Source organism: Schistocerca nitens, chromosome 7 (genome assembly GCF_023898315.1).
Source record: "Schistocerca nitens isolate TAMUIC-IGC-003100 chromosome 7, iqSchNite1.1, whole genome shotgun sequence".
NCBI lineage: Eukaryota > Metazoa > Arthropoda > Insecta > Orthoptera > Acrididae > Schistocerca > Schistocerca nitens.
In genome coordinates, this window is record NC_064620.1 from 614,298,396 (window position 1) to 614,586,753 (window position 288,358).

Sequence of the window (288,358 nt, forward strand, 5' to 3'; positions counted from 1 at the left end):
GTATCAAAATTTCATCCCATGGACAGCCAAACAGAATGGGTATTTCGTGAGTTTAACAGTTTTATCAGAAGGTATACACCACACAGACACACTAAGTGGACTTAATGCATGATGTCCTTTTAGCAAATAGTAAATAATTTGCCACACTCAGCAACAGGCTTTACACCAGTTGAATTAATATAAGAGAAGTATAAAATCGACGACTAAGCCCTTACCTAAATTTTCTGAGGAAGACATACCTTTAGAAGAAAAGGTTAGACATGCCTTAATAACGCTGGAAGTACAGGTACGAGATAGGAAGAAACAATATAACAAAAGAAAAGGTTGCACAACTACTTTTCACATTGGACAGGAGGTCAACCAAACGCAAAAAGCTTAACAAAAAATGACAGTTGTTGTACACAGGACCGCACATTTTTCACAGAATACCACACTTGGGATGCTATTTGTTGAGTAACCCAAGAACAGGGAAAATACGTGGATTATATCCACTGAAGATATCAAAGAATTTATACACTAAAAAAAAGAAGTCAATGCACCTCGACCACCTCAGCGCCTAAAGCTCTTACAGAAAATACATCAATCTTTGATCCTTATAGAAATTTGGAGAGCCTATCTGATAGTAAAAAAATTAAAATACTTCTAGAATATGACACAATACACATTTTCGCTTAACTACATGCAAAATATCCATATTACTTTTGAAATAAATGTGAGAATCTCATAATGAATGTTAGACTAGGTATAATCCAAGGCAAATACGTAGATTCTTTGAAATATTTTATGAAAATTTTGTTACTCTATTCAGAGCAAAATGGCAATACACAAACTATATGTTAAGCACATTTTTGGAAACAGTGAATATGAAAGATAACAATACAGTCTGGCAGTCTGCACTTGGTGCAGCCAAAGATCAGGTGTTAGCTGAGTTTAAGGAGGTAAACATTTCCCCTTCTCTCTTCCCACTTTTGACATAGTCTGCAGTGGCCACATTCGCACATGTACTCTATACCCAACAAAAAATGATTGCAGCAAGAGAGACAGTGCATCATTCAAATCTTAATTAATAAAAATGCGAAAATAAGATATAATTGGACAAAGGGAATACTATGAAAAAAACTGCATTATGTAAGACCATATTAAAGGAAATTCGAACTAAGCAAGTAGCCATTTTCCCATGTTACATATACAACTAGTTATGGGAACAGACAGTACACTTGACAACCCATATCGTTAGCCATTGTATTAACAGCAAGGATAAACATATATAACGAGTATTACTATTACACACTTTGTATTTTTAAGTATGAAATATTTTATCTCATGACATGCCCATTACCCCATCATTACGTGACAAATTTCAAAACCAACTTCCCCTACGTATGACCATTTGTAGATGTAGGACTATGTACAAGAAGAAAGATGTGGAAAAGTAGGGAGCTATATACAAAAGAAATTATTTTCATGGGAAGAGCTATGGTCATGCATGAGGAAAGAACTATTTACAGAAAGGTTACGATTACACTAAAGTAACAAATAAAACAAATGTTAACAACTAAGCTAGAAAAGGAACAGGCCAATGAATATAGTGATGGTACTAGAATTAAGTGCGATTTATACTACACAATCTACATCTACTTACAATAGGAAAGAACTACACTACTTATATGAAACTACAACCTATTACACTATGATGAGTATCCAGTACTTTACAGTATTCTATTGAAAATTATCTCTATGTTAAAGTGAACATGAAAACCCAATGTACTGTATATGAAGAAATACAAAAAAGGAAAAAATGCAATTCTGTGCACTTGATTAAAATGGCAACAACTTTGCATAGCCAGCAACTGAAGGTCTCAAGGAAAGTGAAGGTTCATTATGGCAAATAGGCATTATTTACACACAGTGCAGCAGGCAAAATACTGTCAAACAGTGCATAAGCAAGTATGAAATATTGACAAACATATACTCTGAGAAGTATGAAGACAAAACGTTATTAGCAAAAATACTAAACATACTGAGTTGTACCTCAAATGTGCAGATGTGTGACTGAACATGTTGACTGACCTATAGCCCGCATCTCGTGGTCGTGCGGTAGCGTTCTCGCTTCCCACGCCCGGGTTCCCGGGTTCGATTCCCGGCGAGGTCAGGGATTTTCTCTGCCTCGTGATGGCTGGGTGTTGTGTGCTGTCCTTAGGTTGGTTAGGTTTAAGTAGTTCTAAGTTCTAGGGGACTGATGACCATAGATGTTAAGTCCCATAGTGCTCAGAGCCATTTGAACCATTTGAACTGACCTATAGGCAATTATGTATAATTAGGAAATTATATAGTAATAAGAATTTTGTAAGGAATGATGTCCTGCTTGGTGGAGGGATTGAATTGGAGGTGGAAGGTACCAAATAGAAGGGCCCCCTCCAAAATATTAGTTTATAAGTTATGTATAATTGTGACTGTGTGTGAATTTATCGAAAGGAGGATAAATAGGTCGATTTACACTCAGTATGGTGAAACAGCTAAACTCGAGTGTAGATCTGACAGTTGAAGAGTGATAATGAGTACAGTGGATCTCACATTAACTTAGCCTGAGTGTTAAGTGATTACCTAGACCTTTGAGTGCTATGTCCAGTGAAAAACATACATGATTATGCAAGCCACATCTGAGGGTACATTAACACTTATGTTCACATTGTACAAAGAGTAACACAAAACTAGCACTGTAGAAACTTTAATTCTATATTCAAGCACAGTTATCAGTTAACATGAACATAAAACGCAATGAAAACGTACATACATATATACAGTGATGTAGCATACAAAGACGGTTTCAACAGTGATAATCCGAGTGAAAAATATAAATATTAAATAAAAGATTTTTGAAACATAAATAGGAATATAACAAACACTATGCTGCGAGCAGAACATGGATTTACAACCAGTATTTCAACTGCCCTCGTAGGAAGTAGCGTAAATTGTTTGTGAAAACAAATAATAATATAAGAAGATGCATAATGTTTGTCTTAAACAGAAGTTCATTGAAGAAATTCCTATGCTTTCGCTTTCCTTGTGTAGCAGTGAAATTGCTTTTGATTATGTTGATGATAATATCATTTTCTTGTTGTCAAGGGAGATGCAAAGATTTTGAGAAGTAAATTCTTCACCTGTGGAGAGAAATAACAAGGAGGAAATTTTCTTAGAGCTAAAATAAAGATGTTAGCAAAGATTAATTATGAGGAACCTCCAATTAGGATATAGATAAAATTTTGTTGTAACTGTGGTTGTATGACATTTATTTGTTTCATGTGCTTGTTAATATATTCATGTATATATTGTAAACCTGTGAAAACCAACTTTACGCTACATCAGGGGTATTAGAAAGTGCAAATACAAGTGAAAGAGTGCTACATAAGTTGAGAAACGTTCCTCAAATAAGTGCAGTAGCCACCTAATGATTAAAAAACTGTGCTGTGTGAAGATTCAAGTTCGCAATCATCAAGTTATTCATCATCTGCAATGCAGAAAGTTTAACGAAAATACAGTGCTGAGCTGAATAAGTGGAACTGTGGCACTTGATTTATCCAAATGTATCTGGTGCAACAAGGTCCTTCGGCCTCACGATGTAGTGGAGACCTTCATAGCTTATGGAATCTTTGGGCAGGTGTAAATAGTTACCCTGAGTGGACAGTACAAACTGTTCACACTCCATCACATGTGCGAGTAGCACTCTGTGTGGTGCAGAAAACAATATCCACAAGGAACTTCAAAAGCTGGAACCAGATCATACCGATTACTCAACAACAATAGATAAACAAAGGACAGAGAAAAGGCAAATTTTGTTACAGACTAAGGAAGTAACACATAGATACCATAAATACAAACGAAGAAAGACAAATATTTAACTGGATGTGCAAAAGGACTACATTATATGAAACAAAATTTGTAATATTTTCCTCATATATGTAAAGTAATTTATTTATTTGTAATTTCAATATAGTGTAAGAGAATTGTTGGTGTAATGTATTACATATAAAGAATTTGATAAAAAACGAGGTTCCCACATAGCTGACACACATTAGTCAAATAGTATATTAAAGAATAATAGACAAATATGCCAAGAATGGCCAAAATAAATGTTTCTGGCCCTTTCGCCTTGAAGGCATTGCTTGAAACCTCTCGGGATTCTGACACCAGTTATAGCTGAGATAGATAGGTGCGATTATTTATTGTACTGGCAGCAGATACCATTGACATAGCAGTATTGTTTACAGGGTAGCTGGTGCATAGAACGTAATGGGACGTTGTAATTGAGTCACACAAGCAATACAAGGATAATAACCAGTTTATTAATCATAATCAGTATAGCGGTCAAAGATGTTGTCTTGCTCTGGTTAAGCGCCCAGTCTGCAGGCTGGCTGTGAGTGGCGGCACATGATGGCTCAATACACAGAACCAAGAGGTGGCCAGTTACACAGAGTTATCAGCCAGGCAAATGGTAGACGAAGAAACGATGCCAGCAATTGGCCATCGTACAGCTATATCGGGCCTGGGGCCTAATGACGTCATTTTCGGTTCTTTATCCGAATTTCCTATTCAGTAATCTTCTGAGACCTGTTACCGAAAGATCCTCCCGCCGATTCTTTGACAATTTTACCGAGAGGTTTTGGATTTCGGTATGGCCCTGTCGCTCAGTTAACTGTGATTTATTTACACCTATAATTTGCTATTTTAAACATATAGAGTGGTTTTAGCTTTGGATTTAGTGATTGTGTTACTAAAGAATCACCACAGGATGCGTCTGGTTGTAAAGTGATTTCATAATAGACTATTTTCCTTTGTTAGATATATGGTTTTCGGTCAATGTTCCGTCAAAATACCTGTTATTTTACGCAATTATGAGTTTAAAGACCATTAAATATCAAGACATCGGCTCTGCTTATGTATATTACATGAATGTTAGCTGAAATTACTAGTGACTTCGCGTACTCTTTTCCGTAAATAGTTTACGCATTAAGTATCGAAACGCGTTTAAAACTTTTAAGTAACAATTGAAAGGAATTTTGTGAAGCCTGATAGTGGAAACCTCCCAAAATTTCATGCATTTACGGCTTACGCCCGCATCATTCGGCAACGAAGTCAGCTTGCGTCTCCCTCGACTCTAATCATATAAAAGAAAGGACATGCAGTACACAAGCTACAGTAGCGATGTTGGTAAAGCGACGAAGTGCCTTGGCAAAGGGTGTTGATTCGTATACAGTCGAAAGCGAATTTTTTTTTTTTCCTCTTCATGCCTGCAACGCATTATAGGTCTTCGTTAATCGTCAAAGTTTAAGTATTTTTCTGAAACATTCGCTGTAATTTACAGGTAAGACGCGCTTTCTCAGTAACGAGTATCTCCGATTTCGTGACATCCATATGTTCAAGAGATGAAAGATGAAATTACTGTGCGTGAACCAACTGACAGTAACATTTATACTTCTTCTTGTCGCAAATAATTCACCACTTTTTCGGAATACGAAGCGATTCCCGAGTGTGTAGTCAGACTGGAATCTAAGAGCACAACGTAAATTATTGCGAATGAAACTAGCTTGTTTCAAGTATTTATCTGCGATCGAATCGTTAGTAACAGTAGACAGAGATGAAAGGTTTCCGCCACAATATTTCCGACTATACCATCATATATGAAACATTTTGATTCATCAGATGCATGTTATAAACTACAAAGAACTCCTATAGCTGCACTCGCCATACGCTCTCGAAAAGGCGATTTTTTATATTTTGTTTTTATGAACCAAATCGTTGAGGTATCATATAGGGAACTTCATCACTTGCATCTCTAAGAATGAGCTATAACCGCATTCTATGCATCTTTTTATTCTTTGACACTCTTCTAAACAATTTTTCGGGTTCGTGGAGATGTGTTCCGTCTATGCAACTAATTGAAGGCAGTTTATTCCCATACGCGTTTCGCTTCTTTTATTTGTGAAGCATCATCACGAATAAAGGAAGCGAAACGCGTATGGCAATAAATAAACTGCCTTCAGTTAGTTGCGTAGACGGAACGTACCTCCATCGAGTTTAAAGCAACTAAGGAACCACGGAAAACAGAAAAAATGACGAATTTTTCGGGTGTTTCTACGGACGTATTTGTACAAAGTGGTACTACACTCCATTCCTAACTCATATTCCGAAAGTTAAAATCTAAAACAAGACGTCGATGTGAATGAGAATAAAATGACATATAGTGACATTTAAGACAGTTTCCAGAACACAGCCAATATTCTATTGTTATCATGCGTTCGTGGAAGCCCATGGTCAGCGAAATTTGAACAGTATTATGTACTCGAACCACACTTTTCGGTACAGTGAAGAATGGTATGCCTGTGTCAGCTGCTAGCCGCTTCGAGTTCGTGCCGCTGTGGCGCTGCAGCGCGCATGCGCAGATCTGCAACCGCTTGCTTTTGATTGGCTTGTGCGACGCGAACCGACAACAGCGCCTTTGTTGGCTAGAACCGTACGGTGTCGCTTCCGAAATGCATACTGAATAATGCAGGGGCTCTACTTCGAAAACAAGATCGTTCGGTGCGGTCGAGTACTGAAACGATCGGCACAATGGCTGAAAGATATAGAATAGTCACCCTGGGTAGGCAGCAGCCACGTCGTCGCAGCAAACTCTGACATAAGCCAGCCAAACTGTTTGGCGCAAATGCATGACCAGCTGACAGCATCTGTTGGGCTGGAAGCAGGAGGTAGTCGAGTGTGGTGTCGGGTCGAGGACTCCCAACTTACGATGCTGTATCAATGGCCAGCGAATTCAAGTCTGCGACCGCAGGGCGGATGGCGGCTTTGCGGTAGTGAGGTGCAGGGGGTGCCTCAGTATAGGCTGTGAACCGTGGACCCCTGGATACGTTCTCTGAAGTCGGTTGAGGTCAGTCACAGCTGGATGAGACCAGTTCTGTTTCTGGCAGTACCATACATCTGCAGCTAGTGGAGGCAGCATCTAGTCGTCGTTGAGGCTGGATGATCCTCATCACTTCGACAACTAGCCTGGGGTATTTCTGAGTGCTGGCAGAGGATGGTGACAGATATTCCAGAAGAGCAGGTGTTAGGCAGTTCAGCCTGGCCCTCTTGTGATAGGTTATCAGTTTCGATCATGTAAGTCCTGGAAGTGGTGCAGAACCAGGGTTGGACGTGGTTTATCTAGGCCACCACTGCGACGGTCTGTCCATCATAGTATGCTCCGTGCACAATGTTCTAGTCTCGGCAACAGGCAGGGGGGAGCTAGTCATGTTCCAGCCGGACTCACCTTAGTGCCAGTGCGGAGATTTCAGTTACGTCAACTCGGCCTCTTTCAGTTTCCGATCGAGAAATGCCGTGACAGCTTTCTGCTCACTTGGCTGCAAGTTATGGACACCGATTTCAGAGGCAGTGGCGCAGCAGTTATTTCCTCTTCCATGCTGATTACAAAGAAGTCGGCAACAAGAGCAAGATGTCGTTGGAAAGACTTATCAACAATGAAATATTTCTTTATACAGGGTGGTCAGAAACTGTCTAAAAATCTTACAACGGTATCACAGAGTAGACTGTGCTGCGAAATAATTGTTAAGAAAAAAAATTCGATACCTTGCGCCATTTCCGAGTTAATTAGCATTGAAGTTAGCCAGTCACGCCGTTACAGCGCAATTTCAAGTGGCGCGCTACAAACAGTGTGGTCAAATGTGCTCTTCATTTGGTTTCTTAAAATCGAAAAACAGAGTGATACAAAAATTGGACAGGGACCGCTAGTAAGCACTGAAACCGAGCCAAAGTCTGAGAAGTCTCGTGTGCTATCATCTACATTATAAGAACAAGTGACACTAGTTGTATCTTGTGGGCCACTTGAATTTGCAAGCACAGCAATCTGATTGGTAACTTTAGTGCTCATTAACTCGAAAACGGTCCAACGTACCGAATTTTTTCTTAACAATGCTTTCCCAGCACAACCTATCCTGTGACACCCTTACAAGGTTTTGAGACTGTTTCTGATCACCCTGTATAATATGTTGTGGAGGGAGAGGGAAAGAAAACAAACAAAAATACTCCTGTTATAAACGTTATCACAGAAAACATTACACTTCTTTCATTGTTCCACAACAACGTCCACTCCCCCCTTTGGCGTCATAAGGGGTAATCTTACAACTGCCAATCACATTTTACTCAGCGGTCACTGGTTCATATTTGTCAACAAACATTTTCAATTGGAGCACAGCAAGTGAGGGGCAGCCTTTGTCTTCAATATTATGGAGATCATATACTGGAAACAATTCTTTAATCCACTCAACTTTTTCCAAACCCTTCACAAAGACAAGCAACTTAACAGCAATATCTGAGCGTATAGCATTCAGCGTCGTCTGCAATGGAATACTAAATGAACCATTGCTATGAGGATGGTGACTTTACATTAGCCATTTCGTTGAAGTTGCATCCAACTCATAGCAGGGCATTGTCCACTCTAGAATGAAACCACCAGAAGCAACCACGCTACTTCGAGCACCACACAACATCCAAAATGCAAGCTCCTCCAGTAGAAATACATTGTCTATGGTGCGACATCTTTGGCGATCAAAGAAGACGTTGTACATGGCCTGGAAAGAAAAGGGAAACATAACGGTGAGCAATCCCACACAAAATCATACTCCCTTCCTAAGCACGTGAGAGGCTTTTTTGCTTACCTTGGGTGAGATTTCTGACAGATTATTTATCAGTTATGGTTATCAAAGCTTGTTATATACTCTAAAGATCCAAGATGGCCGCACTTCCGATTACAGGATCATTATGTCACTACCAGTCGAGAAATTACGGAACTTCTTTCACATGTACAGCATTAAACCTCCCATATATGGACGTACTATGCGAATCGTTATCCCAGTGTGTACGATGATGGAAGTAGACCACACGCAACACTCATTACTTTCACACAACAGCACTTAACAGTATGGTCTACTGATGCAAGACGAGCAAGTGCAATGCTCGTTGTTTTGACACTGGGTGTTAGAAGTAACTAGGATGCACTGATATAAGATGGACAGGTGCAACGTCCGTAGTTTTCAAAAAATATAAGGTAAGTTATCGTTGTAGTAGCTCACTGTGGACAGGCACAATGCTGATACAGTGAAATGAATCAACTGAATCGGTAGTTTCAGGAAAGCAAGAAGTACCAAAAAATCAATTTTTTTTCATCAAACGTGTGTTAGCACGTTGTGGGCTCTAAAATGGGATCGAAAACCATTCATGTGCCGGCTAAATCGAACTTGGTAATATCCGTTAGTTTGAAGACGGAAACATATACCAGTTTCGAGTTCGTCCACCTCAACATCATAACAGCTGATGTTCATATCTGCTTTCAGCTGCTTAAAACCTCGTCTTTGCAGTGCATCAGAGTATTGTTTTGTGTTTAATGTTTGACATCTGAGTGTAGATTCTAAGGGGATGTGTTTAAAAAATAAAGCTATGCTTTCTATTTAATTCTGATATGGTGCCAGATAGGAATAACCAACAACATGGACTATGCTTATTAGTCTCTGTGAAAAGTCATTTTCGTTTCGTATCTGCACTTCATCATCTGAGACATGATTTCCCATACACCTTTCCGTCTGACAGGAGCTCGATTTGAAATAAATACGCCCAGAAAATCAAGTTAACTTCGCAACAAAATGAGTTACTAACGCAATGGACAATGGAGAATCATGCGAGTCTTCAGAGGAAAGCACGCAGTGCAAGAACCTCTCAAGCATACCATACATTTCATTAGGACTGATCGACTAGGGTTCAATAAGGAACAAATTATCGATTACTGGGTGAAGAAATAGCATGGGGGAGCTAGCGTTGGTTTCTGCAGGCATTAACAATCTTTTGGCTGTACTACTGAATTTCAAGAACTGGTGACCTAAGTTAAAAAGATAAATAAATAAATGAATAAAACGATGTCCCTGGAAAAACCCTCACTTTCGGTTTCCAAATACATGCAGTTGGAATACTTCTTACCCTAGGCTGCTTAACGGCTTCTCAATTCTTTCATCTACATCTACGTCCATACTCCGCAAGCCACCTGACGGTGTGTGGCGGAGGGTACCCTGAGTACCTCTATCGGTTCTCCCTTCTATTCCAGTCTCGTATTGTTCGTGGAAAGAAGGATTGTCGGTATGCATCTGTGTGGGCTCTAATCTCTCTGATTGTATCCTCATGATCTCTTCGCGAGATATACGTAGGAGGGAGCAATATACTGCTTGACTCTTCAGTGAAGGTATGTTCTCGAAACTTTAACAGAAGCCCGTACCGAGCTACTGAGCGTCTCTCCTGCAGTCTTCCACTGGAGTTTATCTATCATCTTCGTAACGCTTTCGCGATTACTAAATGATCATGTAACGAAGCGCGCTGCTCTCCGTTGGATCTTCTCTATCTCTTCTATCAACCCTATCTGGTACGGATCCCACACTGCTGAGCAGTATTCAAGCAGTGGGCGAACAAGCGTACTGTAACCTACTTCCTTTGTTTTCGGATTGCATTTCCTTAGGATTCTTCCAATGAATCTCAGTCTGGCATCTGCTTTACCGACGATCAACTTTATATGATCATTCCATTTTAAATCACTCCTAATGCGTACTCCCAGATAATTTATGGAATTAACTGCTTCCAGTTGCTGACCTGCTATTTTGTAGCTAAATGATAAGGGATCTTTCTTTCTATGTATTCGCAGCACATTACACTTGTCTACATTGAGATTCAATTGCCATTCCCTGCACCATGCGTCAATTCGCTGCAGATCCTCCTGCATTTCAGTACAATTTTCCATTGTTACAACCTCTCGATACACCACAGCATCATCTGCAAAAAGCCTCAGTGAACTTCCGATGTCATCCATCAAGTCATTTATGTATATTGTGAATAGCAACGGTCCTGTGACACTCCCCTGCGGCACACCTGAATGACTCTTACTTCGGAAGACTTCTCTCCATTGAGAATGACATGCTGCGTTCTGTTATCTAGGAACTCCTCAATCCAATCACACAATTGGTCTGATAGTCCACATGCTCTTACTTTGTTCATTAAACGACTGTGGGGAACTGTATCGAACGCCTTGCGGTAGTCAAGAAACACGGCATCTACCTGTGAACCGGTGTCTATGGCCCTCTGAGTCTCGTGGACGAATAGCGCGAGCTGGGTTTCACACGACCGTCTTTTTCGAAACCCATGCTGGTTCCTACAGAGTAGATTTCTAGTCTCCAGAAAAGTCATATACTCGAACATAATACGTGTTCCAAAATTCTACAACTGATCGACGTTAGAGATATAGGTCTATAGTTCTGCACATCTGTTCGACGTCCCTTCTTGAAAACGGGGATGACCTGTGCCCTTTTCCAATCCTTTGGAACGCTACATTCTTCTAGAGACCTACGGTACACCGCTATAAGAAGGGGGGCAAGTTCCTTCGCTTACTCTGTGTAAAATCGAACTGGTATCCCATCAGGTCCAGCGGCCTTTCCTCTTTGAGCGATTTTAATTGTTTCTCTATCCCTCTGTCGTCTATTTCGATATCTACCATTTTGTCATCTGTGCGACAATCTAGAGAAGGAACTAAAGTGCAGTCTTCCTCTGTGAAACAGCTTTGGAAAAAGACATTTAGTATTTCGGCCTTTAGTCTGTCATCCTCTGTTTCAGTACCATTTTGGTCACAGAGTGTCTGGACATTTTGTTTTGTTCCACCTACCGCTTTGACATAAGACCAAAATTTCTAAGGATTTTCTGCCAAGTCAGTACATAGAACTTTACTTTCGAATTCATTGAACGCCTCTCGCATAGCCCTCCTCACACTACATTTCGCTTCGCGTAATTTTTGTTTGTCTGCAAGGCTTTGGCTATGTTTATGTTTGCTGTGAAGTTCCCTTTGCTTCCGCAGCAGTTTTCTAACTCGGTTGTTGTACCACGGTGGCTCTTTTCCATCTCTTACGATCTTGCTTGGCACATACTCATCTAACGCATATTGTACGATGGTTTTGAACTTTGTCCACTGATCCTCAACACTATCTGTACTTGAGACAAAACTTTTGTGTTGAGCCGTCAGGTACTCTGTAATCTGCTTTTTGTCACTTTCGCTAAACAGAAAAATCTTCCTACCTTTTTTAATATTTCTATTTACGGCTGAAATCATCGATGCCGTAACCGCTTTATGATCGCTGATTCCCTGTTCTGCGTTAACTGTTTCAAATAGTTCGGGACTGTTTGTCACCAGAAGGTCTAATATGCTATCGCCACGAGTCGGTTCTCTGTTTAACTGCTCAAGGTAGTTTTCAGATAAAGCACTTAAAAAAATTTCACTGGATTCTTTGTCCCTGCCACCCGTTATGAACGTTTGAGTCTCCCAGTCTACATCCGGCAAATTAAAATCTCCACCCAGAACTATAACATGGTGGGGAAATCTACTCGAAATATTTTCCAAATTATCCTTCAGGTGCTCAGCCACAACAGCTGCTGAGCCAGGGGGCCTATAGAGACATCCAATTACCATGTCTGAGCCTGCTTTAACCGTGACCTTCACCCAAATCATTTCACATTTCGTATCTCCGTCAATTTCCTTCGATACTATTGCACTTCTTATCGCTATAAACACGCCTCCCCCTTCACTGTCCAGCCTGTCTCTGCGGTATACATTCCAACCTGAGTTTAGGATTTCATTACTGTTTACGTCTGGTTTCAGCCAACTTTCTGTCCCTAGTACAATATGGGCGTTGTGACCGTTTATTAATGAGAGCAGTTCTGGGACCTTTCTATAGACGCTCCTGCAGTTTACTATTAGCACATTAATATTGTTATTCCCTGTTGCATTTTGCCTACTCCTACCTTGCCGCGTCTCAGGAGGCGTCTTGTCGGGCCTAGGGAGGGAATTATCTAACCTAAAAAAAAAACCATGTGCACTCCACACGTACTCCGCTAGCGGAGGTCGAGAAATTTGCACCCCAGATCTCCGCAGAATCGTCTGAGCCTCTGGTTTAAGCCTTCCACTCGGCTCAAAACTAGAGGACCGCGATCGGTTCTGGGAACGATACTACAAATAGTTATCTCTGACTCCACGCCGCGAGCGAGGCTTTCCGCCTTCACCAATTCCGCCAACCGCCTGTACGAACTGAGGATGACCTCTGAACCCAGACGGCAGGAGTCATTGGTGCCGACATGAGCAACAATTTGCAGTCGGGTGCACCCAGTGCTCTCTATCGCCGCCGGTAGGGCCTCCTCCACATCTCGTATGAGACCCCCTGGCAAGCAGACAGAGTGAACACTGGCCTTCTTCCCCGACCTTTCCGCTATTTCCCTAAGGGGCTCCATCACCCGCCTAACGTTGGAGCTCCCAATAACTAATAAACCCCTCCCCCCGTGTGCCTGCTCGGATCTTGCTGAAGAAGCAGCCACATGTCCACTCACAGGCAGAGCGGGCTATGCCACACGGCCAGCCTCCACATTTACCCTCATGTTGTAAGTATAAACAGAAATGGCGTACGATGGAAAAATTCCCACAAAGACAAAAAGATCCAGGATGTATGCAAGATAGTTATTATATTCCATATGAGTACAGACCATTTTATGAGGTCGTGTTAATGAGACCAACAATAGCTACTGTAGGGTTCCTGAAAGTGAAGGGCACTAATAATATTCAGAATTAGTTTCATAGATAATACTTTCGAAACATAGGAGTAGTATAGACATTTCCTGTATATGTCGCTCTGAGAACCATTTGTGAAAATATAATTATTTGTTATTTTGAAATAAGAAGTTTAATGCCTAATTCGTAATCAGTTCGAAGAAGAGAACAAATATTTGGTTTTTAATACCCTGATGCAACTTTCAGGACTATCCAAGTCATACGAGGTGCATTCAAGTTCTAAGGCCTCCGATTTTTTTTCTCCGGACTGGAAAGAGATATAAACATGCGCATTGTTTTAAAATGAGGCCGCGTTCATTGTCAATACGTCCCAGAGATGGCAGCACCGTGTGGCAGATGGAATTTTACCGCCAGCGGCGAGAATGAGAACTGTTTTAAATACTTAAAATTGCGACGTTTTCCTTACTTGAACAGCGTGCAATCATTCGTTTTCCGAATTCGTTTTCTGAATTTGCGTGCCGGCCGGAGTGGCTCTGAGCACTATGAGACTCAACTGCTGTGGTCATCAGTCCCCTAACTTAGAACTACTTAAACCTAACTAACCTAAGGACATCACACACATCCCTGCCCGAGGCAGGATTCGAACCTGCAATCGTAGCGGTCTCCCAATTCCAGACTGTAGCGCCTAGAATCTTCCAGCTACGGTCGCAGGTTCGAATCCTGCCTCGGGCATAGATGTGTGTGATGTCCTTAGGTTAGTTAGGTTTAAGTAGTTCTAAGTTCTAGGGGACTGATGACCTCAGAAGTTGAGTCCCATAGTGCTCAGAGCCATTTGAACCATTCTGAATTTGCGTGGTGTGAAACCAATTGAAATTCATCGACAGTTGAAGGAGACACGTGGTGATGGAGTTATGGATGTGTCGAAAGTGCGTTCGTGGGTGCGACAGTTGTATGAAGGCAAAAAATCGTGTGACAACAAACCGAAACAACCTCGGGCTCGCACAAGCTGGTCTGACGACATGATCGAGAAAGTGGAGAGAATTGTTTTGGGGGATTGCCGAATGACTGTTGAACAGATCGCCTCCAGAGTTGGCATTTCTGTGGGTTCTGTGCACACAATCCTGCATGACGACCTGAAAATGCGAAAAGTGTCATCCAGGTGGGTGCCACGAATGCTGATGGATGACCACATGGCTGCCCGTGTGGCATGTTGCCAAGCAATGTTGACGCGCAACGACAGCATGAATGGGACTTTCTTTTCATCGGTTGTGACAATGGATGAGACGTGGATGCCATTTTTCAATCCAGAAACAAAGCGCCAGTCAGCTCAATGGAAGCACACAGATTCACCGCCACCAAAAACATTTCGGGTAACCGCCAGTGCTTAAAAAATGATGGTGTCCATGTTCTGGGACAGCGAGGGCGTAATCCTTACCCATTGCGTTCCAAAGGGCACTAAGGTAACAGGTGCATCCTACGAAAATGTTTTGAGGAACAAATTCCTTCCTGCACTGCAACAAAAACGTCCGGGAAGGGCTGCGCGTGTGCTGTTTCACCAAGACAACGCACCCGCACATCGAGCTAACGTTACGCAACAGTTTCTTCGTGATAACAACTTTGAAGTGATTCCTCATGCTCCCTACTCACCTGACCTGGCTCCTAGTGACTTTTGGCTTTTTCCAACAATGAAAAACACTCTCCGTGGCCGCACATTCACCAGCCGTGCTGCTATTGCCTCAGCGATTTTCCAGTGGTCAAAACAGACTCCTAAAGAAGCCTTCGCCGCTGCCATGGAATCATGGCGTCAGCGTTGTGAAAAATGTGTACGTCTGCAGGGCGATTACGTCGAGAAGTAACGCCAGTTTCATCGATTTTGGGTGAGTAGTTAACTAGAAAAAAAAATCAGAGGCCTTAGAACTTGAATGCACCTCGTATCTCGAAGGTTAACGTAAAGGATCTCAAATAACTGTTTCATTAAGAGAAAGTTAAAAATAAGAACAGGAGACAGTTTCTTGGTTGGTTAGTTTGAGGATTAAAGGGACCAAACTGCAGAGGTCATCGGTCCCAGGTTCTTGTATTTTCTCAAAAAGGCAGGTTTTGGATTCGTTCCCTTCTTCAAACTATCTGTTTAGTTGGGAATACAACTGGGTTTATTTGTTTTTAATGGGTCATAATGGGTCGCCTGACCAGGAATAGATGTAGGACAAATTGTAGGACGAATTAAAGGATGTTGGAATCTAAATCAAGAGTGAGATTAACAGTTATTAATTGCTCTGATGAGTGACATAAATCAACTGAGGTTAACAGAGAGGAAACTTCTGTATAATTCAAATTATATTACAAAACGACGCTAACACAGTTGTAAGTGCCAAAAACAGTGGAAGACTGTATGGACCTATCGCAACGAGATCTGTTTATCTGGCCAGCTTGCATAATCAGAGTCAATGTTACAGCAAGAAGCCACAAATAAAACCAAAATAAGTAACAAAAGTTACACAGAAAAATAGGCAGGTAGCGATTTGCACAGAATGTGGATCACCTTACTGCACTTGAGCTACTTAAACAGCTGCCGTGAGCCAAACAGCATCAGACAGAATGCTCTCCTTGCAGTGACCTGGAACAGAATACCCAGAATATAAGACCTCTCTACGCTCTAAAAAAATTCTGCAAGGAGGGGATGCTGTTGCAATTGTGATGGGCGAGAATTCATCAAAAGCAGGACAAAGTGACTATAGCTTTCCTCGTTTTATGTACAAGACGCACATTTCTGATCACGAAGTTGGTACTCGACTGAAATAGTGTCTTCACGATTGGTCAACCTCAAGTGACAAGCACTCTGCCCTAAGTGAAGCAATACTATTAACTCAACCACACTTTCAGACTGAATGTAACAGTGTGTCCCATCGCTGGTGACGTGGTGCCATGGCATTTGAACCTTCATGCAAAAAACTGAAGACTGGGAGCCCACAGCTGCGAAGACGTTAATGAAAGATATTAGCTCCGATAATTAAATCACATTTTAATGTAAAACCAACCATGGTTACTGGGCCAAAGTTAGTTTTGAGACCATGACTGAAAACATTGCTCACAAGGGAACCTCCCCATCGCACCCCCCTCAGATTTAGTTATAAGTTGGCACAGTGGATAGGCCTTGAAAAACTGAACACAGATCAATCGAGAAAACAGGAAGAAGTTGTGTGGAACTATGAAAAAAAAAGCAAAATATTCAAACTGAGTAGTCCATGTGCAGGATAGGCAACATCTAGGAGATCGTGAGCTTAAGAGCGCCGTGGTCTCGTGGTTAGCGTGAACACCTGGGGAAAGAGAGATCCTTGGTTCAAGTCTTATCTCAAGTAAAAATTTTAATTTCTTTATTTTCGCAAAGTTATGATCTGTCCGTTCATTCATTGACGTCTCTGTTCACTGTAATAAGTTTAGTGTCTGTGTTTTGCGACCGCACCGCAAAACCGTGCGATTAATAGACGAAAGGACGTGCCTCTCCAATGGGAACCGAAAACATTTGATCGCAAGGTCATAGGTCAACCGATTCCTCCACAGGTAAACACGTCTGATATATTCCATACGACACTGGTGACGGCATGTGCGTCACATGACAGGAGTATGTTGTCGACCCACCTAACTTGCACACTTGGCGAATGGGTAAAAAAATTCTTCTACCTTTCCCGATTTAGGTTTTCTTGTGGATGTGATAATCACTCCCAAAAAAGTGATGAAAACATAAGAGTTTGTCACATAAACTGCAACAAATGAATGCAACAGTTTCACAGTCGCACAGTTTTCCCTGTGCTCTGTCAAAACATATGTTTTTAACGTTTTTAAATTTTTCCGTGTGTAGACCGTCAAATCCTGCATATTTCCAAGCAAATCTGAACATGTCCTGTAATTTTGGAGAGCGAAGTTGATTATGTGTGAGTACCTGAACTTTGATAATTGTCTGAAAACAAAAAATTAAATTTTTCACTTGAGGGTAGACTTGAACCAAGGACCTCTCGTTCCGCATTTGCTCACGCTAACCACGGGACCACGGCGCTCCTGAGCTCACATATACCTTGATGTTGCCTATCCTGCGCATGGACTACTCAGTTTGTATATTTTTCTTTTTTTTTTCATAGTTCCACACAACTTCTTCCTGTTTTCTCGATTGACCTGTGTTCAGTTTTTCAAGGCCTATCCACTGTGCCAACTTATAACTAAATCTGAGGGGGGTGCGATGGGGAGGTTCCCTTGTCAGTAAGCCATTAAAAATTCGTTGTCCCCAAATATTTAATGTTTAACAAATTATTATTGGTGCTCAACTACAGGTCTGCCCAACTGGTGATCAGTGCGAGAGGAATCATGGCTTAAGTTCCGAGTGGGTGGCGTAAAATCGCATTAACGACGTTTTTTAGTCGCACATGCTGGTGAACGTACTAAGAAACGATACTGAAGAGCACATAATAACTAACACAAAGAAAAGCACAGGCGAGATCGCTCAGTGCTCTACGGGCAAAGCTAGTATCCAAAAAATCCTAAAATCAATTTGGTGAATACTACAGGGCATTATTGGCAGCCACCGTTACACCGAAAAACTCACTATGGCTTCCGCCATGTGTCCTGAGAGCACGCCAAACACGGAACCAATAGCCCTCACGTCATACACAAAATCACTTTTGTGGCACTCCATGATTCGCTACATCCTTCAAAACATTACAAAGGGGCCACAAACTAATGGTATCCCCAAAAGAATAATTCACTGTCTCATTAGAAAACTTATCTCACACAACACATGGGTTCAGCGTAAAGAAACAAAACAATCACGCGTGGAACCATAAAAAAAGCAATATTAGAGGAACGACACCATAATTCATTATCTTATCTTCTTCCTACTTCTGAAATAAAACTGCAAGTAATGATGTGAGGATTCAGCGATTTCTCTCGCTGATGGTCACAACATTCCAATCTGAAACATTTGTGAAACAGCCATTTTGCTTCGGCAGTAAAGAATCGTTGCGCCATGCGATTTTGCATCCAGCATACATGGCCGGCGCACAAATTTAAAAGTGAAAGTAACTTAAGACTGCTGTTCTATCTGTGACGCCCACACGTTTAGTCATTCGTAACTCGCCTCAAAAGATAATCAAAACTACAAGACTCTATAATTAAAGTACCAGTTTAAAAACGCTGTAGAAAGAGAGCCACTGTTCAGAATGATGTCAGATTTGAACAGCACATTATTGACAATGAGTGAAACGCCACGGAAAAAAAAATTGTAAAGAAAATTTGAAAAATAGATGACGCTGTAAGCGTTAGAATATCCACACCAAAAGATGCACGGCACTTGACTGTTCCTCAGTTTGCACTTGAGATGCCCAGCTTGGCTGTCTTCATGAAGGATCGTGTGCTCCTGGTAAAGATCTTTTACAAGGATGATGACTGTGCGCCAGTACCCTGCAGATACTCTGGACACTCAACAGTATGAAAAAAAGGCATTGGTCTGATGTCTGCTAAGGGTCTGGAGAAAATGAAAATGATAACAAACTTTCGAAGTGCAACGCAGTGGAGGGAGGAAAACATTTGATCCTACGTCTGTCGAAGACGTGGCCACAGCACTGCAGGAGGAGTCGAGCGGCGGCATGCAAACACGCAGTGCGCAGGGAATTGCCCGAACGTCGGACATGCCTGAGAGAACAGTGCGTAAAATCCTACAACACATTCTGTATTGCCATCCACACAAAATCGTGTACATTCAGGAGCTGCTTCCTGGTGACCTGCCAGCAGGACAAACAGTCGCTCTGGAATTCCTCGTTCCCATGGAAGTGGACAATGAATAACTATGGAACATTATGTGGATAAACGAAGCCCGTTTACATCTCCAAGGACATGTCAATACGCAGAACTGCAGAATATGCGGAACGGAAATCCTCACACACATCAACTGATACCACATTATTTCACAAAGGTGACTGTGTGGTGCGGGTTGACAGCATAATTATTCGTAGGGCTGTATTGTTTCGAGGAGATATTTCCTGCAGCTACTGTTACCTGTAATGCCACTGGTAAATGCTACGAGAGTCTTTTGCACACCAACGCCAATGCAACCATTCAACAGCCTGGAGGTGTGGGTATTAAAATTTTTATGCATGACAGTGCGCCTCCGCACACTGCACACCAAGTAAAGTGGCTGCTGCAGAGTCATTTTGAAAATGCTAGAGGTATCAGCCATCATTCCTCTAGAGCCTGACCATCCAAATCGGCTGATCATACCCCAAGTGATTTCTGGCTGTGGGGTTATATAAAAGATGTGTTCAGTGATAAAACTGCAAACGTTGCTGAACGGAAGGCACCATTGCACATTGCATTCTGAACATGACCCTCGAGACAGTCCGATTTGCTGTGGAACGTAATCTTTCTCGATTTCAACTTGTAACAGAAAACAGTGCACAGCGAATTGCAGATGTCTTGTGCTACTATCAAGACAATTAGAAACCGATGTCATTTTCCTTTTTATGTGATTTTTGTTCCAGGACATTTAAAAACCGATTTCATTTTGATTTTCATGGGGTTTTTCGTCTCGGGACAATTAGAAACATATTTTTCCTATCAAATGGGCCACAACTTTGCTGTGTTGGATAGTCTTACCTAACCGACACTACCACAATGTTAACTGCCGAACTACTGCAGTCAAGCACATTGAACACTATGGATGGTGTAATGTACAACTCAAATAATAGCTGTCATATTGCCATCCATATGAAATTTGTATCCGACTCCATTTATGTTAAGATGCTTACAGTGCGAAACTTTTCGTAGTATGTGACTCGAGGCGTGAGAAATTTTTCATACTTGCACCTGTGGAAGCCGTAACTTTTGAATGAAGGATGTACTTCAAGTCAATATGTCGATGTGCTAAACCTATATTTATTAATTACGTTGACTTGTTCAATAATTCTTTTGTTGTGAATGTAACACAGTGACGCTTTCTTAGTTTTAACGTATTACTGTACAATTCATAAAAGGACGTACGAGCGTTATGGTGAGTGGCTTTGAGTGGGTAGTGCCTTGTGCAAAGAGCGCGAACAAAGGCAGGGATAGGAAGCAGCAGTGAGACGTGGCTGTGCGTTATGGCAGATGCATGTGTTCCTTTTTTAATATGAGTGGTATCAAGACAGAAGATGGCTGGGTTGGATGGCAGGTAAAGTCATCTCCGTAATGGAAATAGTCGGAGTGCAAGAATTTCCGACTGCCTTGACGGCAACATGACATGCACCTAACCAGGGTGTAACGACGTGAAATGTATAAAGGCGTATATGTGATGATGAATACCGGTACAAAGACGTGAAGACACCATCCACCAGTCCATCTCAACTACCTCGTCTCAACTCGTAACAACAAAAGACTAGGCAGGAAACTGCTCTTTAATAACTTTCAGATAGGTTTAGAAAACCGCTGGTCAGTAATTTCAGTTTGTGTTCAGATTAGCAACAATATTACAAGTCACTGAAATTCTTGTATAGCTATTTTACCTTAAACAGCATTCCTCTTTTCTAAAGTAAATTCAGTTCAAATATCGGTATAAATAACCAAGTGAAATAGAGGCACAGTTTAAAGACAAAATCTTGTCATTTTAAACTCCGTTATTTTACAAAGTTATACGCTCCCTCAGAGCAGCTCTATTAGGGAAAAGACAATATTATAGCTCTTTATAGGTCAGTTGTTTAAAAAATTATCTTTCATTTAATGAAAAATTTCCTGAAAAGGATTATTGAGAGTTAACATCAATTTGGTACATTCTCAGTCACTGTACATAACAATAACATTACTTCAGTAGCAAGTGCGTTAAGAAAGCAAAAGTTCAGTTCGTGTATTAAACCGGGGACCTAGAAACGATGGAGAGGTTTCATCGTGCTGCAGCCCTCAGTGGTTCACAACCCCACAACAGGCCACAGCAGTCCACCCGCCTCACTGCTGCCCCACACCGAACCCAGGGTTATTGTGCAGTTCGGCCCCAGTGGAGACCCCCCCCCCCCCCCGCCCCCCTCCAGGAGCGTCTGGTTCTAGACAAAATGTAACCTCAAATGTCTGTGTGGTAGAGTAATGATGGTGTACGTGTATGTGGAGACAGTGTTTGCGCAGCAATTGCCGACATAGTGTAACTGAGGCGGAATAAAAGGAACCGGCCCACATTCGCTGTGGTAGATGAAAACCGTCTTAAAAACCATCTACAGGCTGGCCAGCACACCGGACCTCGACACTAATCCGCCTGGCGGGTTCGGGCCGTCCCCGGCACGCCTTCCCACTCAGGAGGCAGCGCGTTAAACTGCGCGGCTAGCCAGGCAGGCAAGTTCAGTTTTCTTTTCCATCTTGCTTCTGAGTACACGGAGAAATAAAATTTCATTTGCGCTAGTAACTTTACAGTAGAACAACACATGAGTAAAGTCATCTAAATATTGCTAAAATTAATTTCATGTTAGAGTTTCATTACGTTCATCCTGCAGAAATGCAGAACAAAATGCCCGCATCTCGTGGTCGTGCGGTAGCGTTCTCGGTTCCCACGCCCGGGTTCCCGGGTTCGATTCCCGGCGGGGTCAGGGATTTTCTCTGCCTCGTGATGGCTGGGTGTTGTGTGCTGTCCTTAGGTTAGTTAGGTTTAAGTAGTTCTAAGTTCTAGGGGACTTATGACCACAGCAGTTGAGTCCCATAGTGCTCAGAGCCCTTTGAACCAATTTTTTTCAGATCAAAATTTGCTCGTACAGAGCTGGTGATCAGTATTAGTACATTAGTTAAAATTTTGTACAGGGTAGAATTCATGGCAAGTGATCAATTGTCTCTTTGGCTCTGGCTCAGATTGTCTGCTGTTACAACCGCTGATTGGAATCCAAAACACTAAAGAGCACATCAGGCAGGAAGTTTAACTGTGTAGGAAATGTCCTACCTAGGACTGAAGCCCCAATCAATGTTTTGCTTCAATGATAAAGTTCGATTAAGCATGTACAGAATGAACATTAATAAAGTATACAAACTGCAGGGATGGAAATGGAGAAAAAATGGTCCTATGAACATGTGTCCAGAAATAGACGGTGTGCGTGAAATGACAACAAATCATCCCCGAACACACAACAGAGCTGCACTGCATCCGCATCACAACATATGTGCAAAGTGGCCTCCATGGGATTGCAGGTGTTGGGAATAGTAGTGGTTGTCATGCAGTATACACATAATGGCACTTTGGCTTATACCATGTTGGTAGGTCCACTACCGAAGACAACAGTAGGTTTTGTTTGTATATTTGTGGCCACAGATGTATTTTCGAAATATGCAAAATTGTACTTGGTAACGGAGGCCACATCAAAGGTGGTATATAACAAAATGGTTAGACACTATTTTCAAAATATTGGAAAACCAAAGAGGATACTCTTGCATAATGGAGTGCCATTTTGCTCAAAGTAATGGCGAGAAAGACTGCAACAAGTGGAAGTAGTCCATATGTCAGCATACCATCCATCAAGCAATCTGGCGGAATGGTAGATGCAGGAGACAGGCCGATTGTGTAGAACTTATTGTAAAAGGAACATCAAAGGATAGGGGATACACGTAGGTGATTTCAAAGAAATACTGAATTCACTAACAAACGAGATCACTGGTTTCACTCCGGAAGAGATTCTGAAAGAAAAGCGATCTGAGAATTTGGTACAGAAGCTACTAGGATTTCCTCCCCGAGATGAGTCAGATGTTGTTGTTGTTGTTGTTGTGGTCTACAGTCCTAAGACACGTTTGATGCAGCTCTCCATGCTACTCTATCCTGTGCAAGCTTCTTCATCTCCCAGTACGTACTGCAGCCTACATCTTTCTGAATCTGCTTACTGTATTCATCTCTTGGTCTCCCTCTATGATTTTTACCCTCCACGTTGCCCTCCAATACTACATTCGTGATCGCTTGATGCCTCAGAACATGTCCTACCAACCGATCCCTTCTTCTAGTCAAGTTTTGCCACAAACTCCTCTTCTCCCCAATCCTATTCAGTACCTCCTCATTAGTTATGTGATCTGCCCATCTAATCTTCAGCATTCCTCTGCAGCACCACATTTCGAAAGCTTCTATTCTCTTCTTGTCCAAACTATTTATCGTCCATGTTTCACTTCCATACATGGCTACACTCCATACAAATAATTTCAGAAACGACTTCCTGACACTTAAATCTATACTCGATGTTAACAAATTTCTCTTCTTCAGAAACGATTTCCTCGCCATTGCCAGTCTACATTTTATATCCTCTCTACTTCGACCATCATCAGTTATTTTGCTCCCCAAGTAGCAAAACCCCTTTACTACTTTAAGTGTCTCGTTTCCTAATCTAATTCCCTCAGCATCACCCGACTTAATTCGACTACATTCCATTATCCTCGTTTTGCTTTTGTTGATGTTCATCTTATATCCTCCCTTCAAGACACTATCCATTCCGTTCAACTGCTCTTCCAAGTCCTTTGCTGTCTCTGACAGAATTACAATGTCATTGGTGAACCTTAAAGTTTTTATTTCTTCTCCATGGATTTTAATACATACTCCGAATTTTTCTTTAGTTTCCTTTACTGCTTGCTCAATATACAGATTGAACAACATCGGGGAGAGGCTACAACCCTGTCTCACTCCCTTCCCAACCACTGCTTCCCTTTCATGTCCCGCGACTCTTATAACTGCCATGTGGTTTCTGCACAAATTGTAAAAAGCCTTACGCTCCCTGTATTTTACCCCTGCCACCTTCAGAATTTGAAAGAGAGTATTCCAGTCAACATTGTCAAAAGCTTTCTCTAAGTCCACAAATGCTAGAAACGTAGGTTTGCCTTTTCTTAATCTAGCTTCTAAGATAAGTCGTAATGTCAGTATTGCCTCACGTGTTCCCATATTTCTACGGAATCCAAATCGATCCTCACCGAGGTCGGCTTCTACCAGTTTTTCCATTCGTCTGTAAATAATTCGCGTTAGTATTTTGCAGCCGTGACTTATTAAACTGATAGTTCGGTAATTTTCACATCTGTCAACACCTGCTATCTTTGGGATTGGAATTATTATATTCTTCTGGAAGTCTGACGGTATTTCGCCGGTCTCATACATCTTGCTCGCCAGATGGTAGAGTTTTGTCAGTACTGGCTCTCCCAAGGCTGTCAACAGTTCTAATGGAATGTTGTCTACTCCCGGGGCCTTGTTTCGACTCAGGTCTTTCAGTGCTCTGTCAAACTCCTCACGCAGTATCATATCTCCCATTTCATCTTCACCTACATCCTCTTCCATTTCAATAAAACTGCCCTCAAATGCATCGCCCTTGTATAGACACTCTATATACTCCTTCCAGCTTTCTGCTTTCCCTTCTTTGCTTAGAACTGTGTTTCCATCTGAGCTCTTGATATTCATACAAGTGGCTCTCTTTTCTCCAAAGGTCTCTTTAATTTTCCTGTAGGCAGTGTCTATCTTACCCCTAGTAAGATAAGCCCCTACATCCTTACATTTGTCCTCTAGCCATCCCTGCTTAGCCATTTTGCACTTCCTGTCGATCTCATTTTTGAGACGTTTGTATTCCTTTTTGCCTGATTCATTTACTGCATTTTTATATTTTCTCCTGTCATCAATTAAATTCAATATTTCTTCTGTCACCCAAGGATTTTTACAAACCTACTTGATCCTCTGCTGCCTTCACTGCTTCATCCCTCAGAGCTACCCATTCTTCTTCTACTGTATTTCTTTCCCCCATTCCTGTCAATTGTTCCCTTATGCTCTCCCTGAAACTCTGTACAACCTCTGGTTTAGTCAGTTTATCAAGGTCCCATCTCCTTAAATTCCCACCTTTTTGCAGTTTCTTCAGTTGTAATCTACAGTTCATAACTAATAGATTGTGGTCAGAGTTCATATCTGCCCCTGGAAATGTCTTTCAATTTAAAACCTGGTTCTTAAATCACTGTCTTACCATTATATAATCTATCTGAAGCCTGACAAACTGCCTATTGGCTTCTGTCTCGGGTTCTTCGGCCGACGTTCATCTAATGATTTTTCTGACGTTTCGCCAGCACGAGTGGCTGGCATTGTCAAAGCTTCACCCTCCATTGCCGGTGGTGAACTGGAGGCGAGCTCGCGGCCGCAGACTATATGTACCTGGCGCGCCAACGTCCGAGGGCTTCTCCGCGGTCATTTCCGGTGCGGTTCTCCTCTTGCTACCTGCGACGGTCGTTCGCTGCAGTACGGGAAGCCAGGATCCGTTTACCTTAAGGCTTTCCTCTTTCTTGTTGAAACTGTTCGCGTGTTTTTGGATTTCTACAGCTTCTCTGAACAAGCGCGTGTGATAGTGCTTCTCTACAGCCAGAACTTCCGTGTCGGCGAATTTTATTACGTGGTCGGTCTCATTCAGTGCGTGTTCTGCCACGGCCGATTTCTCCACCTGCCCCAACCTGCAATGTCGCTTATGCTCTTTGATCCTGGTGTTAATGGATCGTCCAGTCATTCCGACATAAACTTTTCCGCATGTGCAAGGTATACGGTATATTCCCGACATTGCAAGTGGGTCTCTTTTCTCCTTCGCCGATCTAAGACACTCTTTGATCTTCCTTGTCGGTTTGAAAATCGCCTTTACGCCGTGTTTGCGCAATATACGGCCGATTCTGTCCGTCACTCTGGGAATGTATGGCAGAAAGGCCGTACCCGACATTTCTTTTTCTGGTTCCTTACTTCGCCGAGTGTTTGGCTCTGTTACACTTCTAATGTAATTTGTGGAGTACCCATTGCTCCTCAGAACAGTTTCCAGGTGTTTCATTTCTCGTTTGAGGTGTTGAGGCTCACATATTCGTCCTGCTCTCGTTACGAGCGTACTAATCATGCCTCTTTTCTGGCTCGGGTGGTGGTTTGACAGTTTGTGGAGGTATCGGTCCGTGTGTGTCGGTTTTCGATACACGCTGTGTCCCAGGTTTTCGCCGTCCCTTGTGACCAGCACATCTAGAAATGGCAGTTTCCTGTCCTTTTCTACCTCCATGGTAAATGTTATGTTGGCATGGAGGCTGTTCAAGTGTCTCAGGAATTCACCGAGCTGTTCTTCACCATGGCTCCACACCACGAAAGTATCATCGACGTACCTGTACCACACCTTAGGTTTGCAAGTCGCCGAGTCCAGTGCCTGTGCTTCGAATTGTTCCATGAAGAAGTTGGCCACCACTGGACTGAGAGGACTACCCATGGCGACGCCTTCCAGCTGTTCGTAGAAATCGCCATTCCACGTGAAATAGCTCGTGGTGAGACATGCATGGAAGAGCTTTTTGATGTCTTGCGGGAACATGGAACCGATGTGCTCCAGAGCGTCGCTGAGTGGCACTTTCGTAAATAACGAAACAACATCAAAACTGACCAGGATGTCGTTTGGCGCAAGTTTCAGTTTCTTCAGCTTCTCAATGAAATGTCCTGAGTCCTTAATGTATGTGTCGGTCTTTCCCACGTGTGGCTGTAGCAGAGAGGCCAAGTGTTTCGCCAGTTTATACGTTGGTGAGCCAGGAGCGCTAACGATCGGTCTCAGTGGAACGTTGTTCTTATGGATCTTGGGTAATCCATACAGCCGAGGTGGTAGGGCTTCTGTGTTGCGCAGGTTTCTCTGTATGTCCGCCGGCAGAGAAGACGCCTTGATTAATCGATTCGTATTCCGAGTGATACGCTGCGTCGGATCTGCACTTAGTTTTCGGTACGTCGTCGGATCTAATAGGTCTCGGATCTTTTGCTCATAATCTTCGGTCTTCATTACGACGGTCGCATTCCCCTTATCGGCAGGCAGTACCAATATACTCTTGTCGGCGTTGAGATTCTTAATGGCTTGTTCCTCTTCTTTCTTCAGGTTGCAAGCTGGTGGTTTTGCTCGGCGCAGTATCCTGGCTGTTTCAGTGCGTATTTCCTCTGCCCTTTCACAAGGAAGGGTCCGAATGGCTGCTTCGGTGTTGGCAATGATGTCCTCCATAGGCATGGTTCTCGGGATGATAGCGAAATTCCCTCCTTTTTGAAGGACTGACACTTCTTCTTCGGTCAATTGTCGTTCAGTGAGGTTGAACACTGTGTGTGACATGTCGGGAATCGCCTTGTCGGTCTGCTTCCGGCATCTTTCAAACTTTTTCTTTTGCCGCTCGGTGCAGCGCTCGAGTTCGTTCTGCATGCTCCTGTGAGTGATGCTGTCGATCTTGTCCCAGTCGTCTCGATGCATTCTGCTACTTAGTTGATAGAAAATGTCCAGAAGTTCCTGATCCGTTCTTGCCAAGTCTCTCCGTGTTGTATGTATTCGCTCACGAAGAAAAGCTCGTTCCATTCTCTCGTAGATACGATGTGCTTGGGCGGTGGTGAATAGGCGCTTGCATCTCAAGAACTTCGGTGTAGCACATTCATCTCGGCACCGTGACAGAAAGGCGAGAGAGGACATCAGTCGCGCTTTCTTCTTCCGTCGTTGGTCAAGGCGTCGGTACAATCTGCAAATCTCCTCCCCGTAGAGGCGTAATACAAAATTGTTAAGGCTTTCGTGGCCACTTGTTGATAAACTGCCTATTGGCTTCTGTCTCGGGTTCTTCGGCCGACGTTCATCTAATGATTTTTCTGACGTTTCGCCAGCACGAGTGGCTGGCATTGTCAAAGCTTCACCCTCCATTGCCGGTGGTGAACTGGAGGCGAGCTCGCGGCCGCAGACTATATGTACCTGGCGCGCCAACGTCCGAGGGCTTCTCCGCGGTCATTTCCGGTGCGGTTCTCCTCTTGCTACCTGCTATAGATGTGCTGGTCACAAGGGACGGCGAAAACCTGGGACACAGCGTGTATCGAAAACCGACACACACGGACCGATACCTCCACAAACTGTCAAACCACCATCCGAGCCAGAAAAGAGGCATGATTAGTACGCTCGTAACGAGAGCAGGACGAATATGTGAGCCTCAACACCTCAAACGAGAAATGAAACACCTGGAAACTGTTCTGAGGAGCAATGGGTACTCCACAAATTACATTAGAAGTGTAACAGAGCCAAACACTCGGCGAAGTAAGGAACCAGAAAAAGAAATGTCGGGTACGGCCTTTCTGCCATACATTCCCAGAGTGACGGACAGAATCGGCCGTATATTGCGCAAACACGGCGTAAAGGCGATTTTCAAACCGACAAGGAAGATCAAAGAGTGTCTTAGATCGGCGAAGGAGAAAAGAGACCCACTTGCAATGTCGGGAATATACCGTATACCTTGCACATGCGGAAAAGTTTATGTCGGAATGACTGGACGATCCATTAACACCAGGATCAAAGAGCATAAGCGACATTGCAGGTTGGGGCAGGTGGAGAAATCGGCCGTGGCAGAACACGCACTGAATGAGACCGACCACGTAATAAAATTCGCCGACACGGAAGTTCTGGCTGTAGAGAAGCACTATCACACGCGCTTGTTCAGAGAAGCTGTAGAAATCCAAAAACACGCGAACAGTTTCAACAAGAAAGAGGAAAGCCTTAAGGTAAACGGATCCTGGCTTCCCGTACTGCAGCGAACGACCGTCGCAGGTAGCAAGAGGAGAACCGCACCGGAAATGACCGCGGAGAAGCCCTCGGACGTTGGCGCGCCAGGTACATATAGTCTGCGGCCGCGAGCTCGCCTCCAGTTCACCACCGGCAATGGAGGGTGAAGCTTTGACAATGCCAGCCACTCGTGCTGGCGAAACGTCAGAAAAATCATTAGATGAACGTCGGCCGAAGAACCCGAGACAGAAGCCAATAGGCAGTTTGTCAACAAGTGGCCACGAAAGCCTTAACAATTTTGTATCTGAAGCCTGTCAGTATCTCCAAGCTTCTTCCCTGTATACAACCTTCTTTTCCAAGTGTTAGCTATGATTAAGTTGTGCCCTGTGCAAAACTCCACCAGGCGGCTTCCTCTTTCATTCCTTATCCCAATCTATATTCACCTACTACCTTTCCTTCTCTTCCTTTTCCTACTATCGAATTCCAGTCACCCATGACTATTAAATTTTCGTCTCCCTTCACTATCTGAATAATTTCTTTTATCTCATCTTACATTTCTTCAGTTTCTTCGTCATCTGCAGAGCTAGTTGGCATATAGACTTGTACTACAGTCGTAGGCGTGGGCTTCGTGTCTATCTTGGCCACAACAATGCGTTCGCTGTGCTGTTTATAGTAGGTTACCCACATTCCTATTGTTTTATTCATTATTAAACCTACTCCTGCATTACCCCTATTTGATTTTGTATTTATAACCCTGTATTCACCTGACCAAAAGTCTTGTTCCTCCTGCCACCGACTTCACTAATTCCCACGATATCCAACTTTAACCTATCCATTTCCCTTTTTAAATTTTCTAACCCACTTGCCCGATCAAGGGATCTGACATTCCACGCTCCGATCCGTAGAACGCCAGTTTTCTTTCTCCTGATAACGACATCCTTCTGAGTAGTCCCCGCCTGGAGATCCGAATGGGGGACTATTTTACCTCCGGAATATTTTACCCAAGAGGACGCCATCATCATTTATCCATTCAGTGAAGCTGCATTGCCTCGGGAAAAATTACGGCCGTAGTTTCCCCTTGCTTTCAGCCGTTCGCAGCACCAGCACAGCAAGGCCGTTTTGGTTAGTGTTACAAGGCCAGATCAATCAACCAGACTGTTGCCCCTGCAACTACGTTTTTTCTGGCCTCTCAACAGATACCCCTCGCTTGTGGTTGCACCTACGGTACAGCTATCTGTATCGCTGAGGCACGCAAGCCTCCCCACCAACGGCAAGGTCTATGGTTCATGGGGGGAGGATGAATCAGATATCAATATGAAAATGACAGTGCTCAAGAAAAGGTGCAAAACCAAGCTGAGAATTCGTCATCAAGATGAAAAAATTAGCCGGCCGCAGTGGCCGAGCCGTTCTAGGCGCTACAGTCTGGAACCGCGCGACCGCTACGGTGGCAGGTTCGAATCCTGCCTCGGGCATGGATGCGTGTGATGTCCTTAGGTTAGTTAGGTTTAAGTAGTTCTAAGTTCTAGGGGACTGATGACCGCAGATGTTAAGTCCCATAGTGCTCAGAGCCAGAGCCCATAGTGCTCAGAGCCATTTGAACCATTTGAAAAAATTAAGATGCGAAAATTTAAAATAGCTCATGCTCTCTTCCAGGCACTTTAATGGGATTTGCAGAGTATCCATGTAGATGCATATGTAGATGTATATGTAGATGATCGTGAAAACACACAGGAAGCCCAGTGAAATTAACCCTGAAGTAAGCATGATTAAATTTGTGTACAGTGGAGCATTTAAGATATCGAACAGTACAAACGCAAATATGTACTATCTGCAGTACCTGTGACAGGCAGATGCCTGTGTGTCAGGAATACAGTTGAACTAAAATACTATGAACCGTCAGTTCAGGCAAATTAATGTAAATATAGGAAAATTAATGAAAATTGAATGTTTTAGTCAGTTAGATGTTGAGTCTTAACAGGAAGCGAAAAAAGTGGTCCAACTAACACATTCTTATTTCTTTACGTACTACACGAATATGTAATAAAAAATGGGGGTTCCTATTTTAAAAAAACGCAGTTGATATCCGTTTGACCTATGGTTGCGCCATCTAGCCGGCCAACCATAGCGCCATCTGGTTTCCCCCGTCAAGCTAGACGAGTTTCGTTCTTTGCAGTTTTTTCGTTTAAATGTGCTCTTTATCTCAAAACCTTATTCTAAACGAGTTCTCTAAGGGACAGAGCATCCAAACCCAAATATGTGTATGCACATATGGGAAACCATGGATTATGTTAATCCTTGAATGTATAAAGCTGAATAAATTTCATAATGAAGTGGAAAGAGTGAGCAAAACACTCACAAAAAATTTGTGGATACGGAGTGAGAAAAATGGATGGGCAGAAAGCTGAAGGACGATCAAAGAGTGGATCATCCACCTGGAAAAAAAAATTCAATTGTAAGTGCAAGGTTGGAAAATATTTAATATTGTTATTTATACGACGATATGTTAATTATTTCAGTAGAACTTAAGTAATTTGAATTTATTGCCAACACTTCATGAAAAAAGGTGGAAAATGTATGTTGTAAAAAGTGATGTAAATCTCTTATGTATCAAAACAAGTGTAGAATAAGGTAGTAATGACTTTGATGTATGATTATGGACAAAAATTTTTGTCATGTTATCTTGTTGGAAAACTCCAACAAGTAAATTTTCCGTTTTGATGCAAATAAGGTTATATTGTGAAGACCGCCTTGATGACAACATGACATGGGCCTAACAAGGGTGTTACAGCATCGAAATCTATAAAGGCGTAAATGTAACGATGACTACCAGTACGGAGACGTGAAGACATCATCCAGCTGCCAGTCCATCTCAACTACAGCGTCTCAACTCGTAAGGATCAAAGGCAAGACAGAAAACTGTTGTTTAATAACTTTCAGATGGATTCAGAAAACCGCCAGTCAGTAATTTCAGTTTTTAGTCGTATTAGCAAATATTACAAGTCACCAAAATTTTTGTAAACTTATTTAACCTTAGACAGCATTCCTCGTTACTAAAGTAAATGCAATTTAAATATCGTTATAAACACCATTATATTACGAAGTTATATGCTCATTCAAGCAGCTCTGTTAGTGAAAAGACAATATGGCCGCTTTTTTGGGTCAGTTGTTTAAAAATTATCTTTCATTGAATGAAGAAAGTTACTGATGAGAATTATTGGAAGTTAACGTCAATTCGGTACATTCTTGGTCACTGTACATAACAATAAAATTGCATCAGTAGCGAGTACGTTAAGAATAATAAAGGTTCGCTTTACTTCTCCATCTTGCATCTGAGTATACAAAGAAATAAAATTTCATTCATGCAAGTAACTTTGCAGTAGAACAACAAGTGCGTAAAGTCATCTAAATATTGCTAAAATTAATTTCATAATAGAATTTCAATGTGTTCACATTACCTTCAAAATTGTTGAACAAAATTTTCTCGTTCAGAGCTGGCGACTGATATTAGTACAATTAGTTAAACTTTTTTTACAGAGGATAATTGATGGTAATTGTTCAATTCTCTCGTCGCGTTTGGCTGAAATTGTCTGCTGTTACGACCACAGATTGGAAACCAAAAGGCACAGAAGAGTGCGTAAGGCAGGAAGTGTAGCTCTGTACGAAAAGTCGGGCAGTGTTCCACCTAGGAGCGAACCCCCAATCAAAGTTATGTTTCGATGACAAAGTACGATTAACCATATATTTTGTGCCTTATCCAAACTAAATATTTTCATTAGGAAGGCATCTCAAACAAGTATTATTATTTAGTATATGAATTAGATACAGTGTGATTATTGTATGCAGTATTTTGCTGATGCTCAGCTGGGTGAAGTGACAGAGAAATACGTTGTAGAACGCATAGAACAAGCCCGAAACCCTGAGTTTTAATGAAACAGGACCACGGGACCAGTCACCACAGCAAAACGTGCAGGTGAAGAAGTAGTGTGTGGCTGCCGATTCTAACCAAGTTAACAAATGAAAAAAAAATATTATTCACTAAACCTCATCGATGCTAGCGACAAACACAGTCAATTTACGAGACTGGGAGTAAGGACAGCTAGTTATATTTAACATTGCAGCGACTGAAATTAAATAAACTTCACTTACACTGTAGACGAAAGAGATGTCAAAGTAACAACACACAAGCAATGAGATTTGTATTTGTCGTTAAGGGTGCTACTATTTATGCCTCATTCCAATCTAGTAACAAATAATAATATTAATATAATGTAAATTATAGTCCCATTGGAACATAGACGAAAATTCAAAACCAAATTTTGCTTTGGAACTGCCATCTGTTGGCCAAATTTTCATTAATTGTATGTGTGTGTGTGTTTATCCCTGTGTCAATCACATACTGTTCAAATTTGACTGCATCTGAACAGTGGTTCTCTTTCTGCACCAGTTTGAAACTGGAACATATAACTCTATAGACACCCTGTAGATGCACACAACATTGTAACCACAAGGAAACACGTACTCGCACAAAATTACACAAAGTTAATTCATTGCTAATCTATACAAAAAAAGGCTTGGGTGTGCATGCACTGACACACTGTTCTCCATGATTCCCTGCTGCCACCGACTCATGGCTGTGGCGATAGCAGCCCTTGGCCTCATGCTTTTAGTAAGGGAATTTGGTCGTGGTGAATGACAGTGAATGTGTGTGGCGAGCAGAAGTCCGCGAAATATGGAGCATTTATTCTTTCACTCGTCTGACATAACAAGATGCTTGCGTAGTATTGTCATGCAACTTCAGTAATGAGATGCAATTTCAAACAGATCACTTTTTAATCTCTCATCGCGTTTTCGTCAATCATACTTTACTGACGATAAACAGAGAGACAAAGAAAAATATCCAGATAGACTCAGAGATAAAAATACTTGTAACTAACAAATGAATAAACAAAGTACAGTAATTTTGGATAAACAATTCGCTTATTCTTCTTGAGTATAATCCTTTTTATAATTTAGTGCATTTTCATAAATCTCTTCACTCATTCTTCTTTTGTATTATTCTTCATGAATATAATCATTATCATACTTCTATCAGTTATTGTGGATGATTTAATACTACTTATCACACATAATTTCATTTCCAGACAAGATGCCAAAGCATAAAACTATGTTCACGCACTTTTATTTGAATTCACAATGAATAAAACTAGCGTGAAGAAACAAAATAAAAGAGAAAGGATAAGTGAAACTTACTAAAACGCTCACAAGAGTGCAACAAATAAGAGACAGCAGAAGTGAGGAACAAAAAGCAAACATTAATGAAGCAGTGCAACTCAGAGTGTCTTTACTCAGATACTGTGAATCAGTTAACCAACGTCAAACCCAAAGTGCTCACAATAGTGCCACAGCTGGCCAATATACGTAACAATGATTGCGTTCTGTTACAATTACATGTATAAATACAATGAACATCCAAAAATACTCATCAGAAAAAATGGACAAGATATGCAAGTTCTGCTCCACAAAAAATTTTAAAGGCAAAACTTTAGGTATGTGCTGTATGAGTGGTAAAGCCAAATGTTCATGTGCTACTGTCGTGAGCGTCTATGGAAAGAGGTACAAGGCAGTGAAACAACCGCAAGACGGTACATGGTCGGATGTCCACGACTGTTCACAGAATGGGAGAAGGGGGGGGGGGAGGGTTGGAGGCTCGTCTACTCTGTAACGTAGGATAGATGGTGATCTGTACCACCTCTGCTGAAAGAGTAGAATGCTGGTGTATGCATAAGTCTTTTGGAGCATACCGTTCATAGTATATTACTGAATATGGAGCTCAGCAGCAGAAAACCTGTGTGTGTTCACATGTTGAGCCAATGACACCGTCAATCACGATTGCAGTGGGGAAGGGACCAACCGGATTCGTCTGTCGATCAATGAAACATGTCGATTATTTGAGTGAATCACATTTTTGCTACACTAGGTCCATGGTCGTCTTCATGAAAGCCGTCGGCTCGAGACATGCAACACGCAACGAATGTGGGCTGATGGGAGCAGTATTATGCTATGTTGAGACATTCTCCAGCACTTGCTTGAGCCCTGCGGCAGTAATCGAAGACACACTGACAGCTGTGAACCACCTGAGTCCCTTCATGCTTTATATCTTACCCGATTTCGACGTCATCTTCCAGCAGTATAATTGCCCATGTCTCAGAGCCAGACCCGTGCTACAGTGGCTTAATGAGCATTGTGGTGGACTCACGTTGATGTCTTGGCGTCCAAATTCGCCTGATGTAAATACTATGAAAGCCTCTTGGTTCACTATCGGACGCCGTCATCGCATACAAAAATCAGCGCGTCAATATTTATACCAATTACATGACCTGTGCACAGACATCTAATGCCACAACCTCCACAAACCTAACAACAAACTGCCAGATCAGTGATATGCAGAATCGGTTTGTTCCAAAGATGGACAAACAAGTTGTTATGTAGGCGGTCATAATGTCTCGACTCATCCCCGTGTATCTACTATCTAGGAACAGCTCTGATGTTAGCATTGTAATGCATTAGAAAGACTACTGCAAGATACTGAAGCAAGTAATCCAGAAATCTAACCAGCATTATCACGAGAAAAATATAATCACTTCAGGCCACAAAATAAAAGCTGCATGGTATATAGTGAAGACAGAGACAGGTGGGGCCAGAAAGGAAGAGGAACAGATAGCTCTAAAAGTAAATGAGGCATTGGCAACAAGTGGTTGTAGTGTTGGAAACCTTTTAAACACGTACTTTGTTTCTTTTAGTGGTCGCTTGGGGTTACCAGGAAATGACACTCACTTCTCCCAAAGAAGTAGCATCCATCATAAAATTCTTAAAATCAAATTATTCTAGTAGTTATGATAACATATCAATGAAGTTAATCAAAGATTGCTCACTTGAATTCTATCTTAAATTATTTATGTAATCAATCTCTTTTATTTATTTATTTATTATCATCCCAAAGATCACATTTGTGATATAGGATTTGTCAGGGTACATTTTAACAACTATATAATATCTTTACAAAATTTGTATCTGTGCTGAATTCATATTAATCTATCTTATGTTTAATACAATATACAACTAATAAGTGTTTTTATAACATAATTTATTATGCACTGATGTAATTTCATTTGTCACATTAACTTAAACATATATTTTATACAGTTGCACAGAGATATTCACTTATGCTGTAATAGCATTTGCCAAGCATGTGGTTCTTTAGAACAGTTTTAAATTTATCCTCATTTTCCAGCTCTTTGATATGTTTTGGTAGTGCATTAAAAAGTTTGATGCCTTGATTACATACATGTTTCTGGCTTCGGGTCCTTGTTAACAGCTTGTATGTGGACATCTTTACATTGCCGTGTATCGTAATTATGGAAGTCTGTATGGGTTTTCATTTTGTCCTGATTTCTTTTGATCACCAACAGACATTTCAGAATGTATAATGATGGAATTGTTAAAATTTTCAATGCTTTAAAAAGAGTCCTACAATGTGTTTGAGGTGGGCTGTGGGTCATTATCCAAATAGCACGTTTTTGTAATTTGGAAATCTCATTTAGACGACAATTTGTTTTTCCCTAGAATACTATCCCATAGGATGCAATGGACTGAAAATAGCCAAAATATACTAATCTGGTACAGTCATTACTACAAACTCTTGAAATTATTCTAAGCACAAAACATGCTGAATTTAGTTTTAGTGCTACGTTCACCACATGGTCCTTCCAATTAATCTTCTCATCAATGTGCATACCCAGGAATTTTGCACACTGTATTCTTTCAAGTTGTTTGCCCTCCATGGTGGGATTTAGGTCGTCCTGTTCACTTATTTTTCCATATCGCACATAATTAGTTTTTTTTGCATTCAGTGTTAGCTTGTTAGCACTAAACCATTTTTGTATATCTTGTAGGACATGGTCCACAGAACTGTGCAATGACTGCTTCATATCACTAACTATTAAACTAGTATCATCAACAAATAACATGATTCTAGCTTTTCTGACACCTGAATATCATTAATGTAAATGAGGAACAGCAAGGGGCCTAATACACTTCCTTGGAGTCCTCCTACTGTGACCTCCCTTGGATCTGATCTTAGTTTAATTTTTTGATTAATATTTGGTGCTGTAATTTCAACCACCTGCATCCTCTTTTCCAGATAAGACTCAAACCACTTTTTTACCAGTCCTATGATACCTATAGCTTCAAGCTTTTTCAAAAGTATGCTGTGGTCAACAGTGTCAAAGGCTTTTGACAAATCTAGATTTATCCCAACTACACTATTTCCCTCTTCCAATTTAGTGATTATTTCTTTTGTGTATTCTAGTACAGCTGTTTCGGTACTTCTCCCAGCTTGAAATCCATGCTGATTACTGTTTATCAGATTGTGCATATTAAGATAATGTGTGACTCAATATTTCATTAGTATCTCTAAAACTTTAGAGAAAGTTGGGATGAGTGAGACAGGTCTGTAGTTTTCTATTTTAAGTTTATCACCCTTTTTCAACAGGGGAATGACTTTAGAAATTTTCAGTTTTTGTGGAAACACGCCCTCAGCCATTGACAAGTTTGCTATGTGCACCAATGGTTTTGCTATCTGATTAGCTGTTTTCTTTGCTAATGTTATTGGCACCTCATCTACTCTAGCTGACATCTTGGAGTTCACACTTTTAATCACTTTTAAAACTTCCTTTTCATTTGTTGGAACTGCCATCATACTGCTGGCTGCCTTGGGTGCTTCCATCTTAATCTGCTCCCCAAGATTCCTGCTTAATGTCTGGGGTACATTTAAAAATTAATTATTTATATAATTAGGCATGGCATATTTATCTATCATTTTATTCTCCTCATCTTTTAGAATAATTTCCTTGTCTGTGGTAGGTACCCCGGTTTCTTTTCTCACAATTTCCCATGCTACTTTAGTTTTATTTCTGGACTGTTTTATTTCCATATTATTACTTAATAACTTTGCATTTGCAATTAATCTGCGGTATATTTTCCTATACCTCTTTACATATTCTATAAAATCAATATTTGTACACTCCCTCAACTCTGAATTCAGTTTTTTCATGTTTTCACATGATTTCTTAATTCCAAGAGTCATCCAAGAACTTGACTATACGTATCCAGTAGACTTGATTCTGGTCAGTTTCTTTGGAAAACACAGCTCAAAGTTCATCATATAAATCGATGCAAATACACTATATGCCTCATCTGTACTTGACTGTTTCATAACATCTAACCAATTTTCATTTTCTAAGATACTTATGAACTGATGACAGCTATCCACAGAGAAGTTTCTTTTGTAAATATTATTTACACCTTTATCTTCCTTTGACCTTAAAGGGATTTCAATGGTGAGAGCATTGTGGTCAGACAATCCTAAATCTATGTTTGTTACCTCTATGTCAGTTTCTGACATATTTGAGAAAATGTTATCTATGAGGCTATTGGAGGTGTTTGTTATTCTAGTTGAATTGTTTATGGGTGGTGACATGTTGAAACTCTTTAATATGTCCAAAAATTACCTTTTTTGTTGACTTTCAACTAGAAGATTAATATTGAAATCACCACAAAGAATAATCACGGTTTCTTTTTTTTGTAAATAGTATTTAGCAACAATTCTAATTTATCAAAAAAGACTTCTATGTTTCCACATGGTGACCTATACACTGTTATGACTATGACTTTTTTCATCAGGCCATATAGCTGGACAGCAACTGCTTCAAAAAACTTGTCAATACTTAAGTTCTCTGCTTCACATCTCTTTTTAAATTCTAACTCTTGTCTAAGGTAAATACCGACTCCACCACCTTTTGCAATTTTCCTACTGTAATTATTTGCCAGTTTAAATGGATTAATATGAATACTACTAATTTCTTGGTCCTTACACCAATGTTCATTAATACACAAGACATCAGGTTGGGTGTTACTTACTGCTATTTCAAGTTCACAATATTTGTTCTTGAGGCACTACACATTTAGAGTCATAATCTTTAGAACAGGGGAGTAAGCACTGGTAGTATTTCTCCTTTCGTTTAACAATGTTATCTCGGAGTTTTCATTACGGCTGGATACCAAAAATCCTGTTGTACCACAGGTTTCTTGTTTTTGTTGCTTTTCCTACTTGTTTATACTAGCTGTGGAAGCTGATGACATTTTCATATTTACAATAGCAGATGATGATGTTTTTAGTGCTTCAGCAAATGTTGCTCTTGTTAAGGTTTTCATTTCTTCTGCTTCTGCCCTCATTTGGAGTGGGATTTTAGGGAACTTTTCTACTGTTATGAGGCTTATTTCTTCTAGTCTCTTTTCACCCATCATCTTTTTTCCATAATAGTTCCTGTGCTGTCCATGCCTCGTGAAATGATTTCTCACTGAGCTGTTTGCATCCACAAAAGTTGCACGCTTAAAAGCACAGCAGATCTCCTTGAATTTATTATTTGTTGACTTTATTTCTTTGTTTACACATGATTCCTCGATTAGATCATGTTTATGTGGCACACTTACAACGAAAACCTTTAAATTTAGATCTGACAGCTTTTTTAGAGTTGTTTGAAGTGCCCTTGTCGCTAGTTGGCTTTCAATTTTGTATATGTCATTTGCTCCACCTATTAGCACACAGCATGATCCAGTCTTAACTAAGTTTTCACAATTATTTACTATTTCATTAAGGGGAGCACCAGGTTTGACAATGGCTGTTACTCTGAATTGCGACTGCCGATCATTTATTATTTGTGCCACACCCTTTGCATGACTATCACCTAATACACAGACTTGATATTTGTTGTTCTCCAGGTGCCCTCGTTCCGTCGTTTTTATAGTACACTTTGGAGAAGCATTTCTCTCGTTAGAACACACAGATGATCTAGATTCACTTGTCTTATTTTTTGAGTTCACATTTCGTCCTGTCGTGTCTTTATTACCCGTTTTTCTTTGCACTCTATTTACTGACGATGTCATACCGCCAGAAAGATTTCGTTTACTACTAGTAGAAGTTTTGTTTGAAACGAAAATTGCCGGTATATTTCCATTACACTCGTTTTTTAAATTGTCATAATTCCGCTGCTTTATCAGTTCCTCTAACTTATTTACGTAACGATTTGCAACCACAAGCTCTTGCTGAAGCGATGTAGTAACACTTTCTTCTATGCAGTTATCGTATCTTGACAAAGCTACCGTTAGTAGATCGCAGCATTCCATGCCACAGTCACATTTCGCGTCCCATTCTTCCGTTCCCGCGAAACACTTTGTATGAATCCATTTTTGCGACACTGCACATAACTTGATACCTTTTGCGATGTAGTTATTGCACTTTATACAATTTATACTCGATATGTAGCCGTTTACCGTGGAACTATTTATACACACTTCTACACGCGACGCCATCACTAAGAATTCTTATAAGCGGATTAATTCCATACTGGTTAAAATAGGCTAAAATTAAGGCTGTTTACAAGTAGGTGGATAAAGAGATACCATCAAACTATCGAAAAGTCACAGTTTGGGTTCCTTGAATGTTTCAATATAAAGAAGGCTATTTAAATGTACAGTGAGAAGGTACTTAATTCATGTGATAACTCATTAGAGCCTACAGGCATTTTCTGTGACTTGTCAAAAACCTATGTGTAAATCACAGCATTCTCTTGCATAAATTAGGGTATTATGGTGTCACTGGCAGTGCTGCTCGAGGCTTGCCTAATAAACAGGAAACAAAGGGGGTCATTGTGAAATACCTGTGCAATAAGCAATCGGTCTTTGTCCGTTTGAGAATTAATTACATGTAGTATTCCTCAAGGTTCCATGTTGGGTTCACCGCTTTTTCTTGAATACATTAATGACCTCTTGTCTGTTACATTGCCAGATGCCAAGCTTGTTTTGTTTACCAATGATACATACATTGTAATAAATAGCAAATAAAATACAGATTTATAAATGGTTTCTAATAAAAAATTCACTGCCATTAAGAAATGGTTTAAAGCTAATTCACTGTCATTAAACTTCGAAAAAATCCACTATATGCAATTCACAGATATCCTTCCAGCATGTGTATTACATATAAAGACATGGAGATAGAAGACGCTGACAGTGTTAACTTCTGGGATTACAACTCGTTAATAAATTCAGTTGGGAAGGGCATACCACAGAATTGGTGAAGCGCCTGAATAAGTCTGTCTTTGCAATGCGAATGGTATCAGATGCAGGAAAAATAAATATAAAAACAACTTGCGTACTTTGGTTACTTTCACTCTACACTGAAGCGCCAAGGAAACTGGTATAGGCATGCGTATTCAAATACAGAGGTATCTAAACAGGCAGAATACAGCGCTGCGTTCAGCAACGCCTATATAAGGCAACAAGTGTTTGGCGCAGTTGTTAGATCGGTTACTACTGCTATAATGGCTGATTATCAAGATTTAGGTGAGTTTGGTTCAAATGGCTCTAAGCACTATGAGACTTAACATCTGTGGTCATCGCTCCCCTAGAACTTAGAACTACTTAAACCTAACTAACCTAAGGACATCACCCACATCCATGCCGTAGGCAGGATTCGAACCTGCGAGCGTAGCGGTCGCGCGGTTGCAGACTGGAGCGCCTAGAACCGCACGGCCACACCGGCCGGCTTTTAAGTGAGTTTGAACATGGTGTTATAGTCCGTGCACGAGCGATGGGACACAGCATCTCCGAGGTAGCGATGAAGCGGGGATTTTTCCGTACGATCATTTCATAAGTGTAAAGTGAATATCAGGAATCCGGTAAAACAACAAATCTCCAACATCGCTGCGGCCGGGAAAAGATCCTGCAAGAATGGGGCCAATGATGACTGAAGAGAATCGTTCAATGGACAGAAGTGCAACCCTTTCGCATATTGCTGCAGATTTCAATGCTGGGCCATCAACGAGTGTCAGCGTGCGAACCATTGAACGAAACATAATCGATATGGGCTTTTGGAGCCGAAGGCGCACTCCTGTACCCTTGATGACTGCACAACACAAAGCTTTACGCCTCTTCTGGGCCCGTCTACAACGACATTGGATTATTGATGACTGGAAACATTTTGCCTGGTCGGACGAGTCTCGTCTCAAATTATATCGAGCAGGCAGACGTGTATGGGTATGGAGACAACCTCATGAATCCATGTCAGCAGGGAACTGTTCAAGCTGGTGGAAGCTTTGTAATGGTGTGGGGCGCGTGCAGTCGGAGTGATATGCGACCGCTGACACGTCTAGATGCGACTCTGACAGGTTACACGTACGGAGGCAACCTGCTTGATCATCTGCATCCATTAATATCTATTGCGCATTCCGACGGACTTGGGCAATTCCAGCAGAACACCTCGACACCCCACACGTCCAGAATTGCTACAGAGCGGCTCCAGGAACACTCTTCTCAGTTTAAACACTTCTGCTGGCCACCAAACTCCCCAGACATAAACATTATTGAGCATATCTGCGATGCCTTGGAACGTGCTGTTCAGAGGAGATCTTCACCTCCTCATACTCTTACGGATTTATGAACAGCCCTGCAGGATTCATCGTGTCAATTTCCTCCAGTACTACTTCAGGCATTAGTCGAGTGCGTGCCACGCCGTGGTGCGGCACTTCTGCGTGCTCGTGGGGGCCCTACACGATATTAGGTAAGTGTACCAGTTTCTTTGGCTCTTCAGTGCATTATGTCACATGGGGTCATATTCTGTGGTAACTAGTCAAACAGAGCAAAAGCTTTTAGATGTGAAAGCGTGTAATAAGGCTCATTTGTGGTGTCAATTCAAGAACATCGTGTAGAAACCTATTCGAGGGGCTGGGTACTCTAACCACTGCTTCTCAATATATTTATTCCTTAATAAAATTTGTTGCAAAAGTTCTAAGCAACAGCTCAATACATAGTATCAATACTAGGAATACAAACAATCTACATCAATACCTAAAAACACTTACCTTGGTCTAAAAAAGGGTCCAATATTCAGGAACACACATTTTCAATAAACTGCCAGCAACCATTAAAAACATGATTTAGTATAAAACATGGCTTAAACAGAATTTGAAATGCTTTTTTGTAGGCACCTCCTTCCATTCTATTGATGAATATCTTAACAGGGATGTTAGATCAACTTAAGTACGACTGTCTGTTAGATTTCAATGTTTGCAGCACTTGGTCACAACAGTTAAGATTAGGTATTTTATGTATAATAAATTTATTAAAAGTGCATAATTATGTTTCATTCCGACAGTGTATTAATTCTGTACATATTAGAAGTTACAGTTCACTGTAATGTACTCACATATATCGACAATCTCTTGACAACTGAATCTAATCTAATCAACTATGCACAAGCATCTGGCATATGCCCCCCACAACCATGAAAATTTCTTCTGACATCCATGTGTCCATCCTCAAACAACAAAATAACGTAATGAGAGGGACGGTTCCAACAAATCATCTGCGTCTACATCATACTACGCAAGTTACCTAATGGTGTGTGGCGCAGGGTACTTCTTGTTAGCCGGCCGTTGTGGACGAGCGGTTCTACGGACTTCAATACAGAACCGCGCTGCTGCTACAGTCGCAGGTTCGAATCCTGCCTCGGGCATGTATGTGTGTGATGTCCTTAGGTTAGTTAGGTTTACGTCGTTCTAAGTCTAGGGGACTGATGACCTCAGATGTTAAGTCCCATAGTGCTTAGAGCCATTTGAACCACACTTCTTGTTAATGGTACTACTAACTGATTCTCCCTACCCTGTTCTATTCGCGAATGGCGAATGAGAAGATTGACTCTTGAGCGTATTTTTTGTTCTGTCGTTCATGTGGCGTTGCTACTTCCTTACAGACGACCGCATCATCTGCAAACAGTCTTTCAGAGCATCCGATACACACTACTCAACAGGTCCGGATCTTGTGTGGGGGAGGGGGCAAGCTGGGCTCTCTGTCCTGGGCGGCAATTTCAGGGGCGCCAAATTCATATTCTCGAGGTAAAAACCTTGTTTCTCAAAGCACCCAGCATTCAGCGCACGTTAGTCTATCGATTATTCATATGATTTTGAAACGCGTCCCTGTTGGTTTTTGAACATTTTAAACATATTCTAAATTGAATTCCGAACGAATCATAAGGTTATTTTTGAATGTGTGCATCGTGTACGTGATGTCTGTGCCAAGGAAATCCCCGTCTGATCAAGAAATAAAAAACTTACTCCCAGACAAAAGTGGGCAGGGCTGTAAGAGCTGAGCCGAATAAACCCGGACGGGTGAATGTCAATCGCTGGTTGTTTATGAGGTTGATTGGATGAGCAAATGATAAGCATTGTTATAATTATTAGCGAAATCCATAGATTCAGAGTAACTGGAATAACAGATACGAAAGATTACATATTATCTTCTCGGTGTATCCAAGAAAATGAAATTTTGACAGAAAATTTTTGCCAAATCGCTACACTACTAAGGCCCTGTGGTATAGTCCCCGGTCAGCAGTCGCTTAAGTTCTATCCTCGGAATAGCGCGGAAAACACGTTGTAGGAACACGTAATAATTAATGCCTAACCGGAGAATAAACGCGGGATAACTAAGCGGTGATTCTGGCAGTGTCAGCGAAGTTAACTGCAGAACAAATTTTGAGAATGGCAGGAATATTTACAGAATTAATTATGACAAGATTATTTGTTAGAACGAGGAAGGAGAAGAAACGGGGACATCACAAAAATTATATCGAAGAATATGACGATTCCAAATTTATCTAAAAATTTTGTAATACTACTATTTTTGATCTCGTGCTTGAGAAACTGGAGCATATGAATGAAATGTGAAACTATTTCCTAACATAAAATGCTTGTAGTAGGCCTAAAGGGCATTTAATATTGGTAGTTCGTCAATTATATTCCGTCGTGTTATTTATGTAAATGAGGTAGATAAAATGACTATTTGTGCCAAAACATTCTCGCTTATTTGGCGTGTGTTACAATGACTGCAATATTAGTAATGCCTATTTCATTTTATCTAGCAGACAGTGACAACATAGACATAATCAAATCGAGAACCACACAAGTTGTGGGTTCTATTCGTATTAAAACCTTTTCCAGTATTAGACAACATTCTTATTTTTCACGTAGCAAAGTGTTTCGTGAACTTTAACGAGGTAATAGATTCTTTCGCAGAAAGTACGCCGTGTAAAGCCGTAGCAAGATGAGATAGAAAAAAAAAAAAAAAAAAAAGATGCTGGGATCTAAGAGTTGAAGAAATGTGTACTACTTGCTTGTCTCTCGTCATTACTGGTTTTAAGTTTCCTATATTTAATTTTATGTTACAGAAAATAGAAAGATATTAGCTAATAGTCAATGAAGAGAGCAAATTTTATGAAGAGTTCTTATTCTGTTGGTCGGAAATAATCCCACCCAGTATTAATTGTGAGTTTTTTTAAAGGGAGGTAGCATGTCAAACCAACCGGCTGGGAGCAGGACAGGCACCACAGCACATTTTAATTTCCATTGTTCTGATCATAGGTTTGATGCCTTCCATTACAAAACATACACGTTTGAATTCCACAGAGCGAAATACAGAGTCATGCAATAGAAGAATGCTGTAGGAAAAGGCACGCTTAAGGCTAAATAACATGTCTTACATTTCCTCGAACATACCGATGTTTTAAAATTTTTGACGTCCTATCTCAAACGCTCAAGCGGCGGGGCGGAGGGGGGGGGGGGGGGTGCTATCAGGTTTTTGCCCCGGTTCGGAAATATCGTAGATACGGGGCTGACTATAAACAGTAACGTTCTTATCACAGTTCCTTGGAGTGCTCTGCAAATTACTTGCACATCTATTCCGTTCCGTTAAGAGCGACGTGTTGAGTTCTACTTGCAAGAATGTCTTGTATCCAGTCGCAAATCTGGTCCGATACTCGATAAGCTCTCTTTTTTTGCACTAAACGGCAGTGCGGGATGGTGTCAAACGCCTTTCTGAAGTCAAGGAAAACGGCATCAAGCTGAGCGCTACAGATCTCTTTAAGCAACAGAGCTAGTTGAGTTTCGCAAGATCTCTGTTTGCAAAGTCCATATTGATTTTTATAGTGGAGATTTTCGTTCTCCAAAAACGTCACAATTCTTGGTCATAAAACATGTTCCGTAATTCTGCAACAAATTGACATCAACGATGAAGGTCCATAACTGTGTGCGTCTGCCTCACAATCCTCTTTGAGAAGCGGAGTGACCTGAACTTTTCTCCAGTTGCTAGGTGTCCCTCCTTGCTCCAACAATCCGGGATAAACTGCTACTAGAAGGGGAGTAAGTTCTTTCGCATAATCTTTGTAGAATCTTATAGGTTTCTAATCTGGTCCTGACGTTTCTCATTACTAAGTGATTGCAGTTCCGTTACTGTTCTGCGATCGGTTATATGAATATCTGCCATTTTTACGTTCGTATGATATTCGAAAGAAGGGACACAATCTCCTGCAGTGAAACAATTTCGGAAGACCGAATTCAGTATTTCGACCTTTTCTCTATAATCTTCTGTTTCGGTGGCAGCATGGTCTCTGAATCAATGAATAGATGATTTCGAACCGCTCACTAATTTTACATAAGACCAAAACCTGTTAGGGTTTTTTTACCCAGATCAGTTGACAAAATTTTACGTTTAGTCACTCAACGCTTGTGTCACGCCCTCCTTACGATCATTTTCGAATCGTCCAGCTTTTGTCAGCTAAGTTTTGACTTCTCTTGAATCTCAGATGAAGCTACCTTTGTTTACAAAGTAATTTTCTAACACAGCTATTAAACCACGGTGGTCCTTCCCATCCCGTTGTTCGGAACATAATTATCTAAGACATACTGAACGATGCTTTTTGTTTTGTTTTCGATTTGTCCTCCACATTTTCGTCCACATCAAGTAATATTTCATGATGACTACTCAGATACTGTGTAATCTGTATTCTGTCACCATTGTTAAGCAAAAATATCTTCCTACCGTACTTAACATTCCTTATCATAGTTGCTATCACAGCCTTATGATCACTGATATTTATTTATTCATTCGTCCATAGACGAATTTCTTTGTACGGTATGGATGTCGTCATTATACATACATACATACACACACACGCACACATACACACACACTCACACTCACTTCCCCAACCACAACGGAGGGGTATCTGTTGAGAGGCCACGCAAACGTGTGGTTCCTGAAGAGGGGCAGCAGACTTTTCAGTAGTTGCAGGAGCAACAGTCTGGATGATTGGCTGATCTGGCCTTGTAACACTAATCAAAACGGCCTTGCTGTGCTGGTATTGCGAACGGCTGAAAGTAAGGGGAAACTACAGCTGTAATTTTTCCTGAGGGCAAGCAGCTTTACTGTATGGTAAAATGTACCGGAGGTAAAATAGTCCCCCATTCGGATCTCCGGGCGGGGACTACTCAAGAGGGCGTCGTTTTCAGGAGAAAGAAAACTGGCGTTCTACGGATCGGAGCGTGGAATGTCAGATCCCTTATTCGGGAAGGTGGGTTAGAAAATTTAAAAAGGGAAATGGATGGGTTAAAGTTAGATATAGTGGGAATTAGTGAAATTCGATGGCAGGAGGAACAAGACTTTTGGCCAGGTGAATACAGGGTTATAAATACAAAATCAAATAGGGGTAATGCAGAAGTAGGTTTAATAATGAATAAAAAATAGGAGTGCGGGTAAGCTACTACAAACAGCATAGTGAACACATTATTGTGGCCAAGATAGACACGAAGCCCATGCCTACCACAGTAGTACAAGTTTATATACCAACGAGCTCTGCAGATGATGAAGAAATTGATGAAATGTATGATAAGATAAAAGAAATTATTCAGGCAGTGAAGGGAGACGAAAATTTAATAGTCATGGGTGACTGGAATTGGATAGTAGGAAAAGGAAGAGAAGGAAATGTAGTAGGTGAATATGGATTGGGGAGAAGGAATGAAAGAGGAAGCCGCCTGGTAGAATTTTGCGCACTTGGTTCAAGAATCATAAAAGAAGGTTGTATATACGGAAGAAGCCTGGAGATACTAAAAGGTATCAGATAGATTATACAGGGTGATTCAAAAAGAATACCACAACTTTAAAAATGTGTATTTAATGAAAGAAACATAATATAACCTTCTGTTATACATCATTACAAAGAGTATTTAAAAAGGTTTTTTTTCACTCAAAAACAAGTTCAGAGATGTTCAATATGGCCCCCTCCAGACACACGAGCAATATCAACCCGATACTCCAACTTGTTCCACACTCTCTGTAGCATATCAGGCGCAACAGTTTGGACAGCTGCTGTTATTTCTCGTTTCAAATCATCAATGGTGGCTGGGAGAGGTGGCCGAAACACCATATCCTTAACATACCCCCATAAGAAAAAATCGCAGGGGGTAAGATCAGGGCTTCTTGGAGGCCAGTGATGAAGTGCTCTGTCACGGGCTGCCTGGCGGCTGATCCATCGCCTCGGGTAGTTGACGTTCAGGTTTCATAACTAACCTTTTTCGTAGGACTCTCCATACAGCTGATTGTGGAATTTGCAGCTCTCTGCTAGCTCTGCGATTCGATTTTCCTGGGCTGCGAACAAATGCTTGCTGGATGCGTGCTACATTTTCATCACTCGTTCTCGGCCGTCCAGAACTTTTCCCTTTGCACAAACACCCATTCTCTGTAAACTGTTTATACCAACGTTTAATACACCACCTATCAGGAGGTTTAACACCATACTTCATTCGAAATGCACGCTGAACAACTGTCGTCGATTCACTTCTGCCGTACTCAATAACACAAAAAGCTTTCTGTTGAGCGGTCGCCATCTTAGCATCAACTGACGCTGACGCCTAGTCAACAGCGCCTCAAGCGAACAAATGTACAACTAAATGAAACTTTATAGCTCCCTTAATTCGCCGACAGATAGTGCTTAGCTCTGCCTTTTGTCGTTGCAGAGTTTTAAATTCCTAAAGTTGTGGTATTCTTTTTGAATCACCCTGTATAATGGTAAAACAGAGATTTAGGAACCAGGTTTTAAATGTAGGACATTTCCAGGGGCAGATGTGGACTCTGACCACAGTCTATTGTTTATGAACTGTAGATTAAAACTGAAGAAACTGCAAAAAGGTGGGAATTTAAGGAGATGGGACCTGGATAAACTGACTAAACCAGAGGTTGTACAGAGTTTCAGTGAGAGCATAAGGGAACAATTGACAGGAATGGGGGAAAGAAGTACAGTAGAAGAAGAATGGGTAGCTTTGAGGGATGAAGTAGTGAAGGCAGCAGAGGATCAAGCAAGTAAAAAGATGAGGGCTAGTAGAAATCCTTGGGTAACAGAAGAAATATTGAATTTAATTGATGAAAGGAGAAAATATAAAAATGCAGTAAATGAAGCAGGCTAAAAGGAATACAAACGTCTCAAAAATGAGATCGACAGGAAGTGCAAAATGGCTAAGCAGGGATGGCTAGAGGACAAAGGTCAGGATGTAGAGCTTATCTCACTAGGGGTAAGACAGATACTGCCTATAGGAAAATTAAAGATACCTTTGGAGAAAAGAGAACCACATGTATGAATATCAAGAGCTCAGATGGAAACCCAGTTCTAAGCAAAGAAGGGAAAACAGAAAGGTGGAAGGAGTATATAGAGAGTCTATACAAGAGCGATGTACTTGAGGACAATTTTATGGAAATGGACGAGGATGAAGATGAAGATGAAATGGGAGATGTGATACTGCGTGAAGAGTTTGAAAGAGCACTGAAAGACCTAAATCGAAACAAGGACCCAGGAGTAGACAACATTCCATTAGAACTACTGACAGCCTTGGGAGAACCAGGCCTGACAAAACTCTACCATCTGGTGAGCAAGATGTATGAGACAGGAGAAATACCCTCAGACTTCAAGAAGAATATAATAATTCCAATCCCAAAGAAAGCAGGCGTTGACAGGTGTGAAAACTACCAAACTGTCTGTTTAATAAGTCATGGCTGCAAAATACTAACGCAAATTCTTTACAGGCAAATGGAGAAACTGGTAGAAGCCTACCTCGGGGAAGATCAGTTTGGATTCCGTAGAAATATTGGAACATGTGAGGCAATACTGACTCTACGACTTATCTTAGAAGATAGATTAAGGAAAGGCAAACCTATGTTTCTAGCATTTGTAGACTCAGAGAAAGCTTTTGACAATGTTTACTGGAATACCCTCTTTCAAATTCTGAAGGTAACAGGGGTAAATTACAGGGAGCGAAAAGCTATTTACAATTTGTACAGAAAGCAGATGGCAGTTATAAGAGTCGAGGGACATGAAAGAGAAGCAATGGTTGGGAGGGGAGTGAGACAGGGTTGTAGGCTCTCCCTGATGTTATTAAATCTGTATATTGAGCAAGCAGTAAAGGAAACAAAAGAAAAATTCGGAGTGGGTATTAAAATCCATGGAGAAGAAATAAAAACTTTGAGGTTCACCAATGACATTGTAATTCTGTCTGAGACAGCAAAGGACTTGGAAGAGCAGTTGAACGGAATGGTCAGTGTCTTGAAAGGAGGATATAAGATGAACATCAACAAAAGCAAAACGAGGATAATGGAATGTGGTCGAATTAAGTCGAGTGATGCTGAGGGAATTAGATTAGGAAATGAGACACTTAAAGTAGTAAAGGAGTTTTGCTATTTGGGGAGCAAAATAACTGATGATGGTCGAAGTAGAGAGGATATAAAATGTAGACTGGCAATGGCAAGGGAAGCGTTTCTGAAGAAGAGAAATTTGTTAACATCGAGTATATAGAAGTCGTTTCTGAAAGTATTTGTATGGAGTGTAGCCATGTATGGAAGTGAAACATGGGCGATAAATAGTTTGGACAAGAAGAGAATAGAAGCTTTTGAAATGTGGTGCTACAGAAGAATGCTGAACATTAGATGGGTAGATCATATAACTAATAAGGAGGTATTGAATAGAACTGGGGAGAAGAGGATTTTGTGGCACAACTTGACTAGAAGAAGGGATCGGTTGGTAGGACATATTCTGAGGCATCAAGAAATCACCAATTTAGCATTGGAGGGCAGCGTGGAGGGTAAAAATCATAGAGGGAGACCAAGAGATGAATACAGTAAGCAGATTCAGAAGGATGTAGGGTGCAGTATGTACTGGGAAATGAAGAAGCTTGCACAGGGTAGAGTAACATGGAGAGCTGCATCAAACCAGTCTCAGGACTGAAGACCACAACAACAATACATGTATATATATAATTAAAAGAAAAGGGTATACATGGAAATTTATGATATGAATGTGCATATAAATCTTTTATCACTGCAGAAAGTGTTGGTTTCTTTAGTTTAGGATAGCAAAATGACATGATAAATTTTAAAATTAAAACTTATATTTTATTAACACATTTTACTCATGGGTTATGCACAAGATCTCGTTGCCAATCAATAACCATAGAATACCCTTTCACAGAGGTCTAATGCAGTCGGCACAAAGTATCGTACGTACAACTACACATACTGGAAAAATACTTTTTTCACATGTCTCCAACACTCCCCATAATTCTTCTTTGTTGGTACTTCTTTGAATCTTCATGCCTGAGTATTGATTAACTTCCCCTAAGTCATGCATATTAACTTCTGACTGTAACTGTTTTTTCTGTTTTAAAGATCCATTTTATTTTCACTATTGGTCAAAATAAAAAGATAAATCATCAACTCATATGACCATGACCGTAATTTCCTCCTTGCTCCTTCTATTATATATCCCTGGATTTGCTTTTGACTGTAACATGCCCATCTTATCAAAATTTTATGTAAATATTAATCCCAACGATGGCCACTCTACTTTATACCATACATTCCTTTCTTCAGACACAAAATTTTCCTTTCTCTTGATAAGATCTTTTAACTTCATTAGGTGGTATCACATATGCATACTCTTCCATCTTTCCTTTCAGGTATGCTGTTTTCACATCAATTTGATGAATCAATTTGTCTTCCCTTACTGCTAGAGCTAGAAGGTATCTTAATGGCAAATATTTCACTGGTGGTGAGAAATTGTCGTTATTGTCTACGGTATTCCTTCTTTCTGACATTATCCTTTAACTACCAATCTAGCCTTGAATTTTGGTATTGCACTCTCAGGACTTTTAATATTTAATGCCCATCTTGGTCTTAGTGGCTTTTTATTTTCAGACATGTCAACTCATTCATGTGTATCATTATCCAAAAATGATCGTAATTCTTTTTTCAATAGCCTCTTTCCAACTTTTAGCATTGGTACTTACCAAGCCTTCATCAGTTGTGAAGAGTTCACTGTTGAAGGTTTGGGCAACACACATTGCACACTGGATATTGTTTTGGTTTTATTATAAATATGGAACACCTTAAATTGACTTACTCTACTGAATCTTCTTCCACAATTTCACTCTCAGATAGCACATTAGTTTGCTCTTTATTTGTATCTTTTTTGTTTCAGTTTCCATTTCTTTTTCAGCACTATCACACCTTATATCTGGTTGAATTACTGTATTATTGTAACTATTTTCCTTTATTTTAAATTTAGAATCCTCTAAAAATACTTTGTACCTACTGCTTATTATCTTCTTATTCACAGCATTACAAAATTTGGGTCCTTTTCAATGCTCACAGTAACCAATAAAAAATATTTCTGAGATATTGCATCTCATTTACTCTTAATGGTTTTGGAATCCCAGCCATGGCTTCAAACGTAAAGACTTTAAGTCTGTTAGGTCTGGTTTCTTCCCTGTTCATACTTCACAAGGCAGCTTGTTTCTCACAGCTTTAGTAGGTAAGTTACTTAAGTACACCACATTTGACATGGCCTTTGCTGCCCAAAAACACTTAAGTAGCTCAGCATACTTCTTGCCTTCTCTTGGGACATTCTGCAACTTCATTCTGAGAAGGGCTACAGCAAATGGTAGTCTGATGCCTGATACCCATTTAATTTAGCTACTCCTTGAGCTGTCTGTTCGCATATTCTGACCCATTGTCTGATCTAATAATTTTAATTTTCTTCCCGACATTATGAGAAGGAAAGTTGCTACTCACAATATAGCAGAGATGCTGAGTCGAGATAGGCACAACAAGAAGACTCTCACAATTAAAGCTTTTGGCCATGAAAGCCTTCATCAACAATAGTAGACACATACACACACAAATGCAACTCACATGCATGACTGCAGTCTCAGGCAACTCAAACCACAATCCATCCTGGATTTTCCATTGTTTAATTTTCTCTGCTTTCACTTAATTTAAATGCCAGTCTGGCCTGCTACATCTGCAAATACACCTCATACTGCATATTACTGTTTCCATAATTTTCCATCCCAGTTGCCATATTCATCAATTAGGCCATACTTTTTCTGTTCAAATATCCAAGTCTCCTATGCCACAAGAAACCTATTGCACCATAAACAGGGTGATTTCTGGTTTCAGCAATATCTTGAATTATATTTAATTTGTAAATACCTCTTACATTAGTTGCAGTAGCAACAATATCACCACAAGAGTCGATTATTTTGGCTCCCGCTATACAAAAGATGACCTTGTTACCCTTCTTTACTATTCTGCTTACTGACAGCAAATTAGCTGCAACATTCTTCACATAGTGTACATCATGGGCAGTAACAATTTGTTTTTTCCATTCACTGGCAAATGAAGATCAACTTTTCCTGTGAGGTCACACTTTAACTTAGACCCATCAACTGTGGAAATTACAGTGTCAGTCCTTGAGTGAACATCATACAAAACTGATGCAGCTTTAATAATGTGTACAGATGCTCCTGAATCTAGAAATCATATTGCATGTTTGTAACTCACTTCACAAAAAGAATAAAATGCAGAAAGTCCCTTACCTTTATGGCTAATTTTTCTCTCAATAATACTAGAGTTACCGTGCTTCTTGTCTTTAATACTCAACCTTTCATTACACTGTGATGAAAAACGTCCAATCTTCTGGCATCAGAAACATTTTATTGGCTTCTTCTTTGTGTATTTATAGTATAAAGCCAATGCTGTTTCTATTTGGAGCATAAGAATCTGGCTCATTTTTCACGCCCTGTAGAATCTTTGCCTTCACACTATGAGCTGTAATTGGTATTCTGAACTTTCCAAACCCCTAGTCATAAGTGAATATTTCTATGGTAGACAAGCTAACAATAAAATGCCAATCCATTCTTCTGCACTTTCAAAAACAATATTCCTCAAATGGTTTGAAACAGAAATTATTTTGTTCACGTATTTGTCCACACTTTTGCATTTCTTCAGTCTTGTAGTTATCAGCCCACAAAGTAATCTTACATTTCTATTTAAATTTCCATCTTCAAATGCATTTTGCAGTGTGTCCTGTACCTCCTTTGCTCATGTAACATTTTCTCTGTGAACATAATTTACTGAATCATTCAGTATATACAAGAAAAATCTCAAAAAAGTACAGTATGGAAAACTGAAAACCTATTTCTCTCTCAATGGAAAATAATACAGAACTGATAATAATGCTGAGAACAAGAGATTTATGGAAAATGTAGGCTATTTGGAAGCTGTGAGAAGTTTACTGTACTTAGGACAGACTTCCAGACCAGACAGTGCATTTGCCACAAATTCTGTAAGCAAGTTTTGTAATGATCCAAGGTAAAACACAGGATGGCAATCAAGAGGATATTCAGATACTTAAAGGGAACTACTGATTATTAGCTGAAGTATTCTAAACAGGGAAATGTAAATTTACAAGGGTACAGTGATGCAGACTGGAGACGTAAGCTGAAAAGCAGACACTCCATCACTGGAAGTTCCTTGAAACTAATGGGAGGATTGATATCCTGGTCATGTAAGAGACAGGGGACAGTTGCTTTGAGCACTGTGGAAGCTGAATATATGGCCTCATCCTTCACTATCCAAGAATTTCAGTGGATCAGGACAATGATGGGTGAAATAGAATCTCTTACTAAAATAAAACTAACTGTGACATTTTGTGATAATATGGTAGCTATTAAACTTGTCAACAATAATGTAACCAGTGTAAGATCCAAACATACTGACATAAAGCATCACTTCACTTCATAACAGATCACCCAATGGAGGGAAATATTGCCATCAGTTTTCCATGCGCAGAGAAGAAATGTTATCAGATCTCCTAACCAAGCCCTTTGATAAGGACATGTCTCACCTTTGATGTGCAGTGTTCAGTATCTGAAAAATATTTGTTCAAGAGGGAGTGTTGGAGATATGTGAACAAAGTATTTTTCCAGTGCATATGATACATTGCACTGAGCACATTAAACTTCAGTTAAATGTTATTCTGTGGTTATTGACTGGCAATGAGAATTTTTCTATAACACTTTGCTGTGCTAAACTAAAGAATCCGACAGAAATAACCTGCTTCAAACAAGAGAAATGAACCATAAGACCCCTCAGTTTTGTATTGCACAGAGTAAATTACAAATTACAGTGTATTTTGTTGCTTACAAGCATATCCATCCTCTGCGTCTGCTTTGCAATTGGTCAACTTGATTATTTATGTGTAACAATTTTATGTTGCATTAACTCTTTAAAGGAGTAAAAACTATTTTTTAGTAAATTTTCTTTAAGATATATTTTAGATTTATAGAGGTCCTTTATGTTTTTGATATCTTTTGGCAGCTTATTACATATCTTGAGTCGTTGGTAAAACATAGTGGCTTGTGTTTTTGTTCTACTAATTCTATCCAGGTACAAGCAGTCACCGTATCCTGTTTGATAACCATGTATGGGGCTGTTTGCTGGATATTTCACAATATCTTTGTGTATAAAAACTGAATTTTGGAATGCGTATTCACTAGGAACTGACAGACTATGCATTGTTTGAATAGCACAATGTAGTAGCCCCTTTTGTAACCCTTTCTCGTTATTCTCATGGCTTGTTTTTGCTATCTGAACACATTTTGAACATTCTAAGCATTTGCACCCCAGAATATTATGCCATAACTGATATTAGATTTCTTCTTCTTCCGTATCCGGATGCACCAATTATATCTTCCCTTCCCAGTACTTAGCAACGTAGTTTGCTTTGTCATTGACTTTCAAAATATCACCTTTAGTGGATGTTATAGACATATCTGGGCAAATCAGTAGGTGGTCCAAGTCCTGTATTGCTCCGCATTCACACCTATCGCTGTCACTGTAACCCCATTTAAATAGGTTTGATTTGCACCCAGTTACTCCCGTGCGCAGCCGGTTTCATGACCTCCAAGTTGTAAAAGGTAGTTGAAATCCTGCAGATCCCTCCTCAAGTACAAGTTCCATTGTGGAGTGTGGCACCATTTCTTCCCAAAGAGATAGCCACCTTGCAACGGGCTTGGTGGTGAGCTCTTCAGTAGTTTCAATGAAACTCCTGCGGGATTTCAACCGGACACGCTGTTTTCGGTGTATATGCATCGGGTGTCGAGGATCATTCTTTTGTTTTGATCTTTCGATCTCGGCGGCTACTTGTCTGCGGATAGTGGGTGGTGCTATGCCTATGATGGGGTAAATGATGTCTGTGGGAGTTGGTTTGAGGCATCCTGTGGCAATACGTACAGTTTCGTTTACGGCGACGTCAACTTGTTTAGTGTGAGCAGAGTTCCTCCAAACTGGCGCCGCATATTCCGCTGCCGAGATACTCAGCACCAGACCCGTGGTGCGCAAAACATGTGGTTGAGCTCCCCACGATGAACCTGTTAGCTTCCACAGTACGTTGTTCCTGGCACAGACCTTTTTTTTAGTGTTGTGACAGTGCTGCTTAAAAGTAAGTGCTCTGTCCAGTGTTACTCCCAGGTATTTTGGGCTGTTTGTATGTTTAAGCTCTTCCCCTTGCCACATGACTCGGAGTTTCCATTTGGCTTGTTTGTTCCTAAGATGGAAGGCGGATACTTGAGATTTACTAGGGTTTGGTTTGAGATTATTGCCATCGTAATAGGTAGCAAGTTCTGTTAAGGCTCCTGTGAGGTTCTCCTCTACTTGTTCAAAGGTTTTATCCTGAGTGGCCATTGCTGCATCATCAGCATATATGAACATTCGTGTCTGGTGGCTGATGGGAAGATCATTGGTATAGATGTTAAATAATATTGGAGCCAAGACACTACCCTGTGCAAGTCCATTTTTCTGTGTCCTCCGTCGGCTGTTTTTAGATTGTAAGGTTACATAGTAGCGTCTGTTCTGTAGCATGCATTGCATGAACATAGAAAGGGTGTAGTCCTTAGTGACATTATACACTTTCTGGGTAAGCAACTTATGGTTAACTGTGTCATATGCCACACTGAGATCCAGGAATGCGACCCCAGTTACTTCTCCTCTCTGATAGCCGTCTTCGATGTACTGTGTGAGATTAAGGATTTGGCCACAGCATGATTTTCCTGCTTGAAATCCAGCTTGTTCGTTAATAATGGCTTTGTCCACACAATCAGCTATGCGTTTGAGGATCATTCGCTCCAGCACTTTAAATAAATGACAAAGCAGTGAGACAGGCCGGAAATTTTTAGCTTCAGCTGGGTCTTTCCCTGGTTTTAATAATGCAATAACCCGAGCTTTCCTCCACAGTTTAGGAATTTGCATTGTTGTGATACAGTTATTCATTAGCTCTAGGATCCATGCTTGTACTCCCGGTCCAAAATGTTTAATTTGCTCAGATCTCACATCGTCGAGGCCAGCGGCCTTATTGTTTTTCAAATCGTTGATGGCAGCTTGTAGCTCCTGAATGAAGAACGGGCGAGGTAGGAAGCTTATCTCCTCGTTCAATTTTCTTTTAATTTTGCTATTCCTGATCTTCCTTTTAGTTTTTCCGTTCATGAGTAGTTGGTGAGCTATCTGATCAGGTGTAACTTCACTGTAATTTGGTTGTGGTTCTGTTGGGTTGTTGTTGAGACTTTTGACCAGTTTCCATGCCTTCCTACTGCTGTGCTTCATGTCCGTCTCTTGTAGGAGGTTGCACCACTTTTCCTTTCTCGCTTCGGAGATACCAGACATCAGTACCTCACCTGCCTGGATCGTTTCCTCTGAGAGGGGGTCCTTATTGTACAGTTATTCATACTTTTTCAGAGCTTCCTTGCTGCTACCATTGAGTCCAGCGATATACTGGGTGCGGCACCCTCTAGGTATGCGCCGTCGAGAGATTTTCTTGACAAGGTCTATAAAAGTTTCATATGATTGTATCTCTGGTTTAATTTCCAAGATCTCCTTATCAAGGTCCTCTGTGAAAAGTTCCCAATGAGCTTTTTTGAAATTGAAGCGTCTCTTGAAGGGCATTACATCTGATTTGATTACTGCAGTAATGCAGCAAGTTATTGCTCTGCGTTGCGATCTTGGAATTGGGTCCTCGATTTGCTTTACAGTTTGCAGGGATACCTTTTTGGAGACAAAGATGATTATCTGGATTATATCCTCGTTTCCATCTTCCACTGTTAAATGATGCAGGCAACTTTGGGTCATGTATCAATTTCAGTTTAGCCTGGTCTGCCCAGATCTCCAGCATTTCGCCATCGTCATTTGTCTCTTTACAACCCCATGCGAGACCGTGACAGTTAAAATCTCCTAGTACAACTTTAATGTTTTTTGAATGGAAATTTCCAGGCTCCGTAAATTTGAACAATATTAGATTGTATGTGTGCATTGTATGTTGTTTTTAGGCAAAAGGTATTTCACATTGTGGTTAATGTTCCTGAGGCATAGCATGCTGTGGTAATTCTTTTCCCAAGTATAATGATAAACAATAATTGACCATGCACTGGAAAGATACGTACCCAGTAGAACAGTTCATAACAGCAGGGAATGGCTATGGTACACAAACACTGCAAACAAACTTATAAAGGAACAGAGATTATTGTATAATAGGTGTAAAATAAAGTGTAGGGCTACAGGTAAAGAGATGCAGAATGGAATTTGTTTGGCTGTCAAGAGAGAAATGCATGGAGACTTCAGAGACCACCGCAGAAGAATATTATCAAAAGATCTTTCACAAAACTCAAAGAATTTCTGCTCATATGTAAAGGCTGATAGTTTTTTATTTATTTTATTTATTTATTGTATTTTTTTTGCATGGAGACACCAACTGGTGTCTTTTGCAAACGTCATAGCATTTTTTTACAAGTTTAGTACAAAATATATATATATATATATATATATATATATATATATATATATATATATATATATATATATATATATATATACAATAACTTATTTTAGTTTAATATTAATATTCACTTAAAGAGTATAAACATTTGTCAATCAAGAAATGTTTCAGTTTCACTTTGAATAAGTTCCCTTTGTGGCACCTTATAGAGCTCGGTAATTTGTTGTACCATATTTGACCACTAATGCATGGACTATGGTCTGTTGTTTTTAATTTTGTTCTTTGTCTGTAGTAGCAGTCTTTATTTCTTGTATTATAGGCATGCATATCAGAGCACTTTGTTTCTTTGTTTTGATGTGTCACAAAAAATATAATTAATTTGTAAAGATACAGTGAGTAGACTGTTAGGTATTTATGATGGACAAAGATTTCCCTGCATGAATCTCTATACCCTAATCCATGGATAATTCTGATTGCTCTTTTCTGTAGGGTTAATATTCTGTTCATATGTATGTCGGCAGCACAACCCCATATCTCTATTCCGTAATTAATCTGTGGAAAAATGGTTCCATAATAAATTGTTTTTAATGTCTGATGTGGAACTACCTTTGATAACTGGCTGATTAGATGTAATGAACTGCTGATTTTATTGCATAAAAATTTGATATGGTTTACCCATCTTAGATTTTCATCTAGGTGAATACCTAGAAATCTGCAGCCTTCTGTGTCCACTACTTCAATTCCACCTATGTTACTGATAGAGGTTTGGTGTGAGTTTGTAAGTTTAAATGGCAATAACTGAGATTTACTGATATTAACTTTCAAACCTTGATCTTGGAAATAAGTAGTTATTTGCTGTAGTCCCTCAGTGGCTACCAACATTAACTCATCATTTTGTTTACCAAGAAATAACAGTGAGGTATCGTCTGCATAGGTTACCAATTGGGAGTTGAATGGTTGCTCTATATCATTTATGTACACTAGGAAAAGGAAAGGGCCCAAAATTGAGCCCTGGGGTACACCTTGTGTGACTGTCTCATATTTGGACTGAAAATTAATGATCTGATTATTGATTTTGTAAGTCAGCATTGTACACTGCATGCGGTTAAATAAATATGTAGCCAGCAATTGCATGGATGCGGCATTTACATTGTATGACTCAAGTTTACTTAAAAGTAACTCATGGTTTACCGAGTCAAAGGCTTTAGTAAGGTCTAGAAATATGCCAGCTGTTTGCATTCCTTGATCAAGGGCACCATACGTTTTGTGAAGAAATTCCGTAATTGCTGTCATAGTACTATGATCTTTTCGGAATCCGTGTTGTGTCTCTGTTAGGAACTTATTTTTCAAGAAATAATCACTAAGTTGTGTCAGCAGCACAACTTCAAATACTTTGCTGAAGACAGGTATTAATGATATGGGCCTGAAATTTGAAACCTCTTCCTTGGATCCTTTTTTATGCACTGGTTTAACTCTGCTCCATTTCAATACATTTGGAAATGTATGTTCTCTGATACTGCAGTTTACCAGGTGGGTGATTATTTTAACTAATTCCTTATTACACTTTTTAATCACGATACTACTCAAACCATCCCATCCAGTTGAGAACTTATTCTTTAGGTTATTTATTATCCTGCCTATTTCTTTTTCACTTACTTGTTTGAATTCAAAAGGCGGCTCTTCAAATGGGCAGAGCTTTACCTCACTACTCACAACCTAAGTTAGTGCAGTCCCTAGTGAATGAGACAGGAACTGAAACTGAGGGTAGCAAATCAAAAACTGAAATTCTTAACTCTGTTTTCAAATGTTCCTTTACAAAGGAAAACCCAAGAGAATTGTCTTAATTTAATCCTTGTACCACTGAAAATACGAGCAAAATAAGTATGTGTCAGTGGTGTTGAGAAACAGCTGAAATTGTTAAAGTTGAACAAAGCTCCTGGGCCCAATGGAATGCCAATCAGGTTCTACACTGAATTTGGGGCTGAGTTTGCCCCTCTTGTTACTATAATCTATTGTAGACCCTCAAACAAAGGGTAGGTGAAATGATCAACAAAACTACTGTCCAATATCCTTGACATTGATTTGTTGTAGAATCTTAGAGTATATTCTGAGCTTAAAAATATTGAGGTATATTGAACAGAATGACCACCTTCAACCAACATCAATTCCGAAAACATCAATCATACGAAACCCAATGCACACTTTTCTCACTTGATTTTGCTATAGCAGCTTATGTTCCATTTCCAGACATGAAGCTAAATTGTTCTTGCACAGAAGTTGGTGTTTGTTTAATTATCCATGAGTCTGTTTTGATAACAGTTTGTATTATTTTTGGAAAGGAATACAGTAATGCAACTGGTCTCTAATTCACTGTATTTTCTGTATCACCTTTTTTTATGGGAAGAACTTTTGCATACTTAAGGTAATTGTGGAAGCAATCTGATGAGAATGACTGATATTTATAAGTCTGTTAGGGGCACTTTTCTGCTGCTAACATAGTCTTTTAGTAGACACACTGGAACTTCATCTAGACCTGTGAACATTTTACTCTTTAATATGTATGTACAATCCTACTGATTTCCTCCCCAGTGGTGGGTACCAGCACGAATGTGTAAGGTACATTGTCATTTATAGCAGTATCATGTATTTTTGGAAGCTTTTCTTGCAGTTTTGTTGCTTTATACTAAAGTACTTGTTTACAAAGTTGGCTAGGTCCTTAGGGTTATCTATTAAACTATCTTTCTTTCTAATTTTGGTGTTCATCTGCTTTGGCTTTGGGTTACCAGTTCCTTGTTTTACTATATTCCAAATGGATTTTGCTTTTATTGTTTTGAGTTCTGTAAGGTCTTATCATTTTGGATTCTTTTTGACTCATGCAGCAATTTCTGTACATCCTTTCATATCAGAAGAAACACTGTAAGAAGGCTGGGTATTTGAGAGTTTCAGAGGATTTTTTGATACCCTTTTTACCCAGTTCTTTCTACTAGATTCCCCAGTAGAATGTACTATCTTAGGAGATGCCTCCTCATATTTTAATTTGAATATCTTCGTGAAGTTGTTGAATTTTTCATTTACATGTGTTCCTGAATATACTTCTGACCATGACTGGCTGGTGATCTCTATTGCAAATTTGCACCTTTTTGATTTTGAAAACACGCTTCTGTAGCTAAGCACTTTTGTTTGTTTCTTTGTAGATATTTTGAGTTCTATAATTTGACCAAAATGGTCTGATACCCCAAGGTTTTAAACAGCTATCTTACAGCATTTATGGTTGATATATCTTTTAGAATATGGTCAATAGTTGAAGATAAGTGATTGGTTATTCTTGTGGTATTTGTTACCAGTTGTGAGATACCATAACTGTACAGGATCTTCTAGAATCTGTTTCTGATTTCATCCATTTGCACCATATTGAAATTTAAATCTGCACTAATAATAATATGTCCTTTAGTATCTAGTCCAGCTCTTGTATTAACTTAGTGAAAAGGGTTTTGACATCATCATTAGGAGACCACAGTTTTTAAGTGTATTTTGTTCTATAAACTCTACTACTAGGAGTTCATAATGTTTATTTACACTCAGACAAATCATGTCACTTCTAACGATATACTGAAGTCAACTTTTAACATAACTACATGACACTCCACCCCTCTTTATTGTTCTACTATACTAACAAGCTTATTCTTAAGAAGGTAAAACTATGTATTCAATTTCATTTCCTTTGCACCAGTGTTCAGTAATGCGATCAGCCAAGCTATCAGCGGCTTCCATTTTAACTTCTAATTGTTACAATTTTGTGTCTTATTGACTGCACATTCTGGTGAAATACTGTTACATAACTTATCTTGGGCACTTCTGCTTCCTGCCTTCTATTAAAAAATCCCTTAGATGGGAATGTGGTGCTGTCCTCCTTTTACTCACACTCACACATGCTTGTTCCACTGCTGCTGCCGCTAATATTACAGCTGTTGATTCCAGCCCTGCTTGTGGTAATGATGCTGCTCCCATCACCATTGTTCTACTCCTTTTGTCCACTTCACTGCATCCCAGATCTTCTGTTGCTTGTGATTTTACGTTACTTGTTGTTACTACTGTTGTTGTAGCTGTTGATGCTGACACTGATTTCTCTTCTGCCAATGTTATTAAAGCTGTTCCATTTGCAACTGTTGCTTCTGTGGCCTCTGTATGTATGAGGGCAGGCTTATCTTCAATAGCCAGTTGCTGGTTGCATTCTTGAGTGGAGCCTCTTCTGTCTGAAGGTTATGTTGTCTCCACTGGAACTGGATCATTTATTTCACTGTTTATGTAAATAGTACACATTAACTCACCATTTTTTTTTTTACATAAATAGGATTTCCATTTCTTGTTTAAGAGCGTTCCATGTTTCATGAAGAACATTATTTCCAAATCAGTTATATGAAGAAAGAAAACATTATCCATCGATCTGCAGATTTTTTGGTAAACTTTCCTACACTTTGATTTGATCAGTTCAGGTCTGCTTGTTGATAGGAGGTCTAAGACTTTACTTCACGAGTTGGTTCTCTATCTGCTCAAAGTAATTTTCAGATAAGATATTCAGAATAATGTCACATGAATCCCTGTCTCTGACATCATTTTTGATAGCATGACTCTCCTAATCTTTGCCTGGCAAGTGATTATCTATTATGCTATGATAGCTTGCTACTGGCATTTCTTGTGAAGACTTTGAATTTACAAGTGCAGCTTCAACCTTACAGTATCTGAGACATAGTTAAGGAAATATGTCATACAATAATACATTTACTAAAGGACTACATTCAGGTAACTAATGTGTACACACAAGTAAATACCTACAAAATACTTTTATTCATAACTTTGGATCACATCGGAGTCACCATTGTGGGTCTGGGTAATTAACAAGATGTTCATGATGTGTAATGACTGTCAATGTTACCAATTCATATAGACAATATTTATTTATACACATTATATGGACAGATACAACTTTGGTGTCTCAGAACACACTGCCCAAGGTCCAGAGATACTGTTATTGTAGTGATATTCTTGGGGATAGAAGTCCATAGAGCTTGTGTCCCCACAAACTCATTTTCCACAACAACAGATCTAACCTATCCTAACCCAACCCTACCTCCTTCGTCTGTGTAGCATGTGAGAGACTGTCAAGAATATTGTTAGTACTGCCCACAGATGGCACAAAATTTCTGGGTAGTGCAACGTATTTCAAAGTTTTGGATGTTCTCAATTTTACAGCACAACCTCTCAGTCTCATTCCTAGATGGTCAGTAATATTGTGCATCAGTATATATAGTATTACTGATTGTCTAGGGACCATTTTACGCCGCCTTCTTTAAAGAAAACAAAACACTGTGGTTGCTGTGACAGCTTTTTGGAAATTTTTAAATGCTCACTGTGTAGGATTATTAAAGATATACTTCTTAAAAAAGCAAAAACTAATGACTTATAGTGATTTTAGTTAAATATATACCAAAAATGCACAAAAGTTACCTCTCAGTACAGTCTGCTAATCTTGGAACTGGAAATGGAGTGTGCTTCTACAGCATGTTTGTGTAGTACATGTGATCTATGAAAGAGTGATTAAATTAATTTTCATATCTCTGGCATGAAAGCTTATGCTGGAAACCCAGTAATTAAACTGATCATTTTATGCAAATAACTCATCCAAATCTCATGTACTACAGTGCAGTGAAATATTTTAGCTGTTTTGTGCCTTCAAGGGAATGTGGGAACATGACAAAATATTTCATAACTTTTGTATAATAAGTGTCCCTCCTAAGTGTTGTCATGTGCATTTTCTCTGATGTTTTGGTAGGTATTTGCAATTTTGTTTGTACAATGCATAGCTCGAGTCAGCCCAAACAAATAATGCTCATCGTGTGTTTCAAATGTCACCCAGAGTCAATGGAAGGCAACAGTTTCTTTCCTGTTACAGGAAAAATGACTTTTTAAGCAGAATTTTATCTGCCCATTCAATAGAGTGGTCCAAAATTAGTTGTTGTTGTTGTTGTGGTCTTCAATCCCAAGACTGGTTTGATGCAGCTCTCCATGCTACTCTATCCTGTGCAAGCTTCTTCATCTACCAGTACCTACTGCAGCCTACATCCTTTTGAATCTGCTTAGTGTATTCATTTCTTGGTCTCCCTCTACGATTTTTACCCTCCACGCTGCCCTCCAATAATAAATTGGTGATCCCTTGATGCCTCAGAACATGTCCTACCAACCGATCCCTTCTTCTAGTCAAGTTGTGCCACAAACTCCTCTTCTCCCCAATTCTGTGAAATACCCCCACATTAGTTATGTGATCTACCCATCTAATCTTCAGCATTGTTCTGTAGCACCACATTTCAAAAGCTTCTGTTCTCTTCTTGTCTAAACTATTTATTGTCCATGTTTCACTTTCATACACGGCTACACTCCATACTAATACTTTCAGAAATGACTTCCTGACACTTAAATCTATATTCAATGTTAATAAATTTCTCTTCTTCAGAAACGCTTCCCTTTCCATTGGCAGTCTACATTTTATATCCTCTCTACTTTGACCATCATCAGTTATTTTGCTCCCGAAATAGCAAACCTCCTTTACTACTTTAAGCATCTCATTTCCTAATCTAATTCCCTCAGCATCACCTGACTTAATTCAACTACATTCCATCATCCTCATTTTGCTTTTGTAGATGTTCATCTTATATCCTCCTTTCAAGACACTGACCATTCCGTTCAACTGCTCTTCCAAGTTCTTTGCTGTCTCTGACAGAATTACAATGTCATTGGTGAACCTCAAAGTTTTTATTTCTTCTCCATGGATTTTAATGCCTACTCCAAACTTTCCCTCTGTTTCATTTACTGCTTGCTCAATACACAGATTGAATAGCATCGGGGAGAGGCTACAACCCTGTCTCACTCCCTTCCCATCCACTGCTTCCCTTTCATGTCCCTCGACTCTTATAACTGCCATCTGCTTTCTGTACAAATTAAAGATAGCCTTTCGCTCCCTGTATTTTACCCCTGCCAATTTCATAATTTTTAAACAGAGTATTCCAGTCAACATTGTCAAAAGCTTTCTCTAAGTCTACAAATGCTAGAAACATAGGTTTGCCTTTCCTTAATCTTTCTTCTAAGACAAGTCGTAGGGTCAATATTGCCTCACGTGTTTCAACATTTCTACGGAATCAAAACTGATGTTCCCCGAGGTAGGCTTCTACCAGTTTCTCCATTTGTCTGTAAAGAATTCGCATTAGTATTTTGCAGCTGTGACTTATTAAACTGATAGTTCGGTAATTTTCACATCTGTCAACACCTGCTTTCTTTGGGATTGGAATTATAATATTCTTCTCGAAGTCTGAGGGAATTTCTCCTGTCTCATACATCTTGCTCACCAGATGATAGAGTTTTGTCAGGACTGGCTCTCCCAAGGCTGTCAGTAGTTCTAATGGAATGTTGTCTACTCCCGGGGCCTTGTTTCGACTTAGGTCTTTCAGTGTTCTGTCAAACTCTTCACGCAGTATCACATCTCCCATTTCATCTTCATCTACATCCTCGTCCATTTCCATAATATTGTCCTCAAGTACATCGCTCTTGTATAGACTCTCTATATACTCTTTCCACCTTTCTGTTTTCCCTTCTTTGCTTAGAACTGGGTTTCCATCTGAGCTCTTGATATTCATGCAAGTGGTTCTCTTTTCTCCAAAGGTCTCTTTAATTTTCCTGTAGGCAATATCTATCTTACCCCTCATGAGATAAGCCTCTACATCCTTACATTTGTCCTCTAGCCATCCCTGCTTAGCCATTTTGCACTTCCAGTCGATCTCATTTTTGAGATGTTTGTATTCCTCAGTATCTCTTCTGTTACCCAAGGATTTCTACCAGCCCTCGTCTTTTTACCTACATGATCCTCTGCTGCCTTCACTATTTCATCCCTCAAAGCTACCCATTCTTCTTCTACTGTATTTCTTTCCCCCATTCCTGTCAATTGTTCCCTTATGCTCTCCCTGAAACTCTGTACAACCTCTGGTTCTTTCAGTTTATCAGGGCCCCATCTCCTTAAATTCTCACCTTTTTGTAGTTTCTTCAGTTTTAATCTACAATTCATAACCAATAGACTGTGGTCAGAGTCCACATCTGCCCCTGGAAATGTCTTACAATTTAAAACCTGGTTCCTAAATCTCTGTCTTACCATTATATAATCTATCTGAAACCTTCTAGTGTCTCCAGGGTTCTTCCATGTATACAACCTTCTTTCATGATTCTTGAACCAAGTGTTAGCTATGATTAAGTTATGCTCTGTGCAAAATTCTACCAGACGGCTCCCTCTTTCATTTCTTAGCCCTAATCCATATTCACCTACTACATTTCCTTCTCTTCCTTTTCCTACTGTTGAATTCCAGTCACCCACAACTGTTAAATTTTCGTGTCCCTTCACTACCTGCATAATTTATTTTATCTCATCATACATTTCATCAATTTCTTCATCATCTGCAGAGCTAGTTGGTATAGTAGGCGTGGGCTTCGTGTCTATCTTGGCCACAATAATGTGTTCACTATGCTGTTTGTAGTAGCTTACCCGCACTTCTATTTTTTTTATTCATTATTAAACCTACTCCTGCATTACCCCTATTTGATTTTGTATTTATAAACCTGTATTCACCTGACCAAAAGTCTTGTTCCTCCTGCCACCAAACTTCACTAATTCCCACTATATCTAATTTTAACCTATCCATTTCCCTTTTTAAATTTTCTAACCTACCTGCCTGATTAAGGGATCTGACATTCCACACTCTGATCTGTAGAATGCCAGTTTTCTTTCTCCTGATAACGACGTCCTCCTGAGTAGTCTCCGCCCGGAGATCCGAATGGGGGACTATTTTACCTCCGGAATATTTTACCCAAGAGGATGCCATCATCATTTAATCATACAGTAAAGCTGCATGCCCTCGGGAAAAATTACGGCCGTAGTTTCCTCTTGCTTTCAGCCATTCACATTACCACAACAGCAAGGCCATTTTGGTTAGCATTACAAGGCTAGATCAGTCAATGATCCAGACTGTTGCCCCTGCAACTACTGAAAAGGCTGCTGCCCCTCTTCAGGAACCACACATTGACTGGCCTCTCATCAGATACCTCTCCGTTGTGGTTGCACCTACGGTACGACTATCTATATCGTTGAGGGACGCAAACCTCCCCACTAACGGCAAGGTCCATGGTTCATGGGGAGCAAAATTAGTTAAGTACAATATTTGTTATATCTAGGCTTATATGAATTGAAAGGTACAGTAAAACACAAAGCAAAACTAGTATTCCAACAGTAACAGAGCAGTGCACTTCATCACATGAGATGGTAGTGGGTCATGGTGATGCTGTCGCCATTGGAGTACTGTTTTACTGTCCCTGTTAACACAAATTGACCAAATCAATATCGTACAACACTAATTTGGGTCCACTCTAATGATGATCACCATCGCTTGAAGGATGTGGCGAGCACTATGCATTTTGGCTGACTCCACCTACACAGAGCAAAACTAAAATTACAAATATTTGCTCAAACACCACAGAATGTAGCTGATGACTCTTACAATGGACACCCTGTATACATTTGGACTCAGTGACAATATTCCAACTGTACTACTTACTCGCTGGATAAATGACTGTGCTGGAAGAATCGAAACAGAGAAGTGGTGACAGAACTATCCTTTATACAAAATACGTAGTAAATACGTAAAACATATCCTTTGACAAATGTAATATGCCTTGTTGTAGATGAGCACTTCATATTTTCTTTAATTAGATTTTTAAATATTTTAGCGATTCATACATTACAGTATTTTCATGATGGGTAGTTTATAGAACTACAAAGTCACAGCAGTAGATGGTTCATACAGCTGCAGAGAGCTTGAACAGTACATGCATCATGGCTTTCAGTACTTACAGCAGCTTGGCAGTGTGGGAAAATGCTCACTACATAAGAAGGTGTCTTGTATGCTGACATATAGATCAAGCATTACCTGTAGAATAGGTACCAAACAGTCACAATTTTAATTAAAAATATTAATAACAATAACTCATTTTTGTATAGAAAATGATATGGGAAGTATCCAAAATTATTGTATTACTATTACAGTGCAATAAACTTCAAGCTTCACTAAATGAAGTGGGAGGAGTAACCCTACAGTACAAAAAAGAAGCACAAAACAGTACAATGTTGTGGAGTAGTTTTTTTGTAGAACACCAAGTCAGTCAGTCGGAGATTAGAAATGATCCAGATGAGATCTTATAGTTTTAATTTTTTTTAAATTCCATAAAGGAGGTATATTCCTGTACATTTCAAGGAGCTCATCTATAATATAGCCACAATGAAGGTATCCTTGTAGTTCATTTATTAATGGTAGCTGCCTGCAGTATCAGAACTGCAACACAGAGCAGGTTCTAGACTCTTAAATATGGCCCAACCACATCCTGCCTCCCTCAGAGAAATGGTTTTGACAAATGTATCTATATGGCATCAAGGTAACTGTTCGTGGGTGAGGCATCTGCTTTTAATTATCAGTGCTAGAGGAATGATGTACAAAGCAGAAGAGTTAGCAAGTAAGTTATATGTTCCATGGGTGCCTTTGCATGATACACTGTATTGGATCAGTTTACACAATATTAACTTAATCGAATTTTAAATAATTGTGGCAACATGGTAACCATTTACAGATGAGTTTACATAACAGAAAGCAGTCTTTAGATTAATAACACAACTGAGAATGCAACACTTTTGTATTGAATAAACTACAAGTTTTGGATTGTAATTACTATGTGTTATAGAATCACTTTTTCAGATTACTATCAAATTTAGCTTTCCACCTATACAGCATTTAATATCAAAGAGTGAATCAATAATCTTGGTAATAGCATTATTCATCCCTTTCCCACTTAAAATCTGTTTTCATTAAGACTAATGAAGATCTTTTTTTCTTCTGGTATTGTACTCCTGGATGTCATTATTCTTTCTGGGCAACGATAGATTATTTAAATCAAATTTCATAAGAAAAATGTGTACTGAGATTCTGTAGTTGAAATACCCAATTCCTTAGACAGCTGTCTACAAAATGATCGAGAGTGGGCACCACATATGATTCTTTCAGACACTTTTGAGCAATTAAGATTTTCATGTTAAAGGTGTTTTACCCCAGAACACAGTTGTAAATAAAATTACTAAATGAAAGTAATCAGTTTAGGATAACTTACTAATTTGTCTCTCTTCATCATCATTGTTACCAGATACTAAAGGCAACACCTTGTTGTAGTCATCCTTCTCTCCCTCTGGACATCTTCACCATCTGACATCAGTTACTCCATTTCATTCCACTGACAACAATTTGTAATGTGGAGTTCTGGACCTGCCTCTTGATTTTTTTCACAGCATTTTTTCTTCTAAGATGTTGTCATGAACATGTTATATCAAATTAGGTGTCCAGTTAATTAATTTTTTCTTTTCTGTGTCATGTTAATTGATGATCTTTTCTCTTTAATTTCTTTTAGTATTTGTTTATTAGGCTTTTTAACAAGGATTTTTTGTGGCTTTTTTACATAGCCATGTCTCTATTGCTCCTACAAGCAATTGTATCTGCAACCTCCTCTCCAAGACATACAATTACAAGAATCGCAAAACTAGGTGAATTGAGTTGTTTCAGAAGATCTAAAATGTGTTATTTCCAATTTAAATTCTACTAATTGTGAAACTCCACTAACTATTTTCACCTGTCAGAAAAATGTTCATTGTCTACAGTTGATAAATTATGAAGTACTACTTTCTACATTTTTTGTTGTGTTGTGAGGCATCTATTAGAACTATGATTCAATCCCCTCATTTTTTAAACAAAATGTTGTTCTTTAGACACTCAAATGCCTTGGAGAGGCCCAAGAAAATGCAAACTGATATTGTTTTCTTAATTGATTCTTGCAGGATATGGTGAATAAATATATAGATTTAGACCCAGTTTTAAATAATTTTTCTGATGTCGCATCTACTTGTTTATCTGAACACTGGTGTGAGGAAAATCAATTAAGTCTTATAAATATAAGCAAATTTACATTAGCAACTCATTACTGCCACAGTTTATGTAAAAATGGTAGAGTATGCATTTATATAAGAACAGCATTACAGTTTAAAACAAAAACAGAAGTGGACCATCTAAATACTGAAAAACATTTTGAATGTTGTGCCATAGAGATAAAAACTGAGGGGAAGAGTAAAAAACTAATTATCATATCAATATATAGATCACCAGTGGGTGAATTTTTTTTTAAACCTCAAGGCACATTAAGAACTTTATATAATAATGAAGTGAAATTATTTTTATGTGGGGATTTCAACATTATCATGTTGATTGAAAATGAAGAAAGGAGACAGTTTCTGAGTACCCTAAATAGCTTCCATGTGGAACCACTCTTTACACTTATAAGATATAAGTGGGAATGGACATTTCTGCACAGAAAAAGTAAGTACTTTTATTCAGATGTTAGCAAAGGAAACCTGGGAAAATGTATTTTAAAAACAACAACCGGTGACTCATACAAAGCTTTTTCTAGTACTTTCGAGTCTCTGTTTGAGATGTGTTTTCCAAAAAAAACTTACAAAAATCAGTGTCATGCCAAGGAACAACAGCCACTGGATGTCACCTGCTATCAGAGTATCTAGTCAAAGTCTAAAAGCCACGCGGGATTAGCCGAGCGGTCTAAGTCGCCGCATTCATGGACTGTGCGGCTGGATCCCGGTGGAGGTTCGAGTCCTCCCTCGGGCATGGGTGTGTGTGTTTGTCCTTAGGATAATTTAGGTTAAGTAGTGTGTAAGCTTAGGGACTGATGACCTTAGCAGTTAAGTCCCATAAGATTTCACACACATTTGAACATTTGAAAGTCTAAAACATCCCAGTCAAATTAAAAAGGACAACAAGGATAAACACTTTACAGACTATGTTAAGACATATAAGAACATTTATAGCAAGGTGATTAAAAAAGCGAAAACAATACACTATGACAAAGTAATTTTGGGTCAGCAAACACAAAGATCAGTATGGAATGTTGTAAAAAACGAAATAAACAAAAAACTTAGAAGTCAAGAGGACATTGTTTTAAATTATGATCATGGTGGGTTACTAAAAAGTTTTACCCTAGTAAGTTACAGAATAGTGGAACTTCTGTCCCAAGAGAACAAAGTGTCAATTCAATATTGCTATGCCTCACAAATAAGCCAGAAGTTCTAAGAATAAGAAAAACAAAGAGGTATAAAATGTCTTCAGGGATTGATGAAGTACCTGGTTTAGTCCTCATAAACTGTGCTGCCATCATAGCAGAACCACTATCACACATTATAAAAATATCATTATCAGAAGGAGAGTTTGCTCAAAGATTAAAAATTTCAAAAATAAAACTACCGTATAAAAAGAGCAATATATATGAAGTGGGAAATTATAGTCCAATAGATTTATTATTTTCAAAAGTAATAGAGACAGTCACGAAACAGAGAATTACAAATTTCCTTAAAAATTCAATCTCTTGTCTGCAGACCAGCACAGTTTTCACAAAGGAATGAGTACAGAGTCAGCTATTTCCTATTTCATTGACAGTATTGTAATGGGACTAGACAGACACAATAGCTGTTGTTGTTGTTGTGGTCTTCAGTCCTGAGACTGGTTTGATGCAGCTCTCCATGCTACTCTATCCTGTGCAAGCTTCTTCATCTCCCAGTACCTACTGCAACCTACATCCTTCTGAATCTGCTTAGTGTATTGATCTCTTGGTCCCCCTCTACGATTTTTACCCTCCACGCTGCCCTCCAATGCTAAATTTGTGATCCCTTGATGCCTCAAAACATGTCCTACCAACCGATCCCTTCTTCTAGTCAAGTTGTGCCACAAACTTCTCTTCTCCCCAATCCTATTCAATACCTCCTCATTAGTTACGTGATCTACCCACCTTACCTTCAACATTCTTCTGTAGCACCACATTTCGAAAGCTTCTATTCTCTTCTTGTCCAAACTGGTTATCGTCCATGTTTCACTTCCATACATGGCTACACTCCATACAAATACTTTCAGAAACGACTTCCTGACACTTAAATCTATACTCGATGTTAACAAATTTCTCTTCTTCAGAAATGATTTCCTTGCCATTGCCAGTCTACATTTTATATCCTCTCTACTTCGACCATCATCAGTTATTTTACTCCCTAAATAGCAAAACTCCTTTACTACTTTAAGTGTCTCATTTCCTAATCTAATCCCCTCAGCATCACCCAATTTAATTTGACTACATTCCATTATCCTCGTTTTGCTTTTGTTGATGTTCATCTTATATCCTCCTTTCAAGACACTGTCCATTCCGTTCAACTGCTCTTCCAAGTCCTTTGCAGTACATAGGAGTAAATTTGGACTTATCAAAGGGTTTTGATACTGTCCAACATGATATCTTGCTAGATAGAAGCTATTGGTATATGATGAGTTGTGAAAAAATGGTTTCACTCTTATCTCCATAATAGAAGACAGGTAGTAGAAATTACCTCAGCCAACATTAAAAACCAAGGTATTCCTTACAGATCTGATTTTCGGATTGTACCAATTGGAGTATCACATGGAAGTCTTCCAAGGCCTCTCTTATTTCTAATTTCTGTAAATGATATCAAAATTCCAGTCAGTAGTACTCATATAACCCTGTTTGCTGATGGTACAAATGTTGTTGTAACTGACGTAAACCAAATATTGCCAACATCTGCAACTATATTTTAGGGATATTTACAAAAATGGTTTGAAATGAACAAGTTAACTTTAAATATTTCAAAAACTAATTACATCCAATATACAAAAACAAAGTCACAAAATGACCTGGACCGCACAATACAAAACAAAGAAGTTAAGAGAGTAGGTGTAACAAAATTTTTAGGTGTTCATATAGATGAAAATTGCTAGCAACTCAAGTTCTGCTTGCTCTGCACTACATGTAATTAGTAGTGTGTCTAGCAAACAGTGTAGCAGAACTGTCTACTTTGCTTACATTCACACTGCTGTTACCTACAGCCTCACTTTCTGGGGGTCATAATACGTCAAATCTGAAAACCATCTTCACACTACAAAAACAAGCTGTTGGAATGATTACCAACAGTTCAAGGCTAATACCCTCCAAGCAGCTATTTCAACAGCAAAACAGTCTACTTTTACAATGCCTCTAAATGCAAAAAATTATAATTAACATAAAAAGGAGTGTTGAAAATTTCAAAACCAACACAGATCTGCATTCATATTATACAAGCATGTGCAATGATATCCACGTAAAAAGACTATACAAGACTATTGCACAGAAGCAAATAAACATTCAAGGTACAAAACTGTATAACAAACCTCCAGCACATATAACAGAAATGAAAACTTGTCTACATTTAAGGAAGCCAAGCAAGTTTTTAATGACCAACTGCTATTCCAGTGTAAACAAATACCTTCAGCAACCTAGTAGCCAACAATTATACCCAAGTACTACGCTAATACTTTATGCCAGAGTCAATGTCATAAGTTTACTACTACTACTACTACTCCTCTAGGTATCATTAGCTGTTGAGTAACACTCATGAAATCCAAATTGTCATTTGGTAAGTGCTTTATTATTACCAACACAGAAAGGTATTGTGTCATAAGTCACCTTTTCGAAATACTTTGAAACTGGTGTTAGTGGAGAAACAGATTAATAATTATTGCCATTTTATATAAATTTTTTTGAACTGCACATTTCAATCTCTGTAAAAAAAAAAAAAATACTTAGAGTTAGTGATGCATTATATATCTTAAAGAGGATGATACTTCTAACACGACAACAATTCTTCAGAACTATATTGGAAATATCATCAGCTACATAGGGTATGAGCTTTCATTTTTGACAGAGATTATTATTTCTGTGATTTCAGATAGGAGGGGTAGGTAAGAGCTCGAGGTCAACATACAACCCTGATTTTTCTGCTCAGGTACTTGACACTATAGTATCCACAAAATTTAAAAATAATTATTAAAAGACTTGATAGTTGTGAGAAATCACTTATAACTTTTGTATTCACATTGATAGAGCTGTTATATTGTACCATTATCTGTTGTCCTGTCTCTTGCTTTACTGTGTTCCAAGTAGACTTAGTTCATTATCCAAATGGTTAATTTCAGATGAGTATGCTTACTTAGGGACTTCAAAATGTTCATTCTTAAAAACATGGGTAAAATTTTTATGAGCAAGTAAATCTGGTTCTGTACTTGTCCTTGTTAACATATAAACTTTCATTTCCCATACATAAGAAACTATAATCCCATTAGCAATCAACATTTTTTGCATACATTTTAATGATGTTTCTGATTAGTTTACTGGGAAAGCTATTGTCAAATAATGACACAAGTGTGTACTGGAATATCTTAAATTTTTGTTAAAGGAAAGTCAACAGCCAGTTTTGAGTTTTGTGTGTGTGTTTCTGTGCATATGTGTGTATGTGAGTGTGTGTGGAGGTGGGGTGGGGGGGGGGGGCAAAAGATAATACTTCACCACCATGGCGCAAGGTAGTTGTTTTGTCACAACTGAGTGAACAAAAATCACATATATAGATATTAAGCTACTCTCCTATGAGAATAAGGGAGCTGCTGCTATCTGCACACAGGGACAATGTTACATGTTTCCTTGGTGTTTTGTCAGCAGTACAAATGATTTATTTGCAGAAGGAGTACCACAACAGAGGCCAGTTCAATAGATAAAACGATAGGAGTGATAGTGATGTTAATAGAACACAGGTGAATAGAAGTGTCAATAATCAGAAATAGGATTCCTGGATGAGTAACCATATGAGGAGTGATTACAATAATTCAAGAGGGCAGAGTAGCTGATGATGATGATTGGTTTGTGGGGCACTCAACTGCATGGTCATCAGCACTCGTACAAAGTCATAATTTTTACACAGTGCAATGTTTAATTCAATCCAATCTAGCAACCGTCACAAATGGTGATGGTGATTATGATGATGATAAAACGATGAGGACAAAACAAACACTCAGTCCCCAGGCAGAGAAAATCCCCAACCAAGCCAGGAATCGAACCCAGGACCCCATGATCCAGAGGCAGCAATGCAAGCCACTAGACCACAAACTGCGGACAGAGTACTTGTTCTCAATATAGGAGAACAGCTATAGACACAGACAAAATCAGGAAAAGAAGTGTCTGTGGAGGCCCCAACTGGGGCATATTAGAAAGAGGACCAAAATATAATTTTATGAACCAATATAGAAGGAATAAAAGAATGAAGAGAACTAGAGAGGAAATAAATGATCACACAGTATAGTAAAGAAACATCTGATTTGGCTGAGAGAATAACTATTGATTAGTCTACCAGAAAATATTCAATGGTCCTAAAAGTGGGTGAGATAGAACTGTTAGCTGAGCAAAGCACACAGAAGAGATATGAAGAAGATGCCAAGAATAATATCAGGATAAAGGAAGCAGAAAGCCTTGTACAGGACAGAGACCTGAAGTGTGTAGAACTATGAGCAAAAAAAAAAAAAAAAAAAAAAAAAAAAAAAAAAAAAAAAAAAAAAAAAAAAATTGTGTATGAGTGACACTGATAGAGAAATATGTCAGTGATAATGCGAAAATTCAGATAATTTTGTAGATAAAGTGAAAACATTTATTTATGTTGAAACCAAGTAACTGCATCTTCATCTATAATACAGTATTCCCACAGTGGTGTATAGTGGAGGGTACTCTGTGTAACACTGTTACTTTGTCCTTTGCTGTCTCAGTTGCAAATGGTGCACAGAATGAGCAATTGTTGGAAGGCTTTCATGTAAGCTCAAATATTTCTTTTTTGAAGATTTCTGTAGGAGAAAGTAATATATTTTTTGATTCTCCTAGCAATCTACACTCCACAATGTTAACCATAAGCTTACACCATGATATACAATGCCTCCCTCATTGCATCTGCTGCTGGAGTTGGATGGGCAACTCTGTGACACTTTTGGACTTATTAAATAAACCTATATTATTACATAAACCTGTAATGAAAATCTCTGCTTTTTCTTGGATCTTTTCTATTTACTCATGTACTAGTGCCTAGGTAAAGTGTGGTGAGGAGGAGGAGGAGGAGGAGGAAGAGGAGGAGGAGGAAGCAGTACTGGAAAAAAATAGAAGCTAGAAAGATTGTCAATCAAAATTTTAGTTTGTCATTGGCAAAGAGACTAGGGCAGTTTAAAACAGGGCATAGAGAAAATAAACATTCATTAAGCAGTGTAACTCATGAACTGGATCATAGGAAGCAAGTCAGGGGTAATCTGATACAAGCAGTAAACAATTAGAGGTGCAAGCCATGCATGATTCTCCAAAACCTGTAAAAGACAAGACTGATCAGATGAAACATTTAATTGAGCAACAGTAAGATGATCTGTATTGAGCATTACCCCAAAGTGTTTTCAAGTAAACACATGAAGAAGAGACAGCCAACATGTTTTGCTGTTACTTAACAGGGACTTGTATTCAACACAAGTAAACTCAAATAATTCTTTTAAGCCATTGTTTCTAACAGTATATGTTTCAACATATTTGTAAATTAACCGCATATCTGCTACTGAGTGAACAGTATTTTGCAAAACATGAGCACAGCCAACAACAACAAGTGATTTTACTGAGCGGGGTGATGCAGTGGTTAGCACACACGACTCGCAGTCGGGAGTACGATGGTTCAAACACACGTCCAGCCATCCTCATTTAGGTTTTCCATGATTTCCTTAAATTGTTTCAGGCAAATGCGAGAAGGGGGGGGTTCCATGGAAAGGGCATGTCCGATTTCCTTTTCGAATCCAATGGGACTGATGACCTTGCTGTTTGGTCCCTTCCCCAAATCAACCAACCAACCAACCAAGTGATTTATTTAATTTTGCTTGAAGTTTCTGGTAACCATTATGAATTCAATTATGGCTGGCTTCCCCAAAACTAGTATTTGCATTATTTGCAGAAAACACAGTTACTTTGTCAACTGAACCATATTTTGTAAAAATTTTCTCAATAAAATGAATTTGAATATCATCGCTAATATCCAAAAATTTTGACCTTTATGCTGAAACCAGGAATGTGATATTGTGCCATTAATGGGATCCCTTTTATGGCTTTACATTTACATGCATCAGTCATAATAAAAGAATATTTAAAAAATATTTTGGTTTTTATAATCCCTCGAACACATTAACAACAACTGCTTCACTTTTAAATGTAGCATAATAATGTTTGGATCTGTCAAACAGTTTATGAACCAAAGAAGAAGTACAGTCATTTGACTGAAAGCTACATCTGTAAAAGACAGCATGATATGCAAACATATGTTATTCAGCAGCCAGTTTTAATCAGGCATTCCTGTACTGTCTCTCTTAAAAATTGAATTAATCTCCTTGTTACTTCTAGATGCCGATGATGCTTCCTTGTGCTTCTTCTTTTGGGAGTTATCTTTATGTCATTTTTCTCATAATGACCTATTGAAAATACTGATCTGGAAACCATACACTCAACTTTATCATTTATGCCACTTCTTTAAAAATATTCTTCCCTTGATGTTTCTTTAAATGAACACTTCCATTTCTTTAAATGAACATTTTCACCAGACACCACATTTTCTGAGTTTAACATTCACATTCACTGACGAATAACAATAGTAAGTAGTAACTTTGTCTTCACCGCTGATGATCTGGTGACTTTCACTCCTAAATCATTATTGTTGTGTAGACTTGAATTTTTGTCACTGAGTGAGAGAAATCTGCCAACAATTCATTGCCCTTTCATTCAACTGCTGACTCTTAGGACAAGTGTGTATATAAGCACTGCTAACAAATGCCGTGTCACTCACATTCATCACAAAATTAACTTCCGTATGGCTGCAGTCCCAAGAGCAGAAATGATTTAAGTGATTTGGTTTTATTTGTCTTGAGGAACATAAAGCAGAAGATCAGCAAGTTAAGGCCAGCCAACAGCATTAGGCAACACCTGTTTTCCTGTTCAATATATCTCTTACTCTTTCTTTTGGTATAAGCTGAGCTAAACCAAATGCAGTATAAATTGTGAAAATATAATTTCTATAATGTTCTTCTAGGAAATTTGCTTTTCATAAACATTTTATTAAATGAGAAGTATTATTGCATGATTTTGTTTCTGAATTAAAAACTAGGCCAATTATGTTTCCCAAATGATTTTCTCGGGACACTGGAAGATTTGTGTGAAAACTGGGACTGTCCAGACAAAACCAGGACATCTGGTCAGCCTACACCCTAAGTGGTAGCTTATGTCACCTGGCCCATAAACCAGCCCTTTCGGTACCAAATGGTGAAAGTGAGCTCCATGACAGAAACAGTCACAGTACAGTAACGGAATTGAGGAACTAACAACAAAAAAGAATATTAATGTCTGTTTCGGCTATGTTATTTTTTGGTTAACTTGACATAAATTGCTTGAAATAAGTAAAACTGGACCCAGATGATATTTTAGGTGGAGAAATTGCCAAAAAACCCATCACACCTCAATCAAATAATTGAATATCAGCAAATTTAAGTAATTCTAAATGATGCACAAGAGCTGTTGCATTTTAACATGTTGGAGAAGTTGGGATTTGTGAAAATGTCAAGACAGTCACATTAACCAATTTTTAAGTTTCAGGTTTCCACACAGCACAAAAACAAAATTTCAAATAAAAATTCAAAATTATGGATATGGACGATGTCAACACCATTAAGGCCAATTCATACCATCCGTCACGGCACCGTCACGACACTGCACTATCATATCAAGGTGTATTCATACCATTTGTCATGTCATGGCACATCAAGTCAATTCAAATCCTATGACCTCAACTTGCATTGCTGTCCTCAACTGTTCTTTTTGCGGGAATTGCAATGTTCACTAGATCAACTGTTTTTACATGTGAAGTGCACATACAAAATGCAGTAACTTATATGCGTGTATGCTGCAGCCCTCATTTGTTTAAAACTGATGTTTATTGGACTCAAATGGTTTACAGCTTGCAGGGATAACTTGTATATTATAGAAGGGAAACAGAAGTGCAAAACAACACACAGAAACTGTGTAGGCTGAAAAGATGTCATTATGTGGTACAGAAGGGGGAATTTCACACATTACAGAAAGAGCTTGAGTAAGAGGAATCACATTTTATATTTTGGAAAGCTGAAGCATCAGTTTTTAATTTGTTGCATCAAACTACACCAAAAATTACTAAAAGGAACATGGTGTTATGAACTGCTATCACATCTCATGAAAATTTGGTTGAAGGTTAACTTTAGTTGCTAGTCCAGTACAAATTTTTGTGAATTAGTCATATTTTCCTCAATAACCTTCCCTTCAAGATAAAAAGGTTTTCTTTACATGTTGTAGTTCAAGTGCCTGTACTTTTTTTACTTCAAGTTGCAGCCATGTTGCAGTCCATTTCATTGTAAAATATTAAATAAGGTACCAGTATCTATAAAAATCCACTTTATAAATGTAGAAGAGGGCAGGTAATTTAATGTGCTCTTGTTGTACAAATCGGATTGCTGTTTCACTGCTTCAGTTAACTGTCGTCATTCTAAATTTCAAAAAAAAAAAAAAAAAAAAAAAAAAAAAAAAAAAAAATTGCAAAACAAAACAATTTATAGAACGTACTGAAACTGAAATGCAAGAATGGACAAGCAATGTCATGAACTAAATCTGGAAATCAATATTTGGGTGATCGATAAAATAGACAACTGAAAAACATATGTACATTATTTCTTTGTGCAGTTGCAAAACAGTGGATAGGTCATGTGAACTGTCAATCTTTATTTTTATGTATGCATGTTCAAACCAAGACTTCAAGGTAGAGAAGCAAAAAGAGGATGCTAGTCAATTATTACTGAAATCTATTTGAACGATTCACAGACATTTTAGATCAGTCTCTGAGTGATTTCAATAAAGAATTAAAAATCAGTTTCATTGTTGAAATTGGGGCAATGACAAGTGATCTAAGTAGCAGTTTAGAGGGTAAACTTGATATTATGAATAATGAAGTAAAAACATAGAAAAACAAAATTCCAAACTTTTGTAACCAGGTCACAGCACTGAAAACAGAACTTATAGGAGAACCAGAGCACAATCAATCAGATACATGGTTTCTCCTTGATGAAAATAACATTATAAATGTAAAATTAAATCCTAAAATGCCAATGAAAACATCTGTACTGTAGAAAATGAGATTTCACCCAGAAGATATCGAAAATGTAATTTTTAATGTGGGCAGGTTGGCAGTAGTGGATGATTGTCAACAAAATGCTACAAAAGTCAGAAATGAAATTGCTTGTACCAACATTGAACCAATAATTTATGCAAATGTCATTTGAGATTAGGAAATATGTATGTCAAGTACTATTCAAATGAAGATACTGTGGAACTTGTAGACTTACCTGAGAAAAAGTCTAACGTGAGATTTTCACTCTGCAGCAGAGTGTGCACTGATATGAAACTTCCTGGCAGATTAAAACTGTGTGCCGAACCGAGAATCGAACTCAGTACCTTTGCCTTTCACGGGCAACTGCTCTACCAACTGAGCTACCCAAGCACGACTCACGCCCCTTCCTCACAGCTTTAATTCCGCCAGTACTTCGTCTCCTACCTTCCAAACTTTACAGAAGCACTCTTGCAAACCTGCAGAACTAGCACTCCTGAAAGAAAGGATATTGCGGAGACATGGCTTAGCCACAGCCTAGGGGATGTTTCCAGAATGAGATTTTCACTCTGCAGCGGAGTGTGTGCTGATATGAAACTTCCTGGCAGATTAAAACTGTGTGCCGGACCGAGACTTGAACTCGGGACCTTTGCCTTTCACGGGCAAGTGCTCTACCAACATGTGTTTGACTGCAACTGAGACTAAAGGATGATATGTTATGTCAAATGTAAATAACAATGAACCCGCTTGTTTAGTTCTGACATATTGGTCACTGTTATTGAGAGTCAGTTACACTGCCATTTTTGAGAGCATCATTCACATCTTTGCATCATGGTCGCCTTGTTTGTAATGTCAGCAGCATTGCCCTTGTCATCCAGCAGAATAACAATGGGAGGATCTTTATGGAGACCATTTCTGTCAGCTGTTTTCTAGTTAGGAACTAGTGTTTTGGATTTTTAAAGGACCCAGCTTGCTTGACAGCAAATTTCATTAGAAATTTCAGTGGGCTCCACATCACTTATTATTTCACAGGAAGTATTATTCCATGGTGATAGCACAAAGTTAAGTCCCTTCTTAAGTGCTGAGATCACACCAGTGTCAATCATTCTTGGCATCATCTTGGTAATGGTGCACTCTGATAATTTAAATTCTGCATTATGTTATTCTTGCAAAAGTCTCTGGTTTTATGTGGTCATCTTCAATGGTGACATTTGTTGCCCCACTGTGGCCGCATCAATCAAGTCTGAGTGTAAGGCTTCCTCCATGGCTTACATGGAGGAAGATTCATCTGGCCATAACAGTGTTGATATGATGGAGTATGGCAAACAATGGGACTGTGCTCCCATCACAGCAGTGTAGAAGGGAGGCTAAATAACTTAACGGATTAGCCTTTTTGTCATGCAGTTTCTCTGGGCATTTTATGCTACACCCATTCCCTACCCAAAGAGGTACATAATGCATATGTTCACGCTTTCATGAATTAAATCTTACACGGCTTCCAACTGCATGAAATGACTATACTCCAATGGGCTTTTGGTCAAATGCCCCTCGGCCACTGTGAGGTGGGGACTGAGTGCTGTTTGGTTACCGCCCTTACTCTTATAGTTATGGTATTGGCTGAGAGGTCACAAGTGATCAGTCCATCGCTACATAGGACGATACTACCATCCTACATCTGCTGCAGCCACTTTAATTTCATCAAGACTGGCATCCATGTGGTGCTCAGCAGCAAACTGCCATTGTTATTTTTTGTATTATCAGATATTTTTATCTTTGTAGCTTCTTTAATAGAGTTGCAGAAACAATTACCCTTTATGACAACAGAGTCACTGTCGAATGAAATTTTACATCCACTTCTGAATGCATGTTCCGCTACTGCCAATTTCTCTGACCAGCTCAGCTGCTCGGGGGAGTGTTCTATCGTATGCAGGGTCTGCCTGATGTAGTACTATCTACATTTACATGGTATTTTATAAACAACAGGAATTTTGAGGCCTTCATTTCCATTCACAGAGCTCATGAAATGGCATATTTTAGCTGGACTCCTGAGGACTGACTTGATGTTATGTGTCTTCAGGAGACGGTTAATCTTTCCTATCACTGAACAGTAAAATGGCAAAAAGAAAAGCTTTTTACGTTCCTCCTCAGTGGTTTTCCGGCTGTGGGTATGTCTTAAAACTGGTTGTCACAATGGTTTTTTGTTGCAGACATTCCCAGTGAAAACTTTGTGTAAGTGAATCAGTTCTCAATGTAAGTTTTCAGCAACAGAGACAACTTTTGTTTTGGGTTTGGGTGGTGCTGGCTGAAAGCATGCAACTGCTGCTGGTCTGTATGAGTTGGTTTTCCGAGGACACTGGTGATTACCCAATGGATTTTCGGTGGATGAAGATGAGAGAGAGAGAGAGAGAGAGAGAGAGAGAGAGAGAGAGAGAGAGAGAGACTCTGTGTGTGTGTGTGTGTGTGTGTGTGTGTGTGTGTGTGTGTGTGTGTGTGTTTGGAGCTTACAGGTGCTCAATGCTGAGTTTATCAGCATCCTTATATGTATTAAAAGAAACGAATGTGTATAATGTCCAAAATTGTTGTCACACAGTGAGGAAAATACCTATAAAATGACACTCAGTCACTCGCTACCACCTCACTCATGTAGACCCACACTATCTCAAAGTCCTTGATATAACAAAGAAGGCTGAAAGGTGCTGTATATGGGATTAAAACAGAAGTAAAAACCACAAAAGAGCTAAAAGAAAGGGACATGGGAATGTGACTGGTGACCACATAATAAAAAAACATGGGTGAGCCAGTCACCATGTCAACATACTAAGAACATCTCCCTAAAATTTTAGGAAACTAGTTGGACACATTACAAAACCAAAAAACTCTAACCACATTCATTTCACCGTCACTTAAAATAGAGGGCAGATCTGCCACCAAATCAGCAGTTGCCCTCTGGTCTGAAAATAAAACACAGCTCAGTAAAATGTGGTGCACAGTGATCTACACTCCTGGAAATTGAAATAAGAACACCGTGAATTCATTGTCCCAGGAAGGGGAAACTTTATTGACACATTCCTGGGGTCAGATACATCACATGATCACACTGACAGAACCACAGGCACATAGACACAGGCAACAGAGCATGCACAATGTCGGCACTAGTACAGTGTATATCCACCTTTCGCAGCAATGCAGGCTGCTATTCTCCCATGGAGACGATCGTAGAGATGCTGGATGTAGTCCTGTGGAACGGCTTGCCATGCCATTTCCACCTGGCGCCTCAGTTGGACCAGCGTTCGTGCTGGACGTGCAGACCGCGTGAGACGACGCTTCATCCAGTCCCAAACATGCTCAATGGGGGACAGATCCGGAGATCGTGCTGGCCAGGGTAGTTGACTTACACCTTCTAGAGCACGTTGGGTGGCACGGGATACATGCGGACATGCATTGTCCTGTTGGAACAGCAAGTTCCCTTGCCGGTCTAGGAATGGTAGAACGATGGGTTCGATGACGGTTTGGATGTACCGTGCACTATTCAGTGTCCCCTCGACGATCACCAGTGATGTACGGCCAGTGTAGGAGATCGCTCCCCACACCATGATGCCGGGTGTTGGCCCTGTGTGCCTCGGTCGTATGCAGTCCTGATTGTGGCGCTCACCTGCACGGCGCCAAACATGCATACGACCATCATTGGCACCAAGGCAGAAGCGACTCTCATCGCTGAAGACGACACGTCTCCATTCGTCCCTCCATTCACACCTGTCGCGACACCACTGGAGGCGGGCTGCACGATGTTGGGGTGTGAGCGGAAGACGGCCTAACGGTGTGCGGGACCGTAGCCCAGCTTCATGGAGATGGTTGCGAATGGTCCTCGCCGATACCCCAGGAGCAACAGTGTCCCTAATTTGCTGGGAAGTGGCGGTGCGGTCCCCTACAGCACTGCGTAGGATCCTACGGTCTTGGCGTGCATCCGTGCGTCGCTGCGGTCCGGTCCCAGGTCGACGGGCACGTGCACCTTCCGCCGACCACTGGCGACAACATCGATGTACTGTGGAGACCTCACGCCCCACGTGTTGAGCAATTCGGCGGTACGTCCACCCGGCCTCCCGCATGCCCACTATACGCCCTCGCTCAAAGTCCGTCAACTGCACATACGGTTCACGTCCACGCTGTCGCGGCATGCTACCAGTGTTAAAGACTGCGATGGAGCTCCGTATGCCACGGCAAACTGGCTGACACTGACGGCGGCGGTGCACAAATGCTGCACAGCTAGCGCCATTCGACGGCCAACACCGCGGTTCCTGGTGTGTCCGCTGTGCCGTGCGTGTGATCATTGCTTGTACAGCCCTCTCGCAGTGTCCGGAGCAAGTATGGTGAGTCTGACACACCGGTGTCAATGTGTTCTTTTTTCCATTTCCAGGAGTGTATATGCCACAAGCACCACACATTGGAGGGTCCTCTCACTGGAACAAGAAGCATAACATCAGAGCACTGTTGTCTATGCAAATATAAGTAAGGAGGACCTCATCCCATCTTCATGACTGGAAGGACGTACAGCACAACTATGTAGTGGGCTTTACGAAACACAGCTTATTATCTGTCACTTTCAACCACTCACCTTTCCATTGAAATATGACACTGTATCTCAACAGCGAGGTAATAGCATGCAGGGGGGTGGCACACTGAAACAACTGAGGATCATGATACATCTCCTTGGCTGCTACATCTGCCCTTTTATTCCCTGCAACACCCATGTGCCCTGGTACCCAGCAGAAAGACACCTCCTTCCATAGTCATAATAGATGAAGGAGGGCGACCTGGATATCCTGGACTACTTTATTCTGTGTAAAAATGTTGTACAGAGTGATGGGCACTCAGAGAGTCAGAGAAGATAAGGAATTTACCACTCAAAGATCATCTCATCTGCTCCAGTGCCTGCAAAATCACATAGAGTTCCCTGTTGAATACAGTAAAGTCTCAACACAATTGGACCTTCTGATCAAGGAAAACAACAGAACAACCAATGGAGTTCCCATGTATCAACCCATCCTTAATGACAACTGTATCATTGTGGCGCTCAGTTAAAATGGCAGAAAATAAATTATTAAAAACGTATGCAGGAGTGCAATCCCTCCTGTACTGCACTAAATCTAAAATCACCCTGGGCCTCTGCAGTAAACATGATGGCAGGTGGTTAAACCCTGTATTTGGGACTGCACATGCTCCACACCAAGTGACTCCAGCACACACTGCACACAGATCCCAAATGGCAGTGTTGCTCATGGATAATTTGAGAAAAAGCATTCCAGAGGTGGATGAGCAACAGTATGGTTTGTAGGTGAAGTCAGAGCTCCAAGGAACTTACATGCATGATACACCTTGAGGAACTGCTGCCAGATGGTGAGCGACAGTTCCCCAGCCTCAGCACAGAGCTGGTCTAGCTGGTCTAGTCTGATCCCCCTCATGGTGGATAGATCAATGATCTTCAGGCAAGATGGCCTCAGTGACTTGCACACTGCGCAGTCATAGTCTAGATGTGAGCACACGAAAGTCCTATAAAACTGGAGAAGATGCACCCTCTCTGCTCCCCAAGACCTGTGGCTAAGGCAATTTATGACATTCAGTGCCTTCTAGATTCTGACTTTCAGGTCTCTCAGATGTGCTAATCATGGCCGTTTGGAGTCAAAAAAAGATTGCAAGACATGTAAATTAAAAATATGACAAGAAAGATTAAAATGAATACACACACACACACACACACACACACACACACACACACACTACGGATGGGCTATGATCGCGCTCGAGAAGCGCGCGACGCGAAGGCAATTTCTCGAGAATTTCTCGGGTACGCTCGAGAAGTTGACAGTGCTGCGCTCTCTGAGAAATTGCGCAAACCTTCGGTACACGAAGCACTGAGCAGCAGCGGTCGTACTCGTCGTATGTACGTGCTCGGAAAACTTTGAAATTCTATGATTGATATCAACTGTACTACCGTTATTAATGTTTACTGAAGTATTAGTATATGTCTCATAAGACAAAATCATAAAATTGTTGTTTAAAACAAAGCACAGAATTCGCATAAAACAGAAGCTTTATTCTTACAAAATAAATTACCTAGTACATTCTGCATGTACGCATGCATGCTTAAACGTAATAGAGAAGTGCTATAGCCTTTTATATACAGAAACTGCATACATGCGTTTACTTACTGAAGAAAGAAAGGAAACAAAAGTTGTTCAGCAGAAGGCATTTTTACATCGCATTGCTACACTGCCGTCGATTTTTGTTTAGAAATATGATTTTATTAACCAATTGGCCTTTTAGTCTGCTTCTTTGTTTGTTTATGTCCTGTTTTCGAAAATATTCTTTCACTGGGAACAGAAGTTGCAGGTATTGCAAGATATTTTTTTGCCACGACAGCTAAACCTGGGTAACTGTTTTCTTTTTTTTTCCAGTAGTGTAAAGGATTATCCGTGCGTTGTAGGTACGGTTCTCCCAAATATCGTTGTACCTCCAGGTCTATGCTATCACAACCGCTTTTCATTAGATTTTTATTGGAAACCTCTTCATCGAAAGAAGCCCATAAGGAACTACTGGCGTTTTGTTCGACATGGTACTCGTGGATAGTGTCGTTAGCAGCCGAATGAGTAGATCGTACGGTCTCTAACACATTTGTGCACTCTGCAATTAGGCTTGCAACGGCACTCTGCAATTAGGCTTGCAACGGCATGTTTTGAATGAATGGGATTCGTAAATGGTAATGTTTTGAATCTTGGGTCGAGAACTGTGGCAACGGCATGTACTTTGTTTGTTTCTATTAATCCTAGCCGGGCTATTAGTGAGTTGTGCAGATGTTGCTGTAGCTCTTGCGCTATCGTGGTAGCCCACTTCCCATTGCATACGGTTAGGATTAGCTGTCTGATTATTGGAATAGCTTTCGAAAGAGAGGTGCAGTTTTCAGTTGAGATTTCACTTGTTACCACTTCAGATGGCTCTAGTACACATAAACATTCGCTCAAAATTCGCCACTCGTCAACTGTGAGGTTCTCTACACCTCAATACAAAGTTGATAAACAGGCTGCAATGCATTCCTTTTGATCCACTAGACGTTGTAGCATATAAAACGTACTGTTCCATCGGGTTTCGGTTTCCTGAATCAATTTATGAACAGGTTTTTTCATTAGATCCTGGATCTCATGGAGTTTTTCATTAGCATTGCAACTTGTTTTAAAATAGCTAACAATTTTTCTGGCCTTTTCCCGCATTATGCAGAGCTCACTGTTGCTGTTCAAAGAACTTTTCACAGCTGAATTGATAGTGTGTGCTAAACAAGACACATGTTGCATGTCTATGTTGCCACTGTGAAAAAGCCGTACGGCTGCCGTCATGTTACTGGCGTTGTCAGTTGTGATGCTTACAACTTTGTTTTCAATGTTCCATTTCGAAATCACGTTATCTAACGCCTCACTAATATTTAGAGCTGTATGCCTTTCCGGGAAACAGAATGTCTCGAGAGCTAAAGCTTTCAGGCACCAATTAGTGTTAATGAGATGACCAGTTACAGCAATATATGCCTCACTATTGAGTGAGGTCCAAATATCGGTCGTTAAAGAAACACGGCCAAGTTTACAGCCTCTTTCTGTTTATGGTAATCGTCCTCAATCATTAGGCGCAACTTTTTTCGATTTGGTATCGAGTATTGTGGGTCGAACAGTGAAACAAAACGTCGAAAACCAGTGTCCTCGACGATTGAAAATCGTCTGTTATCATGGCCACTAGTGCTTCATCTAGCTGTTGTTGCCGTTTACTTCCCTCTATGAAGAGAAACGTAAGATTTAGATCAGTGCTCCTGCGAGGGGATACGTTATGCGCGACAACTAATTCAATAAAATTACATATCGTATCGTGCAAAAGCTAGGATAGTATAAGTTTGATTTTGGGGTATGTTGTAGATTATCGGAGTACGATTAAAAAATCAATTTTTTTAAGCGTGGCAGACCGCTTCGGACACTATCCGAACTTTTGCACGGAATTCACCTTTTGTACCACACGTACCTGGATATTTTGTCTGCCTCGCACTATTGGAAGAATGAGCCTCTGTATCCATTGACGTCGCTGTTTTATTGCTCGATAAATTGTGCAGTTTAAGATGTCTAATCATGCCTGTTGTATTTTTTGATACATTACGGAGATTTTTACGACAAATGTTGCAAGTAACGTTATCTCCATCATCCGTAAAGTATTGCCAGCACCTTGACGTTCGTTTTCGAGTGTGCATATTGATTTGAATAACAAGTTTACTCGAATGAAACCTGAGACATACTAGTTACGAGCGCAGCGAGCGTGTTTGTCTACCGGCGGCATTCAATTCATGAAACAACAGCGGTGCGGCGTGTGTTTTCGCAGCCAACTGGCGCGCAGCGGCACACGCCGCCGAGCCATTTCTCGTAAGCTTCTCGAGAGTTGCTTGAGAACTAGAGGCTCGAGAAATTCTCGGTGCGCTCGAGTCGCCATCCCATCACTGCTACTGTCATATACACACACACACACTCTCTCTCTCTCTCTTCTCTGCAGGAAACTGAAAATTTGCCTTTGCAGCCCACGAGAAATTCTCGGTGCGCTCGAGTCGCCATCCCATCACTGCTACTGTCATACACACACACACACACACACACACACACACACACACACTCTCTCTCTCTTCTCTGCAGGAAACTGAAAATTTGCCTTTGCAGCCCACTCCTCTAACCTCTGTACTTTAAGTTGCAACTGGCAGGTCACTGTTGCAACACTGAAGAAGGAACAGAAAACAGGGAAATCGTGGGGGGCACTGTACAGGACTCCTCACTGTAGTCGTGGTACTGTTTATGGCTATAGCAAAGAGCGTGGCACTTAGAACACTGCCTTCAGGAACACCATTCTCCTGCACAAAATCGATCTGACCAACTCAGGACCTAAAATAGCGCTTAGACAGGAAAGACTGTATGGAGATTGGGAGATGGCCAAGAAAGCCCCATTGATGGAGCTGCTTGAGAATACTGTGTCTCCAAGTAGTGTCGTACGTCGTGCTCATACCAGAGAAGATAGCAAGGCAGCGATGATTATGTGGTAAAGCCTGATGAATAACCATCTCTGGTGGGGTCAGGTTGTCAACAGTGGATCAAAATATCTGGAATCTATGCTGAAAGCGGCTAAGGAGTTGTCTGATCTCTAACCACCAGATCAAACAACAGTTAACTGTTCACTCCAGGTATTTCTTACACATCTCATTGCAGCAACACTCCAGTAACTACTAGGAAATGTGCAGTGCTTGCCTGGTTTGAGGAGAAGTATCAAAATCACCTCTCTCCACCCATTGGGAACGTTATCTGTCCACTATACAAAATTAAAACATTTGATGAGGATTTGCTTTGATGCTGCTGGCAAATGTCAAAGCATGCACTACTGGATTTGATCGTGACTGGGTATAGTATCATGAGGATCAGACAATACCAGTTCCAACTCCCACATGGAGAAAGGGCAGTTGCAAGACTCAAAATGTGGGATCTGAAGTCCAACTTTCCCCTCTCTGCAGTCACACGGTAACGGTGGAAAGCTGGATCTTGGATGGTATTGACAGTAGTTTCTGCAAAATCCTCTGCCAGTGTCTGAGCAATGTCTCCAGGCATTGTTTAGTGAAACTCCTCTATCAGCATTGCTTCTATTGGCAAATTAATGTGTTTATCAGAAATCCTCCTGATGGCTTCCCATACTTTTGTAGAATAAGTTAAATGGTTGATGGAGTCCAGGAATGCTTATCATGACATTTTCTTGCTTTCCTTAGTTACGGGTTGAGCCTTGACCTTGCAACCTTAAATGCTGTCAGATTATCTGCTGTTGGGAGGTACTTAAAATGTCGAGAGCAGCACACCTAGCCCAGATTGCTGAGTGGCACGCAATGGCCTACTAGGTGCATGTTGCCTTGACTTGAGGACATAGGGATCAATTAGTCGGCAGCATGATGGATCATTCATTTAACGTGGTCCACCCATTCCTGGAAACTGTCATGATGTTCAAACACAGCCAGTTGGCTGAACAGCATCCACTTAGCCCTGGTGACCATCCATTGTGGCTTCTCTTCAGGTAATACTCCATCCAGTAGGTGAATGCAGATCAGATAGTGATCACTGGAATGAAGGTCATCAGTAACTTCCCACTGAACATAGTCTATGAGGCCTGGAGAGCAGAAAGAAAGGTCAACGGCAGAGAATGTCCAAGTAGCAGCACAGAAATGTCCGCCCCCAGTAGCTGAGTGGTCAGCGTGACAGACTGTCAATCCTAAGGGCGCGGGTTCGATTCCCGGCTGGGTCGGAGATTTTCTCCACTCAGGGACTGGGTGTTGTGTTGTCCTAATTGTCATCATTTCATCCCCATCAACGCGCAGGTCGCCGAAGTGGCATCAACTCGAAAGACCTGCACCAGGCGAACGGTCTACTCGACGGGGGGGGCCCTAGCCACACGAAATTTCATTTCAGCACAGAAATGGGTGGGAATACCTGTGTTGAGGCTGCACAGCTCAGGATATGTCAGGAGGCTCTCCAAATTCTTACCCATAGGGCAAGTAGAGGTCGATCCCCACAAGATATGATGGGCATTGAAGTTCCCCAGTACGAGAAATGGACACAGGAGTTGTTTTGCAAGATGTGTGAGAGCCTCGGAATCTACTGCATCTTGCAAGGTAGACACAGTGAGCAAGCAGTGATCCTCTGACACACACGAATTTCAATGGCAACTATTTGCAGGTCAGCAGCCTGGGGGAGAGCACAGGAGTGATGTGTGTTATTGACAAACGCAGCAACCCCTCCCGTGGCTCTGCCACCAGTCAGCTCATCCTTTTCATGAAGGGTATAGCCCCACAGCACAGGGGTGTCAGTGGCTATAAAATATGTTCCTTGTAAACATAGGCACAGGGGGCATTCCAGTGCTAGCAGTTTCAGTTTCTTCACATCTATCCTAAACCCGTTAATGTTCCACTGTAATGTGGGAGCCATCTATCGTGAGGGTTGTGCTTTCATCCTGTCTTTCCACTAGGGAAGGGTGCTTGTAATGAGTGGAGGCTCAGTCTTGCAATGAGACGATTGCCGCAGACTGACATCAAGGTCCATTAGCACTACAAAGGAATGTGAGAGACATCAGTTAGGATGATGTTGACATCATTGGACTGTTTACTTCATGACTCTCTTGGTGGTGGACGCTTGTTCTTTGGTTTTTTGCCCTTGGTGAGCTGTAACTGTGTTAGTGGTAGTGGCAGCATTGGACGGTGGAGCAGGAGGATTAGGGTGCTTCACATTAACAACCGTGGCCTTGTCTAATGTTTTGGGAGGAAGTATAGGCTTTGAAGTAACTGCAGCAGCACAAGTACACTGACATATGCAGGTGCTAGTGCTGACACTAGCAACCTCTGTTTTTGTAGCAGGATCGGTTTTCTGTACTGGCTGTTTAACACCTCAAGCAAAGGAGGTAGCAAATGTCAGGGGCTACATGGTTTTATAAATCTTTTTGGTCTCACCATAGAAGATCTGTCTTGTGGTTTTCATCTCCTGTATCTTCTGTTATGCAAGGACGATATATTAGCCCCTACTCCAGACAGGGTAAGCCCCATGGAATTCACACACTTTGGAGGAGATGAACATCTGTCTTCTTCACGGGCAGTCTTACCACATTTGCCACAAGTGGCTTCTCCCTTACATCCAAGAGTGGTGTGCCGAAAGGGCTTCATTGGGTTGGGGACAGAAGACTGCAGGTTTAAATGAAGGAAATCCACCTTAATATGGCATGGAGGCTTTCTACTACTAAAAGTAGTGGTAGTGGTGGTGGTGGTGGTGGTGGTGGTGGTGATGGTGATGATGATTATGATGATGATGATGATGATGATGTTTGTTTGTTTGTTTGTGGGGTGCTCAACTGCATGGGTTTCAGTGCCCATACAAATTCCCAATCTTTACACTGTCCAATCTCACAATTTTCATGAATGATGACATTATGAGGACCACACAAACACCCAGTCCTCGAAAAGTGAGAATGACTGAGTCAGATTTAATCAGATCGCCTTACCCCCTTTTCTTAATATTCTGCACATCTACAGTGTCTTCTTGGGCCCACTCAACTTTCAGGTCCTCTTTGCTGATATCCACCAAGTCCCTGCAGGTCACAACACCTTTGCTGTGGTTTAATGTGGTGTGGAGCTCAGTATCAATGGAATATTCCCAACGGTTTTGGCCTTCTGCAGGTTTGTCAGTTGTTGAGAACTTGATGTTTGAACCAACAGAGTCCCATTTCATAGCCGCTTAACAGATTTTAAGGTATCTGCAATCCTCTCTAAACCATTTTGAATGTAAAGTGGTGATATTTGTCAAAACTTTACTCTTTCCTTTTAACTAGTAAAAACACACTCTGACTAGCAGCTTGCATTCAGTTACTATACAAACTGGAAATCCAAAATGATTCTGAGTTGGAGGCTGGCTATTGGCTACACGAGCACTTTTATTAGAAGTGGTGTTTGTACCTTCCAGCAGCCCTTCCTTTCTTCTGGGAGGAGGAAAGGAAAATTTTGAAGGCTCCATCCCAGTACCAAGATAAGCTAGGAAAATAACGGTCCAGTCAAACATAGCCCCACCACCCGATTAAGCCTCAGGCAACTGAGGTGTGGCAGGTCCCCCAGAGTTGTCTGCTAATGACTTTTCCAGCTCAAGAGCCAAGCATATCATCAACGCACAGCACAAATAAAGATTGAGGGTTTTTTATATAGATTCTTACAATCCTCGTGGTCAAGCCGAGACCCACATTCCCTGTGACACGTGACATTCCACTGCCACACTGTACGGTGGTCTCTGGGGCATGGCCAGAGCTTACAGTGACAGGGGACTGGCAGTGCTTACCAGTCTCCCCGTCAAGAATTGCAGGGTCACCAAGCCCATACTAAGTAAATGAATGCTGGGTCCCTGAGGGCAGAAGGAGTGCAAGGCACCACGTGTTTCAACATCCACCGTGAACTTGATGTGGTTATCAGTGCTACTGAGGTGCTCCAGGAACTCTCCCACTGTTTCACACCTGTGATCACTTAACTGAATACATTTTCAGTATAGAGGACAGAGTCAATTTGATGTTTTGGTAGCTGTGTTCAAGACAATGTCCTGAAAGGTCTCCACGAACAGGTTAGCTGTGGCCCACATACAGGTATAGAGCAAGTAGACTGGCGAGCTGTTTCACCAGCTGCATGTCAGCAGTCCACTGGTATTAATGATAAGCCATGGGGATGCCTGCCAAAGATACACAACATCTACATTCAACGGGGTAATGGACACTGTTGTGGTTATACAGCCACATGCTGATGAGCCAAAACATTACAACCATCTGCTTAATAGCATGTTGGTACACTTTTTGAATGCAATATATTGGCATTTCTGTGTGGCATTGCCCGTTGTGTGTCAACTGTGGCTCCTCTTTTGAAGAGAAATATCACTGTCCACAGTCAACAGATGCTCCGAGTGAAATACAACCCACTGTTAAGTCATGGGCAGTGTTCCCTCCACGTCACTCCGTATGGCAGTCTCTGGCTGCAGAGAAATACTACATAATTATTTAAATGCTGGATCTGATTTATATATTATTTCAGTCAGTACAAAATTCACACATTCAAGTTTGTAATGGTACAGAAATGAGTGTATGAAATTCATTTTTAGTACCACAACATATGGCATCTGAGGAGGATATAACCAAGTGTGTTTTCAAGTAATCAAGTGCTATGTTGTTGTTATTAATATTTATTAATTTAGGTAATGGGTCTTGTTTGCTGTAGAGCAGTAGTTGCGTGTTGTTTCTGGGAATTGTTTTTGTGCAGTTGTCAGAGGAATGAGGTCCCATGTCAGGGAAAGTATTTGTGTGACAATGCAGTGCCACTCGCTCCAGTCTGCCATCGTCACTTATGATGACAGCATCGTCTTAGTCAGATCCGGCAGTTAGTTGTGTAAGAAGCCAGAGCCATCTATCAAAGTGAATAGTCAACTGTACATTGAATTGAGACTATAACTCTGAATTTTATCAAATGACAAGTTTTAGTGCTCAGCAAATGTAACATATACATACACATTCCTGTATATGTGGTTTGTTTCTAAGTTAAGTGTTCTATTTTGTTCCAAGTTTTAATAAAGTGATCCAATACTTTGTGTATGTTGTAGTATCTGCTCTGCCTCCTCCAGAAGTAAATCTGGGCTTACTAAAACCCACTACAGGGCTGTCACGAATGTCTCAAGTGTCTTTTTGTCTGGTACTACAATGGTGATAATTAAGTGTGCACATTTATTCCAGTGCATTGCCTCCCATCCTGGTCTGCCCTGTGAATGTTTTTAATTCCACTAGTTTCAGCAGCCAACATAATATTACTATATTTTTGTGCCCACTATAAAGCGTTGAACCATATTTGAGCCCCATGAAGTTGTTCAGTTTTGGGAACAGCAGATTGAATTATTGCTGCTCAGTGCCCAACAAATGACAGCCTTACTGTCACACCACGCAGCTCCACAACCGATTGCTGCTCTCCAAGTTCTGTCAATTTAACAGTAAAGAAGAGGACTGTTAGGAACCCCAAACCCAACTAGAGGCACACTTCACAGCATACGATATTAAAGGTAAGGTGCACACTGCTTTTTTTTCTCCCAACACAAGGAGCCAAAGTGTACAGGCTGTGTGTCAACTTTTCTCCAACTCTCATCTAGAAGATGCTGCCTCTGAGGAACTCATTCACAAATTGACATACATTATGAATCATAGATTCATGTAACAGCAGCAAGATTTAAATTTTTTCATCTTAAGAAGCAGCCTGAACAGTCATTAAAACAGTGGATAGCTGAACTTAGAGGGCTACCAAGATACTGCAGGTTCAGTGTTCCTGTGGATCAACTTACAGCGATGTGTAATGTCAGATGCACACATTCATGCTGCTATTCTAAAATTGCCAGATCCAGATCTGAAAACAGTTTTGTCACCTGTATGTCTCTCAAAGTATTGTGGATATGACTGAGGTTCACTTAGAAGCTCTCTCTTGTTCATAGTACATAAGACACTCAGTCTAAAATTCATGCTATTGTTAAAGTAAATAAAAACAGGGCTCAGTCTCCTGTTACAAGAGGTGTACTTCAGAATAATGTGAGGAAGTCTTGCCCTCTGTGTTTTTCAAATCATGATAGGAAAGCTTTACATGCCCTGATGCATAGTGTTTCCAGCATGGTAAATATGGTCATGTCTGGACAGTCTGTTTACAACGCCTCTGGGGTCACTGCTTGCGAGGCAGAATAGCTATCAGGAAGTGAAAGTGGCATAATCATTACAGCTGGTGCCAACAAAAGCTTACATTTCTGCATTGTGAAAACCTTCTGCTGTAGTCCACAGTCAGAACAACAAACTTTTTGTCCAATTAAGAGTTGCTCAATAGACAATTAAATTTCGGTTAGACACATGTGCATCTGTTTCCTGTATCAATAACGACACCTATGAAATGATCAGTAGCCCATGGCTACTTCCATTTGTCTGCATTTAAGAGACACAGAATACCAACACTTGGAATGTGCAGTTAGCCAGCAATTTTTCATCATGTTACAAAGAGTGTTTCATTTCATGTACTAATTGTAGAAACAATGATACCATTTTCAGTTTAGAATTGTTTGATTTGGTCAACCTGGATATACAAGATAATGTGTTACAAATCAGTGTTTCAGTGCCTCATACTATTGTTTCTTACTTGTGTAATAAGTACTGTGAACCCTTTTAATGATGATTAGGAAGGGCTAAATATTTCGAGGTGCACAGTACTGTTGAAGACAATACACAACCAAGATTTTATCACGTTCAGTATGTCCCCCATATAATATGTGAGTGGGTTGTTTAGGAACTGCTACAATGGAAGTCTGCAAGTCAGTGAGTATCCCTCTTGGTCATTCTTAAGAAGCCATCAGAACATTTACATCGGTGTGCTGATTTTAAAGCAATGGTAAACCCATAAACTGTTATGGGTTCATTTCCTCTGCCACGACTGGAGGTATTAAGGGAGAGATTGCGGCAGGGCGGACTTTTTTCCAGGATTTATTTAAGTGAGTCATACATAGATCTACCACTGAACAAGCAATCCAGGCAATATTTTGTGATCAACACTCACCTGGGTTTGTTCCAGTTTCAAAGACTAATGTTCATATGTGCTCAAGATCCTACTATTTTTCAGTGTTTCCTGGAAGAATTAACAGTGGAAGTTCATTCACGTACAGACTGGTTTGGATGATATTGTTGTCAAGCGTTGTATGCCTGCCGAACATTTGGCAAATTTAGAATGTTTGTTTAAAGCACTTGCTGCAGCTGGCTTAAAGTGCTACAAAGAAAATTGCCTTCCCCATCTATGAAGAACTTTAATCTATAAGACATGTCATAAATGCACAGGGCATTCATCCTGTTTATTAGCACTTGTCTGCAGTTACAAATCTCCCCCCCCCCCCCCTACAACATGGTCCTTGCCATCAGTAGGGAGACATGCGTGCCTCAACGATACAGGTAGCCGAACCATACGTGCAACCACAACAGAGGAGTATCTGTTGAGAGGCCAGACAAACATATGGTTCCTGAAGAGGGGCAGCAGCTTTTTAGTAGTTGCAGGGGCAACAGTCTAGATGACTGACTGATCTGGCCTTCTAACATTAACCAAAATGGCCTTGCTGTGCTGGTATTGCTAATGGCTGAAAGCAAGGGGAAAGTTTAGCCGTAACTTTTCCCGAGGGCGTGCAACTTTACTGTATGGTTAAATGGTGATGGCATCCTCCTGGGTAAAATATTCTGGAGGTAAAATAGTTCCCCATTCGGATCTCTGGGACAGGGACTACTCAGAAGAACGTCATTATCAGGAGAAACAAAACTGGCATTCTACATATTGGAGCGTAGAATGTCAGGTCCCTTAATCAGACAGGTAGGTTAGAAAATTAAAAAGTGGAAATGGATAGGTTAAAGTTAGATATAGTGGGAATTAGTGAAGTTCGGTGGCAGGAGGAACACGACTTTAGGTCAGGTGAATACAGGTTTATATATACAAAGTCAAATAGGGGTAATCCAGGAGTAGGTTTAATAATGAAAAAAAAAAAAAAAATAGAAATATGGGTAAGCTACTACAAACAGCATAGTGAACGCATTATTGTGGCCAAGATAGATGCGAAGCCCACGCCTACCACAGTAGTACAAGTTTATATGCCAACTAGCTCCGCAGATGACGAAGAGATTGATGAAATGTATGATGAGATAAAATAAATTATTCAGATAGTGAAGGGAGGCGAAAATTTAATAGTCATGGGTGACTGTCATTCGGGAGTAGGAAAAGGAAGAGAAGGTAACGTAGTAGCTGATATGGAATGGGGGTAAGGAATGAAAGAGGGAGCCGCCTGGTAGAATTTTGCCCAGAGCATAATTTAATCAAAGCTAACACTTGGTTTAAGAATCAGGAAAGAAGGTTGTACATGTGGAAGAGGCCTGGAGACACTGGAAGGTTTTAGATAGATTATATAATGGTGAGACAGAGATTTAGGGTTGGGGTTGGGTTGTTTGGGGAAGGAGACCAGACAGCGAGGTCATCGGTCTCATCGCATTAGGGAAGGATGGGGAAGGAAATCAGCCGTGCCCTTTCAAAGGAACCATCCCGGCATTTGCATGGAGCGTTTTAGGGAAATCACAGAAAACCTAAATCAGGATGGCCGGAAGTGGGATTGAACCGTCGTCCTCCCGAATGCGAGTCCAGTATCTAACCACTGCGCCACTCGCAGAGATTTAGGAACCGAGTTTTAAATTGTAAGACATTTCCAGGGGCAGATGTGGACTCTGACCACAATCTATTGGTTATGAACCGTAGATTGAACTGAAGAACTGCAAAAAGGTGAGAATTGAAGGAGATGGACCTGGATAAATTGAAAGAACCAGAGGTTATAGAGAGTTTCAGAGAGAGCATTCGGGAACAATTGACAAGAACAGGGGAAAGAATTACAGTAGAAGAAGAATGAATAGCTTTGAGAGATGAAATAGTGAAGACAGCAAAAAAGGAGCAAGTAGGTAAACAGCCGAGGGCTAGTAGAAATCCTTGGCTAAAAGAGGAAATATTGAATTTAATTGATGAAAAGAGAAAATATAAAAATGCAGTAAATTAAGCAGGCAAAAAGGAATACAAACGCCTCGAAAATGAGATCAACAAGAAGTGCAAAATGGCTCAGAAGGGATAGCTAGAGGACAAATGAAAGGATATAGAGGCATATATCACTAGGGAAACCAGTTCTAAGCAAAGAAGGAACAGCAGAAAGGTGGAAGGAATATATAGAGGGTCTATACAAGGGCGATGTACTTGAGGGCAATATTATGGAAATGGAAGAGGATGTAGGTGAAGATGAAATGGGAGATACGATATTGCATGAAGAATTTGATAGAGCACTGAAAGACCTAAGTCAAAACAAGGCCCCGGGAGTAGACAACATTCCATTAGAACTACTGATAGCTTTGGGAGAGCCAATCCTGACAAAACTCTACCATCTGGTGAGCATGATGTATGACACAGGCAAAATACCCTCAGACTTCGAGAAGAATATAATAATTCCAATCCCAAAGAAAGCAGATGTCAACAGGTGTGAAAATTACAGAACTATCAGTTTAATAAGTCACTGCTGAAAAATAGTCATGGTTGAAAAATACTAAGATGAATTCTTTACAGACGAATGGAAAAACTGGTAGAAACTGACCTCGGGGAAGATCAGTTTGGATTCCATAGAAATGTTGGAACAGATGAGGCAATACTGACCCTACAACTTATCTTAGAAGCTAGATTAAGAAAAGGCATACCTACGTTTCTAGCATTTGTAAACCTGGGGAAAGATATTGGCAATGTTGACTGGAATATTCTCTTTCAAAATCTGAAGGTGGCAGGGGTCAAATACAGGGAGCAAAAGGCTATTTACATTTTGTACGGAAACCAGTGGTTAGGAAGGGAGAGAGACAGGGTTGTAGCTTATCCCCGATGTTATTCCATCCATACATTGAGCAAGCAATTATATATATATATATATATATATATATATATATATATATATATATATATATATATAGAGAGAGAGAGAGAGAGAGAGAGAGAGAGAGAGAGAGAGAGAGAGAGACAGAGAGAGAGGGAAACATTCCACGTGAGAAAAATATATCTAAAAACAAAGATGATGTGACTTACCAAAAGAAAGCGCTGGCACGTCGATAGACACACAAACAAACACAAACATACACACAAAATTCAAGCTTTCGCAACAAACTGTTGCCTCATCAGGAAAGAGGGAAGGAGAGGGAAAGACGAAAGGATGTGGGTTTTAAGGGAGAGGGTAAGGAGTCATTCCAATCCCGGGAGCGGAAAGACTTACCTTAGGGGGAAAAAAGGACGGGTAAACACTCGCACCCACACACATATCCATCCACACATAAACAGACACAAGCAGACTCTTTGTCTCTAAATATGTCTGCTTGTGTCTGTATATGTGTGGATGGATATGTGTGTGTGTGCGAGTGTATACCTGTCCTTTTTTCCCCCTAAGGTAAGTCTTTCCGCTCCCGGGATTGGAATGACTCCTTACCCACTCCCTTAAAACCCACATCCTTTCGTCCTTCCCTCTCCTTCCCCTCTTTCCTGAGGAGGCAACAGTTTGTTGTGAAAGCTTGAATTTTGTGTGTGTGTTTGTTTGTGTGTCTATCGACCTGCCAGCGCCGCTTTCGTTCGGTAAGTCACATCATCTTTGTTTTTACATATATTTTTCCCACGTGGAATGTTTCCCTCTCTCTCTCTCTCTCTCTCTCTCTCTCTCTCTCTCTCTCTCTATATATATATATATATATATATATATATATATATAGCGGGAAACATTCCACGTAGGAAAAATGTATCTAAAAACAAAGATGATGTGACTTACCAAATGAAAGTGCTGGCAGGTCGACAGACACACAAACAAACACAAACATACACACAAAATTCAAGCTTTCGCAACAAACTGTTGCCTCATCAGGAGAGAGGGAAGGAGAGGGAAAGACAAAAGGATGTGGGTTTTAAGGGAGAGGGTAAGGAGTCATTCCAATCCCGGGAGCGGAAAGACTTACCTTAGGGGGAAAAAAGGACGGGTATACACTCGCACACACACACATATCCATCCACACATATACAGACACAAGCAGACATATTTAAAGACAAAGAGTTTGGGCAGAGATGTCAGTCGAGGCAGAAGTGCAGAGGCAAAGATGTTGTTGAATGACAGGTGAGGTGTGAGTGGCGGCAACTTGAAATTAGCGGAGATTGAGGCTGGTGGATAACGGGAAGAGAGGATATACTGAAGAGCAAGTTCCCATCTCCGGAGCTCGGACAGGTTGGTGTTAGTGGGAAGTATCCAGATAACCCGGACGGTGTAACACTGTGCCAAGATGTGCTGGCCGTGCACCAAGACCTAGGCTGTAGGGAAGGGACCGTTTGATGTGGAATGGGTGGCAGCTGTCGTAATGGAGGTACTGTTGCTTGTTGGTGGGTTTGATGTGGACGGACGTGTGAAGCTGGCCATTGGACAGGTGGAGGTCAACATCAAGGAAAGTGGCATGGGATTTGGAGTAGGACCAGGTGAATCTGATGGAACCAAAGGAGTTGAGGTTGGAGAGGAAATTCTGGAGTTCTTCTTCACTGTGAGTCCAGATCATGAAGATGTCATCAATAAATCTGTACCAAACTTTGGGTTGGCAGGCCTGGGTAACCAAGAAGGCTTCCTCTAAGCGACCCATGAATAGGTTGGCGTACGAAGGGGCCATCCTGGTACCCATGGCTGTTCCCTTTAATTGTTGGTATGTCTGGCCTTCAAAAGTGAAGAAGTTGTGGGTCAGGATGGAGCTGGCTAAGGTAATGAGGAAAGAGGTTTTAGGTAGGGTGGCAGGTGATCGGCGTGAAAGGAAGTGCTCCATCACAGCGAGGCCCTGGACGTGCGGGATATTTGTGTATAAGGAAGTGGCATCAATGGTTACAAGGATGGTTTCTGGGGGTAACGGATTGGGTAAGGATTCCAGGCGTTCGAGAAAGTGGTTGGTGTCTTTGATGAAGGATGGGAGACTGCACGTAATGGGTTGAAGGTGTTGATCTACGTAGGCAGAGATACGTTCTGTGGGGGCTTGGTAACCAGCTACAATGGGGCGGCCGGGATGATTGGGTTTGTGAATTTTAGGAAGAATTATCAATACTAGTTGTTGTACAGGCCCACAGCACAACCTTTGAGTACCGACGTCCTTGAATTTGATTCATCCGGGGAATTATGTTATCGAATTCACACTCAACATTTTGACATTCCTCACATTTTTCCTCAATTTTTGGCGTATTGCTGGAGCGACTGCTTTTGACTGAGCTTTTCGGGTTGTTTTGCAATAAGAGTACCATGGGTGACGTAGGTTGAAAGAAATCCCGCGCACTGTCCATACGTTCAGGTGTTCTACTGTCAATACCAAGAATGACGATGCACTGGTTGTGATTCCTCACTCTCTCCAGCCAGAAGTTTTGTCTTTGTTGCATCAATGTCAGGCAACCTGCCTGAGGTCATTATACTTGGCAGGGCATGGACACCCAGAGTCTAGCGAATGACCTCTCATTGCTTAGTGTGTGCAGAGCATCAATCTACACTGCTGAAATGCTTTCGTCAGCGGCCACATATATCCAGACTGTGGCAACACATCTGTGTTGATTTCATGGGTCCATTCTGACACATGAGATGGTTGTTGGTTGTAGATGCATACAGTAAATTTTCTTTTGTAGCCCCCCATGAAATCAACCATTACTTCTAGTACTGTTCTGTGTTTGTCTTCTGTTTTCTGTCTCTGTGGTCTTCCAAGGTCCTTATGTCAGATAAGGAACCACAATTCAAGTCAGTCGATTTTAAACAGTTTTGTGCAGCTAACAACATACACCATGTAAATACAGCTCTTTTTCACCCTCAGTCTAATGGTGAAGCTGAAAAATTTGTTTGAACATACACAAGTCACATGGGAAAACTCGGTTATTTCCACTCAAAGGAGCAACCTTAAGGATTTCTCTTTGCTTCCACTGCTCCTTGGCACATGACAGGGAGTCACTGCTGAAATTATTACATGGTCTTTGTCACCATACCCTGTTGCATCTTAAGTGGCCCCTGTGAAAACATTTTGTTCTGCAATGTCCGAGAAAGTTTCAACTGCAGCAGGAAGTTTGTGGCAAGAAACAGCATCAAGAGCACACTGTAATCACTCAAGTCTAGGGTTGTCATTCTTACATCATTCAATGTTCTTCTGGGCTGAATCAGCATCACCAGAACCAGCTGCAGAACTCTTACGTCACATACCCAGCACGCTACTTATCTCCGCTCGTCGCAGTTGGCTCTGATCAGAGTGGTGCCATTGAAAATTGACATTGTGCTGTCACCATCACCTTTGCTGATGGTCCTTATGCTGTCCCCAGTGAAATACTAAGAAAAGACTTAAAAACAGTATTTATAAAGAATAGACATTTAAAAATTGAATAATAAGTGGACACTAGCCACTCAGGCGAACATACGTCTTTCTAATGTATCTTTATTATAATACTTTCTCTGTGTAAGTTTTGAGGGCAAAGAAATATAACAAAATGATCTAAAGAGATGACAAGATATGCTCTTTTGTTAATTTTTTAGTCTTCTTCACTTCTTCTCTTGTCTTGGTTGCATGTACACTGACATCTTGCGAGTGCTGGCAAATGTAAGCATATTTGTACTAATTAAGCAGATAATATGTTGATTTAATTTTATTGCTCACTTTTAATTTGTAAGAGGTGATCCCGATTTCATGTGTGCCTTCCTTGAATTAATCTGCATTCGAGTAATTTACAGTGCAACAATTGCAGCGGCCGATGCAGCCAACGACGCCATTACGTGGTGATATTAACTTATAAAAAATTAGGGGACGTGAAAAACATACATTTTTCTCCACAGCCGCCCGATGTTGCAGAAAATACATAGCTTTAAGATTCTTATTTTCAGTACAACAGCCGAGAGACAGAGCCAGGACTCCGACTACAATGCAATGGTTAACGGAGGTAAGAAAAAATACTCTCGCACGTGTGTGGGCCTCAATTGTAATTAATAACTAAAGATTTTTTGCTTCAAAGCGAACTGACTAACAACTTAATATGAAAAGTTTCTTCCATTGTTCAACTTATGTGCTCACGTTTTAAGATTCGGCGAGTCTAACGTTCATTAACGTAACAAATAATTTCCACTGAAGATTAATATTGTTAAAAAAGAGAACTTCACAAAAATCGAAATTGAATGAAATATCATGTTGATTAAGGCCCAGCACGTAAGTCAGCAACAATCATCATTACCAATCAATTTGTGTAGTAAATAATAAATTAAATTACAACGGACGCGAGATCCTGCAATCTGAGCCAATGCCCCTGGAGGTACCAACCCCAAACAGCTATCATAATACCCCTCACGTTCCATTTGCAGTTAACCTGACCACTACGTCTGCATCAATGGAGGCATGCGTGCACCCTGTGGCCAGTGTTCGTGGTCACTCGCCAGGTGGGTACCGGGTTGTGCCCTGTCTCCTCACCTACATCTGCATCTGCATTCAAACCTTCCCCTTGCCATCACGACACAGCAGTACCTGACAATAGTGTGCAGGTTATGAGGGAGAATTATGGTGCCATCCACAGAATGTGTTCCCATGTCGAAGTTGGGAACCACAAGTAAGGACAGTCACTGCCTGACGCAGTTACGAATGGCTCTCAAGAGGTTCCATACGCCGCTGCTGCTGGAGGAGAACTTATGTCGGAGTGCAGTTCTGCTCTGCCCAGTCTGCAGTCATCGCTTATGACAACAACAGCACTGTCTTAGTTAGATCCAACAGCTTGAGTTGTATTAGAAGCCAAAACTATCAATGTTAACAGTCAGTTGTGTGTTGAGTTGAGACTATCTTTCTGAATTGTATCAAGTGATAAGTTTCAGCATTCAGCAATAGTAACAGATACATATACATTCCTGTGAAGACACATTGTTTCAAAGTTAGTTATTCTGTGTTGTTACAAGTTTTAATAAAGTGATCTAATATTTTGTGTGTATTATTGTATCCACTCAACTTCCATCACGAGTAAATCTAGGGTTGCGACAATCTACTACAATGCTACTGTAAATGTCTCAAGTATAGCTTCGTCTGGCACTGTGGTTTTAAAGGTCCATGGGCACTGGAGAAACAGTGGCATCTAGCAAAGTTAGCAGTTAACTGCAGGTTAAGCTTCATGGCTTCTGGTATAGAGGGTGGGAGTGGGGTGGGGTGGTCTTGATGCTCTCAATGTCTCCAAGAACTGAATATGTTGCTAATAACTTCTTTCTTTTTGAAGTGGTCACATTGTAAAATGCAAGTAGTTTAGTTTTTGGGGTGCTCAGTTTGAAGCAACTTCAGTTGACACCCAGGTTGTGATAATAAGTCAGTATGTACCAGAAGACTGTCTTCTTACTGTAATTAAAAAAAGAATAGACTGAAGGAATTGCTTCTGTTAAGTGCTAGATGACATAATAAGGCTAAGTATTTGATATTTATTGAAGTCATGCACGAGTTTATTAACTGAAGGAAGAGATTTGTTAAAAATTGGATTGCAGTGAAATCTTGCCGGAGACAAATGGGTGACACTACTCCAACTAATTTGATGTGATTTACAAACACAAGGCAGCAACAGTACTTGGAAGCTTAACAATGTGTTGTGATTCTGATTTCTTCATACAAATTAACTCACGGAGGGAGGCTCATACAACCCTGATACGGAGGAAAAATTAGCACTGAAAATGTATGAGATGACTTCCAGCTGAATATTTTCCACAATCATTGTCTCACTATCAATCAAAATCACTGGCACTCCTCTTCTGTGAGGGATGAAGAAATGGCTAGTTAGTGCTTTAAAAATAATAATGATTCCCTAACCATTACATCATATCTGGCTGCAGTTAACTATCACTTTATTCACAGTATTGAAGGAAAGTTCACTTGAGAAATTACAACACAGTGACAGCATCAAGCAATGGAAAGAGCAGGATGGAATAACAAGGAGAGATAGCTACTCGTCCTATAGAGGAAGCCCTGAGTCACAGACAAGCACCAAGAAAGACGTGTGCAAGTTGTGCTTTATAGTTTCTTTGACCTGTGGAGGAGTGTCAAGGAGATCCTGAAAGAACTGAATTGACAGGTGCTTGAACAGAGACGTCAACTATCAAGCAAAAACTTTTAATTAAAGTTACCAAAACCAGATTTAAATGATTGATTTAGGAATATATTACAACCTCCTGTGTATTGCTGCTGTGAAGACTAGATCAGTCAGATTACAGAACACACAGATATGTTTAAGAATCACTTTTCCCATGTTCAACATGTGAATGGAACAGAAATAACTGCTACAATGAGAAGTGCCCTGTGCCATGCATTTCACAGAAGTTTACAGAGAATGGATGTACATTGATGAGCCAAAACATTATGACCACTGCCCACCTCAAGGTTTTATGGTGCCTGCTGGTGCTGAGGGCACGTAATGTGGTAAGAGAAGTATATGAACGGAGCAGAGACAGATGGGGCATCATTCTAGTGACAATAAGTCGCGGAGATGTGGAAATCCTCCGGCTTAAGCGACTGTGGCAAAAGCCAGAATGTTGTGACCGAGTATCTGTGAGCGAGCATCTCCGAAATGGCGATGCTGGTCAGTTGTTCGCTTGCTGCTGTCGTGAACACCTACGGAAAGTGGTCGAAGAATGCTGAAACCCTGAGTAGGCAACAAGAAGTCACAGAACATAGGGACTGGAGGATTTCCCACTGCCTAAAGCATGGTAGGCTGCAATCTGTGGTAGAGCTGATGACAAAGTATAGTGCTGGTACAGGCACAAGTGTTCTGGAGTGCACCGTTCAGCCCACAGTGTTGAACACGGTGTTCCGCAGCAGAGGAACTGCAGGTGTTCCAGTGTTGACCCAACAACATTGTCAATTATGATTATGGAGAGCACGGGATCATCAAGATTGGACCACAGATTAAGAGAATTGCGTCACCTGGTCAGATGAATCTCATTTATTGTTGAAACCGGTCAGTGGTCATGTCCAGATACATTGTCATCCAGGCGAACAGCTGCTCGAAATATGCATCGCACCGTGGTTGCAGGCCAGTGGGGGCAGTGTTATGTTATGGGGGACATTCATCTGCGCTTCTATGGGACTTACGTAGTAATAAAAGGTTCTGTAACAGCTGTGGAGCACGTGAACATTATTAGGGACCACCTGTAACCCCTTATGTTTGGTGTCTCCCCAAAAGCGGCAGCATGTTCTAGCAGGACAACTGGTCCTGACTCGAGGCCAAAATCGTGCTGCAATGGTTTGAGCAGTACAATAGTGAATCCAACGAAACCCAGCTGGGATGCTATCGGGCGTCAGCTTCATGCCCACAAACCGACCACCCATAAATTATGGGAAGTGTGTGACCTGTGCATAGGCATCTGGTGTCACAAAACCTCTGGAAGCGTATCAAGTACAAGGGTTGTTTTTTAAGTAAGGGCCGTTTTTATTTTAAAAAAAGATACAAATACTTTTGTAAAAAACTTTTATTTTCTGATTCTACACACTTTTACCTATTTTTCTACATAGTTGCCTTGTTTATTTAAGCACTTGTCATACCGTACAACTAAGTTTTTAATTCCCTCTTCAAAGAATTTGGCCGCCTGCTCCGACAGCCAAGAGTTCACGGCCGCTTTCACTTCATCGTCGTCCTTGAAGTGCTGCCCGCCAAGATGGTGTTTCAGGTACTGGAAAAGGTGAAAATCGCTAGGAGCAAGGTCGGGGCTGTATGGTGCATGGTCCAAAACTTCCCAGCCAAAAGAATCAATCAAATCCCGAGTCTTTTGAGAGGTGTGAGGCCTAGCGTTATCGTGCAGGAGCAAAACTCCTTTTGTCAGCATGCCGCGCCTTTTGTTTTGAATTGCTCTGTGGAGCTTCTTTAGAGTTGCACAGTAGGCATCTGAGTTGATTGTCGTTCCTCGTGGCATAAAGTCCACTAGCAAAACACCGTGCCGGTCCCAGAACACAGTTGCTATAATCTTGCGCTTTGACAGCATCTGTTTGGCTTTGACCTTGACGGGTAAGGTTGTGTGTCGCCATTCCATCGATTGTCGCTTCCTTTTGGGAGTGATATGGAATACCCATGTTTCATCTCCAGTGACAATTTGACTCAACATGTCATCCCCTTCTTCCTCGTAATGAATCAAAAAGTCCAATGAAGTGGCAAATCTCTTCCCTTTGTGGTCCTCTGTGAGGAGTCTGGGTACCCCCGAGAACACAGTTTCTTAAAGTTTACGTTTTCAGACACAATTTTGTACAAAACCGATCTTGAAACTTGTGGAAATTCTAAAGAAAGAGTGGGAATTGTGAATCTTCTGTCCTCACGAATCTTTGTTTCGACTGCAGCCACCAAATCATCAGTGATCACAGAGGGCCGGCCTGAGCGTTCTTCGTCATGGACATTTTGACGGCCATTTTTAAACTCTCTAACCCATTGACGCACTTTACCTTCAATCGTTGCATTCAAGCCATAAACTTCTGTTAACTGATGATGAATTTCTGCAGCTGATAGGCTTCTCGCGGTCAAAAAACATATCACTGACCGTATCTCACACGCGGCGGGCGATTCAATAATCGTAAACATTATAAAGTAGCACAGTGATGCGTACACCTCAGCTACAGAGCTGCAAATTGCATCAGTGTGAACGGGAAGGATGCCGGCAAGTTGCGCGGTGGCTTGTTGCGCGGTGGCTTGTTGCGGCGTCCGCGCGAACTACGGGACTATACACGCGAACAGCCCTTACTTAAAAAAACAACCCTCGTACTTTTTTTGGCATCAGTGTATATGTAGAGGAAGTTGACCAGCGTTTTATCTTCAGGGTGTGCATTTCCAGTACTGGGAAAGACGCAGTTAAAAAGGAAAAAACTATGGCAGTGCTGGAATTTTCTGCCAAAGTTTATTTATGGTGAAGGGCAGATGTGGACTGACGTGGGCTTGATACATAGGCTTGATGAAAACCTTACCTGTCAACATGGCCTCACTACCTGTTCTTGGCACTAAAGGATAGCTTTGGTTTTCTATTACCTGGAGAATACACGGGAGTTGCAGCACTGTGGAAGGTGTACAACAGCCTCTTTTTAGTTGCACTGTACTTACAAACTTTTATATACTGATGTAGGAGCTTCCTTTTTGTTTCCTGTGGTCTGGAAATTTGTGCAGTATTTATTTTCTGTATAGTTTTAGAATGCAACATTTGTGAGCAGAATGAAGTATGAAAAACTGCTAAAATAAAAAAAAAAAAAACAGATTACACATCTTGTACCAAGTAGTAAATTCCAATACACTGTGGGATCTACCATAAATCTGTACATTTTCTGGTATTTAATTGACCTCACATTAGTAGGTTCCCAAATCCACAACAGTTGTGGATATATCTTTCTCTAATGTTGTTTAATCCAGAATTAGAGGTCAATGGCTCCGAGGTACATTTATTCTTAACTTCCAGCACAAATAAAAACACATGCTAGAATCACACCAATATTGTTGTCTTCAGTGTTGTCAAAATACTACTATTTGAAATGGAAGTACACTGCCCTCTCAAGTGACACACAGCATGTATTAATCTCCCCCGTCACTGCCATACTGACTACTACATTCCACTGCCAATCTTGCTGGATCAGCTTCATCTAACGCACCTTCTTTTGCAATGGTTGATTGTAGCTTCCTTGTTATCACATCAACCATGCCATATATCATGATTACATGTCTTTTCATTCACATAACTCTTTATATAATTATTAACTGAACTGAAGGCCAATCCACATAAGATGCAGTACCCTGTACCATGAATCTAAGGTACCTCACAGACTACCAAGTCTGTTTACATGAAAACCATGTTTATAGTATGTCAGTTGAATTGGATCAACATGAAGACAGTAGGATTAAAAATGCACGAAAACGACTACAAAAAATCAAAGTTGAAACTGAACAGAATGTTGTTGATGTTATAACAAATGACTGTGGTTGACTATGAAAGTACAAACCTGGAAATAGATTTTGTCAAGGCGAAGGTTTTTAAAGTTATCTAGTTATTATTAATTGCAATATCTTTTAGGTGAAACTAGTTATGTGAATGAATGTATTTTGACCTTGTGCCTCAAATGATATACAATTGCTTCAAAAAAGAAGCTGAACACTACTCTCTAACCAGAATTAATTCGTCAAAACTGTTCCCCGCAAAATCTACTACGTCACTATGAATAAGAGGTGTTTCTAACAATGAATAAGTGTTAGTAATGTTAGGAACACTTTGCCCCTTAAAACTGCAATGCTGAGGAAGATGGTAAATAATGAAATGTCCTTATTGTGTGTATATAGTGGGGTAGGAGGAATACATGATTATCTTTTAGATAATTAGTGGGTATTTTATGCAGTACTCTAACCTCTGGTGGCAACAACAGCTCTAATCTGTACGTTTAAAGCTGAAATGAACTCAGATGACAGACAGAGGTACATCACTATGTGCAGCTTCAGTTCTATGTCACAGTTCAACAGTCACAGTAACCAGTAAATGGTGGCACACCAAGCTCCTGGCAACCCGAGACCACACATTCATGGTGGGTGAGGGTCCGGAGAACACACCGGGCACACCTACAGTCGAGCATGCCCCGTATTGATGTGGATCCGTGTGCATTCTTACCTTATTTAGATGAAAGTTCACATTGAGGAGACATCAAAGATAGCATACATCAGAAATGTAAGTCCTGCTGTCTAAATTATTGCTATGCAAAGCGGAGGTGAGCGTGTTGTGTACCCAATGAAACCCCACACCATCACACCAGGTGCTGGGACAGTACGATGATGAATAAAGTATGGCAACTTTCACTCTCAAGTGATGGTTTACACAGAACTGGGACCTCTCCTGTGCTTGGTGTTGTCACTGGGTGCACCAGTTTCACCAGGACTCACTCTGGCACTGCACTGAGGAGACAAGAGGAGAGGAGAATCACAACAGCAACTGTGACAGCATTTTGGCACTGTCCGTGTAGATATCAGTCTTGCTGCCAACTGGCCAATTTCCTGACTTGAGGTACGTGACATGGTTGTGTGAACCTAGCCACAAGGGACCAGCGATATCCTGTAAAGGGTCGAGTGTGGCCCACCTGAATCCATTGATTCGACATTCATACGACAGTCATGGGGTTCGAATGAAAGAGAGTTGCAATACAGAGTAATGATAAATCACAGTTTCAAGATGCATAATCCAGTCGGTGTCAAATTCTGACCTGTGCTGGTAGATCTCTCTCTTTCTTACACGAGACATAACGCAATCTCTTCACAAATGACCGTGATTTGAATAGGATTTCTGATGAGAAGCTGACTGCATAACCTCCTTATTTACAGAATGTAGGTGGAGCTGCTGCTGTCAACTTTGTGTTCCTGTGCTGAAATGCTGATCATTTACACGTCTAAGCACACACTACAAATCATGACAATATAATGATTGTTTCAGGTTGTCTTCATGGTATTGCATTTGCATTGACTAGCCGTCTATAAATAAAATGACTGGTAGTGAAAGAGATGCACACTTTCAAGCAATTTCATGATTGAACAACTTACGGAAATGCAGCCAGGTGACTTCTCCGACAGCAGCTAATATTTTGACAGATGCATACCCTGTCATTTCAAGGCACAAATGGTATGGGAGAGTACTGCGCAAGGAAATTTAAACCACCACCACCACCACACACACACGCACACACGCACACACACACACACACACACACACACACACACACACAGTAGCACCATCACACAGCCAACAACAACCAATGTCAGAAGTTATCGATAGTGAATATCAATTACCAGCAGATGAGCAAGTAGCATTAACTCTATTTGACCAGGGAGAGAGCAGGATCTCAAAGAACAAACCTCAGTCTCTATTTGTAAGATCACATGCTTTGGCGCCTAGTGTGCACCACAGCGGGCAGCTGCTAATGGTTGCTTCTTTGGTGTTTTCAATCAGCCCCGAAGCTGACGAAAACGTAAAAGAAATACCATTAAAAGCTCTCCAATCTAGTGAAAATGTTGCAGCACATGGTTTTAGCTTTGTCCCAACAGCTGAAAGAGCACAACAGAATCTCTGTGTTATATTCCATTGGATGACCAGTGCCCAGGCAATGTTCTGCAATAATACTACTTGCTTGGATATTGTAACCATATGTTATGCTTTTTCTCCGTACACCAGTGCTCCACAGTCCAGAGGGTCTAACTAATACATGACACACTAAAACTGTAGGAGATACGGTAGGCATCTGCCTTACACAAACTAAGATCATCCTTTAGAGACACTAAAGGACCATAATCTTAGATGGTGGTTAAAACACACAATTCACACTTTGTGTTCACAGAATATGACCAATCTAACTAAAAATCCTTCCTGCATATGGCAAAAATGGCGCAGAGTTTGATGTCACCGGTTACTGTCATCACTCACCTGATTCACAGTTGGTCAGTAGTGCAAGATGCACCAAATCTCGCTTTCCTATAAACTTTCTGAGAAAAGGTGACTGCAAGTAGGGCTACCTCAGCTAACCAACTTTGAGGATCTGAGACGATGCGAGCCCTATAAACCAAGGTATGAAGTTCGTCTTCATATTGATGTGGACAATGACAACTATCAGCCTGAAAGTGCAAATCAGTGTGAGTTGGCTTCCAATAAATGGCATGTCACAATGTACCATAAGCTTCCTCCTAACTAACTTATCAGGAAAAGGAATGGGAGGCACTCCCTTCCACCTCCACCGTGTAGCCAATATTCAGGTGGATTTAATTTGGGTGTTCTGAAAAGCTGTTTTAATATTTGCTTCCATGAGACCCAACAACAAAAATATCGAACACTCCACAGGTGTGCTGCCAGTTCACAATGTCCAATGGCCACAATATTTCAGCAATCACACACGTCGCCATCGTCACGTGCGCTGACGAACTGACCCCCCAGGGGCACACGACTGACCTGTGTCCCATCTCCCCTGGGGGCTGTTCTTTATGTGGTATGTCCATGAAGGCTCATGCTGGTGGCTGAGGTTGTGACTGCGCAAAATTCTGGAGCTCTGTCAATAAGACGGAGATGACCGTTTGACAACTTTGCACTTTGTTAATGTTGGCAAGGAAATGCAGGTATCCCACATAAACACAGAATCAAATCAACTGTGAACCTGCAGGTTGCACTTAAAAAAAGGGGTAATAATAATAATAATAATAATAATAATAATAATAAGAATTTCAGCAATTTCCTTACTCACGTTAATTTCATGGAATGTAGGTCAACAATGTTGATACGCACTGCAAAATGCTCACCAAACTGAGATTTACCAACCAAAACCCAATGATGCCGAATACTGCCAATATCTACATATATACCATGAAAGCCACTGTACAGTCTACACCGGAGAGTACATAGTAGCAACACTGTCGAATTTCTTTCCTATTCCATTTGCGTATGACTGCCTGTATGCTTCTGTTGCCATAATTTCTCTTACCTTACTCTCAAAAGTGTTTGTTGCTGGCAGAATGATGACACTTTACTGCACACAAGAGTACTGTCCGCAAACAATGTTACAGTGTTGCTGATCCTACCTGATAAATTGTTTAATAATAATGGAAATTCCTTGATGCAGCAATCCCTAAAATAAAGGATCGGACCACTCGCCTATAATGGATTGATGTGTGGAGCACTGAAAAACATAACAGGAAACAGCTTTCACACTAGCTGTGAGGACTAACTCTTTTTCTAACAATAGGACACACACAACCACACAGACACCCAAACACACATTCCTGTGGCGACAGCAAGACTGATTATTGATACTCGATTATTGAAAGCAGTTGCCTGAGCTAACGGAGGTGGGGAGGTTGTAGGGAAGGACTCAGCAGGAAAGAGGCAGATGACTAAGGCCCCACAACTACATGAAAAGAGTAAAGAAAACAGTAAAACAATGTTTTTATTTCCTAAGTGTTTCACATTATTTAATACCGTATGTCAATGTTCAGTGCCTGCAAAGTTGCACTGGATCACAAGGTGCATTTTTAGGTTTTCCATTGTCAAAGATCTACGGTTGTCACTGAGGATAGTTTTGTACCTGGAAAAGCTCCTCTCCACTTCACAAGACGTCACTGGAACGTATTTGAAGGCAGCCAGGTCACTGGAGTTCAGATTTGTTTCAGTATCTTCAAATGTTGTGGCATTTCCTGAAAAACTGTCACTAATTTTGCACAACGTAGAATAGCCAGGATTCCATTGGAGAATACTTTGCAGTTTGGTTTTCACTTTGTCAGCCACATGACCACCAGCTCGACCCAACTCACTCTGCACATGTTGCACAATACTCAAGGTCTCACATAGCTGAGTGCCAACAGCTTCCAGTCGTTTGATGGCTTTTGATATCACTGAAAAATTGGCGTTGATGCATGCCAAATTTCGAGACAATGTGTCTGTAAAAACTTCTTTCACAATTTTGATAGCACTTGATTCATCATATCAAGCTCACAGAAGATTGTCTTTATTTAGGTGTGGTTGGTGCAGTAATACTCGGCAGCATTAAGCCAAGACCCCATCGTGTAAGAACAGGTTTAGGTGGGAGGGGCATTGAAGGTGCTTGTTCCTTGAATTTCTGCACCCATAGCAGAGCCTTCACATAGATTTTCTTGCCACAGGAAATTAATTTGTCCACGTCAGGATACTTTGATCGCACCTCTTCGGCAACTCTGTGCAAGACAAGTGGCATACACCGTACTGGAGTAGAGAATATGAAGCCCTTTGGCTGCTTTAGCCATATACGAAGCACCATCTGTTACAAGCAGCAAAGCATTGTCTCTTTTCACATCATCCGGCCACAGTAGCTTCAGAGAGTTGTCAAACAAAATAGCAATCGTCGAATTGTTTACTCTATCGAGAGCTTCACACACTAGTAGGAACATATCTCCAGGGCCATCAACTTTTAGAACACCCACAACAACATTTTGCAATATATCGCCCCCTAATATCTGTAGTTTCATCTATCAACAGCCAGATCTTTTTCTCAGCAATAGCAATTCATACTTTGTTGAGCACATCATTGTAGCATACAGATAAATAGTTCTTTCTCAGTGTGGATTCATCTGGAACTGAATGTGTTGTGTACTTCTCCAAGAACCGTCTGAAGTGTGGATTCTTCAGCTTTTCCATTGGGATGTTGCAGGACACCATCATCTCACACAAATCCTTGCAGAATGATTGCACGGTTGACGATTGACCTGTCTGTTCAAATAACAGCATTTGCCTGCTGTTATTTTCAGCACTTCATTTCACACAGCTGCTGTGTTTAACGGTATTACAGTGTTTTTGCACATTAAAGCACTTTTCTGCACTAACTTTAACTTGACACAGTTTACAAAATATTTTCCCATCAGTACTAAAGAACTTCTCTCCAAATTCTCAAACATATCCTCACAACTTCACACAGTCAGGGCACTTTGCTTTAGGTGTATTGAACAAGGTAAAGGCTGTATTCAAACTGGTTACTGGGAACATCTGTGTGACTGCGATGATTATTACGGCAAAAGCCGCCTTTGTTGGCTCTGAAAGCGTATTGTCAACTCTGCGCAACAATGTTTTATGTTCACGAAATGACTGTTGTGGTACACCGATTTTCTGCTAAAAGCTGTGTACTAATTTATCTGTTTATCTTTCATAATAGCACATTAAATATTGTCTCGTGAGCAACATATTCATTTTCTTATTCATGTGTCCCATAAGATACGAGAAAAACGGTATATGCATTTTTGGCAAAAGTTGATGGAAATATGACCTATTATATTAAAAGTTAGCCGCAATATAACCTATTATTAAAATTTGTTGAAAAATGGCTTTATATGCACAATTAAAATACATTTTTTGACACTAAAATGCCTAGATTCGTCTAGTGTTCTAAAATTCACCCTATAGCTCGAAAAAAAAAAAAAGACTTGTCATTAAAACCCAGGCCCTAGTGATAACACAATGGTCTAAGAACAGTTTCTTTACGAAATTGTTTTCTTGTTGAAATTTTATAAGAGCTGTAGCAAAGTCGCACAACACAATCTTAGTTGTCAAATATATAAATTGTAAAGCTGCCTAGACCAGATGGACAGGGTACAGTATCTGAAGGCAGCTAAAGACCCAATGAGAATCAGTGCTACAGGCAAACACAAACAAATAAGAACGTCAACTGAGGGAGTTATTGTAATACAGTAGAGTCTTGATAGTTTGAGTTTCCAATAACCCGAGCCTCCTGTTTTTTTAAAAAAGGTTGCAACGATCTACTTTCTTTTTTTACTGAAATGATAAATAATGAAAGCATCATTGCAAAAGAAAGGTAGGGAGAGTACAGCTCAGTGACAAAGCAGAGAACAATGCAGTCAACACCAACAATTAGCTCGCTGCCCTGTTGCACGAACATCTGTTGTCAGTATGGCACGAAATACTCCGACTGCTGCCGGCTGCTACCGATCAAAACTGGGGAGTTCATGCACTGCTGTAGTTCCCAGTACCTGTACTGTACAGTGTTGTGTGTGGTTTTGTCTGTTGACTGTGTGTTCCATTGTACACCTTACAAAGATGAGCAAAAAAAGAGGAAATTTGTGCCTTTGCATCTAAAATTAGAAGCTCTAAGACGAATTGACAAAGGAGAAACAATAAAAAAAACTTGCTCTCGACTGTGGTGTCGGTGAAGCTACTGTTGGTGACTGGTGAAGAAACAGACTTAAATTGGAACAGTTTTCTTCACAGAAATGCTCACACGAATCTCTCAGTTGAAGAAGTATAAAGAAGTCAGACTTCGAAAAACAAGTGAGGCATTGTTCATGTGGTTTACCCAACAAGAGACAGAAGGGTGCTCCGTTTTCTGGCCCAATCTTGCAAGAAAAAGCTTTGTTTTTCAGAAACCAACAGCAGGAAGGAGATGACAATTTCGCCGCTAGTGTGGGCTGGCTCGACAAGTGGAAGAAGAGGTATGGAGTGCGTCAACCAGACGTATGTGGAGAAAAACTCTCTGGTGACGATCATGCCATTTCAAAGTTTATTGTCAAGTTTAAAAAAATCGTAACTGACGAAAATTTGTCTAATGAACAAATATACAACTGTGATGAAACTGGGCTAAATTTTAAAATGTTACCAGTGAGAACACTTGCTTCTTGTGAAGAAAAAAGTGTTCCTGGGCACAAAAAAAGCAAAGAGCGGCTCACAGTTATGGCAGCTTCAAATGCAACTGGAAACCACAAACTAAAACTAGTTGTGATTGGGAAGTCTGCCAAGCCAAGAGCATTCAAGAATGTATCCATCTCAGCTCTTCCAGTTGTCTACACACATCAGAATAATGCCTGGATGAATCAGGAAATCTTCTAGAACTGTTTTTTTAACTCATTTGTACCTGGCTGCAAGAATTTTTTTAAAAGAAAGGGTACTGCCATGCAAAGCAATTTTGCTAATGGATAATGCGTCCTCACATCCAAGTGCAGGAGAACTGCAGTGTGACGGTATCCGCACCTTGTCTTTCCCACCAAACGTTACCCGTCTCATTCAGCCCATGGGTCAGAGCGTTCTGGAATGTCTAGGCGATTGCTACAGTCAATCCTGCATTCCAAAGACAACAAAAGCATCGTAGGAGCTTTGAAGAAAGTGACTTTGAAGGACGTCGTGTACTGAATTAGCGAATCTTGGAGCGAAATAAAGTCGGACACAATTTCTAAGTTATGGAAGAAAATTCTACAGGAAAGTATGCCAGACACAGAAGCTGAAGATTTAGCAGATGAGGATGTTCAACCATTGTGCAATTTAATCAGAAGGTTGCCAGGGTGTGAAGATGCAGAAGAGGTGGAAGTAGGCGAGTGGTTAAATTCGGACGAACAGTTGGAAGTGACAGACTCTTCTGTAATTGACATGGTTAACATTCCATTGCACTGTGAGAGTGACGAGGGTGACGACGGTGACGACGCAGAGGCTCCACCGATGATGAGTCACACCGATGGCTACGCTGCTCTCGAGGCCACCATATGCTACATGGAACAACAGCCTGAGGCGACACCAACTGACCTACTGCTCCTGAGACGGTGGCGTGACATTGCCGCAAAGAAACGTTACAGCTTCACCAAACAAAAAACACTTCACTATTACTTGTCTAAATAAATAATTATTGTTATTCGGCCAATGCAAATGCATGTGTAAATACTTTTATTTTAATAAAGTTCATATTTTGACCTGTATTACTTACAATATCATAATATTTCTTTTTCCCATTTAAATTTCGATGGTCCGAGTTTCCGATAGTTCGAGGTGGTTCCGGCATATTAAACAGGGATGATAATAATAATAATAATAATAACAGTTAAAAGGAAGTCACGCTTGATCAAGGTCCGCGTCACTTTCCATTTTTGACCAGACATAACGTCTGAGAAGAGAAAGAAGAAATAATAATAAATATTAATATTTTCTATTTTATATTATTATTATTATTACATTTTTGACATTTAATATTGTAAATAAAATGACAGTCTTCTTCAATTTTTTATTTTTATTATTTGATGATACATACATCATAACCATATGGTGCCAAATACTAATCACTACACACCGCATCCTGTGTGTTTGTTTATGTTACAAAACATTGGACCTTTATGACACCAATTTTTTTTAAGATGTTATAATTTTTGAATTGTATGATAGCTGGCTACTTGCATTATAAAATTTTGTTCCATTTGAACAAAAATAGTCACAAATGTGCTCATATGTAAACAGTCACTTATTTAAAGCTGAATGTCAGTTTACTCAATCATCCATGAAAAGGTGAACAATCATCACTGTATTGTTGTCATTTAAGAGTACTTATATTTAAGTGCAGCAGGAAGCTGCTGCTTACCATTTAGTGAAGTTTCAGAATGAGTAGACGCAGCACACAAACATTCAGGTGTCAGCAAGTCTGCATTCATGAAATCATTCTGCTTATATCGGGTGTTTCAAAATGAATATCAGGATTTTAAGGCTTTGTAGCATGTATTACCTTCAACTTAAAATAATAAATAATACATCAAATGAAAGAGCAACTCAGACAGTTTTTCTTTTAAGTTTTCCATCTGAGCACCATTAGTCACAGAGCACATATGCCAACTTTGCAAATGAAATTTTACTGCATGACGATGAAGATTTTCTGGATAGTGTCCTTCAGTGATGAATCAACATTTCATCTATGTGGAAATGTGAACACATCCGGGGGTCAGAAAATCCCCACGAGATAGTACAGTTGCAATGAGACTCCCCTATATTAAATGTTTTTGGTATCAGATCCCAGCAGAATACTTATGAGCCTTACTTTTTCCATGAAGCAACTGTAGCTGGTGTTTTGTATCTTGATGCACTATAACTATTTGTCTTTCCTCAACTGGAAGAAGCTGAACCACATAACTGTATTTTGCAGCAAGTTAATGCACTGCCTCACTGGCATAACTCAGTACGATTGTTAAACAACGACATATCCAACGGCTGGGTTGGCTGCTAGGGTCCAGTTGACAGAGCTTGTTTCACGTGGCCTCCACGTTCGCTCGATCCGACGCCATACAATTTTTGTCTTTGGGTTTCTTAAAGGATCTCTATCTATACCTTCACTACAGCTGATCTACGTGACATAGGAAACTGGATTGAAGCAGTTGTTACAACAATTACTGCAGACACAATGATAAGGTCTGGGAAGAACTCTGTGTGTGCTCTGTGATGAATGGTGCTCACATTGAACATTTGTATGACAAACTGAGTTGCTCTTTCATTTGATGTTTTATTTATTATTTTATGTTGAATGTAATAAATGCTACAAAGCATTGAAATCCCAATATTCATTTTCAAATACCTGGTACATAAACATAGGAGTATTCCAAAATTTTCTTTTCCCTCAAGTAGATTTCTTATCCATGAAGAAGTAGAATGAAAATTAGTTATCTTTGTACCACAAACCCAAATCTACTTTTCTCTGGTAGGAAACTTCAGGTTCCTGTAAAACATCTTGAGTTTAGGCTTCAGCAAACAGTACAAGCCTATAATGAGTAGTTTATTTAGTGTTCTCAATTACTTAAAATCAATTCAGTTTGACAGTCCTCAGTACAGGAACTCAGATAGGCATGCAAAGCAATGCCTATAATCCTTTCAGAATTCTCTATCCATAAATTCACTTAGGACAGGGCAGCTTTACACAATTCTCGGAAGACATAACACATGTGGCAACAGTGCATTGACTTCAGCCTGTCTGCAGCAACTGGTTTTGACTGGATGGTCTGAAAGATCTCTCTGCATACAGCACAGATGTGAACTTCTTGTTCACTGGTGCCACCCCGTCCCCCCAAACAAAAACAATTCCTCATATTTTATTGCTTCTCTCTTACTACTCCACTTCTTCAGCGATTAAGCTGCTTTTCTTCCCTGGTGGTCATGTGCTGCCTCATGGCAGATCAGACTGTCAACACAATCTCTCCAGCCTCTCCCAGCTACTGCAGATAGTATGAGAAACACAAAGCATCTGTTTCCTTATTGCAAGCCAAGTCACAAAGCTGAGTGGTTCCCATATATTTTCTTCTCAGCCTGCAAAATCTGAAGAAGCCTCAACCATTGAAGCTGGATTCTTCGAGGAGGTCCTCGTAATAGGAGCTGTGGACACCACGTCCTACTCTGCAGTGCTGACCATTACACTACTGAGCCGGCTCCCCATTATATGTGAATGCAAATGCCTCTTCAGATTGCCAAACTGAGTGAAGCCTTTCCCACAAACTCCACATTCATGGGGTTTCTCCCCCGTGTGTGACCGCATGTGGACTTTAAGAACACTAGGTCTAGGAAACGTTTTGTTACACACATCACACTTGTATGCATTTTCCCCCGTGTGGGATCGTTTGTGGCTTGTCAGACTGCCGTGGACTGTATAACACTTTCCGCAAATGTCACACACGTATGGCTTCTCCCCTGCATGTGAGCGCATATGTCTCTTTTGTTTGCCAGAATCGGGGAACGATTTTCCACAAACGTCACATTTGAATGGCTTCTCACCTGTATGTGTACGGTTGTGGACATTCAGATGAGCTGTTTTCGCAAAAGTCTTTCCACAGATGCCACAAATGTAGGGCCTCTCACCGGTGTGTTTACGCATATGGTATTTCAATTGACAAGGCTTAGGGAAGGACTTTCCACATTCATTACAAGGATAGCTTTTCTCTCCAGTTCGTGAACGCCTCTTCTTTTTCAAAGCAAGTCTCAATCTTGATAAAGTACTGCCATGTTCACTATAGTTGCTGTTCCACAACTTGTTACCATCACACTCTGACTCTTCTGGTAATGTTGTGTAATTTGAGTCATCCGTCAGGTAAGCAGGAGTTTCTGCGTGGAGGGCTGCTTCTTCCACTGGAACACTGTTGTCATCAGCAGCAGGATTCGGCAGCCTAGTGAATGCCACAAATCTGTTCAAAGATACATGTTTAAAATAATTTAATTGTTTGTAAATGGGGGGAAAGTTACTTCACTGCACATAAGTTGCTATATGAGATCACTACTATTTTGTTATTCATGACTGTTGGGATACATGAAAACATTAATAACAGATTATGAACACTGCAAAAAATGAATGCCAGTAACTACTACAGCAAGCAACACACATTTATGCTACCACTAAGGGAAACAGGAAAATGACTCCATCACTGGCAAATATATTTTAAAAGCTTTATGCACATTTGTAGGAGACAAGGAGAACGTTACGAAAGCCACTAACCTTTAAGTTAATCATTGCCACAGTATACTGCAAAGAAATGTTAATTTATCGTCACATTTTTTACTTGCAGCTTCCAATGTTGTGTACACTAACTGCAATCATCATCATCATCATCATCATCATCATCTGCTAAATTGTGTGATTTGTGTGTGTGTGTGTGTGTGTGTGAGAGAGAGAGAGAAAGAGAGATTCAGGCTGGGCAAAAAAGATATGGAGGGTAATATCTGGCATGGAGTGATGAGAGTAGGTTGGATAAGATGGGAGGAAGTGGAAGGGAGAGAGTGGATATTGTTTGTACCTGGGACTAGGAGAATGAGTTGGGGGTTGTTTATTGGGGGAGGAGACCAGACAGCGAGGTCATCGGCCTCATCGGATTTGGAAAGGATGGGGAAGGAAGTCGGCCGTGCCCTTTGAAAGGAACCATTCCGGCATTTTTGCAGAGATTTAGGGAAATCACCCTATGAGAATGGGAAGGATGGAAGAGGGTAGGGGCAATATATGAGGTAGAAACATAAGTACTGAAGAACAAGAAAGAAAAAGAAATGTGAGGAGAATGGAAATGTTAGAGGGAGGCTGTAGAAAATATAGGAGAAACTAAGGAGAATGGGCTTAACAAAACAAGCAGAGTATTAAAAACAGATCATAACAAGATGGCACCTATAAAAACGTGTAGTGGCACAAGACTCTAGAAAAACAAGTTAACATCTAAGGGCACCCATACCTGAGAGGGGGGGGGGTATGAGGGGAGGGGGAGCATGGGGGGTATGAGGGGCGGGGGGGGGAGCATGGGGGGGATGAGGGGCGGGGGGGCATGGGGGGGGGGCTGCAGGGAAAGGAAGAAATATACAGGGTGTCCCAGAAAAGTTGAGAAACTTCAACGGATTGCAGAGGGTGTCTTGAGGAACAAATCGAGGATAAGAAGTCATGCCCAGAAAAATCATCCAATGATGCTACATAGTACTGAAGTTACATGAGCCAGCAAATGCCACCTCTTCAGCCATAAATGCGACGTTGTACCCTGGTGGAAAAAAGGTGGAACATCTCGCAACAATGTTTGTTATTCAGCGATTGCCACGATCACCAGTGGAGAAGATGGAGCTACACTAATGCTCATAAATTAAAGATAATGCTGATACATAGTGAAACAACACTCTGGTGGGCAGTTTGCGGGTTTAAATCACCTCGGCATATGACCATATGGTGCATCTGATCTGCGGTCATCGCAAGGTGGCGCTGGCAGCAGTCCACATACGCAGAGGTGTGTTGGTGCATATCAAGAGTACAGTGCAGTGAGTAAGTGTGCGGACATTTTTAGACATGCTAATGGTGACTGTGTGTTGAAAATGGCTCAAAGAACACATATTGATGACGTTATGAGAGGTAGAATACTAAGGTGACTGGAGGCTGGTCAAACACAGTAGGTCGTAGCACGGGCCCTCCGTGTGCCACAAAGTGTGATCTCAAGATTATGGCAACGATTCCAGCAGACAGGAAAAGTGTCCAGGCACTACAGTATGGGACGTCCACAGTGTACAACACCACAAGAAGACTGATATCTCACCATCAGTACCGCAGACAGCCATTGAGTACTGCAGGTAGCCTTGCTCAGGACCTTTCGCAGCCACTGGAACAGTTGCCTCCAAACACACAGTCTACAGACGACTCAACAGACATGGTTTATTTGCCTGGAGACCTGCAAGGTGCATTCCACTGATCCCTGGTCACAGGAGAGCCCGTAAAGCCTGGTGTCAAGAACACAGTACATGGTCATTGGAACAGTGGTCCCAGGTTATGTTCACAGCCGGGTCTGGGTATAGTCAGAACAGCGATTCTCGCCGGGTTTTCATCTGGCGTGAACCAGGAACCAGATACCAACTCCTTAATGTCCTTGAAAGGGACCTGTATGGAGGTCCTGGTTTGATGGTGTGGGGTGTGATTATGATTGGTGCATGTACACCCCTGCACGTCTGACAGAGGAACTGTAACAGGTTAGGTGTACCGGGACATCATTTTGCACCTTCCTCGTGATGGATGATAACGCTTGGCCCCACGAAGCTGCCATCGTGGAGGAGTACCTTGAAACAGAAGATATCAGGTGAATGGAGTGTCCTGCCTGTTCTCCAGACCTAAATTCCATCAAGCATGTCTGAGATGCTCTCGGTCGCCGGATCGCTGCACGTCTTCAAACCCCTACGACACTGCAGGAGCTCTGACAGGCACTGGTGCAGGAATGGGAGGCTATACCCTAGCAGCTGCTCGACCACCTGATCCAGAGTATGCCAACCCGCTGTGCGGCCTGTGTATGTGTGCATTGTGATCATATCCCATATTGACATCGGGGTACACGCACAGGAAACAGTGGCGTTTTGTAGCACGGGACGGCTTTTTCAACTTATCACCAATACCGTGGACTTACAGATCTGTGTCATGTGTGCTCCCTATGTGCCTATGCTATTAGCACCAGTTTTGTGTAGTGCCACGTTGTGTGGCACCACATTCTTCAATTATCCTTAATTTATGAGCATGAGTTTAGCAGGTGTGGGGAAGATGGAGTTAGCATGTGCGTAGAAAGGACTTGTCTCCTATCAATGTCAGTCTCTGCTGCCTTAGTGGATGACTGTTTCAGTCACAGTTTTCATCTGCAGTTAATTTTTCTCTTGTACACTGAGAAACTTTGGAGATTGGCAAAGCTTATAGGTGACAGCATAGGTGGGGTTAGTGGGATCACTCATGGGAAAATTCCTGCAGTAGTGGGTGTTAGAGCTGCACCTTTTTTAGATTGAAGTCAGCTGATAGGTATTCCTGCTTAAGAGAAGTCTCTCTAACAAGGGAATCACTTTTGACAAAGCTTAGGTATCCGAGTAATGAGGGAATTAGTATATTTCATCAAAATATACAAGGTATTAGAGATAAAGTTAGTGAACTGCTTATAGATGTTGACTCTGAAATTATTGGTATATCTGAACACTTCTTAAATAAGGAGATAATTCAGAGGCTTCCTTTACCAGGATACAGGTTGGCTGGCAGCTTTTTGAGGAGCTCTTTGCGGTGTGGGGGAGTAGCCATGTATGTGAAAAACGGCATCCCATTTGAGTCAATTGATGTTTCAAAGTACTGCACTGAAATGGTGTTTGAATGTTGTGCAGGTGTGGTTAAATTTAAGGGAGCTAAACTTGTAACTGTTGTTATTTATAGATCCCCAGACTCCGATTTCACAACATTTTTGCTAAAGCTAGAGGAGGTTCTTGGTTCACTTTATAGGAAATACAAAAAGTTAGTTATATGTGGTGACTTCAATATTAATTGTATAAGTGATTGTGCAAGGAAGAGGATGCTGGTAGACCTCTTTAATTCATATAATCTTATGCAAACTGTATTCTTTCCAACGAGACTGCAAGGGAACAGTAGAACAACCATAGACAACATTTTTGTTCATTCCTCATTACTAGAAGGGCATTCTGTTAGCAAAAAGGTGAATGGCCTTTCAGATCATGATGCACAAATTTTAACTTTAAAAGAGTTTTGTGCTGCAACACGTGTTAAATATAGTCATCAGCTGTTCAGGAAAGCTGATCCAGTTGCTGTAGAGACCTTTGTAAACCTTATAAAGGAACAAGAGTGGCAAGATGTTTATAGCGCTGATACAGTAGACGATAAATATAATGCTTTTCTCAAGACTTTTCTCATGCTCTTTGAAAGTTGCTTTCCGTTAGAATGTTTAAAACAGGGTACTAGCACAAACAGGCAGCCTGGGTGGCTGACTAGAGGGATAAGAATATCTTGTAGAACAAAGTGGCAATTATATCAAAACGTTAGAAACAGTCAAAATCTAAATGCAGCAGCTCATTACAAACAGTATTGTAAGGTGCTTAAAAATGTTATTAGGAAGGCAAAAAGTATGTGGTATGCAGATAGAATAGCTAAGTCTCAGGATAAAATTAAAACCATATGGTCAGTCGTAAAGGAAGTTGCTGGTCTGCAGAGACAGGTCGAGGATATAGAATCAGTGCGTAGTGGGAATGTCCGTGTTACTGATAAGTCGCATATATGTACAGTATTTATTTCACTTTCTGAATATAGCAGGCGAACTAAATAGAAACCTAGTCCCAACAGGGAATCATATAGCGCTCTTAGAAAAAAGTGTTCCGAGACTGTTACCTGAAATGCTCCTCCATAATACTGACAAGAGGGAGATTGAGTAAATAATTAAATCACTAAAGACCAAGAACTGTCATGGATATGATGGGGTATCTAGCAGAATACTGAAGTATTGTTCTATGTATGTTAGCCCAGTTCTCAGCCATATCTGTAACTTTTCCTTTAGGATTGGTCGGTTTCCTGACCGATTAAAGTACTCGGTAGTGAAGCCACTTTATAAAAAGGGAGACAGGGATAATGTTGACAATTATAGACCTATTTCTATGCCAACGGTGTTTGCTAAAGTTATCGAGAAGGTTGTATATACAAGGTTACTGGAGCATTTAAATTCACATAATTAGCTGTCAAATGCTCAGTTTGGTTTTAGAAATGGTTTAACAACTGAAAATGCTATATTCTCTTTTCTCTGTGAGGTTTTGGACGGATTAAATAAAAGGTTGCGAACGCTAGGTGTTTTCTTTGATTTAACGAAGGCTTTTGACTGTGTTGATCACAAAATATTACTGCAGAAGTTGGACCATTATGGAGTAAGGGGAGTAGCTTACAATTGGTTCGCCTCTTACTTTAAGAACAGAAAGCAGAAGGTAATTCTCCGCAATATTGAGAGTGGTAGTGATGTTCAGTCCCAATGGGGCACTGTTAAGTGGGGCGTTCCCCAGGGGTCGGTGCTGGGGCCACTGCTGTTTCTTATTTATATAAATGATATGCCTTCTAGTATTACAGGTGATTCAAAAATATTTCTGTTTGCTGATGACACCAGCTTGATAGTAAAGGATCTTGTGTGTAATATTGAAACAGTAACAAATAATGAAGTTCATGAAATAAGTTCGTGGCTTGTGGAAAATAATTTGATGCTAAATCACAATAAGACTCAGTTTTTACAGTTTCTAACTCACAATTCAACAAGAACCGATATTTTGATCAGAGAGAATAGGCATATTATAAGCGAAACGGAACAGTTCAAGTTCCTAGGCGTTCGGATAGATAGTAAGCTGTTGTGGAAAGCCCATGTCCAGGATCTTGTTCAGAAGCTAAATGCTGCTTTATTTACCATTAGAACAGTATCTGAAATAAGTGACACTTCAACACGAAAAGTAGTCTACTTCGCATATTTTCATACGCTTATGTCGTATGGTATTATTTTTTGGGGTAATTCTTCTGATTCAAAAAGGGTATTTTTGGCTCAAAAACAGGAGTTCGAGAACCTCTTTTCGACCCCTATTCAAAAATCTGGGAATTCTGACATTGCCCTCACAGTATATGTTTTCTTTAATGTCGTTTGTTGTTAGCAATATTAGCCTATTCCCAAGAGTTAGCAGCTTTCACTCAGTTAATACTAGGCAGAAATCAAATCTGCATGTAGAATGCACTTTCTTGACTCTTGTGCAGAAAGGAGTGCAGTATTCCGCTGTATCCATTTTCAATAAGCTACCACAAGAACTCAAACATCTTAGCAGTAGCCCAAACTCTTTTAAGTCTGAACTGAAGAGTTTCCTCATGGATTTCAAAAAAATGTTTTACATGTCTATATTACCTAGGTTTTTACCAGCATTGGAGCTGGAACTAACACTTGGGTGCCCATGTAAACATCTACATCTACATCTACACTCTGCAAACCACTGTGAATCGTATTGCAGATGATATGTCCCATCGTACCAGCTATTAGGGTTTCTACCCATTCCAATCAAGGACGGAGCATGGGAAGAATGACTGTTTAAGTGCCTCTGTGCTGTAATTAATCTAATCTTGTCCTGATGATCCCTTCATGAGGGACACGTAGTTCCTACAGACTGACATAGTATATTCCTAGAGTCCTTGTTTACACACAGTTCTCAAAACTTTTTGGAATAGTTTACATTTATCTTCAAGAGTGTGTCACTTCAATTTTTTCAGAATTTCTGGGATGCCCTCCAAACGTATGACCATTCGTGCTGCCCTTCCCTGTATATGTTCAATATCCCCCATTTGTCCAATCTGGTACACAACCCACACACTTGAGCAATATTCTAGGATGGGGTCCATGGGTGATTTTTAAGCAGTTTCCTTTGTAGACTGCATTTCCCCACTTTTCTACCAATAAACCAAAGTCTGCCACCTGCTTTATTCAAGACTAAGCCTAAGTGATAATTCCACTTCATATCCCTACAAAGTGAGCTGGCTGATTCCAACAGTGACTCATTGATATTATAGTCATACGATACTATTTTCTTTTTCTTTTTTGAAGTTCACAATTTTACATTTCAGAACATTTAAAGGAAGTTCTCAATTTGCACCACTTTCAAATCTTAGCGAGATCAGACCACATATTTACATAGCTTCTTTCAGACGATAGTTCATTGTAGATAATTTGCAACATCTGAAAAATGTCTGAGATTACTATTTAAATTTGGAGGTGACTATTAATATTGTCTGCAAGATAATTAATATACAAAATAAACAGTACAGGCCCCAACACACTCTTCTGTGGGACGCTGGAAGTTACTTCTACATCTGTCAATGACACAATATCCAAAATAGCATGCCGCAACTTTCCTACCAAAAAATCCTCAATCTCGTCACAAACTTCACTTGACACTCCAAATGATAGTACTTTTGACAATAAGCACAGATGTGATGCCCAGTCAAATGCTTTTCAGAAACCAGGAAATACTGCATCTACCTGACTGCACTTATTCAAAACTTTCAGTATGTCAAATGAGGAAAGTGTGAGTTGGGTTTCACATGATCTACATTTTCAAAATCCAGGCTGGGAGGCATGGAGGAGATACCTCATTATGTTTGAGCTCAGGATATGTTCTAAAATTCTACAACAAATCAATGTCGAGATACTGGGCAGTAGTTTTGTGGATCACTACTCCTACTCTTCTTGTAAGCAGCTGTGACCCTTCCTTTCCTCCAATTATGGGGCAGAGCTTTTTGTTCAAGGAATCTACAACAGATTATAGTTAAAAGAGGGCCAATTCAGTCTCAAATTCAGTATAGAATCTGATGAGATTCTATTGGGACCTTGGAGCTTTGCTCGATTTATTTTCACAATTTCAGCTGTTGCTCAACCCCACTGTGACACTAATACTTATTTAACTCACCTTTCCAGTGGCAGGAGGAGTAATTTGGGGCAGTTCTCCCAGGTTGTTCTTTGTAAAGAAACACTTGAAAATGGAGTTAAGAATATCTGCTTTCGTATTTCTACACTCAATTTCAATTTCAGTGCCTGACTCATCCTCGAGTGACTAGATGCTACATTTGGTGCCGCTTACAGCCTTTACATAAGACCAGAATTTCTTTGGGATCTGTGAAAGATCTTTCCACACTATTTTGCTATGTTAATCACTGAAGGCTTCACACATTGCTCTTGACAGCCAAATGTGTTTCATTCAGCATCTCGCTATCTATAACCCTTTGCTTTGTTTTAAAACTATTATGCAGCAGTCTCTGTCTATTTAGTAGTTGAGTGTGAACTATGAAGGGTCCCTCCCTTCATAAACTGCCCTACTGGTTATTTATCTATGCACTTCATGGTAAACTATTCTTTTAAACTTGACCCATAGTCCCTCTATGTGCTTCTGCCCTGCACTGAAAGTTTCATGCTCCTCGTTGAGATATGACACTAGTGCTTTACTTTTATCTTCATGATCTGGACTCACAATGAAGAAGAACTCCAGAATTTCCTCTCCAACCTCAACTCCTTTGGTTCCATCAGATTCACCTGGTCCTACTCCAAATCCCATGCCACTTTCCTTGACGTTGACCTCCATCTGGCCAATGGCCAGCTTCACATGTCCGTCCACATCAAACCCACCAACAAGCAACAGTACCTCCATTATGACAGCTGCCACCCATTCCACATCAAACGGTCCCTTCCCTACAGCCTAGGTCTTCGTGGCAAACGAATCTGCTCCAGTCCCGAATCCCTGAACCATTACACCAACAACCTGAAAACAGCTTTCGCATCCCACAACTACCCTCCCGACCTGGTACAGAAGCAAATAACCAGAGCCACTTCCTCATCCCCTCAAACCCAGAACCTCCCACAGAAGAACCACAAAAGTGCCCCACTTGTGACAGGATACTTTCCGGGACTGGATCAGACTCTGAATGTGGTTCTCCAGCAGGGATACGACTTCCTCAAATCCTGCCCTGAAATGAGATCCATCCTTCATGAAATCCTCCCCACTCCACCAAGAGTGTCTTTCCGCCGTCCACCTAACCTTCGTAACCTCTTAGTTCATCCCTATGAAATCCCCAAACCACTTTCCCTACCCTCTGGCTCCTACCCTTGTAACTGCCCCCGGTGTAAAACCTGTCCCATGCACCCTCCCACCACCACCTACTCCAGTCCTGTAACCCGGAAGGTGTACACGATCAAAGGCAGAGCCACGTGTGAAAGCACCCACGTGGTTTACCAACTGACCAGCCTACACTGTGAAGCTTTCTATGTGGGAATGACCAGCAACAAACTGTCCATTCGCATGAATGGACACAGGCAGACAGTGTTTGTTGGTAATGAGGATCACCCTGTGGCTAAACATGCCTTGGTGCACGGCCAGCACATCTTGGCACAGTGTTACACCGTCCGGGTTATCTGGATACTTCCCACTAACACCAACCTGTCAGAACTCCGGAGACGGGAACTTGCCCTTCAGTATATCCTCTCCTCTCGTTATCCGCCAGGCCTCAACCTCCGCTAATTTCAAGTTGCCGCCGCTCATACCTCACCTGTCTTTCAACATCTTTGCCTCTGTACTTCCACCTCGACTGACATCTCTGCCCGAACTCTTTGCCTTTACAAATGTCTGCTCGTGTCTGTGTATGTGCGGATGGATACGTGTGTGTGTGCGCGAGTGTATACCTATCCTTTTTCCCCCAAGGTAAGTCTTTCCGCTACCGGGATTGGAATGACTCCTTACCCTCTCCCTTAAAACCCACATCCTTTCATCTTTCCCTCTCCTTCCCTCTTTCCTGACGAAGCAACCGTTGGTTGTGAAAGCTAGAATTTTGTGTGTATGTTTGTGTGTCTGTCGACCTGCCAGCACTTTCATTTGGTAAGTCACATCATCTTTGTTTTTAGATATATTTTTCCTATGTGGAATGATTATATATATAGTAGCAGCCTCTGGTGCATAGTGCACACCTGACCCATTTAGGGGCACCCTACACTGCTTAACACTGTAGTACTAGAGGCTTTGAAGGTTCTGTGACAAGTTGCACTCTGACTTCCTGGAATTGTACTACAGTGTTAAGAAGTGTAGGGTGCCCCTAAATGGGTCAGGTGTGCACTATGCACCAGAGGCTGCTACTCTATATATATATCGTGAAAACAAAGATGATGTGACTTACCAAATGAAAGTGCTGGCAGGTCGACAGACACACAAACAAACACAAACATACACACAAAATTCAAGCTTTCGCAACAAACTGTTGCCTCAAGGAAAGAGGGAAGGAGAGGGAAAGACGAAAGGATGTGGGTTTTAAGGGAGAGGGTAAGGAGTCATTCCAATCCCGGGAGCGGAAAGACTTACCTTAGGGGGAAAAAAGGACGGGTATACACTCGCACACACACATATATATGTGTGTGTGCGAGTGTATACCCGTCTTTTTTTCCCCCTAAGGTAAGTCTTTCCGCTCCCGGGATTGGAATGACTCCTTACCCTCTCCCTTAAAACCCACATCCTTTCGTCTTTCCCTCTTTCCTGATGAGGCAACAGTTTGTTGCGAAAGCTTGAATTTTGTGTGTATGTTTGTGTTTGTTTGTGTGTCTGTCGACCTGCCAGCACTTTCATTTGGTAAGTCACATCATCTTTGTTTTTAGATATATTTTTCCTACGTGGAATGTTTCCCTCTATTATAACTATATATATCGTGACATATATGTCACGAGATGAAAAAAATACTATTCAGTATCAGAGAGAATCTGGTGTAATTAGGTAGCCGTCCAGGAATGGAATGATCAGCTTTAAAGGTTGGAAGTATAGCTTGCTTTCAAGTCAATAAATGTTTTCAAATGATCTTCTGAAATAACAAACATATTTGGTTCAACAATTTTTATGGAGGAAATTTAATATTTTAAAAAACAGCAAGATAAAAAAAATTAGACTCCCACGACAGTCTTCTGATACACCTAGTACCACCTCCCCCCACATGGTCAATAACTATTTCACATTAAACTTTCTGGAATTAAGTAGCAAAATTTCTGGACAATAATATGGAATAAAAAGTTCTGTTTTCTGTTCATTAAACTATTATTATGTGCTAGTCAGTAATTACAGTCTTTCAATCCTTTATTACAAAATTTTCAACACGATTTATTAACTTGTCTTTTTCAAGGAAACTGTCATTAAATGGGAAAGGGATTTTCGATGTGGCATTGGATAATTCTTTTATATAAACTCCATTTTGTGCTGTTAGGTAAAAAGTGATGTTTAATAGGAATATATTTTTTTAATTGTAAAATTATCAGCTGTGTGTCAACTGATGTGCATTCAAAAATCACTGTTACTGATGCTAATTAAACAACAAGTGATTTAAATTGAAGGACGAGGGGACAGAAAGGAAGCAAAGGGGAGGGATCATTGACACCAGCTGCATCAGGACTTCGTGTGGCATCGGCAGCGACTAGTGAAAACCAGGATTAGAACCCGGGATCTCCTGCTTATTAGGCAGGTGCTTTGACCACTTGCACCACCTGAACACTGTGTTTATCACAGCTGCATGGACTATCTCTGCACGCCTCATGGTTGACCCACATCCCCCCCCCCCCCCCCCAACGCCACCTATCCGCAGCCCACATCCCTGTGTTAGTGCTTATATAGTTGCTTCATCACTGGACTACACGGCACTTAACATCACCCAGGAGAATGGCACAGAGCTTGCCCACCTTCATCGGACGCCGCTTCCGGACTACGCCTGCAATGTATTGCTTGCCAGAGTGCCGAGGTCAGCCACTGTACACATGCCCCCATCGCCTCCTTTCCATGTGTTCGGCATTGCTTCACACATGTTTAAGTGGACATTGTCGGCCCTATGATGGCTGCCACTAACCCCTTGCCACCATGGTGCACACGTTTACCTACTGGCCTGAGGCAATGCCAATATCCACCATTACCTCTACCACGGTAGCCTTATTTTGCAATTCTGTAATTATTTTAACAGGTTAGGTAGGAGAACATCCCTGAAGTGGCAACCTTATTAGTAGCAGGTGTTAAACTTGCATTTACAACCTTGGGCACAAAAATTATTTCTTTTTTATGACTACATAGTAGGTTGAGGTTTGAAAATAGATATAAAACTGTGAGCAGGTGGAATCACACCGAAATTACATTGACAACAGCAAACAGAATGTTTCACAATTATTTTTTCATTGTGAACACTATTTCTAAAAAATGATACTAAAATGAAAAGAATACCTTTCAAGAACTGAATCTCTGTCCTCGGAATGATGTACCTGTAAAAATTAAGAATAAAATCAGGTAACAACTCATACTATCACCAAACAATATTTTTGTTTGGTGATTAAATTGCAAATATATACAGATAGTTCCAAGTCATTACATTTCCAGGGAATAATATATAATATTTCAATATTACACACACTTTTGAAGCACAAGTTATGAAATCAATAAGATATCACCCTCTGTTGACATGAATAACATGCAGAATATCTGTTAGCTCTTCAGGAAGGTTTCAAGCAGAAAACACCAAGCCATGATTTGACACAAAGTAAATTTGTAACTTTTGGCATCCCAAAGTCAGTGTGTGTGGCAGTGTTCAACAAACAGTACAAAGCACTACTGTACAAGATGTTATGGTAACTGCATGGGAAACATCAATCTTCTCTAACTTCAGCAGGACACTAAAATAGCTCTTTTCTACAGAAAAGAAAATTGGTCATGTGAATTTTTTTTCAAACATTTTGATTCTGGCTGATGTATCTGGCACCACATACCAACACAGGCTGCAGCTCTCCTTTCTAAAATGTTTTGCACCACCTGCATGTGTTTGGATTCCAGGGGAGCAAAGAGTGAAAGAACAAAGATTATGAAACTAGACAATAATTTTACTGCGAAATAAAACAGACCAGATGATGCTATGCAGCCTTGGCACTGGGAATCTGACATCACATGCACACAGGTGTACCATGTCTTACAACCCATTATGTGGTGTCAGGTCAGTGCCAGAGTAGTACAGTACTGTTTGTAACAAGTGAAGCACTCAGCAGTAACAGTCTGCAATACCATAGGATAAGAGGATGTGTAGAACAAAAGAACCATGATAAGTGATTTAAATGGCAGAGAGCTGGTGTGCACATAAGCCCAACAGCACCCACTTTTGTGTGTCTGGATAGATCAGTGTTACGTGACACTCAGTCGATGTGGAGCTGTCATACAAAATCAAAATGTGTAACAAAGTGCCACTATGCCTTGTCAACATCACAGGGTGGAATACTGGCACAAACAGGGCAGAATGATTGGTCTCTGGGAGGTGGGTTTGTCGTTCCATAAAACTGTGGATTGTACTGGGCACACTGCTTCAACAGCAAGGTGTTTATGGAACCAGTGGAGAGAAGAGCGTTGTACACAGTTCTGACAGGATATCAGATGACACAATATGACCACTCCGCAATATGACTGTCATCTTGTCCTCTTGGCTGTAATGGACGGAATAGCTTTGTTCACAGTGTTGGCCGAATGCAGCAGCACTGCAACAGGTGTGGACATGTCTATTTTCTGTGGGCTGGACTGGTGGCAAGTGTGCTATTGTGTCAGCTTGCATTGACCAGAACCCACCATGCTACCAACTGCAATGGGCATGTGAATGCCGACTCTGCCATGCTGAGTGGCAAAATGTAGTGTTTTCAGATGAGTCCTGCTTCAATTGTCCTACAGTGATGGCCACATATGTGTTCAATGCCATTGTGGTGAACACAATCTGGCAGACTGCATTCATAATGGACAAACGCCATGTGAAATGGTTTGGGGTGCCACTGCCTATAACATGTGATCTTGCCTCCTATGTCTTGAGGGCAATCTGAACAGCTACCACTGCATCACAGAGATTTACCAGCCTGAGGCACTGCCCCTCCTGAAATCGATTCCACACACCATATTTCAGTAGAACAATGCCTGGCCCCATGTGGCGAGGAATGTGCAAGCCTTCTTTGAAAAATAATATGTACCAGTGCTTCACTAGCCTGCCAGTTCACCTGACATTTCTGGGATACAGTCAGTTGGCATCACATTCGTTCAGGGCCTCCTGTACGATCAGGGCCTCCTGTGGCCACAGTTGAAGCTCTGTGGCCACACCTACAAACCGCATGACAGAGTATTCCACAGCAGCATATTCAGGTGTTCTTTGATTCCATGCGATGATGTCTAGTGGCTCTGATTGCAACACATGACGGCACTACTCCATACTGAATTTACACAGTCATAGTGCATGTACAGGTCTGTCATTTGTGTAGTGTCATGTGCCACATCGGTCGAACAAATTTCATCATAATCACATCTCTTGGTCATGGTGTTTCACTCTCTCCAAACAGTAGTGTATAGAGGTAAGAGAGGTGTCTGCACTGACGCCATCAGGTGGCTTGCGGAGTATGGATGTAGATGTAGATGTAGATGTAGACAGTTTGACACCTCCTGCTAAGGCATCAGTGGGGGCATCAGACCAGATTTTATAGACTAGAAACCACAAATTCCTCGGAATGCAGAGGAGGCACTTCTTTATGCCTCAGCAACTCTGGAATCTCCAACACTTTGATGACATACCAAACTAAGCACCAAACTGTCAGAATCAAGTGTAGCAACAACAGCTCCCTGAACGGGTATCTAATCAAACTATATAGGTCTTTTGCTATCAAATAAATTGTGATTCAACCAATACTTACACTCAGTTTTTAGGTTGACATGTGCTTCCTACTGCATAATATTTCACTCATGTTAGTGGGAACCACTGTCAAAGGCAAATGAAGCACCACAGCCACCAGCTGAAAGCTTGATACAGTGGACAGTGATTGTAGTAACATGGAGGTAGACTGAAGAATCTGACATTTGAAAGACATTATTATAATTAAAGCTGTTGCAAATTTATTAGTTTGAATCATGTGTCTGAGTAATTCACTGTCATAATCAAATTGAGAATTTTATCAACAAAATTTAACACTTAGAGTTGATTGGTTGCTTGTTAGAGTTAAAGGGCCCAAACTGAGAGGTCATCAAACCCTTCATCCTATATGTATCAAACTAGGAATAATCCTCACAAGAGGGTGACAAAAAGGCAAATCTGGGCATCCCAATTTTAAACAAAGCACAATAAGACAGAGATAAAATCAAGGAAAAGTGGCAAGGTGGGCGAGCCGCTCTGTGCAAAATGCATTTAAGAGGTGCCCAGAGCGTGGTATGTGGAGAGAGACCTACCCTCATGTCCGAACACAACAAAAAAGATGGTGAAATTTTAGGAAAGATATAATATTAAAAATGGCGAACATACAAGATCAAGGAAAATAAAAAGGTGAAAAGAGTAGGAGTAAGGGCTGCCATGGGACCCATGGCCAGAGCAGGTGAAGGGCGTCCCTCCAACCCACTGGCAGTCAATGAGGCCGAAGTGCTCCACCTCACCAGAGATAAGCAGAAATAACCTTCATGCGTGAAATGTAAATCCAGATTAGCCGCTAGCACCAGAGGCAGTGTGTCCCAAAGATTAAGAGATCACCACAAAGCAGCCAAATTTGGGTAGTCTAGCAGGATGTGGGTGTCACTGTCAGGCAGGCACCACATCAGCGATAAGGTGGGTCCTCACCTTGGACAATGTGGCTGTGGGTCACGAAAGTGTGGCCAAAGCGTAGTTGACGAAGGACAGAGGATTCCCTCAAGAAGCGCGATGTGAAGGCTGCCATGCTATCATGGTCTGCTTTATTACCCTCTGTTTAGGAAGTCCAGGGTGAACCATTCCAAGTTCCAGACATTTAACAATTGATGGCATACAGCTGACCAAAGGTCCAGTTCTGAGACACCCCATTTCCAAAATCAGCATCCTGGTAGCCAACTTTGCCAAGAGGTTGGTATCTTCATTTCCTGAGATCCCAACATGTCCAGGGGTCCAAACAAAGGCAACCAACCGTCCAGCTTGATGGAGGTCTGAAATAAGCTGCTGGATGCTTGTAACTAATAGTTGATTAAGGTAGCACTGAGCACTGGTCTACAGCTTGAAGGCTGATCAGAGTCACTGCAGATTAGAAGCATCTTGCTAGTGCAGAACAAGCATGACTAAGGGCTCATTTGATGGCCACCAATCCAGTAGTAAAGACACTGCAGCCATTAAGTAAGGAGTGTAGTTCACTGCACCTTGCATGCTTGTGTGCAAAACCAGTTCATCCATCCATCCGTCACTGAGCTATCAGTGTATACCACTTCCTAACCTGGAAATGCATTGAGGACAGCCAGGAACAGGTGGTGAAACACCATGGTGTAAACTGAATCTTTCAGTCCAAAGGATAAATCGAGATAGATCCGAGATCAGGGTACACGCCATGCTCCCTGACAAAAGGCGACAGTGGGGAAGTTGGAATTCAGAGCAGAGACACTGTAGTTGAACTGCAAACTGGGTCTCCGTTGTGGGAGGTAGAACTCCCTACTAGGAAAAAGGACATGGTAGGGTGCTTAGGGTATCTGCGAATGTGTATAGCATAACTGAGTGGCTGCTGTTGGTGCCTGATCTGTCGTGGAGGGACCCCAGCCTCCGCAAGTAGGCTATTCACACGGCTAGTTTGAAGGGCTCCTATTGCAATTCAGACCCCACAGTAGAGTATCTGGTACAGTGACTACAATTCTGAGGGTGATGCTGAACCATATGTCAGACTTCCATAATGATGACTGGGCTGGATCAGAGCTTTGTACAGCTGCAGACGTCTGTACCCCAGTTGGTGTTAGTGAGGCAGTGAAGTATATTAGGGTGTAGCCAGCATCTTTACTTAAGCTGGCAAAGATGGGGAGGCAACGTCAGCTGGGCATAGAAGACCAGTCCCAAAATCTGGTAAGTCTCCGCCATGGTGAGTAATTGGTCATCGAGGTAATGTTCTGGTTGTGAATGAATACGATGACGACAGGTGTGCACAACACGAATCTTGGTGGTGAAAAACTGAAAGCTGTGAATGATGGCCCATGACTGTGCCTTTCAAATTGCACCCTGGTGTCTGTGTTCAGCAACACCCAATTAAGAGGAGCAATTGTAAAAGCAAAAATCATTAGCACACAAGGAGGGTGATACTGAAGACACCACAGCTGCTGCTAGGCCATTGATGGCCACTAAAAAGAGTGGAACACTCAATACAGACCCTTGTGGGGAACCATTCTCTTGGGTGTGGGGGTAACATGTAAAGCACCAACTCAAACCTGGAAACTATGGTGCGACAAGAAGTTCTGGACAAAAATTGGAAATGAGATGTAAGGTAGTGGGGACATGGTATCATTATGTGATGTCATAAGCCTTTTGTATGTTGCATAAGGAAGCAATATGGTGTTGATGTCGGTCCAAAGTTATCCAAGATGGCAGACTCCAGGAAAACCAAATTATCAACAGTGGAATGGCCTTGGCAAAAACCGTCCTGGGACAGAGCCAGAAAGCCGCGACATTCAAGCAGTCAACACAGCTTCCGGCTCACCATGCATTCAAGCAACTTAGAGAGAGCCTTGGTGAGACTAATTGGATGATAGCTGTCCATCTACAAGGGATGCTTACCACATTTCAGTACCAAGATAATGATGCTCTCCTGCCATTGATAGTTCTCAGATGCATAGGCTCAAACACAATGCAGAGCAAAATGTTTAGCTATGGCGTCTGGGCCATTGAAAATAGCACCATTCAAGAAAATACCAAGCACACCTGTAGATGACTGGTATCCACAAAGGTATCTTATCTTCACCCAAACCTCCAAAGAAGGCATAAATAGTCCAATGGTTGAAATGAACCGTTCACAGCATTCTTGCTTCTGTTGTTTTATTAATGATGGAGGCATTCAAAGACAATGAGGTGCACCATTGATGGATGCCACTTATGGAGTTGGAGAATCTCCTAGGATCTTTAATGGTCTCGGCAATTTCCACTCCACCAAGAGGGGATCACGAATAGTCCAATGACTCCATTTAGTGGGGAGCTCAGAGTGACAGTGGAGGTGAAAGCACCCCAGTCGGCATTGTGGAGAGCCCATCTACAAGGGCAGGAACAGGAAGGCCGGGAAGTGGTCGATACCACACAGATCAACCATCATGTAACCTCCAGTGGATGGACGGGAGAAGATCATGGCCACAAATGGAAAGATCAATGGCCAAGTAAGTTCCATGTGCTACAATGAAGTGTGTGGAGGCACCAGTATTCAAGAGACTAGAGGTCGAGATCTGTCAGTAAGTTTTCCATGTCTTTACCACAATCTGTGATTGTGGTTCCACCCCAAAGGGTTACGGGCACTGAAGTCGCCCAAGATTACAAAAGGCGGGGGGAGTTGAGAAACCAATGCAGACGATACGTTCCGAGGCACTCCGCCACTGGATGGGAGATAAAAATTACAGACGTTAAAATCCTGAAATGCCCTTACCTGAACAGCCACAGCCTCCAAAATTGTATAAATAGGCCTAAGTTTGCTATAAACAGAGTTCAGAACGTTTGTGCAAACACCACGTGACACCCTATCATAATTGGTGCAATTCTTAAAATATCCATGGTAGCCACAAATGGCGGGGGTCCATGTTGCTGAAAACAAAGTTTCCTGAAGTACAATGCAGAAAGCAGGGGGGGGGGGGCGCTTAAGAGATGATGTAGCTCAGCCAGATGGAAAATAAAAAAGCACTACAATTCCTCTGGAGAAACGTGCTGTTGGTATACTGTGTGGATGTGAAGGGTCCAAAGATGCAGGTTATATCCTAGGGTTACCTACTGCCACTGGTTGAGAGGCTATGGTATGAAGACACACAGGTTCTGAGACATTCTGTGTGGTGTGATCTCGAGGAAGAGCTTCCCTGAATTAGTCTCGGGGACCAAAGAAGATCGTCAAGCCCTATGACCAGCAGTCTATGGCTATGTCAGCCACTGGCTGGTATCCAGTTGTAGAAGTTGTAGACAGGCGGGAACCTTGCAGGGGAGTGTCCTGAGGGATCCTTTTCTGGCATGAGAAGTCATACAAGGGTGATGTGTGTCTGTCTGGGGCATGGGGATCAGCATCCCTGTGGGTGAGGAGCCATTGCTCCCAAAGTGGATGGGGGGGAGAGCCCCCAACCATCAGGGGAGCAGCCATGGTCAAGCAGCCCTGAGGGCTCCCTGTAGGATGCAAAATGGAGGAGATTACTGTCAGCAGAGGGGGGAAATCGCCATAGTTGTAGTGTACAACACTATCATGCATGCAGGATATAGATGCTCATACTTTTTCCTGACCTCTTAGTATGTCAGTCTGTCCAGAATCTTATGTTCTTATATTTTTCTTCCTCTCTCTGAAAGACAGTGCAGTCTGGTAAGTAGAGAGAATGGTGCTCCCCATAGTTGATGCAGACAGTGTGGGGTTGGGGTTGGGGAGGGGGGGGGGGGACGTGCGGCACAGGGAATATTGACATGCAACGATCGTCCACTATCTGTACAGACGGGGCTGGCATCATAACATGAAGACGTGCCAGAATTTCATAGTTCTGCATATGGGGGGAATGTACGGTATCACATCACATAGGTATACCATCACCCTGACCTTTCAGGCAATGAATTGCCCTCAAAGACCAAGATGAAAGTCCTCTGGCTCACTCTGGACATGACAAAGTGTACACCCAGTCACTCCAAGTTGGTGCTTAGCTCATAACCAGACTGCAGGAGGCAGTCACAATGGAAAATGATGCCTTGAATCATGTTGAGACTATTATGGAGTGTGCTAGTCTTTATAACATTACTCAGCTTGTCACAAGCAAGCAACACCCATGACTGGGCAGGGGATGCTGTTTTAATCAAAATTAGTCCACTCTTCATTTTGAAGATAGCTGCAACTCCCAAAACCTGTCCTGTATGATCTCCACAAAGAATGTAGGCTTTATGGCCAAAAAAATAATCACCCCCTGTCCTTGTACAAACCAGGTAATGAGGTGGCGTGGGGGGGGGGGGAGGGGGTGCAGGCAGGGAGTATTTCTCTGCTTGTTGTTGCCCAAGGTTCCTCCAACAGCGTAACCAGGGAAGGAAACATTTTGGTGTTGTATCTCTCTATGTTGAATGAATTCTTTCCTTCTGAAGACATTGGAAGAAAACTTCATCTGCTTCATATTCAAATCATCCTCCATGGTGCCACCCTCTACAAACAAGGCTTTCCCCATGGGTGCCACCCAGCCTCAGCAAGCAACAGATACCTGGCTGGTAATCCACTATTCCGAGCCCTTGTGCTCCAGTCATGATGGGCATGTACTTCTTGGCATAAATGGGTAGGTTTTAGCTCGGGGACCAACCATGTGATCCCTGCGTGGTCAGGGGCTACTACCGTGCAAGTACCTGACAAGTTCCCTCCACATTGGGATGGCTACCATGCTGGGCTTTGGTGTACTACCTTACTGAAAAGGAAGGGTGCTAAGATGGAAATGCAAAAAGGTGGAACACACACCACACTGGGCGACTCCTGCACGATCCATAGTTCTGAAAAATTTTGAAAAATGTTGGCAGGTCAGACCCAACAATTGGAAACATGTATTTATTAATGAAAAGAAGTAGAGAGCGTTGGAAGTGAAATGGAAAACTAGAGTCCAAAATCATGTACCAGGTCCAAGTGGGGTTTACACCAGGAAAACCATTCGATGGAAACCAGAGGGGAAGGGGGGGGATAGTGAGAGGGGGGGGGGGGGTTGAGAGAGAGTGGTAGTATAGGATTGGAACACAGAAAGGGAAGCAGTGCTGCAAAGGCTTGAGCCCCATGGTACTGTGGTAGCCAAGTATGTACTCACAAAAGAGTTGTGAGCCCTCTGCGGGGAAACAGATAAGGTTGGTTGGTTTAAAAGAGCGGGAGGGGGGGACCAAATTGCTAGGTCATCGGTTCCTCATTCCAATCAAGGGTGGGAGTAAAATAATCGAAACATACAAAACAGCGGCAAGAAAGGAGAAAACCCCAAAAATGACAGAAGGTCAGTAAACACTAAAATGGACCAAATCAGACAAGAAAACCACAGAGAGACACAAGAAACATGTAGAAGAGATCAAAACAACAGAGCAGATTACCATGGCTGGCTGACCATGAGAATAATAAGGTGAAGCCAGCCATTCTGCAACACATTAAAACCTCCACCCTAAAAGCACTAGGGTGGAGGACACAGAGGGACAAAGGACATGCGCTAAAACACAGATCAAATCATAAAACCCATCCTCACAAATAAAATGTAAAACTAAAGCTGCTGTTGAGGCATTGTCACCCAATACTGAAAGTAGGGTGCTGGGGAAGTTAAAAGTCCGCTGCAGAGCGGCTAAAAGTTGGCAGTCTGGCAAGAGGTGGATGATTGTCATTTATGAGCCACAGTGACACCAAGGTGGGTCCTTGCAACGGAGGAGGTAACAATGCGTTAGCCATGTGTGGCCAATGCGGAGCCGGCATGGGACAACTGATTCCATGCAAGAGGACCACATGCAAGACTTCGACACATTCGTAGTCTCCTTAATGACATGCAGTTTGTTGTGCATACTAGTCTCCCATTCTGTCTCCCAAAGCCAAAAAACCCTGTGGCATAAGACAGAACGCAGATCAGTTTCGGAGATGCCCATCTCCAGAAGCAGTTTCCAAATAGCCTGTTTGGCCAGCCTGTTGGCAAATTAATTGCCTGGGATTCTAACTTGTCCTAGAGTCCACACAAACACCACTGAACGACTGGGCCATTCCAGGGCATAGATAGACTCCTGAATGGAATCTACCATAGGATGGTGAGGGTAGCACTGGTCAATTGCTTGTAGGCTTCTCAATGAGTCAGTACACAGGAGAAATGACTCACTAGGGCATGAGTGGATGTGCTCAAGAGCATGAGATATGGCTGCCAGCCCTACAGTGAAAACACTGCAGCCATCTAAAAGGGAGTGCTGTTCAATATGTCCTCAATGAACATAAGCAAAGCCTACATGACCACCAGCCATTGAGCCGTCGATGTAAACCACTTCACTTCATGGCCCCAGTACATGTTGAGAATCGAGAGGAAGTGATAGCGGAGAGCCACAGGGTTAATGGAACCCTTAGAGCCACACAAAAGGTCCAGAAGAATCTGCACCCTAGGTGTCACCATGGAGGTGTATGTGAATGGACCTTGAGGAGAGGTGGTAACAGGAAGGACTCCAGTTCAGACAGAAGGGACCATAAGCGAACCGCAATCCTGTTGCTGTTGCTCAGGCAGCGGAGGGCATTGAGGTGCTGCCAGCAGTTCCATTTAAGCTGACAGGGTGGGGTAGCCAAGTCAATAAGGTGCCAAAAACCAGTCCTAAGAATTGATATGTCTCCACTATGGTGAGTGGCTCATCGTTAAGGTAAAGTTCTGGTTCTGGATGTACAATGAGGCGCCGTCAGAAATGTATGACACACGACTTCACAGCTGAAAACTGTAAGCCGTGGGCTAGAGCCCATGACTGCGCCTTGTGCATGGCTCCCTGTAGGTGCCGCTCAGCAACACCAGTACTGGAGGAGCAGTACAAAATGCAGAAGTCATCCACACACAGAGAAGGTGAGACCGACGGTCCTACAGCCGCTGCTATATCATTTATAGCCACTAAAAATAGAGAGAGACTCAATACGGAGACCTGCAGAACGCCATTCTCCTGAATACGGGGGGCAGGCACCAACTTGGACACGGAAAGTACAGAGCGACAAGAAGTTTTGGATAAAAATCACAAGCGAGCCTTGGAGACTCCACTCATACAGTGTGGCAAGGATATGATGTCTCCAGGTCATGTCATATGCTTTATGAAAGTCAAAAAGACGGCAACAAGATGTTGGCGTCTGGAAAAGGCTGTTCGGATGGCGAACTCGAGGGACACAAGATTATGAGTGGTAGAGCGACCCTGGTGGAAGACGCCCTGACATGGGGCCAGTAGGCCATGTGACTCCAGGACCCAACCCAACTGCTGACACACCATACTTTCCAGCAGCTTACAAAGAAAGTTGGCGAGGCTGATGGGCCGGTAGCTATCCACATCAAGCGGGTTTTGACTGGGTTTGAGCACTGGAATGATGGTGCTCTCCTGCCATTGCGATGGAAAGATGCCATCGCACCAGATCCGATGGAAGATGACGAGGAGATGTCGCTTGCAGTCAGATGAGAGATGTTTGATCATCTTACTGTGAATCCGATCCGGCCCTGGAGCTGTGTCGGGGCAATGTGCAAGGGCGCTGAGGAGCTCCCACTCTGTAAATGGAGAGTTATAAGGTTCACTGTGGCGTGTAGAGAATAAGAGAGGGCTTTTATTTCCATCCGCCGTTTGAGGGTGTGAAAGACTGGGGGGTTGTTCTCCGATGCAGAGGCTCGAGCATAGTGCTCAGCAAAGTGCTCGGCAATCACGTTTTGTTTCGGTAGGTAACACACAATTGGAGTTAGTGGCGGGTACCCAAAAAGATGTCTGATCTTTGTCCAGACGTGGGAAGATGATGTATGGCACCCAATGGTCGACACGTACCTCTCCCAACACTCCTGTTTCCGTCATTTTATAAGCTGGCGTACACAGGCACAGATCCACTTAAAGGCTATTAGGTGCTCTAGAGAAGGGTGCTGCTTCTGTTGCTGTAGAGCTCGCCGACGCTCTTTAATTGCCTCAGCGACTTCCGGCTACCTCCAACGGACTGTCTTTTGCTGGGGGTACACTTAAGAACGAGGGATTGTCTTTTCCGCCACAAAAACAATCATTGTAGTGACCTGCTCAATGACAACAACAATGGCACCATGTGGGGGATATTCAGTGGTGACAGCAGAGGTGAAGGCTTCCCAGGCTGGCTTGTTTAAAGCCCATTGGGGTGGGTGTCCATGGGTATGACCTTGGGGGAGTGACAGGAAGATGGGGAATTGCTCACTACAATACAGGTCGTCATATGCTCTCCAGTGGATAGATGGGAAAAGGCCAGGACTGCAAACCGAGAGATCAATGGTCAAATATGTGCCATGTGCTACAATGAAACGTGTGGGGGCACCTGTATTTAGGAGGCAGAGGCTGGGTTGTGACAGTAAATTTTCGACCTCCCTACCTCGGCCAGTAAGCATGCCGCCATCCTACAACAGATTATGTGCATCAAAATCTCCCAAAAGTAGGGAAGGTTTAGGGAGTTGATCAATTCTTGCAGCCAAGACATTCAGGGGTACTGCACCATCTGGAGGAAGATATACATTGCAGACAGTTATTTCCTGTGTCATCCTTATCCTGACAGCAACAGCTTCAAGAGGAGTTTGAAGGGGGCCCAGGTTCACTATAACTGAGTTCAGGACATAGACACAAACTCCACCTGACACACTATTATAGTCGCTATGGTTCCTGTCATATCCCATATAGCTGTGGACGGCAGAATTCCGCATTGCTGGGAACCAGGTTACCTGGAGGGCAATGCAGAAAGCAGATGTAAAGCTTACGAGTTACTGTAGCTCAACCAGGTGGTGGAAAAAATCGCCGCAGTTCCACTGGAGGATTACGTGATCATGAGACTGGGAAGGCATGAAACATTCAATGAGGCAGTCTATGCCCCAGTGTCACCTGCTGCCACCAGATGAGTACCTGTGCGATAGACATCCATTGTGTCTGAGGGTCCAGCGAGATCTAGGTCCTCAGCGGATGCCAGAATCTCCACCTAATCCTCAGACACACAGTTTGTAGGTAGTGGTGGTGTGGGTGCCACAGCAATGTCTTGGTTCTTGGGGGCTTTTTCTTTTTAGGTTTCTCTCGCTGCTACTTAGGTTTGTCCGGCTGGGAGAGCTTCTCCGATTCATCGTCAGGGACTGAGGAGGACCGTGAAGCCCTACAACCAGCTACCTGTGGTTGCTTCAGCCAGTGGCAGGTGTCAGCTTTGCCACTGGTAAGAACCAGGGATCCTTTCCTGGTGAGAGGAGCCAAGGAAGACTTACACTTCTCCGTCTGAGAAGTGGGGACAGATGTCCCCGATGGTTGGGCGGGGGGTTGTTGCTCCTGAAGTAGGTTGTGCAGGAGCAACAGGGAGGGAAATGCCCCCCCCACCATCAAGGTGGCAGGTGGAGTCTGAGGGCTCCGAGAGCCAACTGTACGCGGTGTAACAGAAGATGGTAAAACTGTTGTGTAGCGGTGGCATAGGCTGATGTCATATGCACAGGATGTAGACTCTAATTTTCTCTTAGCCTCGGTGTATGTCAGTCGGTCCAGGGTCTTTTATCTTGTATTCCATTTTTTTTTTCTTTCTGGAGAATCCTGCAGTCTGGCAAGCAAGGCAAATGGTGCTCTCCGCAGTTGACACAGATGGGAGGCGGGACACAGGGAGTATTGGAATGTGAAGGATGTCCACAATCCCAACATGGCCGAACTTCCAGCACTTAAAGCACTGCATCGGAGGAGGGATATATGGCTTTAAGTCACAGCGGTAGACCATCACCTTGACCTTCTCGGGTAATGTGTCACCCTTGAAGGCCAAGATGAAGGCACATTGGCTACCTGATTATCTCTTGGACCCCGGTGGATGCGCCGGATGAAATGGACACATCGATGCTCTAAACTGGCGTGTAGCTCATTGTCAGACTGCTAAAGAAGGCTGCTGTGAAATATGATACCCTGGACCATATTTAAGCTCTTATGGGGCGTGATGGAAACAGAAACATCCCTCAGCTTGCCACAGGCAAGTAGTGCCCGTGACTGGGCAGAGGATGCTGTTTTGATCGAGACTGCCCCTGACCGCATTTTGGACAAGCCCTCCAACTCCCCAACTTGTCCTCTAACTGCTCCACAAAAAACTGAGGTTTCATTGACAATAAAGATTCCCCACCAACTCTTGTACATACGAGGTACCGGGGTGAATAAGCTTCGCTGCCATCCTTAGCCTGGCGTTCCTCCCATGGTGTGGCTGGGAGGGGGAGGGGGGAGGGGGAGAGTGGGGGCGAACGATTTGGTGTCATATTTATTAGTACTGAAGTTAGATCTTGACTGCTTAGAGACTGCTGGTGTTGGACCACCAGCAAGAGATGACGTACTATGCTTCATGGCATGTCATCCACCCTGATGCCACCCACTCCGACCAGGGGCCCTGCCCATGGGCGCCACCCAGCCGCAGCAAAGGCCATTGCCGGGAGTCCCGATGCCCCAGGGTGACGGGCATCTACTCCTTGGCATATGTGGGGAGTTAATGGTGCACACATCAGCACAGCAAGCCCTGTGTGGTCAGAGGGCTACAATCAACAGGGTACAAGGCAGCTCCACCACAACGGACTGGCTACCGTGCTGGATATCAGGTGCAAACGAGCTAGTAAGTCCATTAATGTCAACAGTGCAGAAAGCAATATTTCACAGAGGATGGAGGAAAACGCTTGCAGAAGGGTGACCGCCCCACAGCTGGGGAATGAGCGGAGGTGCAGATCCACGTCAATGAAGGATGTGAGAGGTCTCAGCACATGATGGACACTACGCGGCATGTACGAGGCCCTTCCCCAATTATCTCCCCTACGGGGACCATCACACAAAGGCTGGAACGTGTGAAACTCCCTTTATTCACCTCTTACAACAGGCAGGAATAACTTGGGCCTATTCTAAACCCCAGACCCACAGGGGGAAAACAGTTAAAGATCAGTTGATATAATGCTCTGAAGGGATTCCACTGTACGTTCAGGTACAAAATAAGTGAACGAAACTTGAAAATATTGTCTTCTGGAATGACACTAGCACGTTGTTCGATTATTGTCTGATGACCAAAATGTTCTCTACTAGCAGTAAGAAGCGGTCATGAGAAGTCTACTGAACTCTATTGTATGCATTTTCACTGTGCAAAACTGCAAGCCAACTGTGCCAGATGATTTGCACATCAGAAATGCTATGCACCCAATATTAATGTTGAAAAGTATAAATGAGGCTGATTGGATGTCATGTCAACAGTAATCGCCTGCAGCACACAAAGAGCTGGAGACATATCAGGTAAACATAAATTTTAGTTTCATGTTCCATGGATCATGTTGCCCAACAGATTGTAATGATGTGGAACGAGTCGTTAAAAAAAAAGATATACAGTTGTGAGTCAGTTACTCCTACCTACCACCTTTTACACACTACAGTAATAGAAAATCATCTACGGAATAGGAGAAGTTGTCATGGATAAACTTTTTCAGTTTGTTTTCTGATTTTACTTTGCTATCTGTCAGACATTTTATAAGACTGGGTAAGTGATCAGAAATTTCAGTTGTAGTATTGTGCACCCCTTTTTGTGCAAAAGACTATCTAAATGTGGAGTAATGACTGTCACTTTTCCTTCTGGTATTGTAATTATGTACATTGTACATCACTGTTCCTTTTGCACTGTAGTGAATTATTTGGTTCAAATGGGACTTAACGTCTGAGGTCATCAGTCCTCTAGAACTTAGAAGTACTTAAATCTAACTAACCTAAGGACATCACAAACACCCATGCCCAAGGCAGGATTCGAACCTGCGACCATAGCGGTCTCGCGGTTCCAGACTGAAGCGCCTAGAACTGCTCGGCCACACTGGCCGGCAGCGAATTATTTACAACAAATTTCCTGAGGGAATTAATATACTGTGAAGCCATAGTCACAATGCCCAACTCCTTAAACAGATGTCTACAAGATCATCGGTGAGCGCCACATAGTATTCTTACAGCACATTTTTGTGCAATGAAGACTTTCTTTCTTAAAGATGAGTTATCCAGAACATTATTTCATATGATGTTACTCATAAAAATATGCAAAATATGTCAACTTCCTGATTTGTCTCTTCCCAAGATCTGCAATGATTCTCAATGCATATGTAGCTGAGCTAAGTAGTTTTAGGAGTTCCAAAATGTGCTTTTTCCAATTTAAATTTTCACCTATGTGGATACCTAAGAATTATGAAGTTTCTACCCTATTTATTATTTCCTCACCATGTGTTACACTTATCATGGTGTAGTATCAGTAGATGTGCAGAACTGAATATGTTGTGTCTTTTTAAAACTGAGGGTGAGACCACTCACAGAAAACCAGTCAATAATACTTTTACTATTTTTGTTTACCATATCTTCTGGGTCAATATGTATGCTTGGATTGATTACAACATTGAGAACTAATTATGGTTTTTGTATGTCAGATGGAAGACAGTTTACATCTATGAGGAACTACAGTGGACCTACGATTGAGCCTTGGGGAACCCCATTCGTGATTTCTCCTCAGTTTGATTTATGTCCCCAAACTATATTGGCTGAATTACTATGTGCAGCTTTCTGTATTCTGTTAATTAGATATGACATTATCTACTGGTTGGCAAATTTCAATTGATCTGGGAAAATACTGTAATTCACACAATCAAATGCCTTGAATAGGTCGCAGAAAATACCTGTTGGTGCTATTTTATTATTTAATGCCTGTAGGCTTGGTGATTGAACATATACATGGCATTCTCAGTAGAGCAACTCTTCCGCAACCCAAACTGTGATTTGCTGACTATATTATTGTTGCTAAGGTGAGATATTATTATAGAATACATCACCTTCTCAAAAATTTTGGAAAATGATGTCAGGAGTGAAACAAGTAGGTAGTGATGTTTAACAACAGCATAATTCATTCTCTCTGGGAAAATGCCTTGAGTTAGTGAAGTATTACATATTTCAGATAAGACTGGGCTTATTACATGTGAACAAATCTTTATTACTCTATTGGAAACACTATCAAAACCAGATGGGCTTATATTTTTGGGAGAATGTATAATTTTCTTAACTGCAGATGGAGAAGTTTGTGATATATTCATATGATTGAATTTTATGAGATTTACATTTTCAACATACTACTGTGATTCTTCTCTTGCACTGTTATCCTTATGTTTTCTGCCATATTTCAGAAATGATTATTAAATACATTTGCTACCTATGACTCATCCTTTACAATGCTTTCATTCAGTTCAATAGTGATGTTACCATGTTCCGTGGCCAGTTATCCTGTCTCTTGTTTTACTAAATTCCATATAGCTTTAAGTCTGTTGTCAGAAGTACTGATTTCTGGCATTATGTGAATTTTTTAATAACTTTTCATAGTAATTTTGAATAGTTTTTGAGATGTGCAACTACTGTAGGACCCCTACTTGTTCTTGCTAAAAGATACATTTCCCTTTTCCTTTCACAATATACTATAATCCCTCTAAGTGATCCATGGTTTTTTCAAATGACTGTTGTGTCTTTCTGATTGGATTATGCAGAAAGCTATTTTGAAATAATGATGTGAATTTATCACAGACTAGATTAAATTTTATGTCAGTATTTGGATCATTATAAATTTCTTCCCAGGTCATCTACTGGAAACTATTCTTAAAAACATTGGTCCTGGGGTCATTAATTATTCTGATTTCCACTGAGGAGTATCCATCTTTTAAGGCACTATATTAGTTATCCTAGCTAACTGTATATCATGATCAAAGAGTTTTTTGTTACTGGGTAAAGAGCTATTTTCTTATTTTGTGCTTCACCAAAGAAAACATTATCAATTAGTGTCCTATGTAGCACACAAATAAGGTTTCCAGATCATTTTTCCTATCAGAATCCATTAGAAAATGTCACCATAGACTATTAACTGCTTGCTGCTGTCTGACAGTAAGGAACCCGGATTGTTCGTAAACAGTTCATAATTTCCCAAATCGTGATCTACATACAGTTACAATTAAAAGTGAACTATTTTTCAGTACTAATTCACAAGCACACATTTCTATAAGCTGATCAGAAAAAAAAGAAAAAAAACTACTTGTCTCGTTTTTGAACTTGTGTTCTGTCTTAATATATGTAACAACTCCTCCTTTTCCCATATTAGTTCTGCACGAGTAAGCTACTATAGTGTAATTTTTTATATGTAACTTATCTAACCCTGTGGTTATATGGTGCTCAGACAGGCACAGGACACTTATCTTTCCAGAGCGCTCAAAATTTTTCAAACAGAGAAGGTCTTCTACCTTCTTACTCAATTCTCTAATATTTTGATGAAATAAGCCAACCTTCCTTTTCTGTACACTTTTAAGAATTTCTGGGGCTCTTCTAGTTATTTCTATTTCTTTTACAACAGGATAGCTGAATCCTGATTCTCACATAAACGTGCCCCTCTGACACCAGTAACCACAGGGATATTGCTATGTGTGATGCTGGCCCCCATGTATATTATTAGCAAGAAGCTCAGCCAACCTATCTTTCCCTCTGTCAATGGAAAATCCAGGATGGAATGTAACAATATTATGAAAAGGATCACTGCTACTCATCATATGGCAGAAATGCTGTCGCAAACAGGCACAACAAAAACACTGGCAGAATAGCAACAATCCTTTTCAAAATATTGTTACTATCTTTCCCTCTCTTATTCATGTGTAGGACATGTCTAGTACTTCCCCATCTCCCAATTGTAGCAACAGGCACTGCATTCAAATGAGATTTAACTTCAGTCACAGCAGCCTGCTCAACTCAGTGTTCACATGGCTCACAGTGGTGTTCACCCAGGGCTGGTCATGGCACTGTACACCTCCACAAAAATCACATTTGCACGTATAGTTGCTACTCCTATTTCATCCAGGTCACCCCTTATGCTGTAATTAGTGTTCCTAGCCAGGCTAGGAACCACGACCCCCATGAACCATGGACCTTGCCATTGGTGGGGAGGCTTGCGTGCCTCAGCGATACAGATGGCCGTACCGTAGGTGCAACCACAACGGAGGGGTATCTGTTGAGAGGCCAGACGAACATGTGGTTCCTAAAGAGGGGCAGCAGCCTTTTTTCAGTAGTTGCAGGGGCAACAGTCTGGATGATTGACTGATCTGGCCTTGTAACATTAACCAAAACAGCCTTACTGTGCTGGTACTGCGAACGGCTGAAAGCAAGGGGAAACTACAGCCGTAATTTTTCACGAGGACATGCAGCTTTACTGTATGATTAAATGATGATGGCGTCCTCTTGGGTAAAATATTCCGGAGGTAAAATAGTACCCCATTCGGATCTCCGGGCGGGGACTACTCAAGAGAACGTCGTTATCAGGAGAAAGAAAACTGGCATTCTACGGATCGGAGCGTGGAATGTCAGATCCCTTAATTGGGCAGGTAGGTTAGGGAAACTTAAAGTTAGATATAGTGGGAATTAATGAAGTTCGGTGGCAGGAGGAACAAGACTTTTGGTCAGGTGATTACAGGGTTATAAATACAAAATCAAATAGGGGTAATGCAGGAGTAGGTATAATAATGAATAAAAAAATAGGATTGCGGGTTAGCTACTACAAACAGCATAGTGAACGCATTATTGTGGCCAAGATAGACACAAAGCCCATGTCTACTACAGTAGTACAAGTTTATATACCAACTAGCTCTGCAGATGATGAAGAAATTGATGAAATGTATGACGAGATAAAAGAAATTATTCAGGTAGTGAAGGGAGACGAAAATTTAATAGTCATGGGTGACTGGAATTCATCAGTAGGAAAAGGGAGAGAAGGAAACATAGTAGGTGAATATGGATTGGGGGGAAGAAATGAAAGAGGAAGCCGCCTTGTAGAATTTTGCACAGAGCATAACTTAATCATAGCTAACACTTGGTTCAAGAATCATGAAAGAAGGTTGTATACCTGGAAGAATCCTGGAGATACTAAAAGGTATCAGATAGATTACATAATGGTAAGACAGAGATTTAGGAACCAGGTTTTAAATTGTAAGACATTTCCAGGGGCAGATGTGGATTCTGACCACAATCTATTGGTTATGAACTGCAGATTGAAACTGAAGAAACTGCAAAAAGGTGGGAATTTAAGGAGATGGGACCTGGATAAACTGAAAGAACCAGAGGTTGTACAGAGTTTCAGGGAGAGCATAAGGGAACAATTGACAGGAATGGGGGAAAGAAATACAGTAGAAGAAGAATGGGTAGCTCTGAGGGATGAAGTAGTGAAGGCAGCAGAGGATCAAGTAGGTAAAAAGACGAGGGCTAATAGAAATCCTTGGGTAACAGAAGAAATATTGAATTTAATTGATGAAAGGAGAAAATACAAAAATGCAGTAAATGAAGCAGGCAAAAAGGAATACAAACGTCTCAAAAATGAGATCGACAGGAAGTGCAAAATGGCTAAGCAGGAATGGCTAGAGGACAAATGTAAGGATGTAGAGGCTTGTCTCACTAGGGGTAAGATAGATACTGCCTACAGGAAAATTAAAGAGACCTTTGGAGAGAAGAGAACCACTTGTATGAATATCAAGAGCTCAGATGGCAACGAAGTTCTAAGCAAAGAAGGGAAGGCAGAAAGATGGAATGAGTATATAGAGGGTTTATACAAGGGCGATGTACTTGAGGACAATATTATGGAAATGGAAGAGGATGTAGATGAAGATGAAATGGGAGATACGATACTGCGTGAAGAGTTTGACAGAGCACTGAAAGACATGAGTCGAAACAAGGCCCCGGGAGTAGACAACATTCCATTAGAACTACTGATGGCCTTGGGAGAGCCAGTCATGACAAAACTCTACCATCTGGTGAGCAAGATGTATGAGACAGGCGAAATACCCACAGACTTAAAGAAGAATATAATAATTCCAATCCCAAAGAAAGCAGGTGTTGACAGATGTGAAAATTACCGAACTATCAGTTTAATAAGTCACAGCTGCAAAATACTAACACGAATTCTTTACAGACGAATGGAAAAACTGGTAGAAACGGACCTCGGGGAAGATCAGTTTGGATTCCGTAGAAATGTTGGAACACGTGAGGCAATACTAACCTTACGACTTATCTTAGAAGAAAGATTAAGAAAATGTTTCTAGCATTTGTAGACTTAGAGAAAGCTTTTGACAACGTTAACTGGAATACTCTCTTTCAAATTCTGAAGGTGGCAGGGGTAAAATACAGGGAGCGAAAAGCTATTTACAATTTGTACAGAAACCAGATGGCAGTTATAAGAGTCGAGGGGCATGAAAGGGAAGCAGTGGTTGGGAAAGGAGTGAGAAAGGCTTGTAGCCTCTCCCCGATGTTATTCAATCTGTATATTGAGCAAGCAGTAAAGGAAACAAAAGAAAAATTCGGAGTAGGTATTAAATCCATGGAGAAGAAATAAAAACTTTGAGGTTCGCCGATGACATTGTAATCCTGTCAGAGACAGCAAAGGACTTGGAAGAGCAGTTGAACGGAATGGACAGTGTCTTGAAAGGAGGATATAAGATGAACATCAATAAAAGCAAAACGAGGATAATGGAATGTAGTCAAATTAAATCGGGTGATGCTGAGGGGATTAGATTAGGAAATGAGACACTTAAAGTAGTAAAGGAGTTTTGCTATTTAGGGAGTAAAATAACTGATGATGGTCGAAGTAGAGAGGATATAACATGTAGACTGGCAATGGCAAGGAAATCGTTTCTGAAGAAGAGAAATTTGTTAACATCGAGTATAGATTTAAGTGTCAGGAAGTCGTTTCTGAAAGTATTTGTATGGAGTGTAGCCATGTATGGAAGTGAAACATAGACGATAAATAGTTTGGACAAGAAGAGAATAGAAGCTTTCGAAATGTGGTGCTACAGAAGAATGCTGAAGATAAGGTGGGTAGATCACGTAACTAATGAGGTATTGAATAGGATTGGCGAGAAGAGAAGTTTGTGGCCAACTTGACTAGAAGAAGGGATCGGTTGGTAGGACATGTTTTGAGGCATCAAGGGATCACAAATTTAGCATTGGAGGGCAGCGTGGAGGGTAAAAATCATAGAGGGAGACCGAGAGATCAATACACTAAGCAGATTCAGAAGGATGTAGGTTGCAGTAGGTACTGGGAGATGAAGAAGCTTGCACAGGATAGAGTAGCATGGAGAGCTGCATCAAACTAGTCTCAGGACTGAAGACCACAACAACAACAACAGCCAGGCTGCTCCCTGTTCCACCTACTACAATAACCTGATCTTCGTCGCCAAAACCTTTGTACAAATTGCCTCTGTCCTCTGTCAACCGTCTAAGGCTAGCACTTGGCTTTACAATACTTGTGCTCTGGTACTATGTTCCTAATTTGTCCTGTATCGTATGGCCTACACTCTTCTCATGGCTACTACCTAGCAGCAAGACGCTCTTCCTACTCTCTTCCAGTACAGACCTTCACAAGTTTCTTCGCTAGAAGTCTGCAGCACCCTACTGTGACCTACAGCTGGATGATGCTCTTCTCCTTCTTCGGCAACAAGTCAAATTTATTTGATACTGCTAGCTCAAATGTAGATCTACAGAGCCACTGGAACTGATAAACATGTATACATCTTGAATAGGAAGGGGGGAAAAGTAAACAGTGGTCCCTTTGTTGTACTTTCTTACTGTTACAACTGTTTAAAAGTGCTGTACCAGTGAAATTATTTGTCTGCTCATTATAAAATATATTATAAAATTAACTGAATTCCTCATCAGTGCTTGACAGAACATGACAATAATATAATCATTAAAAAGAAAGACTTTCCTAATGTTCTGAAAATATTATTTATTTGATCGCAAGTTGGCTTTGGACTTCTTAGCTAACAGCTGCAACAAGCTAAAACACCAACTGCTTTCCTTTCCTATGAAACGAAATTGTTTTAACTTTTGATAATGGAGTATCACTTACTTCTTCTCCTTCTGCTTCTTCTTCGTCTTTAATGTGTTGTTGGCTATGTTCCTCGCTGTCATGAAAAACAACTGAGCAAACCTGTTGTAAGTACAAATAGTGAATTAAAGAAAATCTAAAACTGTGACAGATTTATTAATGCTGAATTTTCCTACTGATTTAAGTATACTAAAAATAAAAAAAATGAAAGAAACATATATGGCAGTAGCAACTAGTAATTTGTTTGTCATCAGAAAAAATAATGCACTGACAAATTAATGTTGTCCACTATAAATAGAAAGAACCATTAACACTGGATGAAGATCAATATACACAATCCACAGGTTTCTGATTTGGCAAGCATTGTTACACAGAATGCAACTATTAATTCTATCAGAATTAATATGACTAGCAATTTCATCTGAAGTTTAAAATTCTAATGTTATTTTCACATTCTTTAAACATAAAAAAGTTGTATGAACTAGCAGCAATAGCAACATAATGAAAGTAAAAACTGACAAACATTTTTAATTGATGGAACTGTACCTTTTATAACTGGAAATTGTTGCTGATAATCATGGTTGATGGGTTACATTATTGCCAGGAATCTGCTTGCCTTATCTCCATTCATCCACTTTTGAACTGAACTGTCTGTCATAGTGAGCTAATGTGTTTGTATTTCATAGATACTGTATACTGTACTCTGTACACAATCAGGTGTGATTTCACTCTTTTTTCCTTCTCTTTTTTGGTACTTTGGATCAGATTTGTTTGTTGTGTGAATCTCTTCACAATGTGGGAAAATATCTCAGAAAATGACTATGCTATTTCTAAATTTCACTTTAGTAATAACAATAAGACTGTCCCAGCAAGTAAATAAATTTTGGAATCCATTCCGGTTGATCTAAAGACAAATTTCTCATTAATCTGACAATAGATGTAGATGAAGTAGTAGTAGTAGTAGTAGTAGTAGTAGTACATTCTCAATGCTATATTTCAGCACTCCATAATCAGACAGATTTTGCAAGAAACACAAGTGTTCAGCAGAATCAATATCTTTAGTGTGTAAATGAGTACAAATAAATATTTCTTTGTGAGTAAGCTGACACAATTTATACTATCAACTGCACAAATTAAAAGAACATCACCATGTTAAGAAATGTAGCATGGATACAAATTTTCATAAGGGAACTATGTTTAAGAGTTTTATTTCAACCATTTTTGTTCACCCTGCGTGAATATAAGGCACAACAAATACTGTGGTTATTTATTGTTTTTCCTCCACCTGCTCAAGCAACGATGATTTACTTGTAAGATCTCTCCATCATAATCTCTTTTAAAAGTCCTGAAGATTTTTTAAGCATTTTAACAAAACCAGCTAGGGACAACTCAGTATTTTTGTTTATTTTCCATGGTGCTAAAGCCACGTAAAACATGTTTTGATCAATATCAAAATTGTATTGCACATACTTATATTTGTAATATTCATTCTTTGAAAATCTACACCAATATTTTTATTCTCTGTTTTATAACTGGATTCTGCAACTATGCAGTGCAACTGTTTATTCTCTGAGCCAAGTTGTGGACATTCAAATCTTGTCTTTCACCATGAATTAATCAATTCAGCTTTTATTTATTTATTTTATTTAAATTTTATTTATTTATTTATTTTTGTTCCATGGGAGCATATGATCAGACTAAGTTGATCAAACAATGGAAACTCCAGGTAGGAATATCAATAATGAAGGAAAAGATACATTGCTACTTACCATAAAGAGGACATGTCAAGCTCCAGACAGGCATGATTAAAATACACTCACATATAGCTTTCGGCCTTCATCAGTAAAGACACACACACACACACACACACACACACACACACACACACACACACACACACACACAAAAAGCAAGCAAGGAAGCACTTCTCATGCGCACACAACTGCCAACTCCAGCCGGATTCCGGCCGGAATGCAACATCACTTGGGATGCATGCAGCAATATAGAGGGAGTGGGGAAGGGGAACAGGAAGGGATGGTAGTATATGGGTGGGGAGAGAGACGAACGCTGTCCGGTGGAGTGTGCAGGAACTAGACTACCAGCAGGTGCAGCATCAGGAGGTTGTGGGGCAGGGAGGTGGGGTGGGGGGGGATGGGGGGGGGGGGAGGAACAAAAAAGGAGAGGAATGGGGAAAGTGTGCGGATGCGTTGGCAGAGGGCTGCAGATAAATAGGTTGGGAGATGAGAATGGGGAGGAGATGATAGGAGAGAGAAGGTGGAAACTGTTGGGTGGATGGTGTGTTACTACAGGTTGGGCCCAGGATCATTACAAGAGCAGAGAATGTGTCATAAGGATAATTCCCATCTGCGCAGTTCAGAAAAGCTGGTGGTGAAGGGAAGGTTCCAGATGGCTCAGTGTGAAGCAGACATTGAAATCAAGTGTGTTCTGTTCAGATGCATGTTGTGCCACAGGATGGTCTACTTCGCTCTTAGTCACAGTTTGGTGGTGGCGGTTCATCCTGGTGGACACCTGGTTGGTAGTTGTACCAATACAAAAAGCTGTGCAACGATTGCAGCATAGCTGGTAAACGACATGGCCGCTTTCACAAGTGGGCCGCTCCCTGATGAGATAGGATAAACCTGTGACAGGACTGGAAAGGGAGTTGGGATTGGGAGTGGCGTTCGGACGGACTAGGATGTTGTGGAGGTTGGGTGGGCAACGGAACACCACTTTAGGAGGGGTGGAAAGGATCTCGGGTAGGATGTCCCCCGTTTCAGGCACAGCGATAGGTAATCAAAGCTCTGGCGAAGGATTTGGTTGAGTTGTTCCAATCCAGGATGGTACCAGATGACAAAGCGGACACTCCCTTATGGATGGTTTTTGGGGTGGTGGGAGGCTTGGGGTTGTGAGGAGAAGTGGCACAGGAGATCTGTTTGCAAACTAGGTCTGGGGGATAGCGCCTGTCTGTGAAGGCCTTGGTGAGACCCTCAGCATACGGAGCAAGGGAGTTTTGTCACTGTAGATATGCCGTACCCCGGTGTGCAGCACTGTGTAGTATGCAAATGTGGCTTCTTGCACTGAAAGGTGCTTATCCATGTCTGAAACTATCTTCATCAATACGTAGTTGTCAATTTTTTATCTTTAAGATTCAACTTGAAGAGCGGCTTTATGTTTTTTTGTACTTCATGTGAGTAACAATGTCAGTGTGTCCTCCATGTGAAATCCTAAATTTCGCACCACCAACTGTACACTCAGCATTCTCTCCCGGTCTTTTAATAAAGGGCAATTCTTGCAACATTTTAATCTTTAGTTTGTACTTGAGTGTTTCCAATTATTAACATAGACAATATTTAGATAAAGGTTATCGAAATCACTGCTGCAAGTACTGAAAATATTAAGCTACCATACAACAGAAAAACACGCCACAGGTAGAAAATATGCAATTGTTAAGAAGACTGTAGTATTATCAAGTTTCTGAATGAATCAGTATACAATAACGAATCTCAAATACAGTTTAGTTTTTTCATACAAATGAAGTCTAATGTCTATGTTCCAAAACTTCAGGTGAACAAACCATTGTGAAGGTGATTAATTTAGAAAGGAAAAAAAGTCACACTGTGAAATATGAAAATCCAGGACATTTTGTCATCTCCAAAGAGGATTCGAGGACTTTGAGACATTTTGTTAAAAATCAGGACTGTCCTAAAAAAAATCAGAATGAATGGAATCCCTACTTATGTATTACCCACCACTCACTTATTGGCAGGTCAGTGACTGCACCCTCAATATTTATTTAATCTAATTAACTGCCTCATAGTGACCTGCAAAATGATCCACACCTGTGGTCCAGGCGCATAGTTGTATGGTGTGCCATGGAATTTGCAAGACGCTACCACTGGCAGAGATCTCCAGTCTTGGATGCGCACCCAGTCTCTCCATAGTGCACTCTACTGCCAGCTGACAGCTTATAGAGTCGAGCGCAGCTAGTCTTCACCTCAGTCATATGTTTACATCCAACCTCTGTCTCTCAGGCCAGTAGATCAGCCAGTATATGACAAATATTCTTGGAGTAATAAAGTGTTGTGTTTGTTATTATCTGTGTGTTCTTGCAGTGAAATGAGACTGGCAATGAGTAGGGTCATTTTTTGTGTTTCATTCTGCAGTTGCTTTTCTCATTGTGTTGGGACATGAAAGCTCTGCTTCAAATGTTGTTGCGCCTGCAAGTGGACACCAGTGTGGCAGTTTTCCTGTTTAATGCCCAAACATATTTACATTTCAGCTCTCCTTTGTTGTCTATCAGTAAACAGGCACCTAGGGGGATAAAGTAAACAGCAAATCCCCTTGCTTGGTCAATTCACAGCTGACGTTACCTATACATCAGTAGCTCGGCCTACCTTTACTGTTGTTCAGGATGCTAGTGCGGTAAACATTTTCTGGCTTGGTGCCTCTCATGCCTTTGGCTTTTCAGTCATGGGCTCCATACAACTGATATCTGCCAATGTCCCTCATCAGTCACTGAATTCTCTGTGCTCTGAATTTCAGGATATTTTTTACAGAAGACCTAGTATGTGCCACAGACTTTAAAGCCCACATAACCTCAATGTAGTCGGCTCATCCTAGACTTCTCTTTGTTCTTGGTGGATTCCGCAGCAATCTGTTCCAAATCCAAGACGGAGCTGGACTGGCATCTCTAGGGGCTGTGGTATCAGTTTGCTCTATTGAATGGGCGCACCCCCTGCTACCATAAAATCCCTCTGGTAAACGTTGACTTTGCTGTGATTTTAAAGTCACCAGGAATTCACAGTCTTTGTTTGGCACATACCCACTGCCACATCCGGAAGAGCTGTTCACACACTTACCAGGTGTCAGTTCTTCTCCACCATACCATCAGTTAACCTTCGATGACGAGTGCAAGCATATCATGGTTCTTACCACACCTTATGGTGTGTGTCAGTACCAAAGGTTAATGTTTGGCACGGCAAGTGCCCTTGCAATTTTTCAACACTATAAGGAGCACGTCACGTCCACTATTCTGCACTGTTTCACCTACCTGGACGATGTTACTGCATGTAATACAAGTGACCCCCCGCACAATCTCCGAGTCATTCTTGAAATAATTTGAGCTGTGGGTCTGCATTGTGATCTACAGAAGTCTAAACTTTTCAAACCCTCTCGAGTACCTGGACCACCACTGTATGAACTGCAGGATTTCTTGGGTAAAATTGCCTATTATGACCAATTCCGTCCCGGGGCATCCATCATTGCGCACACTCTCTACCTCCTTCTCCACAAGGGTGCTTCCTCTCTCCGATCTTCAGTGTGCAATCAGGCCTTTTCCACGCTGAAGGACTATCTCAGGTCAGTGCCATATATAGCTACTTTTGATCCTAACAAATCACTGGTTTTGGCTACAGATGTCTTGCACTATGGCGTGAGGGCAGTTCTTGCCCATTGGAATGCAGACGACTCAGAGCAGCCACTGGAATTTCCATCCAAAACTGTCAGTCCTGAACAAGTCCACACTCAGGTTGAGGCGGCAGCTCTGGCGGTCACCGAATTTCATGTGCTCTTGTATTGCATCAAATTCTAACTCGTTACTGACCACAAGCCATTAGTTTCATTATTCACCCCATCCGCACAGGTCCCCGATAAGGCAGCCAAACCCAGAGGTTACTGTGATGGGCATTCTTCCTTTCCAAATATCACAATGACATCCATTTTCGTCCCACCTCATGCCATGCCAATACTCACACTTTATCCAGGTTTCTCACTGGTCCAGACTCCAAGTTTCATAGAGAGGAGCTCTTATGCTTTCATTTGGATGTTGCCTTCTGCCAAGCAGTAGACGGCTTTCCTATCACTGATACCCGGGTCACCAGGTCACAGCATCCGACCGCATCCTCAAGTAGGTCATCCACCTTGTCCAGCTGGGTTGGTCATGCTGTCCTTCAGGCCGCACTTCCAATCCACTTTATAACTACTTTGTCATGCATAATCGTCTCTTGTTCTTAGACAGCGTCCTCCTCCTCCACCTCCCCACAGACGATGCAGCTCCCAGGGTGGTCATTCCTGGGAGTTTGCGGTGGGAGGTCTTACAGCTGTTACGTGAGGGTCACTGGGGTGTTTCCCACAACAAAGCCTTGACTTACAGATATGTGTACTGGCCCTGCATTGACTGTGAGATGGAGCATTTGGTTGCTGCAAGTCCCCAGTGCCCTAGTCAACAGGCGGGTCCAAAGGCTTTGTTTTCCCCCAAGGCCTCAAGCAACCTAGACCTAATAATGCATCCATGTGGATTTTGTAGGTCTGTTTCTGAATGTGTCTTGGCTGGCTGACTGTCATTGACAAGTTTTCTATACAGAGTCCGCTGCTCCTAAACCACTACAGAACTTGATATTCAAACCCTTTCAAAAAAATTTTCTGTGGAAGGTTTCTTGGCTACTCCCGTTTCTGACAATGGATGTCAGTTCTTGTACCAGGCAATTTGTGATTTCTGTGTGCAGTCAAGCATTCGGCATGTTCGCTCTCCTCACTTTCACTCCAAATCTAATGGTGAGGCCAAGTGCATGGTTCACACCTTTAAGGCCCAGAAGAAAAAATATCTGCAGAGATTCCCCACCAAGGAGGCATTACTGTTTTTCCTATAGCCTACTGGATGACTTGCATTGGTTCCAGTAACCCTGCCAAGCTTCTCCATGGATGGCCATTGTGGATGTTGTTATACCTCCTCTGTCATGTTCTCACCTGCAGCTGTATTCCACCGTACCACACTTCTTACCAGGGGAGGTTTTGATCAGCACCTCCATGGTTACCAGCAACCACTGTGTGTCAGATCAGATGCCACATCTATGCTCTCCGGAATGGTGACTGGGAGGTCTGGCACCATCAAAATCAGCTCCAAGTCCAGATGGGCACCCATGTGTCCAGCTAGGCTGCACCACCACCTTCACCGGTGGATAGGTTGCTGGGTGTCACCTATCCACCAGTATTCCAGCCTCAATTTTTGCCTGCATCAGTGCCGCTGATGAGACTATGACATTACAACCTCTGGCAGCTGCCCCAGTGCCCCTCCAGCTGGTGGATACAACCATTACTGGTTCGATGTCATTTGCGTGGCCTCAGCTTGCAGTGGAGTCACTTCCACTCTTCCTCCACTGTCTTATGTCACCACAGATTCTGGATTGGAATGCCTGTCACTGGTCCCGTCATTTTGTGCTCCCACAGTGGGGCTTCAGAGCACTCTTCACACTGGCCACTTTCATCCTTATTCCTCTCTGCTGAGAGAGTAGTTCTCCCCTCTCACCTCCGAGGTCTCCGTGGACATGAACACTGTCTCCACATTGAGGTCATCCACTCCTTGCCCACCTCTCCACATTGAGGCCATCCACTCCTTGCCCAGTGTATCAGTGAACCTCCATCCCCAAGGGGAGAGGGGTGAAGCTACATGTGTAAGGTTCCATACCTGAAATCCAGGTGTGTAGCTTTATGCCACGTCACAGAAATCACAAGAAACTAGCAGCGCCAGACATCTCTGTTCTCATATGTGCTCACAGCCTCTAAATATTTCACTCTACAGGCCAGACGACAGCTTATGGAATCGAGCTCGGGCAGTCTCACCCTCAGTCATATATTTACATTCTGGCAATGTGTCTTGGACAAGTAGAGCAGCCACTCCGTGGCTGTACCAGTATTCTTGAAGAAAAAAAGCATTGGGTTTGTTGTTATCTGTGTGTCTTGTAGTCAGAACATGCCTGGACGGCTAAGTGGTAAGAGCACTACCAGCTAATGGCAAGACTCTTGATTCTGAGCTCGAGTCCCAGTCGAGCACACAGTTTTAACCAGCCAGGAAATTTCATAAAAGCACTCACTTTACTGCAGAGTGAAAGACACACTTTGAAAAAAATGCTTTTTTTTTATGGGATTGATTAATTATCCAAACAGTCAACTGTGAAGGTACTACCAACATGAACGAGTGTCGCTGTTTATCTCAACTAACAGTCCAACAAAATCTGTTGTTCCTCTACAGAGCCCTTATCATTCTGCATTCTGTCGCATTGCAGCCAAGCCATGTGGAGACTCTCCACACCACAGCAGCTGCATCAGTGTGCCAGCTCTACATTTCACTGTGTCAGCAGCTCACCTCCCTGCACTCAAGCCACTACTAAGCCTGCCACCCAGTGCCAGAATATTACGAGAAGAATGAAACACACTATACTATCCAGACTTTTTATGTTCATGGTGGAGTCAAGTTGAATGATTAAATAAAGAACTGTGTTTATGTCCACCACTGGTGTGACTGCAGCTCCCCACACTTCGCACCTGTCTCCCAAATCGTGCTGCATTTGGGTGCCCATCCTGCTTTCACTTTTTGCATTTGCTGTCAGAATTGAGATGGCTGGGAGACTATATCTATCTACATCTACATGATTACTATGCAGTTTACAATTAAGTGCCTCGCAGAGGGTTCATCAAACCAAATTCAAGCTATTTCTCTACTGTTCCACTCTCCAACAGCATGCTGGAAAATGAACAAACAAATCTTTCTGTGCAAGCTCTGATTTCTCTTATTTTATTTAGAGGATCATTTCTCCCTATTTAAGTGGGCACCAACAAAATGTTTTAACACTGTTTAGAGAAAGTTGGTGATTGAAATTTCATGAGAATATCCTGTTGCGGTGAAAAATGGCTTTGTTTTAATGACTTGCCACCCAATTTCACATATAATATCCATGACACTCAACACAAAACGAGCTGCCCCTCTTTGGACTTTTTGATGTTCTCTGTCAGTCCTAACCCATGTGGATCTGACACTGCACAGCAAAACTCCAGAAGAGGGCAGGCAGGCATAGTGTAAGAAGTCTCTTTAGTAAACTTGTTGCATTTTCTAAGTTTTCTGCCAATTACTCACAGTTTCTGGTTCACTTTCTACGCAACATTATTTAGATGATCGTCCAACTTGAAGTTATTCATAATTGTAATTACAAAGTATTTAGTTAAATTGATAGCCTTTAGATTTGTGAGATTTATCGCAAATCCAATCTTCGCAGATTTGTCTTATTACTAATGCTTTCATTGCTTAGAGTCAACTGCCACTTTTTGCACCATACAGACGTCTTGTGTAAACCACTTTGCAATTGCTTTGATCATCTGATGAATTTACAAGACAGTCAATGACAGCTCATTGGCAAACAAACTTAGTGGGCTGTTCAGGTTGTCTCCTAAATTGTTCATGTAGATCAGGAATGACAACAGAGCGCCTGTACCTCTTCCTTGGGGAATGCCAGATTTTACATCTGTTTTACTCTACAACTTTATCAGTTACTATCAATTGTGAGCTTTCTGACAAGAAATGATGAATCCAGTCGCACAACTAAGACACCACTCCATAGGCACACAATTTGATTAGCAGTCGCTTGTGATGAATGCTGTCAAAAGGTTTCTGGAAATCAAAAAAAAAAAAAAAAAAAAAAAAATGGAATCAATTTGACATCCCCTGCCGATAGTGCTCATTACTTCATGAGAATAAAAAGCTACCTGTGTTTCATAAGAAAGATATTTTGTGAATCCATGTTCGCAGTTTGTCAATAAACTGTTTTCTTTGAGGTAATTCAAAATGTTTGAGCACAATATATGTTCCAAAATCCTACAGCAAATCAACATTAGTGATATGCGTCTGTAATAAATGAGTCATATTTTCTTAGTTTGGTTGTGGTGAGACGTGTACAATTTTCCAATCTTTCTTTTGATGAGCGAGCAGTTGCATGTAACTGTTAAGTACGGAGCTATTGTATCAGCATGCACTGAAAGGAATCTGACTGGTATACAATCTGGATCGGAGGCCTTGCCTTTATTAAGTCATTTAAGCTGCTTCACTAGAACAAGGATGTCTACTTTTAAGTTATTCATACTTGCAGTTGTTCTTGATGCGAATTCTGGAATATTCGCTTCATCTTCTTTGCGGAAGGAATTTCAGAAAACTGTATTTAGTATCTCTGCTTTAGTGTCTGTGGTCATGTGTGCAAGAGTTGCATTTGCGTGAGTGTATACGTTTATGTTGTCTATTTCCGACAAAGGCCTTGTTGGTCGAATGCTCACTTGCTGACAGTCTTTTTGTTGTGCGTACCTGTGACTTAGCGTCTCTGTTATATGGTGAGTAGCAACTATTCTTTCCATAATACTGATACAAAGCAGCCATACGGGGAGGCAATGCACAGGTGCGACAAGAGTTACTGGCCCTGACACCATTAATTAAACCACTCCGTTCTCAGGAACACACTGGACATAACAGCAGTAAATCCACCAACGATGTCTGTAGAAACTTATTATAAAGGGAGAACACAATGAGAAAGTTGTACAAAGACTTTTTTGTATATTATGAGCAGCATGGTAGCCCAGGAAGTAGTCTATCAGGATACAGAGGGAAAAAGCATATTATGGGCAAAAGAGAGTAGCTGGAAAGTGACTGACAGAGGAAGTAGATTCATGGCATCTGAGAGGTCCTTGACGAGAGGCCACTGGACTACGCACAGTGCCTGCAGCCTGTCAGCCACCACTACAAGTTGTACTGAGTAACTGCTGTGAACTCTGCTGCTGTTGGGCCGATACCTATGGATCTCTGCCATACCGCCCCAATGCTGGCAGCCAGTATGCTGCCACCACCTCCACAGGATCACTTACCACCACTAGAGTCCAACCAGCAGTTCAGAGTCTAAAGCTGGGCAGCACCGCATGCTGGCCAACATCATTTGCAGCCCATGCCATGCCACGGCTGAGCCACTTGCAGCCCATGCCATGCCACGGCTGAGCCACGTGCAGACACTGTGCCACTGCTGGTTAGCAGTGTGCCAGATCTACATTATACTGTGTAAGCAGCTCACCTCTCTGCACTCAGACCATCACTATGCATGCCGCTCAGTGCCAGAATATTATGTGAAGAAGAAAATGCACTACAATGCCTGTAATAGCTGGATGGAAAAGTTAAAGACTTTCTTGGCAGCTGTGCATGCAGCAGCAAAAAATATAGGGAGGCTACTGATATAATCAAACACTCTAATACGGAGGATAGTTATGGTCTCGCTGCCAGTAATTCCAGCCCAGCAGGCCATTTGTGTTCACCAGCCAGCACCACCACTCAACCTGGATTTAGTGGTGAAAACAGTGGCCATGAGGGAAATGCCGTGCAACATTAATGCTTCCTGTGGGAAAACATTACCCTGATTTGCTATAGCCTATCATACAGCTGTCCCCCTCCTTAACAATCTCTCTTCAAACTGTCCAGTGACATCCCAGATATGTGATACTGATGGCTACCAGATAACCAAAATAGATAGTATATAGGGGAATACATTCACTAGTATCCAGTAGTTAACTGCTCTGAAGAGGATTACAGAAAGCCAGCTGAAACCTTGGCATTTTAGTTGCATTTGCATTTTACAATGACACGGCCTAATACCCATTTCATTCAAAATGACATTTCGCCATGGAAACCTACAAACATATAAATTAAAAGACATGGCGGAGTCACGCTGAATTATTAAATAAATGACTGTGTTTACATCCACCGCTGCTATGGCTGCAGCCTCCCCATAATTCACGTGTCTCCCAAACCACCTACAGAGCCTACATCACCCAAAAGGTCTCTAGCATATCCTGAAAACCAAGAACTGTTCACGTTTCACGGTGGTTTCTCTGCAGCTACCACCTTCCTGTCACAGTGCAAATGACAGTTCAGCTGAAACTGATTTTTATTGGCAACAGCATAAAGCATTAAGGAGAAAATTTATTGGGAGAGTGTGAAAACTCCAAGATCCTTAGGGGGCCTCTGCATGATGTGTTATCTACTTCACACACGCTATTCTTACACTTCATATTTGGAGAACAGAATGCTTTATTTACTTTATGGGCACTAATGCAGAAGACAATTCCTAAAGAAGGGAGTGCAAATATGCAAAAATATGCCAACAGCCCTGCCTTTTAGTCTACACAATGAGAGTGTTCTAAGAGTGAATCATTCTGAAGTGACAAAAATGTGGTGCTACTGCAATACCAGTTACATTCAAGAACAGGCCAACAGGCTGCAATGCGTTTGAAAATAGAAATATCTTGTATATACTTACACGAGTTGCCATTTTAAATACATATATTGTACAAACTGACATACGTGTGTATAACTCACCTCAGATGCAACTGGTTTGACTTCGTAGTCTTCTTCAGGTTGCTCCTCCTTCACACACACAAATTCAAAGGGCTGTAACAGAAGGGAAGTGGCAGTTTAGAGGTGGAAAGAGCAGCTGTTAATTGAACAAGCAGTACAAAAACCAGACAAGAATTGTAAATCATTAAAGATTCAATTTAGATACAAAATGGGGAAACTGAAAAGGCTTTATAAAAGAGAAAAAGTGTCCTATTTTATGATGTGATTTGGAGAAAGTGGAACTGCTATTAAAAATTCTGCAAATTGTACAGGAAAGGAAAATAATGACTTCTTTGACATAATGAGTATGAAGCACACTTCCACAACAGAAATTCATTAACCTTGGTGGATATTGTGGGAATATCCAAGAGTCCATTCCCCAATTATGGTATTATGTGCACAGGTTGCAACACCAGAAAATGGCAGCAAAACACAACAGACCTGCACAGGACTGACACTTGGTGCAAGAACTGGCAGCTTAATCACACTAAAAATATAATGTATCGAATGTACATAGTTGGAGACATTTAGTAGGGTTTCATTACCATTTATAATGGAATGACTGTATGGTATTACTAGCCAAGAAGACAAGTCTGGAGTTGTTCAGTAGCCTGGTGCATGTCATTCTATTTGATCCCACTTCAACAACTTCCACATGTGTGATGGAGATGAGAATATATAAAAGGTAATTTATAAATGTCAGTTGCTGCATAAAAAAGAGTTCTTCCAACTGACAGAAGTTTATATCCAAACGTTTAACAAGAAGCTTGTATCAATAGTAAATAATCAAATAACAGGAAATAGAGACCAGTTCTTGCAGGAAATAAAATACATGTGAAATACTGGAACTATTTATTATACTGACAAATTAGTGTAGAGCAAGATCATTCCAGCAAATTCACATGGCAGAAATAAAAAATAACTTCAGTCACCAAAAAATTGGTACAGGCCTTTACAGAGGAACTGTGCACCAATGCAATGGCTGGAAGTGTTGAAATGAAACACCATTCCACTTCAGGAAAGATGATTACAATATGCCACATTCGGAATAAACAGGAGTTTGTCCACAATGCTGGTTTGCTTTTCCCCCAGGCAGAAGATGGTACCAACTATCATTGAGAGACAAATGCAAAGCTCTATTAAGGGTGGTTCAAGAAAATTAAGAAAAATTACCTACATAGAGCTATGACTGTGACTGTTAACACTTTGTATCAGATAATGAAACAGAGGAAGGGTTCTATTGTTGAATGGCTTTACAATGAATTTACAAAAGCAGTTCCCATATCAAACACCAGGAACTCATTAGTAGAGCGAACTGTGTTCAGTAGATAAAGGACCCAAAATTCTGTGCTTGCTAATCGCATACTGCGAATTCCACATCATATAACCATATATGTAAATTGAAGGTAGAGAGGCGAGGAAAGGAATGGAAAGGGGAGGGGAGGGATCACTGCTGTCAGCTGCATTGGGACATTATGCAGAATCAACAGCAACATGTAAAAATGTGTGCCAGACTGGGATTTGAACCCATGACCTCCTGCTTACTAGGCAGGTGTGCTAACCACTGCGCCATCCGGGACACAGTGTTATCGCAGCTGCGCCGACTATCTTGGCACTCCTCACGGCCGATCTACACTACCACACTACCATCGGACATGTCCGAAAGAACAGACACCACACATTCATATAAATCAGATAACGTGTTTGGGATGTGTCAAAAACATGGTCACAATAGAATACAAGACTTTTAACGCAACTGTCACACTATACCTTTGCTGCTCCATTTTGCAAAAAGCAACTGAGGGATTTTCTAAAATCACCATTCTTACCTACAAATTTTATTCCATCTAGTTACTGCATTTAGTAAGTTGACTTTTTATTTACTGGTGCTAATGGGCATATTCTTTAAGAACTGTTTTATATGGAGAGTTCATACGCTGTCTCCAATTTTCATCTTTCTCAAAAGCGAGATCTCTCTCCATGGACATGTGACAGCCAGTTAACATAGATATGTTGCACCAAGGGTGGATAGCACATTTTTCACTCTCTACTGTAGGATTGTCAATCATTATGACGGCAGCAGGATGGTGCTTTAGCAGCTGCAACCTTACACGGATTGATGCCAGTAACCAATTTGTTTACAAAGGTGCATGTCACAAATATGAAAATTGTTAATAAGGAATGGTTTGTAATACTACCAACTAAAGTTAAAGGAATACAGCATCTTTAATTTCACCAAAATAGATACGAGAATAGGCCCAATCAAAGTGTATTCATATAATATTCCTGTGAGAAAATGACACAGTAGAAATCATCAAAAACAAGCCAGTAATTAGGGAATTTAAGTCCTTAAGACTATCAACAGGAAATTTTTCACGAAAAAATGGTCTCGGTTTCCAGTTCTTCAAAGCTGGTATTCCCTAAAAAATGCCCAAAAAGCATGCTTTTATAAATACTACAGCATGTGTCACCTTATTTGCTACTAAAGAAGCATTGGAACTCAAGATGAATTCAAAGTGAGAAGTAAATTGTTATGAAATGAATAATTCGTCAGCTCACCACCATCACCACGCTCAAGATTACATTCACTTCACAGGCAGTCTGAACAGTTATCAATTGTAAAACAGTTGCCTACGAAATGGCATTAACTGAAAAGGCCTGCTCCGGGCAGTCTGTCCCCCCCCCCCCCCCCCCCCCCCCCCGCCTCAATACATACTGCAACTGTACAATCACTGAAAGCTATCATTACTGACACACATATGACGTGCAGACCTGACTCTGCCTGACAAATTGTGGTAGCTGCTGTTCTACTTGTCAACACAGTACTGAATTGGAATTTACTATCAACACTAAACACAACTTTGTGCAACCCATCCTCCCACCTGTATCTCTCATCTATACCACTGGAGGTTGGTTGCAAAGTGGAGAGGTGCCAAGAGGAAGTGCTATGCACACCACCCTCAATCTCAATCTCCTAGTCCATCTTTATGATAAGATTCACTTTGCTCTTAGCTGACATTTTGGATGCTATTGTGTGATCAGTTTGTGTGTGTGTTCAATCAGTTTGATTGTTCCTGCAGGAACAAATCTGTACCCATTGCCATCCAGAACCAGCAAGAGCACACGTACCACTCTTCAACTGTCTAATACATATATGCACACACTGATACACAATTGACATCAACATGGGCAATTTGGCAGCTTTCCACTGGCTGATAATACAAGCTGATGGAAACTCAGTCAAGCTCACAAACTGTACTAATCAATGTCAGCTTGGCACAACTTGGCAGCTCTTACTTAATGTTATGGGTATCATACTCTGTGGATCTTGTGGAGAGGTGTTTCTGGGATGTGGAAAGAAGAGAAGGATGTATATTTTATTAAGTGTAATACAATGAAAAACCTTAAATTTACCAATGCTCATAAAGATAGGGAACTAATATAAATAATATTGTAACTCAAAACATTAATTTTAAGGGTTCTGTGAAGGTATTCACTACTAGAGCAGAAAGAGTTATTCAACAAAGTTCTCCAATTCAGCCAAACTCCACATCACTCTCAACACATTCAACATGCACTGGCACACATGAGTACCCAGTACCTGACTTCTTTCTCCACAAATGTGAAGCTTTTGAAGTCTTTGTAGAGTTTACTTAAGGTCCTCGTGATGTATTCGAGATATATTTCTTAAGAAAAGAGAAATAATGGTAACAACAAAGAACACTGGTAAATGTGTGTATTGTGAAATTTGTCAAAATACCATATGTTTTAGTGGCATGTCTTTCAAATAACATTAGATATAAATCTTACAAAGTACTTCTGTACCTATAGAATATTATCTCTTTAAACTAAATTTTCAAAACACAGTTCTAAAAGCCATTTGTTAGTAAAGATAGGTGGAATTTTTAAATATCCTACAACTCTAACCTTGCTTACTGAAAATTTATTTGAACTAAGAAGTCTAATATTATCCCTCTTAAGGACTGTAAGTTAATCATCATCATTCTTTGGCATGTAACACACAAGTATAAGGAATGTTATCCACAGAGTCAAACTCGCATCATTTGGCTGTCTGAATTCAACATTTTCTACACACACACACACACACACACACACACACACACACACACACACACACACACTTAAAAAGCATACAAGAATTGTCATAAAATAAAATTATTCATACATGACTTCTATGTCTTACTTTAAAATTGATAACACTTGATACTCTGTTTTGCTTCATCATGCTACCACTCATTCACTGCATTAACACTGATCACATCTGCATAATGCCACACCAGCTGCCTTCCCATACACTGACTTGCTCCATAAACATCAAGTATACAGCACCAACTGGTTGCACTGAACCACCAACTATTCCATTGTATCCCAGAGATGTCAAAGCAGATATGGAAAAACAACAGTCCCAATAATTATATACACATGGAGCCATGAGTGTGCCAATGGTTACAGCAGAAAGAATAAGTAAGTTGAACATCATCAACAAGTGGTAGTAAACAGCACATATGCTGTAAGTACAATGAGGTGACAAAAGTCATGGGATACCTCCCACTATCATGAGGGACCTCATTTTGCAAGACGTAGTGCAGCAATTTGGTGTGGCATGGACTCAAGAAGTCAGTGAACATCCCCTGCAGAAATACTGAGCCATGCTGCAGACATCCATAATTAAGAAAGTATTGCTGGTGAAGGATTTTGTGGACAAACTGGCCTCTCAATTATGTCCCATAAATGTTTGATAGGATTCATGCCAAGCGATCTTAGTAGGCAAATCATTCACTCAAATTGTCCAGAATGTATTTCAAACTAAGCGTGAATGACAGTAGCTCAGTAACATAACTATTTTGCTTGGGAACACAAAGTCTATGAATGGCTGCAAATGGTCTCCAAGTAGCCAAACATTATCATTTCCAGTCAACAATCGGTTCAGTGGGACCAGATGACACAGTCCATTCCGTGTAAACACAGCTTACTCCATTACGGAGCCGCCACCAGCTTGCACGGTCCCTTGTTGTAACCTGTGTCCACGGTTTGTGGGATCTGCACCACACTAACTCTACCACCAACTCTTACCAACTAAAATTGGGACACATCTGGCCAGCCCACAGTATATAGTTGTTTAGGGTTCAACAGATATATTCATCATATGTCCCACTATGATTGTTAGTGCTGCTAGTCTGTTAGCACTGACATCTCTACGCAAAAGCTGCTAATCTTGATCATTAACTGAAGGCCATTGGCCACTACACTGTCCGTGGTGAGAGGTAATGCCTGATTTTTTTTTTTTTTTTATTCTTGGCACTATGAATCTTGGAATACTGAATTCTCTAATGATTTCCAAACTGGAATGTCCTATGCCTCTAGCTCCAACTGCCATTTCATTTTCAAAGTCTTTAATTCCCGTAATGCAGCCATAATCACATCAGAACCCTTTTAACATGAATCACCTTGGTACAAATGACAGCTCTGCCAGAGCACGGTCCTTTTATACCTTGTGTACGCAATACTACAGCCATCTGCATAAGTGCATATCGCTATCCCATGACTTTTGTCACCTCAGTGTATGGTGAATCACCTAACCCACAACGGAATGAGGAAACAAGAAGAACTACCTAAGGACAGAAAGATTGGTATTGTGCCATATCTAGAGAAAATCTCAGCAAAACTGGTGAATACATTTAAACCGTACAGTGTCCAGGTGGCATTCCATGTGGAAAAACTTAGAATAGTTTAAAGTAAACTGCAACAAATGGAAATATACAGAGTGTATCATGCAACACAAAGTATGAAGATCAAACAGGAAGAATATACTTGACAAGTTATAGAAAGAGCACACAGACCATACAGCCAAGGAAATTATAGAATAACTCCAGTAGGCAAGTGCAATTACAACACAATCCATCCAGTGAAAGGTATTGAAGAGGATTTAGGCTTGCTAGCAAAGAAAGGAAACTTAACCAACTTGAAGAACTAGAAACTATGTTTCATTCCATAATGTGCTCAATGGACAAATCAGAGAAAATTCTAAACATTCTTCAACGAGGTCATGGATTTTTTTTGAATTTAGCAGTAATATGATACATGCAAGCAATTTTCATAGATAACTATTGGCAATATCGTTTCTTCGTGTCCTCTTGACAAATGTGGAATACAATGGAGTGGTTAGTGGTTCAATGAAGACAGTTGGCGCCGAATACTAGCTGTTTACAAAAACGAGTCAACGTACAGCAAGGCAGCTGGTGTGACATTAAACAGATGCAAAAGGTGTTACTGCTACAGAAAAGCAGCGCTTCGATGAATGGGTGGTAGTGCAGTGAAGCATAATAGAGGATCGGGTATTACCAATTTTGAAGTCAGACACACTTGACTCCCAAAACATATGGCTGTGATTAACATTTTTTTTATTTATGTGTTGCAAGTTAAATGATAATGACAATGAACTAAGGTGCTTCAATAATTGAAGGGTGTCAGTTATCTAGTTAACAAACTAAACATTATCTACTGCTTGTATTTCATTCGTTTGAACAGACTAGTTTTGCAGCTTCTATCAGAAGCACTACATTCCATTCAATGAGCCTCGACAAAATTTAATAATAATCAACCTGTCTTATACTACCAACTGATAGGATAATTTGCTGATTTTTCAGTATGAAAGCTCATGCTATTTCTTACTCCCGAACTTTTATTATCTGGAAACAGGTCAACATTTGCACCATCTGACAATGCGAGTGGAAGGCAGGTCATATGTATTAGAAACAACATAGGACACAAAGTAGAACCTTGAGTCACATCACCTCTAACTGATTCAAATTTCAAGTGCTACACAAGCACCATGGAATGATACACTTTGCTGTCCATCTTGCAGATAAAAAAAATTAAACCTGCTGTGTCTACTACCCCATAAAATCCATAACACTGTCACACAGAAACCAGAATTGAGCACCAGTTACGATAGCAGGGTCAATAACAGTAACTACCACTTCACACTGAAGTACGTTTATCGAGCATGCACAACAGTACAAATGGCGCCGACCTGCCTGTCGCAGAAGAGTGTGCTCATATTTATATGTTTAATAGTCTAGCAAACTAAAATATTCCACAATTAAGTAAATTCAAGAACCTTAGAAAAATCACAAATGATAAATAATTGCAGTATGCAGTAATTGAATCAGTGACCTGCACATTCCAGCCAGCTAACAACTACAGTCTCTACACTGCAGCAAATGACATACTTGCAGCTACTTTTTTCACATATTTAGTCAGTTTCCTTCACATGGCAACACTGGTGGATCCTATGTTCTGGTTGTGTTGTCGTGTCCTTATGCACACAATGATGTTCAGATGGAATTATTTCTGTTGATTCACAACAATGCACTGGACAGGCCTTTAAATTCATTTTAGAAGGCCCTACCACAAAACACATTTCAGAACTAATAGGGTTTTATGTAAAAGACATGGATAATGCATGTCAATTTCTGTCTCCTCGGTGTAGACCACAAATCACATTTCAGAACTGTGATAGGGTTTTATGTAAAGGACATGGATAATGCATGTCGATTTTTGTCTCCTCGGTGTAGGATTATCATCCTAGACTTTATATGTGGCATCTGAGAAGTGATAAGAAATACAGTCGAGGCCAAAGTACCGCTTTTATTATTTTTCTGGTAGCCCAACCATGCACACAGGTGTAAAAATCAATACAAAGTACAATGGGTTGCATTTTACAGGTCAGTGTTTGGCATTATAACATTCGTGGTCAGGATCCCGGGCATCCGATGTCTGTATGGCAGCTCTTGCTTCTTCAATTCTTGTGATGACCTGTTTGACGTAATCGTCCTGAGCATCATCAGGCTGAAACACAGAGTAACCATTTTCTCAGCCTTTTTGAGAGGATCATGGGAAATTGCGAAACCTGTAGTGACTTGCTTTGCACTGTCGTACACAAGTGTCATAACAGGCAGTATCATGTCACAATCTACCCACTTGACACCAACAAAAATCAAGAGCATATCTTCCGTCACCTTTTCACAAAAAATTCCTTGAATGCATTCGTCTATGGGTGCTGGACAACTATCATTCTGTGGATGATGCTGCATCATGAAATTATTTCTGATGTCAGTTTCTACTGAAACAGTTTTACATGCTCAGTGATCACTACGCAGGGTGCTCCATGCTCAAAGTTATGTCTTCGGAAAAAACATGGCAATTTCCAGAGCTACAGATGTCAGAATGCCTTGTTGATAGCACAGCTGATGAAATATTCAGTGCATTTATTTCCACTTGAGAAGCCTCTGCAAGAGGTCAGTCCAATCCAGTGAAACACAGCAACAGCAGGAGCTCAGACATTATTGCTGGTTTTTTAATTAGTTTCCAGCCTCACTAAGTATTACAACGATCAGGTAGAGGTTGCTGCAGCTCATTACAAGCTCTTTCATTTGTGGAAAAAGCCAGAACACACATACTGTTGGTGGATCACTGAACTTCAAGGTTTGACCTGACTGTGTCACTTTCAATGTAGCTGTCAATGGTACTATAGTGACACAATGATTCATGATGCAATTGCGTACAACGTGCCAGACAGTAGGATTTGTGAAAAAATTCTCAAACATTCTGATCCTACACTGAATCAAATGTTACACAAACTGTTTGTGAAATTAGTCATTGCCAGATGCTGTGTGCTACTTAAGTTAGACACTGGCACTTCCGTTACACTGTTTAATCGTGGCACTTGTGAACAGTTGGACTCACCACAGTTGACAAAACTTGCACATAACTTACTGTGTATAATGGTCAGGACATTCCAGTGCTTGGAACATGTAGTCTGCCTGCCACATTTCAGTCTCTCACCAGAACTGTGACAATTACAATTTTGCGTTTGCAAAACTGTGGAAATATTTTTGGATTACATTCACTTCATTTGTCTGGTATTTGTATTCAGGACAATGTACTTTCTGTTTCTGCTCTTAACCCAAAAGCCAGTGTTACTCAATGGCTTGCGGAGTTACCCCGTTTATTTTCTTAAGAACTTGGCAGAGCAGATAATATTGTGGTGCACGTTAAAATGAAGGACAATGCGCAGCCTAAGTTTATTTTGTGCATGTTCTGTCCGTCTTGCACTTAGAGACAAAGTTTCAAGTGAACTTAGAGAATGGGGAAACAACAGTGTTATAGCTCCTAGCTAGTCCTTTTCCCTTAGTAACCTTAACACACCTTTCTGGAAGACTTTGTCTTTGTGTTGACTTCAAATCCGTTGAGAGTCCACAAACAATAATGGATGCTCATATGTTGCCTCACTCTGAGGAACTAATGGACAGGCGTGGTGCAGGCTGATATTTTTCAAAAATTGACTTACACAATACATATTTGCAAATTCCACTAGATGAAGAGTCTCAGAAAGTGTTTGTGGTCAACACACATTTACGGTTCTTCAAATTTTTGCACTTACCAATTTGCAGAGCTTCAGCACCTACCGTATTCCAGTGCTAATTAGAACAAATTACTGCAAAAAGTTCCATTCTGCTCAAATTACTTGGACGATATTGTGGTGTTGGGATGTACACTGGAGGAACATATCAGTAACCTTCGTATGCTTTTTCAAATGCTTTATTTTCAGACTGAAATTCACTACTTAGGTAATACTCTATGTAGCCATGGTGTTCATCCCCTTTACTCACATATGCTGGCTATCGGGACCTCCCTGCCCTGCGGAACATGACAGAATTGCAGTCAGTTCTCAGGAAGGTGAAAAATTATACCCGTTTTATACACTACACAGACCAGACGGCAACTCCATTGTATTGCCTGCACTGGAAGAATGTGCCCTTTTGTTTGGAACAAAGAGTGTCAGGATGCATTCCAGATCTTAAAAGCGCCTTGTTGAGTGAAAGATGCCTTGTTCATTTTGATCCTGCTGAGTCTGTGGTTTTGGCAGTGGATACTTCTTCATAAGGTATCGGAGGTGTGCTCTCACACAGATTTGGTTCACAGGACAGACTGATTGATTGCTTTCACTTCCAAGTTATTGACCAAGACTTGAGCAACTACTCCCAAATACCGAAAGAAATGCTCACTATTACCTATGGTGTAACAAAGCTCCACAGTTATTGTTTGGTCGGAAGCTTTACTTAGTGACAGACCATAAGCCACTTCACTCTTTGTTTCATCCATCCAAATCTGTTCCACCATGGACGGCTCACGAGCTACAACACTGGGCTTTGTTACCGTCACAATTTCAGTACAAATATTGTACCTGTCCACGTCAAAGCATGCAAATGCTGACACCCTTAATCGGCTTCCTGTTGGTCCTGAATCTGAATTTGATGCTTCTGCCACATCTTGTTGTCAAATTGATGCACAAGACTTTTCCACTGAACTATAGGAAAATTGTGCAGGCTACAGAAGTAGACACTGACTTGAACCTTCTGTTGCACTGCATCTGTAATGCTTGGCCTAATTCAGTGAAAAACATTCAGCATTCTTTTTTGTGCTGATATTTTGCTCATCGGCATAGCTTCTCCATCAAGCATGGTGTGATTTTATTGCAAAACAACTCTGAAAATTCGCATGTTGCAAAAAAATGTATTGTGACTACTCCACCACAGACACTGGAGAATTGTATGCACAAAACAGTTAGTGTGTTGGCACTGTACTTGGCTGGGCATGTATGCCCACATTGAAGAGATGACATCACAGTGCACACTTATGCTGAAAATGTATTGGCACCAATGAAAATGTTTTCAGCTTGGCCAAAGTCTCAATTGCCATGGCAATGAGTGCATATTAACTTTGCTAGTCTCTTTGGGAACACTATTGGCCTTATTGTTGAGGACTCTTTTAGCAAATATCTATTTGCAGTGCCCATGAACTCTACTACATAGTGTAGTATCATTCAGGCTGTGTCATCTATTTTTTGCTTCGAAGGATTGCCTGAAGTGTTGTTAGTTACAGACAATGGATGACAGTTTATGACTCAGGATTTTTAACAGTTTTGTACAACTATTGGATTCACTCAGCTTACCAGCTGTCCATTTCATCCTCAGTTGAATGGAGAAGCTGAATGATTTGTGCATACATTCAAGCACCTGATGAACATACTACACGTGTCCCACACATGGGAGCTAGCGCTGCTGCTCTTCCTCACAATGTCCAGCTCCCAGCCCCGCAATGGTCCGTCACCGGTGGAGCTTCTACATGGTTGGCATCACTGCACTCTGCTCCAGTTGCTGCACCCACTGCACCACACGGCATCTCCCACGCTCCGCATGTATTGCTTTGCACCTAATGATTCTTCAAAATTTGGGTGCTTGCATGTATTTAATTCAAAGTCCTGCTGGGAAGCCGTGCCATCATCGCACATTTTCTGTCCCGATTCGCATCCTAGCAGGATCTTGTTGCGGCCAGTGCAGCTACCCCCGGGACCAATGGAGCTGGACCCATCACCTTCACTCCGCAGCAGCTCAATGTCCTGGTACCCTCCATGGATCTGGGAGATGATGCTGTCGCTATCATCATCATCATCATCACCGCACTCTCCATATTTTGTGAGACTGACTCAGAAAGGGGGTGGATGCCTTCCCACGGTTTTCCAACCAATGTTACCCTTGGAGCACAGGACGGATGTCGGTGTGCAGCCAGAGGCTCGGAGTTGGTCCCAGGTCCCAGTTGCGGCTCCTGTCTCTTCACCCCACACAGCTTCCTGCCTCCGCCCCCTTCCCCTGTTGTCATAAGATAGCTCCAAACATGACAATGGTGTGGCACTTGGGGGGGGGGGGGGGGATGGGCATTCCTACAGCATCGACTGCACATCGTTCAGAGCATAAAGAAGGCGCTGACCTATGCGCCAACAGAATGAGCAGGCAGCACCACATCTCCGGGAAGACAGAGTACAGTGCCTCCTGTCAATGCTGGCTTAAGCAGCTGCCCATCACTGGTTATCTCCAGTTCAGTAGCAGAATTCAAGAGTACCAGTGCTGAATAACAGGAAGACAATACTTAGCCTGCATGTTGCGAGTAGTAATAGAGAATAAAGTACTTGTACATAGGAGGCATGGGAAGCACAGGAATCACAGTGAGTTATGGTTCTTCTCTTTGTAGAAATAAAGTGTTAGATTAATCAACATGTGATATTCCTGCTACTGGCCATCGCAGCTTCTCTCCTTCCTTGTTTGTGTACGTGCTGACTCCCACAGTAGCCAACACAACAGTAACAATACTAAGGAATGGCTGGCTATAAATGAGCTGGGCTGGTCAGCAACCATTTTCCTTCCCTTAGATTATAATACCTTTCATATACTCTTCCTCCTAACAATCTTTGATGTTTCCGTCTTTCTCAAAACACTTCAGTAATGCTGGCTCTTTCCTCTGTTCATCTGCAGTATTTATTCATGCAGCAATGACTGGGATATCACTAGCACTGTGAAGGTCCTCTAACAGATTCTAAGAAAGGGAATTAGAATTCTTCTGTTTGTGTCTATTTTTTTAATACTACAGTAATTAAATATGTCTCATGCTTCAGTGCCCATCTCACCAGTTGTTCTAACGGATCCTCCAGGCTTGTCAGCGACCACAAAGGACTGTCGTCAGTAGCAACAGTGAATGGTCTGCAGTATAAATACGGTCAGAACTTGCTGATAGTTCAAAAGCAATTGCAAGACACTCTCTGTCAGTTATAAAGTAATTCTTCTCAGACTTACACATTACTCTCATGTTGAAATTAATTATTCTTTCACCAATTTCCGGTTTTTGCACTAGAACTTCACTTATCCTACAACTAAAAGCATCAGTCTGCAGTTCCATATTGCATTCTCATCAAAAAGTGCAAGGACTTGTGCAGATGTCAGAACGAAACCAGTGACCCCTCATGTCACCAACCATTGTCTATAACCTCTATGTCATGGCGAATGACACACAGCATGCAGTAGTGCTTTAACTTTTACGTGAAAGTGATATGGTACACAAGAAAAAGTCTTAGTTAAATCACTAAGTACTTTCACTGGTAATAATTTCTGATTTCTTTATTTGAGTGTGTCATATTTCAGGACAAATATTTCCTGTCTTTATGAAAGCTACACTTTGCATTAATGAAAAAGTCTTTCTGAAGTAAGTGAATATAAAGTCTATTGGTATATAATTTTTGGAAATTTTTGAAAATTCTGACAGTAATGAGACTGGTAAGGCATTCTTTACTATCCTCTCATCGTCTTTCTAGTAATACTGCTTGTCGAAAGCATAAGTATGTTCCTAGGAAAACACCAAAACTAATTACATAAGCAACTTATTATATTACATAACTCTGGTCACATTTGATTATTTACTACAGATTTTACTGTAACCCTTTTGACATTTAGTTTTCAGAGGGTTGATAAGAATGAAAACTTTTGGAATGCCTATCCCAGAAAATGTAAGACTAATTACTAAGGACTTGTTCAAATCTAACTTACTTAGAGTCAGGAGGTAGAACAGCAATATCTAATACCAGAATGATGCTGAAGAAAACATCATATGTGCGTATCCTGAAATGAAATAATATAATGCTAATATATAAATCAGGTAAATATAGGTAAAAAGACGAGGGCTAGTAGAAATCCTTGGGTAACAGAAGAAATATTGAATTTAATTGATGAAAGGAGAAAATATAAAAATGCAGTAAATGAAGCAGGCAAAAAGGAATACAAACGTCTCAAAAATGAGATCGACAGGAAGTGCAAAATGGCTAAGCAGGGATGGCTAGAGGACAAATGTAAGGATGTAGAGGCTTATCTCACTAGGGGTAAGATAGATACTACCTACAGGAAAATTATGGGAGATACGATACTGCGTGAAGAGTTTGACATAGCACTGAAAGACCTGAGTCGAAACAAGGCCCCCGGAGTAGACAACATTCCATTGGGACTGATTGGGAGAGCCAGTCCTGACAAAACTCTACCATCTGGTGAGCAAGATGTATGAAACAGGTGAAATACCCTCAGACTTCAAGAAGAATATAATAATTCCAATCCCAAAGAAAGCAGGTGTTGACAGATGTGAAAATTACCGGACAATCAGTTTAATAAGCCACAGCTGCAAAATACTAACACGAATTCTTTACAGACAAATGGAAAAACTAGTAGAAGCCGGCCTTGGGGGAGATCAGTTTGGATTCCGTAGAAATACTGGAACACGTGAGGCAATACTGACCTTACGACTTATCTTAGAAGAAAGATTAAGAAAAGGCAAACCTATGTTTCTAGCATTTGTAGACTTAGAGAAAGCTTTTGACAATGTTGACTGGAATACTCTCTTTCAAATTCTAAAGGTGGCAGGGGTAAAATACAGGGAGCAAAAGGCTATTTACAATTTGTACAGAAACCAGATGGCAGTTATAAGAGTCGAGGGACATGAAAGGGAAGCAGCGGTTGGGAAGGGAGTAAGGCAGGGTTGTAGCCTTTCCCCGATGTTATTCAATCTGTATACTGAGCAAGCAGTAAAGGAAACAAAAGAAAAATTCGGAGTAGGTATTAAAATCCATGGAGAAGAAATAAAAACTTTGAGGTTCGCCGATGACATTGTAATTCTGTCAGAGACAGCAAAGGATTTGGAAGAGCAGTTGAACGGAATGGATGGTGTCTTGAAGGGAGGATATAAGATGAACATCAACAAAAGCAAAACGAGGATAATGGAATGTAATCGAATTAAGTCGGGTGATGTTGAGGGTATTAGATTAGGAAATGAGACACTTAAAGTAGTAAAGGAGTTTTGCTATTTGGGGAGCAAAATAACTGATGATGGTCGAAGTAGAGAGGATATAAAATGTAGACTGGCAATGGCAAGGAAAGCGTTTCTGAAGAAGAGAAATTTGTTAACATCGAGTATAGATTTAAGTGTCAGGAAGTCATTTCTGAAAGAATTTGTATGGAGCGTAGCCATGTATGGAAGTGAAACATGGACGATAAATAGTTTGGACAAGAAGAGAATAGAAGCTTTCGAAATGTGGTGCTACAGAAGAATGCTGAAGATTAGATGGGTAGATCACATAACTAATGAGGAAGTATTGAATAGGATTGGGGAGAAGAGAAGTTTGTGGCACAACTTGACCAGAAGAAGGGATCGGTTGGTAGGACATGTTCTGAGGCATCAAGGGATCACCAATTTAGTATTGGAGGGCATCATGGAGGGTAAAAATCATAGGGGGAGACCAAGAGATGAAGACACTAAGCAGATTCAGAAGGATGTAGGTTGCAGTAGGTACTGGGAGATGATGAAGCTTGCACAGGATAGAATAGCATGGAGAGCTGCATCAAACCAGTCTCAGGACTGAAGACCACAACAACAACACATATAAATCAGTAACACTGTGATAACATTTTGTGCATGGTTGCCCTTACAGTTCTCGAAAAGGGACACTTGTTTGTGAAATACTATTTCTGCAGTTGATCAACTGTCAATTACTTTTGGTTGCTGGGCTAGAGGAAATTCATTTGAAGACCTAAAATTCAGAAGTGCAATATTATTCCCATCAATAATCCTAATCGTATAGGAAACATGCTCAGCTATCATAAAAAGCTTGAAACATTATGTACATGTAAGGAAAGGTGTATATACATATTTAATGCTGAAACTGTGGTTATATTTGAATTAGAAATGATTTCTTATTGCCACAAAAAGGTCACGGCTACAGTAGCCTGTCAGCTCCAGCTCCACTGTTTTGATGCACTTCCTTTTATGAGACTACAACAACATTCATGTCTTTAATAATTGTAGCTTATCTGTTTCTGGATACATTTTCCTATATTTGAACAACTGATCCTATTGCTCAATTACCTTCAGGCAGTTGTCATACTCAGCTGATTTTACACATCACAAGGATGGCAAACTCCTACAGACCTCCAATATTTCTAAAATGAACACGTTTTCCACAGATTTCAAAGCAATTCCCACATTTCAGTTTACACAATGCTACAAATCACAGAAAATAAGCAGTTTTACATATCGAATTGAGTTGACAAAGATATAAACTCTAAACCACAAACAATTGAATACAAAATCTAACTTCAGTAGATCCGTCAATGTATTGCATAACCTTCTATTTTATCCACAGACTGTGAACAATATTGCACAATAAAAAATATTGTAAATATTACTGAGAGTGTAGGGGTGCTTTACAATGAAGATTTCATGTAAGGATTACACCTATCTCCATCAGCTATAAGAATGATGCCACTGTTTACAAATTTTTTACCTTTGTTTGTAACAATATAATCACTGGGTTAAGCACAACAATAAAATATTTACCATCAGTAGAGTTGAAGTTTCTGTTATCTCACTCCATTATCGTTAGTCAGCTCACTTAACATGGACTGATTTACTGGAATACATCCCTAAGACATTATGCAAAAGATTTTATTAAATAACTATGTTTTTGGCATAATCCATATCACATCAGGCAGTGTGGTTACCATCATGGTATCAGCATATGTTGAATTTAGCATATGTTAAAATTCAGGAGTAAGTAATAAACATGTATTTTTTTTTCTCCAAAAAATTCCTGCTCTGAGATACAGGCCTCCAAAGATGACACTGCAAAAACAATTTTGAAGATGCGAATTTTGGAAAATTTTTTTAAATGCTGTATCTATGTAACAGTTTTAGATATTTTGTTACGAGTTTTTTTATTTTTTTATTTTTATTTGAAAGATAACTGCTTTTTGATTACAATGGTATCCTCCGTTTGGATGTATCTGTCAAAGTTCTTTTACTGTCACCTTTTGAATTTTTTTTACAATTTACAGAAAAAATTTTTTTTTTCAAAAATGCCGATCCAGAAAAGTTAGATTTTTATCCATTGATTATTACCATGTAGTCCTACATTCTCTGCAAAGGAGAGCTTCCACTTTTTAAGTTGGACAGGTTTTTAACTTTCAAGGGTAATTTATGTCTTCACCGAAGTTGTTTCTTACTAATTTCTTTGTTACAATATTTATTTATTATCATATTCTTTGTTGCAGTTATTTCTTTTCACTTTCATTGTTGCAGACATTTCTTACACTTTGTTGTTGTTTCTTGTCAGTTCCTTTGTTGAGGTTGTTCATTGCAGGTTTCTGTACTGTAGTTGTTCAGTGCTAATTTGTTTACTGAAAAGGCTTCTAAGAAATCTGAGACCATCCAGTGAATTCTGCGTTTTCGTGAGGAATTTGCCAGTTGGCACAGTTGCAGTGTGTTTTGTGAAAAGGACTGTTTGAAATGTCTTGTGACTGGGGCCACAGGAGAGTGAAGTGTGTTGACTATTTGCATTCAATAAAAGAGTGGTATATAAGACAAACAACAAAACAGACTTTGTTCAGGTTGTGGATAAGTGTTCACATTTGAAGACTCTGTTTCAAAGTGAAGACTCTTCTAGTGACAACTTTTTGTGTTCTAAATGATTTGACAGAATAACAACAACAATACTATCTGAACCAGGTGAGACCTCCCAAGGAGCAGATGATGCAGATTTTGCATCATTGGAGAAACAGTTAAATACCCTGAATCAGTCAACTACAGAGGTAGGTGTTAATCCTGTTGAGAAACCGTGGTCAGTGAAGTCAAGCCATAAGCCCTATTCAATCAAGGAAGTGCAGAGAAATTACTAAAGCTATGGATGAATACGCTACAGCACAACTGGCAACAATCTTCAAAGTAGAAATTCCACCTTCAGAAGAAAACGAACCAAAGCACTCTCACACCTCTTGCCAGCAATTTTTCACAAATATCAATTCAACTGTTGAATATTGCGCATCCTACAGTGCAAAGGTGCAAGTTTTAACTATTATTCAAGAGACATTTTTAAAGAAAACAATTCTGAACAACGTTCCATCAGTATCATAGTAAACTGCCTATTGGCTTCTGTCTCGGGTTCTTCGGCCGACGTTCATCTAATGATTTTTCTGACGTTTCGCCAGTACGAGTGGCTGGCATTGTCAAAGCTTCACCCTCCATTGCTGGTGGTGAACTGGAGCCGAGCTCGCGGCCGCAGACTATATGTACCTGGCACACCAACGTCTGAGGGCTTCTCCGCAGTCATTTCCGGTGCGGTTCTCCTCTTCCTACCTGCGACGGTCGTTCGCTGCAGTACGGGAAGCCAGGATCCGTTTACCTTAAGGCTTTCCTCTTTCTTGTTCAAACTGTTCACATGTTTTTGTATTTCTACAGCTTCTCTGAACATGCGCGTGTGATAGTGCTTCTCTACAGCCAGAACTTCCGTATCAGCGAATTTTATTACGTGGTCGGTCTCATTCAGTGTGAGCTCTGCCACTGCCGATTTCTCCACCTGCCCCAACCTGCAATGTCGCTTATGCTCTTTGATCCTGGTGTTAATGGATCGTCCAGTCATTCCGACATAAACTTTTCCACATGTGCATGGTATACGGTATATTCCCGACATTGCAAGTGGGTCTCTTTTCTCCTTCGCCGATCTAAGACACTCTTTGATCTTCCTTGTTGGTTTGAAAATCGTCTTTATGCCAAGTTTGCGCAATGTACGGCCGATTCTGTCCGTCACTCTGGGAATGTATGGCAGAGAGGCCGTACCCGACATTTCTTTTTCTGGTTCCTTACTTCACCGAGTGTTTCGCTCTGTTACACTTCTAATATAATTTGTAGAGTACCCATTGCTCCTCAGGACAATTTCCAGGTGTTGCATTTCTCGTTTGAGGTGTTGCGGCTCACACATTCGTCCTGCTCTCGTTACGAGCGTACTGATGATGCCTCTTTTCTGGCTCGGGTGGTGGTTTCACAGTTTGTGCAGGTATCGGTCCATGTGTGTCGGTTTTCAATACACGCTGTGTCCCAGGTTTTCGCCGTCCCTTGTGACCAGCACATCTAGAAATGGCAGTTTCTTGTCCTTTTCTACTTCCATGGTAAATGTTATGTTGGCATGGAGGCTGTTCAAGTGTCTTAGGAAGTCACCGAGCTGTTCTTCACCATGGCTCCACACCACGAAAGTATCATCGATGTACCTGTACCACACCTTAGGTTTGCAAGTCGCCGAGTCCAGTGCCTGTGCTTTGAATTGTTCCATGAAGAAGATGGCCACCACTGGACTGAGAGGACTACCCATGGCAACGCCTTCCAGCTGTTCGTAGAAATCGCCATTCCACATGAAATAGCTCGTGGTGAGACATGCATGGAAGAGCTTTCTGATGTCTTGCGGGAAAATGGAACCAATGTGCTCCAGAGCATCACTGAGTGGCACTTTCGTAAATAACGAAACAACATCAAAGCTGACCAGGATGTCATTTGGTGCAAGTTTCAGTTTCTTCAGCTTCTCAATGAAGTGTCCTGAGTCCTTAATGTATGTGTCGGTCCTCCCCACGTGTGGCTGGAGGAGAGAGGCCAAGTGTTTTGCCAGTTTATATGTCGGTGAGCCAGGAGCTCTAACGATCGGTCTCAGTGGAACGTTGTTCTTATGGATCTTGGGTAATCCATACAGCCGAGGTGGTAGGGTTTCTGTGTTGCGCAGGTTTCTCTGTATGTCCGCCGGCAGAGAAGACGCCTTGATAATCGATTCGTATTCCGAGTGATACGCTGCGTCAGATCTGCGCTTAGTTTTCGGTACGTTGTCGGATCTAATAGGTCTCGGATCTTTTGCTCATAATCTTCGGTCTTCAATACGACGGTCACGATCCCCCTATCGGCAGGCAGTACCAATATACTCTTGTCGGCATTGAGATTCTTAATGGCTTGTACCTCTTCTTTCTTCACGTTGCAAGCTGGTGGTTTTGCTCGGCGCAGTATCCTGGCTGTTTCAGTGCGTATTTCCTCTGCCCTTTCACAAGGAAGGGTCCGAATGGCTGCTTCGGTGTTGGCAATGATGTCCTCCATAGGTACAGTTCTGGGGATGATAGCGAAATTCCCTCCTTTTTGAAGAACAGACACTTCCTCTTCGGTCAATTGTCGTTCAGTGAGCCTTTTGCAATATCGAAACATACCGTAAATTATTTTTGTCAGACACAGCTAACGTCTTGTGATGGAAATATTGCTTCAAGGCTGTTGAAAGTAAAAGCAAATATTAGTTTCCTTTATGATGGGAAATAAAAGACATTTCTTGCAAGACTCTGTGTGACACCAAAACTTTTCTTGTTGAAAATATTAGAGAAAGAAGTCGTTATAACTAAAGTGATCCCCAAGATTTTATTATAAATGCAGAGATTTAAGATGTTTGGTTTCAGTGAATCTCTTGTGCACAACTCAGATCGTTAATGTCAAGGAAGAGCTGTGTTTGAAGAGAGTACCGCAATTAGGAAGCATAAAAAATGAGAAATTATAGAATCGACTGTTCAGTCCATGTCTGCAGTTCCACATTCATATACGCCTGCAATCAGTTTGGATAGTCCAGCGCTGCCTGTATAGCAATTCTGTCTTTAAGAATCACTCAGATTGTAAGGGAAAAGAAATCTGTGAAACATGCTCTACTAAAATATCAAATACAACAACCATCCATGGACACAAAGTTATAAGACACTGATATTTTGCTAACCCATATTACTAAGGCACTGTTGGAATTTTTGCATTTTATGTTCTTGCCTTGGAACAATGGTGACAAATAGTGAGAGCTGTACTTTACTTGGCACGGGTGTCATTCGCAAGCCGAGGCGACTACTGCCGAGATGACTGCTGCCGATAGAGAAGCAAAGTGCTCACCTCTCTGTGCCTCACAATGCAGTCTGGCAGCTCAGCCTGTGCGGCACTACCTGCAGAAGGCAATGTCCCACATCTCTTCTACAGTCTGTCACTCAGCCTCAGCCTGACACTGAGTTTAAATCAGGCACGGCTCCCTCATTTATCCAAAATCCTTGACCCAGAGAACAAAATACAGTGCTTCTTCGATTACATTATGTTACATAGAAAGATATGCAGCATACACCAGCCAAGTCTAGCGATGTGTTAACAAGTTGAGGACTATCACAAAAAAGTGAAAGTATCGCGTGACATAAAAGTTGATAACTCACCTGTGTCACAGGCAATTCCTCAGTTTCTGCAACTTTTGGTTTCTGCTGATCCTCAGACATGTTTTCAGACACCTGCATCATAAAAGCCTGACATTACTCACATTGAAAAGATTAAATAAATCATTCTGCCGACACTTCCTTGAAGAATAAATACCTCAAATGTTATGAAAACACACAGATCAGTGGTGTCTTCAGATAATACGTAATGATGATGATGATGATGATGATGATGATGATACGTTTCCTTAAAGGCATGACACACTATCATTGTGTGAGTAACTTTGAAAAACGAATAGTGTTCTGTTTCTGGAATTCAGGTCAGTGATACCGTGACAATTTTGTCTTTTTCGGGGCATGCTGCAATGACGGTGACATACAGGATAGATCAGGGTCAAATGCAGAGCCACAAAGATGCTGGACCATACACTGTGACTGTGCCATAGTATAACCGCCACCTCATGCCCATAGCTGTAAGGCTACATTGATAGTTGGGGTTCAATGCAGGTCACTGCGATTGGAGTGAAACTGTTAACGTCACTGGTTTCTGCATTGTCTGCTCACATGCAACCTCGGCTCCTACATATCGAGGAAAATATGAATAGCATTCCCTATAAGAGTTAGACTTCAGAGCCCAAACACAGACATATGTCTTATGCCACTGGGACATAGCCCGCATCTTTGCATGTCTTATGCCACTGGGACATAGCCCAGCCCTTCTGGTACAGTGACAGGTGTGGGTCCTTTCCTGGCCTGATAATCCTCCTGAGCTGTTGTGGAAAGCCCACATCCAGGATCTTGTTCAGAAACTAAATGCTGCTTTATTTACCATTAGAAGAGTATCTGAAATAAGTGACAATTCAACACGAAAAGTAGTCTACTTCACATATTTTCATACACTTATGTCATATGGTATTATTTTTTGGGGTAACTCTTGTGATTCAAAAAGGGTATTTTTGGCTGAAAAACGGGCTGTTCGAGCTATATGTGGTGTAAGTTCGAGAACCTCTTGTCGACCCCTATTCAATAGTCTGGGAATTCAGACATTGCCCTCACAGTATATATTTTCCTTAATGTCGTTTGTTGTTAGCAATATTAGCCTATTCCCAAGAGTTAGCAGCTTTCACTCAGTTAATACTAGGCAGAAATCAAATCTGCATGTGGAATGCACTTCCTTGACTCTTGTGCAGAAAGGAGTGCAGTATTCTGCTGCATCCATTTTCAATAAGCTACCACAAGAACTCAAAAATCTTAGCAGTAGCCCAAACTCTTTTAAGTCTAAACTGAAGAGTTCCCTCATGGCTCAACTCCTTCTATTCTGTCAAGGAGCTCCTGGAAGAGCTAAAAAAATTAAGCGGGTTCCAGTGTTAAATTGTTGATTTCCTTTATTTAAACTTAAGACTTATCGCCTGAATATGTTTTTTATATTTCATTTTATCTGTTTCTACTATCGTGTTATAATTCCATGTATTGAATCGTTCCATGACCATGGAGACTTCTCCTTAATTTGGTCCCATGGAACAATAAATAAATAAATAAATAAAAACGAGTCACCCATTGATCACTTGGAAGGAAGGAAGATTAGAGTTTAACATCCACATTGACCACAAAGTCATTAGAGATGGAGGACAAGGTTGGATTTGGAAAGTATGGGGAGAAAAATTGGCCTTGTCCTTTCAGCAGAACTATTCTGGCATTTCACTTAACCAATTTAGGGAAATGATGGGCAATTTAAATCTGTATGGCCAGATGGGGATTTGAACTCTTCTTCCCAAATGTTACTTCAGTGTGCTGACCACTGCATGACTTTGCACATTACTGATCATCTGGGATACAGCCAGTCGGCAACTACTTTACCTGTGTCACCTGGCAGTCACTATCAAAACTTTGTGTGCTCTCATCCAAACTACAAGGAAAGTAATTTCATGACAACAGGATGTCTTTGAGTCTGTTCCACATTCATCCACATCTATATTCTGCAAACCACCATGAAGTGCATGGCAGAGTGTACATTCATTGTACCAGTTATTGGGGCTGCTTCTTGTTCAATTCACGTATGGAGCACAGGAAGAATGATTGATTGAGCACTTCCGTGTGTGCATACTTATTCGAATCTTATACTCACGATACCTATGTAAGCAATACGTAGGGTGCTGTAGTATGTTCCTAGAGTCATCATTTAAAGCTAGTTCTTGAAATTTTGTTAGTAGACTTTCTTGGAATTGTTTACGCCTGTCTTCAAGAGCCTTCAGTATCTCTGTGACACTTCCCCATGGATCAAACAAACCTGTGACCATTCGTGCTGCCCTTCTCTGTATACGTTCAATATCCCCTGTTAGTCACACACACTTGAGCAATATCTAGAACCGATTGCATGAGTCATTTGTAAGCATTCTCCTTCGAAAACTGACTGCACTTTTCTAGTATTCTACCAATAAACTAAAGTCTACTACCTGCTTTATTCACAACAGAATCCACATGATCATTCTGTTTATTTCTACAAGTGTTACATTCAGGTATTTGTACAAGTAGGCCAATTCTAATTGTGACTCACTGATATTATAGTCACAGGATACTACAGTTTTTCCATTTTGTGAAGTGTAAAATAATATATTTCTGAACATTTAAAGCAGGTTGCCAGTTTTTCCACCAGTTTGAAATCTTATCAAAATATTCTTAATATTTATGTAGCTTTTTTTTTTTTTTTTTTTTTGACAGCACTTCATTATAGATAACTGCACCATGCACCATCTGCAAAAAGTCTGACTTTACTGTTAATATTGTCTGCAAGGTCATTAACAGACAACATGAACAGCAAGGGCCCAACACACTTCCCCAGGGCACACCTGAATGTACTTCTACATCTGACGACAACTCTCCATCCAAGATAACACACTGTGTCCTCGCTACCAAAAACTCTCCAATCCAGTCACAAATTTCATTTGATACCCTTATGATTGTACTTTTGACAATAAGCACAGGTGTGGTCACGAATAAAATGCTTTTTGGAAATCAAAAAACACTGCATCTACCTAACTGCCTTGATTCAAAGCTTTCATTATGTCATGTGGGAGATGTGTGAGTTGGGTTTCATGTGATTACTGTTCTCAGAATCCTAGCTGGCTGGCACTGAGGAGGTCATCCCCTTCAAGATTTCTCATTATGTTGGAGCCCACAATATGTTCTAAGATTCCACAACAAATCGACGTCAAGCATATTGGACAGTAATTTTGTGAATCAATTCTACTACCCTTCTTGTAGATGGGTGTGACCTGTGCTTTTTTTTCAAGGAACTGGGCACAGAGTTTTATTTGAGGAATCTATGATAGACTATAGCTGGAAGAGGGGCTAACTCAGCCACAAATTCAGTATAGAATCTGGTACGGATTCCATCAGGCCCTGGAGCTTTCTTAAATTTTAATGATTTCAGATTTTTTTCCCTTATTACTTATTTCATTCATATTTTAAGTGGTACGAGGATTAAACTGGGGCAATCCTCCAGGGTTTTTCTTTGTAAAGAAACATTTGAAAATTGCGTTAAAAATCTCTGCTTTTGCTCTACTAACCTCAGTTTCAGTTCCCATCTCATTTGCTAGGGACTGGGCGTTAATTTAGGTTCAAAATGGTTCAAATGGCTCTGAGCACTATGGGACTTAACTTCTGAGGCCATCAGTCCCCTAGAACTTAGAACTAATTAAACCTAACTAACCTAAGGACTTCACACACATCCATGCCCAAGGCAGGATTCGAACCTGCGACCGTAGCAGTCGCGCGGTTCCAAACTGTAGCGCCTAGAACCGCTCGGCCACTCTGGCCAGTTAATTTAGGTGCCACTAACAATCTTTACATACGACCAGAATTTCTTTGGGTTTTGTGAAATATTGTTTGACAACATTCTGCTATTGTAGTCACTGAAGGCATCACAAAATTGCTCTCTTGACAGCCAAATGCATTTCATTCAGCATCTCTCTATATCTATCTCTATCTACATTCAATGAAAACAATCAATTATTGATGAAACTATTTAATTGGATGGTTAAAAAATCTACTCACCAAGCTGTGGCAGAACACACACATAAAAGGCTGTTGTGACTGGCAAGCTTTTGCAGCAGTGGCTCCTTCTTCAGGCAGAAGGGTTGAAGGGGAAGGGGAAAGGAAAAGAACTGGTGAGGTTTAGGAAAAGGGTAAATTTTGGGAAAGTCACCCATAACCGCGGGTCAGGGGAGACTTACCGTATGGGACGAGAAGACTGTATCAGTCTTTCCTTCTCATCCTGTACTCCTGGACCTCTCCAGTTCTTTTCCTTCACCCTTCTTCCTTACCCTTCAACCATTCTGCCAGAAGAAGGAGTCACTGGCTCTGAAAGCTTGCCAATCACAACAGTCTTTTATGTATGTGTTCTGCTGCTGCTTGATGAGTCTGTCTACATTCAGCATTTCCAACTTCAGTATGTGGTGATTTCAAACTGTACTGAATCCTCAAATGTGTTAAGATCAACTACATGACATCTGTCCCTTGCAGTGTTGAAATTTTCATGTGCACTAGTCTGTATAAAGGTGCTAGGGGTACACAACTTGGCAGATTAGTTGGAGGTGTTATACACAAGTGTGATAAACAATGAATAATCAGGGCTGGGTGAGAAACTCTTTAAGAGCAGTGGTGACGTGGTTCAAGGCAGAATTCCTTATTGGATCTGCTTGTTGCTGTGCATTTTCCAGCATTCCAGCAAATTATGTTATGTAAACTACCAGACAGAGTACAACACAAACTGTAGAAGGCCGGTGCTGTCAGGGTGTTCTATTACATATGTACCAATTGTAAACACTTTAATACTTTGGACTTGTTTTGAGGCTCCTTACAAATGCTTGGCTGCCAGTCCTGAGGAGGAATATATGTCTGAGGAAGGATGGTAACAGAAAACACACACACACACACACACACACACACACACACACACACACACACACACACACGAGAGAGAGAGAGAGAGAGATGCTGTGTGGCGGAGTGTGCAGGGGCTAGAATGCCACAAGGCACAGCACATCGTTAGTTTGTGGGGCAGGGATGTCAGGAAAAAAGGAGTGAAAACCGAAAGGAGCAGTGAGAGATGGGCAGGTGTGTTGGCAGAGGGAGCCTAATAAACCGGGTGGGAGATAAAAATGCGGGAGAGAAGATAGGACTGATGGGGTGGAAACTATCGGGTGGAGGGTGTGGGGATGGTATGTTACAGTAGATTGAGGCCAGGATAATGATGGGAGTGGAGAACATGTTGTAAGGATAACTTCCATCTGCACAGCTGAAAAAAGCTGGTGATGGAAGGGAGGATCCAGATAGCTCAGGTAGTGAAGCAGCCATTGGAATAAATTATGTTTTGGTCAGCTCAATGTTGCACCACAGGGGGTTCTCCTTTGCTCTTCGCCATAGTTTGGTGGTGGCAGTTCATCCTGATGGACAGGTGGTTGGTAGTCATACCAATATAAGAAGCTAAAAGCTAACAACGGAAAATGCAGGATGGATTGCAACAATATTATGGAAAGAAAAGTTGCTACTCAACATATAGTGGAGATGCTGAGTCACAGATAGGCACAACAAAAAGACTCTCCTCACAACATTTAAAGCTTTTGACCATTACACAGGACTGCAGTCTCTGGCAACTGAAACCACACTGTGAGCAGCAGCACCACTGCATGATGGGAGTGGCAGCTGTGTGGAGGTAAGGAGGAGGCTGGGGAGGGGAAGAGAAGGGATAGTATGATGGGGGTGGCAGACAATGAAGTGCTGAAGATTAGACAGTGGGCAGGGGCGAGGCGGCAAGGGGGGGGGGGGGGGGGGGAGGTAGCAGAAAAGGAGAGAAATAAAAAGGTTGGGTGTGATGGTGGAATGACAGCTGTGTAGTGCTGGAATGGGAACAGGGAAGGGGCCGGATGGGTGAGGACAGCGACTACCAAAGGTTGAGGCCAGGAGGGTTACAGGAACATAAGATGTACTGCAGGGAAAGTTCCCACCTGTGCAGTTCAGAAAAGCTGGTGTTGGTGGAAAGGATCCATATGGCACAGGCTGTGAAGCAGTCACAGCTTGTTGGTTGTCATGCCTACTACATAGAATGCAGCACAGTGGTTGCAGCTTAGCTTGTAGGTTACATGACAGGTTTCACAGGTAGCCCTGCCTTTGATGGGATAGGTGATGTTACTGACCGGACTGCAGTAGGTGGTGGTGAGAGGATGTATGGGTCAGGTCTTGCATCTAGGTCTATTACAGGGGCATGAGCCACGAGGTAAGGGATCGGGAGCAGGGCTTGTGTAGGTTCGGTGGACCACAGAATACCAATGTGGGAGGTGTGGGAAGGATAGTGCGCAGGACATTTCTCATTTACGGGCACAACGAGAGGTAATCTTAACCCTGGTGAAGAATGTAATTCAGTTACTCCAGTCCTGGGTGGTACTGAGTTGTGAGGGGAATGCTCCTCTGTGGCTGGACAGTGGGACTTTGGGAGGTGGTGGGAGACTGGGAAGATGCAGCACAGGAGATTTGTTTTTGTACCAGGTTGGGAGAATAATTACGGTCAGTGAAGGCTTCAGTGAGACACTCGGTATATTTAGAGAGGGACTACTCATCACTGCAGATGCGACGACCACGAGCAGCTAGGCTGTATGGAAGGGACGTCTTGGTATGGAACGGGTGGCAGCTGTCAAAGTGGAGATATTGCTGGTGGTTAGTAGGTTTGATGTTGATGGAGATAAATGCATTTTAGACATCAACTGTACTAATTATTTTTAATTCTTTACCAGTTTTGGTCATACTGACCACTGTCACAAGAAGAAAAAGTGGTACATCACATGGGAAACAAATTCATCTTGCCTTTAAATGGGTTGAAAGCCATCAAAGTTACTAGGTGTTACCCAAAGCACTGTTACTGTGACCCTAAAGAACATAAAACTGGCTTCAGTACATCACAGCTGAGTATGAAGGAAATGGAGTCAGGACTAATCTCTGCAACAGGAAACTTCTCTAAGTTTTGAACTGAGGTATGTATACAGTGTTCATGATATGAAAGAAAAATACAACATATTTATTAATACAGTCTTCGCCTTATTTGAAAACTGTTTTCACCAAAAGTAGCTCACATTAGGCCAAAATCTAGCAATGGATTACTCAAGCAATAAAAGCCTCTTGTAGGCCCAAAGGAAAGTGTATCTGTCAGTCAGAAGCAGCATTCATGTTGATGCTATAGTCATTACAATGTGTACTATGGAATATTGAACATTATTATAAAGACATCAAAACAAATGCACTAAGAGAAAAAGATAGTACCATCACATAAGAAAATACAATGAGATGACAAAAGTCATGGGATATCAATATGTACATGTTCAGATGGCAGCAGTATTATATACACAAGGTATAAAAGGGCAGTGCATTGGCGGAGCTGTCATTTGTACTCAGGCGATTCATGTGAAAAGGTTTCTGATGTGTTTATGGCCTAATGACGGGAGTTAACGGACTCTGAACATGGAAGATAGACACATGGGACATTTCATCTCAGTAATCATTATGAAATTCAATACTTCAAGGTCCACAGTGTCAAGAGTGTGTTGAAAATACCAAATTTCAGACATTGCCTCTTGCCAAGGACAACATAGTGACTGATAGCTTTCACTTAATGACCTAGAGCAGTGCTGACAAACAAGCAACACTATGTGAACTAACCATAGAAATCAATGTGGGACACACGACAAACATATCCATTAGGGCAGGTTGCGAAATTTGGTGTTAACAGGCTATGGAAGCAGACAACTAATGTTAGTGCCTTTGCTAACAACACGACTACATGGTCTGCAGCACTTCTCTTGGGGTTATGACCATATTGGTTGGACCCTAAATGGCTGAAAAACTGTGGCCTGATCATATGAATGCCAACTTCAGTTGGTGAGAGCTGATGGTAGGTTTTGAGTGTGGTGCACACCCCATAATGCCATGGATCCAGGTTGTCAACAAGGCACTGTGCAAGCTTGTAGTGGCTCCATAATGGTGTGGGCTGTGTTTATACGGAATGGACTGTGTCCTCTGGTCCAGCTCAACCAATCATTGACTGGAAATGGTTATGTTCAGCTAATTGGAGAACACTTGTAGCCATTCCTGGACTTCATGTTCCCAAACAGTGATGGAATTTTTATGGGTGACAATGTGGCATGTCACTGGGCCACAATTGTTCACAATTGGTTTGAAGAACATTCTGAATGATTAAAGAGAATGATTTCGCCCCACAGATCATCCGATATGAATTCCATCAAACATTTATGGGACATAATTGAGAGATCAGTTCATGTACAAAATCCGGCATGAGCAACACTTTTGCAATTATGGACTGCTATAGAGGAAGCATGGCTCAATATTTCTGCAGGGGACATCCAACAACTTGTTGAGTCCATTCCACATTGAGCTGCTGCACTATGCTGGGCAAAAGGAGGTCTGACAAGATATTAGGAGGCATCCCATGACTTTTGTCGCTTAAGTGTAAAGACAACATGGAATTTAGTTAAGGGGAAGACTGATCAATGAACTGCAGTGCCCTGCAGGGTGGCCCAAATCAGGAGTATTGGGAATTATCGTGGAATTTCACGCACCTGGGAATATCATGGAAATATCAGGGAATTTCATAAAATATCAGGGAATTTTTTTGCGACTACACAATATCGTTTTTATTATAGCAGAGAGAGGTTATTTGTGCCAGCACAATCTTCACAATGTAGTATCCTATCTATCGACTGCAGCTGGAAGCTTACGGTGCATTATTGTTTGACATGATATTGTAATTGTTGAGATCAGTATTCATGCCTGTTGTTCTGTGGGATAAACTGTTGAAACTGAGTCGTGGAACATACTATATATATATATATATATATATATATATATATATATATATATAGTAGTGTTCTCCAAGCAATACAGGTACTGCACTCAGAATCTTGGCGCATATTGTACATTTACAAACTGCCATGAAGCTTCTTGACTGCATAGATGCTCTAGGTGAATTTCATATTTTGTATTACAAAATAAGTACAGTTTCTGAGAAGGATTATACCTACAACAAGCTTTCAAAAATTTTTGTCACTTCCATGTATCATTTATATTGACATGTAACATTAAAAATTTTGGCCATTGCATTCAGCACGACAGCACACTTTCAAAGTTATTAGATGACTGATCCAGGTTTTGAAGTTTTGGACAGAAGTTGTCAGAAGCGATTTTAAGAGCACAAAATGCAAGCTTTGCAATGTTACATTTTCTTTAAGCAGTATGGGTATAACGGATGTCAAAAATTATGCTAAAGGATTAAAAAATATTAGCAAAGTTAAAATCTACAAAAATACCACTCATCTCCAAAGCTTTTTAACTTGCCTACAACATACTAGAACTGGGACAATTAAACATGAGTCACTAAAAAAATTAACCATTTCTCATCCAGTCATAAATCAAGATAATGAACTGAAAATTTGGAGTCCTTAAGTACTGTCAGTCCCTTTCTTCTCCAAGAAGAAGTAAGCCATGCAGAAGTACTTTGGTGTATTCCGACACTGTTGACTCGCAAGTAAATGTGTTTAGATGGAAGTGAAATCTAACTGTTTAAAAAAAAAAGTTCAACAACAATGAAATAGCCAGAAGAATGGAACTTCATTGAGCTAAAATTGCCTACTCAATTCTTTGTGGGATAGTTCATTATTATATAGACAGATTGAGGGAATGTATTACTTCTTGTAATCATTTTGTTATAAGATTTGTTAATTCACTCAATAAAGCTTGTCAAGAAACTCAAATGGATATTTGTGTATCTACTTTTCTTCGTCGTACAAGGGCTTCTGATCTGTTGTTCAAGGAAATGCTTCTAACTCTTATACACCTTAATAAAAGTTTACAAATCTCAATGGATTAATCATAAATTTTTCAGAGATCTGAAATCTGAGTTGCAGTTTACTAAAGAAATCAATTATCCAATCTTGGGAAGCTGCAGTCTTCATATCATGCATGGTGCATTAGCCACCAACTGGAATTTTAATGGCAATTTATCATTTGTTTGAAGACATACCAACTCGTACTCAGTTATCAGAGTATTCACGATTAAATCTTTACCCTAAAAAAATCTTGTGCAGTCTGTTTGGTAGAAAATTAAAGTGTTGCTGTCCTGCTATTGAAAGTGTCTGAAATCTTAAAAAAAATGGAGGAGGGTTTACAATCAGGGTGTATTCGTGGACAAGGAAAAAAAATTCCCGGATTTCCCAGTTAAAAATACACTTTCTCCCAGGTGAAAACATACTTTTTCCCTGTTAACTGACAGTATATTTTCTCTCGGAATTGTATAACTTATAAGTCCTTTGAATGATTGTGGTTTTACACACGGGAGTAGAATTTCCCGGCACTTTAGAAAACTAAACACGGGAAGGGGGAGGGGGGGGGGGTCTTGGTAAGATCTTTGACGTGCAGCAAAGCAACATGTACGCATTGAAATTGAGATTGCAATGCACTTTTGTAAGCCAGTCATAGCTCACGTCACGTGATCTCGCCAGCCGATGACAGCGGGTATTCAGAGCTTAGGACACGTGATGTCATCCAATAGCAACATCACTGTTAAGTAGCGCGAATGCACAAACAGAAAAAGTGAATGGTTTAAATTAATATACATAGTGTTGGTACACGAAACACAAAGCTTTCACATATAATATTGTGTCTGTAAGATTAATACGCTGCAAGAGAAGCTAAGCTTTCACATACAATGTTGGTCTTTTATGCGTGTATTACAATTTAAGATACATCACATAAATGTGCCCGTAAATTTTTTAATAAAGACATAAATGTCTGATCTTCTGGGCTCGAAATTCATCTAAATGGCTCGTCATCAAAGAGTTGATTTTTAAATGAGAGTCAAATGCTCATCGCACATTATCGCACATAGCTCCGTTGTAACTGCCAGAATGGTACTTTGATGGTAACGCTTTTCAAACCACCATTCGGAATATTTTCCCGTGACCTGTTAGAAATAGGTTCGTTTCAGCAGTTGCCAGAGAGCGCCAGACGACAGGCGTCACCACGCTTTTGCTGCTACGATGTCGTGGGGAGCCCGTATGTTCGTACGTGTAAAACATTAAAAGATCGTACATTATGTCATAAAGGAAACAAGACATCAGAGGATACTCCAAGAGCATCGGAATTTCGTGACCCCTATTGAAATGTGCACATTTGAAGTGCACATTCGTATGTCCATATTCCCAGTTAAGTAGGTCACAACCTGATTTTAAGTTTTTCAATGTGGTTTTCGGGATGTAAATTTTCTTGGAGTACCAGTACTGTGTTATCTCATGTTTGGTTCTTTATTATGGCATAATGCCATACGTGCTACAAGTTGAAAACGTGCACTTGAAATGCAGCGAACAGTGTGTGGAATTAAACACTTCGTTTCAAATATATTGTTCGCCTCAACGGAAAAGATTAATAAAAGAAAATTTATTTCGCAAACCAACAAAAATAACTTCATTGTTCTGCAAGGCAATTAATGCTTGCCTGTCAGAAAGGTGTAAATCAGAAATTTGTTTTGTTTTCATTTGACACGAGAGCAGTAAACAAAGAGGAAACAGCAAACTCACTAAATGTAAACACGGGTCACGTGGAGACTACCCACTCCCCCACTGTAACTCAAACTTCTCTGCGCATCAGCCCCAGATCTACGATATTTCGGAACCGGCACAATACCCCGCCACTCCCTCGAGCATTTGAGATAGGACGTCAAACATTTAAAAAAAATCTACTTTTCAAAAATATGTTCATTTTGTAGCGCACATCTTTCTGAAGAGTCTGATGTATAAAACGTGTGTTTGAGGAAATGTAAGACATGTTATTTGGTCTTAAGTGTGCCAGAAGTGCAGTGCCACCCCTCTTCACACAACATCCTTCTATCGCACGTCACTGTACTTCGCTCTGTAGAACTAAAACATTTATATTTTTTAATGGATGCCATCAAACCATATTCAGGACAGTGCAAATTAAAATGTCCTGTGGTGCCTCTCCTGCTTACAAACGGTCTGTTTGACATCCTGTCCCTTTTTTTTTTATTTTATTTTTTTTTAGTCCTTAGCTCTCTAATCTTGCTGCAGCTTTACATAGCGTGATTTTCTATCTGCGAAAGAATCTATTACCTCACCAAAGTTTGTCAAACATTTTGCTACATGAAAAGTCGAAATGTCGTTGTCTAACGCTGAAAATGCTGTTAATGCAAATAGGATGCAAGACTGGTGTGGTTTCCCGATCTGATTACGTCTGTTTTGTCACTGTCTGCTAGATAAAACAAAACAGGCCTTTCTAATACGGCAACGATTGTAATACACACCAAATAAATGAGACTGTTTTGGCACAAACGGTCTTTTTTGTAATGACAGAATATAATTCACAAAGTAGCAATATCAAATGCCTATTAGGCCTACTACAAGCAAAAAGCCTTACGTTAGGAAATAGTTTCACACTTCATTCATATGCTCCAGTTTCCCAAGTATGAGATCGAAAAGTAGTAGTATGAAATTTTTATACAAACTTGGAATCGTCATATTGTTCCATAATTTGTGTGATGTCCCCGTTTCTTCTCCTTCCTCATTCTAACAAACAATGTTGTTATCACTAATTCTGTAACTATTCCTGCCGATGTCAAAGCTTCTTCGCAGGTTAACTCCACTAACTCTGCCAGAAAACTTTAATTGCTCAACAATTAATATATGAGTATACCCTAAATGAAACAAAGGGGATGTTGCAACTCTTGATGCTCCAAAATCTTTAATTCATTCTGTCCAGAACTTTTACGTAAAAATCTTCAATAATTTGATCTACCAAATATTAGAATTTTGATTTGTACTACTTCATACAAGTCATTGGCTTATTTTTGTGTTACTCATTTTGAATTATGTACATTTTATGAGATTTTAAAATATTTATAAAATACCGACTGTGGCAATGTACCCAAAAATGAATAAAATAAAAAGTAAACTTTTTAAATAAACATACTTAAATGTGTCGTCTTAATTTTTGAGTTTCATATCGGATTTAATTATTGACAGTCACAAAACAAAACTGTAATTGCATTTATAATACAAATCAAATTTCAAGTCAGGGAAAAGTATTACAAACTTTAATAGAAAACTAGAAATATCAAGGAATTTTTGAATCATTGGTTTGTGGCCAGCCTGCCCTAAACACTCAGCTTTGCCAAAAACTAATAAGGAGCACTGGCCCATCTGGCCCGTAACTACTGTATGATTAGTCAGTGTCACCAGCTATGTTGTGTTTAATAGTATCATATACAGGGTGTCCCACTTACCTTGACCACCCTAAATAACTATTTGTCCAGATAGAAATTACAAAATGTTTCAAGCAAATATTCTTTAGCAGTTAGGGGGACATCAATCAGCATGATTGCCTTCGTTGTAGCTTTGTTTTTTTACAAAGATATCAACAGCAGTAAATGGCACCCTGTATTTGTTATTCGGTAATTCATTTCCTCTCCTAAAGACCTATTCAAAAACGTATCACAGTGTACCATTCACTGAAACACAACATTATTAATTACATATACAATACTGACTTTGAGCCTGGGATCACAAACTCGTCCACTTGGTGGAGTTGTCAAAAAATAAATGAAAACCAAGTAAAAACATACCACAAAATTGACTCTGACTCTCCTGTACCACTGCCCAGGAGTAGCACATTCGAAGGTGCTCAAAGTGGTGACCCTGGACACCGATACACTGGTGCACTCGTTGAATGAAAGAATTATTTACTGCTTCCAGTGTTGACTGCTGAAGAGAATTACAAGCAAGCACGATACGTTCCTGCATGTCCTCTGGAGTTGTTGGGATATCACGATAGACAACGTCTTTAATGTATCCCCAAAGAAAAAATACAGAGGATTTAAATCAGGAGACCTAGCAGGCCAAGTAACTGTTCCTCCTCGACCAAACCATCTGGCAGGATACCTTCGGTTCAGAACACGACGTGCATGCAAGGCATTATGTGCTAGACATCCATTGTGTTGATACCACATAAGCATTCTGGTTCTTAGCGGCACTTCATCCAGAAGAAGAGGAAGAATTTGTCTGAGGAAGTTGGCATACTCTGTGTTGTTTAGACTACTATTGATGAAATAAGGGCCAATAATTTAGTACCAAGCATCCCACACCAGACATTAACTCGCCATTGTCGCTGATGTTCCACCTGTCTAAGCCATTGTGGGTTGTCGGTGGACCAACAATGCATGTTCCTTGTATTTACCTGTCCCTTGTTTGCGAAGGAACATTCATCAGTAAATAGAACTTTGGAGAAGTAGTTCAGATTGGCAAGGATTTGCTGTGCCCACTGACAGAACTGAACACGATTCTGGAAATCATTCCCATACATTTCTTGATGTAGGTGTACATGGTAAGGATGGAACCGGTGACATGTAAGAATACGATGTACACTGGTTTTAGGAATGCCAATCTCGTGTTCAAGCTGTTGTGTGCTTACATGTGGATTAATAGCAATGGAAGCGAGAACATTAAATTCGGCAGCTTCGTCTGTGGCAGTGCTATGACAATTGCATTACTGTGGATTGAAACTTCCTGTTTCCTGAAGCACCGCAACAAGACAAGAAAACACCCGTCAGGAAGGTGGGTTCTTGTCAGGATATCGCTCTCTGTACAGTTCCACTGCCTGCGTAGCATTTCGCCTACGTTCAACTTCAACAAAAACAACAACAACAACAAAAACAACAACAACAACAACAACAAAAGAAATGTTATGTCAATGCGGTTTGTAGAAAGGACACCCCTGACTGTATGCCTAATCTACACACCCGTGTTTAAAAGGACGAAACTACTGTACTAAATGTACCCATACATAATAAAACAGTATTGCAATTACTATTCTGCTAACTTACATTCCCCATAGATCACTAGCATTTCTACATTTGGTGTACATTCTACTCACACAACTCTTCGACTGACGGAATGACGGGTGTGCATTCTACTTATGTTTACATTTGTCCTCTGTCAACGTCAGCATGTGGATGTGTTCCATTACCTTGAGTACCTGTTCCATTACCCCGAGTACCTGCACTAAGTGCTGTTAGTGTCAACGTCATTGTTGTGTTATGTAATTAATAACATTGTGTTTCAGTGAATGGTACACTGTGATACATTTTTAATAGGTCTTTAGGAGAGGAAATGAATTACCAAATAAAAAATATAGGGTGCCATTTAAAAAAGTCATACTGCTGTTCATATCTTTTTAAAAAACACAGCTGCAATGAAGGCAACACGCTGATTGATGACCCCCTGATGGCTAAAGAACATTTGCTTGAAACATTTTGTAATTTCCATCTGGACAAGCAGTTATTTAGGGTGGACAAGATAAATGGGACACCCTGTATATAAAAAATACGCAATCATGTTCAGCAGCACATTACACCTGTGTATAAGTGTAATTTGTTTTATTCTTTTACATAAGGTGCATGTACTGTTGTCGCTGGAACACTGATCTGACTTGGCTCATGTACACTACCTGTACAACCCCAAATGAATCGCGTAAGTTGTGTTAACTTGTGTGCATTTTTATACTTCTTACTTGTTGATGTTTGCACATAATAAATTATACCATTCTTTTCTCTCTTATTTTAGTTACACTGAAAATTGGGCTATAATATTCACAAACTGGTCTGCAAAATAAACATATTTAGTAGATGTATAATGAATTTCTTTTTCTTATACAACACAGCAGCTGTGAGCCTTGTCCATTTCACCAGAATATGGGGAAGGCTCAAGATGAAATACATTTCATTGAAATTCATCCAACAAGTTTCTCTCTGAAACCTGACTTTCCTGCAACTACAAGGGGCATTCAATAAGTAATGCAACACATTTCTTTTCTCAGCCAAGTTCAGTTGAAAAAAATGGAGAATTTGCTGTGGGACATCATGGAATATTTACACTTCTGTTGCTATTGTTTCATGAAGTTCTGTTAAGTGGCAGCACTAAGCATAGCCTTCAAAATGGAATCTGTAACTGATGCGCGTTCCAAGCACAGAGCTGTCACTGAGCTTCTTTTGCAGAAACCCTGAGCATCACAGATATTCATAGGTGCTTGCTGAATGTCTACAGAGACCTGGCAGTGAACAAAAGCACTGCAAGTCCTCAGGCGAGGCATCTGTCATCATTGCAACAAGGTCGCAAAAACCTATGCCAGCTGGCCGCACATAGCTGTGACTCTTTCAATGTTGGAATGTGTGGACACACTCATTTGAAGTGGTCAACAGATCACAATCAAAACACCTTGCTGCACAGCTGGATATCTCTGTTGGTAGTGCTGACAAACCAATGAATTGCTCATTATAAGGCTATTCGTGACAATATTTTGTTGAACATGAAAAATAGGTTCATCACTAAAAACTGGAAACAAAACAGCAATCCAAAGAGTGGCATCCATCACCTCTCCTCAGAAGAAAAAGTTCAAAGCCACACCCTCAGCCAGTAAAGACATGGCAATGGTCTTCTGAGACTTGGAAGGTGTTATTCGGTTTGATGTCCTCCCTCGTGATGTAACAATCAACTCTGAAGTGTACTGTGCTACCCTCAGGGAACCGAAGAGACTTCAGCGTGTTCAACACCACAAAAATGCAAAGTACTTCTCCTTCTCCATGGCAATGCAAGGCCTCACATAAGTCAGCTTACCTGAGAGAGCTTACAAAACTTCATTGTACTGTTCTTTCTCATCCACCCTACAGCCCAAATCTCGCACCTTCCAACTTTCATCTTTTTGGTCCAATGAAGGATGAACTCCACAGGAAGTGATACATGGACGATGGGGAGGTTATTGATGCAGCAAGACTGACTCCATTATCGACCAGCAGAGTGGTATCGAGCGGGCATACAGGACCTAACAGGAAGATAGTGTCACATTGTACAGAGATTATGTCAAAACATGGGGTTTTGCAGCCAAAAGAGTGGGGAATAATATGATGTACTGGAATCCTGAATAAAACCAAGCTGCTTTCAGACAAAAGTGTTGCATTACTTACTGAATACCTCTTGTAGTTTTATATGGTTGTTCCACATTAAATAGCTATGCATATTTTATATTCATGATTGCTTCCAGTTATTATTCATCAAGAGTGTAATCAAATAACAAAGAGGGTTTCTGCTTATGCAAACAAAATATATAAAACACATTTGTGTGGAGGGTCAGTCAATGGCCAAGTGACAGTCCTTTGCAGATGTTTCTGGATTTTTTTTTTTGTATTTTCTGATGTGGCCAAGTGACAGTCCTTTGCAGATGTTTCTGGATTTTTTTTTTTTTTTTTTTTTTGTATTTTCTGATGTGGCCTCTCTTTCAACAACAGCATCATCCATGAAAAGCCTGACAAAGTTTACAGTACACACCAAGTCATTCATGCAATTCATGAACAGAAGCAGTGTTTATAGCACTTCACTGGCATACACTCAAAACTACTTTACATCTGATGACCTCTTCCCATTGAGAAACACTGCAAGACATGGGGTAGGACACAATAACTCTTTTAGACATTTGTATACTAACTGTTGTTTGTGTTAATTTATTTGCATTTTCTGTGACCATGCCAAGGCTTTTAATTGGGTAGATCACAGAAATCTACTAGGGAAACTAAAATAGTATGGCATTAGAGATTTCCCCTTTCATGGATGGACTCGTATCTTAACAACAGCAAAAGGTCACATTAGGAGTAAGATTGAATTCTGAGCTGAAAGGTTTTGTGCTGTTCACAGTCTACACAAATGCTTGGAAGACTCTTCAAAGACTGAAACGTTTGCTGATGAAACACATTGACAAAGGGCTCAAACACATCCACACCAGACACAGCTAAGATGATAATGGAACAGGCTTACAGCTGAGTCACAACAGACTGTTTAGTCTCTAATCTTGCAAAACTAGAATGCCACTCCAAACAAATAAAAATTACTTTGACATACTGGAAGTACAGGAAAGAGGGCAAATGCAAATGAATCTGAGCATGTGAAGTTCCTAATTACCCAGTTGGAAAATAAATTCAGGTGGCACCAGCATGTGCGTAAGGTAACACGAGAGCTCAGTTCTGCCTGCTTTGCATTCATAAATTTTTCTCCCTTTGTTGACCAGGCAAGATTGCTATCACACATTCACTCATTCTGGCTGTATGGCAAACTTTTATCTATTTACATATTTTTTTTTTTTTTTACATTTTCTCTGCACTGAACCATCAAAATGAAGGCTTTTGCAAACCTCAGAAATAATATTAATTACACTTACTTGTTACAATTGTTGCACCTTATTACATTTATTACTTTACAGCTAATATACTACAGGTTTATACCACAAACAATGTATTAAAATTGACTAAATGAATATAAACATTTTTATAACAGAAAATATTTTAATTTTGTGTTAAAATTATTCCCATTATATGTTCTTAGAGAGACCTGTATTTTGTTGAGCTAAATCAAACCACTAGCATATGAGCTTTGATCTGTCATTTTTAATTTCATTCCTCACCAAAAGTAGTTATATTTTGCTCTGCTGTTGTGATCATGTACATCACTTCATTTGATAGGTTCAGCTGTTTGACCAATAAAAATGAAAGTAATTTAAAAGTTTGTTAAGGATATACAGTTAACTACTTGTGATGCATAAACACTTCATGACATGACTTTCTATGGCCTATTCCGGGTATTACTACCCTTTTGTGCAACAGCAATAATCTTTTTAAGTGCACATCAGCTGTGCAGCCCAATTATTCAATTCCATAGTTAAGAAAAGGGATAAATTATTCCACAGTATACTATTTTTAGTGTTTGGCTAGACACTATTTTTGTGAGATAGCTAAGGAGACATAAGCCATTGCTGACTTTTCCACATAAAATTAATGTGGTTTATCCATCTCAGATTTTCACCCACTTACACAGCGCAAGAAATTTACAGCTGCCAGATTATTCTGTTGATATGTTACATAAATTATTCACATTGATGTGGCAAAAGCTGCCCGTTTTAAATGTCACTAACTGAGATTTGATAACATTCTCTTTGACATCCTGATTGTTGAAGTATTTACTTAATTCTGTTACATCACTCCTTTCACATTCTAGCAAGGAATAAGACTAATGGGTTGTTCAATGTCATTCATATATGAGGACCAAGGATTGAGCTGTGATGTACACCTTGTCTTAGTGTTAAAACTGATTCAACACGTATGTAGCTACAAGATGCATCAGTGGATTTACGATACAATATGGCTAGTGGCCAGCCCCTTTTCTTTATTTTTATTTATTTTTTAGAACCAACCTATGATTTATGTGAGTTGGAAGCTTTTGTCAGTCTAAAAAGATACCTGCAATCTGCATCCTTCAATCCTACTGACAGAACACTTCTTTGAAGAACTGTGTAATTGCTGAGGTCATGATTAGCTCTTTTCTAAATCTGTGCTGAGAATCTGTAAGGAGTTTGTGCTTTGAGAAGAATGTTTTAAACTGAGGTAGTACAATACATTCGAATATGTTACTAAAGATGGGAATTAATTATACTCGTCTATAGTTGGAGACATTTTCCTTACTTGCCTTTTTTTATACTGCTTTCATAACACTCATTTGTAGGACTGGGAGATACATGTTCTTCCTAAAATGTGGAAGTTAATCATGTAGGTATCAGGTTTTTAAGTTCCTTTTAAGCCAACTGAGTATTTGCACTAGAATGCCATCCTGTCCTGATGAATACATTTTGCATACTTCTTGCTCATTTACCTCCACAAATTCAAATTCAATACATCAAGTGATGTGTCAATAAGGTCTTGGCCAGTGTACCTGTAATGTGTGTCAATTAGTCAACTGGAGATGTGAAATAGTTATTAAAATATTACATAATATATTTTTTGGGTTTTTCACATTTTTACCATCTTGTCTAATGCTGAATGGTTTCATATTAATCTTTCTGGGACATTTATGTTATTTGTCAATTAGTACCATCAATGTTTCACTTATGTTATCAACTCCTCTGTTGCTTTACTGTTATTCTGCTTCCTAATGCTTGCAATTTCAGTTTTAAGTTATGTAAGTCTTATTCTATTTTTCCTCGAAAATCTGCATGGTAGTAGCTTTATGAAGCAGAACGATTTAAATCACGTACACTCTGCCTGAGTCTAATCAGACCTGAAGGCAGCTTCAATGTAATATTACTTCCATTCTGGCAACATTTACTACCTTTTGTATTTCTCGGACAGGACATAGACAATCATGATATCTCAACAGAGTTGAATAGAAATCACTCCATTTGTTGTTAGAAATGTCCACCTGGCACACAAAATCTTATTTCTTCTTTGTTCGTTTGTATTTAAAGACACTAGTATTTGTGCTATTCAGAGCTTGTGACTGCACAATAACTTTCACAGTGCTCTCTCATTGCATTTAAGCCTTGAAAATGACCGAGAAGTGACCTATTGAAATATCAGCAGTTGTTAAAGATGTCACCTGGCTGCATTCTTTCATTTCAACATTTCATATTCTGAGAGAAACTCAAATTTCACAACTTTCATTATTTCTGGCACAGCTAAATTCGTGTACTCAATCACCTGACAAAAGTCAGAATAATGAAAATGTTAGCTTCTGAAATTTACTTTTAAGCATACTTTTAAATGTACCTATTTGTCACTCAACACCACCTCTATGCCATAAGTAGCAATTTATCCTAATTCTTATTGATGCTGCTGTAAGTCACATTAGTGAAAATGTTTCTGTTCACTGTAGTGTGTTACTGTTACTCTAGTGTCCGAGCTTAGTATATCTAAAAGGTTATATCAACTTCAGGCAATAGTGAGTTTCATGTTTAGTATTTGAATTTGCATCAATATTAAGGTCATTAAATACAGTTAAGGTCATTAGAACCAGTCTGACCAATAACACCACTAGGTCTGTCTCTGAAACACTGTACATGAGCATTTGGTGGGGAATATACCATAAGCACTTCATGCTTCGATAACTTAAGATAATTACTGCAAAACACAACACTTGTCATTTTGACTGATCCTTCTTTGTTGTGGTTTTCAAGAAAATAAATTCTTTAAATGTTATATGTTTATGTACTAAACATTCTTCGTTTACATGAAATGTCAAATCTGTGTACAATTTCAAGCTCGTGACAAAATCCTCCATTGTCTTTGTCATGAACAACTGGTCATGATGACTGCTGTTGTAGCAACCACTTACAGCCCATACACAGCTTGTGATTCATTGGCAATAATTATTTGCAAGTACGTACCCTTCTAATTTATAATAAACTACTTCACTGGATCTTATCCATGTTCAGTTATTACTAACACATTTGGTGAAATGCATTATTTTTAAGTGTGTTATCTTTTCTTGTCGATTTACCACTTCGGATGAGTCACTTTTTTTTAAGTTACATTTTTTTTTTTTTTTTGCAATGTCCTATAGCAATACCTGGATCTTTATGACTGTGTTGCAATGACTGACTACTGGATTTTCTCAAAGTATTCTGGCCTGAGATACACTTTAACTACATCTCTTGACAACAGTATGCTATCCCTCTATCATAAAAATCTCTCTTGGTTGTAGTCTGGGGCAACTGGATCATATTACTTACTAGCTCTATCACACAGGTCACTTATCTGGGTAATGAGTTTAGCCTTTCCCTTCCTATGTTATTCATGGCTTGAGTATTCATTGTGTACAATTTTAATTATGTCGAGCAAAGGTATATAATGAAACTTATCACATACTTTTTTACCTGTAGTAATGAATTTCTTTATTTATACAAGACCATTGTCACAAACTTCTTGCAACGGCATTTGTGTTGTCTATGTTCATATTAAATAGTTTCAGCAATAAGTTTCTATAACAATGAAGGGCTGCCTTGCTTTCATTTTTATGTGCATCACTGCTGTGTCTATAATCAAAATATGCTCATCTCTTTTTTCCGTTGACTTGCAATATTCTTCACCGCTGCATTAACAGGATGCCAGGCTTAACATCTGCAAAAATGTTTTGTGCATATACGATGTTTACATTAATTGGGACAAGCACATTTTACAAGGAATTGAAGTTGGTTAGTTGTGAGCAATTTTATCTGCCTGATTATCAAACTCTTGGTGGACTATTGTTACCTTGACCAAGGACAGTAATTGTAGGTCCCCCACTGTTCAGCTGAGTGCTTGTATGTTTAGCAACAGTGTGCGTTATTTCTGTGTTCTCAGCAGGAAAACTTTGTGTTTGTGTTAAAACGGGCATTTCACCTAAGAACACACATTGCGTCCTGAACAGACATCTAATGGGTATATTAAGACACTGGCTCTGTTGTTGGCACGGGAAAAATCTATTGTATTAAGAATTATTAAGGCATATAGAGAAACTTCCTCCTCACTCCAAAGAGAAAAGGCAGATGTGGACAAAAATGAAAAACCACCTCTAGAACTGACAAAACTCTACTTATAAACAATATAATTTATCCTCAGAGGACAAGTAAAGATTATAAACCATGTAATTTACCATCACACGACAAGTGAAGACCTTCAGAGAGAGTTACTGGCTGCTATGGTTGGAATTGCTTTTCGACGGTGTGGCGTAGGCTTCTCCATTGTGGGCAGAAGGCATGAAAGCCAATAAAGAAGCAATTGTTAACACCTGACATGACGAAAAAATGGTTGTCTTAGGCCAAATAATATAAATCTTGGACCTCCATGGCTGGAAAACACATAAGCTTCAGTAATGAGTCATACTTTATTGTTCAAAGATATGGAACAAGGGTTGTCAGCAGAAGAACCCACAAAGCAGTGAGAGTTGAGCATCTTTAACAGTCTGTAAAATACCCTCCCAAAAGAAAGTTTTGGGATTTCTTCACTGCAACTGGTCCTGGGGAACTTGTTCAAGATGATGACATGACAAGTTCAACCAAAACATGGAAATCCTTACACAGAGGATTGTGCCATTCCTACAAACCTTTGCATTTGGTGGAGGAACATTTCAACATAATCTGGCACAATGTCATACTTCTAAAGCAATCAAGATTTTCATAAAAGAAGACAACATTAATCTGCTTCAGTGGCTTGGTAATTCATTAGAATTAAATCCTATTTAAAATTTATGGAGTATTGTGAAACAATGACTTGGTAAAATAGACTGTAATAAAAGGATCCGTGTTATTAAATGTGCTAAAGTGTGGTTTCAGGACCACAAATTACAAACCATTTGCTCTAACCTGGTCGAATCTCTGCCACTACATGTTCAGAAGCTCAATAATCTTCTTGTCCCAATTAATTTGCACACTACTGAATTCAAGGACATCGCAGCTAAGGTAAAGAAACTATTTATTTTATGGAAGTGTGCAATAAGAATATTATGTAAATTTGACTACTGAAAATCAGGCAGATGCCTGAAGAGGCTTGAGATCCCTTTACTTACAAAACAATTAAGATGATCCTCTTTGCAAAATTATGTGAAAAACAACGCTTGCAGCTTTGTATTCAACTTAAGTACTCTTCGAGCATCACAAATTGCTGGAGTGGCACATTTTCGAAGGAGGAGAAATTATTTACTAAAAAGTTCAATGAATAATAATATAAAGAAAGATGCACTCATCTTTTTTGTTTGTCCTTAATACACTGCTCATCGTTTAGCTAGGTGATCTCAAGCCTAGGATTTTTATTCACAAAGTGAAGACTGTTTCACACTTTTACAGCACATTTTATTTCACATTTTAACTTCATCACAACAGTAAAAATAAACCATTCACATTTTTAGCATTAAATCAAGCTTTTTCTTTGAGCCTTTATGGAACAAAATACATGCCACAGGTGTGCTGAAATGAAGACTAATGCACACACTCCTTACCAACTACTGACAGATAATAATTTGGCACACATTCAGTTCTAGATATTAAAACATAAACTTCTAGTATGTTCTAGAAGCTGTACTGTTCATATTAATGATTATAATAACTTTCAGTTTTTGTATTATTATCAATTTTATGTAAACTTATCATTATTCACTGTTTAAAAATCAAAGGATAAAAGCATGGTAAAACTTACTTTATAAAATTTCAAAACAAAAACTTTCGGATTCTAAAATATGTCACATGTAAAGGACAGCATTTATTTAACTTTTACAATATATTGAATTAGTTACAGAAAATTTAAATGTATTTTTGGAACAGATGGTAATAATAATTTTTTGTTTAGTGAACAATAAATGTCCACAAACATTTATTGTTAACTCATGTAAAGTGAAATGTACAAGATCACTAATTTTTATGGCAAAAAAATTTTACAATGAAAGGTGCAAATAATGTTTCAATATATTGTGAAATAATTTGGAAAAAATACAGAATTTTTGTAAATACTTTAGTATAACACATTGGTTCAGTAGACATGAATCCTGTACTCTATAACTGCAATTAGAATGAAAGTTGGGGGGGGGGAGGGGGGGGGGATAGGATAGGACAGGACAGGACAGGACAGGACAGGACAGGACCACAGTTTTCTGTACTCTGAGGATGGTATTGCAAACTATATTCGCCATAGGAATCCCATAATCTTGGTTTGTTATACAATACATATACTCTCTTAATGGTATATGTGATTATTAACAAGAGTGAGTTCAGAATTAACTCAGAATACCAGAAGTAGAAATAAATTCCACATATACTATGTATCCTTCTCTGGGGTTCAGAATGGAGCAGAAGTCTATAACAAGTGTCAGTGGGTATAGGCAGGAATCTGAAGATCCCAGAATATTCAAAAAGAATGTATAAGAACATTTAATTAGTCATAATTTCTACAATTTATTGTTACTCTTGGGTAAAGGGATGTAAATTGTGCCTAATATCTGTATTAGACAGATCCTGACTTTGCCGGTGTAAAAACAGCTGATAGTGGAGTGTGGTAAAATTACAATTAATGGTTTCTTCAAAATATAGACAAAAACAGCAGCTGAGTGATATAGGAGGAGGGGGAGGAGGAGGAGGAGGAGGAGGAGGAGGAGCGTTTTAGCTTTCCTTTATTTCCAAGAAGCTGTTTTTCTTCTAAAATAGACATATACAGTATTTACCAGATTTTCACTTCGAGTAGTTTAACTCTGGTTGGTTGGTTTGGAGCAAAACTGATTAAACTTCAAGGTCATCAGTCCCTTCATCCACTAAGTGGCAAACAAGCAGCAGTCATCAAAGGAAGGGGGTGAAAGGCAAATCCTGGAAAGCCTAAGTGTAACTAAAACACACAAAGACAAGGCATTAAAACTGAGAAATGAAAAAAAAAAATAAACAGAAAAAAAGTTGGGAAGGGTAGAGGCCAGGTTGAGGCACTGAGTGAGGGCTGCCAAGAGACCCCTGGGGGTGGGGGAGGGAGCCATAAAGGGGTGATCCACTAATCCCTCAGGCGGTCAATGAGGTCAAAAAGCCCCACATTACAGGCATGAATAGAAGTCACCTTCGCAAGCAAAAAGTAACACCAGGCCAGCCAACTTGGCGCCGGCTGATAACATCAGAGGAAGTGTGTCAGGAAGATTAAGATGCCACCTCAAAGCAGACAAATTAGGGTAGTCTATGAGTAAGTGCGCCACCATCAGGTAGGCTCCAGATCGGCAGTGAGGCGGATCCTCACGTCTGTGAATGTGGCCATGGGTCAGCCAACTGTGGCCAATGCGGAGTGTACACAGGACGGTGGACCCCTGTGAGAAGCACGCAGGGAAGACTGCCACATGGTTGTGGTCTCCTTAATTGTCCTCAACTTATTTGGGAAGATCAGGGCAAACCATTATGAGTTCCAGACTTCCAGCTGGAACTCAACGACCAAAGTTCCAGTTCTGGGACCGCCTTTCCAGAATCGGCACCATGGTTGACAGCTTAGCCAACTGGTCAGCTCAATCATTTCCCAAAATCCCAACATGACTGGGGGTTCAAATGAAAACAACTGCACACCCAGCTTGACAGAGGTCTGTGACAAGATCCTGGATATCAGTAACCAGCAGGTGAGGAGAGTAGCACTGATCTATAGCCGGAAGGCTGCTAAGGGAGTCACTACAGTTTAGGATACTCTTTGCGGTGTGGCTATGGGTTAATTTAATGGCCATCAATTCAGCAGTGAAGACACTGCAGCCATTTGGCAGAGTGTGGAGTTCACTGCAATGAGTATGTGTGTATACAAAGCCTGTTTGTCCGTCAATTTTCACCCATCGGTAAATACCGCTTCCAAATATGGATACTTCTAAACGACAGCCAAGAACAGGCGGTGAAACATCATGGGGTCAATGGAATCTTTTGGGCCAAAGGAGACTCTGAGACGAATCCGAGATCTGGGCACAAGCCATGTCTCCCTGACCTGAGGCAACAGTGGAGGAAGTGAGACAATGGAGGTATGCAGCAATAGTAAACCCAGTTCTGGGTCGCTGCTGTGGGAGGTGGAGGTCCCTTCCAGGAAAAAGGACATGGTAGTTTGGACGTTCAGGGAAGCTACGAACATGTATAGCATAATTCAGCAACTGCTGTTGGCACCTGATAGGTAATGGAGGGACTCCAGCCTCGATCAGTAGGCTGTTCACAGGACTACTTCGGGAAGTTCCTGTTGCATCAGACCCCCACAATAATAAATGGGGTCCAGTATCCACAATCCGCAGCTGAGGGTGATACTGAACAATATGGAAGACTCCCACAGTCAAGACAGGACTGAATCTGGGCTTTGTAGAGCTGCAAAAGGGTAGAACGATCTGGAGGAGGAGGAGATTAGTGTTTAACGTCCCATCGACAACGAGGTCATTAGAGACGGAGCGCAAGCTCGGGTTAGGGAAGGATGGGGAAGGAAATTGGCCGTGCCCTTTCAAAGGAACCATCCCGGCATTTGCCAGAAGCGATTTAGGGAAATCACGGAAAACCTAAATCAGGATGGTCGGAGACGGGATTGAACCGTCGTCCTCCCGAATGCGAGTCCAGTATGCTAACCACTGCGCCACCTCGCTCGGTAGAACGATCTGCACCCCAGCTAGTGTTACTAAGGCAGTGAAGTGTATCGAGGTGTCACCAGCACTTTCCCTTACGTTGGTGGAGGTGGGGAAGCCACGCCAGCTGGGAATCAAAGACTTTTCCCAGAAACAGGTGGGTCTCAACTAGAAGTAGTAACTGGTATGATGGTGACAATAGTGCACGACAAGTCTTGGCAGTTGAAAACCAGAAGTCATCGGTGAGAGCCCACAAATGCGCCTTTCATATGGTGCCTTAGCTCTGGTCACAAATTTGTTGTTAGTATACTTTACAGAAGTAACCAGCAGTTGCTTCTGCTTGTTAATGTGCAAACTGATTGGAACAATACTGCAACCTGCATAGCCAATGGTGGCGAGTGATTGGCAAATACTACAAGCTGCCACATGGCACGCTGTTGCTAAACCACTCAGCCTATTCAGAGTTGTCCAATGATTTGGTACACATGACTGCCTCCATTATTAACTCAATGAATCGTTCACCTTATTCAATTCACTTCCTTTTGTCTTCTGCTTTATATCTTCTCTGTGCATAAAGTGATCACTATAATGTGGCTTAAAATCAGAGTTTCTACTTTGTTCTCTGACTAGCCTGACACAGTCCTACTGTCTGTCTACAGCAATTGAAACAAATATAATGATGCATGCCCAATTAACATTTTTTTGTTTACATTTTATTTTGGTTGGCACCAACATATATTTGTTTAAAATGTGTATTGCAATGCTTCTTTTTCTTAACTATGTGCATTTTTTACTGGTCTGGAGATAAACCTCAGTCCTTACTTGCTTTTCTTCTTGAGAGTTTAACATAGTCATTCAGTGATAAATAATAATAATAATAATAATAACCCCGTGGAGGCCCGGGAAAAGAATAGGCCTCCGGTATGTTCTGCCAGTCATAAAAGGCGATGAAAAGAACAAACCACTAATAGGGCTAACCCCCCCTTTTAGTGTGATTAGTTGGTTCAGGACAGAACTAAAGAAGCCTCGGACAAGCGCCGTCATGGTCAGGGACGACGCTTGAGCCCTATGCCCGCCCACAATGGTAACGACACTGCTAGCCAACTGGAAAATGATTTAAATCCAAATAGAGATGTTTTGCAGGATATGCTTCTTGCAACCACCCTAGAAGGAAAACAAAGACAGAGGATGAGATGGTCAGATGAAGTTAACCGACACCTCATGTTCTGTTATTACCAAGCAACAAACCTAGGAACCAACACAACTGGATACAGATCACAAGTATACACAACATTTATTACCAGATACTCAGAATTAAAATTTTTAACAGAACAACGACTAGCTGATCAGATCCGTGTAATAATCAAAAATAACAGGAAACCCCAGTCAGAATTAGAACACATCAAACAACAAGTACAACAAATACTGGAACAAAATAATGTGCAGTCAGAAGAAGAAGAAAATACAGTAACGGACTCAAACATCCCAGAGCAAACAAACACAGAACAACACGCATCAATTAAACAATCAGAGGAAAACGAAATCTTAAGACAGCTACCAGAACAAGCACAAATAGAACACGAAGTGACACACAAGTTACATATAGAAGAAAAATTTCAGCTGACATATATAGAATACAAAGACACAAATACAGACATTAGACCATTCTTGCATAGACCACCAAATAACCCACAAGTTGAAACAACAATAACAACTATCAACACAATCATACACAACAAAATAAATGAAAATACAACTATGGAAGAGTTACAACTACTGGTTTATGTAGGAGCACTCACTACACTAAATATACACACTAGGCAGAGATCAGAACCAACCAACACACAGAAGAAACCCACAAAACCAGCATGGCAACACAGGCTACAGATCAGAATAGAAAAACTGAGAAAAGATATCGGACAGCTAACACAATTTATAAGAAATGAAATATCAGACAAAAAACGAAAAAGGTTAGGTAAAATCTCACACCAAGAAGTGATAGAGCAATTAGATGAAAAGAAGCAGAAATTACAAGCATTGGCCAAATGACTTAGAAGATACAAAAAAAGTGAAAATAGAAGGAAACACAACCAAACATTCACCACAAACCAAAAAAAATTTTACCAGACAGTAGATAACACGCACATTAAAATAGACAATCCACCAAACATAACAGACATGGAACACTTTTGGAGCAACATATGGTCAAACCCAGTACAACATAATAGACATGCACGGTGGATACAAGCAGAAACAGACACATACAAGATGATACCACAAATGCCTGACGTGACAATCTTGAAACATGAAGTCACCCGAGCAATTAATTCTACGCACAATTGGAAAACCCCTGGAAATGATAAAATAGCAAATTTCTGGCTAAAGAAGTTCACTTCAACACATTCACATCTAACTAAATTACTTAACAATTACATTGCAGACCCATACACAGTCCCTGATACATTTATACATGGAATAACTTATCTGAAACCTAAAGATCAAGCAGACACAGCAAACCCAGCAAAAATATCGCCCCATAACATGCCTATCAACAATATACAAAATATTAACTTCAGTCATTACACAGAAATTAATGACACATACAACACAGAACAAAATTATAAATGAAGAACAAAAAGGCTGCTGCAAAGGTGCACGAGGATGTAAAGAGCAACTGATAATAGATACAGAGGTGACATATCAAGCTAAAACTAAACAAAGGTCGCTACACTACGCATACATTGATTACCAAAAAACTTTTGATAGTGTACCCCACTCATGGTTGCTACAGATATTGGAAATATACAAAGTAGATCCTAAATTGATACAGTTCCTAAACATAGTAATGAAAAACTGGAAAACACACTTAATATCCAAACAAATTCAAATACAGATTAAGTGTGGAATATACCAAGGAGACTCACTAAGTCCTTTCTGGTTCTGTCTTGCTCTGAACCCACTATCCAGCATGCTAAATAATACAAATTATGGATATAATATTACTGGAACATACCCACACAAAATATTACTGGAACATACCCACACAAAATTACACATTTGCTATACATGGATGATCTAAAACTACTGGCAGCAACCAATCAACAACTCAACCAATTACCAAAGATAACAGAAGTATTCAGCAATGATATAAATATGGCTTTTGGAACAGACAAATGTAAGAAAAATAGCATAGTCAAGGGAAAACACACTAAACAAGAAAATTACATGTTGGATAACCACAGTGACTCCATAGAAGCAATGGAAAAAACAGATGCCTATAAATATCTAGGATACAGACAAAAAATAGGAATAGATAATACAAATATTAAAGAAGAACTAAAAGAAAAATATAGACAAAGACTACCAAAAATACTGAAAAGAGAACTCACAGCAAGAAACAAGACAAAAGCTATAAATACTTATGCTATACCAATATTGACCTACTCATTTGGAGTAGTGAAATGGAGTAACACAGACCTAGAAGCACTCAATACACTTACACGATCACAATGCCACAAATATAGAATACATCACATACATTCAGCAACAGAAAGATTCACATTAAGCAGAAAGGAAGGAGGAAGGGGATTCGTTGACATAAAAAACCTATATTATGGGCAGGTAGACAATTTAAAAAAATTCTTTATAGAACGAGCAGAAACTAGCAAAATACACAAAGCAATCACTCATATAAATACATCGGCTACACCCCTGCAATTTCATAACCACTTCTACAACCCTTTATATCACATAACATCAACAGATACGAAGAAAGTAAATTGGAAAAAGAAAACACTACATGGCAAGCACCCGTATCATCTAACACAGCCACACATCGATCAAGACGCATCCAACACATGGCTAAGAAAAGGCAATATATACAGTGAGACGGAAGGATTCATTATTGCGATACAGGATCAAACAATAAACACCAGATATTACAGCAAGCATATTATTAAAGATCCCAATACCACAACAGATAAATGCAGACTTTGCAAACAACAAATAGAAACAGTAGATCACATCACAAGTGGATGTACAATACTAGCAAATACAGAATACCCCAGAAGACATGACAATGTAGCAAAAATAATACATCAACAACTTGCCATAAAACATAAACTAATAAAAAACACGTTCCCACATACAAGTATGCACCACAAAATGTACTGGAGAACGATGAATACAAATTATACTGGAACAGAACCATAATAACAGATAAAACAACACCACATAACAAACCTGACATCATACTCACCAATAAAAAGAAGAAATCAACACAACTAATCGAAATATCCATACCCAATACAACAAATATACAGAAGAAAACAGGAGAAAAAATTGAAAAATACGTCCAACTGGCTGAGGAAGTCAAGGACATGTGGCATCAGGATAAAGTTGACATTATACCAATTATACTATCAACTACAGGGGTCATACCACACAATATCCACCAGTACATCAACACAATACAGCTACATCCAAACTTATATATACAACTACAGAAATCTGTAATTATTGATACATGTTCAATGACCCGAAAGTTCCTAAATGCAATGTAACATATACCGTACAGTTAAAAGGAAGTCATGCTTGATGAAGGTCCGCATCACTTTCCATTTTTAACCAGACCTAAGGTCTCAGAAAGGAAAGAAGATAATAATAATGTCATCTGGCTCAACGACTTGGTCTAAGTCTTTCAACTGGACACTACTTCAGCAACTTGCATTTCCTTGAGCCAATAGCATCTGGTGTTGCCAGATGTCGCCCATACAAGTACTAACAATGCCCATCATGTCTTAACTTCAGTGACCGAGCGAGAACCAGTGTAACTAACGTGGCACCGCGACTGGTTCAACAATTTAAAAAAATTATGTGAAGATGCAAATTTGTTCTTAAGGTGATCTAACAACTTTTAGAGTATTCTTTATTAGTATCTTAGTTAACTGATATTTGTTCAAAAACTTACTAAAAATGTTGAATATATCACTGCACGAAACTACCACCATTGGGGATTTTTATTTCAAGCACAAGACATTTTACTTGTTCACAATACTTCACTTCAGGCCAGGAATGCTTTTCATTTTGAGCCAATGAATGTTTTGACAACTGCTTAAGTCTTTGTTACTGCAGTAACCACCAGAAAGATCGCGGGAGGCGCACATCGGCATGGCGCGTCACGGACAGTAGTTGCCGCAAGTAAAGTCCCGTCCACTAGAGGGCACGTGAGAATTCTGCCATGCCCTCTGCCGGCGGAACAACAATTCAGGCAGCACGGGCCATGCCCAGTCAGTTTTTACATCGGGCATGCCTAGCAGACAGTTCCCGGTCTACACTATGTGAAGTGCTTCGGACAACGTGAATCGTGTTAATACACATTTGGCGATGAATAGGGTTGTTCTTTCGCGTGTTGCGTCATTGTTCCGGTTTCGCAGCTTATCCATGGCATGGAGGATTTAGTAGTATGGGTTTTGGTTGAGCAGCAGACGGAGCTAATGGCAACCACGAAACAAGCGCTTCCGGCGTTGCTCTCCACGCAGTCTGCTCCAGTGCCGTTCCCTCCTCCCTTTCCCCCGTATGAAGAGACGGCGGAGGATTGGGGAGCACATGAACATCGCCTTCGGCAGCATTTCCAGGTGTTTCATGTTGCCAATGCGGAGGTATGTCGTGCTCTTTTCTTGTCTTGGATATCTCCCTCACTGTATCAAGTTTTGCGGCAGCTAGCGCCATTGCAGGAACCCTCGTCCTTGTCTTTTGACGCATTGTGTTCATTGTTGTCTTCATATTATCGCTGCTGCACACATGTTGTGGTGGCTAGGATCGAATTCTATCAATGCAAGAAACAGCCCCATCAGTCTTACCGGGCATGGGCCGCTACCCTGCACGGTCTTAGTCACAAGTGTCATTTTATCACGGAGCAGTCGCGAGAGTCATATGCCCACATTATGGTGCGTGACGTCATTGTTCGTTCGGCCCCTGATATGGAGGTCCAGCAACAGGCCCTGCAGTTGGAAGACCCTTCCCTTGAGGAAGTCCTGTCCATTGCTCAATCGTATGAAGTCTCTCACGCCGCCAGTCAACAGTTGGAAGCAGCAGTTCAGGGCGGTGTGACAGTGTCCACTGTGTCTGGGCTGGACGACGCGCAAGCGGTACAATGCGGCCGTTACGGCCACTCCCGCACGGCGCGTAAACAGAGTTCCAGCCGCCGGCCCGTTACCGTCCTGTGCGTCGTGCTATATACATCATGATCGGTCAGAGTGCCCCCAGCGTTGGGCTGTTTGTTGCAAATGTAATAAAAAAGGACACATTGCTAAAGTTTGCTGCTCAGCCTCAAAAGAATCGAAGGAAGCAGGTACAGAGGACATGGACATTGACATTCAGGAAGTTGCACGCGAGCGAGCGTTCACCTCATTGAAGAGCCTCCTCACGTCAATGCCTTGTTTGGCTACTTTTGACCCCAATAAGCCATTGGTCCTGGCTACAGATGCTTCACAGTATGGGGTGGGGGCGGTCCTAGCCCATCGCAACGCAGATGGCTCCGAGCAGCCACTGGCGTTTGCGTCTAAAATTCTTAGTCCCGTGCAGGCCCATTATTCCCAGGTGCAAAAAGAGGCTTTGGCCATTGTCTACACTGTTACCAAGTTTCACCCTTTCTTGTATGGCACGAAGTTTCAGTTAATCACTGACCATAAGCCATTAGTATCGTTATTTGGCCCCACCTCTCAGATTAGGGATAGGGCGCCCCACAGACTGCAGCACTGGGCCTTGTTTCTCTCTAAGTACCATTATGACATTCATTTTCGCCCTACCGGACAGCATGCTAATGCCGACGCTCTTTCCCGTCTTTCGGTGGGCCCGGATCCTAAGTTCGATCGGGAGGAGATTATGTGTTTTCATTTGGATGCGGCATCCCGTCAAGTGGTTGATGGCTTCCCAATCACTAGTTCAAGAGTCGAAAGGGAAACGGCAGCTGACCCAGTTCTCCAGCAAGTAGTTCGCCTCGTTCAGCAGGGGGTGGTTGTCCCGACCTCCAGGCCGGGCCTCGGACCCTCTTCGTAATTATTTTGTTCTACGAGACCGCCTCTCAGTCTTGGAAGGAGTTCTCCTTCTGGCTACCGATGATACAGCTCCTCGCATGGCTGTTCCTGCAAGTTTGCAAAGGGAGGTCCTCACGTTATTACATGAGGGGCACTGGAGTGTTTCCCGTACTAAAACCTTGGCTTGCAGACGTGTATTGGCCCCGTATTCACAGAGAAATTGAGCACTTGGTGGCCGCCTATTCCCAGTGTGTGAGCCAACAGGCGTCTCCCAGGTCAGTGTTCTCTTCATGGCTGCCTGCAACCCAGGCATGGGAACATGTTCACATAGATTTTGCGGGCCCGTTTCTCAATGGCTTTTGGCTCATTGTCATTGATGCTTATTCTTGATTCCCATATGTGGTTCACTGCTCCTCAACCACTTCAGAAGTTGCAATCCAGGCACTCGCAAAAATCTTTTCTGGGGAAGGTCTGCCAGTCACCCTGGTATCGGACAACGGACCTCAGTTTATTTTGCAGACCTTCCACGATTTTTGTAGGCACTTCGGTATTCGTCACATTTGCTCTCCCCCCTTTCATCCACAATTGAATGGGGAAGCCGAGTGCATGGTGCGCATGTTTAAGATGCAGATGAAAAAGTATCTGCACGAATTTCCTGCGGAGGAGGCATTGACGTTTTTCCTGACAGCATACCGGACCACACCAATGGGCAAACGCAGCCCCGCAGAGCTCCTCCACGGGTGCCAACCTAGGACTCTGCTGCACCTCCTCCGGTCTGGTCCTCGCCAGTCTTCGCAAAACGGGGTACCCGGCTTCCCACCGGGTATGTCGGTCTGGGCACGTGGGTTTGGTCGCAATCCACGTTGGATACTGGCGGTGGTCCTGTGCCGCAATGGCCGCCGGCACTATACCTTGCACGTGGGGGACGGGGAGGTACGTCGTCACCAAAATCAGCTACGTCCACGTTTGGGCACCTACCCTCCGACCCCTCAGGCGTCGGCTTCCTCATTGCCGGCACCCGTATTGTTTTCTCAGGGGACACTACCGCCCCTCCCACCTGTGACTCCACCACACTGTGATGGTTCTCAGCCTTGGCGGCCTCCAGTAGCTCCAGCACCGGCATTGCCATCGTTAGAGATGCCCCAGCGAGAGCCGGCCCCCCTCGCAGGTCCGGTTTCTCAGGAGGCTGGTTCACCTGTGCCGTGCCTCCCCATCATCCCCGCCACTGGGTCTTGCCCCTCCCGAGGTGGAACGGGATCTGGAGATCGACAGCTTGTTGCCCGTTCTGCCCCGAGCTCTGGCGGTGGGACGACGGGGGCCTCTTTGTGTGGGTCACTTCCAACCGTATTCGAAGGTTCCGGCTCAAGGGTTGGCAGATCCCCCGGACTCCAGCATTCCAATGGAAGTGGAGGTCATCGCTACTGGGACGACGGGGGCCTCTTTGTGTGGGTCAGTTCCAACCGTATTCGAAGGTTCCGGCTCGAGGGTTGGCAGATCCCCCTGACTCCAGCATTCCAATGGAAGTGGAGGTCATCGCTACTGCACGACACTTCACCTTCCGATGCAGAGGATCACAGTGGCTTCATCCCCCGAAAGAGGAGGAGTGTAGTAGCCACCAGAAAGATCGCGGGAGGTGCACATCGGCACTGCGCATCATGGACAGTAGTTGCTGCAAGTAAAGTCCCGTCCACCAGAGGGCACGCGAGAATTCAGCCGCGCCCTCTGCCGGCAGAACAACAACTACTCAGGCAGCACGGGCCGTGCCCAGTCAGCTTTTACATCGGGCATGCCTAGCAGACAGTTCCCGGTCTACACTATGTGAAGTGCGACGGAGAATGTGTATCATGTTAATACAGTTACTATTTTTCCATGGGTCATGCCATGGTGGCTGCACATCTGATATTAATCCCCAAGATGTCTTTTGGCATTTGAGGCAACTTCAACCTCTTCCAATGCTGTTTGTCCCTGGAAAATCTTTCACCACAGTTCAGGTTCAATGTATAACTGAAGATTTTCCTTCATTTTATCGACATTTATTATTGTTGGAGCCATGGCCAAGTCACTTTCAGTCACAAATGCTGGACACGCTGAGTCACAAAAGGACCCCCCCCCCTCTCTCTCTCTCTCTCTCTCTCTCTCTCTCTCACACACACACACACACACACACACACACACACAGAGAGAGAGAGAGAGAGAGAGAGAGAGAGAGAGAGAGAGAGAGAGAGAATTTTTTGGTTGATAAAAGTGTTACTACTTAGCCACAGGCAATAAAATTTTAGCAAGTGAGAAAAGATGGTAAAACTGACAAGTCTGATGTGGGAAAAGTGGTCTCAAGTTAATTGGTCTCTACATACCGCAAGCATTATCAGTAACAAAATGATAAATCTGGAAGAGGAATTAAAATTAAAGTGTTTTAGATTTGCCTATGATATAATTGCCAGAGACGGCAGGGGGCTTGCAACAGCACTTGAGCAGAATGGGTAGAGACTAGATGAATAGATCAGGTAACTAATGAAGCAGTACTGAATCTAATCATAAAGAGGGGAAATTTATGGTACTATAATTACAAGATGAACATCAACAGAAGTAAAACTAAGTTAATGGGGTATAGTGTTGTGGTCTACAGTCAAAAACTGGTTTCATGCCACGCTCCATGCTACTCTATCCTATACAAGTATCTATGTCTCTTCATAGTTACTGCAATCCATCTCAATATGAACCTGCTTACTGTGGTCAATTCTTGGAGAGCCTTTATATGTTTTATTCCACCATCTGCACTCCATTACCAGACAGATGATTCCTTGATATCTCAGGATTTGTCCCATCACATGATAACTCTTTTTAGTCAAATAGCACCATAAATTTCCCCTCTGTATGATTAGACTCCGTACCGCTTCATTAGTTACCTGATCTATTCATCTAGTCTTCAGCATTCACCTGTAGCAACAGATTTCAAAAGATTTTGTTCTCTCTGAACTGTTTATCATTCATTTTTCATTTCCATACTAAGCTACATTCTGACAAATACCTTCATAAAATATGCCCTAACACTTCATTTTATATTTAAAGACAACAATTTTCTCTTTTTCAGAAAAGCTTTTCTTGCTATTGCCAGTCTCCATTTTAGATCATACCTATTTTGCTGTTCAAGTAGCAAACTCATCTACCACTTTTAATTTCTTGCTTCCTAATTTAATTTCCTTGACACTGCCTGATTTAATCATATTCCACTGCATTTGTGTTATTTTTGTAGATATTCAATTTTAATTTCTCTTCAAGACGAGTCCACAACTGGCCCTGGAAATGTACTGTAGTTTAAAACCAGATTTGGAAATGTCTGTCTTATCATTTCAGAATCCATTTGAAATCTTCTAGGTCTCTTCCACATATGCAACCTCCTTTCACGATTCTTAAACCAAGTGTTAGTAACGATTAAATTGTGCTGTGTTCAATGTTCTACCAATCAGCTTCTTCTTTCATTCTTTCCCCCAAGTTAATATTTTCCTATATCTTCCTTTAATTTCCTTGTTTCCAATCAAAACTAAATTACCACCGAGCGAAATGGTGCACTGATTAGCACACTGGACTCACGTTCAGGTAGATGACTGGGCAAACCCCCATCTGACCATTCTGATTTAGATTTTTGTGATTTCCCTAAATTGCTTCAGCCAAATGTCGGTATGGTTCCTTTGAAAGGGTATAGCCAATTTCCTTCCCCATCCTCCTCTTGTCTGACAGAGCCAATGACCCTGCTGTTTGGTCCCCTCCCCCAAATCAAGTAACGAACCAACCAACCAGCCCCAACCAACTACATTACCACCTTCCTTACCAATACGAGTAGGCTACATTTTATTATCACATCACACATTCTTTCAATAACTTATTCATCTGAGGCACAGGTAGGCATATGAACTTTTACAAATGTGGTAGGTATTGGCTTTTTGTCTTCTTGGATGTAGTCCTTTTAAAACAGGAAAAGCTCAAGGAATTAGAATAGCAAATGAGGAACTAAGCTAGTAGTTAAGTTCTGCTATTCAGGCACAAAAATGAGAAGGAATTAGATTAGGAAATGAGAAACTAAAATCAGTAGTTGTACTTTGCTATTTGACAGCAGAATAGCTGAGAATAGCCAAAGTAAAGAGGATACAAAATGCAGACTGGCAATAGCATTATCATATTAAAATTTAAGTGATAGGGAGTCTTTTCTGAAAGTATTTATTTGGAGTATAGTATCCTACAGACATGAAATGTCGTTGATAAACAGTATATACAAAAATGTAGCAGCATTTAAAATGGGGTACTAAAGAACAACGCTTAAGATTAGATTGGCAGATTGAGTAACTAACAAAGAGGTATAGGATTCAATTAGGAAAATGACAAATTATATGGTAAAACATGACTAAAACATGGAACAGGATTATGGGACCATGAACTAATGAGTTAATGAGACAACTGATAATGCTTCTTTCTAACAACTTTCTTTCTTTTTTTTTCTTTTCTTTTCTTACGACGATGACATAATTCTCAGTGCATTGCAACTGCTAACTACAACCCATCAGTAAATGAAGCTAGCTATCCTCACTGAGAGTAGATATTTGTCATAAAAGATGCTTTCACTGAACTGCTCCTCTCCCTAGTGACACTTGCTCCACCTTCACCCCTATTTAATATTAACCAAATAAAAATGTGTGCATTAAGCAGACATTAGAAGACTTCAGGCTGCCGAAGCTTTGTGCTTAACCCTGCCATTAATAACAATAATAATAATAAAGCAGTGTGGGACCTACAGCAATGTAGCAGTGATTACACAGTTACTGTTGTGTTGTGCTGTTTATCAGTTTCTTTATTTGTTGCAAAGGGAATAACAAAGCAACTTCTGGTCCATTGCAAGAACTACCTACAACTTGGAGAAGGCATTTTCATGAGATAGTTATGCACAAAAGATGTGTATCTCTCAATTTTACTGTCATAGATGAATGGTGCAAAGTACATGTGTAGTAGGTGGACTACTTGACGAAGATGAAGTTGATATTTGTGTTTCACAGGCTGTAACCTCCCCCACACTGTGTGACATGTTTTGCTATTATTTAAAAAATACATATAATTATTGGTAACTAACTAAATCAGCATTACAGTCTAACAAAATGGTGATAATAGTATTGATCTTTTAAAAACAGTGTACAAGGTGTAAAACTTTGCTTCCACCATTTTTTCCCAACATTTGAGGCTTTAATGAAACAAACTGGTTACACAGGTATCATTCAAAGCACTTTCCATTGCTGGCCACTACTTTCTCCCATCTTTCGGGCAGTGCACGAATCCCATGTCTAAAAAATTGTTCGTCTTTTGAAGCGATCCACGAATCGATCCAATTTGTGACTTCCTCATGAGATCATAAGTGTTGGTCAGCCAGACCATGCTCCATTGACCTAAACAGGTGATAGTTACAGGGAGCAATGTCTGGAGAATACAGCGGGTGAAGTAAGATTTCCCATTTTAATGTTTCCAAGTACGTTTTGACATCTTTTGCAATGTGGGGCAGAGCGTTGTCATGCTGCAAAATCACTTTATCGTGCCTCTCGCTGTATTGCGGCCTTTTGTCTTTTAATGCTCTGCTCAAACACATTAATTGCGATCAATAACGAGCACCTGTGATTGTTTCACTTGGTTTTAACACCTCATAGTACATGATGCCGAGCTGGTCTCACCATATGCAGAGCACAATCTTGGAGCCGTGAATATTCAGTTTGGCCATCGAGGTGGAAGCATGGCCGGGATATTTCCATGAATTTTTCCGTATAGGGTTATCATAATGAAACTATTTTACATCCCCAGTCACAAGGCGGTGCAGAAATCCCTTCCGTTTTTGCCTCTGAAGCAGCTGTTCACAAACACACAAACGCCGTTCAATGTCTTTTTGTTTCAGCTCACACTGGACCGAAGTTCCTTCTTTCTGAATCATGCCCATAGCCTTGAGACATTTTGAAATGGCTTGCTGTGTCACTCCCACTAATCATGCAAATTCTTCTTGAGTTTGACACGAGTCTTCGCCCAGCAATGTCTCCAATTCTGCATCTTCGAAAACATTTTCTCTTCCACCACTATGCCGCTATACTACGTTAAAAATCACCGTTCTTGAAGTGTTGAAACCACTCACGACACGTTCTTTCACTAATAGCATCCTTACCATACGTACTTGAGGGCTTTCGATGAGACTCAGTCGCTATTTTCTTCATACTGAAACAAAACAGTAACACCTCCCGCAAATGATGAGAAATAGGCTCGTAAACTGACATTTTCAATCACGAACAACTTTGTGATGCAGACACAAATCGACTTATGTTTGAATGAAGTCATGTTGTCCGAGGTCCCAGCTAACTGCAAGATGTCTGCGATCTGTTTCTTTCGACCACTACTAACCGTTGTCGCCACCAATCAGCAAACTGCGGAAGCAAAGTTGTACGCTTTGTAGTTTTGTAACTAAAACATAATTGAACCATTTTTTTGTAGCCCTCAGAAAATTTAATTTTACCCCTGAAAGGAGTAACTAATCCTAGGTGTTGTGCAATCCCTCAATGATGATTCTTTTCCGTACACTACAGCGTCATCAGCAAACAGCGGCAGACTCCTGCTCGTGCTATCCACCATACCATTTATGTCTACAAAGGACAAGAGTGGTCCTATCCCATTTCACTATGGTACTCCTGATTATACCATTGTCTCTGATGAATGCTCACCATCAAGGACAACGTGCTCGGTTTTATTACTTAAGAGCATTCAAGCGACTCCAGTAACTGGGGAACTATTCAGTATGCTCACACCTTTGCTAACAGTCTGCATTGGGGCACCATGTCAAACATTTTGCAGAAATCTAGAAATATGGAATCTGCCTGCTGTCCTCCGTCCATAGTTCACAGAATATGGTGTAAGGAAAGGGAAAGCTGAGATTTGCACGAGCAATGCTTTCTAAATCTGTGCTGTTTTTTGGAGCTCATCCAACAAGGAATATAAAAAAGGCAAATCATTCAAAATGCTACAAATAAGTTGCTGGAATGATTGTGCTGTACTGAAAAGATCAAATAGCATCTTCAAAGATTCAAAAAGTCTAATTGGCATTATTACAGCTGTTTTAGGCACTACTAATGGCATAACAGGTATGTGGTGACAAGCTCAGAAAAGGTCAATTAGAGAAAAACTGTTTGAGAATTGGCAGCTGAAATCTTTTAAATGAGGTGCTGGGTGCAGTCTGGTACAGTGACAGAATTTAAAACTCAGTCTCCACAGGGATTATAGTTTCCATCTTTCTTTTGAACATGATGGAGAAGAACAGACCAGCAGCTTTTAGAAGAACAACATATTCCAAGGCTGATAATCTCTTAAAATTCAAGTTTACCTTGAGCAAATTTTTATGGTGATAAGCACCCAGCTTGGGCATGCACTGGAGGTCCTATAGTTATTATTGTGTATTGTACACTAACTTCAGTAAAACCATAATTATGTTCCTCTGTGAGAATGTTAAGATATTGCTTTAGCACATTTTGATATTTGGGGTGTGGATCCATCAAAAATACAAAACTGTCAGTAGGCACAACTGCAGAGCCAATACTAGTGATCAAAATTTATCAGCTGAGCAGATTTTTGGTTTGTGTGTCAAACAACAGATGACAAAAGCTTAAAAAAAAAAAAAAAAAAAATCGGCAGCAATAATAGGCTGGCAAACATCTGCAAGAAGAATGGCCACAGAGATCTTCTTCAAAGGTCTATTCTGTAGCTGGTAATTCGGAGATGTCTGCTCTGGAATCAAGCAAAAATCTAGGATTTGTGTTGCACTCAGTTATGAACAGATGGCAAAACGATTTAGCCTCCTCACGCAATGATGCGCCAAGTGGAGATAATACTAAATTTCTATCTGAGCATTAGCAAACTGTTGAGGAACAAATGAACATGGTGGTGGACATTTTCTCGCATTCTGATTCAATTTATGAGACCAACACAAAGAATGTTTCTATGCATCCTGCGGTGATTACAAGCTGCTTCTCAATCGTATCCAAGTTTGTAGCTTCAGAATCTGGCTCGTTAGTTCTGAAACCTGCTTTTCCAGATGGGAAAGTCTGTCATTTTGAGATGGAGGCAAAACAGTTTCAGCACTATATACAAACTAACTGGGCATCACAATCTCTTCAATTCTGTCGGCCGCAGAAGCCACTGTATCGAGACTTACATCTTAATTAGCTACTTTGATACAACATGTATTGGTTGGTAGCCATTGAAGAAATATAGTTGTTTGGCAAAAGCATGCATCTCTCTGAGAAAAGTACATGCCCTTTTGTTTCCTTGTTCTACTTCAATTAGTAATTTTTTAACTTTACATGACATTCTTCAAACTCCGAGATAAGGTGTGTTTATAAGTATGTACATGGGGTAATCAGTAATGGTTTGGACATTAAACCTGAAATGAGCTCAGCAACTTTGCTATCTGGTGATTCCACAATGTAATGATATTTTGTCACTTCACTGTTCATATTTTCAGTAACAAATTAAGATTCTCCTCACAAAAATCATATTTTTATATTTTCCGTCAGAAGAGTGGTATTTTGAAAGCTACAAGCAATATTCCGTGCTGCCATCTTTTCATGGTGGGTTTGCCATAAAATCGCATATTTAAATTAATGTAGTGCAACTGGAGTAACATCTATGATTTTTGTTTACTTGCAATCACATCATGGGTTCATCAGTTGGGGTTGTAGTAAAGGTAAATATCCATTTAGCACCGCCAATTTAAAGTATATTTTTTACAACTGTGTTGGAATGGAAAGAATAAACAGGAAAAACCTCACTATTTCAATATGTGTCAATATTTTTAAGAGAGCTTATATTTCACTACATCAGTTACAGCAATGGTGCCAGTCATTATCACAATATGAGGTGAGGATATGCCTGCATAGCAATCTAAAGTAGATAAGCCCTGTGATGAAATTAGGAAATTACTTAACCACTACAAAGTTCAATGCACGGTGAGTGTTTTCAACAGTCTTGCTAGTAGAACACCACAATTTAAGAAGCAACTTTGTAAAGCTATTGTAATTTTTTTTTTTTTTTATTTGGTTGGCGAAATTTTTACTGCAAATGAATAAGTGAAAATTGATCACAGTATTACAGAAATGAAACATAAGCTCACATGTTTACGCAAATTAAAACATACAAAATCATTTACAAGCTCTTATATTCAATTTTAAGATAAATATCAACTACTGTAATGGTATAAGACATGGCTTATAACCATGGAATAATTATGATTCCATTAGTCCATACCATTGTGACTTTGAGACCATTTACTGGTTACAGGATTTTGAAACAACAATAAATTTCTTTTGTGTTTTCTATTCGAAGCATTATTGCGCATATTCCAAACTAGTAGATCATCCTGCTTTTACATACCTTGATTTGTAACAAGTATATACAATAAACTAAACATTGTACATTGTTAGATCAATGCAGAAATCTGGCTGGTATATATTTAAATTTAAATTACAGTGAAATCTTACAATATTTGACCATCTGACAATATGAATGTACCAAACATTACCTGTGTTGTGTGCAGCCCAACATGTTCCATAGTTGATATTCTTGAGCTGCCCAAGACACTCTTCTGAGATCTGTGGCCTCATGAACTGGAATGTCACTGTAGCAGAAAAAAATAAGTTGCAATTGACTTCTAACCATATTACTGGAGCAACTGTATGGAAAAAGTGGGTAAATGTTAATTGGATTACGTTAGATTCAGTTTTTGTTCCATAGACCCAAAAAATGAGATGATTCTCATGGGTGTGGAACAGGTCAGAAAGTATAATACAATACTTACTACCTGATCACCAGATCATTAGTCAGGAGATTGTTGAGATAGGTGAATGCAATGCGGCAAACTGGAACAGCTAATATTTATAGAATTAACATGCTGTCAGAATGAAATATTGTTAGGCACTATTAATAAATTTATCGTACACAAAATACCTAATCTTGACTGTTGTGACCAAGTGATGTCAAAACTGAAATCTAACAGACATTTTTACTTTTGCTGGCTTAACAGTCTCTGTTAAGATATTCATCAATAGAGTAGAAGGAGTTGCCTATCAAAAAGTCTTTCAAACTCTGTTTAAACCATACTTTATTTGGGGGGGGGGGGGCTCCTCCCATTTTTCAAAGTTTATGTCTGATATATGTAAAGAATATGCAACAAAATACTCACTGTAGACTTGTACATTATCTGACATGAGTTTCCTGATTTCACCTTGCATTTTTAGCTTTTATGATGAAAGACATGTTAAATATTGCAAAGTGTGGCAGATACAGCATGAATGCAAACATATGCTACAGGTCATTCTTTTACCCTTTATTTGGCATTCTCATTCAATGGCTTTGCCTACTCTCCACCCAATTATTACCTTTCAACTTAATCTATACTTCAGGCTACACTACAGATCAGTGTCACCATAACCAAGAACCAGCATCATACTCTAACCAGTACAGACTGCATACAGACGTACAGGGTGACTGGTCAGTCAAGGAATATCTCTGAGTTCGTAATTTTATTCTGAAATTGTTCTTGTATGCACTTCAACCAAGCTTCCAACACGAGTTCTTGAAGTATCGGCATGTGAAGCAAGACTGTCCTTCAGGATAAAAAAGCTCATTCCAGTAAAAGCTGCTGACAGCAGATGCCTTCGGCATGCTGAATAAAGTGGTGTACCCACACAACCGTGTTAACTAATAAGGAATGTGGAAATCGAGTCACATGTGGGCGCCAGAGGATCTTTGACGGCAGAGTGCAGCTGCTCACCTCTCTCGTGTTTGAACCTCCATACATGACAGATACTCTCCCTCTTCCATGAATGGCTACTGGCCACACAAATGTAAATTGCCACCACTCACAGTTCCTATTCTCTTCATTTATTTCTCCACTCTTGTAGACTGGCCATCAACCTTTATCTGTGGCCCCAAGATGAGCCCTTCACCACCAAGAACATAGACCAGGTTTTCTTCATTTAACTCTTATTTCATCACCTAATGCACACCCATTCTGCTTCTCATCCTGTACACCTAACTGCATACACTGATGAACTTTACACCCCCCCCCCCCAACTGATCCAGTATCAACCATTTTGTGTTACACGAAAGACTACCTCCATATCTCAGAAATGAAATACCAGCAGAGTAGCAAAAGACAAAGTTACAACACGTAGTCTCCACACCGTGGAGAGAGTAAAAATTTTTCTGGTTTGCATAAGTTCCCAAGTTTTTTTTATAAAGCTTGCTTACAGAAGTTCAGCATGCTGTTATCACTAATATAATTATTAAAATCTCAAACAATGGCAAATATCCAGAACATTTCAACTATTTCTAGTCTCACCAGTGCATAAGAAAGGAGACGGAATCTTCAGATAACTACCAACCTATATCACTTATATCTATAATAGCCAAAATAATAGAGCATTGCACACATAAAAAGATGAGCCAATATTTTGAATGTAATGATATACTTTGCTTCTCACAACATAAACTGAATGTGGTTGATGATAATTTGATTCTATTTATCCATGATAAGCAATTATACATGACGCACTGAAATATCAGAAAATAATATGCTGAACACAAAAAGTGAGAAAGTGTTAGCTGTGTACAAACGAACAAAAAATGCATGTTCAATAAATATGGTCAACAAGATTATTTAGCCTTGTGACCTATGTCTTGGGGGTCAACGAGGAAATGATCACAGCACATTTTACCTATAAAGTTGTGAAAACACTTTAAAACTTCACATATTGAAAATACAAATTTGACATAATGGCCTGCTGACCTTTGTAATATTAGTCCCTAAACAATTCTTGCAATACATAAGCATTATACTGAATATTCTAGTATCTAGTGAATCAAACACACGAGACAATGATGATAAATATTGAACAAATGAAACATAACAACCAATACTCAAAACTTAATTATCCTAGTGAAGATCTATAACGCTACCAAAGCTATTTTGAGATTACTACGGGTATGGTTATCATGAATCTTAAATCCAGTCCTGAATTATGATTAAATTGGCCACAAACAGCCTTGTGAAACAAGGAGATACGGGAGTTTGTAGCAAGGAAGTTGTGCTGCTACGATAACTCTAATCTGTATAATTCAGAAAAGCAAATGTTGGAGGGAAGAACCCAGATCACATAGGTTTATATTTATTTTATTGAAATCTAGCATGCTGGTCTCAGTGTGGTCAACTCTGCTCTTGTAATGGTTTGTCTGTGGCCTTTCATTATTGTGCACAGCTGACTGGTGCTCATGACCACACAAAATGTGCAGAAATTGCAGCAGAGCTGGTATATGACATGGCTGCTTTTCACGTGGCTCTGCCACTGATGGTATAGGATAAGCCTGTGACAGGACTAGAGTAGTATGTGCCAGGGGGGTGTATCAGACAGATCTTGTATCCGAAGTTTTCCATTGGGATTTGAACCAAGTGGCAAGACATTGGGAAAAGGTGTGGCATAAGGATGGGCAAGTTTAAATATTTTTTAGGTTGGGTGGATGGCCGAAAACCAGTAATTACACTGTACACAGAAGCATTTTAGCTCATTCATTCTATGTGACTGTAATAATGAAATGTATTCTATGATTACATTTTATACTTTTGGTTACAAACAAATAAATCCATTTCATTTAAGTATGGGCCACATACGACATAATTATCCTTATGGCACAATACTGTACAGGTTGAAAGAATTACTTAGCACAAAACAGACCTACACTAACTGCCCGCATGGATGATTTTGAAATGAGAGGGTAAGAGAATGTATATCAATTGTGTCCTTTGACGAAATAAAGTTGGCTGGTTGCATATTGTGATTCATCATTATCAGTTCGAGCGTTTAACATGCTTTTAATAATAATATCAGCAATATTATGCGGACAATTTGGTTTTTCCCAGACCCTTCTCTAGTCCGCTCTCATCTGGCCCGATTACGTAGGTTTGAAATTCAGTACTTTTCTCGTCTGAGCTTCCAAGTAATAGGAAGCAAAATGAGCGATTAATAATCCATATTTTAGTCGAGTTGATGTTCAGTCACATTACAAAGGGTAAATTGCGTAGCCCATGCTACATGGATTGAAACACAGTATCACTTCATTTCTGTGACTGTGGTCATTTAATATCCTATCAGTTATGAAAAATGACCGAAATGTGATGTATATCAAGCCCAAAGGTCCTATTTCAACTGCTTATGTCACGTGCTGCTGACTTACAACGCAGCAGTGCATTCAAACCAGCTAATATAGCAGAGTTGTGTTTCACTTATATACATTTTTAGTTTTATATACCAAGTACGTTATTTATAGTTATACTTTAAAGCCGCCTTATCCACTGCTCTCACTGTACTTCGAAAATAATACAATTTGTCAACGTAATAGAACACAGCACTAACGGAAGCGACGCACTTCTTTTCCTTTATCATCTCAAAATATATAAACATCCTTTTTTCCTTACTACTATAACCCTCACAGTTTTAGTTGATATTGAATAATACCTGTAAATGCAGAGTTTCACTAAGAACTTCCAGGCACTGGTGCTTCAAATCAGCAATAACGGAAGTATCACGGTCCTTCTACTCGTTTTACACCCAAACTTTAAAATTTGTTTACAGCGGTACAACTTGTTTTGACTGAACGAAGTACCAAATGAGAAGAAATGAAGTGCATAAACAGTCGAAAGATACTTCCATTAAATAGAGATATTTCTACTCTACTGTTACTTCAGTGGAATATCTGCCACTGGCTTTCTCAGAAATCAGGGCCGAAATGAAAATAATGGCAGGCAAAACATTGCGAATAATAGCTTCGTATACCTGTTCTTTTCCATCGTTAGGGAGCCGGTTGAAAATACTTAATCTCTTAAGTTACCACCAAGTTTTTAAGAACGTGTTTAATCACACTATAAGTTTTGGAATAACGGTTTAAAAAACAAAGTTCTGACACAAACAGCAAATAACTCATCCCCACTCGATGGTATTCCAGATGAAGAGTAGCAACGTAAAGGCGTTGTAGTTCAAACAAAAATAAATTTATTTAGGCACCAAACTTTTGATGAAAATATAGTTTTCGCTTATGAGAAAATCACGAGTAGATATGAAGTTGGGACAATCTAATTACACATCAATACAAAAAGGAATGAATCAAATAAAACAATGTGGGAACATAGAATTTACTTCACAAGGGAAAGAACTGATTGAACCAGTGTAGTTCAAAAGCTAAATAATCTAAATGGAGCAGTTGCAAAAAAACCAGTATATTATTCCTTAATTTTAGAAGATTTTATAACTTGTAACGTTGAATAACTGTAATGTATGATCTTGTTGTTTTGTACTTCCGTTTCACTGTAGTAAATGCTCAAATTTGTAGTTATTAACATATTTTATTCCTGTACACGTTATTTTAGTTTGTAATTATGAGCCTACCGTGTTTAGTTACGGGCAAGTGGAGTAACTTTGTACCAAATTTTAACAGTTTCTGAAAATTCTGGACAAAAAATCAATTACACAACGCAACAGACATTGTAACATTTTCCATCTATAGTTACTGAATGCCTGGAAAACTGAAAATGTGACTATGCCCTATTTGAGCAAAATTTCAATTTTAATGCCAGCACAAAATTACACAGTCATTCAGGTTAACTTTAGACTAGTCTTTCAAAAAAAGAATTTTTCCTATATATAAAGTTCTGCGTAAATTTAGATCATCCAGGAGGAAATCAAGTGTTAACAAGGAGGAATTCAGAAATATCACGATCTTTGTAACGCCTTGGCATTGTTCAACTTGAATCACTGTCTCCAGAAGCTCTCTTTACAGCTAACACAATTAAAGAATAATCACAAGCCTAAGAGCCTGTATGAAGTTGGAAGGAGAACTGAGATGATAACTAACTAGAAATCACAGAGTAATAAAGCTGTTTCTTTTAGTACAAAATTATGCAAGTATATGGAGCACTAGTCATTTGAAACAATTATGACAAGTGGTACAAAAATACCCTGACCGGTAAAAAGTTACTTTAATTGACTATAATGTTCACACATATGGTTACCTATGATATTTCAATTCATTTTGTAAACATGAATTTTTCCATATCCAGGTAATTCTTTAGTTTATTGGATCAATGGAACAGAAATAAATAAATGGTTTTACGAGAAATAACAAAATACTTATCCCTTTTTCCAATAGATGAAACAGAAGTCTCAAATATAATCAGATCACTGAAAAACAAAGATACAGAGTGCACCTATGGAATACCTGTAGAAGTACAGTAATCAAACATTGTTCACAGTATCTAGCAAAGCCAGTGACATTCCTAGTAATGGATAAGACTCTTTTCCCAACATGTCTAAAAAGAGTAAAATACTCATTTTATACAGGTGGTGACAAGGAGAATCCTGGCAACTTTAGACCTATAAAGATGACACCCATCTTATCAAAAAACCGTGGAAAGAGCTATAAAAGTGGAGTTTTAAAATTTATAGAAAAACAAAATATCCAGGGTGAAGTGCAGCACAGATTTAAGAAAGGAAAGTCTACAAAAACAGCAGCAGCAAACTGTATGACACACATAATCAGAGCATTAGAAGAACAGAAGAAAGTTTTTACCATGTTTCTGGACCTCAAAAAAGCCTTTGATGTGTATGACCCACAACACTGTTAGATAAACTGCAGAGATGTGCTGTCAGAGGGAATGCAGCTAGCTTAATAAAATCATTCATAGAAATAGAGAACAAAGTGTAGAATTAAGATACATGTTCAAAAACATGGTGGAAACTTATTACTCCAATAAGAATAATATTATGGAAAAGATACATTGCTACTCACTGTATATAGGAGATGTTGAGGTGCAGACAGGCACAACAAAAAGACTGCTACACATTTGAGCTTCTTCTGAAGTAGAAAAACATGAACACTTGTAGTGACTGTAGCTGTCAGCACTGTGCTGTGTGTTGGGTATATGTTGTGACACATACGTTTACAAACTTCGCACTTTCAGAAACAGTTTTCATGGCAGCCCCCGCATATACTGTGTTCAGGGACCCTTATCTAATTTTGACAAGGGAATAAAGTAGTTGTTGCCACAGAACCAGGATTTCATTTGTGCAATTTAACTATGATACTATGTGGGATTAACAACTGGATGAGCAGTATCACAGCTCAACGGCTAAGGTGGTGACCCCAAAGTGACCTGCCTGTGTAACACTTGCATATGACATGATACCATCGAGGACAGTTAGTCCAGATGATGGAAGGCCCAGCAGTGACAAACCTCACCGTGCCAAGACTCATAGTTTGCATTGGTTGTAAGTCAGCTCGACGACCAGTATGTTGTGGAGCACTATGCCACCTGAAAGCCATTTTCACGGCTGTTGTTAGGTGTTTTGCTTCCCCTAGGTGAGAACTGAAAAATGATGCTCCTTCTTTTTTTGCTTCGTTGAACTCCCTTATATGCCCCCCACCCCCACCACCACCAACACTCAACAGCACAATAATGCTATTTTACTTCCAGTCATTAAATTAAGGTGACCAGTGACCAGACATCCTCATTTTCTGGGGATGGTCCTCAGTTTTCATGCTTCGACTTGAAATTAATTTTTTCCACCCTTTGCTCTCTAAAATTTTGCTGCCCTAAGTGGCCACAACATCTTGCCCAATGATAAAAATAGAGCTTAAGGCAAAGTTAATCAGAAGGGTATTAGCTTCACAAGAAGAATGCCTCTGTCAGGTTTTAATGCAAGAGGACATTGGGGACTGCAAACTATCCGAGTACTTGTGGCAACTGCAGAGCAAGGTTTGCCATCTCCCATCAAGGCAATAACAGCATCCCAGAGAATACGCACTCAGATGCAGTGACAGACCTGGCAGATGAAGACCAAGATGCAACTTAGCCTAGGCCCATCAGTACAGTGACCACACAGTACATCAGCACATAAGCAACTGAACTGCACAAAGAGTATGACACACTGACAGTTGAAGTGGGCTTCTTGAACCATCACATCAGTCAGTTACAATCTCATTGTGATGTAAATAGTGATTATGGTCAGACAAGTTTCCAAAGGTGCTCACTTAGCAGACCATCACTTACCTCTTTGGCATCAGTGACCGAACAACACCAGGGAATCTGTTGGTATTGTGGTTCATTTTGGGGAACATACGTGCAGCTGAATTATGTCCTGTGCTTACACAAATCTCAGTGGCAGTTGGACATTGACAATAGAGCCATTCACACTGTCAAGCTCACTGAAGTTGCAGATGGTGAGTATGTTGTGTATCTCCAGGATTTTCTTTGATTACTCCACCCAGCGCACCTAAGGAAGTAAAGCACAACACTATACATACACTACATCAAAACCACGGGCGGACCACCATTATCTTGTAAACCATGTCGCTGTTTAGCAATATCTGATCTTTGCCATTGTATTTGGTTCCAAAGAAGTGCGGTGCATTGCAGCTGCACAGCAGTTAAGAGCTCTTAATACCTAGACAGTACCAGATTGATACCCAGTGCCATTACTCTGCAACCACAACTATGCATTTACTGGCAACCGTCAATACAGTGTGTTTGACTGTGTCAAGATCTATGCACATACATCAGTAGCTGAACAAGACATCCCAAATATGGCCATAATAATCCCATCTGGCCTGTTTGAGAACGAGGTTGTGATGTTTGGCCTCTGGAAAGCTGCGCAAACTTGGCAGAGGTTCATCAATTCTGTGTTGCAAGGCCTGTTCTTATGTTTTGCCTACTTAGACAATATACCAGTATTCTCAGTATCACCAGAATAGCATTGCCAGTGCCTTGTGGAGCTATTCAGGTGGCTAGATCAATATGTTGCTGTACTGAATTCGGCAAAATGTATCTTTGGTCAACCTCGAATGAAATTCTTTGGCCACCACATTTATCCATCAGGCTCCTTACCACTATCTCACTAAGTGGAAGCTATTTTTGAGAACTCTCAGCTGTTCACAGTCAAATAATTGCAGCTAATGGACTAATGGCTCTGAGCACTATGGGACTTAACATCTATGGTCATCAGTCCCCTAGAACTTAGAACTACTTAAACCTAACTAACCTAAGGACAGCACACAACACCCAGCCATCACGAGGCAGAGAAAATCCCTGACCCTGCCGGGAATCGAACCCGGGAACCCAGGCGTGGAATAATTGCAGCATTTTCTTGAAATACTCAATTGGTTCTGTTGTCACCTGCTGCATATCACAGAAATACAAGAACGTTTGACAGCTGCACTCATATATCCTAAATGTAAATGAAACACAGCAATTTTATAGACAGACTGCATGACTGCTGCATTCAAGAAGGACAAGCAAGGGCTATCAGACACTGTGTCACTAGTGTACCTAGAGCTGAATATAGTATTAGTGTCGGTAGTAGACATGAGTCAGATGGCAGTGGGTAGTGTTGCAACAACAGTATGTGGCAACCTATGGCCTTTTTCTTGTGCAAATTGTTGACATTGCAAGAAAAATGGAGCACGTAAGACTGTGAGTTGCTCACAATATGCAATGTGATTAAGTATTTTCATCTTCAGCTAGAAGCCTGAGATTTTACTATAATTACATACAACAAGTTGCTTACATAAACCTTCCATCAGAACAGTCTCAATTGTTCACACAGAGAACAAAACCACCTGATGTACATTGCACAGTTCAGCACCAGTAATCAATATATATCCAGAACTGAGAACATAATCACAGACTGGTGTTGGCATCATTTACACCATTCACTATGCTAAGCTTGCTGAAGTGCAACTAACTAACGAAGAACTACAAGATCTGTTGCAGGAAGTGATATCTTTGTTTGATGTACGATTAATTAATGTTACAGGAACCAATGTCAAACTATACTGCGATGTGACCAAGCAAAACTGTGTCCATATCTACCATCTAACTTTAGGAGAAGTGCATTTGGGTCCTTGCAAAACCTGTGTGGCCATGGAATGCAGCCAACAATATGCCTAGTCTTGACTTGTGTCATATGGCTGGGAATTCATAACGGCTGCCACAAGTGGACAAGATGCTGCATCCAGTACCATTGTAGCTAGGTTGATGGTCACATACATGCACCAACTGGTGACTTCTCGGATACCTTCACTCAATACACGGATGTCTATGTGGATGTCATGGGAGCTTTGCTTCCTTCAAATGGTCAATGCCACCTGTTAACCATGCTCAATCATTTCATGCAGTGGCCACAAGCAGCACCAGTGGATAATATTTTGGTGGAAACTTTGGCATACTTCTTCACACTTAACTGGGTGTCATGATTCAATTGCTCATTTCACATCACAGTGGACCATGGGAAACTATTCAAGTCAGATCTGTTCACCAAGTTCACAATAATGTGAGGTACAAGCCATCATAAAACAATGAGCTATGACTCAGCCAGCAGTGATTTCATTGAGAATTGGCACTGGTCACTCGAAACATTGCTGATGTGCCCCAGAACTGGGTGGACAGAGTTTCTTCTGATAGTTTTACTTGTATTTTGAAATGCCTACAAAACTGACCTGAACAACTCCTCTGCAGAAATGGTATATGGAGAGACATTGAGACTACCTGGCGAATTCATAGACATGATTACTGTACCCGTCTACCTTCTTCAGACAACTGAGAGATCACATGTCAAAAATCTGACCTCCAAAACCATCCAGACACGGAAATGCTTCTACATTCATCTGTAGTGATCTGAGGACACATTCACATGTCATGCTGCATGCTGACAGCATAAAACTGGCTCTTAAACTGCCGCACATTGGGTTGCACTGAGTCCTCAAGAACGGAAACCATACACAGCTGTCACCATTGACAGAGTAAAACTAGCACATGCTTTCAGTGGGCCACCTCCCGCTGAGACTCCATGGATGTGGCCTTGCCCAGCATCCACTCCAGCAACAGCAGGACCAGTCATGTCACGACATCATCACCAGGGACCAATAGACTTAAAGATCTTGTCTATGTATCCGTTTCCTGGTGCATTACCTGGATGGTGCTCCGCTTCCATCAAGGGAGCTGTTGTAGTGACTGCACCTGTCAGCACTGTTTGTGCAGTGTGGTGCACATGCGTTGTGATGCATGTTTTTTGTACCAGCCACCAGGGGCATTGTGTTTCTATTCTATTCTCTCTGTTTCTTTTTTATTCTTAGGACCGTGGATTTATTTATTTATTTATTTGTATGCTCCATGCTATTAACAGCTATCAATGGCTCTGTCTTTCTAGTTGCATGTATACAGAACAGTTTTGTTCATTTCTTGCAATGACAACTATTCACATACAACAGTCTAATTTTGACCATAAAATGAAGTTGTTGTTGCTAAGGAACCAAGACATCATTCATGGAAGTTAATCATAATACTATGGAGGATTAACAGTCAGATGAGCAATATCACAACCCAACAGCCAATCATTCATGAAAGCACAACTCACACACACATGCCCACTGTCTCTGGCCAATGATCCTAGTCTGCCTTTGACTTTTAAGTGGAAATTACGGAGAAGCACAAGGCTCAATACTTGGTCCACTAACATTTATATTGTATGAAAATGTATGCAAATGATACAGCCCTCTTTGTGAATAGTAGCTGAGTAAATGATTTTGACATAAGAACTACAATGGATGTAGGAAGGGAAAGTGAAAATTTAAGTGAAAACAGTGCATGAATTAAAACTGAACAACTAGCGGAAATACTTGCAAAGAGAGCAACAAATTAAGAGGAACTAAATATAAGACTTAGGGACACATTGATAACAGAAATTTTCAGTAACAAGTGCTTGGGATTGATAATAGACTTGGGAAAATCATGCAGGAAAGATCTACTCAATTATAATCAACAGTGTATTTTTATTGAGGAAAATATCCCATACAGTTGATGTAGCTATACTATTAAAGACATATTATGGACTAATTCATCCACATTTATCATAGTGTATTATAAAATGGAGTAGGACAGCAAGTGTGCTTATAATCAGATTGCTCAAGTTGAAAGAGAAAGGAATCAGATTTACTGGAAGGCTGTCACCAAGAGAGCCCTGTAAAATCAAATTCAAAGAATTAAAAATTTTGACAGTTTCTGTTACGCATCTGTACAAAACTATCATGTATCTCAAATTATATTTTACACCAATGTTAAACATAAAACTGCACAATTAAAGAACAAGTGTCAAAGATGATTATCACGTCAACAGTACCCGACTACAAACTAGCTGGTAAAACCCTACAAAAGCTGGATGGTTATTGTACGATAGACTAACATGCAGTTTAAAAAATATAAAAGCACTACCAGTCTTCAAAACAAAACTAAGCTATTACTTGTAAATACAATATTTGTACAGTGTTAAGGAATATTTTGAGACTAGTCCAATAAGACAATATCCTGAGAAATGTGCTACATATACTGTGTCAATAAAAAGTACATATGAAATTTGTCTTATGGCTGATGAAGTGAAATTGGATACTTATATCTAGTAAATTAAAACAGTAATAAAGTGTTTGTTTTGCCTATGTTTTCAATAATTATTGTACATTTATTTTAAAACAATGTTTGTGCTCAAATTGTAAGTGTCCATGTAACTATAAACTGTAAATTGCATTGATGTATTCATTACTACTCCAAACACCAATATAGTTCCAGAGTATCTTTTGTTGAGAACTGTCTAAAATCACAAATTTCCAATACAGTAGAAATGAGCTCCATGCACTCATCATTTAAATCCTGTTACCACAGGCAATGAAAATTTGCACACGCATCCAACTACCTCACCTATCAGCAGTCAGCTGGCCTGTGGAAATACTCTACTGGCTCACTATAAAACCAGCTGGCCTGATAGTTAGAAAACCTAAAAGCTGTTTAGCTTACTGGCATCATTCACCTCCCACACCACCGTCCAAGAGCTTCAACAGAAGTTGCTCGATGGATCTGCTCTCATTCTGCTTTCATTCATTCAACAGCACATGGCTTAAATTGTTTGTTTTGAGACATGAGTAGTTAACAATATGACAGAATAATGGCTTTGTCTTCAACCTTTGTATTGCAGTAAGAATTTTTCTTAAGCATTACATGTAAGTTGAGTCATCAACTTGCTATACACAGATGATGAAGTGAATGACTACACTGTGAGCAACTGCAAGTCATAAAAACTAGAAGTGTGATGTAAATTTATGTACTAAATTACATATAACCACCACTTTTTTTGAATAATCATCTTTAGTTTACTCCAAACTAGCAGTCCTTCACGTGTCTACAGGTGTGGATGGTAAACTTCCCAAGTTTATATTAGAAGGAAATAGAGCTCCCAACAAGAAGAACATTATAGTAGCTTTAAACAATGGAAAGTCCAGGATAGAATAAGGACAATATTATAAAATGGATAGACTGTTACTCACCACATACTGGAGATGTTGAGTCACAGACAGGCATCCCAGAGAGACTGCTAAACAAGTACGCTTTCAGCTAAAAGGCATTCACATAAAAACAACTATATAGTGAGTAGCAATTTATCCTTTTTATAATATTGTTATTATAGTAGCTTTAGTAGTGAATTGCATATTGGGAGCAGACTGAATAATGCAACATTAAGCGAGGTTAGTCTTGGGAAAATGGTGCAAGAATTTGAAAGGGGAAAAGAGAACAAATAGTTATATTTAAAGAGAAGAAGACTGAAGAAGATACTGAGGCATTTATGATGATATACTGCACTATGATGGAAGAAGACTATGGGATACAGCCACAAATGGATTACATAAAGTACCGCAGTTTGAAACAGAGTATCGAACACACAACTGAAGAAAGGGAAATTGCTCAGAAAATCAAAGGGACAGAAGCCACAGTGAAGAATAAATTAGCCATCCTACTAATGGAGAATAAGGAAGTATTTTTCAGGAAGCCAGGTGTTATCAAAGCACCACTATATAAAATAAAAATGAAATGACATCAACCACACTTTACAAAACTAAACCTTATTAGATCACTGCTTATACTCAGTGGCAGAATTTTTACACCATATGAAGTACAGCAGATTTGAAGCAAAAATACACAAAAACTGCTAATGCTTTTAACGTAAGATCTAATAGAATTAATTTATTGGACCATTACAGTATATTTTGATGTTACATGTAACACGTGTGAGTGTGTGTGTATGTGTGTAGGGGGGGGGGGGGTTGTTGGTACCATAGAGATATCTATGACCCAATATAACAGCCCATTGTTTGTAGTGGACAAAAAGAATGGAGAAGTACATACAGTGTTAGCTGCAAGGAAAGTGAATTGTATTTTTGAATCAGAAATGAATTGTACAGAGAATCTTCAGGAGCTCTTCCTGAAATTTAATAGGACTACAAGATGTAGCAGCCTGGACCTAACAGCAGATTATGATCAAATATGGTTACATGAAGAATCATGGCAATAAGCTTCTTTCATCTATGCTGTAAGAGGCTACCAATATAGGATGCTACCATTTGAACTGAACATGTAGGTAGCGCTTTCATCTGCATGCTACATAATGTTTTAGGGAATCAGCTGCTTGGATAAATCAGCATGTATGTCAGAATGTAGGCATGAATTGCTTTGACTCACCACGAATGGAAAACAGCTGTGGGCCCAGAAATCAGCACAGTGTAGGTGCAGAGCAGCCCCATCTCATCCCTCCAGCTACTGTTGGCAGCCACTGTGGGGAACAATGTACAACAATGCATAGGGGCATGTGGGGCATACCAGCCATACCATGATGGAGAACAAGGAGCATATCAGCAATGTCACTAATGAAAGTGTTTCAGTGTGTTAATGCTAGTGCACAAAAAGGGTATCTTCCATGTATTGTGCATTCCTGTCAACTTACCTGCTACTTTCTTTCAGTGAATGGATTGAAACTAAAGATGTTAGGTGACTGATAATATGTGTGTGTGTGTGTTGGGGCTTATGGGCACTCAACGTCGAGGTCATCAGCGCCCTGACATGCATTAAAGGGAACGAATTTGGACAGACCTAATAAAACTGAAACACACATGCAAAGAAAGCAGGAAAAGAAGGAAAGTGCTACATAAGAAAGTAGAACATAAGGAAAGGGAAAATGTAGCAACAAGAATGCCACAGTAAATCTGTGAGTCACTAAATAATTTATATGTAATATCTAGTTGCATGCTTTAATGATTAATCTATTTTATTTTTAGAGACCTGAGATGCTCATGGGATATAAAATGTTCAAATAACTTACTGAAATGTAGCTGGATGACACCATCGATAACCACTAATATTTCAGCAAGATCATTCCCTGCCATTTGCATTAACTCTGTCCCTCCATTTTTGACAAGGCAGAGTGCTGGATTACATGCAGAATTTAAAAAACAACAACATTTTCTATTTATAAGGTTATTTGTTAATTAATTTCAATCGTATCCTTAGTAACACAATCCCAATAGCTGGAAATGCAGAACAGCTGGTGCCAAGACAATGTTCTGCAATGACAAATTTGCTTGGTTGTTGTAAGCATGTGTGATGCTTATGCTCAGTGCACCAGTCCCCCACACCCCTGATAGTCTGATCAATATGTGACATGACACATCTACAAGCAGTACAGTAAACACTCACCTTGCACAAACCAATATCATTCTTTTTGCAATCTAAAAGGACCCTGGTCTTTCATGGTGATCAAGAAACACATTTCACATCATATTTCTGCAGAGTATGATCAATCCTATTTGAAATGCGTCCTGCATAAGGCAAAGAAGTGCCACTTCAGTATTATCATCACTCACGCAGTGCACAGTTGGTCAATAGTGCAACACACATCTGATCTGTCTTCCACCATAATGATGTTGATGGAAGGTGACCTTGAGATGGGCTAACTCATCTGACAAACTCTCAGGGTCTGAGATGGACTGGGCTCTGTGAACCAAGTACCACTTGATGTGCTGGATGGCGACAGCTATCAGCCTGCAGATACAAGTCAGTGTGAGTAGGCTTCCTGCAAACAGAATGTCCCAACATAGCATCTACCTTCCTCCTGACCATCACATCAAGAAAGGGAAGCCAGCTATCCTTTTCCACCTTCATTATGAAACAAATATTTGAGTGGATTGAATTCAGGTGTTCTAAAAAGTCATTCAAAGTCTCACTGCTATGAGGGCAAAACACATAAGTATTGTCTACTAGGTTTGTTAATTCAACACCAAACATAAGTTCAATCAACCTTAATGAGTCAGACATAGACACATGAGTGAAGAGAGAGACCACATCAAAACTTACTATAATGTCAAAGTCATTCAAATGCATTCACTCTAACTTAGGTAAGACATCCGCCGAGTTCTTAATGTGATAATCATACTGACCTCCTATGGGTCTCAACAGAGTAGCAAGTTGTTTGCTATATGATATGTTGGAGCACCAATGTTCCTCACAATCGGATGAAGAGTGAACGTTTCCTTGTGGATCTTAGAAAGGCCATGTAACATAGGGGGAACAGCACAATAAGAATTAAGACTCCTGATACTAGCCTGCAACAAGGAACTTTTCTTCAGGAGCTGTTAGTCTTTCTCTTAAAAAGTTTTGTGGGATCAGCACCAATCCTGTGATATGCTGAATTAGACAGTAACCATTGCATCCGCTGAAAGTAATACTGCTTACCCAACAGAATAACAGCATTGTCCTTGTCTGCAGGTAAAATAACAATATCCAGATCAAGTCTAAGTGAGACAAAGCAGCTCTCTCAGCTGCTGTGATATTACTCTTGGGTGGACGTGCCCAGTCAAAACATGATATGCCTCCCTCCTGGTCCCATCTGCAACATCATGAAATAGAATAAAAACAGCCTGTTCAACAGAACTAATAAAACCAACCACTGGCAAATGCCTTGGCATCAGTGCAAAGTTTAAACCTTGCCACAGCGTGGATAAAGTTGCATCATGAAAAGCTTTTCCCACGAGATTTTATATGGATGGAGTTGTGATGGAAAGCCCATTGTCACATCTTATTGCCAATTTATTCATGGAAGACTTCTAGGAACAGGCCTTGGGGTTGGTGACTTTGAAAGCTGCATTTTTTTTTCAGGTATGTGCATGATACTTGTGTCAGTTGCTCTCATGACAGTGAGAATTTGAACAACCTTTTACAACACCTGAATCCAATCCACCTGAATATTTGTTTCATGATGGAGGTTGAAAAGGATGGCTGTCTTCCCTTGCTTGATGTGTTGGTTAGGAGGAAGGTGGATGCTATGCTAAGCATGCCATTTACAGGAAGCCTACTCACAGTGACTTATATCTGCAGGCTGATAGTTGTCACCGCCCAGCACTATGTGAAGTGGTATTTGGTTCACAGGGACCAGTTCATCTCAGACCCTGAAAGTTTGTCAGCTGAGTTAGCCCACCTCAAGGTCACCTTTCATCAGTATTGTTATAGTGGAAGACAGATCTGGCATGCATTGCACTATTGACCAACTGTGCTGTGTCTGAGTGATGATAATACCAAGATGGCACTGAAGTCTATGGCCTTTTTGTCTTACGTAGGGAGCATTTCAAACAGGATCGTTTGTGTTTTGCAGAAATATGATATGACACATGTGTTTTTTGACCACCATTGAGATCAGGGTCCTCTTAGATTGCATTGAGGATGATCTTGGTTTGCGTAATGTGAGTAAACCAGAAAACAACTGGAAGAGTAGTGTGTTCATCACATGCGCCTCCATACTGCATGTGATGATGCCATTGGTAGAGGATGACATGGCAATCAGTCAGGGCTGATTGGAAAAGTCAGATGATGTGTTTCTCCCAGACTTGGAAGAAGGGAAGATGATGATGGGATATACACGGTGAGTCACCTACTATTGCCACCTAGAATAAATCCAAAAGAATGATAGGAGCTGAAAAGTTTGTGGAACAAAAGTTGCATGGGACAACAGGAGCCATAATATGACATTGGTTTTTTGTTGCTAGGTGGGCTTGCTTTAGAGATATTAAAGTCAACTTTGTTTTTTTTAAAATAGGATGCTACAGTTTGGTACTTTTTTCTGATAGTGGCTATCAAGACATATCCAATGACATGTAACCATAAAATTTTTGGAGGTCAACAAAGGTCACAAAGTTGGTGTGAATGTGCAATTACATAAAGTGTTTGAAGTGATGACCAATAGTATCAATGCAGTGCTGCAATCTTCTTATCATGGATTGAGTGGTATTCCTTATCACATCGGCACTTATCAAAGCACATACTCTGACAATTCTCTCTCACATATCTTCAGGTGCAGCTGAAATGTTTTTATAAACAGTGTCTTTTACGAACCCGCACTATAAAAAATCCAGAGGCGTCAAGTCTGGTGAATGAGCCAGCCATGACACATCTCCTCTGTGCCCAATCCAATGACTTGGGAATTGTCTCTGCAACTCATTTCTAGCCATCAGCAAAAAATGTGCCAGACACCCACATTCTGTTCTTGTTGCTAAAGGTATTTCTTCCAATAACAGACCTAATGTTTCTTGCATGAATGTGGTGTACTTCCTACCATTAAGATTTCCTTTGATGAAATAGGGGCCTATAATTCTGTGCTCCAGAATCCCACATCATATATTCATCTACTATGGTTTTCGGTGTGCAACTTGCCGCAGCCAATATGGATTTTCAGTTGTCCAATAATGCATGTTATGCAAATTAACATTTCCATGGTACCTGAATGTAGCCTCGTCAGTAAATAAAATCAAATTAAATAACGTGTCATCCCTCTGAATCTGAAGTTGAGTCCATCAGCAGAATTCAATGTGCCGCATACACTCTGTACCAGTTAATTCTTTGTGGAGGCTGATATGGTAAGGATGACGTTTATGGCAATTCAGAACACGGACAACACTACCCTGGCCCATGCCAGATTCCCTTGCGATTTGACGCAAACTAACACAAGGATCTCGAACCACAGTGGCAAGAGTACCAATCTCCGTTTCCTCATTAGTAACTTTCCTTTGCCGGATATATTTCTGATGTGTTAAAGATCCAGTTGTTCTCAATTTATTATATACATATTTAAATGTACCGCATGTAGAGTGAGTACACTGAGGATATCTGTCAGCGTATAAGTCTCTAGCTCTCACTGAATTTCGTTGGCATCCTCCGTGAATGAGAAGCATATCAATTTGTTCTTTGAAGGAATACATCATTCACATTTGCTTGATTTGATGATACTAGTCTTACTGTGTTCCTATTAGTCTTGTATTGCAAAACCATTGAATGGTGTTTACATGTCAATGGTATGTTAGATGGATATGATGTATTTGACGAATATTTACTATTTGCTTAATATATGAGAGAGAATTGTCAGAGCAAGTGCTTTGATAAGTGCCAGTGTGATAAGGAATACCACTCAATCCATGATAAGAAGACTGCAGCTCTGCATTGATACCAATTGTCATCACTTCGAACACCTTCCGTAAATGGATGTTCATGCCAACTTCTTGACCTTAGTTGACCTTCAAAGACCTTACTGTTACACATCATTGGATACATCTTCTGTAAATGGATGTTCATGCCAACTTCTTGACCTTAGTTGACCTTAAAAGACCTTACTGTTACACATCATTGGGTACATCTCGATAGCTGCTATCAGAAAATAAGTACCAAACTACAGCATCCCATTAAAAAAAAAAAAAAAAAAAAAAAAAAAAAAAAAAAAAAAAAAAAAAAAGTTTACCTTCATATCTCTGATGTGACCCCCACCTATCACCAAAAACCAATGGCATATTATGGCCTCCTTTGTTCATGCAACATCTGTACCACAAACTTTTCAGCTACTATCATACTTTCAGAGCTATTCTATGTGGCAATAGTTAGTGACTCACCCTGTATACACTATTAATGGAGGAACTGAGGTCCAAAAATCTGAAGGAATTTCAGAGCTTCATGAAAGTGGACATGGCTTGTTTTGACAAGTTGCTGTATATGATACAGGAAAGACTTCACTCAAATGACACAGTAATGTAAGAACCAGTTTCATCTAGTCAGAGGTAAGAATTAAACCATTTGTTTATTCATTTGTGAGTGGACTGTTTTCCCCATTATTGTCAGTTTCTCCTTCCTAGCACGCTGAAATAAAGCAAAATATGTAATCAAATCAAATATGAACTTTCAAATTTCATCAATTAAGGTGCTATGTACACAACTTGAGAACCATGTATGTCAAGTTATATGCATATTTCCTCAGGAATAGATGATTTTATTATGGTACATTGGGTTGTGAGTATCATACATGCACCGTTACATATGATCATCTGCATTAGGATGCTTTACGCATGTTTGGTCCATTCCATTTCTAAAATACAAAGCAATCAGTACAAAGAACACTTTTCACAAAGAGTACATATAAAAGGAAGTCTGCTGGCAAAAATTATTGCTTTTGCATTTATGAAAATTAGCTCACTGAAAAATGTGCAAAAAATTTCAATATAACAACCTGTTGGCCACAGATGTCAGCTATAACAGTCACCATAAACAATAACTAGCAAAAAGAATACTCTTAATACACACTAAAGTGCATGTGTGAGTTATCACCATCTAGAGCGCATACACAGATTCATGAGAGTTTAGAACTGATGTCAGTAACCACACACAGATAATGCACCTGCAAATTTTCTTGGTCCCACCCATTCTTCTGCCAAATGGCTGTCATTATAGACCTGTACCATTTCTGGCAGATCATTGTTAAATACCCCTTGCTCAGTTCAGCTTCCAAAGTAAGAAAGCTACAACAGATGCAATACAAGAATTTCTAGATCATGCACTGGAGCTTGTGGACAAAAAACTCCCAGCCATAGGTATCTTCCTAGATCTAACAAAGGCATTCGACATGGTTAATCATAGTATACTTCTGCAAAAGATGCATTCCTATGGAATAAGAGGAAATGCCTATGACTGGTTTAAAAGCTATCTGGAAGATCGACAGCAGTATGTCGAATTAAATGAAACTAAGCTCTCAGGTACAGCTAGCACTGTACATTCCTCCATACATACCATAAAGCAAGGCATTCCCCAAGGCTCCGTCCTGGGCCCTTTGCTGTTCTTACTTTACATAAATGACCTTCCTCACAGCCTACCAAACACAAAAACCCTTTTATTTGCTGACAACACCTCTATACTCATATCTGCGCCCGAACAAATTCTCCAATCTAATATAGATAGAACCACAGATGAAATAAGTCGATGGCTTCAAAGTAACAGGCTGCTGATTAATGCAAAAAAGACAATTGGAAGAACCTTTCACACTGCCCAAAACAGAAATCCATTACTACCAACTATATCACTGGAAAAAAATAATGTTAAATTTGAAAATGAAATAAAATTTTTGGGGGTCACTATTACTGATACGCTCACATGGATAAGGCACATTGACGTTACCAGCACAAAACTTAGTAAAGTATGCTTCATGATTAGATCAATAAGGAACGTCACTAACACAAGTACCCTAACCACAATGTACCATGCACTCTTTCACTCTGTACTTAACTATGGAATCATCTTCTGGGGCCAAAATTCTGAATCAATTAAGATATTCAAACTGCAAAAGAAGATAGTCAGAACAATTATGTTCAAAAAACAGAGAGACACTAGTAAACCATTATTTAAGAAACTAAATATTTTGCCCCTCCCATGCCAATACATACTAGAATTATTATTCTTTACCAAAAAAAGTATCAACAAAATTAGCAAAAATATGGACTACCACGATTATGACACAAGATCAAAAACCTCTCTAAGAATACTTCCCCACTCAACAAAACTGTACAGTGATGGTGTCAAGTGCGTGGGAATAAAATTATATAATCATCTTCCAACTTTTATACAAGAAATCCAAGAAATAAATAAATTCAAACAGACAGTGAAATCTCTTTTAATAAAATAATGCTTTTATACCATCCAGGAATATTTGGAATCAAAATTGTCTTAGTGCATGATAATGTATCAAAGCTGAATGTTGTTAAGTCAGTTTTGTCACATCATGTAACAATTCTCGGTAAAGCTGTAACTTTAAGTAACATAATTTTGTAGGTAATGTAAAATAGCCGGCCGAAGTGGCCGTGCGGTTAAAGGCGCTGCAGTCTGGAACCGCAAGACCGCTACGGTCGCAGGTTCGAATCCTGCCTCGGGCATGGATGTTTGTGATGTCCTTAGGTTAGTTAGGTTTAAGTAGTTCTAAGTTCTAGGGGACTAATGACCTCAGCAGTTGAGTCCCATAGTGCTCAGAGCCATTTGAACCATTTTTTTTTTTTTTGTAAAATAAACTTTCTTCTGTATTCTTGTTTACTATTTTAGACTCCTGTAAACTGTATATTTGTATTGACTTATCCCATATCAGTTGTACAAGCCATTGTACTGATTTGATCTACGGGACAAATAATAAATAAATAAATAAATAAAGTAACTTTGCCTTAAAATTAGCTTTGATGCACAGAGAAGTGGCACACACTTAGTAGGCACACAGTTCGTAGGCCTAGCAGTTCTACCTTTTGCTACTTTTGAATTATTTCTAAGGCTAATATCAAGAAACAATGTATACTTTTGTAGTTACCCTGTGAAAAAGAGCAAGTTTCAGTGTAAAAAACAGTGCTTTGATACAACTTCTGGATGTGAAGAATTATTTACTTTAATTACCTGACTTTTCATACTGTTCTACTATCATCTCAAAGATTTTGTAAATGTGTGATGTCATGTATCTTGACACACTTTCCACCCCTCCCACAGTGGTATTCTGCCATCCACTGAACCTACACTACTGATACACTCATCCATTTTTACACAACCGCTGCTCCCAAGCCCCTTACCTATGGTTCATACACATGTAATAGACTTAGATGCAAGACCTGTCCCATGCATCCTCCCATCACCACCTACTTCAGTCCAGTCACTAAAACCACCTATTCCAACAAAGGCAGGGCTACCTGTGAAACCAGTGATGTGATCTACAAGCTAAGCTGCAACCACTGTGCTGCATTCTATGTAGGCACGATAAACACATGTGGCAACATTTTGTGGATTCTTAATTTCTCCAGTTGCCATTTTGTTGCGCTTATCTTGATGACATTTTAATTTCTTCTGCCTCTGCTGAAGAACATGAGCAGCACATTTCCCAGGTACTCTGAATACTCTTGGATAAGGCAGAAATGATGACAAATCACAGCTGTGTCTGACAGAAGTTACTTTCCTAGGTCCCTAGGTCACACCACGAACTCTAACAGCGTACGCCATATGTCTGAACGCATCACTCACATTACGGGGTTAACACTGTCCATCACTTTTCGTGATCTCTGGCATTTCTTATGCACGATCAATTATTTCAGGCACCACATCCTTAATGCCACCTCTCTTCAGATGCCCTTAACTGTAAGGGGCAAGCATACCTCAGACGATCATCAAGACTCGTGGTCCCAAAATGTGGCTCGAGCCTCTAATGACCTGAAAACAGCTCTAGCTGATGCAGTCACACTAGTTCATCCCAGCGCCGATGCTCCAATTTCAATCAGTACTGATGTTAGCGATATAACCATTGGTGCTGTTCTGCAACAGCATAGAGGCAAGACCTCTCGGCCAGTGTGCTTCTTTTCCAAAAGCTGTCTGCTTCTCAGCATAAGTTGTCCACCTTTGATAGGGAACTTCTTGCTGTCTATGAAGCCGTATGCTATTTTCGAGAGGATATTGAGGCACATGACATCACTATTTACACTGGCACTGTCTCCTCATTGAAGCACTACATAATCCTGCCAGTGATCTCCCACCACACCACTTTTGGCATATGGACTTCATCAATCAATATACGACAGACATCCATTTTAACAAAGCATGGATAACATTGTAGCAGACTAAATGTCACACATTTATACTATTCCAAGCCACTTTGACCCAGCAGAACTGGAGGAACTACAAACTACAGAACTCGAGGTGAAGTCACTAACTGCAGACTACCCCATCTCCCTGCGCATCCGACCGTATTCTTTCCTTGACGCTGCACAACTGCTACTTTGTGGTACATCGACAAACACACCACAGCCACTTGTACCTCTTCCCCTTTGGCAGACCATCTTTTCTTCACTACAAGGATTACCTGACTTGAACATCAGAACAACAGTATGGGTCATCACTCTGGCTGAATATTAGGAAAGACTGCCATGAGTGGGCTCGAGCATGCATATCGTGTCAGTCTGCTAAGGTTGCTTGGCATGCCCTGCCACTTGTTGACTCTTTGAGAATTTGAAGTGGCATTTTGAACATGTACATATGGATCTTGTTGGTACCCAACCCTCCTCTAATGCCCATTGCTACATTACAACCGCATAATGAGATGGGTAGAAGCTATACCTTTGAATGATATCCCAACAGATATCGTGGCTTGAACATTCATTACCTGCTGGCTCTCCCACTTTGGCTGCCCTTTATCCATCACCACAGATCAGTGCCACCAGTTCAAATCTTTGCTCTTTGACTGCTTGTGCATTCTGTGCAGTGCCTAGCAATTTGATATGACAGCTTATGACCCACAAAGTAATGGGTTGGTCAAACACCGGCACTGAATGCTGAAAGCAGCATTAATGCATCACTCAGACTCTTGGTCCAACACCCTTCCGTAGGTTCTATTGAACACACATACAGCTTATAAAGGTGATTTGAAAGTCTCGCTGGCAGAAAACCTTTACAGTGAGACCCTTGTACTGCCTGCTACATTTGTCGAGGACTCTAACACTACTGACAACAAGGTACTGCCATCTCTACCCGAGCAAGTTCGCTCTTATATTGTGTACATGGGCATACCGCAACCCCAGGCATGCACACACCCACCAGTTTTACTCCACAAAGACCTTTCAAGCTGTGACTTTATTATGTTATGATATGACACTGTTAACCCAGCCCTAGCTCTGCCATATTCAGGGCCTCACTGTGTTCTCAGCTCATCAGAAAATACAATGATGATAATGGTAAATGTCAAACCACAAACAATCTTCCTACAACAGGTTAAACCAGAGTGGGTTCCTGCCAGCCACAGCTCAGATGACAAGGACTCAGAGCTCACCCCAAGTGCGGCCGAGATGAGTGACTAAATTCCTGGTGACTGTATTCAGTAGGCACTCCCATCTCACACTCCCTCCTCCCTCCTTCCTCCTCAAGGCAGTGTTCGTGAGGGTGTTCCTAGCAGTGAAAGTGTTGTGTGTGACAAATAAGTCATACCTTTCTTCTCGCTGCCCATGCCTTCCACATAATATTTTTAATTTCACAGCTTACCTCTATGTTTCTAATGACCAGATGGCAGTGTGCCACACATAGGGGCTGTATAATTCACATATCCAATGGTATGCAGAACTAAGTTAACATTTTTTTCAAAATTGTGTGTGTGGATTTTGAAACATACTTTGTAACATACTTGCAACATTCACATATATGAAGATGGCATTATAACTTTGCTGAAACTAATAATCAGGATACCTATCAACTGTGAATTAGGCAATAAAACTTCTATTTGGCAAGCTTCTTTACAAGAATTCACTTCTTTCTGATGATGAGTATGTTGTGTGATGTTGTAATTATAAGCTCAGTAATAACTCCATCCCCACACTGATTTGAGCCTTACATCCTGCACTAATGAAACTGCATGTGATTGATTACACTTGTCATTGAGAAATTGGAATTTGCAGTTAGGCATCAGTCGCTATAATTGGGCCATCCCATTCATTGTAACATTGTCCACTTTTTTTAATATGACAGAAAAATTTATGTCTAATGACCATTACATGTATCTGTGAATGATAGTAATCCACTGGCTTGCCTTTCAGGTGAATATGTTACTAAATTAAGATCTATCTCTAGGTTAAGTTTCTGAACAAGGCTACAAAAATCTGCACCAGAGCAAGTAACTAAAAGGCCTTCTGTTGCATGCCACCTGTGCTGTAGTAGCCATTGAATGTTGCTCCAATTCAACACTGTATTTTGGCCACAGATCTAATTTCCTTTCAAATCTTGGGAATGGTGGAGGCAGCATTAACATCTTTTGGGCTGGGTTAGCTTACAAGCTGGACAATTTGCAATATAAGTTGCTGCATCCTAGGCATGTTCTGTGACAAGACTAACTCTTGCACTGCCATATCCAGGTTCAAAGTTGCCTTGCTGGAATGTACAAGCATCAGATTAGAACGAAGTTAAAGATGTGGTGGGAACACCAAAATATTTCACTGGCAGTAGTTAAAAAATATGAAGTGTACAAAGCAGCAACAACTGCAGTGTACTTTATTTCTCATGTTCAAATGTCATCCTTGCCAAAGCCATAGGCTATGGCAATAACTGTGTTTTAGGTACCTTTTTATTGTAAGTAACTCAGGGTCAGACAAGGAGTGTCTATTTATGGAAAAATCAATGTATCTTTTACTGCAATAACTGCCTAAAACTTCTGTGTCGAGCTATATTTTTAAGTATGTGTTGTTGAGAAGTCAAAAACTAGTTCCAAATTGGTCACTGCTACAGTATATAGAGCATCCTGAGATAGTTTAAATATTTCAGAATAAAATTCAGTTGTGTGTTGCAAATATATTTTTATAAACAGATTAATTTTATTCTAAAATATAAACTACAGTTGCTGAAAAATAACACATGTGAATAAAGTAATTAATTTAAATGTATTTGTTAAACAGATTTTTTTCATATTTCACTTAACAATAAAAATTGGGGCCCTTTAGTAACTGGAAATTTTAATGTGAATCTCCTCCTGAATTCCCCCTCCTCCCTTCCCCACCATCAACACCATAAGAAAAAGTTCAATAATTCTATGCATACTTTTAAACTTGTTTCCATAGCTAGTATTCCCACTACTTACTCCTGTACTCCATTTGACAATATTGTGGTAAAATCAAATGTGTCATGGTTGAAAGGTATATAAATACACAGAAATTTACCATCAACAATTTAATATTCTGTTAAGGGACACTAGGCTGCCACAGAAAACTAATAAGAAACAAGGAAGAATCTGTTGGGGCTTATAATAAGATATTTATTTTCAACATTTAATGAATGTAGCATACAGAAAAATGTGAGTGAGTGATATCTGTGAATACACATAGCAACAAAGAAAAACAACATTAGTGGTCACACAAACACTGAATAACATGCATTACACTTCTTTGAATTGGAACACTTTGCATCACAATAACTTTCACTACATGCACTTGTCACTCCAGTATTCCTCCCCCCACCTCCCCCCCCCCCCCCACTCCCACCCCCCCACCCCACCCATGTCAATGATATCAACAGCTGAACTGCATAACAACTTGCTTGGTTTCATCCATTGAAGTGTCAACAACATTGTTGCTCAAAGGCAGCTGCAGTATGCCTGTGCTAGAATGTGGAGTGGGAAGCGGAATTGACATGTCTGTGTTGAATTTTCCAGGTGGTTTGTTGCAGCTGGTGTATGTGGTGCAGTGAATGAGCTTTAATCTGTCATCTGAAATTGGAGTTGGAATTTCTTCAATATATAACTTAAACTGTTTGTCACTTCGACTGAGACTGTTGTAAGGCTCATTACAAGGTGGTTATAAAGGTTTACAACATGTTGTATGAAAGCCTGCTTGCATTTTAACAACTCAATGAAAGCAAATGAATGATGAGATTGCTGAGCCCTCATTGCCAATGGACATAACTGCCGTATGTGTGATCACAGCTTAGTGATGAAGTCCAATGTTCAGTAACACCACTTGGAGTGCTGCCGAAGAATTCACCCAGTATGCAGATCGGTTGTCCGTATGCCAGCTTGGCTACTGTTTCTCCAAAGTCCTGCTTTGTAGATGCCTACATGCCCTACAGAATGGTGAGTAGAGTTTCCATCCACTGTTGTAAATTATGACAACATAATAATGCCTTCACCTCTCTATGAAATCATTCCATCAGTCAGTTTGCTGCTTGGTGGTATGCTGTGGTTCTAATTCTCTTTGTGCCCAGCAGTGTGGTGAGAGCCTTGAACAGGTATGAGTCAAATTGCCTGTCCTGATCTGTAGTGATTCATAAACACACTCCAAAATAGGCAATCCACCTGCAGAAAAAGGAGGTAGCTACTGTCTCTGCTGTGGTAACTGCCATCAGAAAAAGCTCCAACATGTGTGCAAATTGATCAACTGTGGTAAGACAATAAGTAAAATCCTCATATGGTGGTAAAGGTCCTATTATACCTAGACATACATGTTCAAAACATTGATTAGGTAGTAGAAATGTACCGAGTGGTGCACAAACCTGACAAGTAATTTTATTGTGCTGATAGGGGGTGCACTGATGCACATTAAGTCTTGCAGTCTGAGCCTAAACTTGGCCATAGAAAAGCTCATTTGAGCATTTTGGTAGTGTCACAGACCCCTGAATGAGACAGTTTATGTAGTGAAGCAATGGCTTGTTGGCAGGAACCAATTGTCACAAAAGGATGTACTCTTAGCGTTGACATGTCACACTATATCAGCTGCTGGGTATGCCATAATTATGCACTAGAAGGTTATGTATTGTACTGCATTGTATTGTATATTTATTGGTCCTGTGAATCATACACTGTACAGGGGTACATAATGATATAGGACAAGTCAAATAATTTGCAACAAAGTTTAACAGAAAAAACTGTTGTATGGTTTTCAGTATATAGCAATATAACTCTAACATATGGGAATAACATTTCACAAATAAATTTTACACACACACACATTTCATACTTTTGGCCTTGATTATACAGACACACACATATGTAATAGACCACATATAATACATAGATAATTCTACATGTACACATTTCTTATTTTGGCCTTAATTGTATAAACTATTTAAATTTTTCACATATTTACATTGTAGATAAAAATTCATCAACACTATAGTAGCAATTCTGTAGCAAGTAGTCACTCACTGCAGTTTTGAATTTATGCATGCCAGTTATGCTAAAACCTGTTGTAACTCTGGATCAAGTTGTTGCTCTGCTGCAGCTGCTTCGTAATCACTGGCACTTATGATCTCTTGGATGCAAGATAAGGCATTGGCCTGCACATTCCTTTGCCCACTGATGTGTATGATGTTGGTTGTGAATTGTCCAATCTAATCTAATGGATGGAGCTGGTACAGAAAAGCTTTGTCAGGAACTGTTGAAACGCAACATGAAAGGCCTGTGATCAGTAATCAGGCTGAACTGTTGCACCTCTAGAATGTGTTGAAATTTTTAGTGGCAACATATGCTGTGTATAGTTCATGATCAAACATGGACCAATTTTGTTGAGCCAGAGAAAGCTTCTTCCTAAAGAATGCTAACTGCTATCAACAATGATTCATCTGCTGTTGCAGCACTGCACCAACTGCTGTTGCGGAAGTGTCGACCATGACAGCAAGGGGTGCTTGCAGAACTGGATGTGGTGACAGTGTGCCATCGTAGCAGATTTCAGTTTGACAAAAGCTTTTACTGTCTCATCAGTCCACTCAACATTGCCACTGGATTTATGCACCCCATGTAGGAACTAGTTTGGGGGTGCCACTAAAAGAGCATGGTTCCGAACAAGGCAATGATAATAATTAATGACTCCCAGACACTGACATAACTTGCATATTGTTTCTGGCTGTAGGTAATTGACTACTGCATCAGCCCTCTCCTGTGGAGGATGTACTCAATGGGCATAAATGATGTGATCAAGAAACTGCACACTTTGCCTAATTAATGTACAAACTGTGCACATGGAGATGATTGAAAAGCTGGTGTGAATGTTCTAGATGTTCTGCCTCTGAACTGGACATTATTAACATATCATCATCATCATCTTGGACAGTTTCCAGCCACTGGCTGGGTCTGTCGGGAACACAAGCCTCTCCACTGTGTTCTGTCTTTCCACCATTCCCCCTCTTCCACCTTCGTCCAGTTCTCTCCTCTTCTCGTCACACATTCCTTCACTCCCTTCACCCATCTATCTCTTGGTCTTCCTCTGGGCCTCTTCCCCTCCAGTTGCAGATCAAACTTTGGAATTCTTCCCTCATCCATTCTCTTCATGTGTCCATACCACTGCAGTCTTGATTTTTCTATCCTGTCCTGTACTGGTTCCTCCTTTAGTCTTTCCCTCACATACACATTTCGCAATCTGTCTCGTCTTGTTACACTCAACCTGCTCCTCTGGAACTTCATTTCACTAGCCTGTATTCTACTTTTGTCGCTTTTGTGCATTACCCATGTCTCACTTCCGTATGCCAATATGGGGACAAAGTAGGTTTGGTATATAATTCCCTTGGATTTCTGTGGCACCTCCTTGCTCCAAATAAGCCCCCTAATGCATTTGAAGAACTGCCCTGCTTTTCTGCACCTTTCATTTATTTCCATTGCGTTTCCACCCTTACTTTCAATCATGCTTCCCAGGTACTTGAAGTTCTCTACCACTTGTAGTTTTTCCCCTCCACAAGTTATATCCACATTTGGCCTATTCTTCTTCCTTGTTGTGACAGTTATTTCACTTTTCTTTGCAGAGAAATGCATTCCATATTGTGCTGCCGTTGCCTCCCATACATCTAACTGCTCTTGCACCTCCTTCTCGCAATTTCCCCATAACATCAGGTCATCGGCAAAAAGCACTGCGTTCATTTTATGATCTCCAATTGCATCTGATACTTGCTGTAGGATTTCATCCATAACAATAATAAACAATAAAGGCAAAAGTGCACTTCCCTGTTGCAGCCCATTTTCCAGCTTGAACCATGCAGTACGTTCCCTCCCCACTTTCACACAACTCTCACTTCCCTCATACATTTTTCTGACTTTTTGTGTTATCTCTTCATCTATCCCTTTTGCGTTCAGCACATCCCAGAGCTTGTCCCTACAGATACTGTCACACACCTTCTCAATATCTAAAAAGGCCATGATTAAGTCCTTCCCGTACTCATAGTGCCTTTCCTGCAGTTGCCTTACCGCAAATATGAGGTCCATTGTTGATCTTCCCGGTCTGAAACCATACTGCTCCTCTTGCAGTCTACTTTCAATACTGCTTCTTATTCTCTTCTCCAGGATCTTTTCATAGATTTTTCCACAGTGGCATAGCAGGGTGATTCCTCTGTAGTTCTCACATCTCCTTTTATCCCCTTTCTTGAAGATTGGGACTATAATTCCTTTCTTCCAATCCTCAGGAATTCTGTTCTCCTTCCACACCACCCTCAGCACTCTGTATAGCCACTGGGTTCCTACTTCTCCTGCTGCTCGTATCATATCCACTGTTACTTCGTCCCAACCTGGTGCCTTGCCCCCTTTCATCCTCTTTATGGCTTCTTCCACTTCATTCCAAGTTAGATCATCAATTTCCCCACTATTATAATCGTCTGCTGCCTTAGGCTCTCCATCGCTGTTAGTTACCCACTTGGGGGCATTCAACAGATCCTCAAAGTACTCCTTCCAAATCTTTTTGAGCTCATTCATTTCCTCCACAATTCTTCCATTATTATCCATGATCCTCAGGCACTCGCTTCTGTCGTTCCTCTTATTTCTTACCATGGTGTAAAGTACTTATCATATCATTGATGTAAATGAAGCAGAATTCAAAATTATGAGTCACTCCATCCAAAACTTTTAAAAGTCTGTGAGGCATTCATAGACCAAATGTCATCCTGATGAATTCAAAAAGTCCAAATGGTGTACACATAGCCATTTTGGGAATGTCTTCCGGTGTGACCAGTATTTGGTTCGGCACATGCGCACTAGATCTATCATAGAGAAGACATTTGTTGTGCATTTTGTGTGTGGAGTCCTCAAAGCGCAGCATAGGGTATTAGCCAAGTATAGTCCAACTATTAAGTTGACAATAATCATTGCACAGGTGCCATCTATTAGTGGCACTACATGGAGTGGCAAATCCCAGATGCAACTAGATGATTGGCAGATTCCCTGCACCAGCATGAACGCAAACTCTTGCTTCACTGCTCTGAACTTTTCAGCTTTCAAACATTGTGGTCACACATGAATCAGCAAGCCTGGGCATTGTCAGTGTTGGTGCACTTTATTATGTCACACTGGCGCAAGACGGGTGACTACCATGTAATTTCTGGAAACTGCTTAAGTAGTATATGGTAAATCTACAATTATCATTCATGCTCCAGCACAGTTGCTGTGACAAAATCAACCCTGGCTGCATAGACTGGTCATCATGTCCAGAAGACAGTAGTGTTGAAGATCTGGGAACAGCCTGAAAATGACAAGAATTCTGCTCCTAGTATCAAATGCACCACATCAGCGACTATGAACTGCCATTCAGATCTACACGGGTGACTCAGGTTTAGGGCTTATGTTACCTTTCCATTTGTCTGAATAGTGGAGCCATTGGCACTGAAGAGAAGGCAATTGTCACGACCGCAACCACAGTGAAGCAGGTGGGTGGCTGGATAATCTGAAATGTCTGCTCCTATGTCCACCAAGAGTGGTTGTTTCATGTACCATTTGTTAACAAAAAGCTGAAAGCTGTTATCAGACAGTCAGTCACAGCCAGTACTGACTTCCCATCGTGTTTCCCATTTTGCTTGGTGGGCTGCGCTTTCTTGCCTCTTAAACAAATCATCTATGATACTAGCACAATTTTATAGATGATGGTGAGTAACTGCAACTCTTTGTTGTGCAGTAGCTTTGTCATTGGCTGGTACTCCCTTTCAAAACTGCAACTTGTGTAGTAAGTTCCACCAGCTGTGCTTGAAGAGATGCAAACATTACCACGGTGGTATTATTTGCTTGCAGGTCGACATCTGCCACACTCACAGATGGATGCACTTTAACAATGTTGTCAGCCATCTGAGCAAGCTCATCCAATCCTCTCTCACACACTGTGAATACTTTTTGTGTGTTCTATGCCAAATGTTTTGCAGAATGTCGACAACGGCTGAACTATTCACCAGTTTCCACAGATGATGTAGCAACAATGCCAGTATGCAACGACCTAGTTCTTCCATCCACAGCAACTTTTCTAAAACCTTTGTTTCTGACTGTGAGCTGCACTTGCTCAGTGCATTTTTAACTGTTGTATACTGCTCTATAGCTGGTAGCATGGCTAGAATATCCTGCACTTTAGTGCCATCTCTTCATTTAGTGCTGTGACAACATAACTGTATTTGACCTCATCAGCAGTAACGTGTGCCAGGACAAACTGGCTCCCCAGCTGCATGAAGCAAAGCATTGGATTTTGTTACCAGAATGGAGGTGGCTTCATTGCAGTTTGTAATCTCACCCTCCCACACATCACCATTAAACTTTTCTTAGTGTCCTTGTTAGTTTCAAAAGCTTTGAGAGGCATAAGATATTTTCATTTTCTCTTGTTGTTGGTTGCAGTTCTCGCATCTAGGGGTACATTCTTGCAGGTGAAATTTTGACTTAGTGGGTTCCAGATGACTAAATAACTGATTAAGATTTGCCTGTATTACTCTTGAATTTTATTCTTTGTCACATTTCTCAATATTACACTGTCTTTAAATTTTACGCTTTTATAACACCACTAACTACATTGTTAATGTCAATCATAAAAATATGTCTGTTTCCAACAGAGACATGTCTACTACTCCACTACTTACATTCTGCAATACTCAAAATATTCCAAAGAGTTTACAAAGCAAAAGAGTTTACAAAGCAAAAGAGCTTACAAACTTTCTTGACAAAAGAAGGAGCTTTACTAGATTATATCATTATTTTGTAAATGAATCCAGAAATGAATTTAATAATTTGCATTAGATTGTGCAATTAACAATAAGAATTTTAAATATGCCAGATATTTCATAATTTCAAATATTTCTAAAAGAAAAGTAGTTTAGCTGTATATATCAATTGTAACAAATTAATGTCTTTTTATATATTTTAGCTTAAAATATAATACATCATATACAAAATCATATGAAATTCATTTAGATGAACAGCTGGTATAATGACTGTTCACATATACAAGATTTGAAAGTATACACGATATCAGTTATTTCTATAAAAAAAGGTAATGTTAGAAAAGGGTTTCCCATTACAATATCCCGCTCACAAAATTTGGAAACAGTGTGTTTACAACATTCTGTGACAGACTAAAGGCTTGCCAAACAGTGTACAAAATGATGCCCAGGATAGCATTTGGATGTATAGAAATATCTGATACATAACATACTACAGGAATGCTATACACTTCATAATCTATGCATATATCAGGATATAGCATTCAGATTTTCAGATCTGTGGAACACACTGTCACAAAATAACTAATGCCAGATCAAAACTACAACATTACACCATTAATCTTTTCGTGGTTGATGGGTCATATATGTCCCACTAACTTTGAGCGCCAGTTCGAGTGTCGGGATATATGTTACCCAGCTCTGCACTGTGCTGCCATCTAGGGATGACTGTACTGAACCTGAGAAAAAATCGGGACTGCACTGCAAAGGCAGGAGTGCAAGTTCTGCAAGGTTCGCAGAAGAGCTTCTGTAAAGTTTGGAAGGTAGGAGACGAGATACTGGCAGAAGTAACGCTGTGGGGATGGGGCGTGAGTCGTGTTTGGGTAGCTCAGTTGGTTGCCGGCATGGTAGCTCAGCATGTTCGGTCAGAGAGCCGGTTGGCCTCTGTAATAAAAAACTGAGTGGAAGGATCAACCACCGACCTTGAACAGGGTGTCTTGCGATGTCCACAACTACCAAACACAACGATCAATAACAAAAAGAAAAAAAAAAAAAAATGTTGGTAGAACGCTTGCGCACGAAAGGCAAAGTTCCTGAATTCGAGTCTCGGCCCGGCACACAGTTTTAATCTGCCAGGAAGTTTCATATCAGCGCACACTCCGCTGCAGAGTGAAAATCTCATTGTGGTGTACCACTTTGTGCCACACCATGTTTTTCCAAGTTTCATGGAATGTAAAGTTTTGTAAGTATTGGTCATGTATCATGAAAACTGAAATGTAATGAATATATTTTTCACTGGCTCTACACAAATAAAAAGATTACATGCATGTATAATTTGTAGTTATTTTATTCTCCACAAACTCCAGTTTATGGCTAAAAAAAATAAAATTACAAAATCAGTCAGTCAGCAGAAAAGGTATCTCACGTTGGTTTATGGGACATGTGTGTCCCACTTCCTGTTGTGAAAAAATGGAGAACTTAAAAAATATTTTGGTGGTGAAAATATAATAATGGGACTGAAAAGAAAACATTATCTCCTTAATATTTTAAAAATCTGTAAAAAATGAATTTTATCCATGAAAGGGTTAACTATAGAAATAAATACAGAGATAATGTAAATTACTAGAATTATAAATTGTAAGTTAACATCCATACAATAAAATCTTCAAAAGAGAAGAGAAGTATACAACAATGAGTAAGCTGTCTCAAAAAACTCACAACGATACACACACACACACACACACATAGTCTCCATGACCAGGTGTACCCAGAACAGAGCTAGATATGAGTCTGTCCACAACTCAAATTCCTATCAGATACAATATTACATTATTCAGGATAAATACAGGTAGACAGAGTCATAAATTAGCTTTGAATGAGTCATAAATTAGCTTTGAATGAGTCATAAATTGGCTTTGAATGATGACACAATCCAGTAGTTTGAGGTCCAAAATCAGTGTATGGAAGCAGACATGTATTGCCTATACTAGTTAATGTCTACACACTATTTGCTAATTGCCCATACAAACTAACCTACATACATAAAAGCCTAGAAGATTCATTTACAAAAGATAAAAAAAAAAAATACATACTGATTTAAAGTTACATAATATATTGGAAAGTCAATCCCCCTACTTGAAAAAAACATGCATTTATGCTGAATAACACTACCTCTTTAGCAGTCTCGGCTAACAATTCACAAATATCAGTTACAACACAGATCCAATCAACAGATACTCGAGTGCATTACCCAGCACCCATGATCTTTTGCAAGCTGACTGGTCCAGCAGGATACAGACATGCAGCAGTGTGGGTAGGAGATCCACGGTCATATTTCAGTTTCCCCCTTAGAGTTCTCATCACATGCTCCAACGGATAGGTAACTTCCTGTCTAGCATTCACATCAAATTCTGAAACATCATTTTGTGTACTAAATATGCTGTTCAATACCTTCTTCACATCACACAAGATTTTCTCTCCTTAGTCATTTTTTAAAGTCAGCTATATCTGATATATGCCAGGTGAAATTAAAAAGTGTTCACATATGAAACATTAATAAACAGAGTTAAATACAATAAAAATTGACTAATATGGTATTACACATAGATATGCTCAGATACAAATCCCAATTTTTTTCTCAGTACAAATTATGAATATTGTCCCATTTCAAAACTGTAAAAAGATCTACTCATTTAATCTCATGGCATATACGTATCAAATTCTAAAGCAAAGATCTATTACAGAACATAATTACATAGTGTATCATAGATTTTTAACTCAGTTAATAGATAAGATAGAACTTTAAAATTCACATCATCTTACATACTAAATTTCAGACAAACAAAATGTGTGGCGTCGATAGGTCACATCGACCAGACAAATTGCAATCTTTGGAATATTAACTGCTCTGACGAGCTCCCGTGTTTAATTCAGTCTGCCTCTGTACTTCAGTGTTCATGTGTATCAGTCTTTACGGTAAAATATATGTGTATATAGAAAACTTGGGAACTGTTTATTACCTATATTATGATCCATATCCAGAATTCCATATTGGTGACCTGGGACAAAAAACGTTCTATGTCTTCCACGACTTCTGCACCAGTTGTATAGAATCAACAGGTTTCACATCCAATGCCATGGCTACATCACTGAACATTCTTTTTGAAGATTTGGAGGCCCAGCTTTAATGACGAAGTTCAAAGGGACCAAGATTTGCACACGTGCTTTGATCCTCTATGCGCCATGGCATCGGTTACAGTAGTGCCGTGTGCAACACTGCCATTTGTGCACAAAACCCATGCAGTCAACTATTACCAAACTATGCCAGCCTCGCCTTTCTCACAAATCAGTAACAGACATTTTTATGCACCCAGTTAGCCACAACAAACCAACGTATCAGTGGCCCAGTTTCATGACCACATGGGTATGAGTGCACCCAACATAGCCTCTTCACCCAGCAATGTTGTACTATGACAGTGCGACCACCAAAAGGCTGCACCAGTGTTTTATGGTCCTACCACGAAGGGTGTGTGGCCAGTGTGTGCAGAAAACTCTCGTTGTTGCCACTTCAAGCTCCAGGCGCACGCCATGCTTGTGTAATAGGCATGTGACTTTCATGCTGCCTTTTCCCACTCACGCTAATGGTTACGCCTCGTTGCACCCCACTTGTCCCAAAACTCCATGTCAGAATGTTACTCAGCCTCATGTGCAGTTCTCAGTCTCATCCGTCACTGACAGAACGACACACAATATAATTACCACTGCTGGCCCTCCTATCAGACACAAGGTTAGATGCCTCAACCCCATTAAGTTGTGCACGGCCTGGCAGCAAAGTAATGAACTTATGGAGGCAGGCATTCTACAGTCATTGGACAGCAATTGGCCTTCACCAATTCACCTCGTCACCAAACACGATGGTTCTTTTCGAATGTGTGGTGATTACAGACGTTTAAATGCTCGCACTGTCATGGACAATTACCCTGTGCCAAACATAAATCATTTCACTCATTTGTTATCGGGCAGCACAATCTTCAGTGTGAATGACTGCAAACATGCTTATTACCAAATTCCTGTGGCGCTGGAAGACATTCCAAAGACTGCGATCATCATGCTGTATGGTTTGTTCCAGTACAACTTCATGCCATTCAGTTTAAAGAATGTGGCACAAACATGGCAACGTTTCATTGACTTAATCTTTTGACTATTTGAGTTCTGCTTCTCATACCTGGATGACATACTCATTTTCAGCAAATCGACTGAAGACCACAAAGATCATTTATCCCAGGTCCTCCAGACTTTGGCATCTAACGGTGTCGAGGTCAACAAAGAAAAATTCCAATTGCGTCAGTCTTCTGTGACATTTCTGGGTTACACTGTCTCTGCAGACGGAATACAGCCTCCCAAATCCTGCGTGCAGGCTATCATGTCATTGCCACCCCCACCTACATACAAAGAATTCAGACATTTCCTGGATGCTATAAATTACTACCACCATCATCTACCTTCTGCCGTTGCCATGCAGGCTCCGCTGATGGACTTGCTCTCTGGCAAACAAACTTTGGGCGTTAAGCCAGTCTGTTGGACTGAACCCATGCTAGAGGCTTTCAGGATTCTTAAAACAGCTTTAGCTCACACAGTCATACTTGCCCACCCTGAGCCATCTGCCGATTTATTCCTCACTACATACACCTGCGACATTGAAGGCCTTCCTTTCTTCATTCTTACTGATCACAAACAGCTGGTGGATGCTTCTGCAACCCTCCAGAGGATACCCCCCCCCCCCCCCCCGACGTTTCTGCCACTTCAACCTGACCTGGTGTCTCAATTTACTACAGACGTACACTACATCAAAGGCACAGAGAATCCCTGGTGATTTCCTCTCGTGGATCAATGCCATTTCAAGTATCGTCGATTTATCCGACCTTGCCGCTCTACAGGCTTTGGATGAGGACACTCAGGTTCTGCTCATGGGCCCACAGTCTTCGCTCTTGTTTACCGAGGCTAAGTTCCCTGGCATTTCAGACGAAATGTGGTGCGACTCTTCTACAGGCAATCTGTGGCCTTTGCTCCCGCCCATGCTGCACCGACAGATTTTTGACGCCTTGCATAATCTCGCCCACCCCGGCATCCGAGCCACCACTGACCTCGTCACCGAGCTTTTTGTGTGGAAAGGTGTGAACCAGGACTGTAAAACATGGGCATGCAGCTGCATTTCCTGTCGATGAAAAAAAATACGACGTCACACTTCTCCACCACTCGGCAAGTTTGACATCCCTAAGGGACGTTTCCGTCATGTACATATCGACCTTATCGATCCCCTGCCTCTGTCAGAGGGCCACAGGTATATCCTGTCCACAATAGACTGAATGTCTCATTGGGTGGAAGCCGTCCCCTTACCCAACATCACAGCAGAAACTGTGGCCAAAGGATTCGTTTCTTCTTGGAACACAAGGTTCGGCTGTCTGTTCACCATCACAACCAAACAGGATCAACAGTTCAAAACTGCACTTTTTATGATTCTCTGTAGTCTTTGCGGTATTAAAAAGATCCACACGACAGCCTAGCACCCCCAAAGTAACGGGTTGGTGGAACAATGGCACTGTACTCTTAAAACTGCACTCAGGTGCCACTACTGTCTCTGGTCTGAGGCATTTCCTTGGGTGTTGCTGGGCCTACGTTATACATTTAAACCAGATTTACATTGGACGATTTCTGAATTTGTTTTCGGCAAAAACCCAGTCTTACCTGGGGAAATAATTCTCTGCCAAGAGCCCAGCGATTTCCCCTCCTTCCCAGACTTTATCGGAAGGATGCATGCACACTTTAGAAACACCCGGCTACACCCACCTGTCAGCCATTTCCCACCTGACACTTACATGCTGACCGCGCTCAGTTCTTGCTCACAAGTCAGGGACGACTATGTCAGACAACTCTTAAAACCCCCTTACCTCTGCCCCTTCGAAGTACTCTGGAGGGGCGAGACAATGTTCGACATTATGATAAAAGATCACCTGCAAACCGTTTCTCTACACAGGCTCAAGCCTGCCTTCATAGACTCTGACACCCCTCTGCCATCCCAGTTGGACTGCCCAAGCGCATGTTCCTTTGATGAACCTGCTGAGTCCGTTCAACCTACAGTTGGGTTTTTTCCATCCAATGATTCACCATCACAGTTCTTGGGTTCCTCAGGCAAGTCATCATCATCTCCATTCACAGTTTTGAAAACATTTCAGGTACTAGATACGCGGATGCCCCATCCTTCATTTTGAGCTGCAATGTACCACATGACCTCGTCGACAATGTGTTGATTGTGGTGTTAGATAATCATGTGCTTGTACTGTTCACCAACAGCACAGACCCGACCCTCACCGAGGAACTCAACATCAAGATAGTGCACAGCTTGTCTCTCCCACAAGAGAGCGACTCATCACTTGTTCGAGCTTTCATTTCTTTGGACGGTTCGGTCTGAATTTGGGGAAGGCATGCTCACACGCTGCCTCCTCTCCCATACCGCTACTCCTGAGTTGGCTGACGCATCATCCCCCACCCCCCCCCACCCTGCTGGTTTTCGGATTACGAGTTGGATCGGTAGTCACCCTCCGCACCTTCGCATGCTGACCTGATGGAGCTGGAGCTTCTGTTCATGCACCTCCCACCTCGCACCACTCATAGTGACGCTGACAGCCACATACCCCCCCCCCCCCATGCCTCATAGGCCATACTCCGTACTGTGAGGGAGGGGGAGGGGAGGGGGGCGGCCTTTGTGGCGTCAATAGGTCACATCAACAACACAAATTACAATCTTTGGAATATTAACTGCTCTGATGAGCCACCATCTTTAATTCAGTCTGCCTTTGTACTTTATGCAGTGTTCATGTGTATCAATCTTTATGGTAAAATATATGTGTATATAGAAAACTTGGGAACTGTTTATTACCTTTATTACAATCCGTATCCAGAATCCCATACACAATTATATGGTTTTATAAATCTACAAACATAGTGAATATTTTCGTCTAAACTAAGGATCATTATGCATTCATGTTCATAGGGCTTGTCCGCTCTACTAAATGTTAACAGTACTTGACATTTTACATATTGGTACTTGCTTTGCTTACCTGTATCTCCTCTTATCTTTACACCTACAATGGGCATTTCCACAAAATTTTTACTATATTTAACCTTGTCTCTAAATTGTTCAGATATACCACAAATCAGGCTACCTGTACCAATCAAACAGTTCCCTTCCAACTAGTCAGTCTTAATTTTAATGTAAGGACATCCAAATTCTGAATCATCATCTCTGCTCTTAGACACTTCATGTAAAAGATCATTTTCAATTTCGTTAAATGCTACATCTACACGTTTTTGCAGGTTTCATCAACTTGACTAGTATCACAGCATTACTTTGGTTACACATGTTGTTAGGTAAAGATCGAACACACTGAATGGATTCCATAGCATGACTAACATCACTTATTACAGAAGGATCACATAATATATTACTGTCAAAATTACATTTCCTACTTAGATCTTCTTTCACTTCATTCCTCCAATTTGGATACAAATTTTGACTAACCACAGATAACTTACTCCAGAATGCAAATTTGTCTACTTTACCATCAATTTGGTCCCAAACAAATTTCAAAAACGTTTCACCTTTATTATCTAAGCTTACAGAAAACTCATCTTTACTGTTTTGATCATTACTGTATTGACATTAATGAAAAACTGCTTTGACTGCACTGGTATTCCATGACTCTAACTTACAGCATCACAAACATCACTTACCTTACCTGCATTGACAAATAACTCTGAAACTTCATTATTCTTAAACTCCACAAATACCTGATACTCATCATTATCATTATCATCATCACATTCTTCCAAAATTACTTCATCACCAATGTCATTATTAACACAAGTCTCGGCTCCATCAAAGTCACACACCTCACCTACATTCATTTGCAATAAGCTACCAGTCTCAGACTTACCAACCTCAGTCATTTCACAGCTCTCATTCACAACTACATCAAAAATACCACCTAATTCAGATCCAATACAATCACACCTGTTTTGCATACATCAATAACACTGTTTCCTGACCAAGAGAAGAAATCATTAGTACAAACTAAATCAAAATTCTCATTACTCTCACATTCTGGTTTGTGATTAGTATCTACATCACTTTAATTAAACATAGTATTCCAAAGCTTTCAATCAAAATATAAATGAGAAATCTGATATTCCTTCTGTTCAACTTCAGATACCTGTGCCACATTATTAATATTGTTATTATTGTCTAATTTTAAGTGTAATTTGGATGTTCTGTTCCTTGCCCCAAAACTATGGACCTTCATTGAGGCAGACTGCCATTTCCCTCTCTGATTGTTTCTTCTTTTAAATTGCACATGGTTATCCCCATTATTCCTATTCTGCTGATGTTCAAAATTTTTGTCTTGTTTACCATTTTGACCCTGATAGAAGTTACCACTATCTCTGTTTCTGTAGTTGTTACCATTGTGATCTCCATCATTTCGATTGTTATGGTACATGCTTCTTTCCACTGCCCTATCCAGCCTATCAACATATCATAGTCAAGGCAATTGTCAGGTCTGCATACCACATCCCACTGCATTCTCTCTGGTAATCTCCTTTTGAGTGCATGAATCAATGTCATTTCATCAAATGGTTTGGAGGTGTGTTAATTTCTTAAGTTGATTCATACAAAACTCTTTCAGAGTTCCATTCCTATTCCTATAATATTGGAACATTCAGAAATTCACTTTTAATTCTCCCATGTTCAGCTTCTGGCCAAAATTTATTTAAAAAACTTTTTTCGAAACTTTCATATGTCTCCCACTGACTTAAATTTAGATTTACCCAAGACAGAACTTCATCTTCAAGACATCTTTTAACAAATTTAATTTCTTGATCATCACTCATGCCTGACATAAAACTCTCTCTGCAGTGGTGCAGAAAATCCACTGGATGTAAATTGTCTGATGGAAAACTTTTGATTGGAATGTTGGACCATGCAATACCATTGTTTGAATACATATTGTTGTGAATGTATTTTTTTGTGAACCACTGAAATTTTTTGATCTAAAACATTTACATTAGCTAGCATACTGTTTTCAACTTTTAAATTTTTTTTATCTAAACTGTTAAAGTTCTATTCCATTTTTCCTCTACAGCCTTCTGTTGAACTCTGATGTCATTAGCATTCTTTGTCTGTCTACATCTACATCTACATATACATGGAGACTCTGTAAATCACATTTAAGTGCCTGGCAGAGGATTCATTCAACCACCTTCACAATTCTCTATTATTCCAATCTCGTATAGCATGCGGAAAGAATGTACACCTATATCTTTACTTACGAGCTCTGATTTCCCTCATTTTATCATGGTGATCATTCCTCCCTATGTAGGTTGGTGCCAACAAAATATTTTCCCATTCAGAGGAGAAAGTTGGTGATTGGAATTTCGTGAGAAGGTTCCATCGCAACAAAAAATGCCTTTCTTTTAATGATGTCCAGCCCAAATTCTGTATCATTTCTGTGACACTCTCTCCCATATTCCATGATAATACAAAACGTACTGCCTTTCTTTAAACTTTTTCAATGTACTCCATCAGTCCTTTCTGGTAAGGATCCCACACCACCCAACAGTATTCTAAAAGAGGATGGACAAGCATAGTGTAGGTAGTCTCCTTTGTAGGTCTGTAACATTTTCTAAGTGTCCTGCCAATAAAACACAGTCTTTGGTTAGCCTTTCCCACAACATTTTATATGTGTTCCTTACAATTTAAGTTGTTCGTAATTGTAGTACTGAGGTATTTAGTTGAATTTACAGCTTTTAGATTAGACTGATTTATCATGTAACCAAAGTTTAACGAGTTCCTTTTAGCACTCATGTGGATGACCTCACATTTTTTGTTATTTAGGGTCAACTGCCACTTTTTGCACCATTCAGATATCTTTTCTATATCATTTTGCAGTTTGTTTTGATCTTCTGAGGACTTTATTAGTTGATAAATGACAGCATCATCTGCAAACAACCAAAGACGGATGCTCAGATTGTCTCCCAAATTGTTTATATAGATCAGGAACAGCAAACGACCTATAACACTACCTTGGGGAACGTCAGAAATCACTTCTGTTTTACTCGATGATTTTCCATCAGTTACTATGAACTGTGACCTCTCCGACAGCAAATCAAAAATCCAGTCACATAACTCAGACAATATTCCAGAAGCAGGCAATTTGAGTACAAGCCGCTTGTGTGGTACAGCGTCAAAAGCCTTCCAGAAATCCAGAAATATGGAATCGATCTGAAATCCCTTGTCAATAGCACTCAATACTTCATTGTCTGTCATGCAGATTCACTCACTACCTCATTTTCCGAAACAATAAATTTACTTTCTAAAACATCGACTTTTTCATTCGCACTTTTTAACCCAACTGACACCCTATTTTTTAGCTCTGAAACCTGATTTCTAAGTTGGTCTATTTGTTATTGTACCCTGTCCATTTTACTGTTGTTTTCAGTTCATATTCCACTAAATGATCATTGACTGCACTAAATTTGCTATTGTTATCTGTCCTCATTTCCTATAATTTTGCTAAAAACAATTACAAAATATCAGATTTAACTGTTTCTTTGCTGAATACACTTTCACTTAGTTCAAACATGTTCTGCCTCGATTATACAGTTTTCACTTCATCACAACTACCCTCTTCTCTATTCATTTCCTAGCAATCACACGAGTCCCTAAAAAAATGTTAATTTAACAAATGATTTGTACTTATCTGTTTTCTTATTGATGTCCCTCATTGTAGTTGTAAAGTCTTCTTTCAATTGATCCAATGAGTTCACAAAGTGAAAGAGTTTACACACTTTCTTGACAAAAGAAGAAGATTTACTAAATTATATCATTATTTTGTAAATGAATCCAAAAATGAATTTAATAATTAGCATTAGATCGTGCAATTAATAATACAAATTTTAAATATGCCAGATATTTCATAATTTCTAATATTTCTAAAAGAAAAGTAACAATTTCTTTTTATACATTTTAGCCTGAAATATAATACATCATACACAAAATCATATTAAATTCATTTAGTTAAACAGCTGATGTAGTGTTTACCTATACAAGAAATGAAAGTATACACAGTATCAGTTATTTCTATAAAAAAAGGTAATGTTAAAAAAGGGCATCCCATAACAAGTTGTTGGTACTGTCATTGGCTAAGTCTAGTATTTTATGTAAATCACATAGGAACTATGCAGTTCAGCTGTTACACAATTATGTTATGGTGTGGTTGAATCTCGATCACTTCATGCAGTGCAGTTGTTTCATACTAATCATATTGTATCCAGCACAGTTATCTTAAGGTCATGCCAGGGTCACCAATAAATGTAGGGTCTTATAAAAAGTTCTTTATTTTCAAAACTTAACAAGCATAGCATACAGAAAAATATGAGTGATATCTCTGGACACACAGAGCAACAAGGAAAAATAAGAGAATTAACAACATTTTTGGTTACAAAAACACTGAATAACACGCATTACACATCTCTAACTTTGAACATTTTGCATCATGATAATTTTCACTATGTGCTCTTATCACTTTAAATCCATTCAGGTGTTCATAACATGCAAGGAAGCCAGTATATCTTGCAGAACATCTAACTCTAAATGCAGTTTATTCACAACTGCGACAGTGACACATTTTTAAAATATCCAACCTTTGAATCATATAAATAAATGAATAATAATAAAAGCAGCTTACTAACTGTGTAAGAGTCCCATGCAACAACTTTTGGTGTGTTCTGTGGTGGATAGAAAGATTCAGCTACAATTTTATCCCTATCCTTCATGCATAATCCTGTCCAAACAATCATACGAACAGTTTCAGTTTCAATTTTGGTTTATCTGAGTTTCTTGTGTACTGTGACAAATACACCAAACCCATTTTCCTATTCCTTTGACACACGCTTCCATTTCTCCCAGAAATCACACGGCTATAAATTTTGGATTTTAACCAGATGTCAGTACCTAGTATTATGAGAGCCCCACAGCTTCTTAGGAACATTCCAAGCTCTGTCACTTTGGTGCAAATACTTTGGCAGTTCCCAGAATGAAATTTTTCACTCTGCAGTTGAGTGTGTGGTGATATTAAACTTCCTGGCATATGAAAACTGTGTGTCAGACCAAAACTTGAACTTGGGACCTTTGTCTTTCATGTGCAAGGAAGTTAGGAGATAAGATACTGGTGGAAGTAATACTGTGCGGATGGATCATGAGTTTTGCTTGGGTAGCTCAGTCGGTAGAGCACTTCCCCATGAAAGGCAAAGATCCCGAGATCGAGTCAGTCCGGCACGCAGTTTTAGTCTGCTTTGGCAGTTGTTAACCACAAGGAGTTTAATACTCTTGTCAGGGGGAGGGAAGGGGATTGGGGAATTCTTTGGATCTTGTGCCTAGACTTGTGTGTTCCTTACAGTTACTGTTATCTGGAAATGAATGGTGAATTGCCTAATCTAATAAACACACACAAAGTCAGCTGCCTGACAAGGGGAAGGCCTCAGACATGGCCAACCGATTCGGCTCAAATTTGGCAGGTCGCTTGTGTACAACCTAAAACGAAGGAATCTAAGATATTTTTGGTCAACACCCCTGCAATTTTGGGAAAATCACCCCTAAAGCTTATGATGAGCAATCGACTCAGAATTGGAGGGATCGATAGATAATTGTAAATAGAGCATTTTTCATCATCAGGTATGGGGTCCGCAAATGCAAACTTTTCCAGATATCAGGGAAAGAAACTTTTACAACTGCCGCTTCTGTACCCACACTGTAAATGCTTTTTGCCGACAATGCCGCTAGCGCAACGGCCGAGGTAACTGGCTGGGAATCGGAAAACCCGGGTTCAAATCTCGAAGAAACCTAGCGGATGTTCTTCTTTTCATTTGTATTTTTCCACATCTCAATTAATAGGGATAGGAGGGCCAATGAGGTAAGTAAATCAATAAGGAATAATAATAATAAGGTAGGCAAACTAATTTTCCAAACACCGTGAGTTAGTAAAGTATTAAAGTTTTAAGCCTTGTCACATGAAAACAACTCCAAGTAAGAGTGCTACACATTGCTCACAAGGGATCACAGATAGCCAACTGCGTGATGCTTGTTTACAGCAAGGCACGGGACAGAATGCACACCTGGAGAGTTATGTTGTCCTGGTTGCCTCTTCGTGATATCATAATTGTGAACCTGCAAGAGTGAAGGTGTCCAGGACGAGCCTTATAGAAGTCAATCAGAAAGAGTTGTTTTCCGTCATTAGGCTGCCACGAACCTCGCGGATAGATGTAGTGATTTTTCCATCGTTAAAGCGCCGTATGAAATACGTTTTGTGAATGAATACAGTGTTCTTACGTAAGTAACATATGACGAGTACTGCATGTAGTTTGTAGTAATTAGCTTGTCTGTTTATGCCGTAGTACATAGTTATTGTTTGTTGTGTCATATCTTTCAGGTGCATAATCTGAATAATGGAGGATGTACACCCTTCGACTAGAGCTGTAATATATAGTTGGGAGCCTGTCACAGACGATGGCAAGCGGAAAGTTACCGACACTGTGTTTTGGTTTGTAAAAGTGTTGCAAGACAGATGCATTATCAATGCACTACCAGAAGCAGGCAGTTCCCCAGCTAGCACTCAAGCTTATTTCAAGGTGGATATTGAGTTTAGGTTCAGTTGAAAATTCAAGATTGAAAAATCAACCTGTTACACAGCTTATTTCAGGGTGGATATTGAGTTTAGGTTCAGTTGAAAATTCAAGATTGAAAAATCAACCTGTTACACAGTTTACATCAAGCTGTAAAAATTTAGCTTAAATTAAAATAATTTTCCCAAGCTTGAAATAAACTGTAATTTCCTTGGAAGGCTGTACAGCAGATGCGCATGCAGCATAGCTTCCATAGATGTCCACAGGAAGCGCCACAAGCGTTTATAAGCCTTGCACTGACTCTGCTCGGTTTACGGCCATTTTACCTTTGTGACACGCGTTAATAATTTTTGACTGTTGTGAAGTTTGTTTTATACTGGAAAATAGTTTGGTAAGTGTGTGGCGTCTCGTGCCTTACTGCTACAGCGGGTCTGAAGAGGATATATAGTGTATTACAGGTATGTTGGTGCATTTTTCTCTAGTGGTACATTAATATTACAAATGTTAAATACTATTACGTAACGTAAAGAAATATCATATTCTTTTACGTAGAAAAATTGAGCCTGGATGAAAGTGAAATGGATTACCAGCTAAGAATACATATTACAAGTTGTTCAGCAAAAAGAGATCATTTTAAACTAGCTCTCTAGTACGTGGCACCAATAAATTAAAACTTAATGTTATTTTTAAAATCTCGCCTTTTTATATATATATCGCCCTATTACATTTGTTTACTTGTAAGTACTCGCGTGTGTCACACCATGAATGAATAATCGTGAAGTGCTTTAAGTTTGTTTGTGAATACAAATAGTAATGACATGGTGAACGGGAAAAAGTACATAAAGAACCAGTCACTACATAGGTGTCAGTCTTTTATATTTACGTAGCTTTGACTGCTCTTCAATTGCGGTAATATGAAATTTCTTCCCGTTAGTATGACACTCTTGCACAAAGTAAACATGCTCAAAAAATTCAAGTCAAAGAAGTCTTAAAGTTGGGGCAACAGTAAAATCAGAGTTGCAGTCTGTTATTACGCCATCAGTCTTGAGAGATTTTGTTGAAGCTGTTAATTCTTTCTGTGGTGATGGACACAAAATTTCTTGTGACTCATGCTTGGCAAAAGTTAAGCATATTCATAATAAGTGTAACATTACTTTTCATATTTAGGTTGATCAGTTTCAACTTTTTACATTTGTTATGTTTAGGTGTGGCTAACATTTTCTTTTACCTGTTACAGGATCATTATACCAGCAGAAGTCAGCGAAATTTGATCCTGCTCTGGTCTGTGTGCTGGGGCCGGAGGGGCATCAGAATAATTAAATTTTGAAATAAAACAATTTTAAACACTTTGAAAATAAAAATTTTTAAACATAAATGTCTTGATAATTTTTTCATACCATTTCCATTCTGATATTTATTTAATTAATTAGGTTCAATAAATTCAGATTAATAATTATATAGCTTAAAACAAGCTGTAAATACCAGGCTGTATTCCACGTGTGTAGATACAGCTGGAGCCAAACTTGATAAGTCAAGCTTGAAATATAGCTTGAACTCTGCCAACTTTGATGTTTGTTTCAAGCTTGAATCCAACTAACAGGCCTGAATATTCCAGCTTTGATCAAGCTTATATACTTGAACTTTACATCTGGAAACAAGTTTGAAACCGGCTTACTGTGCTATCTGGGTCTGTTTCTCGGCGTCCCAAATTGATAGGAGCGACTATCATCGAGCGATTTTTGGAGCTGACGAACAAAATGGCTTCTGTTGATACTGAAGTACTATACCATGAAGACAAAGCAGAAGGTGATTCAGTGGAAGATATACTGACTAATGAATCGCAAAATGGTCATAACACTTTTGAAATCTCCACATCACTGGGAATATGTGCTTCATCTGTTCCCGATTTGTATTACGAACCGGTTACTAAATGATTGAACTGCGGCGCTATACCTCTTGAAGTAAAAGTAAAGGTTGTAGCACTAGCCAGGAACTGTTCCCGATTAGTATTACGAACCGGTTACTAAACGATTGAACTGCGGCACTATACCCCTTGAAGTAAAAGTAAAGGTTGTAGCACTAGCCAGGAATCGTCCAAATTGGAACTTACAAACACTGCAAAAGAATGGAGCAACAACAGCCATGAAAATGAAGAAGGACTTGAAATTGTGGGAAAGTGGTGTCGTCAAAAGAGGGACAAGATACGACAAATACCAGGCGATAAATAAGGGGAAATTCGACTGATTTGTCGAATCTCGTCGTAACGAGAATGTAACAACGAGAATACTTAAGGAGTGGGCTGCAGGTGCAGCACTTCAATATACAGCCAACAAGGATTTTACGTTTGCTGCATCATTATCTTGGGCAAGAAATTTCAAATCGGAGTATAAAATTCGCCAACGGCACGTCACTAAATACGTCTCTCATAAGGAGGTACAAAATATAGAAGATATACAGAAAGTGGCAGCTCTTTTCAGCATGCAAATGACGTCGCTTATGACCAGTTTTAATCGTGATTACGTGATCAACACCGATCAAACAGGATGCGAGTATCGGGTGAACATTCGATGCACGTTATCGCATAAGGGAGAAAAACGAACCCTTGTCGCAGTTGGTAGCTGAAACAAACTAACACATTTGTACACAGCGCAATATGCCAACACAGCCTCTAGGAAAGTGTTGCCTAAGGTTTTTCTGTGTTTACAAGAAACGAATGTTACATTTGGTCCTTGGGTTATAGGAGAGGTCAATCGTTTAACCGACTCATTGAAAAATGTTTACATTACCTGTTCCAAATCCAGGAAACTGAAGAACACTATTTACAGAACATTTCTTGAGAATGTTTTAAAACCATAAGTTTCTGATAACAAGTTTTGTATGATATTGGATTCCTGAAGTGGAAAAATTAATACTACAATATATGAGACAATGTTTATAGATGGAGAAGGTCAGCCAACGTGCACAGTAAAAGTAATACCGCCAAACTGCAGACCTGTGTGCCAGCCGTGTGATGTTTATTTCTATTGCCAGGTTAAAAACTTTATTTCAGGGCTTGAGAATTGCACAGCCGTGTGATGTTTATTTCTATTGCCAGGTTAAAAACTTTATTTCAGGGCTTGAGAATTGCAGTGTGCTTCTGGAAACCCAGCAGGAATTGCACAACCGCACGGATGCAATAGCTATTCACAGCATAATTCATAACCAACTTTCAGCACCGATTTTTCAGGCAATGATATCGTATGCATGGTATGCATCAAAATTAGTTCCCAAAAAAGACATATTTTTAAATGTAAACCAAGTTTGTTTTCCGCCACTCTTCGGAAGGAACAGTGTAGCTGTCGAAAGATTGCATTCATTAGATATTCTTGGTGCCGTGAGTACATTTGTTTAGAATGTTTATATGGCAAGTACCATACATGTAGTTGTTTGAAGAAAAGTGAGGACATGTAACAGTGATTGGAAGAGCCATTGTAAAGTGACCTGGAGTAACATTTTAGTTGTTTACTATCCAAGAGGTTTGAGAAATTTTTTCGCCTACCTTATTATTATCATTCCTTATTGATTTACGTATGTTATTAACCCTCGTATCCCTATCAACTGAGACATGGAAAAATACAAACAGAAAGAAGAACATCAGCTAAGGTTTCTTCGAGATTCGAACCCGAGCTCTCTGATTCTCAGGCAGTTACCTTGGCTGTTGCGCTATTTTTTTTTTTTTTTTAACTTCGTAACATTCCACACTAGTACAGGTGCTGTCAGTGAAAATCGTTTACCATGTGGGTACAGAAGTGACAGTTGTAAAAGTTTCTTTCCTCGATTTCTGGAAAAGTTTGCGTTTGCGGACCCCATACCTGATGATGAAAAATGCCCTATTTACAATTATCTATTGATCCCGCCAATTTTGAGTTGATTACTTGTCATAACCTTTAGGGGTGATTTTCTCAAAAATGCGGGGTTGTTGACCCAAAATATCTTAGATTTGTTCGTTTAGATTGTACACATGCGACCTGTCAAATTTGAGCCAAATCGGTTGGCCGTGTCTGAGGCCTTCCCCTTATGAGTATCAACCTCTGACGTGTAATGTCCTTTATCCCAAGGCAGTTGCCTGCAACTGCAGCTACCTGATGAACATCAGAGGCCTGTGGTTAGTTGAAACCCAGTACCACAGCTGTCTAATGCTGGGATCACTGTATCAGCTGACAGGGAACAATATCAGTCAAAACACTTGCTGGTACCTGCTGTGTATCATCTCAACAATACAACTGACCAAAACATGATGGTTATTGTTGACAGAAACTTCTGCAGGTTCCACAGAAACAAGCAGCGCCTACTATCCCACCTGTGGCACCCGTATTGTCATTGCAGGCACTATTTTGTGTCTGCCAAGCACATTTCCAACAAGCAGTGAAATGGTATTTAATACGTCATGCATGTATTTAAGTTGGTGCCCAGCTACTAACATGCAGTTCAATTTGCTGAGCCAAGCAGTTCTGCCACAGAGCCAAACCTGGGGCGACACCTCGCAGCAACAGTGCTGCGGCTGCAGCACTGACCTCAAAGATGCACCATAGCGGGTAGCTGTTGCTGCCAGGGCCTTCACCTCTTCCAATATTGGCATCTGCCATTAGACTTAACTATTGAGATTTTGCTCAGTAACTATCTTCAGCGACAGGTTCCTGATGTACTAAGAATTGTACTGATAAACTCTCAGTGGTTATTAATGTCTGATGTGGACATCGTTACTTCAAATGTTATTACTTCTACTGATGAACTAAACTGGGTCTATTATTCATTATTTATATCAGTTCAAGGAGATAGTTAATTTGTGTACTGTCAGTTTTCTTATTTTCCATCCCAGTAGACACTGGCTGTGAATTGTTCAATTTTGTGTGTATTTTGTTTTATCACCATCTGAGAATCTTAGCTTATTATTCATTATTTATACCAGTTCAAGGAGATCATTAATTTGTGTGCTCTCAGTTCACTTATTCTCCATCTCAGACGACAATGGCTGCAAATTGTTTCACTTTATGTGTGTTGGAACAAAGTGCCTTTTGTTTTATCATTGTCTGAGAATCTTATTTACATTTCTGAAATCTTGTAAGGACATGACAGTTCTGGTAATGAGGATGCAAAGTTACTAGTTTTAGGTCCCTTCATTAATAGCGCCGAAGTTGAGATTCTATCCGTGAACCAAAATGAGACTGTTATTAATTATCTATATCAGTTCAAAAAGATTGTTATCTTGTATGTTATCAGTTTACTTATTTTCTATCCCAGTGGAAAGTTGCTGTGAAGCATTGCATTTCATTTCTGTTGGAATAGCGTCTTTTGCTTTATCACTACCTGGGATTCCTATCTAAAGTTGAGAACTCTTATAAGGACACCACAGTTTTGGCATCAAGGATAACAGTGACAAATTTGGGAGAACTATAGCTTTCATTCCCACTGAAGTAACAGATAATTTTCATTCTTCATTTCCCTTCTGTTGCATAACATTCCAAGTATGATAATAATGTTTTCTCATTGGAGTAGGGCAACACAGCAATCAAACTGGTTGATGTGGCTATTTCAGGAAAAATGGGAGACTCTTCAGAAAAAGTTGTCCCAGCCAGACACAGCCTCTCCCCAGGTGGGGACAATGCTGCCTCCACAAATTCAGGATTAAAAGGAGGAGTGGAAGCATACCCACTCTTCATCAACCTCCAGCACAATGTTGGAATAGCACTGCCTGACCTCAGGGTTATGCTGCACCAACGTCTTCTTCACTAGTTTCCTTTGATGCCAAACCCTATCAAATTCTTCAGCTAAGCAACATCAATCCACATGTAGATCCTAGTACCCTACCATATGTCCTGTTAAAGGCCAAACTAAATGCCTATTAGGTGCATGTAAATTTTTTGTGCTCCTGTGCATAGTGTACATTCTGAGACGTCTTCCAGGATGTTACAGAACTCCTGAAAGTCCTTGCCACTTGCCAAATTCTCAATGTTTGTATACACCATAACCATTTTGTGACATCTTTCATGATGCTACAGGAGTCACTGTCATGTCATCACTCTTGTCAAATTGCCAGTGCTCAAGTGCACAATAAACATTCACCAGTACTCCCTACCAGTTGTTAGTCCTCATAATCAAACTTGAAGTCCACAGCATTCAGCTGCCACATGGCCGATGTCTTGCCTTCAAATGGACAACAAATTTAGAATATCCCACAACAAGGTGCTCTCTGATTGTTGTTGTTGTTGTGGTCTTCAGTTCTGAGACTAGTTTGATGCAGCTCTCCATGTTACTCTATCCTGTGCAACCTTCTTCATCTCCCAGTACCTACTGCAACCTACATCCTTCTGAATCTGCTTAGTGTATTCATCTCTTGGTCTCCCTCTACGATTTTTACCCTCCACGCTATCCTCCAATACTAAATTGGTGATCCCTTGATGCCTCAGAACATGTCCTACCAACCAATCCCTTCTTCTAGTCAAGTTGTGCCACAAACTTCTCTTCTCCCCAATCCTATTCAATACCTCCTCATTAGTTATATGATCTACCCATCTAATCTTCAGCATTGTTCTGTAGCACCACATTTCAAAAGCTTCTATTCTCTTTTTGTCCAAACTATTTATCGTCCATGTTTCACTTCTGTCTACACTCCATACAAATACTTTCAGAAACGACTTCCAGGCACTTAAATCTATACTCGATGTTAACAAATTTCTCTTCTTCAGAAATACTTTCCTTGCCATTGCCAGTCTACATTTTATATCCTCTCTACTTCGACCATCATCAGTTATTTTGCTCCCCAAATAGCAAAACTCCTTTACAACTTTAAGTGTCTCATTTTCTAATCTGATTCCCTCAGCATCACCCAACATAATTCGACTACTTTCCATTATCCTCGTTTTGCTTTTGTTGATGTTCATCTTATATCCTCCTTTCAAGACACTGTGCATTCCGTTGAACTACCCTTCCAAGTCCTTTGCTGTCTCTGACAGAATTACAATGTCATCGGCAAACCTCAAAGTTTTTATTTCTTCTCCCTGGATTTTAATTCCAACTCCAAATTTTTCTTTTGTTTCCATTACTGCATGCTCAATATACAGATTTAATAACATTGGGGAGACTCTACAACCCTGTCTCACTCCCTTCCCAACCACTGCCTCCCTTTCATGTCCCTCGACTCATAACTGCCATCTGGTTTCTGTACAAATTGTAAATAGCCTTTTGCTCCCTGTATTTTATCCCTGCCACCTTCAGAATTTGGAAGAGAGTATTCCAGTCAACATTGTCTAAAGCTTTCTCTTAGTCTACAAATGATAGAAATGTCGGTTTGCCTTTCCTTAATCTAGCTTCTAAGATAAGTCGTAAGGTCAGTATTGCCTCATGTGTTCCTATATTTCTACGGAATCCAAAATGATCTTCCCCGAGGTCGGCTTCTACCAGTTTTTCCATTCGTCTGTAAAGAATTTGCGTTAATATTTTGCATCCGTGACTTATTAAACTGAATGTTTGGTAATTTTCACATCTGTCAGCACCTGATTTCTTTGGGATTGGAATTATTATATTCATCTTGAAGTCTGAGGGTATTTCACCTGTCTCATATATCTTGCTCACCAGATGGTAGAGTTTTGTCAGGACTGGCTCTCCCAAGGCCGTCAGCAGTTCTAATGGAATGTTGTCTACTCCGGGGGCCTTGTTTCAACTCAGGTCTTTCAGTGCTCTGTCAAACTCTTCACGCAGTATCGTATCTCCCATTTCATCTTCATTTACATCCTCTTCCACTTCCATAATATTGTCCTCAAGCACATCACCCTTGTATAGACCCTCTATATACTCCTTCCACCTTTCTGCTTCCCTTCTTTGCTTAGAACTGGGTTTCCATCTGAGCTCTTGATATTCATACAAGTGGGTCTCTTTTCTCCAAAGGTCTCTAATTTTCCTGTAGGCAGTATCTATCTTACCCCTCAAGAGATAAGCCTCTACATCCTTACATTTGTCCTCTAGCCATCCCTGCTTAGCCATTTTGCACTTCCTGTCGATCTCATTTTTGAGACGTTTGTATTCCTTTTTGCCTGCTTCATTTACTGCATTTTTATATTTTCTCCTTTCATCAATTAAATTCAATATTTCTTCTGTTACCCAAGGATTTATACTAGCCCTCGTCTTTTTACCTACTTGATCCTCTGCTGCCTTCACTTCTTCATCTCTCAAAGCTACCCATTCTTCTTCTACTGTATTTCTTTCCCCCATTCATGTCAATTGTTCCCTTATGCTCTCCCTGAAACTCTCTACAACCTCTGGTTTAGTCGGTTTATCCAGGTCCCATCTCCTTAAAATCCCACCTTTTTGCAGTTTCTTGTTTTAATCTACAGTTCATAACCAGT

At 40.5% G+C, this 288,358-nt stretch overlaps 1 protein-coding gene and 1 non-coding gene across 6 annotated transcripts; both read right to left on the reverse strand.

Annotated features, from left to right (window-relative positions):
* Positions 1-119,193: 119,193 nt before the first annotated feature.
* Positions 119,194-237,300, reverse strand: LOC126194812 (gastrula zinc finger protein XlCGF17.1-like). 5 transcript variants are annotated; one of them, XM_049933129.1, is made up of 7 exons: positions 237,103-237,300; positions 233,112-233,207; positions 189,484-189,555; positions 168,482-168,553; positions 156,328-156,408; positions 133,982-134,019; positions 119,194-122,112 (listed from the first exon to the last, which is right to left on the reverse strand). In XM_049933129.1, exons 2-7 carry the CDS (start codon positions 233,139-233,141, stop codon positions 121,326-121,328), a joined length of 1,080 nt encoding a protein of 359 aa, XP_049789086.1. In that variant the 5' UTR covers positions 233,142-233,207; positions 237,103-237,300; the 3' UTR covers positions 119,194-121,325. The 5 variants fall into 5 exon arrangements, with proteins under 5 accessions (XP_049789086.1, XP_049789087.1, XP_049789090.1 ...); XM_049933130.1 differs by lacking the exon at positions 237,103-237,300 and adding an exon at positions 233,388-234,784; XM_049933131.1 differs by having other exon boundaries at positions 119,195-122,094; positions 237,103-237,299.
* On the reverse strand, positions 170,005-170,079 carry Trnat-agu (transfer RNA threonine (anticodon AGU)). Its single transcript has one exon. It is a non-coding gene; the product is annotated as a tRNA-Thr (tRNA).
* Positions 237,301-288,358: the final 51,058 nt, after the last annotated feature.

Coding starts and splice junctions, on each gene's coding strand:
- LOC126194812 (XM_049933129.1), bottom strand. CDS start 233,141: ATGGAACATGTTGGGCTGCACACAACACAG. Junction 189,556..233,111: donor TTGGGCTGCACACAACACAG/GTAATGTTTGGT, acceptor TTTATGATGCAG/GTGTCTGAAAACATGTCTGA. Junction 122,113..133,981: donor AGAGATTCAGTTCTTGAAAG/GTATTCTTTTCA, acceptor ATCTTTGAACAG/ATTTGTGGCATTCACTAGGC.